Source organism: Bos javanicus, chromosome 17 (genome assembly GCF_032452875.1).
Source record: "Bos javanicus breed banteng chromosome 17, ARS-OSU_banteng_1.0, whole genome shotgun sequence".
In the NCBI taxonomy this organism is placed as follows: domain Eukaryota; kingdom Metazoa; phylum Chordata; class Mammalia; order Artiodactyla; family Bovidae; genus Bos; species Bos javanicus.
In genome coordinates this window covers 35,872,870-36,161,227 of record NC_083884.1, presented here as the reverse complement: position 1 = coordinate 36,161,227, position 288,358 = coordinate 35,872,870, and the positions used below count along the sequence as shown (strand labels likewise).

General features: G+C 36.5%; 1 protein-coding gene across 7 annotated transcripts; it reads left to right on the top strand.

The window, feature by feature from the left end:
• Nucleotides 1-89,568: 89,568 nt before the first annotated feature.
• On the top strand, nt 89,569-284,558 carry BLTP1 (bridge-like lipid transfer protein family member 1). 7 transcript variants are annotated; one of them, XM_061384266.1, is made up of 88 exons: nt 89,569-89,658; nt 91,078-91,164; nt 102,923-103,053; nt 106,333-106,449; nt 107,447-107,525; nt 108,636-108,700; nt 116,790-116,976; nt 121,883-121,964; nt 122,740-122,933; nt 124,883-124,962; nt 126,751-126,901; nt 130,683-130,839; nt 131,858-131,936; nt 134,503-134,594; nt 135,985-136,102; nt 145,876-146,031; nt 146,292-146,389; nt 148,613-148,791; nt 148,955-149,061; nt 150,051-150,256; nt 152,352-152,579; nt 153,372-153,509; nt 160,835-161,014; nt 163,715-163,843; nt 165,797-165,916; nt 166,617-166,897; nt 171,225-171,475; nt 174,310-174,568; nt 175,742-176,579; nt 179,966-180,036; nt 180,556-180,729; nt 182,173-182,293; nt 183,380-183,526; nt 184,060-184,187; nt 184,512-184,711; nt 186,311-186,508; nt 190,994-191,205; nt 194,897-195,048; nt 195,513-195,663; nt 195,827-195,979; nt 197,665-197,905; nt 198,999-199,141; nt 201,858-202,077; nt 202,539-202,697; nt 204,656-204,831; nt 207,692-207,867; nt 210,273-210,979; nt 211,401-211,640; nt 212,142-212,235; nt 214,151-214,201; nt 218,337-218,543; nt 220,252-220,490; nt 224,261-224,505; nt 226,626-226,731; nt 231,063-231,160; nt 231,901-232,086; nt 233,736-233,904; nt 235,430-235,641; nt 236,733-236,931; nt 239,925-239,984; nt 242,335-242,561; nt 242,947-243,147; nt 243,342-243,472; nt 244,756-244,879; nt 247,683-247,792; nt 248,859-248,949; nt 249,470-249,532; nt 251,769-252,022; nt 252,805-253,020; nt 254,189-254,369; nt 256,736-256,832; nt 258,610-258,771; nt 259,684-259,823; nt 261,816-262,017; nt 263,732-263,932; nt 264,688-264,867; nt 267,482-267,619; nt 268,291-268,548; nt 269,014-269,164; nt 269,573-269,730; nt 269,843-270,035; nt 270,255-270,472; nt 273,385-273,636; nt 274,317-274,520; nt 276,266-276,460; nt 276,888-277,022; nt 281,943-282,108; nt 283,814-284,558. In XM_061384266.1, the coding sequence occupies exons 3-88, from the start codon at nt 102,957-102,959 to the stop codon at nt 284,028-284,030; spliced, it is 15,168 nt and encodes a 5,055-aa protein (XP_061240250.1). In that variant the 5' UTR covers nt 89,569-89,658; nt 91,078-91,164; nt 102,923-102,956; the 3' UTR covers nt 284,031-284,558. The 7 variants fall into 7 exon arrangements, with proteins under 7 accessions (XP_061240250.1, XP_061240248.1, XP_061240249.1 ...); XM_061384264.1 differs by having other exon boundaries at nt 256,736-256,937; XM_061384265.1 differs by lacking the exon at nt 214,151-214,201 and having other exon boundaries at nt 256,736-256,937.
• Nucleotides 284,559-288,358: the final 3,800 nt, after the last annotated feature.

The following is a 288,358-nucleotide window of genomic DNA, read 5'->3' as shown; positions in this document are numbered from 1 at the left end:
ACAAAGGCTGTGCATTAAATACTTGGTTTGTCCATGCTTTGACCTTGTAGGTCATAATAAGGATTTGTAATTTGATCCTAAGTGGGATAGAAAGCCTCTAGAATATATTAAGGAGAAATTTAACATGATCTGACATGTTTTACAAGGGTCATTCTATGGTGGTGAAGTGACTGAAGTGGGGCAGGGGAGATGCAGGGGGGCGGAAACTATTGAAATAGCTTGCAAGAGATGATGGTTGCTGGGATCAGGATGGCATCAGTGATGAAAGGTAGTGGGTTCTGAGCATATTTTTAAAGCTGAAGTCAACATGATTTGCTAATGGATGTAAAGTTACAGGGAATAGAGGGAAGTACACAAATTAAGTATGGTGAAGTGGAAAATGGGGTGAAATTGGCCAGAGATAACAAATGCAGATATAGGTGCTTGGGGAAGCGCAAGGGTGCTGATCTCATGAGCAGGGTGCGTATTGGATAATGGTGTCAAGAAGTATTGGATGTGGTTGTCATTTTTAGAGGCTTTTGAAAAGCCAGTCCACTTCATTCAAACTGTAAGAGCAGTGACATGATAAAATTTTTAAGATTAATCTGACATTGAGCATTAGATAGACCAACTGGGTTATGAAGGAGAAAAAACTAGAGACTGGAAAAGCAACAGAAAGAATGATGAAAAAAAAAAAAAAGAAAGAATGATGAATAATCCAAGTATGAGATGGTGAGTTGATGGTATTTCAGAAGGGAAGAGGCTAGAACATGTAACATTTGATTTTCAGTTTAAAGGTACCATGACATACAGTAAATGGTTAAGAACCTAAGCTCAGAAGTCAAATGGACCCAGATTAGAACCCCTGCTGCAAGAACTTGGGCAAATAACTTGAACTTTGTGCTCTGGTTTTCTTGTTTGAACAACTGTAATACTAATGTAATCTAGTCAGTGGAGTTATTGGAAGGATTAAATGAAAAATGACTCCATAGCAGTAGTATGATGTTTGGGAAATAATATATACTCAGTAAACAACTATGATTTTCATCAGTAACATTATTATTAGCGTGGTTGTTGTTTTATCATTATTATTATTCAGCAGCAAAATTCTGGATGTATCATTAGATTGATAGTGAGCTCGTAGAAAAAGATCACTGTAAGCCAATGTGAGTTTTTCACCTTGATAGACTTTGGTAGACTGAGTGTCCTTAGATGGTTTTTCTCCCTCCGGTGGCTTAAAAGTCTGCACATCCTGTTTGATTAATTGTATTTTCAACCTTAAATTTTCAACACACATAGAATTAAAATTTCTATTTATATCCACTTTCTCTACTCTAAAGTGAAGTTATTCTTCACTTTGCTCCCTTTCTCTTCTCTTTCATCTGTTGTATGGATGACATCTGAAATTTTTGTCCCAAATAGTTAATTTTCCAAATCTCCTCTTATTCATACTTGATATTGGCCTTGAGTGACTGACCACAACACAGCACAGTAATGTCTTTGCTCACATTGCTTATCACATTCCAGTTATTCTTTATCTTTTCACTTGACTTCTTCCTGGAGAACATATTCCAGTACTTTTCCCAGGGAGGTGTTGTGAATGACACATCTTCTGCATCTGGATATCTGAATGTATCATTATTTCACCTTTACTTACAGGATTGCTTTGGGTGTAGAATTCTGTGGTCATTGTTCTTTTTCCTTGGGACCACTTAAAAATATTTTTATTTAGGTGCTGTTTCATATATGCATATATATAGTACCTGCTTTGACTGTCTGGATCACCATAAACTGTGGAAAATTCTGAAAGAGATGGGCATACCAGACCACCTGATCTGCCTCTTGAGAAATCTGTATGCAGGTCAGGAAGCAACAGTTAGAACTGGACATGGAAGAACAGACTGGTTCCAAATAGGAAAAGGAGTACGTCAAGGCTGTATATTGACACCCTGTTTATTTAACTTATATACATAGTACATCATGAGAAACGCTGGACTGGATGAAGCACAAGCTGGAATCAAGACTGCAGGGAGAAATATCAATAACCTCAGATATGCAGATGACACTACCCTGATGGCAGAAAGTGAAGGAGAACTGAAGAGTCTCTTGATGAAAGGGAAAGAGGACATTGAAAAAGTTGGCTTAAAGCTCAACATTCAGAAAATTAAGATCACGGCATCTGGTCCCATCACTTCATGGCAAATAGATGGAGAAACAGTGGAAACAGTGAATGACTTTATTTTGGGGGGCTCCAAAATCACTGTAGATGGTGACTGCAGCCATGAAATTAAAAGACACTTACTCCTTGGAAGGCAAGTTATGACCAACCTAGACAGCATATTTAAAAGCAGAGACATTACTTTGTCAACAAAGGTCCATCTCATCAAGGCTATGGTTTTTCCAGTAGTCACGTATGGATGTTAGAGTTGGACTATAAAGAAAGCTGAGTGCCAAAGAATTGATGCTTTTGACCTGTGGTGCTGAAGAAGACTCTTGAGAGTCCCTTGGACTGCAGGGAGATCAAACTAGTCCTTCCTAGAAGAGATTCACTGAAAGGACTGACTGAGTGTTCATTGGAAGGACTGATGTTGAAGCTGAAACTCCAATACTTTGGCCACCTGATGTGAAGAGCTGACTCATTTGAAAAGACCCTGATGTTGGGAAAGATTGAAGGTGGAAGGAGAAGCAAACAACAGAGGGTGAGATGGTTGGATGGCATCACTGACTCAATGGACATGGGTTTGAGTAAATTCCGGGAGTTGGTGATGGACAGAGAGGCCTGGCGTGCTGTGGTCCATGGGATCGCAGAGAGTCAGACAAGACTGAATGACTAAAATGATTTGATTTACATATATCATTAAATGATCACTACAGTAAGTTTAGTGACCTTCCACCATCTTGTATAGCTACAGCATTAAAGAAATTAAAAATTTTTTTTCTCCTTGTGATGAGTACTCTTAGGTTTCACCATCTTAACAACTTTTGCCTATAAGGTACAGCACTATTCATTATATTTCTTATTTCTACATTATATCACTGGTACTTATTTACCTTATAGCTAGAAGTCTGTACTTTTTGGCTGCTTTCATCCAATTACCCACTGCCCCACTAACCCTGGCAACAACAAATCTGATCTGTTTTTCCATGAGCTTGTTTGTTTTTGAAGTATAACTGACCCACAATACTGTGTTACTTTCTGGTTCAGAAATAGCAAATTCTGTGATTCAGTATTTTTATACATTTCAAAATGATCACCATGATAAGTTCAGTTACCATCTGTTACGATACAAAGATTACATAATTATCAACTATATTCCCATGCACTGTACATTTTATGCCTATGACTCATTTATCTTGCATCTGGAAGTCTGTAAGTCCTAACCACATTTACTTCTTTAGCTGTACCTGGATATCATTTCCTTCTCCTTGTCAGTATTCCCATCGTGTTTATCTTTCCCGCACAGTTTCACCCTGATTATATACATCTCTAAACAACATTTTATTTAATTTTGTTTGTTTTTGGACTTTACTAGAATGGAACTATATCATTAGTAGTTCCTATGACATGACTTACTGTTTTTTTTTAAACCATTATGTTTTTGCAAAGAGTTGCAATTTATTTTTTCATTCTGCAGTGTATCCTGTTGTGTGACTATACCTCACTTTATTTATACATTCTTCTATTGCTGGCCATTTGGGTTGTGTCCCCCACCCCAAGTCTTTTTCTTTCTTTCTGTCCTATTAGTAACTGTGGTCCCATAAATATTTTTTGTACATTTCTACTTGGAAGGAAAGTTATGACCAACCTAGATAGCATATTAAAAAGCAGAGACATTACTTTGCTAACAAATGTCTGTCTAGTCAAGGCTATGGTTTTTCCAGTGGTCATGTATGGATGTGAGAGTTGGACTATAAGGAAGGTGAGCACCAAAGAATTGATGCTTTTGAACTGTGGTGTTGGAGAAGACTCTTGAGAGTCCCTTGGACAGCAAGGAGATCCAATCAGTCCATTCTGAAGGAGATCAGTCCTGAGTGTTCATTGGAAGGACTGATGTTGAAGCTGAAACTCCAATACTTTGGCCACGTGATGCAAAGAGCTGACTCATTTGAAAAGACCCTGATGCTGGAAAAGATTGAAGGCGGGAGGAGAAGGGGACGACAGTGGATGAGATGGCTGGATGGCATCACTGACTCAATGGACATGGGTTTGGGTGAACTCCAGGAGTTGGTGATGGACAGGGAGGCCTGGCCTGCTGCAGTCCATGGGGTCGCAAAGAGTCGGACACGACTGAGGGCCTGAAGTGAACTGAACTGAACAACCTGTTTATAAGAGAAATATTTATAAAAATAATTCAGGAAGTTTGAAAATAAAGATGTAAATAGATATCACATACTGTGAAGATAGAAAATAATTACCATTTATTTTTATTTCATTCTTGATTAAATGGCAATTTAGTGAAGAACCTGAAAGTAAGGAAGACTATTAACAGACACTACGAAAATGAATGCAAATTGCTGAACTAGTCATTGCCTACTGTAATATGAATAAATTTAAAAATTGAAAATAATTTCAACATATTTACCTTAAAGACCCTAAGATAATAAATATTAGTCAAGTTAAAGTGAACATTCTTTCTTGTCAATTTTATGCTTAGTGTATATCTTGCCAACATAAAATTGAGTTTCTAAGTTCATTTACAAGAGGTGAAGAGGTTTCTAACAATGTTGAACAATTTGTTTAAATTACCCCCAAAATGGTTGAGCTATGACCTTAAGACCATGAAAACTAGTGAAGTTTTCTATAGAGACAGGTGTGTTAAAATATTAGTTGTGAAAATCATGCTTGCTCACCTAATACTGTGAACTTTAGGCATACATTTTAGTCACTAATCTCATGATAAGTGATAATTTTGTGATACCACTACTGGTGTCTCATTGTTTCTTGTTAGGACTAACAACCATTGTAATAAACACTGTACATACATTCTCCAGATTAAAAGTATAGATAAAGGCAATATTTTTTGGACAGGTAAATAAGAAATATTTTTTTTTAAAGCTTGATTTTATAAGTTGAGTGAATAAGTAAATCAGGTAAACTTTTAAAATATTTCATTAATTAAAAAATTTTAAACAGATAGTACATATACAAGGTTCTACTTTTATTAGCTTTATATGAGGACACACCAAGGTTTGCCTTGGGCTTCAGTATTAGCCAACATATGATTTTTCACCTCTTATTTGGGCCTTAGTAGTGTGGAGGCTGAGTGACCACATACCTATTTCAATGTCATGTATTTTTCTACCCCAGGGGGATTTCTGAAATTGGTATGCATAAAATGAAAACTATATGAGTTAGAAATTCAGAGGCAATTTTTATTATCTTGTAAGACAATTTTGTTGTTAAAATACTACCTTTGTAGATTCAACATTTAATGACAAATTCTTCTCACATGAGAAAAAAAATATTAAGAATAAAATTATAAGTAAGGGTAATGATCTGGAGTCTACATATAGACTTGAAGGTGCTGCTTCATTGAGAATGCACCATTACCATTGATCAAATCTCAAGTCCATGAGTTTAAGAGAAACTAAGTCTTCATTTTAGTTGCTATTAGGCAAGAAGGCAAATTTAATAGTACAGTAGCAATAGCACCATCAGCAGGACCTTATACCTCCAGAGCTGGCCAAGAAAGTCTCTTGCACTTAAACTCTCTCCAGTTGAAAGAATGAAACAATGAATATTAAAAATGCCTAGTGTAGTTTTCCATAGTTGCTGGTGGTGCTGAAAAAGAATTATTGTCTCTGTATTACAAAGTCAAACTTGTAAAACATGGCTAATAAATTTTAATAATTAAATATATTTCATATACTTATGTTCCAGAAGTCATTTTGTGATGGTGATATGTGGCCTCAGCCTTGAGCTTAGTTACCTATTGATTTTTAACATACAGCCTTTCAGCCTTTGACCAAAATGTGTAGTCAGGTTAATATTTTCTTATTAACCCTAGTATTTTAAATGCAAATGCTAGCAAATATTAGCAAAAATTAGCATTCTTATTTTTTTCTTTCTAACATATGCACCACTTTGCATTGTAATATACTAGCTTCAAAATCGGAGAAGGTAATGGCACCCCACTCCAGTACTCTTGCCTGGAAAATCCCATGGATGGAAGGGCTTGGTGGGCTGCAGTCCATGAGGTCGCTAGGAGTTGGACATGACTGAGCGACTTCAGTTTATTTTTTCACTTTCACGCATTGGAGAAGGAAATGGCAACCCACTCCAGTGTTCTTGCCTGAAGAATCCCAGGGACGGGGGAGACTGGTGGGCTGCCATCTATGGGGTTGCACAGAGTCAGACGCGACTGAAGTGACTTAGCAGCAGCTTCAAAATACAATCCAGAATCTTACTTTTCCATGACAAAGGTAAATACTAGCCAAAAGAAAGATGTTGTAGAATTCACATATCAGACATAGTTGAATTCAATGTGAAATGCTTTATAAGGAGGAAAAGGGGGGATGTTTTATATAGGCAAAAAGCATAATTAACGAATAATAGCCATGAGTATTTATGCTTCTCTAACAGCATGGCTTCAAAATTAAGTAAAAGTTGATAAGGCTACAAAGAATAATAGACATGTCCACAATCCTACCATGAGATTCTTGCATACCTCTCTCAGAAAAGAACAGATGAAGTTAACAAAATGTAAACAAGAATATAGAGAATTTGGATGACCCAGAAACCAAACTCGCTCTAGTAGAGGCATAGGGAGAAAACTATACCCAATAGAGAAAGAATACACATTCTTTTCAAACACATTTGGAGTATTCCTCCAAATTGCCCAAGTATTAACAAAGGAAATATCAACAAATTCCAAAGGTTTATACTATATAGGACATGTTTATTGACCACAATGCAAAATAGAGATTAATAACAAAAATATATTCATAAAATCCACATCTATAGATTAAAAAATAAAAACATTTAAAAATAAGTATTAGCTGAAAGGAAATCAAAATGAAAAATTCAAATAATTCAGAAAAGAACTAAAAGGTCTTAATATTAAAAGTAATACATAAAATAAATGAACAAACCTTTCAACTCAAGATGCAAATATATGCAAAATAAGCAGTTATGTCCAACTCTTTGTGACCCCGTGGACTGTAGCCTGCCAGGCTCCTCTGTCCATGGGATTCTCCAGGTAAGAATACTGAAGTGGGTTGCCATTTCCTCCTCCAAGGGACCTTCCCAACCCAGGGATGGAACCTTGGTGTCCTGCATCTCCTGCATTGGCATGTGGATTCTTCACCACTACACCACCTGAGAAGCCTCAAAATAAGCAGAAATTAATGAAATAAAACTAAAATACAATAATAATTTTATTTTACATTAATAATTTTATTTTAATTATTATTAAAATTTAATTTCAATAATAATTAAAATAAACAGAGAGAGATAATGTGCAGAACAAAAGTGGGAAGTGATACAGATATGAGGAAATATTTTTAATTATGAGAATAATAAAGGGGCTTCCTTGGGGGTCTAGTAGTTAATAATCCACCTACCAATACAGGGGACACGGGATTGAGCACATGTTGTGGAACAACTAAGCCTATGTGCCACAACTACTAAACCAGGGCTCTAGAGCCTATGCTCTGCAACAGGAGAAGCCACAGCAATGAGAAGCTGGTGCATGTAACAAAGAATAGCCCCTACTCGCCACAACTAGAGGAAGCCTGCACAGAGCAATGAAGACCCAGCATAACCAGAAATAAAGAAGTAAAGTAAATCTTTTTTAAAAAGAGAATAATATCTATACTTTTATGTCTACAGCTATACTTTATCATTTTAAAAACCTAAATGGAAAGTTCCTATAATTTTGTAGGAAAATATAAATTTCTAAAATAGTTTAATAAGATATAGAAGACCTTCTGTATAGTCAGAAAGTGAAGAGGAACTAAAAACCCTCTTGATGAAGGTCGAAGTGGAGAGTGAAAAAGTTGGCTTAAAGCTCAACACTCAGAAAACGAAGATCATGGCATCCGGTCCCATCACTTCATGGGAAATAGATGGGGAAACAGTGGAAACAGTGTCAGACTTCATTTTTCTGGGCTCCAAAATCACTGCAGATGATGACTGCAGCCATGACATTAAAAGACGCTTACTCCTTGGAAGGAAAGTTATGACCAACCTAGACAGCATATTCAAAAGCAGAGACATTACTTTGCCAACAAAGGTTCGTCTAGCCAAGGCTATGGTTTTTCCTGTGGTCACATATGGATGTGAGAGTTGGACTGTGAAGAAGGCTGAGCGCCGAAGAATTGATGCTTTTGAACTGTGGTGTTGGAGAAGACTCTTGAGAGTCCCTTGGACTGCAAGGAGATCCAACCAGTCCATTCTAAAGGAGATCAGCCCTGGGATTTCTTTGGAAGGAATGTTGCTAAAGCTGATACTCCAGTACTTTGGCCACCTCATGTGAAGAGTTGACTGATTGGAAAAGACTCTGATGCTGGGAGGGATTGGGGGCAAGAGGAGAAGGGGACGACACAGGATGAGATGGCTGGATGGCATCACTGACTCGATGGACATGAGTCTGAATGAACTCCAGGAGTTGGTGATGCACAGGGAGGCCTGGCGTGCTGCGATTCATGAGGTCGCAAAGAGTCGGACACGACTGAGCGACTGATCTGATCTGATCTGTATAGTCAAAGCTATGGTCTTTCCAGTAGTCAGGTATGGATGTGAAAGTTGGACCATAAAGAAAGCTGAGCGCCAAAGAATTGATGCTTTTGAACTGTGATGTTAGAAGACTCCTGAGAGTCTCTTGGACAGCAAAGAGATCAAACCAGTCAATCCTAAAGGAAATCAGTCCAGAATATTCATTGGAAAGACTGATGCTGAAGCTGAAGCTCCAATACTTTGGCCACCTGATGTGAAGAACTGACTCAATGGAAAAGACCCTGGTGCTGGGAAAGATTGAAGGCAGGAGGAAAAGGGGATACCAGAGGATGAGATGGTTGGATGGCATCACTGACCGATGCATGTGAGTTTGAGCAGGCTCCAGGAGTTAGTGATGGACAGAGAAGCCTGCTGCATGGTATAGTCCATGGGGTAGTCCATTGCGTAGTCCATGGGGTCGCAAAAGTCAAACACGACTGAGTGACTGAACTGAATTAAGAAGACCTATGTAATAGAAATTGAAATAACAGTCTCTCTCCCCCTGCTGTCCCACCAGTGACACCAGGCCCATGCAATTTTGTAGGTTATTTCCACCAGGCTTCTAAGGAACAGATAGTTCTTCTCTTATCAAACAGTTTTATAGCAAGAAAGGATGTGGGAAGCCACATAATTCACTTTATGAAGTATAATCTGATAAAACAGCTCTCAGAGAATCAAAAGCAAATATCCCTCATGGATATAAGTATACAAATATGTAAAATATTAATAAGCTGAATCATATGTGTATGTGTGTGTTAGTCACTCAGTCGTGTCTAGCTCTTTGCGACCCTGTAACCTGTCAGACTCCTCTATCCACGGAATTCTCCAGGCAAGAATCTTGAGTGGGTTGCCATTCCCTTCTTCTGGGGATCCTCCTGACCCAGGGATTGAACCTGCATCTCCTGCATTGCTGGCAGATTCTTTACCATCTGCGTTACCAGGGAAGCCCAAACTAAATCATATAAAGTATTAAAAATGGGATTTGTGTCTCTTAAAAATAGGCCAAGTAGCATTTGCCCCAGGAAGACTAACAAGGTTCAGCATTAGACAAGGTTTGAATCATTTCTGTAACTCATTTCAGAAGAGATTAAAGGGGGATTCATATAAAGTTTTCAAGGGAAGCCAAAAATGCTTTTGATTAAATTCAACATCCATTTATGAAATAAACTCTTATAAAACCGAGAAACACCCTTAACCTGATAAAGCCTAGCTGCCAAAACCCAACAGTAAACACCAGACTTAATTCTGAAATGGCTGGGGCTAGGGTGAGGCACAGGCATAGAGTTTAAGGAAGAACCAAAAAACTCAGTGATCAAGAAAAAGAATACTTTAATGCAATCTTAAAATATCCATATTAACACACAAACAAAATCTATGATAGTTTTAGTATATCAAAATTTTAAATGAAGACCAGGGCAGTGCCAAGCCTTACTGGAGTTTGAAGCAAAAGAATAACTGTGTGGCCCAGCGTAAATGCTTTGTGTGTTGTCAGGGTTTTAATGATTAATTTTCCCCTAGAACATTAAATTATCTGAAAAAATTGAAAAGTATATGTATTAAAACTCACAATATTATTTTGTTTATATATTTTATTTATACAAAAACCAGAATTACACAATTTTACTTTTCTGGATTTAAAGGAAATCAACATGTTAATAATATTTTTAAACTCTATTGCTTTACTCCTCTCATTTTCGATTGAGAGAACTGCCATTTTTACAATTCTTCTTAGCCAAGTGACAATCTTAACTAACCACTATTAGGATAAATAGGATGCAGAATTCCTAAATTAAAAGAAGGGTGAAAATATTCAAGAAAAATTTAATCATTACAGTAAACTCAGAAGGATAAAAGAGAATACTAAAAAAGTGAAAGTGAAGTCACTCAATCATGTCCAACTCATTGCAACTCCATGGACTGTAGCTTACCAGGCTTCTCTGTCCATGGGATTTTCCAGGCAAGAATACTGGAGTGAGTTGCCATTTCCTTTTGCATTTCTTTTTGCAACCCAATGGACTATACAGTCCATGGAATTCTCCAGGCCAGAATACTGGAGTGGGTATTCCTTTTCCCTTCTCCAGGGGACCTTCCCAACCCAGGGATCAAACCCAGGTCTCCTGCATTGAAGGCAGATTCTTTACCAGCTGAGCCACAAGGGAAGCCCATACTAAAAAAGGGAGGGCACCAAATAAGATGAAAAATCAGATTTCACATATCAATTCTGTAACAATTGTAAAGTGGCTAATTTCTTGATTAACGATTATCAGATTGAGTGGGAAAAAAAAAAGGCATCCTGTATATACTGTTTGCAAGAGATATTCTCTTAACAGTAAATGTAAACAAAAAAAGAGAGAAGGGTAGCAATAATAAAGTGACAAAAAGGGAGGTCAAAGGAAAATGTGACAAAGACATAAAATATGAAAAGGAACTGCAATAGCATTTAGCTGCTTCTTTTTTGGGGGCGCTGTGCTGGGTCTTTGTTGTGGACATGGGCTTCTCTAGCTGTGGCCTGTGGGCTCAGTAGTTCTGGCACAGGGACTTAGTTGCCTCATGGCATGTGGGATCTTAGTTCCCTGACGGGGGATGGAACCCATGTCCCCTGCATCGGAAGGTGAATTCTTAACCACTGGACCACCAGGAAGTCCCAGCATTTAGCTTTTATTCAAACATAGAAGTGATACATAAAACCAAAACTTTTTTTAAAGGACCAAAGGAAAATTTTACACAAGTCACAATTACAGAGGAAGACTAACACAATTCTTTTAGACTTTGATGTATCAAGTAAACTAAGGTACTTTAAAATATGTAACTATTAAATAATGTCACTAAAAAGCTTGACTTACCCAATATATTTAACTCTGCAGAGGATACACATTCTACTTATGTGTCCATGAAACGTTTACAGTAGTCAAATAGTTCAATACATTTCTCAAAACAGGCCACATTCTCTATCACAATACAGTAAAACTAGAAACTGAAAAAATTAACAAGCACTCAAGACAGAATTTAGCCATACTGTGCTCTTCTAAATAACTCTTGGAATAGAGGAAAAAGTCAAAACTAAAACCACACTTTATTGCACACATATTTGGGTGGTGTGTGCCAAGCACTCTCCTGGGTGCTGAGAGTACAACAGTGAACAGGGGGTATATAGTACAACAGTACAACATTACAACAGTGGAGTTTATAGTCTCACAGGGAAGACAATAGCAAAAAAGCCAATATATATTTGCATGGCAAAGGTAACTGAAGAAAACTTTCGATAGAGAAAAATAAAACCAATGGGAGTAGACAGGGATGATGGTCAGGGAAAGCCACTGCGGGGACTTACTGTCTTAGCAGGGACCCAGCAGTGTGTAAGATAAGTCACACACCTATACAAGGAGGGCACTACACGAACAGAAAGCAGCCAGTGGCCATCCTGAGGGCTGACGTGCCTGGTGAATGCTCGTGAACAAGGGGAGAATGGCTGGGGAGGAGACAAAGGGCAGCTTGTGGCCCCTTGGAAGAACTCAAGTTTTATTCTAAGTGTAACAGGAAACTACTGATGAGTGTAGTATGGGAAAGAATGTTGGTATGACTGTGATATATTTATTTTAATTTTAGAATTTTATTTATATTGAAGTAACATTGATTTGTAACATTTATATAACTTTCATGTTTACCATGTTATATTTCTAATTCTGTATACCCTTCAGTATGCTCACCACCAAAAGTTTCCATCTGTGCCCATACAATTGATCCCCTTTATTCATTGTGTGTCGCATCACTGCCCCTTGCCCTCTGGTAACCACCACTTTTTCTCTATATCTGCATGTTTGTTTTGGTTTGGTCTGTTTACTTATTTTGTGGGGTTTTTTTGTTTGTTTGTTTGTTTTATATATATTTCACATATGAGTGAAATAGATGACATATTTTTAAACAGCCCCATCAATATGGGAAGCAAATGAAGCTGAGGCAGCGGGGGAGTCAGAAGGACCTGTTAGGATGCAATGACAGTGGTCTCTGCTGGAGTTGACCATGGTTTGGACAATTGTGAGTATAGTGGATATAGTGAGAAGTGGTTGAGTTCAGGATGTATTTGGAATGTAGAGGTGACATGCATTGGGTTAACTGGTGAGAAAGAGAAGAATTAAGGAGGCGCTCTATGTTTGTGGCCTAAGTAACTGGATGAATGGTGGTATTATTCACTAAAAGGGCAGGTGGGGGTGGGGAGGGTGGTGAACCACATAATTAAAAGAGTAATGTATAAATTGGTACAGCCACTATGGAAAACAGTATGGATGTTCCTTAAAAAACTAAAAATAGAGCTACTATATGATCCAGCCGTCTTACTCCTGGCCATATATCCAGAGAAAACTAATTTGAAAAGATACATACACCCCATGTTCATGGCAACACTATTTACAATAGCTGGGACATGGAAGCAACCTAAATGTCCATCAACAGAGGAATGGATAAAGATGTGGCACATATATACAGTGGAATATCCCTCAGCCATAAAAAAGAATGAAATAATGTCATTTTCAGCAACATGGATGGACCTAGAGATTGTCATACTGAGTGAAATGTCAGACCAAGAAAGCCAAGTACATGGAATGTAAAATGTGATACAAATGAACTTAGTAACAAAACAGAAACAGACTCACAGACTTAGAAAACAAACTTATGGTTACCAAAGGGGAAAGTGGGGGAGGGATAAATCAGGAGTTTGAGATTAGCAGATACAAACTACTACACAGAAAATAAATAAACAATAAGGTCCTACTGTATAGCACAGAGAAGTATCTATATTGGACATCTTGTAATAACCTACAATGAGAAAGAGCATATATATGCAAAACAGAATTACTTTGCTGTGCACCAGAATATAATACATTATAAATCAACTATACTTCAATAAAAAGAAAAATAAATAAAGAAAAAACATTTAACATGAAACAAAAACAACAAAAGTGAGTGATGTTTTCAGTTAAATCACTTTGGGATTTTCAATACCTTGGTATGAGGCTCTTCATTAACACTTCAGTGGTGACTATGAAAAAACATGGGATGTGCCTCAGATATGACCCAAGAGGGAAGAGCAAATAGAGTGGGTTTGAAAAATAAAAAAAAAGAAATAAGAAAAACAAGTCATTTACGTAGAGGACAAGAACTAAGCCCTGGGTCATTTCAACTGTTAGAGGGTAGGAGGATGAACAGGAGTCAGTAAAGAAGTTGCCAAAGAGTAGGAAAATTAGGAAAAGTGATATCTTGAAAGCCAATGAAGGAAAGTTGCCAGATGGATGGGAGTGATCAAATTCTGCTTCATCACGTAAAGTGAGGACTAAAATAAATGACCCCTGGTTTTAGCAAAATGAGAGTCACTGCAGATTCTGATAAAGGTAGTGCTGTATAGTGCTGGACTTAAAAGCCTGACTGAAATAAGGAGAAGGCGAAGAATTGGAAACAATAGATATGGACAACTATTTTGAGGAATATTGCTGTATATGGGTGCAGAAAAATGATGACATCATTGAAGGTAAACTGCCAAGAATTTTTCAAAATATAGGACATATCACAACATGTTTATATTGTCATGTTATGCTACATGGAAATGTAGATAAGACAGAAATTGATGAAGTTATTGTATTTTAAAATAGCAATAATGGCTATAATATTTCAAATTCTGTAGGATTAGGATAAAGCACAACTCAACACAAAATACTTTAGTGCTTAAATAGTGTTACTATTAAACATAAAAAAATAATGAAATGAACTAAGGACTGAATACAAAAAGCTAAAAAAGAAGAAAAAATACAAAAGGAGCAAAGAATTACTAATGATAAATTGGAAATTTAATTTTAAAAAATAATCAATAAATTCAAGATCTGGTTCTTTGAAAAGACCAAGAAAATAGACAAGCATTTGCTAAATGGTCCAATAAAAGGGTAGGAAATATACCATATCTGAAATTAAAAAGGAATATAATCACAGACATAAATGAAATTACAAAAATCATAGGCAAATAATAATAATAAATACAACATACCACTTGCCATATTGTAGGCAGTGTTCTAAGCACTTTACATTTATTAACTGATTTAACTCTTACAACAACCCTATGAGGTAAGTATATTTTTAGCCTGCCGGGAGCCAGCACGGGAGTTCCCACCCATAACAAAGGTCATGCGGAGAGGATCTGACATGCAAAGGTGAATCAGAACTCAAGGGGCCCCCCTGGACCTGCCTGAGCATCTACCCCAAAACCAAAATCTATCTGTTTTACTATTTCACGACTTTCACCAACTCTTCTGACATTAACGGGGGGCTATCCCCGACCACCGTTCTCTATAAGAAAATCAACTTAAAACTCTAGTTAATAAGTCTCCTGGGCATAATAGGTGTGTTTCAATTCAAACCCCTCTGATGACTTTCTAGCCTGACAGGTTTGTTCAGATTCCTGCAGCTACGCATGTGATTGTTCACAGCCTCCCAACCACGAGAGGCACGGAAAGCTTAAGATATTCTAACAATGCAGAGCTTCTCAGAGAGTTACAATTGTTAGAGTAGAACTAGTAGAGGATTTCTTTGTTGAGCTAATGCTTGCTGCAAAGTTTCCATATCCCTTACCTATGTGTCCCTGAGAGTGTATTGATTAATATAGTTGGTATATAGAAATGTAAGTAGTAGCTTTAATGTTTGTAACCTTGGACCCTTGAGTTAATTCTTTTCTTGTTAAAGCCCACCACACTTTTGCCCTATAGGAATGCAAATTTAATGCTTTTGGAGGGTGGCGCCTGACTTTAGAATAATCACCTTTAGAGAAAAATAAGTTTTCTGAAGAAAAGGTCATAAAATGTTAACAGGCCTCCTGGCCAGAAGATGATGTAAATCACCTAAAGCTTTGCATATGATAAGTTTGCAGAAAGAAAGCCTGGCTTCGATAAGGATCAAGGACTGCTGACCTTGCATGACTCTACCCCCACCCCATTATTCTCTATGCACAACTTAAGGTATAAAAACTACTTTGGAAAATAGAGTGGGGGCCATGGTCATCAAGCTTGGTCTCCCCATGTCATTCTTTCTCTTTCCTTTTCCTTTCAGGCTGATTCCCTGGAGCACAGGGGCTCTCTGCGTTCACTTTCCTGCCTGGGCTTCTAAGAGCCACTCTAGAAGGTGCCTAAGGTGGGGCACCTTCAGCTATTAGAGAGGCCGCCTGCGGCCTACGTAAACAGAGCAAGTCCTGTGCTGGGGATTTATTGGCTTTCTGCATAAACCAAGGAATATCAGCCTCTTTTCTCTCCTCTATTTTCTTAACTGCAAAATTCTTTCCTTATCTCTTTCTCTATTTCTGTCAGTCCCCGACGCCGTACTCCCGAGGGAATCCCTGGATCCAACCGGGGCTGGACCCCGATATTAGCCAAAAATTATGATAAAGAAACTGAGGAGGGAAGAGGCTAAGAAATTTGCCCAAGGTCATGACTGAAGGGTTATCTGAAGTGACTTAGCAGTAGCAGCATCTACCTGGTAAATGAGAGACAGGGATTCAAATCTGGCGGCCTCAGAGTCCAGTCCATAAACTCCAGAGTCTGTGCCTTTTACACAACAGTGTACAGCCTTTTGATATGTGAGGTAGAACCCTATGCCGACAAATAGGAAGATGTAGATTTCTCAGGAAAAAAAAAAAAAAAGATAAGGTAGAAATCTACAAAGACCAGTAGTCATGGAAGAAATGGAAGAGTTAGTCAAAGACATAATGCTTGTAAAGTCCCCAAGGTTAGATGTCTTTATAGGTAATTTCTTATGTTATTTTAAATGTTTCAGACCCTGGACTTTAATAGAAAGTTTTGGACTAATTTTTATGAAGCTAACATAACCCTGACACCAAAACTGATGGAAGTAGCAGATACTCACACTCTTATACATATTTATAGGTCATTCTCACCTATGAGTAGAAATAATATCTAAGACATATATAGTGCTTTCTTTATGCCAGGCCACCCTAAGCAGTGTACATGCATTAACTCATCTAAACTTCATGACAGTCCTTATTATTGTCATTTTATAAAAGAGGAATCTCAGAAACATTAAGTGACTTATCCATAGTCACACTGCGAATTAGTGGCAGGTAGTTAATAACAAAGCTGGAATATTAAGCCAGGCAAACAAAGTTGATCAAATATTAGGAAATGTACTGATTCTGTCTTTACATCAACAGAATAAAGGAGAAAAACCGTATCATCACATTCATAAATGCTGAAAAGATACTTAGTAAAATTAAAAGTTTCTAATTAACAAACAAATGAAAATATTCATACTTGTTTGAGAATAACATCATAAAGCAAAGGTTGCAGTAAAACACTAACTTCCCACTAAAGTTAATAACATTAATAATAAACACTTTAAAATAAATAAAATGAGAGGCTATATATTTATTGAAGGATATGAAGAACTTTACATGTTTGTATACAAAGGAATATCTGTTTTTATAAACTATTCATACACATTACCCCCTATATTTTGAAAGTGAATGATTAGAATTCTGAGTCAGTCATATCTTTATTTTGTGGGACTACAGTTTTGATAACAATATAGCTGTTACTTCTTTTTTGGAGGTTTTTATATTTCTTAGGCCTTTTATCTTAAAGGAAGCAAGTCATAGAATGGTAATCTTCTAAAGTAATATTTTTAGCATTTCATGATCCATTCTTGTTACTAACCAACTCTCCCATCCTCTCTCTCAGTCCCGACTCCTATCTCAGACATGAGTGATAAGTGAGATGATTAGGGTTTCCAGATTTAACAAATAAAAATATGGAATGGATGTCCAGTTGATTTGTATTTTAGATAATCAATGAGTTGGGGGTGTTTTGTATAGCTCCTGAAATATTTGGGGCATACTTATACAAAAAAGTATTTATTATCTGAAATTCTAACTTAACTGAACATCCATTTAATATTACATCTAGTAGACCTAAGGCTGATCCCAGGTTTTAGTTTTGCTTTGTGTCTTTCTAAGGGCATGGCTAGCCACAAGATTGAAGACTTTTCAGTGCCAGTTTTTCCTATCTTACTCAAATTTCATGTATAAATTCCAATTATGCAGTGAATCTAAGATACCTGGTTTTTAGCACTCTCGCATAGAATCTAAGTTCTTAACTTTGGATATGATTAAATTTTATTTTATTTCTGCCCATCAACCAATAGTCAAATCCATGAATGTTTAGCTAGAACAAAAAGTAGATAAATGGGTTTTTTCTAGAGGCATTAATAAGAAAGAATTGCAGAAGATACATTTTCAGTATACACACCAATAACAGAGCCCCAGAGAGCAGTAAGTACTCCTTGTTAAAAACCCTATCGAGTATAAAATTAGGAAATGTGTCCTCAGGTGGCACAAAGTGTTTATATCCTAATAACCATCATATTTTAAAGGTTTGAATTTCCCAGGGCTCACATTTAGAAATTCCATTACTCACTAGTTTGGAAAAAAAAGTGTCTCATTTGTACACAAACTAGTTATGCAAATAGACTCTGTGAGATTTAATAGAAAGAGCATGGCTTTTCACTATAATGAGACATGAATTCAAACAGAGGTTTGACTGCTTAATAGCAGTGTGATTTTTTAATATATATTTTTTATTTTGAAAATTTTCAAACCTAAGAGAAGTTGAAAGAATAGAACAAAAAATCATATACTCCTCATTTAGATTCACTGTCAACATCTTTCCTCTACATGCACACACACACATACACACACTTCCCTTTTGCCAAGTCATTTCATTGTAGACTACAGACATCATACTATTTCGTCTCTAGACACATCAGTATGCATCTCCCAAGAAAAAGGCATTCTTGTAACCAACCACAACACTATCATCACAGCTAAGAAAATCAACATTAATTCAATATATAGCCCATATTTAGATTTCCCTAATCATCAAAAAATGTCAGTTATATATAGCTCTATGCCGCCCTCATCCAGTATCAATCAAGATTCCTGAATTAAATCGGCTTTTTCTGTCTCATTATACTCCCCCAATTCAGAAGCAGTTCTCCACTTCTCCTGTCTTTTCCCACAATATTTAATTCTTCAAAGAGTTCAGGCCTACTGTTCCAGAAGATTGTTCCGCATTCTGGATTTTTCTGATTCTTCATGAAAATTTTCCAGCATTAACACAGTGAGGTGAAATCTTGTATCTCTGGCCACACTGTGTCAGGAGATACAGAATGCTATGATGTGAGGTGGTCCCAACTACTGGCATTTTTCATTACAAGGGCAGTTTCCCTTTGGTAATTAGTAAGTAATTTGTGGTGTGATCATTTGTGATCATGTAAACATTCTGTGTCTCAATAAATCTGTTCCCTCATGACAACAGTTCATTAATAATTCATGTCTGAATCAGATATTGTAATGGTGATTTTAATCTTATCATTCTTTCTACATTTATTAGCTGCCATTCTTCTGTAAAGAACTCTTTCTTGTTGCCCCTCTCTCTTCTCTCATATGACCATAAATTTATAATCTCTCTTTTTTAATTCAATGTGCTATAATCCATATATTATTATTATTATTATTTTGATGCTGAAATTGTGCCCAAATTTGGTCAGTGGATGGCACTTCATGCTGGTTCCTGGGTCCTTTTGACATGGCCCAGTTAATCTTTGAACACATGGTTGCTTTCTGGCACAAGATGTTCCAGGCTCACCTCGTACTTGTACTTTCCTTGCCTGATTTCTGAAATCTTCCATTCCTCCAAGGAGACCTGGTTCTTTTTAATGGGAGTTAAGTTTTAGAAATCAAGATCTGGATTTTGGATACAATTACAACAGGGGTGTTATTTCTTCAAGGTCCCTTCACTGAAAAAAATGTGTGTGTGTATATATGTATATATATATATGCGTGTGTGTATCTTAAAATCATGAGTTCATATTAATGTGTACAATCGAAATCCAACACTGTAGGTTTCTCTTTCTTTATCCTCTTTTTTGTATTTGTTTATCCCTCAGTAAAAATCAACTGAGGTTTCCAAAAACATCATAATATTTACTCATTAGTCCTATCCAACATACACACAAAACAGTTTCAGAATTACAATACTATCACCAATAATAAACCTAGTAAATAAAATTATAAAGTAATTTGCAGTGTCCTTATATACTTGACAAAAGTATACAGTCTAGAGTGTGTGCTTAAATTACTCAAAGTTTTTATCTATATGGATATGAATGGTTATGTTTTTAATTGAACATACTGCTTAAAGCCATTTGTTTGTATTTCATTTTAGTGCTTGATTTTTCACACTTTTTAATTTAGTTTTATTTTAAAAAATATATAACATTGACATGTTTGATAAGTAAATATCTATATAAAAAGCTGTGGTCAATGAAGTCTCTCTCCAAATCTCCTCTACCTTTCCCCCCCCACAGATAGATAGATGTTTGTGTATATCCTCAGATCACCTTCTTTCTTGCACAGAATGTAACATACCATATACATTTTTCTCTTGCTTATTTTCACTTAATATTATATCCTAGAAATGATTCCATATCAGTGTTTTTAGAGATCTTTCTCATGTTTTCATAGCTACTGTCACTCCATTGTTTATTTAACCAGTCTTTGAAGGATGGGCATTTGGGTGTTAGAGTATTTTGCTATTACAAATAATGCCACAATGAACAAGCTTGTACATACGCTGTTTGAATTTGTGGAGATGTATATTGAGGGTAAATTACTAAGAGTGAAATTTATTGGGGTTAAAGCAAATAGTTTTATTAGATGTTGCCAAATTTTCCTTCATAAGGGTTATAAAATTTTGCATTCCCACCAGCAATGGATGAAAGCTCCTTTTTCCCTAGTGCCTGGCCAATCGAGTGTATTGTTAAGTTTCCAAGCTTACAAGTAAGAAATGATAAATTTAAATATATTTTAAATTTAGCAGTGTAATCATGAGCAAGCTACTGAGCCTCTCTGAACTTCAGTTTCCTAATTAAAACAAAAATACCCATCTTAAAATATTGTTCTGATTACCAAATGTGCATAATAGATTAGATTTATTGATACACTAAAAATATATGACTTCATACATAATAAACACTCAATAAGTGATATTTATTATATATTATTATGTACTTAGTAGGCAATACATTTTAAAGTAAAGTATTTATCTTTGTGAATAAGTCTTGGTAATTAATATGGAAACCTATCATTCCTATAACAACAGAGAAAATAGAATCAGACGCCTTAAATATCGTTAGAGGCAAATAGTTTTTAACCTCATATTCAATGTTTAATTGCTTGTTAGTACATTCTAAAGTGTTATGTTAATAATGCTTACAATAACAAACCTTTGTTTAGCATGTAAGAACACTTTGTTGATAAGTAATATCTATTATGGGAATGAGTGTGAGGAGGACACCCATTTTCTATCACTACTTTGGTTAAATTCACTGATTTTTATAGTGAGGAACTGAAGTCAAATAGACTGAGATATGGGCTTCCCAGGTGGCAGTAGTGGTTAAGAACCTGCCTGGCAAAGCAGGAGACATAAACGATGCGGGCTCAATCCCTGGGTAGGGAAGATCCCCTGGAGGAGGAAATGGCAACCCACTCCAGTATTCTTGCTGGAGAATCCTCTGGAAAGGGGAGCCTGACGGGCTACAGTCCATGGGGTTGCAAAGAGTAGGACATGACTGAAGCGACTTAGCAGGCAGCAGGCAGCAGACTGAGATATTTTATAGATGATACAGCAAGTTAATATCAAAGTCAAGATTAAAAAATAGAATTCTTAACATCCAATGTCATGCTTTTTCCATTGAACCATAGTACCCTCCTTTCCTCTTCCCTGTCTCCCTCACTTCCCCACTTCTCCTTTTCTCTCTTTCTCTCTCCCTCTCAGACACACACACACACATACACACACACATATATACAGGCATATCCTCTTTTTTTTTTCTTTTTACAGAATGAGCTTGTTTTTTTCTGGAGGAAAAATATATATACTGATAGTGGGTATGGGTGTTATATTTATAAAACTGCCATATTATAGGTTGGGGCTTGCCTTGTGATATGTAAATTATAGGAAATTGTCAGCAGTTTGCATGGGGAGATCCTTCATGTTTGTATAGCATGACCTCTTACCAATCACATTCCTGTTCTAGAAATCATGGAGATAAGCAGTGGAGTCAAGGAAGGAAAAAGTGGCTCTCAAGTTCATGTTTGGGTGACTTAAAGTGAGTGGAAAACTGAAGGGTAAACACTTTTTCAAATGGATAAAACTGATTACAACAGGCACCTTACAAGCCACTGAATCTCTAATTCTTTGCTCATTTTTACTTTTCCAAAGTGTGAGGACTGTTTGTAAACAGTCAGTAAGCCAACATTCACTGTGTGAAGAGCAATATAGTGGAAGACAAAGGGTTACATGAAGAACAGTCCCAACTGCAGAGGTAGAAAGTGAAAAACAAAATGACAAGCATTTCTACAAAGTCATACATCAAGCGCAAGTTAATATACAGTTACGCCTTATCAAGCCATCACTTATCTGCTGATCTCAATTCTGGAACACAGCCTTAGATTCTGAATATGCAAAACAGTTTCTGCACAAATGAAAATACACATTAGAAAATATATGCACATTTCCACAACTATCTTATTTAGTCACAGATCAGAATACTGTAAGACTTTGGCTTTTATTCTGGAGTAAAGAGGAAATGACAACCCACTCCAGTACTTTTGCCTGGAAAATTCCATGGACAGAGGAGCCTTGTAGGCTACAGTCCATGCAGTCGCAAAGAGTCGGACACGACTGAGCAACTTCACTCACTTGAAGACATTGCAGAATTTTGAGCAAAGGAGTAACATGAACTGACTCCATTTGATAGGATCACTCTGCCATGTTGAGAACACACCATGGGTGGAAGGGGTCAGGGGAAGAAGTAAGGAAACCTGTTAGGAGGTTATTGCAACTATTCAGGAAAGACGTGAGGGAGACTTAGATCCAAATGAAAAGAATAGAGTCAGTAAGAACTCATTAGAATCTGTATATATGTTAGAAGTAGGGCCAAGATAGGGAGGTATGAAGGATGACTCCAAACTTTTGCTGGGCAACTATAAATATGGTATTGCTAATAAACAAAGTGGAAAGACTGTGGGAGGAGGAGTTTGGACAGAAAGATTGATGCTTTCCAATAATGGTGGCCTAGCGTCAAGAAAAAGTTAATTTACATTCAATAGACTTGGTCATAAAAGGCATAATAAATAAGTGATATATCATTATAAAAAATTTACCTTATAAAAACAATCTAGGTGACTAACCATCAGCAGTCAGGAAATAAGTTTATGTCTTCAATTTTTTCCTTGTGTAGAACAGATCGTTCCCTCAAAAAGTCAGAAAAATGAAAATGGCTTAATTCTAAGAGCTGAGAGGACACAAATTAAAGGTATATTTGGACTTAATTGGCCTAATTCACAGACAGTCTTTTGTAGAAGGTATGGTTTAACCTAGATAAAAGGTCTCCCAGAAGAAAGGAAGACAGAGGAATCTTAGAGATGTGGTGACTCTTCGAATTCAAGAAAACTCCAGCTCAAAGTCAAGTCCTATGATTCAGGGAGATAGGAGAGAAAATGGATCCATGAAAAGCTCTGAGAGGAGGTAGGTTGAACCGAGGAGTCACAGAGTAAGAAAAAATACATGTAGTTAGGCATCAGAATTCCTCAGGCCACCACTGGTTTGTTGGGCAAGTGCCCACTTCCTTTCCAGAGGGGTTGGCTAAATTGTGTCAAAGACACCTTTATGCCTCAATTAAAATTCTACAATTTTAATTGAGACTTCCTTCTCAGACCTGGAAAGGGGTTATTATACAGAAGGTATGAACCAACTGTTCATCACCTCCAAAAAGGACTGGATGTGAGGAAAAAGAAGGATAAGAATTTCTTGCCTGTTATTAAATCTCAGAATGAGGTCTTGAGAACAATCTGCTGCTAGATTAATCTTCTTAATCACCATTTTGTGTCACTGGCCTTTGCCAAACTCCCATGGTTTCTTATTGCTACCAACTCGAATCTTGCTGCTAAGACTACTCTGTGGTTTGGCCCCAAAGTGTCTGGCAGACTCGATGTCCACCCTTCTTGTCCACAGGCCTAAGGGTCCAGTCAATCTGGCTGTTGATCAGTCTTCCAACATATGGCAGGTGGGGAGACTTTGCTCATAGTAGTACTCCCTCCTTCTCCTGGATTGACTCCTATCCCAGCTTCTCGCAACTCCTTTTAAGACCTAGTAATGCCTTCCCAGGCATAAACTTGTGTGTGTATGTGTGTGTGTGTTTACTACAAACAGCATTTAATTCTGCCTCAAGGCTTCATTAGCTGGACAAATTCACTGATTCATAGATCATCTCTTGTGCACTTAATATATCCCTCACAGTATCTTAAAATAGCATAATAGCTATAAACAAATGAATGGGTATCCTCTTGATACTTTCAGAAAATAAGGTTTCATATTGGCTTGGAATAAAGTCCTGATGAAGAGACAGTGAAAAGATGAAAAATACTATGCCAAATCAATGTTCACCAGTTTCCAGTTTGATATATATGTTCATTCTTCTTGTTGAGTATCCAAGGACTTGTTTTGTGGTGTTATGTAAGCTGGTTAAATCCAGACACTGACTTTGATACAGTGTGCTTTTGCTTATAGCACAGAAAACCAAAAATGAAAAAACATAGCAGAAGCACAAATATGCATTCTTTCATGTTGTCTATGAATTCTAGTCACCAGGTACTGCATTTAAAATGTACTAAACAAATTAATTGGTGTTGTTCGTCAGTCTCTAAGTCATGTATGACTCTTTGAGACTCCATGGCCTACAGCACGGCAGGCTTCCCTGTCATTCACTATCTCCAGGAGTTTGCTCAAATTCATGTCCATTGAGTCGGTGATGCTATCTAACTGTCTCATCCTTTGCCACCCTCTTCTCCTTCTGCCCTCAATCTTTCCCAGCATCAGGGTCTTTTCCAGTGAGTTGGCTGTTTGCATCAGGTGGCCAAAGTATTGGAGCTTCAGATTCAGCATCAGTCCTTCCAATGAATATTCAGGACTGATTTCCTTTAGGATTGACTGGTTTGATCTCCTTGCTGTCTAAAGGACTCTCAAGAGTATTCTCCAGCACCACAATTCAAAAGCATCATTTCTTTGGCACTAAGTCTTCTTTATGGTCCAACTCTGACGTATGTACATGACTACTGGAAAAACCATGGCTTTAACTAGATGGACCTTTGTCGGTAAAGCAATATCCTTGCTTTTTAATTCACTTTCTAGGTTTGTCATGGCTTTCCTTCCAATATCTTTTAATTTCACAGCTGTTTTCACTATCTGCAGTGATTTTGGAATCCAAGAAAATAAAATCTGTCACTGCTTCCACTTTTCCCCTTCTATCTGCCATGAAGTGATGGGACCAGATACCATTGTCTTAGTTTTTGAATGTTGAGTTTTAAGCCAGCTTTTTCACTTTCCTCTTTCACCCCCATCAAGAGGCTCTTTAGTTCCTCTTCACTTTTTCCATTAGAGTGATATTATCTGCATATCTGATGTTATTGATATTTCTCCAAGCAATCTTGATTCCAACTTGTGATTCATCCAGCCCAGCATTTAGCATGATGTACTCTGTATGTAAGTTAAATAAGCAGGGTGATAATATATAGTCTTGTCATACTCCCTTCTCAAGTTTTAACCAGTCAGTTGTTCCATGTCCAGTTCTAACTGTTGCTTCTTGACCTGCATACAGGTTTCTCTGGAGACAGGTAAGGTGGTCTAGTATTTCCATCTCTTTAAGAATCTTCCATAGTTTCTTGGGATCTGCACTACTTTGAAGCAGAAGTAGATGTTTTACTGGAATTCCCTTGCTTTCTCTATGATCCAATGAATGCTGGCAATTTAATCTCTGGTTCTTCTTTCTTGTCTAAACCCAGCTTGTACATCTGCACATTCTCGATACAAGTACTGCTGAACCCCAGCTTGAATTTTGACCATAACCTTATTAGCATGTGAAATGAGCCCAACTGTATGATAGTTTGAACAATTTTTGGCACTGCCCTTCTTTGGGGTTGGGATGAAAACTGACCTTTTCCAATCCTGTGTCCATTGCTGAGTTTTCTAAATTTGCTGATATATTGTATGCAGCAATTTAACAGCATCATCGTTTAGGATTTTAAATAGCTCAGCTGGAATTCCATCACCTCCTCTAAGGCCCACTTGACTTCACTCTTTAGGATGTCTGGCTCTAGTTGAGTGAACACACCATCATTGTTATCCTGGTCATTAAGACCTTTTTGTAAAGTTCTGTGTATTCTTGCCACCTATTCTTAATCTCTTCTGCCTCTGTAAGGTCCTTACCATTTCTGTCCTTTATCGTTCCCATCCTTGCATGAAATATTCCCTGATATCTCCAATTTTCTTGAAGAGATCTCTAGTCTTTCCCCTTCTGTTGTTTTCCTCTACTTCTTTAAAGACGTTCATTAAAGAAGGACTTCTTATCTCTCTTTGCTAGTCTCTGGAACTTTGCATTCAGTTGGCTTTCCTTTTCTCCCTTGCTTTTTGTTTTTTTTCTTTCCTCAGCTATTTATAAAGCCTCCTCAGACAACCACTTTGCCTTCTTGCATGTCTTTTTCTTGGGGATGGTTTTTGGTCACTGCCTCCTCTACAATATTACCAAGTTCTGTCCATAGTTCTTCAGGCTCTCTGTCTACCAGATCTAATCCCTTGAATCTATTCATCACCTCCACTGTATAATCATAGGGATCTGATTTAGGTCATACCTGATTAGCCTAGTGGTTTGTCCTACTTTCTTCAATTTGAACTTGAATTTTGCAATAAGGAACTGATGCTCTGAGCCACAGTCAGCTCCAGGTCTTGTTTTTGCTGACTGTATAGAGCTTCTCCATCTTTGGCTGCAAGGAATATAATCAATCTGATTTCAGTATTGACCATTTTGCTAATGTATATGTTTAGAATCACCTCTTGTATTGCTGGAAAAGGCTATTTGCTATGACCAGTGTGTTCTCTTGATAAAACTTTGTTAGCCTTTGCTCTGCTTCATTTTGTACTCCAAGGACAAACTTCCCTGTTATTCCAGGTATCTCTTGCCTTTCTGCTTTGGCATTCCAACATCCTATGGTGAAAAGAATGCCTTTTTGAGAGTTACTTCTCCAAGAAGGTCTTGGAGGTCTTCATAGAACCATTCAATTTCATCTTCTTTGGCATCAGTTGTTAGGACATAGACTTGTACTATCTGACGTTGAATGGTTTGCCTTGGAAATAAAGATCAGGGATCATTCTGTTGTTTTTGAGGCTGCACCCAAGTACTGCATTTCGGAGTCTTTTGTTGACTGTGAGGGCTACTCCATTTCTTCTAAGGGATTCATGCCCATAGTAGTAGATATAATGGTAATCTGAATTAAATTTGTTCATTCCCATCCATTTGAGTTCACTGATTCTTAAGATATTGATGTTCACTCTTGTCATCTCCTGCTTGATCATGTGCAATTTACCTTGATTCATGGTCCTAATATTCCAGGTTCCCATGCAATATTGTTCTTTACAGCATTGGACTTTACTTACATCACCAGAGGACTTCCCTGGTGGCTCAGATGGTAAAGTGTCTGCCCACAATGTGGGAGACCCAGGTTCAATCCCTATGTCAGAAGATCTTCTGGAGAAGGAAATGGCTTTGCCTGGAAAATCCAGGTCGCGAAGAGTCGGACTCGACTGAGCGACTTCACTTTCACTTTGGACTAACTTGAGTAGCTCAGAGGGTAAAGAGTCTGCCTGCAATTCAGGAGACCAGGGTTCAATCCCTGGGTCTGGAAGATCCCCTGGAGGAGGGCATGGCAACCCTTTCCAGTATTCTTGCCTGAAGAATCCCCATAGACAGCGGAACCTGGCTGGCTACAGTCCATGGGGTTGCAGAGTCGGACATGACTGAGTGACTTCACTTTCACGTTCACTTTTACATCACCAGACAAATCCACAACTGAGCATCATTTCCGCTTTGGCCCAGATGCTTCATTCTTTCTGGAGCTATTAGTAGTTGCCCTCCACTCTTCGCCAGAAGTATACTGGACTCCTTCCAACCTAAGGGACTCTTCTTCTGGTTTCATATCTTTTCCCCTTTTGGTAGTGTTCATGGGGTTCTTGCGGTAAGAATAGTGGAGGGGTTCGCCATTCCCTCCACCAGTGGACCATGTTTTATCAGAATTCCCCATTATGACCCATTTTTCTTGGGCAGCCCTGTGCAGCATGACTCATAGCTTCATTGAGTTACACAAGCCTCTTCCCCATGACAAGGCTGTGATCTGTGAAGGGGATATATATTAATAAATCAGCTGAAATTAGGAAGTGAAGAGCAAATAAGGAGAGAGTAGGGAAGGGATGGAGAGGGAGAGAAGAGCTTGCTGGAATACAGAAGATAAATGATTTAGTGCCCAATGAGAACTTGAATTGAAGATCTTCTAATTTACAAACCACAATTTAAACCGTGAATATATTTCTCAAACTTTAAGAAATGTTTGATTAAATTTTGAGAAAGTGCTCTTATTTCACTCTGGGAAGTAAAAGAAATGATCTTGATAGTGTTGGCAACAAAGCTATATATCATTAGTGAATGGTAACAAAATACAAAGACTCAGAATTTGAAATCTTTTCAGTAGGCAAAGTGATTCGCTTTATTGATTGTAGCAATATATGCCTAACTCTGCATGGCAGTAAAGTATATTAAATTGAATTCCATTGGCTTATGATTTGAGATCTCTACACCAAAAGATTTCCAGTCTAACCATTTCAGTAACCATTTTGCATTTCCTTAGCTTTGAATGTTTTATATCCAGTCTGTGTTAATTGTGGTCATTTACTTTTATGTCTTATTTATGATAATTCCCTCAAGATGGATGGTCACTTGGTTAGGAAAATCATCTCATAGGAAAAATCACTGATATTAATAACTGGATTCAACATAGAAAAAAATGATGCCATCATCAACACATATTGATATTCCTTTTTTACATCAAGTTTTGAATTCCTAACTCTCTATGGCTCAGACCTAGATCTAAAATGGAGGGAAAAAAAGAAAGAGTTGGCAGATTTTTTTTTTTAATGCTGTGAATTTCCAGTTTTTCTCTCTTGAAATTAGTCTACAATATTCACATCATTTTTAAGAAAGTCTAAATCCCTACTTAGGTAAAAGGTTTTCTTTTTCTTATTTTCTTCTTTTTTTCCCAGAGTTTCAACCCCTTAAATTAACTAATTGACAATGTGTAATGTTTTATCATGGAAAGGGGTAACATCAGTAATGGAGTAAGGAAATAACCTAAAATGTTTCATTTCAAATACTCAATCTGCCTTTTCTATAATTGTTATTCTTATGAGGATTTTTATCCTTAAGAGAGAGATCATGTGTGTGTGTGTTTAATTTTGAGTTTTTGATGTTGTTTAATCTTCAGCCTTGATGATTATCTTTGTTATTTGATGGGATAATAATAGAAGTGTTTGATGACTACACTATAAATACTGGACCATAAACATTATGCTAATCTCACAAGAGTGGCTAAATGTAAATAACATGAATCGCTAAGTAAACACAGTGCTTGTATTAGATTTTGCACCAATTAAAATCATTGTGTCCGATTAGAATTAACTTCCCTCAATTAAACTCCCATGGCACCTAGTTGTCCATCCAGTGCATATGATTGACTGTCTAATTCCCCAGAATTTGAAGAGGCATGGGAAAGAGGGGACCATCTGAACAACCACTCAGCCTGGATGGAGCTAAGCTGAGCAGCGGGATCAATGAGAAATAAGCTAAGAATTGTTTTCCTAATAAAGAAAAGGAGAAGAAGAAAAGAAAGTGTTAGTCGCTTAGTTGGGTCCTACTCTTTGTGATCCCATGAACTGTAGCCCACCAGGCTCCTCTGTTGATGGGATTATCCAGGCAAAAATATTGGAGTGGGTTGCCATTCCCTTCTCCAGGGGATCTTCTTGACTCAGGGGTCAAAACTGGGTTTCCTGCACTGCAGGCAGATTCTTTACCATCCCAGCCACCAGAACAAAAGCCAAGAAGAAAAAAGAGTGGATAGAAATTCTCACCTAGCCACAGCAGTTGTAGTGACCATGCCAGAAGTGGGGCTAGCCAAATTGCCTGTATAAAGGAGTAAGACCAGGAGGAAGGATAGTGTTTATACAAAAGCTAAGCAACGATGTTAAGAGAGAATGAGATGTACAAACAATGAGAAGATGACCTAGAAAAGGGCATTAAAAAAATTTTCTAATGGAGCAAACCATTCAATATCACAGTAATCCAAGTCTATACCCCAGCCAGTAATGCTGAAGAAGCTGAAGCTGAATGGTACTATGAAGACCTATAAGACTTTCTAGAACTAACACCTGCAAAAGATGTCCTTTTCATTATAGGCAATTGGAAAGCAAAAATAGGAAGTCAAGAGATACCTAGAGTAACAGGCAAATTTGGCCATGGAATACAAAACAAACGTCAAAGACTAGCAAAGATTTGCCAAAAGAATGCACGGGGTATAGCAAAGACCCTCTTCAACACAAGAGAAGACTTTACACCAGTATTTCAGTATTGACCATCTGGTGATCTCCAGATGGTCAATACTGAAATCAGATTGATTATATTCTTTGCAGCCAAAGATGGAAAAGCTCTCTACAGTCAGCAAAAACAAGACTAGGAGCTGACTGTGGCTCAGATTATGAACTCCTTATTGCCAAACTCAAACTTAAATTGAAGAAAGGAAAGAAAACCACTAGATCATTCAGATATGACCTAAATCAAATCCCTTATGATTATACAGTGGAAGTGACAAATAGATTCAAGGGATTAGATCTGAAAGACAGAGTACCTGAAGAACTATGGATGGCAGTTCATGACATTGTACAGGAGGGTATCAAGACCATCCCCAAGAAAAGGAAATGTAAAAAGGCAAAATGGTTGTCTGACGAGACCTTACAAATAGCTGAGAAAAGAAGAGAAGCTAAAGGCAAAGGAGGAAAGGAAAGATATACCCATTAGATTGCAGAGTTCCAAAGAATAGCAAGTAGAGATAAGAAAGCCTTCCTCAGCCATCATTGCAAAGAAGTAGAGGAAAACAATAGAATGGGAAAGACTAGAGATCTCTTCAAGAAAATTAGAGATACCAAGGAAACATTTCATGCAAAGATGGGCAGAATAAAGGACAGAAATTGTAGGGACCTAACAGAAGCAGAAGATATTCAGAAGAGGTGGCAAGAGTACACAGAAAACTACACAAAAAAGATCTTCATGACCCAGATAAGCATGATGATGTGAACACTCACCTAGAGCCAGACCTGCTGGAATGCAAAGTCAATTGGACCTTAGGAAGCATCACTATGAACGAAGCTAATGGAGATGATGGAATTCCAGTTGAGCTATTTCAAATCCTGAAAGATGGTGCTGTGAAAGTGCTGCACTCAATATGCCAGCAAATCTGGAAAACTCAGCAGTGACCACAGGACTGGAAAAGGTCAGTTTTCATTCCAATCCCTAAGAAAGGCAATGCCAAAGAATACTCAAACTACCGCACAATTGCACTCATCTTACACTCTAGCAAAATAATGCTCAAAATTCTCCAAGCCAGGCTTCAACAGTACCTGAGCCATGAACTTCCAGATGTTCAAGCTGGATTTAGAAAAGGAAGAGGAACCAGAGATCAACCTGCCAACAACTGTTGGATCATCGAAAAAGCAAGAGAGTTCCAGAAAAACATCTACTTCTGCTTTATTGACTACACCAAAGCCTTTGACTGTGTGGATCACCACAAACTGTGGAAAATTCTTCAAGAGATGGGAATACCAGACCACCTGACCTGCCTCTTGAGAAACCTATATGCAGGTCAGGAAGCAACAGTGAGAGCTGGACATGGAACAACAGACTGGTTGCAAATCGGGAAAGGAGTACGTCAAGGCTGTGTATTGTCACCCTGCTTATTTAACTTATATGCAGACTACATCATGAGAAATGCAGGGCTGAATGAAGCACAAACTGGAATCAAGATTTCTGGGAAAAATATCAATAACCTCAGATATGCAGGTGACACCACCCTTATGGCAGAAAGTGAAGAACCACTAAACAACCTCTTGATGAAAGTGAAAGAGGAGAGTTAAAAAGTTGGTTTAAAACTCAACATTCAGAAGCTAAGATCATAGCATCCAGTCCCATCACTTCATGGCAAACAGATGGGGAAACAATGGAAACAGTGAGAGACTTTATTTTTGGGGGCTCCAAAATCACTCCAGATGGTGACTGCAGCCATGAAATTAAAAGATGCATGTTCCTTGGAAGAAAAGTTATGACCAACCTAGACAGCATATTAGAAAGCAGATACATTACTTTGCCAAAGAAGGTCCATCTAGCCAAAGCTATGGTTTTTCCAGTAGTCATGTATGGATGTGAGAGTTGGACTATTAAACAAAGCTGAGCGCTGAAGACTGATGCTTTTGAACGGTGGTGTTGGAGAAGACTCTTGAGAGTCCCTTGGACTGCAAGGAGATCCAACCAGTCCATCCTAAAGGAGATCAGTCCTGAATATTCATTGGAAGGACTGATGCTGAAGCTGAAACCAATACTTTGGCCACCTGATGCCTAGAACCAACTCATTTGAAAAAACCCTGATGCTGGGAAAGATTGAAGCCAGGAAGAGAAGGGGACGACAGAACATAAGATGGTTGGACGGCATCACCAACTCTATGGACATCAGTTTGAGTAAGCTCCAGGTTGGTGATGGACAGGGATGCCTGGCGTGCCACAGTCCATGAGGTCACAAAGAGTTGGACACGACTGAGCGAGTGAACTGAACTGAACTGAACTGAACTAGTCGATTTACAATGTTGTATTAGTTTCAGGTATACAACAAAGTGAATCAGTAATCACGTATATATATCTCCACTCTTTTTTCAGATTTTTTTCCCATATAGGCTATTGAAGTGAAGTGGAGTTGCTCAGTCGCATCCGACTCTTTGCAACCCCATGTACTGTAGCCTGCCAGTCTCCTCTGTCCTCGGGATTTCCCTTGCAAGAGTACTGGAATGGGTCATTTCCTTCTCCAGGGGATCTTCCCTACCCAGGAATCAAACCTGGGTCTCCCACATTGCAGGCAGAATCCTTACCCTCTGAGACACCCAGAAAGTCCTATATAGGCTATTACAGAGTATTAAATAGAGTTCCCTGTTCTATACAGTAGGTCTTTATTAGTTATTTCTTTTATATATGGTAGTGTGTATCTTCGGAGAAGGCAATTGCACCCCACTCCAGTACTCTTGCCTGGAAAATCCCATGGATGGAGGAGCCTGGTGGGCTGCAGTCCATGGGGTCGCTGAGGGTCAGACATGACTGAGCGACTTCCCTTTCACTTTTCACTTTCATGCACTGGAGAAGGAAATGGCAACCCACTTCAGTGTTCTTGCCTGGAGAATCCCAGGGACGGGGGAGCCTGGTGGGCTGCCGTCTATGGGGTCGCACAGAGTCGGACACGACTGAAGTGACTTAGCAGCAGCAGCAGCAGCAGTGTGTATCTTTCCATTTATGTTTAAGTATATATACATTAATTATATACATATATATATTAATTATGTGCACCTTTGACCATTTAGATAATTACATATGATTTAAAATTGCTGTTTAGACAAACATTTGTAGTGTTGGAAGAACCAAATAAGAAAACTCTTGTGTGCAACCTGTTTCAAGCCAGGTATGTATGGTGTTAGCTTAGCCCATTTGAGAGCCCTTAATTAGTAAGTGTGATCTTTGGTTTCCTCAGTGCACTGTTTCACTGTTATCTCTTGATCCTCCCCGGGAAGTTAGGATGCCAGAACCGGGGGTGAATCTGCCTTTAAGTATTAAGGTTTGAGTCTCCTAAATAACTATATACCCAGGCTCTATCTCCTTAGTCTACAGTTGTTATTAATGTTTGTTCTCTCCACCTAAAATTTAATAGTGTGAACACTTGCCTGGAAAATTCAGTCTTCCTCACAGGAAAACCTAATTCAGTTTCTCTTAATGAAAGTTTAATGTATACTCTGTTACATCCTGTGATGCAGCAGGGACAGAAAAATTAAGAATGGCAAGATGGGGTAAAAGGAGGGATAATGAGATGGAAATTAAGGAGTCAAGCTGCCAGTAGAGAAGCAGAGTCAACTTCAGATCACAGGAAATTCCCCTGCATGCCAGTGCACTGTATCCAGAGAGCGCAGTCCTGCTCATCATCAGGAAAAGGAAGATAGGGGGAAGGGAGGGAAAAGGAGACCATCATATCTGTTAATATTAGGACAGTTCATTTCTCATAAAGGAAACAAGGTGTAACTATGCAAGTACACAAAATGAATATTTGTTAAATCTGGGTGATGGGGGCACATGTATGTAATAAATCAGTGGTTCTAAAGATAATGGTCTCCAGACCAACAACTGTTAACATCACTTGGAAAGTTGTTAGGAATGTGAATTCTCAGCCACCACCTCAGACCTACTGAATCAGAAACTCTGGGGATAGAACCCAACAACCTATATTTTAACAAAGGTCCAGGGGATCTTCCCGACCCAGGAATCAAATCAGGGTCTCCTGCACTGCAGGTGAATTCTTGATCAGCTGAGCTACCAGGGAAGACTTCCAGGCGATTCTGGGGCTCACTGAAGTTTGAAAACCACTGTGATAGTGTATTCTCTGTACATATCTATATGTTGTTTTAAAATGTTACAGTAGTAATGCAGAGAGAGGTTGTTCCTGACAGGGGTGTTGGTGGAGGGCAGCTATGGGGAGAGGTCAGATTGGTCTGGTCATAGGACAGCGTTTCAGGAATAGGACCCTGAGACCCTGCATGGGGAATGCGGTGGGCAAGGCCTGGTTTAGAACTAAAGTGAAAGGCAGGACTGTCATTTACAAGGAATGTTTGTTAAAAAAGAAAAAAAAAAAGAATGGTGCTGGGCAGGCTAAGCAAGACAAACTCTTAGGTACAGGATAATAAGGCAAAGACCTTGTTTGCAGGAGGATGTTGGATGGAGACTTAGACGAAGAACATGGCAAGGCCTGGTGTTAGCAAGCAGGACCATTTCAGCACATGAACGCTTTGGCTGCGGCAAAGCTGACTGTATGCTTAAATGCCTGGACTACTGAACTCCACTTCTCCTCTCCCCTCCTTTTCTTCCTGCCTTGCTTCCCATCTAGGACAGAACACAGGCAAACCTGCAAGTAGAGGCCAAGGGGAGAAGAATAAGGTAGATCATTGCCTCTGGACAAAACTTCACCCTGTGACAAAACTCCCTACTCCTTCCCTGTTCCAGGCTTGGGCAAAAAGAGCAAAGCTAATTTAAAAAAATATTTTTCATAGCATTTCAACTGTGTAAAACATGTTTTTAAACGCAGAGTCAAAGTTTTCCAGCCATCAAAGATCATGAATTAAATTTTCACAAAACCTCCAAGCCTTCAGATTTGGCCTGAATTAACCCAGATGTTTTTCTCATCCTTTAAGTTTTTCAGTTGCTCTTCTCCCACCTACTCCCTCTTTTATCCCCAAAAGTTCTGAAAGCTCCTGGAGTTTAAATGTGCTGACCTAACGCTCCCTGCCAAGACATTAGTACTAATGGCCTGCTCTGAAGAGGTTGCTGTATTAAGACATCAGTGCTTGCTGCTTGAGTCATTTTTACCTTACTGAAGAATCACTTGTTATTTTACATCGGACAGTGGATACTGAGAAGGAAAAAGAGGCTGAGAAGGAAAAAAAAATGCAGAGAGCACGAATTCTACTTTTTTTTTTTTTCACAACCTTGAAACTTGATTTTTTTAGATACCTTGTTTTAAGGGAAATAATTGGAAAAAATATAAGAATGGGTACATCAGAGTGGAGAAAATGCATCAGTAGGTGTATTACTAAACTTTAATATTTTTTATTTCTCAGTTCCAAACAGCAATCATATAAAGGCACCTCACACACATACAGTATATGTAGGTGCTCAGTCATGTCCAACTCTTTGTGACTCCCAAAAAGCCCACAAGGCTCCTCTGTCTATGGAATTTCCCAGGCAAGAATACTGGAGTAGGTTGCCATTTCCTACTCCAATATGTACAGTATACATAACAGTTTGATATACCAAGTATTAATCTATATAAATAAAATTAATAAAACATTTTTCTTATTTTAGGTAAAATAAAAATAAATATTAATATAAATTCTATTATTTTCTTTCACGGCCCAGTTGATTATATATGTGCCCTCCGGGGTTCACATACAGTACATCCATAACATTTACATGACATTTTTAAAAGTCCTTGAATTGTGAAAACAAAGCATATAATTTTCCTATAAAAGGTATTAAAGTATAACACTTCCAGAAGAGTGGAAGTAAGCCATTCGCAGACCCTTATTGATAATACAAGACAATGAAAGTCATTTTACCTTTTCATTATTGTTTTCTTGAGGTATAGCTGATGTGGAATATTAAGTTTCAGATGTACAACACAGTGATTCAAAATTTTTAAAGGTATGCTTCATTTATAGTTATTATAAAATATCAGCTATGTTTCCTGTTTTGTACTATATATCCTTGTAGCTTATTTATTTTATATGTGGTACTTTGTACCTCTTAATCCCCTACTGCTGTCTTGCCCTTTCTCCTTTTCCTCTTCCTGCTGGTAACCACTAGTTTATTTTTTATATATGTGAATCTGTTGGCTTTTTGTTATATTCACTAGTTAATTTTAGATTTGAGATTCTAACTTTTTAATGTTGCTTTTGAATTTATCACAAATGGCACATGACAGACAACTCACTATTTCATCAAATACATACACCACATGCTGAAGTTTATAGAACCTGGTTGAATTAAATGTTTTCTTTTCTCACAGAGATTTATTTAGCACACCCTGGAAATGTTTTTGTTGCAATTCTGTCATTTACAAAAGTGTAGAAATAACATCATATTTCCTCACAGTAATGTCTAAAATCTCTGAGATCTACTAAAATGTAAATGACTATCATTATACTGTATTTGAATTACAATCAAGAATCGGTCCTCATTTCAGTATCTTCCCTTTTACAGCAGTAAAAAAATTCCCAGAAAGCATGTCACATAAAGTTAGAGAATCCAGAGGAAGTGAAAACTTTCCAAAATGAAAACTCTAATTTTGTGATGGTGGTTTAGTTGCTGTCGTGTCCGACTCTTGTGACCCCATGGACTGTAGCCCACCAGATTCTTCTGACCATAGGATTCTCCAGGCAGGAATACTGGAGTGGGTTACCATTTCCTTCACCAGGGGATCTTCCCAACCCAGGAACCTAACCCAGGTCTCCTGCATTGCAGGTGGATTCTTTACCAAATGAGCTACAAGGCTATTCTGAACATGAACTTATTGTTGGTAGGTTTAATAGGCAGAATAATGTCCCTATAAGGATACCCACATCTAAATCTGCAGAATCTGTGAATATGTTAGGTTACAAAGAAAAGAGATCAAAGGTTGCTAGTAAGTGGATTTTAAAATAGGGAAATTATAAATTATTTCATTGGTGGGCTCAGTCATGCCCGACTCTTTGTGACCCCTTTGGAATTCTCCAGGCTAGAATACTGAAGTGGGTAGCCTTTCCCTTCTTCAGGAGATCTTCCCAACCCAGAGATCAAACCCAGGTCTCCCACACTGCAGGCAGATTCTTTGCCAGCTGATCCTCGGGGAAGCCCAAGAATACTGGGGTGGGTAGGCTAACCCTTCTCCAGTGGCTCTTCCCAACCCAGGAATTGAACCAGGGTCTCCTGCGTTGCAGGCAGATTCTTTACCAACTGAGCTATCAGGGAAGCCCCAGTGAAATTAGGGTCACAAGCCAAGGAAAGCAGGAACCTTCTTGTTCAGTCACTCAGCCAGGTCTGACTCTTTGTGACCCAGTGGACTGCAGCACACCAGGTTTCCCTGTCCTTCACCATCTCTCGGAGCTTGCTCAAACTCATGTCTATTGAGTTGGTGATACCATCCAAGCATCTCGTCCTCTGTTGTCCCCTTCTCCTCCTGCCCTCAGTCTTTACCAGGATTAGGGTCTTTTATAAGCCTGAAAAGGAAGCTTCTAGATGCTAGAAAAGGCAAGCAAATGGATTCTTCTCTTGAAACTCCAAAAGGAACACAGCCTTGCCAATACATCAATTTTAGCCCAGTGAGATGCATTTCAGAATTTTGACCTCCAGAACCATAACATAAAATGTGTATTGTTTCTAAGTCAGTAAGTCTGTGGTAATTAGTTTAGCAACAATAGGAAGCTAATACAGTTGGTTTCTGGGAGGTAATGGTGGGAAAGTCAGAATCCCCATTATCTAAGACTTACTGGAAACTCACCCATCACATATATTGCTAAGGTGGTAGGCTTTCTGAGGTTATGCTGGCCAGGTTCTTGTCACTGGCTCTCTCATCATGAGTCTCCTCCTTTTAGAAAGAATTCTGGGGGGAGGAGTAGAGCTGGATTATGAGTTGAGGTCTGAACCCTGACTTCTTAATTTGTAAATGAGATTAGATCAGATCACCCCAAGAGAAAACCAAGTCCATCTCTGAAATGCCCTCAGTTCAGTTTAGTTCAGTTGCTCAGTCATGTCCGACTCTTTGCAGCCCCATGGACTGTAGCACATCAGGCTTCCCTGTCCATCACCAACTCCCAGAGTTTGCTCAAACTCATGTCCATCGAGTCAGTGATGCCATCCAGCCATCTCATCCTCTGTCGTCCACTTCAGGTGGCCAAAGTATTGGAGTTTCAGCTTCAGCATCAGTCCTTCCAATGAATATTCTCTACTGATTTCCTTTAGGATTGACAGGTTTGATCTTCTTGCAGTCCAAGGGACTCTCAAGGGTCTTCTCCAACACCACAATTCAAAAACATCAGTTCTTCAGCACTCAGCTTTCTTAGAGGATGTCCAACTCTCACATCCATACATGAATTCTAATTCCATCGATATAGAGACATGGATATGTAACTGTGTTTGTTACTTCAAATATTAAAAAGCCTCAACACTTAAATCCATGTGTTGCTTGGTTCTAAAGAGTGAGGACTTTGAATATTCTTCTCCATCCATCATGTTTGATAGGCCTATATTTTCTGCAATAGAAAATAGCTTCTAAGCTTGATTTATAATTCCTCAAACCTGAGGTTAAACTATAATCACAGTGAAGCTTAGCAGAGTGGGACTGTGTGACTGGCAATCATATACAGGGGTTGGGTACCATCACGCAGATGGTGTTCTGGTCTCTAGCTGTCCCTCAGGTGATCCTGCATCTGCATATTGCCCAAAGTCTGAGCCACTGTAATTATTGAAGAATGGATGGATGGATGGATGGATGGATGGTTAAATAAGTACACATGCTTCTTGTCTTCATTTATCCCAATCTCCACACAACCCAACTGGAAAGTGGGAAAATACAGTGGCTGCCTTTGGCCCCAAACACACCTGATTTGCATTTCTTTATTCAAGCTTTTCCTATCACAGTGATGATGAAGCTGACCTTTAAAATAACAAAGCTTCTATATTGCTTTGAAAAATATAATTCTCGTATACATGAAATGGTGTAGAATACATATTCTTTGTGTCTTATTAATACATCTAAAAGACAAATATTTCTAAGGAATAAGGATTGAAAACAAGCAAAGAAACAAAAAAAGAATCTCTGCTTTGGACTAAGTTTTAACAGCATGAAAAACTGACTCAATGATCTGTATGCCTCACCCTTGCATTCTCTCTCTCTTCTGCTAACTCATTTTCCACTTAATCTTCTATTCATACAATTATCTACATTCTGGATATTGACTCATGTCAAGAGTTTTTCAAAGCACTCTTTTATTTGAATGAATCGAGATTGATGGTCTAAAATGCATTGATTAATACCATAAAACATGAGTTAATTAATCTCTCTAATTTTATCCCCCCCACCATGTGAAAATAATATTATATCAGCAGTTGACCTTGATGGGTAATTAGAAATAATGAGAGATGGAAACAGGGAACAGGTTTTCAGATATCAACTATTTGAGGATTTGCTTTTTTTCCCCCAAACTGAGGAATTTTAAATTTTCATATAAACATTGCTTAAATAGAATGTAAATTAGCCACAGAATATGACTGACAATATGAAAATAATACCTCTTAGATCAATTTAGGATCACTTGACTGTCTTACCAAAGTAGAATATAGTCTTAGGAAGGGCTCATTCTTTTTTTCCTATTCTGATAGTTAGAGTCAAGTTGAGTGAAATCAGACATTTCCTACTCTCCATTTCCCATGATGTTGGAATACTACCCAGGAAATAAACACAATTGAATCTGTTTGTTTCCTAAAACCATGAGAAAAATGTGAACCACTTGGAAAGTGACACCCAAGGGAAAAGGCTCATGCTGAGATCAGTGCTGTTGTGACTGTGTTTGGTTCCTTTTCTCAAGAGTCCACTTCTCATCACTGGATGAGGAAGCCGGCAGCCCATGGAGAAACAGCCTCCTGTCCAAGGTCAACAGAGTTGGGGAAAAGGACTGAGCTTCCTAGTTCTCTTCAATGTCCAAGGATGTTGACTGTAGCAAAAATACTGCATTCGGCCTTCCACCTCTGTCAGCTTTACAGGGCATGAATTGTGAACATTTAAAGTATCATTTACTAGATGGTCTTAAACCTAATCAAAGACTGGAATTAAATTTCTTCTTGTCCCCAAGCTGCCTTTGTTTACAGCTGTGACCACAGCTCTTGTAGAGTCAGTTCTTTGTTTAGCTCACTTGTAGTCAAGTTCTAAGTGGCAGGCTGTAATGAGTTTCCAGATGGCTCTAGTGGTGAAGAACCCACCTGCCAGTGCAGGAGACTTAAGAGACACAGCTTTGATCCCTAGGTCGGGCAGATCCCTGGAGAAGGAAATGGCAACACACTCCAGTATTCTTGCCTGGAAAATCCCATGGACAGAGGAGCCTGGCAGGCTATGGTTTATAGGATCACGAAGAACTGGACACAACTGAAGCGGCTTAGCACTACCTTGAGAGCAGGGAATTGACAAAGAGAAAATGAGGCATTGCACTGGCAGCTTTGCTATGTAGCAGGTAGAACAGTAAAATAATGGGGAGAAAAGGCAGAAGATAGGAGAACTCAGTGTCTGAGGAGTGACCTGGGAGAGCACAGGCCATGGAAATCACGAGATGGGTAAGGGAAATAAAAAACTAAAACAGTATGTAGACCTTTCTCAAGGCACAGTGGAAGAGACAGGCTATCTAGTTGAATTATTTTACAAATGTAGCTCCCATGACCCAAATCTCAGGATATCGGGTGAGACATTAGCTGACTAATGACAGTTGAAATGAGAATGTTGCATTATATTTCAGTAAAGATGCAATAGGACTTCCCTGATGGCTCAGACAGTAAAGAATCCTCCTTTAATGCAGGAGATCCAGGTTCCATCCCTGGGTCAAAAAGATTCCCTAGAGGAGGGAACGGCTACCCACTCCAGTATTCTTGCCTGGAGAATTCTCCAAACAAAGGAGGCTGGCGGGCTACCATCCGTGGGGTCACAAAGAGTCAGACATGACTGAACGACTAAGAACACACATGCACAGAGATACTATAAGCCTTGAACAAAAATTAGTGGCAATGAAGAGGGGTTAAAAAGAATATTTTAAAATTTGCCTTGAAACCTCTTGCGTAAGCCAAACCCTTACTATCTTTAAAAAATTTTTAAAAATTTTTATTTTATATTGGAGTGTAGCCAATTAACAATGTTATCATAGTTTCAGGTACACAGCAAAGCAACTCAGCCACACATATATATGTATCCATTCTCCCAGAATCAAATCTTTCTTTTTCTCTCCAGAAAGCTGTGTTAGCTCATTCCTCGAAGCTTTCCTGCTCTCAGGACACACTGTTTTCCGAGTTTGGTTTTGCTCATTAGGAACTTCACAGCTATGGCTGAGACTACGTTAGCTCTCTGTGGCTTAAATCCCTTTCCCTTGGATATTTAATATCTCCTGTCTCCCGATTAGGGCTTCCCTGGTACCTCAGATGGTAAAGAATCTGCCTGCAATGCAGGAAATCTGCCTGCTATTTGTTACATCACACTGTTGATTTTCGCTTCCATACTTTTTTTTTTTTTTTTAATTTTACTCTGGAGCTATCTCTTCTCTCTTTGATTTTCATTCTGTTCCTTATAAAACCCTTGTTTCCAAATTCAGCCAAAGTGCTGTCTTCAACATGAAGGCTTTAAGAGTTCATGTAAAAATGACATTGTGTTTGAACATCAGTAGACAAGAATTTGAATTTCTAATCCATTATTTATTAATGGGGTCCACCTGAAAAGCTTTGTTATTCTCCTGGTCTCAGTTTCCCATTATATCTAATGAGGGTAACACCTACCTAATAGAGTTGTAATGATTAAGTGAGATAATTGCTTATGAAAAGACATCTGGAATATAGTAAATAAACATAGGTTAATTTCCTTTTCTTCCTCTAAATTCATGCTGCTTTATAATATAGATATTTATATATGGGTTTACCACTTAATAGGGGCTTCCCAGGTGGTGCTAGTGGTAAAGAACCTGCCTGCCAATTCAGGAGACATAAGAGATGTGGGTTTGATCCCTGGGTCAGGAAGATCCCCTGAAGGAGGGCATGGAAAACCACTCCAGTATTCTTGCCTGGAGAATCCCTAGGATTGCAAAGAGTAGAGCATGACTGAAGTGACTTAGGATGCACTCACAACATTTATTAGATTTATTTCTTTAAGTCAAGACTTATGTGTGAACATACATATATACCCATACATGAATACATGTACCTCTGTTTGTGTGTACAACATGTGCATTTTTATGTGTATACATAAATACATACATATATATGTATATAGAAGGTATTTTTTGTTGTTGTTCAATAAATGTCCGAACTATGACCCAGAAAGAATTGCACCTAGCTTATCTGTTGATAAAGGTTGGTCCCTTTTCTTTCACTGGAGTAAAGCTGCTATAGAAGGTAAGTATGTATGCATGTGGGTTTCCCTGGTGGCTCAGTGGTAAAGAATCTGCCTGCAACGAAGGAGACCCAGGTTCGATTCCTGGGTTGGGAAGATCCCCTGAAGGAGGACATGGCAACCCACTCCAGTATTCTTACCTGGAGAATTCCATGGACAGAGGAGCCTGGCAGGCTACATTCCATAGGGTGGAACACAGTTGAAGTGACTAAGCCGCAGCAGCAGCAGCATGTATCCATGTATGACCTACACCCTTAAGATATACATATAATGTGTTGATTGAACATCAAGGCTTAGAAGTTGATACCATACTGGCATAAACACTTGCTTCAAGTATATGGACATACAGTCAAGCCCACATTGATCTGCTCATTGGCTACAGCTGGGCTGGCTCCACACCTCTGCTGGCCTGAGTTCAATTCAGTAATATGGACACTAGGGCAGAGCAGAGCATCCAGGTTAACCTGGGAAACTTAAGCAGGGGTGAACCTGGTTTGAATCCTGGTTCTCCCATTTCCCACGTTAGGACCTTGACAAAATTACATAATTTATCTGTACTTGGGTTTTGCATCTGAAAATGAAGTAATAACAATCCTTTCTTCATAGGGTTATCGTGAGTGTTAAATGAACTAGCACTTTAAAGAACCTAATCTGGCATATGATAAGCATTTAATGTTATCTACCATCAGCATTGTCATTATCATCATCATCTAATAGGTGACTCTGTTTAAGATTTGAAAGTTTGCTCAAGGGTAAAGTTTTTATGTATTATCCTCCAGGGGGATAGTCTTAATTTATTTAATGAATTTATTTTAATCATCATCTGGCCTTCCATCCAAGAAATATTAACTCTAATGGCATGAGAGTTGACATTTTCTCTTACAGAACAAATTTTGTTTCATCAAACATTAGTCAAATATTAATTCATTTATGTATTAAAAATATTTCCTGCATATGTCTGCTATATATGACATAACCTCTGAGAGCCATGTTATTGAATCTTTGATCACAGTTCTACAGATATTTTTGTGTATTACCTAGCCATAGATATCCTGGATCCAATAAGCAAAAATAAAAATGTGACTTGAGGGTAAGAAAAATACTCCTGATGAAAATACAGCATCCTGCAAACATATAGTACTCATGTGTTTTCAATGGACTCGCATACACTTCCTCATTTGATCATCACATAAAGAGGAAAATAGCCTGTAGATTTTATTTACAGGCAAAAACAACACTGAGTCGTAGCAACTTTAGCTCACTTCTTGCTTTTGTGCAGCCTGCGAGCTAAGAACGGTTTTGACATTTGTAAATGGTTGGAGAAAAAAATGTTTTTGAATCTCATGACATGTGAAAATTATATATGAAATTAAATGAAATTCAAGTCTTGGTGTTCATTAATGAACTTTTATTGGAAGACAAACTCTGCTCCTTTATTCAATATTGTTCAAGGTTACTTTCACACCACAGCAGCACAGTTGTGTAGTTGCAACAGACTCCACGTTCCTGCAGAGATGAAAATATTTACCAACTGGCCCTTTACAGGCAAAGTTTGCTGATCCCTGTTCTAAGCAGTTAAATGACTTGCCTAAATTACATAGCCTGTAAAGTGATGTGTTACAACTTGAATCTAGATCCTTCGGCTATCTCAGAGAACAGGCTCACTGACTAGATGTCTCTGTGTTTTAGATTGTAAAATGCTTCCGTTCTGGAAGCATGATCTGCAGATGCAGCCTCTTGAGTGCAATGCAGCTGACACGAGCTCCTCCTCCTCCCCTCTAATCAGACAGCTCCACTCCTCTGCCCTAAGCGATTCTCAGAGCTGAAGTGTGTCACCTGCAGGATGCTTACCGCTTCCAAAAGCACCGTAATGAGACTTATTCTTAGCCTAAGCCCAGCTGTAATACTTGAGTATTATACCCCTTGGTGCTCTTGTGACTAGGAATATCAAAATAACATATTACCAGATGGAAAAAAGAAATATCACCCATATCATACCTTAATAGTGGCTTCTACTTTAAAATTGTTTTGTTAATGTTTAACGACAGTATCTGCTCTGCTTACTGTACACGCAAAGAATGCTTTAGAAGCCTATCTACTTACCTTTTCTGCTTCAAAACAGGTTTTAGTGGTAAGCTTACAATAACCTGGAAGATAGCCAGGTGTTCTCAACAGGAAGTAAGTTGTCCAGAGGATTTAAGTAAGAATGCATGTGTGAATGCCTAGTTGCTCAATCATGTCCAGCTCTTTGTGACCCCATGGACTGTAGACTGCCAGACTTCTCCGTCCATGGAATTTTCCAGGCAGGAATACTGGAGTAGGTTGCCATTTCCTTCTCCAGGGGATTTTCCCAACCCAGGGATCAAACCCATGTCTCCTGCATCTTGCTGCATTGGCAGATGGATTCTTTACCACTGAGCCACCTGAGAAACCTTAAATAAGTATAAAAGGGTCAATCTGGGCAGTTTCCCAAATTACTGTGTTAGGCCATGGTAGCCATTATTTTTCTGTATGAATTGTCAGAAGAGTGACATCCATATCAAAGTATAAATGTATAAACATATTTAAAAACCCAGTTAATTTTTGGAATATCCTAGATTTTGAAATACGTCCCATTCTACCCTACTTGTGTTAGTGCTGATAGCCAAGAACTGACTAATTTAGTGTTAGAAAATGTGATACGTAATTTTTTCCCAAATATTACATGGACTACTAAGACAAATTATCCATTAGGCTTTCATGTGCTATAATTTCTCATTATAATATGTTAATGAATTTGTCAAGAAAAAAGGCAAAATACACATATACTACCATAATAATCTCTAAGAGCTATAGCTGTAAGGCAGTTTATTTCATCTTCATCTTCATCATAATATCATCTTACTAATAAAAAATTATTGGAAATACATTGAGCTTGATTTTCTACTAAGCTGTTAGGGGAACTTCTGCCAAGGTTGTAATAATCAATAAAAGAGAGAGTGTATGGCAGAAATTGTTTACCTGCCTCAGTTAAAATTTGCATGTCATGAAGCCTTCCTTATATAGAGCATTTTGTGACTTATCTACCACTGCAGGTTTTAAGTTTCTATTTTGAAATAATTTTTAACATTTATAGAAAAGTTGCAAAAACACTGCAAAGACAAAAATTTCCATATATCCTCCACCCATGTTCCTCAGAAGTTAACATTTTACATTTGATATAAAATGAATAGAAGAAAAATTATCCTTAATATAAACAGAGATAGGTGGGTATAATTACGTTTTTTGTAACACTTCAGAGTAAGTAATAGACATCATGGTCCTTTATCACTAAATGATCCAGTGTGTATTTCCTAAAACCAAGGGCATTCTCTGTATAACCACAGTACAGTTATCAAATTCAGGAAATTAACTTTGATACAGTTAAATTGGGAAATTAACTTTGATTTATAGATCTCATTCAAATTTTACCAGTTGTCTCACAAATATCCTTTATGCGAAAAGGGTGAAAATCTAGTTTAACTTTCAACCTAGGAACACAAGTTGCTGTTTGACTTTCTTTTCTCTTCAGTCTCCTTTAATATGAAATCTCCGATCTAATGACCTTGACACTTTTGGAGAGTCCAGGCCATTTATTTTGAGGAACATCCATTTGTAGGTTATGATATTTCCTCATGTTTAGGTTATGGGGAGCAGGAATACCACAGAGTGACATTTGGCCCTTTCTCAGTGCATTCTATCAGGAGATAGGTGATATCTATTTATCCAATTATAGATGATATTAACCTTGAACTCTTAGTAAGGTAGTATCCACTGGTTTTGCCTCAGTAAAATTTCTACATTTTCTTTCTCTTGTGTGGAGTTACAGTGAGACTCTCTCATATCTTCTTTCTCATCAAACTTTTTTGCCTGAAACAATTATTACTATGGAAATTGCAAAATGGTAGTTTTCTAATTTCACCATTCCTTCTACATTTATTACTATATGGAAGACCTTTTCCCTCCTTGCACATTTATTTGTCTGTGGCATCACTGATTCAGTGGATATGAGTTTGAGCAAATTCCAGGAGATAGTGAAGGACAGGGAAGCCTGGCATGCTGTAGTCCATGGGGTCACAAAGAGTTGGACATGACTTAGCGACTGAACAACACCAATTAGAATAAACATGAACTCATTTTAACCAATGAGTTATAAACCATTATTATCATTATTTGTTTTGATGCATACATTGTTCCAGCTTTGACTAGTGGGAACTTTACTGCAAATTTTTGAGCTGAGGAGTAAGGTCATCTGAACTGTATTTGTGGTAATTCTGGCAGCACTATAAAGGGTGCTTCAGAAATAGAGATAGGGAGTTGGAGAAAACCATGAGCAATGAGAGCATGGATATGGAAAAGATAGAATAGACTTTTAGTGTCTCTGATGTGGTAAAACAATAGGATTTGGAAACTGGGTGTAGAGGTAAAGGAAAAAGATTTTGGATCTGGATAACTAGGAAGGCAGTGGTGCCACAGGCAGGAGCAGAAGATACAGAAGCAAAAGGGTTACAGATGAAGACAAGGTTAGATTTAGACTTGTGGAGCTCAAGTCTCAAGGATACATTCATGGGAAAATGCCCAGCACTTGAAAATAGAGGCCTAGAACTCAGAAGAAAAATAATGGTAAAAGAGTGGACTTGGGAGTTGTCGAAAAGTGAGACTATGGAAATAAATGAGATAATTTGGCAGGAAGACAAAATAGAAGTGAAGAGGGCCAATTTTAGAGAATCCTTGTAATGAAAATGTCATTGGTAGAGTAAAAGAAAGACATTACACAAAGTAATCAAAGAGAACTTTATGATATCATCAAAATCTAGATAAAAGACAATCTCAAAAAGGAAGGAAATGTAAATGAAGCCAGTTTCTGAGGTTGAAAAGAGTGAGAGATGAGATGATGCCCTAAACTTGACAATTAGGAAATCAATGTCTTCTTTAACATAACTCTCTCAATCAGATCAGTGTGCAGAGAAACCAGTTTACAGGTGAGTAAGGTGAGGTGAGTAAGGGCTTCCCTGCAGTCTCAGATGGTAAAGAATCCACCTACAACATGCGAGTGCAATTATGCAGTAGTTTGAAAATTCTTTGGCATTGCCTTTCTTTGGGATTGAAATGAAAACTGACTGACCTTTTCCAGTCTTCTGGCCACTGCTGAGTTTTCCAAATTTGCTGGCATATTGCATGCAACACTTTCACAGCATCATCTTTTAGGATTTGAAATAGCTCAACTGGAATTCCATCACCTCCATTAGCTTTGTTCATCGTGATGCTTCCTAAGGCCCAATTGACTTTGCATTCCAGGATGTCTGGCTCTAAGTGAGTGATCACACCATAGTGGTTATCTGGGTCATGAAGATCTTTTTTGTATAATTCTTCTGTGTATTCTTGCCACCTCTTCTTAATATCTTCTGCTTCTGTTAGGTCCACATCATTTCTGTCCTTTATTGTGCTCACCTTTGCATGAAAAGTTCCCTTGGTATCTCTAATTTTCTTGAAGAAATATGTAGTCTTTCCCATTCTATTGTTTTCCTCTATTTCTTTGCATTGATGGCTGAGGAAGGCTTTCTTATCTCTCCTTGCTATTCCTTGGAACTCTGCATTCAAATGAGTATATCTTTCCTTTTCTCCTTTGCCTTTAACTTCTCTTCTTTTCTCAGCTCTTTGTAAGGCCTTATCAGACAACCATTTTGCCTTTTAACATGTCTTTTTCTTGGCGATGATCTTGATCCCTGTCTCCTGTACAATGTCGTGAACCTTTGTCCATAGTTCTTCAGGTACTATCACATCTAATCCTTTGAATCTATTTGTCACTTCCATTGTATAATCATAAGGGATTTGATTCAGGTCATACCTGACTGATTTAGTGGTTTTCCCTACTTTCTTCAATTTAAGTCTGAATTTTGAAATAAGGAGTTCATGATCTGAGCCACAGTCAGCTCCTGGCCTTGTTTTTGCTGACTGTATAGAGCTTCTCCACCTTTGGCTGCAAAGAATATAATCAGTCTGATTTTGGTGTTGACCATCTGGTGATGTCCATGTGTAGAGTCTTCTCTTGTGTTGTTGGAAGAGCGTGTTTGCAATGACCAATGCATTCTCTTGGCAAAACTCTATTAGCCTTTGACCTGCTTCATTTTGTGCTCCAAGGCCAAATTTGCTTGTTACTCCAGGTATGTCTTGACTTCCTACTTTTGCATTCCGGTCCCCTATAATGAAGAGGATATCTTTCTTGGGTATTAGTTCTAGAAAGTCTTGTAGGTAGGTGTTCAAAGAACTGTTTAACTTCAGCTTCTTAAGCCTTACTAGTCAGAGCATAGACTTGTATTACTGTGATAGTGAGTGGTTTGCCTTGGAAACAAACAGAGATCATGCTGTCGTTTTTGAGATTGCATCCAAGCACTGCATTTCAGACTCTTGCATTGACTGTGATGGATACTCCATTTCTTCTAAGGGATTCTTACCCACAGTAGTAGATATAATGGTCATCTCAGTTAAAATCACCCATTCCAGCCCATTTTAGTTCAGTGATACATAAAATGTCGATGTTCACTCTTGTCATCTCCTGTTTAACCACTTCCAATTTGCCTTGATTCATGGACCTAACACTCCAGGTTCCTATGCAATATTTCTCTTTACAGCATTGGACTTTACTTCCATCACCCATCACATCCACAACTGGGTGCTGTTTTTGCTCTGGCTCTGTCTCTACATTCTTTCTGGAGTTATTTCTCCACTTTTCTTCAGTAGCATATTGGACACCTACCAACCTGCATACCGACCTTATTGCCAAATACAGACTTAAATGAAAGAAAAGAGGGAAAACTACTACACCATTCAGGTATGACCTAAGTCAAATCCCTTAAAGTGACAAGTAGATTCAAGGGATTAGATCTGATAGAGTACCTGAAGAACTATGGACGGAGGTTCACGACATAGTACAGGGAGCAGTGATCAACACCATCCCCAAGAAAAAGAAATGTAAAAAGACAAAATGGTTTTCTGACGAGGTCTTACAAATAGCTGAGAAAAGAAGAGAAGTGAAAGTGAAGTTACTCAGTCTTGTCCAACTCTTTGTGACCACATGGACTGTAGGCTACTGGCCTCCTCCATCCATGGGATGTTCCTGCCAAGAAAACTGGAGCAGGCTGCCATTTCCTTCTCCAAGGGATCTTCCCAGCCCTGGGATCAAACCCTAGTCTCCCTCATTGCAGGCAGACACTTTACCGTCTGAGCCACCAGGAAGTCAAAGGAGAAAAGGAAAGATATACTCATTTGAATGCAGAGTTCCAAAGAATAGCAAGGAGAGATAAGAAAGCCTTCCTCATCCATCAATGCAAAGAAATAAAGAAAAACAATAGACTGGGAAAGACTAATGAACTCTTCAAGAAAGTTAGAGATATCAAGGGAACTTTTCATGCAAAGTAAAGGAAAGTAAAGTAAAGTCACTCAGTCGTGCCCGACTCTTCAAGATCCCATACTGCAGCCCACCAGGCTCCCCCGTCCATGGGATTCTCCAGGCAAGAGTCCTGGAGTGGGGTGCCATTGCCTTCTCCGTAAAGAAGAGCACAATAAAGGACAGAAATGGTGTGGACCTAGCAGAAGCACAAGATATTAAGAAGTGGCAAGAATACAAGAACTATACAAAAAAGATCTTCACGACCCAGATAACCATGATGATATGATCACTCACCTACAGCCAGACATGCTGGAATGAGAAGTCAAGTGGGCTTTAGGAAACATCACGATGAACAAAGCTAGTGGAGGTGATGGAATTCCAGCTGAGCTATTTCAAATCCTAGAAGATGATGCTGTGAAAGTGTTGCATGCAATATGCCAGCAAATCTGGAAAACTCAGCAGTGGTCACAGGACTGGAAATGGTCAGTTTTTATTTCAATCCCAAAGAAAGGCAATGACAAAAGAATGCTCAAACTACTGCACAATTGCACTCATCTCACAAGCTAGGCTTCTCCAGTAGCTCAGAGAGTAAAGCATCTGCCTGCAATGTGGAAGATCTGGGTTTGATCCCTGGGTTGGGAAGATCCCCTGGAGAAGGAAATGGCAACCCACTCCAGTACTCTTGCCTGGAAAATTCTGTGGATGGAGGAGCCTGGTAGGCTACAGTCCATGGGATCACAAAGAGTCGGACACAACTGAGCAACTTCACTTCACTTCACACGCTAGGAAAGTAATGCTAAAAATTCTCCAAGCCAGGCTTCAACAATACGTGAACCATGAACTTCAAGATGTTCAAGCTGGATTTAGAAAAGGTAGAGGAACCAGAGATCAAATTGCCAACATCTGATGGATCATCAAAAAAGCAAGAGAGTTCCAGAAAAACATCTGCTTTATTGACCGTGCCAAAGCCTTTGACTGTGTGGATCACAATACACTGTGGAAAATTCTGAAAGAGATGGGAATACCAGACCACCTGACCTGCCTCTTGGGAAATCTGTATGCAGGTCAAGAAGCAACAGTTAAAACTGGACATGGAACAACAGACTGGATCCAAATCAGAAAAGGAGTACATCAAGGCTGTATATTGTCACCCTGCTTATTTAACTTATATGCAGAGTACATCATGAGAAATGCTGCGCTGGATGAAGCACAAGCTGGAATCAAGATTGCCGGGAGAAATATCAATAACCTCAGATATGCAGATGACACCACCCTTATGGCAGAAAGTGAAGAACTAAAGAGCCTCTTGATGAAAGTGAAAGAGAAGAGTGAAAAAGTTGGCTTAAAGCTCAACATTCAGAACACTAAGATCATGGCTTCTGGTCCTATCACTTCATGGCAAATAGATGAGGAAGCAGTGGAAACAGTGACAGACTTTATTTTGGGGGGCTCCAATATCACTGCAGATGGTGACTGCGGCCATGAAATTAAAAGACGCATGTTCCTTGGAAGGAAAGTTATGACCATATTAAAAAGCAGACACATTACTTTGCCAACAAAGGTCCATATAGTCAAAGCTGTGGTTTTTCCAGTGGTCATGTATGGATGTGAGAGTTGGACAATGAAGGAAGCTGAGCACTGAAGAATTGATGCTTTTGAACTGTGGTGTTGGAGAAGACTCTTGAGAGTCCTTTGGACAGCAAGGAGATCCAACCAGTCCATCCTAAAGGAAATCAGTCCTGAGTATTCATTGGAAGGACTGATGCTGAAGCTGAAACTTCAATACTTTGGCAACCTAATGCAAAGAACTGACTCATTTGAAAAGACCCTGATGCTGGAAAAGAATTAAGACAGGAGAAAAGGGTTGACAGGGGATGAGATGATTGGATGGCATCACCAACGTGATGTATATGAGTTTGAGCAAGCTCTGGGAGTTGGTGATGGACAGGGAGGCCTGGCTTGCTGCAGTCCATTAGGTCACAAAGAGTCGGACAGGACTGAGCAACTGAATTGAACTGAAATGAACAATGTGGCAGACCTGAGTTCGATCCCTGGGTTGGGAAGATCCCCTGGAGAAGGGAATGGCTACCCACTCCAGTATTCTGGCCTGGAGAATTCCATGGCTAGAGGAGCCTGGCAGGCTCCAGTCCAGTGTGTTGCAAAGAGCTGGACACAGCTGAGGGACTTTTATTTAAGGTGAGGTGGGAAACTGCAATAGTAAATATCATCTATCACTTTAGACTGTTTGACAAACAAATCTTCCCTTTCTTAATACTGCTATCCTTTCACAACATAACTGATGCATTATTTTGCAGTAAAGCCTTTGTCTCTCTATTCCGCCTTACCCAGAGCACTGTCCTTATATAGGAGTGGGTGATAGGGAATAAGGACTAAAGGAGAAGGAAAAAGAAAAGTCTGGCCCACCACATTATCAGAGTCTAGCATTTAGCCTGTGCTCTGCCTTAGGTTGTCATAGTGATGTTCTATTAATCTTTTTGTGATCTCACTGGATGTTAGGTTCCACTTAGTCTGTGGCATGCACAGAATCAAACCTGGCCTGAGAGTCCCCTTCTAGTGCTGAAATTCCTTGACTCTATGAATTTGCATCCTTGGTGAAAGCTGCCCACGTTGGTTGGCAGTGCTGTTCCTGGGTGATATGTATGGGTCCAGGGCCTCAGTTGCCCCCATGTCTCACTCTGTCTTTTGTGGAATACAGGAGTGCTTCAAAAGATGAGCCTGAAAATGGATATTCGTGAGAATTAGAAACAAATCACTGCAGGGAACTAACAACATAAAAATGCTTCAAACTGTGAGGAATTGAAGCAACAGTTCCTGTTTGGATGTACACAATGGACACAGCATGTGAGCAGCTATAAAAAACACTGGAGGAAAAAGTGTATCTATGAAAAACAACTTTAAAAAAACTCACAGAGAGCTCAAATGCTTCACGTGCAGAGAGTCACGTGAACTTTTCTGCAGTAACTACCACAGAAAAGTCTTTGGGGTCAAGAGAATCTATGGCAAACGTTTAAAGTTTTAGTCTCTAAGTTTTGCCAGGACTTACCCATCTCCTGGTGCACAAATTCCTCTCAGTGAAACTAAAAGTCTTCCTGCTTCTATTAACCCCCAAGCTACTTGGCCAAGGTTACCACATCCATTCCAACATGACTTAATTATGTAAAACTGGATGAGGAAGATGAGTAATTCAGTCCTTAATCTAAAATAAGGCATTTCTAGACTAGTGTTTTAAGAAAGCTCAACTTGTGACTTGCTATGCATGTGTTGTTATTGTTCAGTCTGTTAAGTCATGCCTGACTCTTTACGACCCCATAGACTACAGAACACCAGGCTTCCCCACCCTTCACTATCTCCCAGAGCTTGCTCAAATTCACGTCCATTGAGTCAGTGATCCTATCTAACCATCTTGTCCTCTGCCACTCCCTTCTTTTGCCTTTGATGGTTCTCAGCATCATGGTATTTTCCAATGATTGGACCTTTCGCATCAGGTGGCCAAAGTATTGGAGCTTCAGCTTCAGCATCAGTCCTTCCAATGAATATTCAGGGTTGATTTCCTTTAGAATGGGTGATTGATAAAACATTACATTGTCACCATATTACTTTTCAAATGTAAACCTACTACTCTGGCATCTCAAGTAAGATACTCTGAATGGAATGAAGAATAAACATAAAAGTACAAGCCTGTAATCATTATTGAATATTATATATGCCAAAAGGAATTATTTTAATTGAGTCACATTCCTCTGTGGGAAATCTTTTTTTAAAAAAGGTCACCAACAGACAAATCTGATAGTGACACAAAACTCCCTTTTGATATTGAAGGAATGACTCTTCCTAATTGGGTTACTAGTGAGAAATGTATTACACTCAGTCTATTTTATAATCATTATAATCATCTCTAGATGATTCAAGACTTAGAGGGTAATGCTTGCACATTTTGGTGATTTAACAACCGTTCCCCAGCTGGCACAGTATTAAATAAGCAAGAAATTTCTGTTTCACTTAGGTTGCTTTCAGCTAGAATTAGTAGAAAGCTCATCTCACCCTGCTCAAGCATTAAAGGTATGTATTATCTTACATAACAAGGAGTCCATAGTTAAGAGAAGTTATCAGTGTATGAATCATCTTATCAGAAACTCAAGTTCTTTCCATTACACTATTCTAGAATGTCAGCTTTTACTTAGAGGCCAACTCCCTTCTTGGTTGTAAATGAAGCCTCAGGCATCATGTGCAGATATGTCAAAGTCTGATGGATAAGGTGGCCATCTCTTCCCATATATCTATTAGAGAAGGAGACATTTTCCAGGTGTCTCCTGCATTGGTTCTTCAGGAACTGGGTCCCTTGACAACTATTAAATCAATCACTGCCAAGGCAGGTATAAGCCAATGATTAATTTAGACTAATCAAGATTTAATTCTAAGGCTCACAAATGAAAAATGGACAACTCTATCAGTTAATAGGTTTTGTTGTGAGTAACAGAGCTTTTAGCCCACTTTGGAGATGTGTTTTGCTATGTTGAACCAGTGTGAAAAAACTCTTGTCAAGAAGCATATTGTCAGAATCTCTAGTTGTATTCACTTATTCTTCCTAGAATATTGAACCACAATATGTCTTTTAGGGTTTGAGAGGAGTTCTGAAATTAAAGGATGCATTTGTCGTGATTTTTCATTACATGGGAAATCAACTGCAATTAAAAAAATCAACTTCAGTTAATTTAAATATTAAAAAGGAATTATTGAAAGAGGCATGGGGTAGTCATCGAAATGATGAGAAAACTGGAAAACAAGGATTGGGCATCCCAAAGGTGATGAGGCAAAGCCAGGATCAGCCCCAGTTATGGCTACTCAAGACCTCCGCTGCTGCCACTCTTGCCTGTGGATGCTTTCTGTCCATGTCACTAGCTTCTAAATTCCACAGCAGCCGCCTGAAGCTCTCTCACTGACCCTGTGCCTTCAAGTCAGTTCTCTAAGAGCCAAAGTTCTAGGCAGAAGCATCAGATTGGCTACTTTTAGGTCAGATGTCCGTGCTCTGACTGCTGGAGCAATATCTGCACCTTCATCCGTTTTTGTGAAAAAGAAATCAGGCTGTGTCCCACCTGCTTTTGGATTCCTTCCAAATAAGAATGTTAGGAAGCTGGTCAGCAAAACAACAAATACCCACTACAGAGGCTGTGGATGGGTGCTTACAGAGGAACAGGGTCACTTCACTCAATTATACAGGATGTTGGGATGAGGGAGTGAAGAAGTGGTGATCCAGTGTGGGTGGGAGAAATTTTAAACTGAGAGACACTCACCAATAGGAAAAATTAAGTATGAAATTAGAATGGAAATTTCCAGACATGCAAGATCTCAAAATATCTCATGTTTTATGTCCTTTTAAGAAGCTTCTTGGACATGTACTACACCAAACAAGGAAATAAGCCAAGAAAGAGAAAGGAATAGGAACCAGGAAGCAATGTATCCAAGGTAAAATAGCTGTTGGAAGAATTCTTAGGATGAGGGTGAAGGAAGCCCCCATGTCACAGCTGAGCAACAGACCCAGACAACCACCAGCTACTAGTGGAGGAGGAGGACAGAGGACTCTGGGGAGTGGGACATGTATATGAATGTGGACATGTGCATGGAGATATTTGGGGATACATTAGTGATAGATGCATAAAAAAACAAAGTAAATGAAAAATAAGTTAATTACTAACTCCAAATAAGATATAAAATTCTACAAGGAATGTAATATAATGTCTACTATAATTCAATTGTAAATAATACAATTATAATAATGCAAACACTGAATTTTGATCTAATAAGAAATTGTGACAAAATCATATTCTTGGATTTCCTTCAAAATAGTGTGAGATGATGGGGAGAGTGTGTGGAGAATGGATAGGGCATTATCAGCTATAGGTTAATGGTTGTTGAGGTTAGGTAATGTTGAGGTTAGGTAATATGAGGGTTCATTATACAATATCCCTTCTGTGGGTAGTTGAAAATTCTGTGTAATAAAATGCTTTGAAAATGATATAACTATATTGATAGGATATGGGGAGAACAAATGGTTGGGGCAGGGATGTAAGCGTTAATCCTCAGGGATCAAAGCCCAAACAGTTTCAGTCCCTGAGTCAGGAAGATCCCCTAGAGAAGGGAATGACTACACACTCCGGTATTCTTGTCTGGAAAACCCCATGGACAGAGGAGCCTGGTGGACTACTGTCCATGGGGTCTAAAACTAAAAACTCAAGTAGTGGTTGAATATGCATGTTGCTTAGAGATATGGACATAAACATCAGATGATATAGATCAGATCAGATCAGATCAGTCACTCAGTCATGTCCGACCCTTTGTGACCCCATGAATCACAGCATGCCAGGCCTCCCTGTCCATCACCAACTCCCGGAGTTCACTGAGACTCACGTCCATCAAGTCAGTGATGCCATCCAGCCATCTCATCCTCTGTCGTCCCCTTCTCCTCCTGCCCCCAATCCCTCCCAGCATCAGAGTCTTTTCCAATGAGTCAACACTTTGCATGAGGTGGCCAAAGTACTGGAGTTTCAGCTTTAGCATCATTCCTTCCAAAGAAATCCCAGGGCTGATCTCCTTCAGAATGGACTGGTTGGATCTCCTTGCAGTCCAAGGGACTCGCAAGAGTCTTCTCCAACACCACAGTTCAAAGGCATCAATTCTTTGGGTCTCAGCCTTCTTCACAGTCCAACTCTCACATCCATACATGACCACAGGAAAAACCATAGCCTTGACTAGATGAACCTTTGTTGGCAAAGTAATGTCTCTGCTTTTGAATATGCTATCTAGATTAGTCATAACTTTCCTTCCAAGGAGTAAGCGTCTTTTAATTTCATGGCTGCAGTCACCATCTGTAGTGATTGTGGAGCCCAGAAAAATAAAGTCTGACACTGTTTCCACTGTTTCCCCATCTATTTCCCATGAAGTGGTGGGACCAGATGCCATGATCTTCGTTTTCTGAATGTTGAGCTTTAAGCCAACTTTTTCACTCTCCACTTTCACTTTCATCAAGAGGCTTTTGAGTTCCTCTTCACTTTCTGCCATAAGGGTGGTATCATCTGCATATCTGAGGTTATTGATATTTCTCCCCGCAATCTTGATTCCAGCTTGTGTTTCTTCCAGTCCAGCGTTTCTTATGATGTACTCTGCATAGAAGTTAAATAAACAGGGTGACAATATACAGCCTTGACGAACTCCTTTTCCTATTTGGAACCAGTCTGTTGTTCCATGCTCAGTTCTAACTGTTGCTTCCTGACCTGCAAACAGATTTCTCAAGAGGCAGATCAGGTGTTCTGGTATTCCCATCTCTTTCAGAATTTTCCACAGTTTATTGTGATCCACACAGTCAAAGGCTTTGGCATGGTCAATAAAGCAGAAATAGATGTTTTTCTGGAACTCTCTTGCTTTTTCCATGATCCAGCGGATATTGGCAATTTGATCTCTAAAGTCAAGTGCCCTGAGGAGAAGGAATCAAGGATGAAGCTGCTGTTTTCCTTTTGTGCCTTGTAGAACAACTTGACTTTTCAAGCCATGTGTCTGTATATCTTTATTAATTAAATTATTAAATTTCATACAGAAAATATTTTTAAAAGAGAGAAAAACAAAGCAGAAAGACTAGTCTGAAAAAATTATACTTTGCTGTGCACCACTGGAGAATCCTCTCTGGGTTGGATGAGCAGGACTGCTGGCAGGAGTCAAGGGCAAGGATGAAGTCAGGCCAGGAGCTAGACTCTGCCCACAGGAGAACTTCCCAACTGCTACCCAGAAAGTGGGGCTTCCCTGTGGCTCAGATAGTAAAGCATCTACCTACAACGCATGAGACCCAGGTTCGATCCCTGGGTCAGGAAAATCCATTAAAGTTAACAAGAAATGCAATGAGGTCATTACAAATACCCCTTTGGTATGCCAACATCTTGTATCTCATACTGGTCTGCTACTTATTAGCTAAACATCTAGCTTTGAAAAGACAACAGCCGATAACTATTCCTGGGGCCTTCTGGATGCTTCTTCTCCTGATTGGAAGAAAATTCACAGTAAAGCTGCCATTCTTTTAACATATCTTTTGACTTTAGCCCACTCTTTTCCTTATGGCTTCCACAGGCAGATAATTTTAGTTTGAGGTGACATTAAATGTATTCAATAATTGATGCAGGACTCATCATGATCAGTTTGAAAGGATCCGAGTCATAATGCAGAAGCAGGGGCCTCCAGGCTGCCTGCTAGGCCAGGCATTAATTATTTAGTTGTTGGACTGTGTGGAGATCCTGAAGGTCCCAGGGGAGGCCAGGGCCAGTGTAGGGGGCATATAGGATGCTCAGGACATTCGCCATTCACCAACTTTTACCAACATATTTAAACATTTTTTTTTAAACTTTACAATATTGTATTAGTTTTGCCAAATATCGAAATGAATCCGCCACAGGTATACATGTGTTCCCCATCCTGAACCCTCCTCCCTCCTCCCTCCCCATACCATCCCTCTGGGTCGTCCCAGTGCACCAGCCCCAAGCATCCAGTATCGTGCATCCTACCTGGACTGGCGACTCGTTTCATATATGATATTATACATGTTTCAATGCCATTCTCCCAAATCATCCCACCCTCTCCCTCTCCCACAGAGTCCATAAGACTGTTCTATACATCAGTGTCTCTTTTGCTGTCTCATACACAGGGTTATTGTTACCATCTTTCTAAATTCCATATATATGCATTAGTATACTGTATTGGTGTTTTTCTTTCTGGCTTACTTCACTCTGTATAATAGGCTCCAGTTTCATCCACCTCATTAGAACTGATTCCTCAACATTTTTAAACAGACCTTTCCTGTATTCATATAAACCAGCCAAATATCAGCCCTGTTTCAAGAATCTTAGCACTTGGCAGCTGACCCAGGTGGGATGGCCATATTTATTTATTTTTAACCGTTTTATTTTATAATGGACTATGTCACATGTACACATGCTCAAGTTGTGTCCAACTCTTTGCAACCCCATGGACTGTAGCTCGCCAGGTTCCTCTGCCCATGGAATTTTCCAGGCAGGAGTAATGGAATGGGTTGCCATTTCTTACTTCTGGGGATCTTCTCCACCCAGGGATCGAAACTGCATTTCTTAAATCGCCTGCATTTGCAGGCAGATTCTTTACCGTTGGTGCTACCTGGGAAGTCACCTAATGGAATATTGCTAATTAACAATGTTGTGATAATTTCAGGTGAACAGCAAAGGAACTCCACCAGACATATACACATATTCATTCTCCCCCAAACTCCCATTCCATCTAGGCTGCCAAGTAACATTAAGCAGAGTTCCCTGTGCTATGTAGTAGGTTCTTGTTGATTATCCATTTTAAATATAGCAGTGTGTACGTGGCGATTCCAAACTCCCTAACTATCCTTTACTCCCATCTTTCCCCCTGGTAACAGGTAGTTTGTTCCCTGTGAATCTGTTTCTGTTTTGTAAGTAAGTTCATTTGTATCATTTCTTTTTAGATTCCACCTATAAGGGATGTCATACCAATATTTTTCCTTCTCTGTCTGACATCATTCAGTATGGCTCTCTCTAGGTGGGGTGGCCATATTTAGTGAAGGTCTGAATCGCCTCATGTTGTATCCTCCTGAGACCAGCACTACTGATTTTAGCGCGTTCACCACAACTTAGCCTTGAGGGAGAGGGACAGTGAGTTCTCTTGGCTTAACGGTATATCCCTGATGTACCCTAGTCTCCTGAAAGGTACAATACCTTTTTGTTTTTCACTAGTTAGACAGGTTTTCTCCATTCTACTGTCTCCTTAATGCCTGTGCTAAGTTGCTTCAGTTGTGTCTGTTTGAAACCCTATGGACTATAGCCTACCAGGCTCCTCTGTCCATGGGATTCTTCAGGCAAGAATACCGAAGTGAATTGCCTTGCCTTCTTCCAGGGGATCTTCCTGACCCAGGGATTGAACCCATGTCTCTTAAATGTCCTGCACTGGCAGGCGAGTTCTTTACCACTAGCTCCACCTGGGAAGCCCACGTAACTATAATATTAAATAGTCCCACAAACACCAGGTATATTTATGTACTTCAGAGGTTTTTAAACATGATGATAGAGGAACTAAAAAGCCTCTTGATGAAAGTGAAAGAGGAGAGTGAAAAAGTTGGCTTAAAGCTCAACATTCAGAAAATGAAGATCATGGCATCTGGTCCCATCACTTCATGGGAAATAGATGGGGAAACAGTATCAGACTTTATTTTTGGGGGCTCCAAAATCACTGCAGATGGTGACTGCAGCCATGAAATTAAAAGATGCTTACTCCTTGGAATGAAAGTTATGACTAATCTAGATAGCATATTCAAAAGCAGAGACATTACTTTGCCAACAAAGGTTCGTCTAGTCAAGGCTATGGTTTTTCCTGTGGTCATGTATGGATGTGAGAGTTGGACTGTGAAGAAGGCTGAGCGCCGAAGAATTGATGCCTTTGAACTGTGGTGTTGGAGAAGACTCCTGAGAATCTGCTGGACTGCAAGGAGATCGAACCAGTCCATTCTGAAGGAGATCAGCCCTGGGATTTCTTTGGAAGGAATGATGCTAAAGCTGAAGCTCCAGTACTTTGGCCACCTCATGCGAAGAGTTGACTCACTGGAAAAGACCCTGATGCTGGGAGGGATTGGGGGCAGGAGGAGAAGGGGACGACAGAGGATGAGATGGCTGGATGGCATCACCGACTCGATGGACGTGAGTTTGAGTGAACTCTGGGAGTTGGTGATGGACAGGGCAGTCTGGTGAGCTGCGATTCATGGGGTCGCAGAGAGTCGGACACTACTGAGAGACCAAACTGAACTGAAGTGAGGTACATAAACCTGAAACATAAGATCACAACAATAATCACTTCTGCAAACTGGGATTCTTAGTCAGGGATTCATAAACTTGGGCAGGAAAAATTACATTTTTTTACTTCTATCTCTAGTTGAAATTTACTAATTTCTCCAATTATTAATGCAATAAGCCACCTAAATACCAGCTATATTTGTGACTTTGTCTCCAATAGAAATCACAAATACTTTCATATCACATTACAGTTACTGTAGATGGCTCAAAATAATGTTTATGCTCAAAATTTCAGTAGAATACATATTTTACAATAATAAAAAATTTTCAGTAGTTATTAGACCTGCCACTACATCTTGCTGTTTGAGGTGCTAATAGGAAAGTACATGTTTTATCAGTTTCTATGTTTAATGTCATTTATTTCCTTTGAAATTCTGGGTATGCTATTTTATATTTTTCAAAACATAATCTGAGAAGCAGTTTTCAAGTTTGGACAGTCAAAGGGTTCATGGCACACACTCATCAAAAGGAAGCCTTCCCTGCTCTATGCAAAGCACTTTACATAGCTATTGAATCATGACAGTAACCCTGTAATTAGTTACTATCATTCACCACAGTACAGATCGTGACACCAACCCTGAGAAGGACAGGAAATGTGCCTAAAGTCAAACCACACAGCCAGAAAAAGGTAGCAAAATCGAGATGAGTCAGTCTGTCTCCAAAGTCCATGCCTTCGCCATCACATTACAGCACATCTGGGTATTGTAAGAATTGTGTACAAACCATTATTTTATGCATTAAGATAGGGTTGATTTCTGGTGTGAAATCAGAGTTAAAAATATTATTAGCATTGAAATAAAATGGCTCTAATTATTACTAAGACAAAAACTTTCTGATTATAGAAATAATATAAAGTGGTAGAACAAAGTGGGATCACAGAATCTCCATCTAATGAAATGAATAAAAATTAGCCTAACAGTCAAGCAGCAAATATTCATCTCCTATGATGCAACAGATACTGTTCTAGGTTCTGGGACTATGGAACTGAAACAAAACAAAGTCCCTGCTCTTATTTCACACCAGCCCCCAGTTCAACCAGCAGCAAACAAACACAGGAAAAGAAATAGCCTAATGGAACAAACTATTTATCCAGAAAAGAAGATCCTGATATAAGGCACAGTCAGACTCGAAACCCTGTTCCCACCTCTCAGAAGTAGTACTCAGCATAGAGGAAGGGATTTATCTTTGAAAGGTGACTGGAAGGTTAGTTCAGTTCAGTTCAGTCGCTCAGTCGTGTATGATTCTTTGCAACCCCATGAACTGCAGCACACCAGGCCTCCCTGTCCATCACCAACTCCCGGAGTTTACTCAAACCCATGTCCATTGAGTCAGTGATGCCATCTAACCATCTCATCTTCTGCTGTCCCCTTCTCCTCCTGCCTTCAATCTTTCCCAACATCAGGGTCTTTTCAAATAAGTCAGCTCTTCGCATCAGGTGGCCAAAATACTGGAGTTTAAGCTTTAACATCAGTCCTTCCAATGAACACCCAGGACTGATTTCCCTTAGGATGGACTGGTTGGATCTCCTTGCTGTCCAAGGGACCCTCAACAGTCTTCTCCAACACCACAGTTCAAAAGCATCAATTCTTCTGCGTTCAGCCCTCTTTATAGTCCAACACTCACATCTATACATGACCACTGGAAAAACCATAACCTTGACTAGGCAGAACTTTGTTGACAAAATAATGTCTCAGCTTTTTAATATGCTGTCTGTACTCCAAGGCCAAATTTGCCTGTTACTCCAGGTATTTCTTGACTTCCTACTTTTGCATTCCAGTCCCCTATAATGAAAAGGACATCTTTTTTGGGTGTTAGTTCTAAAAGGTCTTGTAGGTCTTCATAAACCCGTTCAACTTCAGCTTCTTCAGTGTTACTGGTCAGGGCATAGATTTGGATTACCATGATATTGAATGGTTTGCCTTGGAAACAAACAGAGATCATTCTGTCATTTTTGAGATTGCATCCAAGTACTGCATTTCGGACTCTTTTGTTGACTATGATGGATACTCCATTTCTTCTAAGGGATTCTTGCCCACAGTAGTAGATATAATGGTCATCTCAGTTAAATTCACCCATTCCAGTCCATCTTAGTTCGTTGATTCCTAGAATGTCGATGTTCACTCTTGCCCTCTCCTGTTTGACCACTTCCAATTTGCCTTGATTCATGGACCTAATATTCCAGGTTCCTATGCAATGTTGCTCTTCACAGCACCGGACCTTGCTTCTATCACCAGTCACATCCACAACTGGGTGTTGTTTTTGCTTTGGCTCTATCCCTTCATTCTTTCTGGAGTTATTTCTCCACTGATCTCTAGTAGCATGTTGGGCAGCTACCGACCTGGGGAGTTCATCGTTCAGTGTCCTATCTTTTTGCCTTTTCATACTGTTCATGGGAAGGTTAGTAGGCAGGTCTAATAAGTCAAGAAAAGGCCTCATGAGTTTAGCTCCTGTTGCTGCTACTGCTAAGTCGCTTCAGTCATATCCAACTCTGTGCAACCCCAGAGATGGCAGCCCACCAGGCTCCCCGTCCCTGGGATTCTCCAGGCAAGAACACTGGAGTGGGTTGCCATTTCCTTCTCCAATGCATGAAAGTGAAAAGTGAAAGTAAAGTCGCTCAGTCGTGTCCGACTCCCAGCGACCCCATGGACTGCAGCCTACGAGGCTCCTCCGTCCATAGGATTTTCCAGGCAAGAATAGTGGAGTGGGGTGCCATTGCCTTCTCCAGTTTAGCTCCTACCTGCCATCATAAGACCTCTGCAGAGGTCAGAACTAGCTCGTGATTTTTCCAGAGCATTAAAAATGCTTGTGTTGGGGATTTTACTGCTTTATTCATTTAACAAATATTTAAAAAACACAGAGTACTAGGGCTAAAAAAAAAACAAACCACAGACTGAATGATAAGAAGGCGTTCATTCTGGGATCAGAATGCAGAGATTTTAGGCTGAGGAGACAGCGAATGCAAAAACAAATTTGGAGTGTATGATGGTTTGTTTTATGTATCAGCTTGCTTAGGCTGTGGTCAGACAGTAGTCTAGAGGTTGCACTGAAGGTATTTGTACACATGATTAACTTCTACAATCAGATAACTTTAAGTAAGGGAGATTACCCGAAAATATGAATACATATCATCCAGTTTTAAGGCCTTAAGAGCAAAAAAAAAAAAAAAGGTTTCCCAGGAAAGGAGAGAAATTTTGCCTCAAGACTACAGTATTAACTTCTGCTTAAGTGTCCAGCTTGCCCTGTGAATTTCAAACCAGTCAGTCTCACAATTGTATGAGCCAATTCCTTAAAATATATATGAGTGATTCAGAGAGAGAGAGAGAGATGTTTCTATATCCATATGGACATACACATTCGGCACTCCACTCCAGTACTCTTGCCTGGAAAATCCCATGGACAGAGGAGCCTGGTAGGCTGCAGTCCATGGGGTCGCTAAGAGTCGGACACGACTGAGCGACTTCACTTTCACTTTTCATTTTCATGCATTGGAGGAGGAAATGGCAACCCACTCCACTGTTCTTGCCTAGAGAATCCCAGGGACGACAGGGCCTGGTGGGCTGCCGTCTCTGGGGTCGCACAGAGTCAGACACGACTGAAGCGACTTAGCAGCAGCAGCAGCAGCAGCATACACATTCCATCCCAGTATCTGCTTCTGAGGAACCCAGCCTGCAATAATTACTGCCAAGATATAGTATATCCTATTGATGCTGTTTCTCTGGAGAACGTGACTGATACAGAGCTCTGGTTTGAGGGACAGAAAGAAGGCCATTGTTACTGGAGCACAATGAAAGTGGTGGTAGTGGGGATGGCTTGGTGGAGAGTGACATGTGAGGAGGACAGAGATGCGGGGTGGCAAGGTTATCTCAGGCCTTGTAGGTTCCCCAAAACAGACATCCACAGAACAGATGCTGAACAACAGGTTAAGTGAGAAAAGAAATCAAATTTTTATGGTTCTGAAAACTAAATTAAGTTTCTCGCTTATCAGATTGGTAAATATTCCAAAGATTGGCAGCCCCCTGTGTTGGTGAGGCTGTGTGAAAAGGAACCTCTTGGATATCTCATGTGGGAGGGAAAAGGGCATAACCCCTATGGGGGCGGGGGGATGTGAGAATAGCTAACAAGACTGCATATGTGTTTATCACTGCATCAAGCACTCCCAGTTGAGGGAATTTAGCCTGAAGTTGCACCTCCATAAAGATGAAAGACATAAATTATTGGCAGCATCGTCTGTAATAGCAAAATGTTGGAAGCAACCTAAATGTCTATCCATAGAAGATCAGTTAATAAGCTAGTATCTGCACACAGTAGAGTTTTACAAAGCTGTTTTTATTTTATTTTATTTTTTTAATTTTATTTATTTATTTTTTCAAAGCTGTTTTTAAAAAGGATAATTTCTATATATTGATACAGAGTGATTTATAATTTTGTTAAGAAAAACAAGGGGCAAATGAATATTAATAGAATGCTAAGAAGAAAGAGGAAGTAAAAGATTATGTGTTCATGCAAATGTCTGTGTCTGTGTGTGTTTATTTTTGCAAAAAAAAATAAAGAGGCAAAAAATGCAGAAACTCAGATACATATCAGAATTATCCTGGAATTTTTTGAAAAATACAAATGCGGAGGTGTGGCTTTTTTCTTCAAACTCCAGGTGTGTTTCTGATGAGCAGCCATGTTTAAAAACAACTGGACTATATGAGGATCTTTTCATTTTACCTAGTTTGTTTCACTTTTTGAATTTCATATTCAGTGACCCCCCTTTCATTTAGCTGTTTTCCAATTTCTCCACCTCTTCTTTTTTTTTTCCAAATGTTCTTTTTCAAGCCTTTATCAAGTGTAGTAGAAAAGCCTTCGTATACATATACATAGTATGTATAATACAATATATATTTTAGGAAACTTATGAATTTTTGCCTAGCTAAAAAATTTATGACATTTTCATTCCACTTGTTTGACTTAGTATGAAGAGAATGCTAGATTTCTAACTAAAAATTAGATGTGCAAAAAGCAACAAAGGTTTACTGTATAGCACAGGGATATAGCACAGGGAGCTATAGTCAATATCTTGTAATAACCTATAATGGAAAATAATCTGAAAAGTAATGTATGTGCATATGTATAACTGAATCACCTTGCTGTGCACCTGAAACATTGTAAGTCAACTATACTTCAATAAAATATATATTAAGAAAAAGATAAAGCCCTTCTTAGACCAAAAAAAAAAGAATTTGAATGCAATATAATTTACCATTTGCTTATTTTTCCTAATCATTGTATTATATGTATGTATATTATGAATAAAAACACTTTAAACATGAAAAAAAACGCAGGAACTAAGAAAATGTTTTTTATGTAGTCAAATGAACAGAAATGAGAATAAGACTTCCCTCAGTATAAATTTTTACATGGTTTTAATTTTTACCTTATGTAAATATTTTAAATAATCATAAAATTAAAACAATGAATAAATACTAAAATGTGCCACCCAAGTCCTCTTTCAAGGAAACTACCCAGTCTGGGGGAAATGCAGAAGTAGAAGGTCTCCAGCTGTCAGCTCCTTCAGAGTTTGCCTCAGCTGCAGAAGAACAGCCTCCTACAAAGTCACACCCTTCCTGGGGTGACCACATCCTGTCATGAGCCAGGCAAGGGCTCGAAGGCCCAGAACTCCCCTCCAGATTGGCTTAGGCTTTGTTTGGCTTGCATCACAGTTTGTCTTCTCCCTTTTGCTAAATCTTGTTCCCTCTCCCTTCTTTTCACAAGTATTGATCTCTAATAAACACCTTGCATCCCAAACTGCATCTCCATCTTATGTCTCCAGCACTGGCAGGCAGGTTTCCCAAGAATCCAGACTGCTATAGTTGCAGCCAAGACCTGGATTATTCACCACCTGGCTGGTCATGAGGACCCCTTTACTGGTGGCAGGTGGAGCACAGCAGACCCTGGCACAAGGCAGTGGTCCAATTGTTTACTGGTAATGAGTTGAAAGGGTGTACCAGTAAAAGGAAAGGCACTAACAAGTGGGCGCTCTGTGTCTGCTCTCTGAGAAGCATACAGGAAGTAGTAGCTCTGATATGAACTTGTGGTTACCAGGAGGGAAAGGTGGAGGAAAGGGATAGTTAGGGAGTCTGGGATCGACGTGTGCGCACTGCTATATTTAATGTGGATAACCAACAAGGTCCTATTGTATATAGCACAGGGAACTCTGCTCAATGTTATACCGCAGCCTGGATGGAAGGGGAGTTTGGGGGAGAATGTGTGTGTGTGTGTGTGTGTGTGTTAGTTATTCAGTCATGTCTGACTCTTTGTGAGCCCATTGACTATAGCCCACCAGGCTCCTCTGTTCATGGAATTCTCCAGGCAGGAAGACTGGAGTGGGTTGCCATTTCCTTCTCCAGGGGATCTTCCTGACCCAGAGATTGAACCCACATCTCTTATGTCTCCAGCATTGGCAGGCAGGTTCTTTACCACTAGCACCACCTGGGAAGCCCCCATTTGGGGGAGAATGGATTCATGTATATGTATGGTTGAGTCCCTTTGCTGTCTACCTGGAACTATCACAACATTGTTAATTGGCTATACTCTAATATAAAATAAAAAGTTAAAAAAATAGTAGCTGTGAGGATTGCAGTATTGGGTGGTATTGCTAACCTCCACTGATGCCCTACATAAAGTTGAGAGCCAGGTAGCAGACAATTAAAAGGAACTCTGGAAGCCAAAAGGCCTCTTTGTTTACATACAAATAAGCTCAACTCCTATAGCACGAGAGCCGAGAAAGTTGAGGCTCAAGATCAGACATTATGGTCTAAGTGGCTGAATTTCAGAGAAATTTAATGTCCAACAATAGTAGTCTGTTGCAGTAAGGTAAGGCCTCTGATGGGGAAAACTTAGGCAACTCTTGGATGGAGGCTTCTGAGTCAATGCTTCCAAAGGGTTAGACTCCTCATACTCCCCTGAAACTTCTGAGTCTGTAGCAATGTCCTGGTCCTCCCTGTTGAAAACTAGCAATGCACCCACATTGGAAGAAGTTTTGGAGTCCTCTCTGCACCAGGAAGAAAGCACCCCTCTCACGATCTGCCCCATCTCCCCTCTGCCCTGTTGTTGTTCAGTCATTGAGTCATGTCCAACTCTTTGTAGGATGCCAGACTTGCCAGACTTCCCTGACTTTTGCCATCTCCCAGAGCTTGCTCAAACTCATGTCCATTGAGTTGGTGATGCCATTCAACCATCTTGTCCTCTGTCATCCCCTTTTCCCCTCGTCCTTCAATCTTCCCCAGCATCAGGGTCTTTGCCAATGAGTCGGCTGTTCGCATCACATGGCCAAAGTATTGGGGCTTCAGCCTCAGGATTAGTCCTTGCAATGAATATTCAGGGTTGATTTCCTTTAGGATAGACTGGATGGATTTCCTTGCAGTCCAAGGGACTCTTCCGGAGAAGGCAATGGCACCCCACTCCAGTACTCTTGCCTGGAAAATCCCATGGATGGAGAAGCCTGGTAAGCTGCAGTCCAGGGGTCGCTAAGAATCAGACATGACTGAGCGACTTCACTTTCACTTTTCACTTTCATGCATTGGAGAAGGAAATGGCAACTCACTCCAGTGTTCTTGCCTGGAGAATCCCAGGGACGAGGGAGCCTGGTGAGCTGCCGTCTATGGGGTCACACAGAGTCGGACATAACTGAAGTGACTTAGCAGTAGCAGCAAGGGACTCTCCAGAGTCTTCTCCAGCATCACAGTTCTAAAGCATCAATTCTTTGGCATTCAGCCTTCTTTATGGTCCAACTCTCACATCCATACATGACTACTGGAAAAACCATAGCTTTGACTGTATTGACATTCGTTGGCAAAATAATGTCTTCACTTTTAAATATGCTGTCTAGGTTAGTCATAGCTTTCCTTCCAAGGAGCAAGTGTCTTTTAATTTCATGGCTGCAGTCACCATCTGCAGTGATTTTGGAGCCCCAAAATGAAGTCTGTCACCATCCATTTGCCATGAAGGGATGGGACCAGATGCCATGATCTTAGTTTTTTGAATGTTGAGTTGTAAGCCAGTTTTTTCACTCTCTCCTTTCATTTTCATCAAGAGGCTCTTTAGTTCCTATTCACTTTCTGCCATAAGGGTGGTGTCACCTGCATATCTGAGGTTATTGATATTTCTCCCGGCAATCTTGATTCCAGCTTGTGCTTCCTCCAGCCCAGTGTTTCTCATGATGTACTCTGCATAGAAGTTAAATAAGCAGTGTGACAGTATACATCCCTGATGGACTCCTTTCCCAATTTGGAACCAGTCTGTTGCTCCATGTCTGGTTCTAAATGTTGCTCCTTGACCTGCATACAGATTTCACAGGAGGCAGGTCAGGTGGCCTGGTATTCCCATCTCTTTAAGAATTTTCCACAGTTTATGGTGATCCACACAGTCAAAGGCTTTGGCATAGTCAATAAAGCAGAAGTAGATGTTATTTCTGGAATTCTCTTGCTTTTTGTATAATCCAACAGATGTTGGCAATTTGTTCTCTGGTTCCTCTGCATTTTCTAAATCCAGCTTGAACATCTAGACGTGCTTGGTTCACGTACTGTTGCAGCCTGGCTTGGTGAATTTTGAGCATTACTTTGCTAGCATGTGAAATGAGTGCAATTGTGTGGTAGTTAGGGTTAAGTCACAAAATAACTGGGACTGCTCTGGGCCTGATCATGGAGGACAAAAATTATACCTTAAAGGAGCTGCTAGACTATGGTAGCAGGTATTAGGAGCTGGGAAATAATTTTTTTAAGATCTAACATTTAAAAAAATTTTTTTGAATTTCAGAAATTTTGTTATAATTTTAAAGATAGGTATTACATTTGGGGTAAAATGTTTCCTTCTAAAATTTTTTTTATTGTAGTATAGTTCCTTTTCAATGTTGTGTTAGTTTCTCCTGTACAGCAAAATGAATCAGCTATAAATATACACATATCTCCTCTTTTTGGATTTCCTTCCCATTTAATTCACCACAGAACATTCAGTAGAGTCCCCTGTGCTATACAACAGGTTCTTATTAGTTATCTATTTTATACATAGTATCAATAGTGTATATATGTCAATCTCAGTCTCTCAGTTCATCCCATACCCTCCTTCCCCACTTGGTATCCATATATTTGTTCTCTATATATGTGTCTTTATTTCTGCTTTGTAAATGAGATTGTCTATACCAATTTTTTTCAGATGTAGAGATGTGCATGGACCTAGAGATTGTCATGCAGAGTGAAGTAAGTCAGAAATCAAACAATGAATATTATATATTAATGCATATATGTAGAATCTGATAATATGTATTGATTGGATTCTGAGGGTCCTGATCAAAGGAAATGTTTATTGACTAGGGGGCATTCTACTAAGATGAAGCATGTAATAGTCTTGCAAAGGGCCCAGGAGATGGTGTGAACTTGCTTCTGATATGCCTCCTAGAGGCATGGATAAAGCCTGTCAATATGACACCCATATCATGGCCCACACTGAACAGACTTGAAATGCCACAGTTTCCCTGGTAAATAGCAGAGGAAAGGATTTGAAAGTTTGGGGGAATGAGCATGTGGATGGATACAGCACAATGATAAAATTTGGCAGATGATTACATTCCACAGGAAGGCCCAGGGGATGTATCATTTACTAAGGCTATGACAATGAACTTGGCTCACTGACAGAAATGAGGATGATAGAATCCCAAAATAACAGAAGGCAGAGGGTGGCACTGAAGAGGCAGAAGCCAAAGGACAACAATTATTATAATGATGAGCAAGATCAGATTGGAAGCCAAGAGGTCTGATACAGAAAAAAGTACAGAGATTATTAATAGTATACAGCATCCCCAAGGGTAAAGTCAATGGGTAGCAATCATGGAAGCTGTATCACTTATATCAGCAGAAATGAAGAACAGATGACCCACGGGTGAGAAATACGATTTCTTGCACAGTTCTTCACCTGAGTGAGGTTTCAGATGAAAAACTCATTGACTAAAAAGTTAGCAGTGGGAGGGAGCCTGTAACACCATGCCAAGTACATGGTGATGATTTCTTCAGTCCTTCCCTAGAGAGATTTATAGCCATTTGTATAGGTAACTATGCATCAAAGAAAAGGAAATACCCAGACATTCTAGGATTGATGGACCCAGCATCTAGGTGACATTGTAATATGGAGTGCTGAAGTATCGTCATGGTCCCCTGTTAATATGGAAAAATATCAGGATCAGTTAACAGGGTTCTGGTCAAGGCTTACATTGCATTCTCTGAGTCCCATTGGTCATTTCCCCAGTCCCTGAATTGAGACTGATACACTTGGCAGTTGGCATAACCCTCACATGGCTTCTTGGTTTATGGATTGAGAGTAGAGAAGACCACTACTTCAATGGTAGGGTGAAAGACCCTACCATCCCTTGCCAAAACATTAAATACAAAACACAGTATTGCTTCCCAAAGGCAGCAGAAATTAGTGCTGCCTTTAAGACTCTAAATGATGCAGAAGTTATGGTCTCCATTCACTTAATTCACCAGTCTGGTCCCTGTCAAAACCAAATTAATGCTGGAGGATAATTATAAACTACCATAAGTTCAAACAACTGATACCCCTGGTCACAGCCACCATGCTGGATGTGGTATCTTTGCTAGAAAAAATGAATATGGCCTCATAGATATAGTATACAGCCATCAATGTAGTGAATGTTTTCTTTTCTATCCCAATCAGGAAAGAGGATCACATGGAACTGTTCTACTCCAGATCTCTGTTAGCCCTCTTATCCTCTATCATAATATAGTCTGAAGAGGTCTGGACTATCCAGACTTTCCACATAAAAGCACATTATTCCATTATATAGATGGCATTATGTTGATAAGACTACATAAACACAAGTGGTTGGTGTGCTGGAGGCCTTAGTAAGATCCATGTGTTCCAGAGTGTGGATGATAAACCATGGAGTTTCAAGGGCATACTACATCTGGAAAAATGTTTAAAGTTTCAATGGTCAGGGTTGTGTTGAGGTTATCCCCTAAAAGAGAAAAGTTAAGGTTTTGCCTTTGGGCCTCCTTCCAGGAAAAGAGAAGTATTGGTAGGTTTACATTCTAGAAACAACACTTCTGGCCATAGAATGAGGGATGAATGGCTGCCAATTTTGAATAAAGTCCAGAGCAAGAAAGAGATCTGCAGCAGATGCAAATTACTTTCTTTTTTTTTTTTCATTTACTTTTAATTGGAGTATAATTGCTTTACAATGTTGTGGTAGTTTTTGCTGTATGACCACATGAATCATCTCTAAGTATATATATATATATATATATGGATATATATATATATATAGATCTAAGTTTCTATGCAAGCAGTTTGACCCCTGGGTCAGGTGCACTCTAGAACTTATGAAAGTCACAAAGCTGGGTCCCTGCAGTTCCAGAGCAAGGCCACACCATCTGTAGCAGAAAATTATGTACCTGGCATGCTCTTGGACCCTATAGAGGTGGAGTATCATGGGGAATCAAGTGACCATACCTCAGGAATTGCCTCTTATGAGAACTTACAAATTCATAAAATTGAGCAGGTTCCAGCAACAGTCTCTCGTAAGATGGAAGTGGAACTTTCAGCACCATTGAGCTCAATCAGGGCCAGAGGGCACAGATCAAGCTGCATGTACAGGTAATCCAGATTTCTATGACACCCACCACTGTTACACCAGTGCCTGTCACTCAGAGGAAAGAGGGAAAAAAAAATCTGATCTCAATTTATGGATGAGTCAGCTCTATGTGTGGATGCAAGCTGAGATGGAAGACAGCTGCACCATAGCTTCATTCAGAGGAGGCCTTGGCAGTGATGAGAGAAAATTATTTCAGTGGGCAGAGGCCTCAGAAGCAGTGGCTTGACCAAGACGACCAGTGACAAAGAGTTCTGGAAGAGAAGCATGTGGGTGGACATTCGGAAGTGTACACTTGTGGAAGGAAGATTTTTACATTGTATCTTAACGCACATCAGAGAGCTTCCATTATGAGAGACAACCAAGTAGACAAAACGATTTGGCCAGTCAATGCCTACCCATGTACTAGTGTGTTAAATACAAGTATCAGTATGATATGTTTATTTCCTACCACAGTCCATGGGGTCGCTAAGAGTCGGACACAACTGAGCGACTTCACTTTCGCTTTTCACTTTCATGCATTGGAGAAGGAAATGGCAACCCACTCCAGTGTTCTTGCCTGGAAAATCCCAGGGATGGGGGAGCCTGGTGGGCTGCCGTCTATGGGGTTGCACAGAGTTAGACATGACTGAAGTGACTTAGCAGCAGCAGCAGCAATGAGTACATCTAGTTCTCAGATCTTGGTTTTTAAAATACGAATATCCATTTAAAAGAAAGCAGGGATCCTCCAACATTTCCTCATTGGAGAAATGGTTGACTCCAAATCTGGGATGGAAAAAGTACAAGGTGAGCCTGAAACGCTTTTTCATACCATAAAAGCAGTGAAAAGCTGAAAAGGTCACAGGTGCCATCGTGAAGGAGTTCCCACTGACCAAACTTGGGACAGTTTGAACATCAAATTGAATAATGATGCTGATGAATTATAACATACTGAATAAAAAGGCAATCATAAGTCCATAGTGTTCTTTTCTAAAAATGAGAGGGAGAGGAGAGGAAAAAGAGAAAGCTTTTATATATAAAGGAATACAAGCCAAAGATGCAATGGAAATGCTAAGTACGAAAATCGCCATTTTGCAACCACCGATTGATGTAGGTGGGAATCATTAATGGATGCTAAAACTCAGAATAAAAAGTTATTGGGGAACAGGCTATTTACACAGTTTTCAAATAGCATGCTGCAGATTACTTATTCATTATAAACAGGGGGGGGAAGATGTGATTTTATAATAGATCTGGTGGACACCAGTGTAACCAAGTAATGAAACTGCCTTGTCAATAATGGAGTGGATATTTTTAACTTCTTGTTGTGATGAACAGAGAAAGACACAACATCATCTATGCTATGCTCTTGCCAGAGTGTTTAACCTGAATATAACTATGAGAAAAACAATCAGGTAAATCCAGATTATAAGACAGTTTACAGTAAAACAAGCTTCCTAAAATATCAATCATTAAAAGCAAAACAAAAGATAGGGGAATCTCTTCTATATGAAAGAAGATTAAATTCTTCTATATTAAAGAAATGCAGTGCATGACCTTTGATTGAATACTGGGTCAAAAATTAAAAATGAAAGATAATTAGAAGGCACATTTTGGGGACAATGGGAGAAAAGTAAGTATTGGACAGTATATTAGGTTAAAATAGTGTGTTGGTGTTAAATTTCTTAGGTATGATGATGGTATGGTAGTTATATGGCAGAATGTACTTATTCATCAGAGATATAAATACTTTGTGAAGTATTTAGGGATGAAGTGTCCTGAGAGAAAAAGAGAGTGTGGCAGAATATTAACAATGGGTAAATTAGGTTGCAAGATAAGAATCATTTTTACTATTTGTTCAACTCTTTTTATTGGTTTGGACTTTCTTCAAAATAAGCAGTGGGGGAGGGAGCAAACTCTTCAAAATATGATACATTCAAACACTTTGAAGAACTGATTTTGTGCTATTGATAAACAATAAAGCAATTTGAAAAGATAAAAGACAACGAGAACAGCATTGCACGACGGAGACAAGGCTGAAAAACAAATGATTGAGAAGGAGGAAAAGCTTCCATCAGTCGCAGTGAACGCCAGGGAGAAAGATGGAAATTGACAGGGAGAGGCTGCATATGTAGTGCAATAGCGTTTCCTGCAGCTAGAAGGAAATTGGTGCAAGATAAAGATTTGAACAGGACTCCCCCTAAAAATTCTCTGGTGGTTCAGAGGTTGAAGCGTCTGCCTGCAATGAGGGAGAGACCTGGGTTCGATCCCTGGGTCCAGAAGATCCCTGGAGCAGGAGATGGCAACCCACTCCAGTATTCTTCCCTGGAGTACCCTATGGAGGGAGGAGCCTGGTAGGCTGCAGTCCACGGGGTCACAAAGAGTCGAACACGACTGAGCGACTTCACTTTCACTTTCTCCCCGGCAGAGGGTGAAGTTTAGGGAAAGATGATGAGGCTAATGGGGGGAAGTGGAAGGAAAAAGCAGATAGAAGAAGTGTTATGTCACCGTCGCTACCGGCATTCTCTGCTCTTCCTACAAGTTCATGAGATTGAGGGAAATGATACACAGACCCACTCAACCACCCAAAGCTTTTGTATCCCCCCGAGAAAGGTGTCAGGTCTTTAGGTCACCTTGAGACGTCAGTTCTCTTGGCTTTTTCTAAATAACTCATTGTTCCAATTATATTGACACCAGAGGATCTAGGATCATGTTTTTCTTAAAGCTTCCTTTAAGAAAGGTCCTTCTTCCATGACCCCTGAAAATAAATCGAGATATAAGCAGTGCATGAATTGGATATTGGAGATAAATTATTGAAAAGCCAGCATTTTCTAGGCTGTTATAATTATGGAATTAAGTTTGGAAACATGTGGTGCTTTCTCCAGACCGGATGGAAGATATGACACATTTAACAGCTATATAACTTTCTTTCTGTTGCATAAACATTTCCTCATTATTAACATTTCATTCTCAACAAATCAAAGTGAAGTTAGCCATGTAAAACTCTGTGTTTACCTGCTCTGGGGACAGTAATGTACTCCACTATAAGTCAAGTGATAAAATTCATATTTTTCTTCAATAAGAATAAGCCATAATAAGGCAGGAAAAGATTTCGTAATTAAGGTTTCCAATAGTTGTTCTCAGGATTGGAAAAAAATTTACAACTTTTGTATCACATTTACATGTACTAATTACTGTTTTAGCAAAATGTTTTGTTGCCATCTAGAGGATGTCTGGCTTTTAAAAAAATATAATTTGATTCCAGTCAGAAAAATACATCCATCTGAGTTATTCTTTTTAAATTGATTTTTCTCACTGGAGCATAGAATAGTACTGTGGAGGCTGAAGCTCAGAAGAGGAATAGGACATCCTAGGATGTTAGGGCTACAAAGCGCCTTGGAGGTCATTCAGTGCAATCCATATCCGGTTCATGAAACCTGCACACATTGTCCTCAATGACGTCAAGAACTGAAAGTCTATCCAACAAAGATGAGAGCAGAGCAACTTGTTTTTCAGAGATCTTGAGCAAGAAGCTTTGCAATTCTCCTTTTAAAACTATGAAACTGAGTCTGAAATAATCATCTGGGTTAAATTAACAAAAATGGCTAAGAAGCCAAATTCCTTTCTTAAAACAATTTGTTTGGTTAGTGTAATAGACTTGCTAGACTACATGAAACAGCCATGAAGTGTTTTTATTAGATGAGGTCCTATACATAAGAATGAAATATCCTTTGTCAACTTGTGCACCTGCTGTATTTATTTTCAGGTGCCTATAGGGCAGAGAGCTGGGCCAATCTTGTTCAGTCTTTCAGTAATATCCAACTCTTTGCGACCCCATGGACTGCAGCACACCAGCGGGCTAATCTTACTCCTTAGTTTTAAGCACTTTATCAATATCTACCCATATCCTCATATTCTTCTCTTCCCTTAGGCCTCCATTCTAATTAAAGACAATTACAAGGATAATGTTTGCAACTATATTTATCCTTGTAAAATACATGGTACTATATGCAGTGCTATTTTGATAAGAATAGCATTGTACTATAAATCTCATTCTTTATATCCATTCTTCCAGCTTCAGCTCCCTACAATCACTAGTAACGCTACTATGAATATCTTCAAAAATAGCCCTTCAAGGACTTGTAGAAAGATTTTCTCTGGGATATACCAGAATAGGTCACTGGGTCACAGGATGTACACATATCTCCTTCCTTTGTCCATGATCAGATCATTTCCAGAGTGACTCACATTAGCAGTGCATGATTATTCACCATAACCTTAGTAACATGCATCTTTATCATTTAAATAACATGATAGGCTAACATAGCATATTATTAAATATTTCCATTTCTCTGGTTACTAATGAATTTGGGACTCATCGGTATGCTTGTTGGACATTGGGTTTCCTCTTCTGTGAATGCTTATTCATGGCCTATGCCCATTTTTTCCCCCATTATATCCGAACTTGAAATTATACCTTCACTTGCTTTTTATATTCCCTTGTTTTCTTTTTATCTTAATGATTGTTCGTTTTTTAAATACTGCAAGTATATTTTCTTAGTCACCTGTGTACTAAAGATACCTGTGATATCTTACCCTGAACAAATATGGTTTTCTTTAATTTGGACATAGTCAGCATCATTTTTTCATCTTATTGTTTGCCTTCAGAATCTTGTTTAGGAAGCCTGTTCTCTGCTTTTTTTTTTCCCTCCATATTTTTTTCCATTAGCGCTGCTGTTTACCTTTAGTCTACCTTTTTATATGAATAAGGTAGGAATACATATATATTTTTATATACTGAACTAGTTATCGCAGTGCTCCTGAAAATAGGCACCTTTTATCCACTGTTCTGGGGTAAGAATTTCATATAACAGCTTTTACACACACACACACACACACACACACACACTGTTCTGTTCCACTGGCTTATTTGTTCCTGTTCCAGTACCATATTGTTTTTACTAATAAAGCTTTGCTTTAGTCGATGCCTAATAAGACATGCCCCTGCTCTTTCCTTTTGTTTATTAAAATTGATTTAGGTATTTGTTAGCTTCTATTCATCAATATAAAATTTAAAATGAGCTTGTTGAGTTCCTCATACTTCAGCTGAGTAGTAAATGAAATTTACTAATTCAATTTCATTGAATTTATGTATTAAATATAATTCACACTATTCTAAATTAAAACATTATGAGCATAGCTATATTTTCACTTACTTAAATCTTTTATATCCCTTAAAATTTTGTTCATAAGTGTTTATGCATTCTTTCATTAATGCCTAGTTCTATTAATAGCTTTGTTAATGGTGTCCCATTTTCTATATTTCTAATTGGAATTGTTTAATGAAGATATAGTATTTATATACTGTAAAAAAATAATACCACTGCTTTTGAGAGGAAACTAAATTTTGTAGTTAAGTCCGTGTTTGTAAAGTGAAGACACTTTTAAACCACTGTGTGTATATCTGTCTCTTTCCATGGTAAATTCCACACCCAGTTCTAATCTTCATTTCTACTCAGCTCAGATCCCCTAGCTTGCCTTCTCACAGCATTAAAAACATGCCCTTTAAAGAAACTAAAATGATGTGACGTATAGCCTCTATATTTATATACTTTTTAAAGTTTTACTCAGATTCTTCTCCTCTCACTCACTTTCACTTCTTAACTCAAAAGACAGGGACTTTCAAAGTGTTTTCAGACCAAAAAGCTCATAACCTGATTTTACTATCTGCCAACATTTGTATTGGCCACTAGGGAGATGATTAGTTTATGTAAACTTAGATGAATCTTGTCATAAATTGTTGGGTTTTGCAACTACCATTAATTTAAGGGAAAAGTAGCAAGGGATTGCTTAAGATAGCTGTATGAATGGGGCAATAATTCAGTTACATGTTATTGAAGTGGGAGTTTATAGAAGAGAAAATATGATTAGAGTGCAATAAAAGTGTACGTTAGAGAATTACATCTTTGATGTAGAGTAACAAGTAAACAAACTACCATATTTTCTTCTAATGAAAATGCTGACACTGATTTGTGACATTGAATAACTTAGTGTGTCCCATAAAAATTGCCACTGAGAATTATAGCTATTGCTGAAAAGCTTTAGTAATTTTAGAAAAATAATTCAATGGTAGTGTTCAGTTCAGTTCAGTTCAGTCACTCAGTCGTGTTCAACTCTGTGACCCCATGGACTGCAGCACGCCAGGCCTCCCTGTCTATCACCAACTCCTAGAGTTTACTCAAACTCATGTTCATTGAGTCAGTGATGCTATCCAACCATTTAGGCCTCTGTTGTCCCCTTCTTCTCCTGCCTTCAATCTTTCCCAACATCAGGGTCTTTTCAAAAGAGTCAGCTCTTCGCATCACGAGGCCAAAGTATTGGAGTTTCAACTTCAACATCAGGCCTTCCAATGAATACTCAAGACTGATTTCCTTAGAATGGACTGGTTGGATCTCCTTGCAGTCCAAGGGACTCTCAAGAGTCTTCTCCAACACCACAGTTCAAAAGCATCAATTCTTCGGCACTCAGCCTTCTTCATAGTCCAACTCTCACATCCATACATGATGACTGGGAAAACCTAGCCTTGACTTGACGGACCTTTGTTGACAAAGTAATGTCTCTGCTTTTTAATATGCTGTCTAGGTTGGTCATAACTTTCCTTCCAAGGAGTAAGCATCTTTTAATTTCATGGCTGAAGTTACCACCTGCAGCGATTTTGGAGCCCCCAAAATAAAGTCTGACACTGTTTCTACTGTTTCCCCATCTATTTGCCATGAAGTGATGGGACCAGATGCCATGATATTTGTTTTCTGAATGCTGAGCTTTAAGCCAAACTTTTTCACTCTCCTCTTTCACTTTCATCAGGAGGCGCTTTACTTCTTTACTTTCTGCCATAAGGGTGGTGTCATCTGCATATCTGAGGTTATTTTCTCCCAGCAATCTTGATTCCAGCTTGTACTTCTTCCAGCCCAGTGTTTCTCATGATGTACTCTGCATATAAGTTAAATAAGCAGGGTGACAATATACAGCCTTGATATACTCCTTTTCCTATTTGGAACCAGTCTGCTGTTCCATGTCCAGTTCTAACTGTTGCTTCCTGACCTACATATAGGTTTCTCAAGAGGCAGGTTATTTATCTTTGCTGTTACTCAGAACTTTAATTCTACTAAGGAGAAACACTAGAAAACTTAAGTCAAATTTAGGAAATTTAGAATTTTATTTTGCATATTTATTAATTCATAAAAAATAAAATCAGCTCTATAGGTTTTCTGTCTAGATAAGCTCCCCTAAGTTCTCTGTAAAATGTCTATCTTACAAACAATTTCCACCCATAAATTGTAGTCATATTTTGCCTACCTCCTTTTGTTACTTATGAAAAAGTTCATCTTTCAGTTGCAATTGCATTTTTAGTCTATGGAACATATCTCCATTGTGAAATATTAACCTCTTTTGGCTTCCTGGCCATACTGCCTTTTGTGGTTTCCTTCCCACCTTATTGGCCACTTGGTCCCATTTTGTCTGGCTTTTCTTTTTCTATCCCGTGGTCAATGCTAGCTCAATCTGGAGCTAATCTTTAATCTCATGCGTTACTTCCTTCCTGGGTGTTCCAATGCATTTTCTTGACTTTCGGTTCAGTTCAGTTCAGTTGCTCAGTTGTGTCCGACTCTTTGCGACCCCATGAATCACAGCACGCCAGGCCTCCCTGTCCATCACCAACTCCTGGAGTTCACTCAGACTCACGTCCATCGAGTCAGCGATGCCATCCAGCCATCTCATCCTCTGTCGTCCCCTTCTCCTCCTGCCCCCAATCCCTCCCAGCATCAGAGTCTTTTCCAATGAGTCAACTCTTTGCATGAGGTGGCCAAGGTACTGGAGTTTCAGCTTTAGCATCATTCCTTCCAAAGAAATCCCAGGGCTGATCTCCTTCAGAATGGACTGGTTGGATCTCCTTGTAGTCCAAGGGACTCTCAAGAGTCTTCTCCAACACCACAGTTCAAAACCATTAATTCTTCGGCACTCAGCCTTCTTCACAGTCCAACTCTCACATCCATACATGACCACAGGAAAAACCATAGCCTTGACTAGACAGACCTTTGTTGGCAAAGTAATGTCTCTGCTTTTGAATATGCTATCTAGGTTGGTCATAACTTTCCTTCCAAGGAGTAAGCGTCTTTTAATTTCATGGCTACAGTCACCATCTGCAGTGATTTTGGAGCCCAGAAAAATAAAGTCTGATACTGTTTCCACTGTTTCCCCATCTATTTCCCATGAAGTGATGGGACCGGATGCCATGATCTTCGTTTTTTGAATGTTGAGCTTTAAGCCAACTTTTTCACTCTCCACTTTCACCTTCATCAAGAGGCTTTTTAGTTTCTCTTCACTTTCTGCCATAAGGGTGGTGTCATCTGCATATCTGAGGTTATTGATATTTCTCCCGGCAATCTTGATTCCAGCCCAAATGTACATCCCTGGAGGTCACCCTAAAAATGAAAGCACATCAAATAAACTAAAAAATCATATTTTAACTTAAAGACACAAAGAAGAATGAGGGAGCTAAATTCAGAGAGGGACAAACCCTTTTGAATGAGCAGGAACCTGGGGCTGCTTCCATCCTGAGAGCTATTTGCTGGGTCTTGAGACACAGGAGGGTGAAGGAGCAAGTCTGCTATAGCTAGAACTCTGCTCAGACAAGGAGAAACCAGTCAGTTTTTTAAATCTATTTTTAAACTGTTTTATTAAGATAAAATCTATACCATTTTTCCATACAAAATATATGATTCCGTGTTTTTTTTTTTTTCATGTAATCTTAGGGTTATGCAATCATCATCACAGTCTCATTTTAAAACACACTTGTGCCCCTCAAAAGGAACCCTATAATATCAGCAGTGAATCCCCATCCCCCCCTCCTCCAGCCTAAGCAACCATAAATCTACTTTGTATATCTATGAATTTGCCTAATCTGGATATTTCATATAAATGGAATTTTGCAATATATGGTCTTTTGTGACTGACATTTATCATAATGTTTTCAAGTTTAATCATGTTGGAGCAAGTATCAGCACCTCATTTTTTATTGCTGAATAATATTTCATTTTATTGAGGTAGCACATTTGGTTTATCCACCCGTCAGTTAATAATATTTGTGTTTCCCCTTTTGGGTTTCATAAATGATGCTGCCATGAACATCCATGTATACATTTTTATGTGAATATATGTTTTCAATTTTAGAATCCACCTCCCAATGCAGGAGGCATAAAAGACCTGGGTTCAATTCCTGGGTTGGAAAGGTCCTCTGGAAGAGGAAACGGCATCCCACTCCAGTATTGTTGCCTGGAAATCCCATGGACAGAGGAACCTGGTGGGTTATAGTCCATGGGATTACAAAGATTGTGGACATGTCATTTTGCATTCCCATCAGCAAAATATGAGGGCTCCAATTTCTCAACACATCCCATTCCACACATCTGTTGTCTTGATTATGGCCATCCTAGTTAGTGTGAAAAGGCATCTCATTGTGGTTTTGATTTGCATTTTCTTAATGAGTAATGACATTGAGCATCTTATGTGCTTATTAGCCATTTGTATATCTTTTTTGAGGAACAGATAGTCAAATAGTTTGCCCATTTAAAAACTGGGTAATTTATATATTTTTTGTTGAGTCATAGTAGTTCTTTATGTATTTTGGATATAAATTCCTTATCAGATATGACAAAATTCTTATCCTATTCTGTGGGTTGTCTTTTCACTTATTGATAATACCATTTGTAGAACAAAAGTTTTTAACTTTGATGCACTCCAATTTATATTTTCTTTTGTTTCTTGTGCTTTTGGTGTCATATCTAAGAAGCCAAGGCCTAACTCAAGGTTATGAAGATTTATCTGTGTTTTCTTCTAACATTTTATAGGTTTATATTTTATATCTATATAAATGTGCACTCTCCATTTAATTGCTTTTGCTCCTTTGTCAAAGATCAGTTGACTATATTTGTGTGGGCCTACTTTGAGGCTCTCTTTTATGTTCTATTGATCTATGTGTCTCAGTTCAGTTTAGTCGCTCAGTCGTGTCCGACTCTTTGCAACCCCATGAATCGCAGCACGCCAGGCCTCCCTGTCCATCACCAACTCCCAGAGTTCACTCAGACTCACGTCCATCGAGTCAGAGATGCCATCCAGCCATCTCATCCTCTGTCGTCCCCTTCTCCTCTTGCCCCGAATCCCTCCCAGCATCAGAGTCTTTTCCAACGAGTCAACTCTTCACATGAGGTGGCCAAAGTACTGGCGTTTCAGCCTTAGCATCATTTCTTCCAAAGAAATCCCAGGGCTGATCTCCTTCAGAATGGACTGGTTGGATCTCCTTGCAGTCCAAGGGACTCTCAAGAGTCTTCTCCAACACCAAAAGAGTTCCATGTGTCTAGTCTTTCACTAATGTCACATTGTATTGATCTAGTAACTATTGGTGTGATAAAAAGAGAGAACTCTGATTTAGGCCAAATAACAAATGGTCCTATAGAAATTCTAAGGTTTTTACTCTTTACCACTGTACATGCATTGAACCACTGGTCCACTGACAGAGTGTTAGCATTCATGAACCAATATCAGTGAGAAGATTCTAATAGGGCCACAAAAAGTACCTACCTCACTTGTCCTACCTTTCCAAACTAACCGAGGGAAGCATGTTCATACTACTCCCTGACATTTAAAACTGCACAATGGACCATTTGAGGTTTGGCAAATGGATTTCATACATCTGTCTAGTCTCATAGACCTAAATATTTTTTAGTTGTTGTTTGTATATTTTCACACTGGGCTGGAGCTTTCCCTTGTAGGCAAGTCACTGCTTCTTCCACGGCTAAAATTTTGTCAGAAAAGATTATTCCTACCAGGGGAACACCTTCCTTCCAAACTTCACAGTGTTTGAGGAATCCGTTTTACTTTCTAGATACTTTTGAGAAGTCTTTGTTGTTTGGCTGGTTTTATAACACTTTCACTGTGTTTACCATACCCAATCCCAAGAGTTAGTCTAACATACAAATGGCATTATTAAGACACAATTGGCAAAATTTGTAGAGACCCTCCAAATACCCTGGCCCAAAGCACTATTAGTCTTTCTACATCTCAGGTCTACCCCTTTCAGAACTCGTAAACTCTAATCCTTGGAGATAGTCCCTGGACGCCCAATGCACTTGACCTTTGCCTCTCTCATCCACAGCTGATAAAAGGAGATGTATTTCAACATTGTAAAGGCCTAACTTCTTCTATTAAAAATAATCTTGCTCCAATGGAGCCACCTTTTCACAGTGTGCTCTTGGAAGATGAAGACCTTAAGCATCACAACTAGAGATTTTTGTCTATTGGAAAAGATACCTCCAGAAGGATCCTTTTCTGTCTCACTAGAGAGGGCCCTATCAGGTACTGTTAACAAACCCATGTGCTGATGAGCTCAGGGAACAGACTCCTGGATTCCAATGATTCATCGAAAGAAAGCACTAAGTCCAGACTGGACCTGCACATTATATGGGGACTCAAAGGTCAAAATTTCCTGCAACTGAAGCAAACCACAACTGGTAAGCCAGCTTTTCTAAGATATCCGGATCAGGCCTGTCAGAAGGTTTAGAATTCACAGAAGTCTCTTTTTCATCTGTGGACTTCCCTGGTGGCTCAGATGGTAAAGAATCTGCCTGCAATGCAGGAGACCCAGATTCCTGGGTCTGGAAGATCCCCTGGAGAAGGGAATGGCTACCCACTCCGGTATTCTTGCCTGGAGAATCCTATGGACAGAAGAGCCTGGTGGGCTGCAATAGATGGAGTTGCAAGGAGTCAGACATGACTGAGTGACTAACACTTTTTTTTTATCTAGACTATGAACTGACTCTGGATTCTTTTCTAAATTCATAGTCTGAATTTGCAACCTACAAGCTGTATTACTGATAAAGCATTTGGTTCCAGTTTCTTTTGAGATAACAGCATTGTTTAATTACTTCATGTTTGTTCCTGCACTATGTTTTCCCAAAGAGCTTGTTTAATTCCTTCAATTTTGAGTGTGTTCTTGCTGGATGCACTATACTAACATACAGATTTTAGGTAGGAAATGCCTGAGACATCCTCCTTCTACCCCTTCTGTTACACAAGTGTGACCACAATTGGTTTCTGAACTGTGAAATTTCCTTCTGACATGGGAAATGACACTCAGGAAAGGTCCTTCTGGGCACTGAGGAACAAAAGGCCACTAAATGCTAATAAAAAATAAAAGTAAAACCTAACAGTCTTTTATCTATACAAACAAAGTAGCAGTGGTAGCTTGTATACTTTGGTCATGTGTGAATATTTCCATATGATTTGTTTCTAGGAATGGAATTGCTGGGTCAAAAGATACAAGCACTTAAAGATTTAAAAAGATTTAAAAAGATCCCTCCATTAAGGCTAAACCAGTTCATGCCCACCAGCAAGGTAAGAGAGTGTCTATTTCTTCAAACTCTTTCTAATATTGAGTTATCAAAAATGTTTTGAGCTTTGTCAGTTGAAGAGAAAAGAAATGGTGCAACTTGAGCTTTAATCGGCCTTTATACTTTTATGAGAATTATGACCATCTTTTTTAATGTTTTACATCCAGTTGTATTTCTTTTTATGTGAACTATATGTTCATATATTTTGCTCATTAGGTTGTTGGTTTTCTTGTTGATTTGTAGGATACTATATGTCATTACAGTTCAAATCCTCATCAGAAAGCTGGATTTTTTTAGCGTATCAAAAGATGTACAAACTTCCTCTTTTAAAACACATGTTCATCTACTTTCACTTTTTCATCAGCTTTAAAGTATGTAATTCTGGTTTTCCTAACATATTTTCAACTTAAACGTCATCAGTTTGTTAGCATTGGTGGCTCCTAGGACACAGAAGCTTGAATTGTGACCTTCATTGGCTTGGGTAAGTGAAATGAAAGAAATAATTTAAGTTGGTATATACATTGGGAAATAATATAGGAAACTATTATTTTTGTGTGTGTATGTTTTTATAGACTTACTGATGTTACCTTTTTCTTCTTTTTGTTATGAGAATTAACTTCAGACTTGGTATGGTGTTATAAAAAGTGTATAACAACTTTGGAACATTCAAGTTTGTACATGGAGAAATTGTGATTTTAAGAAATTATTAAAAGATAGTGAAATAAAAATCTGAAGTAAACATTCACAACAACTAACACATTGATGCCATTAAATTCCTTTATGCATTAAAATACAGACAATATGCTGCTGTAGCATTATTGTTTTAAAATTATCTATACAGTAGTTGTGTTGCTGAACCAAACGAGTCAGCTTGCCCCAGTGCAGTAATGCCCATCTCCTGACACTGGATGGTTGTGGAGGAAAGCGCAACATTTATTGCAGGTGCCAAGCAAGGAGTCCTGGCAGCTAGTGCTCAAAAGGCCCAAACACCCTGATGGCTTCCAGGGAAAGGTTTTTAAAACCAGAGTGAGGGAGTGGGTTGCAGGGTGTGTGATCAGCTCACGGACATTCTTTTGCATGATTGGTGGTGAAGTAATGGTGAGTCAGCATCATCAACCTTCTGGTTCCAGCTGGTCTGGGGTCTATGTGCTTGTGGGCAGTATACAATTAACTTATTCCACCTCATGAGGGTTTCAGTGTCTGTAAAACAGCTCAAAGGACATGGCTTAGAATATTATCTATAGTCCTTGAAGAAGAACTGATTTAATCAGACATCAGAATGGCTTCTATATGTGAGCCAGTGAGTGGCAAATGAGAGTAACAAAGGGAGGAGACAAAGTTGAAAAAGGTAAATTTCACCTTGGTCTCAACTTAAAAAAAAATAGTCCTCTGCAGTGGGCCAAAAGAGATGAAGCTAAAGAAAATAGTTATTTACAGTAGCTTTATTTGTATTAAACCCACATGAAGTGAAGTGAAGTGAAAGTGACCCACACGGGAAACAACCAAAATGTTCCTCAGTAGGCGAATGGTTAAACAGATTGGAACACTCAGCAATAAAAAGAATAAACTGTCAATATATGCAACAACTTGGATAGATCTCAAGGGCATTGTGCTGGTGAAAAAAGCCAGTCTCTAAAGGTCACTTATATGGTTTCATTAAAATAATATTCTTGAAATAATTACATTTATAGAGATTGAAGACAGATTAGTGATTGCCAGAGGCTAGTAATAGTACAGGGAGAGTAAGTGTGACTATAGCCTGAGGGGATATATTTATGGTGATAGAATAGCTCTTTTCTTGTTTGCAGAGATGGTTACACGACTTTACATGTGATAAAATGATATAAAGCTATATATGCACATTACACCAATGTCAAATACCTGGTTTTCATGTTGTATTGTAATTATGTATAATTATATAATCATTGGGAGAAACTGGGTGAAGTGTACACAAAATCACTGTGTATTACCTTTGCAACTTCTGTGTATCTATAATGATTTAAAAGTAAAAAGTTAAAAAAAAGACACCAAAAATCATTAGAGAGAGGGCTTCCATCATGAGAGCAATTCTTATTGTCTCTGGATGGAGATAGTTGCCTTTGTATTTTTAGTTTAGTGGGATGCTGGTGAAAAAATGAAAGTAGATGGCAGATAAGTGAAGGGAATAAGTAAGCTTTTTCCTGAAAATTAGTGAATGAAATGGTCAGATAGCTTAATGATCTTCACAACATTAAAAACCTTAATAGAGAGGCTTTTAAAATAAATAATTCATTTTTATGATGCTATCTAATGCATATCTGCAGTTACAAGGTGGCTCTTGGTCTTACGGATGAAAGGAAGTAGAGTCGGAAACTTTTAGATTCCAGTTCTCCACTCAGTGATTAGATGAATATAGTGAATTTCCCCTCCATCTTCCCTCTTTGCTATTAACTCCTTGTGTAGCTCCAGGGCAATTTAGTTTCAGTTTAGTTTTTAATTTGAGGAACATGAACCACATCTTAGTATTCCTTGTCCAGAGAACTTGTGCTGGGACAATTTCCCTCTGGAAAAGTTGACTGTAGCAAACTTGAATCCTTGGAGTCTTACTAGGGAATAAGGATTAAGAATGACTGGAAGATTCTTCCAGACTTTCAACGAGACTATTGAAATTAATTTGTTTGTAGAAATGCAGAAATAAGCTCTAGAGTTCATTCGAATAAGGGAGGTAGGTGTGTCTTGGTGGCAGGTGGAAGTAACTAAGATAATGTATACTTTTTTCTTCTTGGCTTTCATCCAGTCCCTTCATAAACCACTCTTGCTTGGGCCTCCATTTCCTTATAGGCAATAATGGTGAGTACAATACTTCATGTGATTACCTTTTTCTGGCTTTATTTTAAATTTGGCTTCATAGCTGTTCTGAGGTAAAAATGGAGCTCCCACATAAAAATGTTAGGGGAGTGGCACTTCAGCTCAAGGAAATCACAACGGGAGGTTTAGATATTTAGAATTTAAGAGGCAGACCCTGATGCTGGGAAAGACTGAGGCAGGAGGAGAAGGGGACCATAGAGGACGAGATGGTTGGATGGCATCACAAACTCAATGGACATGAGTTTGAGCAAGCTCTGGGACATGCTGAAGGACACAGAGGCCTAGCATTCTGCAGTTCATGGGGTCGCAAAGAGTCAGACACGACTGAGCAACTGAACAACAATACAGTAATGCTTAAGACCATACACTTTGGAGTCATACTGCTTAGGAACCCTAGCTCTACAGTTTGGCAAGTTATTTAACCTCTTTCTGTACCTTAGTTTTTAATTTGTGAAAGGGAAGTAAGTGGGGATAATAGTAATATTTATCTCACAGGGTTTCGGGAAGACTAAATGTCAGTAAATATAAAGTGCTTAGAACAGTGCCTCGCTCAAGCTTGACACTGTATTAGCTATTGCTAGTGCCACTCCAGTACTCTTGCCTAGAAAATCTCATGGACGGAGGAGCCTGGTAGGCTGCAGTCCATGGAGTCCCGAAGAGTCGGACACGACTGAGCGACTTCACTTTCACGCATTGGAGAAGGAAACGGCAACCCACTCCAGTGTTCTTGACTGGAGAAACCCAGGGACGGCGGAGCCTGGTGGGCTGCCGTCTATGGGGTCGCACAGAGTTGGGCATGACTGAAGCGACTTAGCAGCAGCAGCAGCAGCATTAGTATATTATCGTTTGCATTTCTAGTTATCTTATGTACGTATTCTACATCTGCCCCAAGCAATCAGAAAACTTTTATAGAGTTAAAGACTGTTTCTCACCTTTCTCTTTCCATTGCAACTGGTACCTAAGACGTGTGCAAAATATCTATAGTAAGCCTGTAACTCCAGGAAGTCATTTGCTTTGGTTCACCCTCGAATATTACGAAGAGCTTTTCTCTTCAAAATTGGTATCAAACCACTTTTCATTAGTGTAACAATACGAGACTTAGTTGAGCGATTCACCGTGGCAGCATTTCACACCGTCAAGCTCCCCTATGTTGATAAGAGTCATAGGAATACTGCTCTCTATTCTGAGCGGATTCACTTCAAATCAGAGCACCGGTCTGATTCTCTTTTTTGTTAGGATCTGTCCCTACCTGTGTTCATCTCTCTCAAGGCCTCAAGTAGAGCAATTCATTACCATTCCTTTACGGTGGGTAACAAAATGATTTTTCACATTCGCCCCTTATCTCCGCCTCAACGTCCAGGTTCCGCCCCAAGTCCGGAGAAACGAGAGAGGGGCGGGGTGCCCCAATTCCTGGGCGGGGCTCAGGTGGCGTGCGTCGAGGCGCCGGCGCCGTGACGCGTGACGTTACCAGTTGACGCAGCCGCAGTGCCGCCCGGCCCCCATCTCGGACCCCTCCCATCCTCCTCCGCCCCTCTCTGTGTCAGAGGTTGGGGCCACCGGCCGCAGGTCGGGCGGCGGGCCGGGTGGCGGGGCGAGAGGGTGTGGACCCTGGCAGGGCTCAGCAGACCGTGTTTGGCTGGGCGCAGCAGCTGCCGCCGCCGCCGCCGCCGCCCAAGGCCCTCGGCGTCCCCGGAGAGAGACCCGAGCGGTTCCGATAGCCCCAGCGCTCGCTCAGGTGAGGGAACGGGTAGGGCTGGGCAGGGTCTGTGTGGGCAGCACTCTTCCCAGCATCTCTGGACCGCAGCCTGGTCGGAATCAGGGAGGTGTGGCTTCGTCGCGCTTGCTTGCTGCAGCGTCGACTCATCTCTTACTCGTTTGCCATCTTTACCTGCAGCACAGAGACTTGAACCCGGGTATCCGAGGTCAGTGAGAAGGCCTGAAAGGGCCATGACAGTCAGGTGATTAGGGCCTCGAATGCAGGAACTGGCCCGGTGAATGGTGGTAAGACAGGCGGGCGACGCCCACCTCCTGGTATGTGGGAAGGACGATATATATACCTGTAAGCTCTGGCTTTAGCCTTGTTAGCTGCATGGGGCTGCAGGAGACCCCAGAGTGCTTAACGCAGGGTAGATTGTGGACCAAGGGCAAGGGAGCCTTTGAAACCCTCTCTACTCCTCAGGTGTGGTGTGCTTGTATTGTGATTGTTGCTTGCTGAGTCTACACTATGGAAGAGTACATTTCAGCGGAAACATCTTTTGACCAAAGGAAGGTGAAGGGAAGTTGATTTTCCCTCTACAGAATTGTCCCCCTCCTGCTTCTTGGCCTTAGTCTTGACAGAAGCAAATTAGGGACGCTTGTTAAAGGGAGAGAATTCTTGTAAATTTCTTCTGTAAGGAAATAATTGTTTTCCGTGACTGTTGAAACGTCTGAGTTTCAACTGGTTTCACGTTGCTGCTTTCAGCTCTGTGCATAGCAGTGAAGCTGATTTATTTTAAATTAGAGAGATATATGAAGTATAAAAATAAATGAATTAACCAGAGTATTTATCTTATCAAAGTACTGGTGGTACATGCTTTATGTTCATATCTCATTTAATAATCATAACAACCCTGTCATGTAAAGTCTGTTTTTAACTCTCATTTTATAGATGAGAGAACTAAATCCCACAGCCCTAAAAACAACTTGTCCAAAGTCAGAGCTGTGATTTAAATCAGGTAATTGGACTCCGGTTCAGATCCTTTAAGTAGTATGGTTTACCATTCCCAAGCAGCTTGAAAACTTGCAAGGTGATTTTCATTTGATAAAAAATGCTGGGAACAGGAAGGAAATTGAGGCATCATTTTTGCTGGCAAGGACCCAGGAGTATGTTTTAAAGGTAACATCTGACCTCTAGAATCCTCTGATTACCAAAATCATGCTCTTTCCATCCGTACAGTGGGTTTGAAATCTTTGGAAGACTGTAGTTTGCAAATGTGTGATCTTCTAGTTTTAGAAATATTTTTTGAAGAAAATATTACATTGGATTAATATTAGTTTCCTTGTGTGTGCACACATGCAAGGGCATGTGTAATAAAATCATTTAATCTGAAATGGTGAAACTTCTGATGAAGCCAGAATATCTTGTATAATTGGTTAAAATTGATATTCTTTTCAGATGTGTTAAGATGAAACACTTCAGATAGGCCTTCTGATCAAGAAAAGGAAAACAACATTACAGACTCTGGAAAAAAACAACTACTTGGTAAATATTTTGGGTTGTCAATTAAAGCTCACATAGAGAAAATCTAACTTTCTGCTTCAGTCATAATTTAACCTGCTTAAATTAACTGGCTTAAATTGGTCTAAGAATGGGGGTGGGTGACAGTGGTGCATAAGGACCTGTCAGTCATTTTACCTGAGTTTTGAACTATTGCTACAACTGACAGTTGAGTCATGTGCTTAGCTTGTGTATTGGCAGGAGAAAGCCAAGGGAAGTGTTTGCTTGATTATCTATTAAGTGTCAACTTTCTGTTCTCTCTTTTGCTTCCTCATCAATCTGCCCACGTTATAAAGGATTTTAAAAAGAAAGGAAGAAAATTAGTTGATTTTTGGTTTGTTCTTCATAGAATACTGTGTATAGTTGAACTTAAGTATATTTTTCACCATGAGTTCTACAGAGAATAATAGAAGACATAGTTAAACATGATTGAGAGAATCTTAATTTCATAAATAAGTACTCAACTACTGTTTGAGTACTGTATGTCAGGCATTTTTTTCAAGCTTCTGATAAGAGTTGTGGTCATCATGGCTCTGGAGAGTACTAGAGTAGTGAACTTTTTTCTAGAAGGCAATATTTTTGTTAACCCATATCTTTTAAAAAAAGTTTTATATGCAGGAATGTTTTTGGTTTATGTAAAAACTAGGAAAACAGCACTACTCATATAGTAGTGTTTATAATCTTCCATATTATTGTAGTTACTAAAGGAAGGTACTCTTATTAGTGCTACTTTAAGGTGCAGTGGGAAACCAGAATTCTTACAGACTTCACTTTTGTGTACTGTTTTCCGTGATAGAGATAGTTGTAGACCATATCTTCTTTATCCATTCTTCTTTTGATGGGGCTGGGTTGTTTCCATATCTTGGCTATTGTAAATAATGCTGTGATATATACTCAGCAGTAAAAAAGGATGTAACTTTGCCATTTGTTACAACATGGATAGCTTTTGAGGATTTTATGCTAACTGAAATAAGATGAAATGCAAATAATGCATGATTTCACTCATATGTAGAATATAAAAAACAAGGTGAAATAGGAAAAGAAGATCAACGTATGCTAATGAATAGAAACTAAATTTTTGGTGGTGAACACATTGTAGTTTATGCAGAAGTAAAAATATAATGAAACTTAATATTATAAACCGATATTACCTCAAAAATAAATTAAAATCTATAGTGTTAGAATCCCAAAAGTTTAAGGGAGATTAAGAAAATTAACTCTTTAATTTGAGAAATCTTCAGGGAACTTATATATGACAAAAAGAAGAGACATGGTCAGAGACGTCACAATCTGCATGATAATTGGAGAGAGATGAGCTTGGAAGCAAGGCAGTCAGTCAGAGGCTATTGTAATCTAGGTGGCAAATAAGCCTTAGAAGCAAGGCAGTGCAATGGGTTATCAAGATGTTGAATATCCTCTTCTTAAACTCAAGTAAATGAAAACCAAATTTTCTTGAGTGTGAAAAAGATCATCTAGGAGTCTCTTGGCCTTGAATAAGTACTTACCTTTGGCAATAGTTCATAATTATGTACTTTCTACAGTGATGCACTTATTTCATTCATTTATGAAACAAGTATTTATTGAGAAATTACTGCATACCGGGAACTTTTTTGAATATTGCATAGGCAGATGAATAGGGCAAAGTGAAGTCGCTCAGTCGTGTCCAACTCTTTGCGACCCCATGGACTATAGCCTACCAGGCTCCTCTGTCCATGGGATTTTCCAGGCAATAGTCCTTAAGTGGATTGACATTTCCTTCTCCAGGGGATCTTCCCAACCCAGGGATCGAACCCGGGTCTAACACATTGTAGACAGACGCTTTACCATCTGAGCCACCAGGGCAGACAGAATAGCAAAGACATCCTTAAAGAGCAGTTAGCAGTCTTGTGGGGAACAGACTTCGAAACTAATAGTTAAAATGTGATGAATGCTAAGATACAGTTACTACTGTGGGTATCTGGAACGCATTACCACTGGGGATCTCTCACAGACCAAATAAAATATGCGTCAGAGTTATCCCAAGTCAAGAGCAGGGAGGCTGCAGGTGTTTACCCAACGACTTTCTAGGCATCGTTGACTTTAATTCAGCATTTCTGGCCTACCCTAAGTACAGACTGAACACATTTCTGCAGTCAGAAAGCAGCCTACAGTAGGGTGTTACAAGTGTTGAGAATGAGTAATCTGGTGTAGAAGTGAATATCAGCAGTATATGGGCAAGGCACGAGTGGCATTGATTGCCAGCATCAGGCATTTACACAGTGTATTAACCTACTGTGTGCCAGAGTTGTTCTAAATGCTTTACGTATCCAAACTGTAAACTCTGTGAGGTAGATACTATTAGTGTTCTCATTTTACAGATGAATAAGAGCACGGAGAGGTTAGGTAACTTGCCCATGGTCACATAGCTATAATCTTCGAACTGGTTTTTGAATCCAGGTGGTCTCAGTCGATGCTCTCAATCCATACTGTGGTCTGCTTTTGGAACAATACAGTCTGAAGCAGGGCCTTTTGACTCTTCTTTTATTCCTTGATAACTGCTTCCTCTTTCTCCCTTCCTCCATTGTCTTTCCTGTTGATGTTCTTCCTTCTTTGTAACCTAGCCCTTTCCCCTTTTAGATAACAGTACAGCTGTTCAGCTTCCGTTCTTACACTCAGAGCTATCAAATCAAATAATTCTTGCTGAGGTGTTAACTGATATTTGAGGTTTTAATGAAGCCTTTGAGTTTGATATTGCTTGGTATTTGCATTTTAATTTTTTTAAAAAAGACAAGGATTTAAGAACTGAAGAAAGACAGACAGGTGGTAGAATGACAGATGATCAATTGACAGATGATCAAGTTGATATTCTAGAGGTGGGAGAAATCTGTTCCTTGGCCATAGTTATAAGGAGAGGCTGTGGCATGTGTGCTTGGGCAGGAAAAGCCCCTTTCTTGCCTGTCATGTCCTGTCTTCCAGCCACCACCCTCCTTTTTTTTTTTTTTTTAATTAAGGAATAATTACAAGCCAGTTGTAAAATATTTAAATAATAGTTATCTCTCAGAAGTAATGGCTTTGCTAATGTTTTTGCAGATTAATAAAAGTTTATACATATACACATCACATATGTACATATATGCATATATGGTGTATATATATGGTTTAGATATGTAATACATATAATGGATAGTCTATTATTTTTAAACATAAGTAGAGTACTGTACATCTTTTTGCTCAACTTGCTTTTCTCCTCCTAACATTACATATATCCTGAACATTTCTCTATATTCCCTATAGAGCTGTTTTATTCTTTTAAAAAGGCTACATATTATTTCACATAGTAAGAGTATTATATATGGTAAGGGTGTCCCATAATTCAACTATTTTCCTATTAACTGACATTTTTCTACTTTCTCAGTATGATATATAATGCTGCAGTGATTATCCTTGAAAAAACATCTTTGTTTCTAAGTATTTCTGAGAAATAAATAGAGCCCTGAAACTGAAATTTTCAAATCAGAACATGTACATTTTTGTAGTATCTGATAAATTGTTCTTCTCAAAGTCACTTTACTTCTGTCAACTATAAGAGTGCCCATTTCCCCATACTTTTGCCAATATAGTTGTTTGTAATCTTTCTAAAATTTTTTGCTTTTATGACTAGTGAGTGATAAATTGTGATTGTTGCCAATTGCTAGTAATATTATCTTTCTCTGTGAATTACCTGTTTATAAATTTTCTCATTTTTCTGTCAGATTATTTGTATTTTTTTTTTTTATTGATTTGTAGGCTGACCTCTATCTATTCTTGTAGGACCAGATCAGGATTTGGAGTTCTGTCTCTAAAAATCTGATGATGCAAGTATTAGATGTTAGTTTTGTTCCTTCATGCGAGTGGGAGAGAAAATAAGTTGAATATAGTATTTGAAAGGTTTTACAGATAATTCACTTAGAAAAGTAATTTTTTTTTTTTGAAAAACTGTTTCTAAGAATTGTGATAGTGGTGGTGGTATTAGGAACTTTGATAAATCTCTGGCCGTTGCTGTGTTTGATTAAACTGTTTCACATTTTTGTGCTTTTCTTTGTACATCACTAAAATAGTAATTGCCACAATTTCTGTTCTAATGTGGACAGCTTTTGAAATGAGTCCCATGGATTTCAGGAAGAATGAACAGAATATAGGTGAATAAAATACTGAGAGAACATGTCTTAAAACGTGTAGATCAATGTTACTTTTTGTGTAACAGATAAAAATACCATTTAAAATGACATACTTGAAATTAATGGCTGTGTTCAAGGCATTGTTACTGGTATTGTGGATACAAAGTTGAATAAAACAATCTTTATTCATCATTATGATTGAGAGGAGAGAAGCAGGATAGATTAGATTCAGGTTATGTGTCTTTGCAGGAATATAAAGGAAGTGAGACTGTTTTCTTGGAAGGCAGCTATGCTCACCACTATACCACCAACACTAGGCTGTTTTCTTCATTAAAAAGTAAATGATTTTGATTTATACCTATATTGATGGTGTTTACTCTGATCACTTGGGCTTCCCTGATAGCTCAGAGGGTAAAGAATGTGCTTGCAGTGCAGAAGACACAGGAGACGCAGGTTTGATCCCTGGGTCAGGAAGATCCCCTGGAGAAGGAAAGGGCAGCCCACTCTGGTATTCTTGCCTGGAAAACCCAATGGACAGAGGAGCCTGGTGGGCTACAGTCCAAAGGGTTACAGAGAGTCGTACACAACTAAGCACACAGGAACTTTGATCACTTAATTGTCAGCTGTCTCAAACTTCCTCTTTTCCCCTTCTTCATTAATAGTTATTTTGGAGACCAGTTATTCTAAGACATAAGTATGCTGTTGCTCATCAAAATTTAGTTGATTATTTATATTGGTATGGATTCATAGATTTGTATTTATTAAATGGGTTGTGGTTTGTTACTATTATTTATGGCAGTGCTTAAATTGTCCCAGATTTTGCCAATGGGAGCCTCTTAAAGCTGGTTTTTACTTCCTTTTAACATTTTCCATCATTCTTTGAACACTTCTTTCCTTTATGGAAAAAAAGCTCATCCTGACTTTCCCTGCCCTAGTTGTAGAATTAGCCATTTCTTCAAGGACCCCTCTAAAGAGAAAATGGTTTTCAGAAGAGAAGTCTTCTGTTCATTTATATTGGGGTGCTGCTCGCAGGGTCTGTGAATGAACTATGCACACATATACATATGCAGCTATAGCTATTTCTGTATCCATTTATATTGAAAGCCATACCTCTAGTTTTTATTCAACACCACAGGGTTAATTCTGATTTTCTTCCTTTATATATCCTCTGACAGTGAGAAACTTGGCTTCCATTATTCTTGATATACTTACTAGATTAACTCCCTCCGCATCCCCTGCATGAGCCACTTCCCAGGTGTTTGTCCTCCTTATCCTGCTCCTGTCGTATTCCAGATCACCCTCGTGCATGGAAGCTCTGCTTATCTCTTTGGGATCTGATGCCTTCCTCTTGGGTTCTGACACCCTGCACTAGGAAGCCTCCCTGTTTGAATGACCTTCTTTCCTGCCCAGGCTCTGATACCTGAGCTGGACTGCTCCTGCCCTCTCCCCCTGCCTTGGATGCCCTTGTCCTTCCACCCAGGCTGCAGCACCTGGGAAGTACTCCTCCTCATCCTGCTATGGCTTTGATACCCTAAAATACTGCTGCTTTCCCTCTACCCTTTTCACCACACAAATGGATACTTAGAGTATTTAGGATTTTATTTGGCTCTGACATTCTTCTTTTGCCCATTGAGACTCCTGTCCCTCTCCTGCCTTACTCTAGTTCACTTCAGTTCAATCACTCAGTCATGTCTGACTCTTTGTGACTCCATGGCCTGCAGCACACCAGGACTCCCTGTCCATTGCCAGCTCCTGGAGTTTACCCAAACTCATGTCCATTGAGTCAGTGATGCCAACCAACCATCTCATCCTCTGTCGTCCCCTTCTCCTCCTGCCTTCCATCTTTCCCAGCATCAGGGTCTTTTCAAATGAGTCAGTTCTTTGCATCATGTGGCCAAAGTATTGGAGTTTCAGCTTCAATATCAGTTCTTCCAATGAATATTCAGGACTGATTTCCTTTAGGATGGACTGGTTGGATCTCCTTGCAGTCCAAGGGACTCTCAAGAGTCTTCTCCAACACCACAGTTCAAAAGCATTAATACTTCAGTGCTCAGCTTTCTTTATAGTCCAACTCTCATATCCATACATGACTACTGGAAAAACCATAGCTTTGACTAAACAGACCTTTGTTGGCAAAGTGATGTGTCTGCTTTTTAATATGTTGTCTAGGTTGGTCATAACTTTTCCTCCAAGGAGTAAGCATCTTTTAATTTCATGGCTACAGTCACCACCTGCAGTGATTTTGGAACCCAAGAAAAATGTCTGTCACTGTTTCCATTGTTTCCCCATCTATTTGCCATGAAGTCATGGGACTGGATGCCATCATCTTAGTTTTCTGAATGTTGAATTTTAAGCCAACTTTTCCACTCTCCTCTTTCACTTTCATCAAGAAGCTCTTTAGTTGTTCTTCACTTTCTGCCATAAGGGTGGTGTCATCTGCATGTCTGAGGTTATTGATATTTCTTCTGGCAATCCTGATTCCAGCTTGTGCTTCTTCCAGCCCAGTGTTTCTCATGATGTACTCTGCATATAAGTTAAATAAGCAGGGTGACAATATACAGTCTTGATCTACTCCTTTTCCTATTTGGAACCAGTCTGTTATTCCATGTCCAGTTCTAACTGTTGCTTCCTGACCTGCATACAGGTTTCTCAAGAGGCAGGTCAGGTGGCCTGGTATTCCCTTCTCTTTAAGAATATTCCAGAGTTTGTTGTGGTTCACGCAATCAAAGGGTTTATAGTCACAGTCATAGTCAATAAAGCAGAAGTAGATGTTTTTCTGGAACTCTTGCTTTTTTGATGGTCCAGTGGATGTTGGCAATTTGATCTCTGGTTCCTCTTCCTTTTCTAAATCCAGCTTGAACATATGGAAGTTAACGGTTCACAAATTGTTGAAGCCTGGCTTGGAGAATTTTGAGCATTACTTTATTAGTGTGTGAGATGAGTGCAATTGTGCAGTAGTTTGAGCATTCTTTGGCATTGCCTTTCTTTGCGATTGGAATGAAGACTGGCCTTTCCTAGTCCTATGGCCACGACTGAGTTTTCCAAATTTGCTGACATATTGAGTGCAGTGCTTTCACAGCATCATCTTTTAGGATTTGAAATAGCTCCACTGGAATTCCATCACCTCCACTAGCTTTGTAGTGATGCTTCCTAAGGCCCACTTGACTTCTCATTCCAGGCTGTCTGGCTCTAGGTCAGTGATCACACCATTGTAATTATCTGGGTCATGAAGCTCTTTTTTGTACAGTTCTTCTGTGTATTCTTGCCACCTCTTCTTAATATCTTCTGCTTCTGTTAGGTCCATACCATTTCTGTCCTTTATTGTGCCCATCTTTGCATGAAAAGTTCCCTTTGTAACTCTAATTTTCTTGAAGAGATCGCTAGTCTTTCCCATTCTATTGTTTTCCTCTGTTTCTTTGCATTGATTACTGAGGAAGGCTTTCTTATCTCTCCTTGCTATTCTTTGGAACTCTGCATTCAAATAGATATATCTTTCCTTTTCTCCTTTGCCATTTGTGTCTTTTCTTTTCTCAGCTTTTTAAGGCCTCATCAGACAACTATTTTGCCTTTTTGCATTTCCTTTCTTTGGGGATTGTCTTGATCCCTGCCTCCTGTACAGTGTCACAAACCTCCATCCATAGTTCTTCAGGCACTCTATCAGATCTAATTCCTTGATCTTTTTATCACTTCCACTGTATAATCATACGGGATTTGATTTAGGTCATACCTGAATGATCTAGTAGTTTTCCCTACTTTCTTCAATTTAGGTCTGAATTTGGCAATAAGAAGTACATTATCTGAGCCACAGTCAGCTCCCAGTCTTGTTTTTGCTGACTGTATAGAGCTTATCCATCTGTGGTTTCAAAGAATATAATCAATCTGATTTCGGTATTGACCATCTGGTGACCTCCATGTGTGGAGTCTTCTCTTGTGTTGTTGGAAGAGGGTGTTTGCTATGACCAGTGCATCGTCTTGGCAAAACTCTTATCTGCCTTTGCCCTGCTTCATTCTGTACTCCAAGGCCAAATTTGCCTCTTACTCCATGTATTTCTTGACTCCCTACTTTTGCATTCCAGTCCCCTATAATGAAAAGGACATCTTTTTTCGGTGTTAATTCTAGATGGTCTAGTAGGTATTCATAGAACTGTTCAGCTTCAGCTTATTCAGCATTGCTGGTCTGGGCATAGACTTGGATTACTGTGATAGTGAATGGTTTGCCTTGGTAATGAACAGAGATCATTTTGTCATTTTTGAGATTGCATCCAGGTACTGCATTTTGGGCCCTTTTGTTGACTATGATGGCTACTCCATTTCTTCTAAGGGATTCTTGCCAACAGTAGTAGGTATAATGGTCATCCTAATTAAATTCACCAATTTGAATTTTAGTTTTTAGTTTGCTGATACATAAAATGTCGATGTTCACTCATCATCTCCTGTTTGACCACTTCCAGTTTGCCTTGATTCACAGACCTAACATTCCAGGTTCCTATGCAGTATTGCCCTTTACAGCGTCGGACTTTACTTCCATCACTAGTCACATCCCCAACTGGGTGTTTTTTTTTTTGCTTTGGCTCTGTCTCTCCATGCTTTCTGGAGTTATTTCTCCACTGTTCTCCAGTAGCATATTGGACACCTACCGACCTGTGGAGTTCATCTTTCAGTGTCCTGTCTTTTTTCCTTTTCATACTGTTCATGGGGTTCTCAAGGCAGGAATACTGAACTGGTTTGTCATTCCCTTCTCCAGTGGACCATGTTTTGTCAGAACTTTCCACCATGACCCGTCCGTCTTGGGTGACCCTACATTGCATGGCTCATAGTTTCATTGAGTTAGACAAGGCTGTGGTCCATGTGATCAGATTGGTTAGTTTCCTGTGATTGTGGTTTTCAGTCTGTCTGCCCTCTGATGGAAAAGGAAGGGTAAGAGGCTTATGGAAGCTTCCTGATGGGATAGACTGACTTCACCTTGTGGCTTTTAGCATAAACTGTTTAGGTAGGAAAGAGGAAACAACCAGGTTGTTTTTTATTCCATCATTTACTCAGTGAAGGTTATGCAGTAGGTTCTTAAATCAATCTCCATTTCATCTTCTTTAAGATAACGTCTGAACCTATCTCAAACTTTGCCACACTTTTGAGGGATTGTGTGGCACTTAAGCAATGTGGCCAAGTGTATAGCCCCAGTTCAGACTGGGTTTTCTGTGTCCAGTGTTGTTTTTAGACACTTCCCTTAGGCCAGGATGTCTCCTTTATTTTAGGGCCTTTGTTAAGGCTTAGCCTTTACTTCTGTACTTGCTCAAAATATATTCTTTTAACTACTGTTAACAACAGTATAACAGCCTTTGTCTGTTGATTTCTGTTAATGATTTTGCATTAACTAGTAATTGGACAAATGTTGGTAAAACTGTGATACTGCAGCTTTCTGTCTTGACAATTCTTAAAGTGATGGGTGGTCCAAGTGATTTTGCATGAAGACTGTGGATCCTTTTGGCAGGGAGATCACTTCCCGTTTAATATGGAGATCTGAATGCCAGCCTATATCCCTCTTGGAGTACCCGCTAGGAGTCACTAGGTGCTCTTTTCATCAACCCAGTAGTGTGCTGGCGATACATATGTAAAATGGAAAAATAAGTTTGAGATAGGTTCAGACGTTATTTTATAATATGTAAACCATTATATAATATATGAATATTTGGTTTAGATTGTAGGCCTTCTCAAAGTGTTTTCTCCCTTTTAAAATTTTTACTTTTTTTAGTCTCAAAAGATAAGAAAGAGAAAGCTCATGTTGTAAAAATTAGCCTCCTAATTTTGCTACTAGTTCATAGATTTTTTTCAAAGTATTGTAAAATGTAGCATTTCACCTCAGTTTTATTTAAATATAATTGACATATAACACTGTATTACTTCAAGGTGTACCACATAATGATTTGATATATGATCAAAATGATTACCACAATAAGTTTAGATAACATCCATCATCTCGAATAATTACACATTGTTCTCATGATATGAACGATTAAAACATATTTTCTTAGCAGCTTTCAATATGCACTACACTATTGTTTACAGTCACCATGCTGTTTTTACATTCCCAGAACTTATTTATCTTATAACTGAAAGTCTGTATCCTTTGACCCTCTTCAGTCATTTCCACTACCCCATGCCCTTGCCTTCCACTCCCTGGATGAGGGTATGGCAGCCTACTCCAGTTTTCTTGCCTGGAGAATCCCCTTGGACAGAGGAGCCTGGCGGGCGCAGTCCATGGGGTCGCAAGAGCTGGAACAACTGAGTGACTAAGCACAGCACGGCATGCCTTTGACTACCACCAATGTTTTCAATACATTAACATTTCTTACTTACTTTCTAAACCACAGGAAAAAAAGCTTACTGAAAAATGAAAACATTAAAGTTGCTCTAGCAATTTTGCCCTAGGTTTTCATATACTTTTAATAATAAACCTTTTGTTACTGAACTCATTTTTTTAAAATAAATTTTTAATTTGCCTCTAAATTATAGTGTTTTCAACAATGCAGACATATGAAATGTTGTAATCCTCTTGTAGACAGTATCTTGCAATGTTGTCTCATCCAGTTTTTAAACTTGTTTTGTGACCTGTGAAGATAGGATTGTGATGAGTAAACAGAAAAGCATTTTGAGAAGGTTATAAGCTAACTGTATGGAATTTCAACTAGAAAGTTGTCCTCACATATCTTTCTATTTTAAAATCTGTTTTTCTGACTCTCCATGAAAGTCATGTATGCTCTTTGGTCATAAAGGATTATTAACTGTGTAGCTTTCTTTGTCTAACTTTTCTTCTCCTTTTCCTGATTTATCACAAGGTAATTTTGTTATAGATGGGTTGGGTTAGTCATGTTAATACTGTACTCTCAGAGGGATAATTTTCTGTTTCTTAGATCATAAAAAGAAGAACTTGCATTCCTTTTTGCTGATTCTCAGTCCATATACATATATACATACATACACGCACATATACACATACACATACATACACATACTCAGTTACACACACATAAATACGTTTGCATGTCTGGTCACAATTTGACGTGTATTATATTTTATCCTGATCATCTGATAGCAGGAGATCTGCTTAGTGTCCAGATTCTATCTAGAATGAATTTAAACTAGGAAGATTGTTTCTTCATGGAATAATGGGAATACACAGCTGATAGAGGTTAAGAAGGATTACTAAAGCTTAATATATAAATACTTTATAATTAAGTGGTAGTTTTGGGTACAAGTCTAGATGAATTTGTCTAATATTGATGACTGATATTTCCTGATTGTTGAGAATAAATATCTTTGGTTAGATTGAAGACTAATTATGTCCCTCTTATTTTGAGCCAGAGTTTAGTAATTGAACTTGGATCTCTATTCATACTTAGATTGGTGAATCAGGACTTTAAAAATATGATACATTGTCTTATATTTTATGTAGAAATGTGGACATCTTTGTTATTACTGTTTGTTATAGTTTTACATTCCTCTCTTTGAAGAAAGCAGAATATGATTTAGTAAACTTTCACATTTATTAAATTCACCTTTCTTCCCCTTACATAGGTTAAATTCTAAATTTAACTTTTGAACTCTTTCAGGCCTTTTAGATGCTATTCTGGAAAAATTTTAGTAATGGATCAAAGAAAGAATGAGAGTATTGTTCCTAGTATCACTCAACTAGAAGATTTTCTTACAGAACACAATTCCAACGTTGTTTGGCTCCTTGTTGGTAAGTAGAATATATTTTCTTGTACTTTATTTTGTGTATGAATTAACAGCTGCCAGATTTTAAGCTGTAGTTCACTGAGGTTAGAGTGCTTACAATACCATTTGTTTGTGTTTTTGGAGACAAGTATTTTAATCTGTGTTTCTATGAATATTTGCTCTGGAAACTGCTCTTGAGGGCTGTTTTCCTTAGGCTGCTTCCTTGTCTGTGTTAGGGGAAGTGGGATGATAAGAGACCTAGCTTTTCTTTGCTGTTTCAGATCAGCTCTTCCATTTCCCATCCGAACACACACGCAAACACTTTTGTTTTATTATAAAGTGATAAATCCTCATGGTAAATGTTTTTGCCTAATTAAATGTTATCTCTTTCCTCATTCCTTATGTACCTGACAGTGGAATTTTCCAGTAATGATTTTTTTGTCTTATATTCCAGAACTTTTCTAGGTATACACAAATAATACAAAGCAGTATATAATTAAATTGCAGAGAGAGGGAAGACGTATGAGTGAGTGAATGAATATGAACAGATAAGGAGAAATACATCAAGTACTGAGAAAGGGAGCAATTACTGTAGGTTGTTACTGTCCAGGATGTTTCATGGAAGAACGCTATTTGATTTGAATTTTAGCATAGGAATTAGAAAAGTGCAGAGAGGAAAATAGAAAGGGTAAGATGGAGTGAGAGAGGAAAGGGAGGTGATGGAAATATTTATTAAACATCTGTGTACCATGTGCCACAAGCATTTTGCGTGTGTTATCTCAGTAATGTTCACAGCAGACTTATGAAGGTAGCTGATATTTTCCTATTAACCTATTGGGGAATTGAGACCCATAAAAATTAAATAACTTGCACAGGTTACACAATTGTTCTTTTTCATGAGTGTAGGCTTGTGCTTCTTTCATGATGCTGTGTGATAGGGTTACAGTAGAGGAGAACTGTATATAAAGGGAATTATAATAATTTATGGTTTGTAGGTAGGATTGGCTTACCATTTAAACTTTGTTTTTTCTCCCCTAATTGATGAACATGAACTATTCTAAATTATCATAATGAAAACTTAAAAGTAAAATGAAGTACAAAATAATACTATGAAATATAATTTCATAAAAACAGCATTGAAAATTATCTTTTAGTTTAATTAAAGGCAGACATCTTTCTTATATCCTGTGTGCCCCCTTTCCTATCATTTAGAATTTGTGTTTTTTTTTTTTTTTATGCATGGTATACAGCTCCTTTCTTTCAGGTGAAAATAATAACAACAACCAGGAAAACAATGAGGGGTTGTTTAATCTCTCTATTTTACTAATGGTCTTACAATATGGAAGGGCATGGAGTGGGGAGGGACATGATACACTGAAAGGGCCACAGCTCCCAGGGGGTCTACTTTCTGAGATGAGAGCGTGCTTTCTCAGCAAATACCTTTGCCTTTCTGAAGAGCCCATAGCAACTTGCTGTTCACACAGTGATTCACGGTAAAAATTAATACGGGATGACTTTAAGTTTAAAATAATATTGTATCATCAAAATAATTGTTCAAAAGAATTGTTCTAGAAATAATTTTTATGGACAAATCATAGCACTTGATACCTCAAAGCTATTAACATCAGTCTAAGCTACCATAAGTAATTAATGATGTATTTTGACTCTCAGTGACTGCTTTGTTTTAGGTATGTTAACATAATTTTTTAAAAGTACAAACTTAATACAGTGTTGCTAAAAGGTTACATATATTAAATTGCTTTATATTACTTTGTCTTAATCTAGAAAACAGTTATACTTTTCAAATGCATAAGTAAAAGAAAATTTATCAAAAAATACGTTCTTGTATTTTGTCATTTATGTATTAAGGAGTTAGGTGTTTTGGGAGGAATATTACAGATTTTATTAGTGACTATAAACTTTTCATGAAAAATGGTCAAATATAGAATAACATGTATTGAAGCGTATTTAATGGTGTTCTTTAAAAGTAAGTTACTGTGTTACCAATTGCAACATAATAATATTAATATTTGGTGGCCTATTCAATATAGATATGCCTTTCAGTTCAGTCGCTCAGTTGTGTCCGACTCTTTGCGACCCCATGAATCGCAGCACGCCAGGCCTCCCTGTCCATCACCAACTCCTGGAGTTCACTGAGACTCAACGTCCATTGAGTCAGTAATGCCATCCAGCCATCTCATCCTCTGTTGTCCCCTTCTCCTCCCGCCCCCAATCCCTCCCAGCATCAGAGTCTTTTCCAGTGAGTCGACTCTTCGCAGGAGGTAGCCAAAGTACTGGAGTTTCAGCTTCAGAATCATTCCCTCCAAAGAAATCCCAGGGCTGATCTCCTTCAGAATGGACTGGTTGGATCTCCTTGCAGTCCAAGGGACTCTCAAGAGTCTTCTCCAACACCACAGTTCAAAAGCATCAATTCTTTGGCGCTCAGCCTTTTTCACAGTCCAACTTTCACATACATACATAGCCTTGACTAGACGAACCTTTGTTGGCAAAGTAATGTCTCTGCTTTTGAGTATGCTATCTAGGTTGGTCATAACTTTCCTTCCAAGGAGTAAGCGTCTTTTAATTTCATGGCTGCAGTCACCATCTGCAGTGATTTTGGGGCCCAAAAAAATAAAGTCTGACACTGTTTCCACTGTTTCCCCATCTATTTCCCATGAAGTGATGGGACCAGATGCCATAATATGCCTTTAAGTAGGTTAAATTTCTCACTTCTTTCCAACAGTATTTTAAAAGCAGAGACTGTTGATTTGTTTTTAAAGTGACTTTTCTCTGATGTAAAAAAATCATCAGTTTTCGTAAAAAAATCATCAGTGTTCTTGGTAAGTGACTGTAGCCTTTAGGAAATAGCTTAAGAATGAACTCTGAGTCTAATAAAGGTAGATTTTTTTTTTTCCAGAATATTCAGAAATATGGGCTTTCTTTTCCCAGAACACTTTGTGTGTGTTTAATAAATAAAACTGTACAAAGTAGTGTAAAATGAAACAGAAAAAAAGGAAAGTAGTTTTACTTGAAACATTGTTTTACTTGATCTGATTGAAATCTCAATTTTTCTGGTGAATGACTAAAGAGAATGAATTTGAAAGGTGGGTAAAGTAGAATCAACCTCTGGTTTTAAAACTTCAAGTATTAAATTGTAAGAGGACATGTTACCGTTTGGAAGAAAATCTTCTCGTTTCTGAACATGATAGATGATCTTTTACTAACAAATTTTTATTAAAATGTTAAGGTGATCAAAAGGAAATGTATAGTGAGATCCTTTTTTTGCATTCTTTTCTTCCAACAGCTACTATTTTGTCTTGTGGATGGATTATTTATCTCACGTATTATAATTCTCGGAATGTTGGCCTTATTTTAACACTGGTTCTTAACAGATTATACAAGCATGGCTATATTCATATTGGTAAGTCTGAGTAATTTTTTTTTCTTCTGTGTAATCTGGAAATTGTAAGTTTATTTTGTAAACACGCAGTGGCTTTAGAAATTTACATTTGTTTCATGAAAGTTAAACTAATCTACCTGAAATTTCTCTAATATAGTACCCCGACTAGAGTTGAACTACCATTTGGTTATGTCCTTTACCTCGTTCTTATTTCCCAAAGGGTTTCTGTAGTAGCCTTTTGACTTTTTTGGATTACAAGAGATCCTCATTAAAATAATTTGAATTATCTGGACACATATAAAAAATGGAACTGGATATTTCTCAACATTCTACCATCCAAAGAAAATTTCTAATGCTTGATGAAGTTCTGCTTTTTTAAAAAAAACTGATACCTAAAAAATCTATAACTAAGTGGAATCATCTTGTGTACTTCATTTTGTAGCTTTTGTTATTAATTTAACCTACTTATAAATGGGAAGTTTGCAAGTAGATAGGAGGGTATATTAGGAAGTCATATTCTTTGGAAAAACCCTGAACCATTGGGAAAAAGAGGTGAGGGATCACCTAATAGAATATTTCTGCTCTTCCTTAGAGTACCTCTTACTGGTCATAAATAAAAGTTCTCTCAAACATAAGTAGTCTTTCATTAATTTGAGGCAATGACTGGTTCCTGGAGTCACTGAAATTAATGGAGAAAAATGGTGAACTGCTTTGGGTTCATTTAATGACTGTGCCTAATCAAGAGAATTATTCATAGAAGTAGCTGTTAAACTAACGTCCTCATATAATTATTTAGTAACTCAGTTCATAGTAATGATATCTATGGCACTTTTTCTTACATTTGAGGGGAAAGTGACAAGATTAATAAGGCTGTAAGGATATCGGGAAAGAAGTAGGGAAAGAACATTTAATTATTGAATAAATTGAATGTGAAGATTATTTAAAGCTTTTAGGGCTCTACTGTTTTTCAAAACAATTACATTAATTGCTGTTGGGTTTTTTTTTTTTCCTACAACAGGTTCATTTTCTTTCTCTGTTCTTTCTGGAAAAGTCATGGTTCGTGAAATCTATTATATTACAGAAGACATGTCTATTAGGTAAAAATAAATGTCCATCTTAAATCTGAAATATTATAAACTTTTTTAATTATAATACTGAATTGAATATGGCTTGCTTTTTCATAGGAACAATGTTGGATTTTCAAATAAAACCATAAATCAGCAATCATTTTTTTCAGTGATTCATACCTGGTGAATTGATTTTTTTTTTTTTAATGTTTCTATCCATGGATTAATTTAGCTAAGGTTTACACTGGCCAAAAAAATCATATTTGAATAGCAGCTTATAGAAATGGACAATCTCATATCATCCCTAGTTTTAAAAATTGAGCATTAGATTACTTGAGCATTTTTGTTGTAGAATTCATTGTGGTCATTTGTTATATAAGCAAGGATCAGGGGTGTTGATATCTCTTATCCATTATCCCTTTTTTATATATAGTGAAATTTTAGAATAATTTAACCTTAATAGCATTTCTAGTTTTACCTTATGAAATAGATGAAAATTGAATATAATGAAAAATGATAGTTCATATATTTGATATAGTCTGTATTCTGTAAGCCTTGAAAGAAAAGCTTACTCTATTCATGTGATTTTCTTAAAATTTGTTACTTGGGTAAAACTTGGAGACACTAAATTAGTTGAGAAGTGCTAGAGTTTAGCAGCACTCATACCTCACTTATAATAGTAGAGGTAACTTCTTTGTGAGTCTAAAACTATTTCCAAGTTAAAAGTAAAAGTTAGGCTATAATTCTACCCTTTGGGGAGATGCAGTGATATGTCATTATAGAAATGAAAGAAAATCTTTACAAGTTTTCCCTTTGTGTGCTAATATCTTCCTTTCAAGATTTGACTTTTAGTTTATATAATTTTCATTTAAAAAATATCACTTGAAAAAGTTTTTTCTGTTAACACTTTATTTTCCTACTAAATGTTATTTGGTATTACAGTTTACCTAAACAGAAGAATCTAAGAGCTTTTACAGATCTTTTCCTTTCTTAATTGGAAGAGTATGAAACGTCTAAGTGTGCTAGTGTCCAGTTTTCTGTATTTCCCTATTATCAGTTTCCTGCTTTTTTATGATAACTAAGAAATGAGTTAAATAAATTGTTGTTTAAGCTTTCAATTTTGTAATTTATCTTGCTTAGAATTCAAGATGGATTTATAATTTTTCGGTGGTGGAAAATGTATAATCCAAAGCAGAAGCAACATGGTAAGCAACGTGGTTTCATTTTTTCATGTATTTGAAATCTTCAGTAATATAATCAGAATTTTCATTTGTAGATGTTGAAATGTTTCACATTTTGTAATAGATAAAAATATTTTTAAAACCTTTGGAGTTTACAGAACTGATTTTAACATTCCTTAGCTGAAAATCCTGCAGCAGCTTTCCTCTGCATGGTTAAATTTAGTTTCCTTAGTCTATTGTTTATTTAGGGTTATTCTCAGTATGACCCTTACCCACATTTCTAGTCTTACCTCCTATTACATCTGTGGACTTAATCCCATACTGTGGTTAAAGTGGCTTTCCTAGCACTCTTTAATCACTCTACTAAGATGCTTATCTTTTTAGCTTCTTTGCTTTATTCATACTTTTACATAACATTGCTACTAATTCGCATTTATCTACTATGGTAAGGATGTGTAGGAAAGAGGAAATGCATACTCTAGACTCTCTTCTGTTTCTGCTTTTTATCATCAGAATTTTATCTCAGTATATTCTGCTCACCTGTTCATTTCACAACTCTAGGTGCTCCTGTCTGTGCCTGTAACTGTTCTTCTCTACATTAACCACACCAGTGGCCTCAAGGAGAGGAAACCTTGTCTTTACTTTCTAGAATAGTAATTCGCAAACATGTTTGATCTCAGGATTTGTTACATTATAAATAATTGAGGATTCCAAAGAGGTTTTATTTATTAAGTTGTATCTGTTTAATATTTGCTGCATTCAAATTAAGCCTGGTCATAATAGAAACATTTTAATCATTAAAAATATTTATAATAAATCCATTACATATGTTAAATAGCACTTTATGAAGAATAATTTTTCCAAAGCAAAAATATAGTGAGAAGACTGACATCGTTTTAAATTTTGCAAATATTTTAAATGTCTCTCCTAATGGAAGGTAATTGAATTCTCACCTCTGCTTTCATATTCATATACTTCTTATAGCCTTTAAAAAACCCCATTGTCCACTCATGAAAATGACTCTTAAAAAGTCAAATATCTTAGTATAATAATATTATCAAAATAATTTTGACTTTGTGTTCCGCAAGAAAGGGTCTCAGGATCCCCCCAGAGGTCCCTGGACCATACTTTTTGATAACTACTTTTAAGGAGAATTTAAGTGCTACCTGGGAGTGTAGGGTCAAAAGAGAAGGAAACCCCTCCACCTTTTCTTAGGTATGAGGACCTGTGTTTCAGGCTCCCCAGTGAGGTTCTGAAATGGTGGTTGGTTCTGTATAATTTTGGAACTTTCCAACTAAGTGTTGGGTTGTGTGTATGTGAGCTCCCCTAAGAATCTCATCATGATGTATACTGTTTTTTCTATGGGAAAATAGAGTAAAGTTCTGAAAGTTTTAAAACTTAGCAAAAGTTTGAGCTACCCTAAATTATTTTTAGATTTCCCTATTGTTTCACTGTTGTTTAGTCTTTTTTTTTAAACTATCATTGCCTTCCTCCCACATATCTTTCATCCCTCCTATATAAAACATAATGTACTCTACCTTGAAAATGTTGGCGTTAATGGGTTAGAATTTGACATCTGCAGAGTTAATGAAACCTGAATTATTAGAAAGAATAATGGGCAAATTTCATTTCTGGAAAAAGTTTTCTAAAAGTTAGAGTTGTATATTAGATAGTTTTGAACAGAAGCTCAGTGACTTCTTATGATAAAAGTGTTCTGTGGACCTTTGAAATAGGCTTTTTGCAGTCTCTCATCTGTGATTGAGAATGGCTCTGTGTCATTACCTGTCTTCAGTCTATGATTTTGGAATTTTGGTTGTTAAACCAACCTTTTTACCTCATTTCTTAGTAGTTACTGTAAGCATTCTCACAGGAGAATAAAATGTCCTTTAGGTAATATGTTAGTGCATTGGGAATCTTTTGTTTTTAAGTTTTGACTTTTTATTAGTATGAAAGTACTTTCCTACATTGCTTAGGTATTGTGGAGAGAATATTCTTGATTCTTTTTTAAATTTGACTGTAAGTCTTAAAGGTGGTACTTAAAGATATCTTACACTTTAGAGGTGGTTAAAGCTCATTCCTGAGAGCCAGATTCTTTTGAGTTCAGTTCTGGTTTCTAACACATTCACTTAATTTTGGGCATGCCCAGTATTTCTACCCTTGATTTAGTTTGAAAAGTGCATCTAGGTTGTGCCTTAGAGATAGATTTCTTTAGGAGAGTATTTTTCCTCAGCATGTCATGCTTCTGTTAATCTTGCAGTCTGTGTGATAAGGTCTCGCTGTTTTGATTTAATCTTTTTTCTTTTTACATGTTAGTTAACATAAATTTTGAAAGCAAGGTTACAGTGGAGCCAAAACAAAAGTTCTCTTCATTTATATAGCTTGTTTGTGGTAAAACAAACAAACCCACCCTATTTTATATTTGCATTAGAAGTTTTATTCCAGATTTTTTTCCCCCCTTGGTGTTTTAAAATGATAATGTGAACTGATAAAGCTGTAGGGAAATGGTGGTTTGAGGAGGCCCATTTGACCTAACACCACCCCACCCAATGCTCTTGACTCCAGAATTCCAAGGAACACAGAAAACAACCGATTTTTCTCGAAATCCATCATCAATTTGGAAACAGCTAATGTCCTCAAAGCCCCCTCATTTTGTAGATGGAAAAATCATAAGTTCCTCTGATTATAGCTGTTAAAATCAGAACAAAAACCCAGGTCTGCTAACTTCCAGTCTAGTGTCCCTTGTATTTATTAAATAGCCTTGTCAAATGTGGCCCAAGAGGGTTCTTGAAGATTCTTATGTATAAACAAACACTTATCACAGCTTATGGGAGGAATGAAGGTATTTGAAGTATCCAGAGGTAACTGCAGGTTGTAAACTAGGCCTACTGGGATTGCCCACTTCAGAATTTTCATTGATATGGGGGATACCGTCTTAAATTGTTTACAGTCTTTTGTTTTGAAGAAAATAATTACTTCATTTTATCATGAAATGTTAACATCTCCTTAAAGTGGTTTGCTGTTCACCACAATTCTTGAATGAGGGTCAAGAATAACTGACCCAAGTTCTTTAAGAAAGAGGTAACTTTCGATGAAAATCTTTACCTAATTTAACAGATACTTATTTTACATTCACTCTACTGATCATTGTGCTAATCTGGAGGGGGAATAAAAAATAAAGAGTATTATTCAAAATTATTTGAGGGAATAAATGCATACAAACAATTGTAATTAAAGAAAAAAGAGAACAGTGAGTGTGTGTTGAGGAAAAACAGTGAACCATCCTCAGAATTACCAATTTTGATATGGACCACTTGGTGTGGTCCCAGCAAATTCATGGTGTTTAAAGTTCTGTCTATTTGTCAAGGAGGCAGAATGGTAGAGGGCTTCCCAGGTGGTGCTAGTGGTAAAGAACCTGCTTGCCAATGCTGCAGATTTAAGAGACCTGGGTTCGATCTTGGGTTGGGAAAATTCCCTGGAGGAGGAAACAGCAACTCACTCCAGTATTCTTGCCTGGAGAATCCCTTGGACAGAGGAGCTTGGCAGACTACAGTCCACAGGGTCCCAAAGAGTCGGACACAACTGAAGTGACTTAGCACACATGCAGACACGCACAGAATGGAAAAGCTGTTGTGAAAGTTCCATCTCTTAAGTAGCATGCTTGGTGATGACAGTGAATATAGGATTGTGTCAGGTATAGGTGGAGTGGAAGGGAGGGTAGCTCAGATGGAATAACTGGTTTGACCAATGGCATTGAGGTTTGAAAACAGGTGTGTTTAGGAATTCACAACGCCATATGGTGGTAAATATAAGGTAAAGGAATAATAGGGGATAAGATGGAAGCTATGTAATGGAGGTTGTTGAACACTGGCAAGCCACTGCCATGAAAGGTTTTGGGGCAGGGGAGTGACATGAACTTAGCTCACTTCAAAGAATATGGCAAAATGTAATCACTATTTAAGATGCATAAATGCAGTCTAATATAAATTGCTCTAATATTGGTTCTTTCATGACTGGCTCTCCCCTGTCATTTCTTTATGTCTCGGATTCTTTTTGTCACTCTTAATGCTAACATAAATTTCTGTTTCTGCCCTCTCTGTAATTGTCCATAATGTAGAGCAGAAACATTATCATGATTTTTGGATATTTTATGTTCTTAATACTGAAGAACATTTAGTCTAAATTGTTCTTTCTTGTTTTTTTATGCCAGAAGTTTGCAGTAGAAAAAAGATTTCAAACCTCCATTTTACAGTGATGTTAAAAGTTGGTAGGCTTTACCAGTTATACTTTTATAATTCTAATTATTTGCTCATAGTTTTACCTACATTTGAAAATTTACATGTATGTGCTCATGAAGAGCACAACTTTGATGAATGGCCAAAGAAGTTTCTCTTCCATATGCTTTTAAAATATATTCTCTGTTGTAAAGGATGACATTCTTAACAATGTGCTCATAGTCACATCCTTCAAAGGTAAAGACACAATGCCAAACAGCAGTGCAGGAATAATCAGTTTGGTCTAAGTACATGATTAGTCTGGCATGATTAACGGGCATCATTTAGAATATAGTGTATAGAGGAGTGAATAGGCCAGAAAGTGTTGTACAATATTGTAGAATATGGGTTAAAATAGTAGGCTATATTCAATAATATGACCTTACAGTCTGGTTATTATTTCTTGCTTATTAAGGGCAGATCCACGTGCGTTGATAGTTAATCAAGAGGAAATAGAGATAATTGATGTTTCTTTGTGGCAAATTTAAAAGCCTAACTGGGGCATGTGTCTGAGTAGATATATGGCCACTAGCCATCTAAGGAGACAGGTCCCTTCTGTGAGTAGGGTCAAGATTTTCATTAGGAAGTTTTAGAACTCCTCTATTAGGAGAAAAGAGTGTCCAGTGCAAAACCACTATGCCATAGAGCTTGGTTGAGATAATTTAAGCCAGGAGCAGTTTTAAAGTTGTTACTTGTCCAGTGTAACTCTTTACAAAAGAGAAAAAAAATAATACATCTAATTTGTTTACCATAGAATTTGTTGTAAAATATTTCCTAAGTCATGAACTAGTGATCTGTTATAGATGGGTTGTTGACTAAAGACTATTTAATGAGGATTTCAGTCAAAAGTCTTTATTTTGAGGATACTTAATTTTAAGGGATTCTTTTGGGAAACAAATAGCAGGACCAGTTACCTCTTAATATACAGTGATATAGTATTTAAATTCATACTAGTCTGACTAGCTAGACATGCATCCTTCATATCCAGAGGAATTCTTAGATTATTAAGGAGTGAAAAGGTGATGGTAAAGTATGTCCCTATTATTTTGTTGCTTAGAAGTTTTAGCCTAGTATAATCTAGTACTGTTAAATATGTAGCATCTAAATCTTGTTTGTTAAATACATGAAGGAAATAAAAATCCCTGAACAATTTTTGAAAGGTCAATAGACTTGATTCTGAGTATATTACAAGGCCTTGGTAGCACTTAGATTTTTTACTACAAATAACATGTGTCCCAATTGCATAATTAAATAGTGCCTTTTTCCTGATTTCCCTTTGGAGAATAAGTCTCAATTAGCTATTTGTTCAGGAGACTTACACTGTTCTACAACATTTATTTACTTTTTTCCTTCATAAATTAACTGCTTGTTAAGAGCTTTTTACGTCTGTACTTATATCTATTGGGCGATGCTTACTCCTTGAAAGGAAAGCTATGACAAACCTAGACAATGTATTAAAAAGCAGAGACATCACTTTGCCAAGAAAGGTCCATACAGTCAAAGCCATGATTTTTCCAGTAACCATATACAGATGTGAGAGTTGGACCGTAGAGACGTTTCAGTGCCGAAGAATTGATTCTTTCGCACTATGGTACTGGAAAGACTCTTGAGAGTCCCTTGGACAGTAAGGGGATCAAACTGGTCAATCCTAAAGGAAATTAACCCTGAATATTCATCAGACTGATGCTAAAACTGAAGCTCTGATGCAAACAGCCCACTCATTGGAAAAGACCCTGATGCTGGGAAACATTGAGGGCAGGAAGAGAAGGGGGCGACAGAGGATGAGATGGTTAGATAGCATCACTGACTCAATGGACATGAGTTCGAGCAAATTCTGGGAAATAGTGGAGGACAGAGGAGCCTGGTGTCCAACAGTCCTTGGGGTCGTAAGGAGTCAGACACAACTTAGTGACTGAATAACAATGAACACTTTATTAACAAATGAAGTTGGGAAGCTCATTGTATGAATGTTAGATGACAAGAAGTATGAGAAGAAGATTCTGCCTTCAAGTGTAGAACATTATTAATGTAGAGAGATTTAAAAGAGCCAGTTGATTATACCTTTCTTAAATTATGTATTAATTAAAATTTTCTGTTTGACTCCAAGTGTCATCAGAATGAATGAAACCTAAAAACTGCTTTTAATATTTCCAGGAGAGGTAAATGTCAGTGAGAAATCTAGTGTTACCAGAATTTAACAATTAAATACTGCATTTAAGGTATGACTATTGATCAGTTTTTTGTAAAATGCAAAGAAATACCTGGACCCTTTTGACACATTTTTGTTTTCAGGGATTAATAACATTTTTGCTTTTGAAATAGCCATTGTATTTATTGATAAAATTAATAAGTAATTTTATTTTGTGTTTAAGAACCAGTATTTGGAGACCTGGATTTTAGTCTTCCTCTGAGTTATATAATCTTGGGCTCTGACTGCTAAGGTTTGTTGTGAGGATTAAATGAAATTCTATGAGTAAAGTGCCTAGAACATAGCAACTGTTCAATAGAGATGAGCTGTTTTTATTATATCACACTATGAAATGAAAGACTATTTAAAAAGAATAAAATTTGTTATAAATCAGTATGATTAGTAAGAATTTGACCTGCTAATGCAAGGAAACTAGTATTTATGGTATAACCATCTTACAGGTAGGTAGAGGTATTCTCATTTTATAGAGAGGATAAGGCAATGAGGCTAAGGGTGGTTAATGTACTGCCTTAGATCATAACATTTGTAAACAGTGTTACAGGAATTCAGTCTTACATCCTTTTTACTGTTTATTTACTGTCTTTTTCTAGTTCCTGGAGAATCAAGTGTTGGTTTTCCCAACTCCCTCCCCGCCCCCCCCGCCCCTGCAAAGAACCTGTGTATGTGTGTTGCTGAAATTTGGCCTCTGTACACTGGTGCTGGATTAAATCTCGGAGTCAGAGTTTTGGATGAAGTCTAGAGAGAGAATTTCATTGCTTTGCCAGGCTAGAGGGGCTAATGCCCTCAAGACTGTGTGTCCCACCTTGGAGAGAGTCTTATAGTGTTCAAAGGGCAGGGCGTGATCAGCTCACAGGCATTCTTCTCATTGGTTGGTGGTGTGGTAATGGGGAGTCAGCGTCATCACCCTTCTGGTTCCAGCTGGTCTGTGGTTTATGTACTAGTGGACAGCATACAATTAACTTCTTCCCCCTTATAGGGATTTCAGTATCTGCAGAAGAGTTCAGAGGACATGGCTCAGAATATTATCTGTAGCCCTTGAGGAAGAACTAAAGGTCCTTGACTTTGTCTAATGGCTAAACTATTATTATTTTGTCTTGCTTGACTCTTTTAATACAGTTACATCTTTTGATTATTATTAATATTTGCACCTACAATTCATGAAATCTTTGTTTTAGCATTGTGTAGTTTTAAAAAACAAACTATTATTTATAAAGTCATAGTTTCTATATGCACAAGTTCAAATACTAGTGTGATATTTTAATGCATTATAACTTGAACATTTTACTATGTATATTTTAGTATATACTTATGGCTATATTGGGGTAAAGTTTTACTCTGTAAATGGCATTGTGCTCTTCTTGGCATAAAATCTTTTTGTTGTTATACAACTGGGATGTAGAAATTCAGATTGTTTTGGAATGCCAAGCTGAAATATTATAGTGATATCAGCTTTTTTTCTTTGTCGATGTTTTATTACTTTAAAAATGTAATTCCCTTTTATCGTAGAATTCTATTTTAAAATAAATCATTTGAGTTACTTTAGCTTTGGAAAAGGATTTGACTTAAAACTTTTAACTAAAGTTCTTAAAAAGTTGACTAAAAACTTTTTTTTTTTTGTAATTGATATCTTTAGATCCAAAAGCAGAAACTAGATTATACATCACAGTCAATGACTTTGAATTTCATGTCTATAATCGTTCGGATCTTTATGGACATCTTCAAGAATTGTTTGGTTTGGAGCCAACAATAATTCCACCCAAGAAAGAAGATGATAAAACACGGGAAAATGGAAGAACAAGAACCCAGTCCAAAATTGAAAGGTTGATGTCACACTTGAATTTTATTAATCTCCAACATTTAAACATCTGCTTTTATTAGAGTATTATTAACACTGTTCACCTAAACATAGCCTAATCTTTCTTTGTAGATTAACTAAAATTTTTATTCTTATAAGATTCTTTAAAAATTATATAGAATAATATAGACTAGATTATGTAAAATATATAGAACTATGTAAAAAAGATTAGATCTCAGCTTAAAGCCGTCCAGTCTGCTCTGCTTACCAGTTCTGCTTCTCTCATGTTGATAACTACTGCTATCAATTTGTTTTTTATTCTTTTAAATACACACATATAAGTCTAAACATTATTTTTCATGCAAAGTTAAAAGCACATTGTATTTCCTTCCTGACCACTTGCCCATCCCCCATCTCTTCGAGAGAGAAAAGCTTCATCTAATTTATTTCATCTGATTGATGACTGTCATTTATAACTTTATTGCTACTTCTATCTTGGGTATTCCTTTGGAAAAGGTATATGGATTTATTACATATTCTAATGTATTGTCTATAGATTATAAGATAAAGTCAAGCATATATCTGCTGATACTTTTTAAGTTGACCTGTCTTTATACTTAGAAATGTCTCTTAATAGTAGGCTTCCCTGGTGGCTCAGATGGTAAAGACTCTCCTGCAATGCAGGATCCCTGGGTCAGGAACATCCCCTGGAGAAGGAAATGGCAACCCACTCCAGTAATCTTGCCTGGAGAATTCCATGAACAGAGGAGCCAGGCAGGCTACAGCCCATGGGGTTGCAAAGAGTCATGAATGACTGAGCAGCTATCACTCTCAAGTCTATAAATATATATACATAGTTAGGTGCATATACAATCATACAGTTTCATTTTATTGGTTTCTAGGTTCTGTGTTCTGTTTCATTGAGCTGTTCATTTTCTTTCACACAATACCACAGTGTGTTGATTTCTGTAGCTTTGTGGTTAAGTCTTGAAATCAACTGATGTCATTCCTCCAACGTTGCTTTTCTCCTTCATTATTTTCTTGGCTATTCTTGATCTTTTGCTTCTTCAAATAAACTTTAGAATCCATTTGCCAGTATTCACAGAATACCTTGTTGAGATTTTAGTAGGGATTGCATTGAATCTATAAATCAAGTTGGGAAGAATTGACATCTTGGCAGTGTTGTGTCTTCCTATCAATGAACATGGAATGTCTGTCTAATTATTTAGTTCTCTTTGATATCTTTCATCAGAGTTTTATAGTTTTCCTCACATAGATCTTATATAAAAATTGTTAAATATACACCTAAGTATTTAATTTTCTGTGGTGCTAAAGTATAGTAATATGTTTTAAATTTCAAAATCCATTTGCTCATTACTAGTATATAGGAAAGTGATTGATACTTGTATATTACTAATCTTGTATCTTGCAACCTTGCTATAGTTATTTATTAGTTCTAAGAGTATTTTTGGTCACTTCTTTCCAATTTTTCTGCATGGATGATTATGTCAGCTGCAAGGAAATACTCTTATTTCGTCTTATTTCTTCCTTCCAAGTCTTTATACCTTTTCTTTCCTTTCCCTTTTTTTTTTTTTTTTTGGTCTTATTGCAGTAGCTAGAACACTTCTAGTACAAATTTGGAGAAAAGTGATGACAAGGAACATCCTTGCTTTGTACCTAGTCTTTGTGGGAAAACTTCTAGTTTCTCACTATTAAGTATGATGTTAACTGTAGTTTTTATGGTAGATATTCTTTATCAAGTTGAGGAAGTCCTCCTCTATTCATAGTTTACCACGAGGTTTTAATCATGAGTAAGTATTGGATTTTGTCAAATTTTTTTGTGTCTCTTGGTATAATCCTTTGATTTTTCGCTTTTAAGCTGTTGATTTTTGAATGTTGAAGCAGCCTTGTACACAAAATAGTTTTTTGTTTTTTTTTTAGATTAATTTATGTATGGCTGTGTTGGGTCTTCATTGCTGCGTGCAAGCTTTTTCTAGTTGCAGTGCCTGGTCTTCTCATTTCAGTGGCTTCTCTTGTTGCAGAGCATAGGTTCCACAGCATGCAGACGTCAGTATTTGTGGTGCATGGGCTCTAGAGCTTGGGCTCAGTAGTTGTGGTGCACAGGTTTAGTTGGTCTGAGGCATATGAGATCATCCTGGGTGAGGGCTCGAACCAGTATCCTCTACATTACAAGGCGAGACCCTTAACCACTGGAACACCAGGGAAGTCACCTTTTTTTTAAAGTAGATGATGAGGATTTTATTTCTCAGTTAAATATGTAATGCATATTATGTCCCAGGCATTGAGCTTAGGTACTGAAGATAGTGAGAATATGACAACTTCTTGAGGGAATTTACAGCCTACTATGGGAGTTCGAACACTTAATAGACAATTTTAGTGCAAGAAATATAACAGGGACAAAACAGAATTCTCTGGGCACATACAGGAAGATCAGGAGTTTGAAGCCTTAAGGGTAAATGACTTAAGCAGAGAAGGAGATGCAGGGTCATGGAGAAGAAACGTCATATGCAATACAGAAGTTGTTACTGAGGCTGGAGTGGATTACTTGAGGTGAGGATAAATTAAACTAAAATGGTTAGCAGGATTCACTGTTAGAAATGATGTTCAGTTCAGTTGCTCAGTCGTGTCCGACTCTTTGTGACCCCATGAAATGCAGCACGCCAGGCCTCCTGTCCATCACCAACTCCCGGAGTTCACTCAGGCTCACGTCCATCCAGTCAGTGATGCCATCCAACCATCTCATCCTCTGTCGTCCCCTTTTACTCCTGCCCCCAATCCCTCCCAGTATCAGAGTCTTTTCCAATGAGTCAACTCTTTGCAAGGTGGCCAAAGTACTGGATCAGCTTTAGCATCATTCCTTCCAAAGAAATCCCAGGGCTGATCTCCTTCAGAATGGACTGGTTGGATGTCCTTGCAGTCCAAGGGACTCTCAAGAGTCTTCTCCAACACCACAGTTCAAAAGCATCAATTCAAAATGTTAAAAATGACCTGGCCTTACCTGAGGTCAGCAGTGCTGTGTTATGATTGGAGGGAAATAAGACTGGAGGCAGGGAGACAAGATAAAAGGATGTTGTAACAGTTCAGGGTAGAGATGATCATCAACTGGCTTGTCAAAAAGAGGAAGGGAGAAAAGTGGATGGATTCCAGATACACTTAGGCAAATGAATACTTAAGAGAGTGGAGGAAATGTGGAGAATGAATAAGAAGAGTGAGTCAACAATGAATCCAAATTTCTAATTTAAACAGTGGTCATGTTTAGGAGAAGAAGGGGCAACAGAGGATGAGATGGATGGCATCACCGACTCAATGGATATGAGTTTGAGCAAACTCTGGCAGATAGTGAAGGACAGGGAAGCCTGACATTCTGCGATCCATGGGCCCACAAACAGCTGGACACGACTGAGCGACTGAAGAACAACATGCTTAGTTGGCTTCCCAGGTGGCATGAGTGGTAAACAATCTGCCTGCAATGCACATTGACCTGGGTTGGATCCGTAGGTCAGGGAAGTTCACCTGGAGGAGAGGGCATGGCAACACACTCCAGTATTCTTGCCTGGAGAGGAGCCTGGACGACTACAGTCCATAGGGTTGCAGAGAGTTGGACATGACTGAAGCGACTTGGCATGCACGAAAGGAACCTTGGAAAAAGAGGTTAGGGGCTGGTTGTGAGGTTAGTTTTGAATTTAGTTTTAAGCACTGAGGGCCACCTTACAAATACAGCTCTAGAAGTGTGATTTAGGAGTTACCGAATTATTGAAGAGACGTGCCTCAAGTTTTCATATGAAATCTTTAGTGAATTGCTGAGAATTTTTCATTTCTTGAATTTTGTGTACTTTGTGTATGGACAGTTTCTTTGGAAGGAAAGTTATGACCAACCTAGACAGCATATTCAAAAGCAGAGACATTACTTTGCCAACAAAGGTCCATCTCGTCAAGGCTATGGTTTGTCCAGTAGTCATGTATAGACGTGAGAGTTGGACTATAAAGAAAGCTGAGCACCGAAGAATTGATGCTTTTGAACTGTGGTGTTGGAGAAGACTCTTGAGAGTCCCTTGGACTGCAAGGAGATCCAATTAGTCCATCCTAAAGGAGATCAGTCCTGAGTGTTCATTGGAGGGACTGATGTTGAAGCTGAAACTCCAATACTTTGGTCACCTGATGCGAAGAGCTGACTCATTTGAAAAGACCCTGGATTCTGGGAAAGATTGAAGGCAGGAGGAGAAGGGGATGACAGTGGATGAGATGGTTGGATGGCATCACTGACTTAGTGGACATGAGTTTGAGTAAACTCCAGGAGTTGGTGATGGACAGGGAGGCCTGGCGTGCTGTGGTCCATGGGGTCACAAAGAGTTGGACACGACTGACTGAACTGAACTGAACTGAATTTCCTTTTTTTTTTTTTTACTCTTGGTCTATCCTTTTTCATTTTATTAAAAGAAAATTATTTTGTCACCAAGTGGTGGGAGTAGGGAAGGAAAAGGATCAGCTGAACTGTTAGAAGTACTTGAAGCACTTAAAACATCTAAATGACATGTACCTTGATCATTTTTGTTTTAATTATTTTTGCTCTTTTGTAAAATGTTACATTTTTGTGTCATGGACATAATGGTAGATATAATGACAGCAAATCAAAATTTAGACTTTTGTCATTGAAGTTTGTCATTCTAAAAATATTCTTTTCTGTTACAACTTCTTATGTAAAAATTGATATGTGGTAAGAGTACATTTTATGAGACATTTTAGGGATATTAGTTTTCCATTAGATAGTCCTTTTGTTACTCAATAGTCTTTAGCTATATTTGTAAAGGTACAGCTAGTATTAATGATGTGTATTGTGAGGAAGTCAACAGTATTCTTAGGTACTTATTCTCATTTTCTCATATATGTCAATTTTTGTTTTTTCTTTTCAGAGTTAAAGTAAAAACAGAATCTCAAGACCCCACATCTTCATGGAGATCACTTATTCCTGTCATAAAGGTCAATGTTAGCACAGTAAGTAAATTCTGCTATAGTTAATATTTGATGGGTAATAGCTAAGAGTCGGACATGACTGAGTGACTTCCCTTTCACTTTTCACTTTCATGCATCAGAGAAGGAAATGGCAACCCACTCCAGCGTTCTTGCCTGGAGAATCCCAGGGACGGGGGAGCCTGGTGGGCTGCTGACTATGGGGTCGCACAGAGTCGGACACGACTGAAGTGACTTAGCAGCAGCAGCAGCAGAACCTTTTAATTTTGTGGATACAGTTTTCACTTAGAAAAAGAAGTAATTAGTTTCTGGGCTACATTTTTTGTTTAGTGAAAGAACTATTTCAGTACCAAGACCATTTTAGCACAAATGTGTACACCTTAAAGGCTGTTTATTTATTCACAGGTGCTTGAATTTCTTTAAACACTGGTCTAAATTGATTGGTGTGCATGTGTGGTCAGTCATGTCTGACTCTTTGCAACCCCATGGAACTATAGCCTGCCAGTCCTCCTCTGTCCATTGGATTTTTCCAGTGTTTCTCCAAAATACTGGAGTGGGTTGCCATTTTCTCCTTCAGGGAATTTTCCCGATCCAGGAGTTGAACCTGCTTCTCCTGCATTGGCAGGTGGATTCTTTAGCACTGGACCATCTGGGAAGCCAAAATGGAGCAACTTAAATAGTATTACTGCTAAAATGGAATCATTAATAGTTGTTTGAAAATGCTTGTTATTAGGTCAGCTAAGGGAAAAAAAATATCCTAGATAGTATGCCATATCTCTTTATCTGTTTTTTTTTTTAGGGACGTTTGGCTTTTGGAAATCATTACCAACCTCAAACTCTGTGCATCAACTTTGATGATGCTTTCTTAACTTATACTACAAAACCACCTTCCAGTCATCTTGACCAGTTCATGCATATTGTGAAAGGAAAGCTTGAAAATGTTCGAGTCATGCTTGTTCCTAGTCCAAGATATGTTGGTCTTCAAAATGATGAGTAAGGAAGTCATAAAAATAACAGATACTTCTTTATATGTAATGTAGCTATCATTTAGAATCTTTAGTATCCTTTTAATTTCTTTGCTGTAAGTTTGGCAATAATTAGTTATACCTTTCTATTAAATCAGTTGATAGTATTCCTGCTTTATAAGATAAATGGAGTTTATCCATTGGTCTACCCCTATTTTAAATATTTTTCTATAAACTTATAATTTTTCTATCCTTTTCTGCTTAGAGTATTTGGGAAATTTATTTTGGGCAGTTAAGCCTCGATGTTTGTATGTTAGAAAATACACTTTACAGGTAGGTTTTTACTTTCAGAAGGGATGGATAAATAGCAAATTTAACAAATTCATTATAGTGGGATACCGTTTGAGTTAATGAAAAGTTGAAAACAAAATCAGAATTAATCTCGGAAAACTGATGAAGTTAAGACAGTTTTGGGGCTTGCTTGACATTTAAGTCCCAGTCAGTTTTCCACCTAGCTTTCCAGATTTCCTTTTCTTCAGTGAAGTAGCTGCTTGCATTTAGGGGACATGTTGTAATGATGCACACTAGAGTCGTCTCATTGTGGTGGGATGCTTCCTTTCTAGAGGACTGCAACCCTCAGTTAACAGCAGACACATAAATCCCATCTGACTCCAGTCCATATGCTTATGAGCTATATTAGGGCTCTTGTAATTTTTATTATTCTCAATCTCTGTTGTTTTTTGTGAAGGAATCTCTGTGGTTAAATTTGTATAATGTAAGTACTCATATGATGAGTTTCTGCTGTCTCAATTTTTAGCTTTGTGTGTAGGCAATATAAAGTTTGAGGTTATGAGAAGCATGATTATTCCTTTTTAGTTGCAGCTTTTGAATAGCTTGCGATTAGATTTTCTAGGGCTTGGCTAGAGTGACACAGTCATTTTCTCTGCTTGTGTACCAGGGAGGCTGTGGATCTACCTGGTTTCACTCTTCAGATCACTGAATTTGCTAAGTATCTTGAAATGTATGCTATGCACACTGTTCTGTATTTATGGGTACAAGTTGTAATACTGAAAAAATAAATCCTGGGTTTTGTGAAAATTACTAGAGAGTAAAGTGAAAAAGTATCCCACTGTTTCTGTAAGAAGAGTTCACTCTTCAAAAGTAAGTATGGAGGTAGTATGATGAAATTGAATGCTAAACTTTATGATTTAGTATACATTTAGAAGAAGACTGTTGAATTTGTATGTGCTATATTATCTAATGATTTAGATGTTAATTTTGATATGGAAGGAAGATATAGTGGTATATGACCAAGATAAAGGTTGTTAAATTAAAGTAAGTAAAGTGGGAAATTGTTTGATGGCACAGAAACACTCATTCCAGAATGAGTTCAAGATGTGTGCTTTAAATTTATTTCGATTTATTTCAAGTTGATCAACTAAATATTCTTGGAAATACGTAATATAAAGTTGTTGAAAATGACAAAAGATTTTTTTATTTAATGTTTCTGAAAGGTTATACTTTGTTTTACAGTATATAAGGTGATATTTCTCAATCAGTTTTATAGTATTATTATTATAAGTTGGTTGAATTCGAAGTCTAATTTTAAACTTATCATAGAATATGATTATTCTATTCCAGTGAACATTGTTTTTCATTGTATTTAATTAGACTTTGTTTTAAATTGATTTCTCTTATTCAAAACAAAATGCCAAACATTTTTTTCTTTCTTAAACCAATTTACTGATCAAAAATTTTTCAATGCCTACTTTTTAAATAGTCTAATATAGAAAGCAGTTATGGAACAATTTATTGTAAATGTGAAAGATGTTTTCCCTTTTCAAGATGCTACACTTGATTGCTTTTTAGTTTTCTTTTTTCTTTTTTGCTTTTACCTATTACCATCGTTAATTAAAATACCAAACATTTTATATTCTGGAGATGTACTTAGTTTGCCTTCTTCCTTCCTTTGTGTAGACCACCAAGATTAATGGGAGAAGGTTTTGTGGTGATGCAGTCAAATGATGTTGACATCTACTATTACATGGATGAGCCAGGTATTATTTTTTAAAATATGTTTTATAGCTATAGTTCTGTTTCTCCTATGAAATGCTGGTATGTACTATTATTTAAGTATCTTTACTTAGGATATAAATAAGCATCAGTAATGGTAAATGTGCATGTAAGAATGCCTACCTAAAAAATACCTGTGTCATTTGTCCAAAGTTGAATATTAATACTTCAGTATTTCATATCAAAAAAGAACAGTATAGAAATCATTCCTTCAGATTCCATTTTTGCAAGTACACTTCAGAAATTGTGAATACAAATGACCGTGAGTGAAAGCCATTAGAGAATGTGGTGATAGTTAAAGTAGTTCATGCTGACTTAGGGGAAAAAAAATCACACTAAGTTAAATTTGAGGCTTAAAGTTTAAGGATTGAAGTCTAGCTATTTATAGTACTTCACAGGTGGTCTCAGTTTTATAAAGTAGCTAAATAATGGACTTTTAGTCATATTTTCCTAATGCTCTTTTTCATACCTTTCAGGAGGTTTATGACGTCAGAGTATTTCAGAATTAGGACGTTATTTGCCATTTTTTTTGGTCATATTGTACTGATGATGCAAAAGTTATGGTGGACAAAACTGCTGATGCTTTAGCATGAATCAAAGGCAGTGACTCCAAACTATAGCAGTAATCTCTTTTTTACTGCCACACATTCACAATAACAACAAATGTCAGTATGCTTTACTGTGTCTTTCTTTTATCAAGTCTTGACCGTTGACTAAACTTTTAAATATTCACTTCTTAAAATAAGTACACATAATGTACTTCTGCCCCATACCAGAGTACACTGATGTTTTGAGGAAAATCACCGTGTGATTGAGTTTCAAGCTGAATTGTTTGCAGTTTTCAAGGAACACCAGTTTTGCTTCAAAGAGCAACTAGAGACAAACTATAGTTTTGTGCTTTCATGTGAAAATTTGAATTTTGGAAAATTTGAGTCTGCCATTGTGAGCTTGACGACTTTTCTGATGAGACTACCGGTGATATTAACAATATGAATTTTTAGATATTTAATAATGAAATTTGTCTGTTTGGGAAAAGTATGCATATTTCAGTGAACCAATATTTTCCAAATGATCAATTCATGATGTCTGTAAAAGATTTATTCAAAGTGCAAAGGCAATCAGTAAATTTTAATGTATCAGAATGTGAAAAGTTCAGGGATTTAATTTCAGATTCCACATTGCAAGTATTCTCTAAGAAATTACCACTTGCTGAAATTTGGTGTACTGTCAAAGAATATCCAAAATTATCTGAAAAAGCAGTTGAAATAGTCCTCCCTTTTCTATTTGTATGAGGCTAGATTTTCTTCAGATCCTTGAGTAACAGATTAAATGCAGAAACAACTATGAGAATTCACTTGTTTTCTATTAAGCTGAATATTTAAGAGATTTGCCAAGATAAAAACAATGCCAGTGTTTCTTATTAATTTGTTTCAGAAAGTAATAATTATTTAATATTTCAAGTAAAAATTAAAGTTTTATATTTTCATTAAAATGTTTTTTCCTGCATATTTTCAGTAAATCTTAGACTTTTTGTTTTGTCAACATGTAATGAGTTTTATTTAAAAATAAATTTTAAAATATTGCTCAATTCAAATTTCAAAGTCAGTAAAATATGATAGATATAATACAAAAAAAATTCCCACTTTGGTGTTCTCAATAATTTTTTAGAGTGTAAAGGATTTCTTAGGTCAAAAAATTTTTAGAACTGTTGGTCTAGGGAAACCTTTTAATGGTTAAGTAGCTATCTTCATATTGTATATTCTGCAATATAGGACTTGTTCCAGAAGAAACAGAAGAAAATGTTGAAGGAGAAATGAGCACTGAAGATTGCAAATTACAAGACTTGCCTCCATGTTGGGGATTGGATATAGTTTGTGGTAAAGGAACAGATTTCAACTATGGGCCATGGGCTGATAGGCAGAGGTACTTGATTAAATTACATTTCTACTAAGTCAAATGTATTGGGATAATACTATAATTTTTATTAAAAAACTAGTTCAGTATTTTTATAAGCTAATTTATTATGGCAGGGTAAAATATCACTAAACATTTTAATCCAAATAATTTGTAGAACAATTGGTATAAGCAAGTTTGCTCTAAAGGAGGTGCTAATTCATTAGAAAAGTGGTGAATGAGCAGCATATTATTGGTTGGTTGGTTTTTTCTTTTGTATTTAATCAGTGAATATACCAAGGATTGTTGGGATTATGGAGATTCAGAGCTAAAAGTTCAGTTTAGGAAAAAAGAAACAAAAGAGTTTTATTAAGATGAAGAACTTAGAAAAGCACTGTGTTAGTTTTACTAAGGTTGCCATAACAAAGTACCACCAACTTTGTGGCTTAAACAGCAGAAATTTCTCATAGTTCTGAAGGTTAGAATTCTGAGACCAAGGTGTTGGCAGGATTGGTTCCTTCTGAGGGCTGTGACGGAAGGATGTGTTCAAGGCCTCTTTCCTTGGGCTGTAGATGGTCATTCTGTATCTTCACACAGTCTACCCTCTTATATGTTTTATAGGTCTCTGTGTCCAAATTTCCTCTTCTTAGAAGAACGCCAGACATACTGGCCTAGGGCCCACCCTATTGATCGCTTTTTAACTTAAGTTTTAACTTAAGTGATTTCTGCCTAGCATTATTAGAATTATATACTTTGTCAAGTACTACATTCTTTTAACCTTGTTATCTCTCGTGTATAGGAATACCAGTTGCCTTAAGTAGCTATTTAAATAACAGTTAAATGGTAAATGTGTAAGTAAGTATGTTTGAAAACTTGGAATATACTAATATAATACCTAATTAAGTTTTGGGTTAGATTTTTAGAGTTGAAAGTAAACAGCTTAAAATTTCAGGTTAGGAAACAAATATTTTTCAAATTACTGGATTTAAATGTTCCTTTTATGATAAAATTTTTCATACACTAAACCATGATGCTTTTTCTGTGGAATAGTTGAAAGTGAGGAGCTTTACATTCCGTTAAGTAACAGTTATATTTGAAAGGAAAAAATTAAAGCAATGCTTTAACACAAACACATAAAATATTTTTGCATTTTAGCATTTGAATAAAGTGCAATTCTTCTTAAGCTGTATTTAATTTTAATGCATTAAGAAAAAGTATTAGGCTATATTTACATGAAAATCCAAGCTGAAATTCCTTTAGTATATAGTCATAGAGAAATGATACTGAAGATGATGTGAAAAAAAAAGTTGTCTTTACCAACTCCATTCAGTTAGTCCTGCCACTGCTAGGAGAGAACAGCAATACATTTCTTAACCTGAACTTAATAGAACCATTCAGATTTATTAAAAAGAAAGAGAAAAATTTATCACTTGAGTTTAGTTTCCTTTTGTGAGTAGCAATAGTACTTATCTCCTCCCTTACATACTCAAATTGTGCATTTCCTTTTCTGTAGCCATTTCCTTTACTCCTTCCCCATATTGAGTTTCTAAACAAATATGAACTGTTACCAGAATGTTAATTAGGTCAGTTTTTTTAAGCATTTACATTTAAGCATGTAAAAAATGTAGGAGAAAATCTCACCTGTTTTATTATTGGATAGTTTACTCAGCATGGTGAGTTGTTGTTTTTGTTTTTGTTTTTTTTAATATTTACTTATTTGGCTGCATCAGGTCTTAATTGTGGGTAATGGGTTCAGTTCCCCTGGAGCACGTGGGGTCTTTGATCCCCAACCAGGGATCAAACCTGTGTCCCCTGCATTACAAGGTGGATTCTTAACCATTGGACCACCAGAGAAGTTTTTAATCTCTGATTAAAAAGGCATGACCTTATTTAGTTTGTAGATTTTTTATGTCTATCACTTTTATATGATTTTCTCAATCTTTAAGATATTCAGCTTTTCAAGTGTTTTCATGACAGTTAAAATCCAAACTTTATAAATTTGTACTTAACTCCTTAATGATAAACTATAATAATGCTAATATTCCTGACATTGTCTGGCCTTTTATTGCTTTCACTTAAGTGCTTTCAGAGCTTTCCAGGTGGTGCTAGTGGTAAAGAATCAGCCTGCCAATGCAGGAGACATTAGAGACATGGGTTTGGTCTCTGGGTTGGGAAGATCCCCTGGAGGAGAACAGAACAACCCACTCCAGTATTCTTGTCTGGAGAATTCCATGAAAGAAGAGCCTTGCGGATTACAGTCCATGGGGTTGCAGAGACTGAAGCAACTTAGCACTTAAGTGCTCTCATTTATATTTTCACAACTCAGTGAGAGACACTAGGACAAGTGTGGTGAACTGATTATACCTGTGAAAGAATGGAGATGCAGAGAGGTTCAGTGATTTGGACAAGATAAGGAAGCTGTACCATATGGAGCCAAGATTCAAACCAACCCTTCAAGTCTACTGCTCTTTTCATTATATCTTGCTGCCCATTTTATAGTCCCTGATCATCTAATGATCAGATGGATTCTTTGTCATTAATATCTTAGTTATATATATTTGTGTGTCTTCACCAAAACATTTATAAATTTAATTTTCATGTCGTTAATGATGGCAAATTAAAGTCTAAAATCAATCAGTTTGCAAATTTTGTTCTGTTCATCTAATTTTTCTCTGTTCATTCCAAGCAGCATTTCCAGTTACTCATGACTCCTTCCTCATCTTTTCCTTTTAAAAGTCACAAATTGATACTTTTTCTGAATGTATGAGTAACATGCTAATTTTTTAATTACATAGAAGAGTCTGAATTGAAAATTTCTTGATTTCTTTCATCTTTTGTCACATAAGGGGAGGCAAATACATTAGAGCTCTAGCTTACAAACACTTGCATCTTTTTAGAAACCTGTTTCTCTTTAGACTCTTATTGTTATAATATTGATTAAAAATGATTATAAAAATAATAGAATAACATTTCTTTCTATGTGCCATGTACTACCAAGTGTTTGATGTGTGTTGTCATTTAATTCTTGGATCTATTCTCTGAGACTGGTTATGATAAACCTCATTTACAAGTGAGGAAGCAGGCAGGTATCCTCAGAAAGGTTAAGTAATTATCCAGAAAGCAAAAATGATTCTAATTAAACCATTCTTCTTCAACTCTTTATTTGCCATTTGTACATTTGATATACTTGTAGAAAGTCTTTACTTTCTCAACAGTATTGGTTGAATAGTGTAAACTGGGTCTTGCTGCTGCTGCTGCTGCTAAGTCGCTTCAGTCGTGTCCGACTCTGTGCAACCCCATAGACGGCAGCCCACCAGGCTCTGCCGTCCCTGGGATTCTCCAGGCAAGAACACTGGAGTGGATTGCCATTTCCTTCTCCAATGCGTGAAAGTGAAAAGTCAAAGTGAAGTCGCTCAGTCGTGTCCGACTCTTAGCGACCCCATGGGCTGCTGCAGCCTACCAGGCTCCTCCATCCATGGGATTTTCCAGGCAAGAGTACTGGAGTGGGATGCCATTGCCTTCTCCGAAACTTGGTCTTACCCACATCTTATTTTATAGCAGTATATTAGGTGCTCAAAGCTCATTGATCTCTGAAAATAGAAAACAATGGAGAAAATAGTCTTTCATTTTACTGAAAGGAAACTATAGTAGGTGTTATTTTGTGACTTATTTTTTTGAAATTTATGTCCAATTGTTAAATGAGATAGCGATGATAATATCAGTATAAAGTATAATACTGATTTTAGTCTTTTTTATGAGAAGCAATTTCATTTGAATAACTTGTCATTATTCTTTCTTCCTCCTTATTTAGAGATTGTCTATGGAAGTTCTTCTTCCCTCCTGATTATCAAGTTCTGAAAGTTTCTGAAATTGCACAGCCTGGGAGACCAAGACAGATCCTTGCTTTTGAACTACGAATGAATATTATTGCAGATGCTACAATTGACTTGTTGTTTACCAAAAATAGGGTAATTATTGAAATTGTAGAAAGTAATGTTTAAAATTTGACCATTATCTTCCAGAGTGTTTTTCTGGTAATTAGTCCCATGCGTGTGTGCTAAGTTGCTTCCAGTTGTGGTTGAGTCTTTGAGACCCTGTGGACTTTAGCCTACCAGGCTCCTCTGTCCATGGAATTCTCCAGGCAAGAATACTGGAGTGGGTTGCCCTCCTCCAGGGTGTCCTCCCTACCCAGGGATTGAACCCGCATTTCTTATGTCTTCTGCATTGGTAGGTGAGTCCTTACCCTAGTGCCACATGGGAAACCCGACTAGTGCTATACTTGGATTCATTTCTGTGAGCTTTGCCTGACCCCTATCCCCAGTATGTATGTTACATCATTAAGTGCCAAATACTGGAAAGAATTAATGAAAATAGACTTTGATACTGTAGTCTCCTTCTTCTTCTCCTTTGAATCTAGCCAAATTGTTTTAGTGTATTTTTGGTATAAATTTGAACTTTTGCTCTTAGGAACTTTTAATACCTATTTAATATTGTTGTTGTGGCTCAGTGCCTGACTCTTCGCAATCCCATGGACTGTAGCCTGCTAGGCTCCTCTGTCCATGGGATATTCCAGGCAAGAATACTGGAGTGGGTTGCCATTTTTTTCTTTAGGGAATCTTCCCGACCCAAGGCTTGAACTTTGGCAGGCAGAGTCTTTACCACTGAGCCACCTGGGAAGCCCTATTTAATATTGTGTATGTGTGCTATGCTCAGTTGTGTTCAACTATTTGTGGTCCTTTGTACAATAGCTTCCCAGGGTCCTCTGTCCATGGAATTTTTCAGGCAAGAATACTGGAGTGGCTTTCCATTTCCTCCTCCAGGTGATCTTCCTGACACTACGAGCGAACCCATGTCTTCTATATTGCAGGCAGATTTCTTTTCTGCTGAGCCATTGGATTGATGATTGATTTTTGTCTGCGTTAATAACTGAAAAGTATAGATGTGAGAATAATTATAATGTCTCATATGAATTTTTTCTTTTGGTAGGAAACAAATGCTGTACATGTAAATGTTGGAGCTGGTTCATATTTAGAAATTAATATTCCAATGACGGTTGAGGAAAATGGTAAGCTACAATGAGTGTTTTTCTTTTTAAGTGATTATAGGCATAATTAATATATAAATAATTATTAATCTACTTAGACTAAAATTAATTGAGTTTTCTCTTTCAGTTTTCTGTTATATTTTAATGTGCCCTTGAAAAGTGAAAGTGAAGTCGCTCAGTCGTTTTTGACTCTTTGCGACCCCATGGACTGTAGCCTACAAGGCTCCTCTGTCCATGGGATTTTCCAGGCAATAGTACTGGAGTGGATTGCCATTTCCTTCTCCAGGGGATCTTCCCAACCCAGGGATTGAACCCAGGTCTCCCACATTGTAGGCAGGCGCTTTACCATCTGAGCCACCAGGGAAGTCCTATGTGTGTCCTTAGTAAATGCTATATAATTATTCATGCACCTAGAGAGAAGAGAAAAACTGTTTTATTCAAGCTAGGTCTTATTTGTGCTGTCATTGTACTTTATACCTTTCTTTTGTAAGATTGTGCATAATTTGCTTAGCATATGTTTTTCCTACTAGTCTATTGCTCTGTAAAAGCAGGTGCTGTATATTTCTTTTTACCAGTGTATACCTGGTACCAAACCCAAGATCTGGCACATGAAACATGGTCCATGGGCAGAAATTGATTCAGTAGCTAATAAGCTTTGTTTTAAGTTATATCTTTAGTAGACTTTTGTCAGAGAGTAAGCTTGTTCTTTGAATAGCATAACTTTAAGAAAGCAGAATATTTCATGTTTAACATATTAAATCATGCCCTGATAGTTGTAGTTTCATCTGAGGTAAGATAATCTAAGTTCATTATGCATTTGAAATTTGGGCCCTGATACAGATTAACCAGTAACATTAAACATTAAATACTTTTTGTTAAATTTATCAAAATGTCAAATAGTCTTCCTAATTTTTCTTTGTTTTTCCTATTCTCTTATTACATTTGTAATTGATAACAATTGAAATTCTGCTTTATTCACTCTTGAGAGTATGGAGAGTAGCAGCTTACCCTTATTTTTAAATTACTGTCTAGCAGTGTTTCTATCACTTTCCCAGAAGCATGACTAGAGTAATTTTTATATGATTGGCTCTCTTTCCTTATTTCTGTCACTCATTTTGTTTCTCCAATAAGAAGAAAGCAGGCAAAGGGGTTGACTAGATTTATTAGTTTGTGTTAAAAAGATAGCAGTTGAGTCTGCCTGCTTAGATAATTAATCGAAAAAGTGACTGAAAATGAGGTAGTATCTTTTCCCTTTAACTTTAGAGCTATTATAGTGAAGAACTAAACCTTATCTTAGTTACTTTTAAAAGAATAATCATACTAAATCTTAAAGTAGATATTGAGATTCTCTAGGATTCAGAGTAGTCGGTTGGAAAGTAGCATCTTTTAGGATAGCCTTAATTACTGACATATAGGTAATTCTGTAGGGGAAAGACAGTTGGGTGTTGCATAAAATTGAGAATAGTTCAGTTAAGGGAGTGCTTTTGCCTTTTTTAAACTGATGATGCAAATAGGATAATATTTGTACATATTTTTTAGGGGTACAGTTATTGGTGCACAGGGGTAAAGGGGCCATCTGAGGACTGAGACATCATCATCTTGACCTATCATGAATTCATGGGAAGTGCCACAGCACAGTGACTGTGGAACTACATGAGCTAAAGGTCTAAGGAAAACCCAGTCAGATTCTTGGTAAAGTTGTTGTTTAGTTGCTTGGTCATGTCCAACTCTTTTGCAACCCCGTGGACTATAGCCTGCCAGGCTCCTCTGTCCATGGAATTCCCCAGGCAAGAATACTGGTGTGAGTTGCCATTTCCTTCTCCAGAGGATCTTTCTGACCCAGGGATCGAACCCACATCTCCTGCATTGACAGGAGGATTCTTTACCAGTGAGTCACCAGGAAGCCTGGTAAAGGTTAGATGGCTTTTAAGATGAGTATCTTCAGAGAGAAAAATAGACTGAAGTCTTAGATAATAACAGAATAAAACATTTAAAACTTCCCCAAAAGATTCCGATGTTTGGGGGAAAAAATGCCCAGAGTGGGATGCATGTTGAATTAACCATATAATAATGATCATAGTTTTAGTGTTCATAGGAGGACAGTCCATCAAAAAAAGAAGTGAAATACTCTGAACTTTTCTGCTTTTATTCAGAAAAGTTGTTTGATAACTGTCATTATGTAAGGAATAGCTGTTGTTCAGAAACTGTCACTATATAATGAGTAGTTGAAAATGATGAATATATGTACCCTTGAGTTAATGGGGAAAAAAAAGTCATGGGAGCAGTCTTAAAAACTTGCTTATTAATCATTTAGAAAATAGACTTGTAGTTTGGCATTAAAAAGCAAGATCAGGATAGATATTATATGAAAATGGAACTTTTTTTTCTCATCAGAGCTGTCCAAAATGAGAAAGGTTATGGATTAGATAGCATAGTCCACATTATTGGAAGTGTATTTAAATAGTAACTAATCACCAATTTTCAGGAATTCCTTCTTTGGGTGGTGGGGGAATTGGTTTCCAGTTTCTGAAAATTTTAATTATCTATTTTTTTAGGTTCTTATTTTTTATGTTTTCACCTATTTTAGGTTATACCCCTGCGATTAAAGGACAGCTCTTACATGTTGATGCCACTACCAGCATGCAATACCGGACTCTCTTAGAAGCGGAAATGTTAGCAGTAAGTCTAATGTATATGATGATACACATATACCTATAAAATACAAATTTGGGTTTTATTTTTTAATATAAAATTTTAATGGTCAAGTCATCAAATGATCTGTCTTCTTATTCAGGAACCACCAGGTGCTCTTGCCCATATTTTTGGGAAGAAGAGTAGATTCTCAATGCTTTGGATTCCTTTTGGCCTCTCCCTATTGCTCTTCTTTTAGGGGAAATGAATATAAGGCAGCAACACATGGGTTTTTGGCCTTTAAAAATTTGAGAAGTTGTATACCTGTGGCGGATTCATTTTAATGTTTGGCAAAACCAATACAATATTGTAAAGTTTAAAAATAAAATTAAAAAAAAATTTGAGAAGTTGTTAGAAATTTTTTTTTAAATTTCATTGTATGGCTAGACACTCTCCTATGCTGTAAATAATTAGATAAAATTTTACTGTATGTTTCCTGGCCCCATCAGATTCTTTCTCAAGGTTAATAGTTCACTGTCCTTTTTACTTGATGAATAAAGTACAAGGAAGAAAATCTTATTGATACCCTAAATTGCACCACATTAGAAACAGAATTAATGTGGAAACACTCATGATTAAAAATTGCAGGCCAGGAACTCATTAATCAATCTGATTGTTATTTTTTTTCAGGGATAACAATAATAACCAAATTTACTGTGTGGAATAACTTATATTCAGAGAGGATTGTTTTATATTAGATGGTATCATTAGGTCCTTAATTGTTTATCTAAACAAGCACATTTACACGATATACGTAAATTAAGAGGAAAATTTTACAGTTTTCCAAGAATATATTGAGTACTATAAATATGTGTTAAACTGACATATTTAGCATTTTAATGAATTTCTGAGCTATTGCTGATAAATGGTACTGTGCAATAATGCTATTCCTGGTCAGGCAGCTCTTGCCTTTGGAGAATTGCCAAGTCTTGGCAGGTGAAATATATCATAAAGCACCATGTCAGATTTATAACTACTGTGCTGTCAAATGAGAAGCCAGGAGGCACTGGTGGCCAAACTTCTGTGTGACAGGGTGCATTGCACTCTATCCTCCTTGACCCTGAGCCTCACACTTAACAGATTAAGTTTAAAGAAGAATTAATGAGGTTACTCTCTTTGTTTAGCTACAGTATCAAAACTGTAGCCTGATTTGTTCTTAAACTTTTTTGGCCACATCATGGCTTAGTATTTCATGAGCTGGATGTAACCATGGGTACTGACCTTTAGCCACAGCAATTTGAAAATCTGTATAGGACCCTGTGTTCAACTCAGTAGGAAAATAAGTTTTAATTACCTGTTTGTGTGAGTTCATTTCTAATGCTGTTTACACAATGTCATGTTTTAACGTCTAACATTTTGCTTAACATTTGGCTTGCAGTTTCACATCAATGCCAGCTACCCCCGAATATGGAACATGCCACAGACATGGCAGTGTGAATTAGAGGTTTATAAAGCCACCTACCACTTCATCTTTGCACAGAAGAATTTTTTTACAGGTAATTTTCTAATAATAAAAATACAGTGAGATTTATCAGAGAGAATTTGTTTATATTAATTAAGTTTTGCCTTTAGATTCAACATAGAGACTTAATGACACAATTCATACTTTTTCACTTTTATACTTCTTTTGGGGCTGAGATTATTAGAGGAAGAATTTAAATATATATGTTCTGTGCTGTCTTTTTTTTTGTAATTTTTAATTTTATTTTATTTTTAAACTTTACATAATTGTATTAGTTTTGCCAAGTATCAAAATGAATGGACTTCTGTGCTGTCTTTTAACCCATAGAAGGAGACTGTGAACCCAAAATTGACCTTGGAAGGAAGTGCAAGAATTCTTTTTTGTGTCACTCTAATGGGGGAGTTAGATGGGGAGAATGAATTGGTTTTTTCCTCTTTATGAATTAGGCATCATAGTGGATTTATTATTTTGTTTTAATTATTGTAATCCACAGACAATATATTCACATAGTCAAATATGTTTTTATATTCAGAGTCCCTACTTAACTCCTTTCTGTTGATGTATATAATTGAATTAATACTATCATTAGTTGGAAAAATTCTTTTATTTCTTGCAGCATGTTATGATAGCTACTTATTACATTTTATGAATATGGGAATGTGTAGTCTTAGTCTCTGAATAACATGTTTAATCACTACAGTAATTTAAATTATTACATAAAAGTAAGCATCTTTTTAGCCTTTCTGTAAGAAGTTTAACCAAACAGAATCAGTCTGCTTTTCCAGGATCAGTGGCTACCCCAGAGTTTCTATTTGTTTGACTGATTGCTACATTTATCCATTTGTTTGTCCACCCACCAGTTGTTTATTTGTGGGTATAGCAGTGATTAAGATATGCATAGGTAGTCCTGTCGTGACATTATTTACTAGTAATATGATGTGAGCCAAATTGTTTAATTGTTTAAGCTTCAGTACCTTATCTATGAAATAGAGACAAGTTACATGATTCTTCTCCAGGATTCAGGTTTCAAGGTCTCAGTAGTAGAGTCCCAGAAAGTTAAGCTTTTGTCAGTGAAGCTGGACAATGAATACTTAATTCAGGTTTATGAAAAAAAAATACATATCTAGAACTTAGTGTGTATTAGTGTCTGTCTCTGTTTTAAGCAGTTTCACATATTAAATCATTAAACTTCTATAATAACTCTCTGAGGTCAATTTTATTATCATTATTTTATAGAAGAGGGTAGTCAGTTACAGAGTGGTTACGCACTTTGTCTAGGTTTAGGTTGACTAGGTCAGGTTAGGATTCCAACCCAAAAGTCTGGCCCAAGAATCTGTTTTTATATAAATAACTTCTTTTCCTTCTCACTTAATATTTTGTCATTTCTAACTTTGCTTGTCTTTTAAAGTAGATTCCAGTTTCTATATTTTTAGATTTTTTAGATTATAAATTATTTAATTTATTTAAACTTAAAAAACCCAACATTTTCAAGCATGTTATACTTCACATTGTGTTTCCTCCAGATTTCACAATCTCAGACTTTAGTAATGCTAAGAATAGTTAGATAGAAGTATAAATTTCTCAAGATTTAATGTTAATTTTGTAGCAGTGCTTACATTTAGACTGAATATTTTATTAAACAAGTACTCATTTCTTAAAATATAATTGTGTTTTTCTTGAATCTTTTTCTTTCTCTAACTCTAAGCTTTATGCTTCTATCTGTTGAAATTCATTTTTGAGTTACTTTTTTTCTAAAATTGATTTGGAGAAATTTTTAAAATGTAGAAAGGTACAAAGCTTAAGTTCTCATTTCCCAGATTTAACAACTGTAATATTTAGGTGTATTACTTCCGAAATCTTTCTGCTGCGGTGGGCATGCTCAGTAGTGTCTTACTCTTTGCGACCCCATGGACTAGTAACCCACCAGGCAACTCTGTTGATGGGATTTTCCAGGCAAGAACACTGGAGTGAGTTGCCATTTCCTTCTCCAGGGGATCTTTCCAACCCAGGGATCGAACCTGCATCACCTGCATTGGCAGGAGGATTCTTTGCCACTGCACCACCTAAGAAACCCCCAGAAATCTTTCTAGAATCCTTTAAAAACTTTTTTATTCTTTAAAAAAGATAGAATAATATTAGTCTAATCTTGGAGAAAATACACTTGGTCATAGTGTTTGAATTGCTTTTCTCTTTTCTCAGTTTTACATTTCTTTATTGACAGATTTTTGCAGAAAATAAATTATCTATCTGTATGTCTCATGAACTATTCTCACATTAGTTATTAGTGAGCTAAAATTGTTCATAAGCAATTTCAATGTGAGACAAAGATCACTTCATGATAAAAACAATATAGAGCTGCCTCAAGAACGAAAGATTCAAAACAAAGGCAGAAGTGAAGTCTTTACTGGCAATAGTGAAATTGACTTAGGTTTACTCTAAGAGAAGAACATGACATTATAATAGTATTACAATCCCAGTACCACTTGATGGATATTTTATAGGGTGTAGCTTTCCTGGTAGCTCAGCTGGTAAAGTATCCACCTGCAATGCAGGGGACCCCAGTTTGATTCCTGGGTTGGGACGGTCTCGCTGGAGGGGGGATAGGCTACCCACTCCAGTATTCTTGGGTTTCTCTGGTGACTCATCTGGTAAAAAATGCACCTTCAGTGTGGGAGACCTGGGTTCAATCCCTGGGTTTGGAAGATCCTCGGAGAAGAGAATGGCTACCTACTCCAGTATTCTAGCCTGGAGAAGTCCATGGACTATATATAGTGCCAGGGGTTGCAAAGAGTTGGACACGACTGAGCGACTTTTGCTGGCCTAATAAATAGGCCAGCAAATTATAAAGCAAGTTGTAATTATATAGTAATTACTTAATTATAAGTAATTAATTATTTAAGTAATTATTACAACTTAGTTAATTATAAAGTAAGTTGTAAATGAGGTTTTTTCCCAGACTAATATTTAGATTACCAACTTCACAACTTTTTTTTTTTCCATTCCCAATATTTGTTGAGACATGTTTTATAGTTTGGTCCATTACCATTGAAAAAAATTCCATGTATATTTGAAATGAATGTAGTTAATAAATTGCCTATTAGTTCATGTTTAGCTGAATTTTTCAAACATTCTGTATATTTACTGATGTTTAGTATGCTTGACTTATCAATAATTAAGCATCAAGCATCAAAAACCTTCCTTTTTCTGATAAATTTATTTGGTAAAACCAGCTGGTAATAAGGGCATTTTTTGGTTTAAAGAGAAATACATATTGGAAATAGTTTTTGAGGTTCCTAGTAAAAATATTTTGTTACCATAATTTTTAATATTTATCAGTAAAGATGTTGTGTAAGCTGGTGGGGAAACTGTACTGCAGAATATATTGAAATCGTAGATAAGATACTTGAAAAACGTGTAAGATATTAAAATAGAAATTGACTAATAACTATAAAATTACATTGGTTTCCTTAGATTAGTAGATTATTTGAATTTGTGTTTATTTCATTAGCAATTATATTTCAGCCTTTTAATTAGTAGTATCAAGTAAATAAATGCAACCACTATAAGCTGAGATTCTCTTATGAATAATGATTCAAAACAAATATAAACCATGATCTCAACCTGTAGAAAATTAGGAGGGTATCGGGAGAGGGAGCTCTGGAGCCTGAGCCTACCTTTGAGCAAGGGAGTCTTGGCTCCAGGCCCCCTTCTGGGCATGGAGGGCAGTGTGTGGTTCCTGTTGGTCAAGAAGGAGGTGGGCTTGGGGCTCAAAGCAAAGGGGACTTAGCTGCAGCATCTGTCACCCCCATCCCTCTGGCCTCCCTCAGTTGCCCACACTTGGATCTTTCCTTCCTCACTCTGACTCTGTCCCTTCCCTATAGCCCAGCCTGGATCTATCCCCATGACCTATCTGCACCCTCCCACTGCTCCCCTGACCACGGCCCTCCCCCTGCAGCCACCCTCTCTTCTACATGGGTGACCCACTTCACTCTATCTGGGTTCTCACCTCTAGCCAGTCTCCAGCTTTCTGCTGTAGTCTAACCTCAAGCCCTTCTGTTATGGTCTAACCTCTAAACTTTCCACTGTGGTCATGCCCTTGACCTGCAGTCTAACATCCAGCCTTGTCCTGTACTTTCACCTCTCACCCTCCCACAGCAGCTTCACTGCCCTTATGGTGTAACATCCAACCATTCCAGTGGTCCAAGGTCCACCCTAGAACTCTCCCTTGCTATTTAACCTCCAACTAAGGTGGTCTAGATTTCCCTGATGGCTCAGCTGTGAAAGAATCCATATGCAGTGCAGAGGAGACAAGAGACGCAGGTTCAATCCCTGGGTCGGGAAGATCCCCTAGAGAAGGAAATGGTAACCCACTCCAGTATTCTTGCCTGAAAAATCCCATGGACAGAGGAGCCTGGCAAGCTACAGTGCAGAGGGTTGCAAAGACTCAGACACGACTGAGCAACTAAGCACATTGCTTATGTGCATATCTTTATTTATCAATCTCAAGTATATTGCACAACCATGAATTGTGACCCTAACAAGTACATGGAAAATGTGAATACAGAGGACATCTCTATGATCGGAAGGCAATTAGAGAAAGTAAGAAAGGGCATTAAGATCTGAAATAATCTTTGTAAATGAACTCAGTAACATTAATGAAAATTTGCATAGTGTTTTCATAAAACATTCCAAAGCATATTCATTTTAATCAGCTTCACAACTCTGAAAAGAGACAGCTGTTACTGTTATCCCTGAGTTAATGGTGAGGAGATTGAAGAAACATTCAACAACTTGGGCAGACTCATGAAGCCAATAAGTGGGAGAGACATTTAAGAACAATTTTTTGACTATAGACCCTTGTTCTCTCTGTATGGTCATGCTATTGTTAAAGATGGTTAGCATTTTCCTTAACAAAGAGGTTACCAATGAGTGTGTTTATTTTAGAAGGAATGAATAATTTGAATAAAAGTGCAGAACCAAGCATGTTTATGAGGGAAAAACATGAAAAACAACTTGATGAGTGATAAATTTTGTATTGTGTAGTTGGTTAACGGCAGAGATGACGTTTGGGCACCTCCTGAGTGCTGACCATTGTGTTAAAGCTAGTGATGATGCAGTCAGGATAGTTAGGTACGATAGTATGTAGAAATAAAGTTTTAGAAGTAAGCATAGATACTGTAAGATATGATAAACTATTGGGATTGCTTGTTGAAATAAAAATGTATTTAAAATAAAGTAAAATTAAGTGGAATTTTCCTTTCTCTAGTCTCAGAATAGGTTAATTGGCCATATGCCTTTTATTGCTGATATAGTAAAATTTTGCATCTTATTAATACTAATTTTTATTGAAACTTGATATTATTTTGTCATTTTCCTGAGAGGATTTAATATATGTGTACAGGTTTCTGTATGTTGCAGTTATTTTTAAAATGAGTTCATACAATATTTGACTTCTGAGTTCTTTACTGAATCTAATATTTCTCCTTTAAAGATATCCTTTAAAATTCAAGGAAAATGACTTTAAATATATAATTAATTTTGCCTATTATTTTTCTTAGAATATCTTTAACAAGTGCCACCATTCATGTGCTATCTTGTGACAGTTTCTGTGCTAAAAGTTCACTTATTATCCCCTCAATTCTCACAATAAGTCTGTCAGTTGTCCCCATTTTGTAAAAGAGAAGACCAATAGAATTTCAGTCATTTGTTCAAGATCATATAACTAGTAAAATGATAAGCCAGAATATAAACCCAGGACTATCTGGTTGTCAAGAGTTTGTGTTATAACAATGGTACTTGCTGCTCTCCATCAAATACACAAAGTTCTGATTTTGTAGCACTGTATTATGTACTGAGTGTACAAAGATGAGCTTGACACCTTTAGGAGGATACGCTTTATTGAAGAATGTGATTCCTGTGAGTATATAATACATGCAAATGATGTGAATGCTAGAAGGAAAAGCACTGTGACATCTTTATATAGTATAAAGAGCTTTTGCCTGTTGGGTTTAAAAAAATATTTAAGTATGAAAGGATATGCAGACAAAATATATGAGCACAATTTTGAAAAGCAACAATTAAAGCATCTAATGCAGCAGTACAGTAAATCAGCAGTCAGTAAAGCTGATTGACTGTAATTCTACGGCCAAGACTTTGTTTTGCTCACATTGTATTCCCAGGGTCTAGAACAGAGTGTGCACACAGTAGACATTCTGTAGGTATTTGTTTTGTGAATAAAGTGACATGAAAAAATATTCAACCCTCCTTGTAACGAAAATATTCAATTAAACTGAGATACCATTTTTCAGTTATCAGAAATCAAGATGCAGCACCCCGGCTGCCATCAAAAAAATAAAAATAGAGGTAGAAAGAAATATAATGCAGGAACAGGTACAGTGAAACAGATAGTTGACCATACATTTTTAATAACATGAATTGATCTACTACTTTTGGAAAGCAGTTTGTGATTTATTGTTGCTTAGTCACTTAGTCGTGTTCAACTCTTTGCGACCCTATGGACTGTAGCTCTCCAGGCACCTCTGTCCATAGGATTTCCCAGGAAAGAATACTGGAGTGGGTTGACATTTCCCTCTCTAGGGGGTCTTCCTGACCCAGGAATCAAACCTGCGTCTCCTGCATCTCCTGCATTGGCAGGTAGATTCCATACCACTGAGCCAGCTGGGGAGTCCTTGTGATTTATAATAGCCTTCAGTTCAGTTTAGTTCAGTCGCTCAGTCATGTCCGACTCTTTGCGACCCCATGAATCGCAGCACACCAGGCCTCCCTGTCCATCACCAACTCCCGGAGTTCACTCAGACTCACGTCCATCGAGTCAGTGATGCCATCCAGCCATCTCATCCTCTGTTGTCCCCTTCTCCTCCTGCCCCCAATCCCTCCCAGCATCAGAGTCTTTTCCAATGAGTCAATTCTTTGCATGAGGTGGCCAAAGTACTGGAGTTTCAGCTTTAGCATCATTCCCTCCAAAGCAATCCCAGGGCTGATCTCCTTCAGAATGGATGGTTGGATCTCCTTGCAGTCCAAGGGACTCTCAAGAGTCTTCTTCAACACCACAGTTCAGAAGCATCAATTCTTCGGTGCTCAGCCTTCTTCACAGTCCAACTCTCACATCCATACATGACCACTGGAAAAACCATAGCCTTGACTAGCCGGACTTTTGTTGGCAAAGTAATGTCTCTGCTTTTGAATATGCTATCTAGGTTGGTCATAACTTTCCTTCCAAGGAGCAAGCGTCTTTTAATTTCATGGCTGCAATCACCATCTGCAGTGATTTTGGAGCCCCCAAAAATAAAATCTGACACTGTTTCCACTGTTTCCCCATCTATTTCCCATGAAGTGATGGGACCGGATGCCATGATCTTGGTTTTCTGAATGTTGAGCTTTAAGCCAACTTTTTTACTCTCCTCTTTCACTTTCATCAAGAGGCTTTGAGTTCCTCTTCACTTTCTGCCATAAGGGTGGTGTCATCTGCATATCTGAGGTTATTGATATTTCTCCCGGCAATCTTGATTCCAGCTTGTGTTTCTTCCAGTCCAGCATTTCTCATGATGTACTCTGCATAATAGTTAAATAAGCAGGATGACAATATACAGCCTTGATGTACTCCTTTTCCTATTTGGAACCAGTCTGCTGTTCCATGTCCAGTTCTAACTGTTGCTTCCTGACCTGCATACAGATTTCTCAAGAGGCAGATCAGGTGGTCTGGTATTCCCATCTCTTTCAGAATTTCCCACAGGTTATTGTGATCCACACAGTCAAAGGCTTTGGCATAGTCAATAAAGCAGAAATACATGATTTTCTGGAACTCTCTTGCTTTTTCCATGATCCAGCGGATGTTGGCAATTTGATCTCTGGTTCCTCTGCCTTTTCTAAAACCAGCTTGAACATCAGGAAGTTCACAGTTCACATATTGCTGAAGCCTGGCTTGGAGAATTTTGAGCATTACTTTACTAGCGTGTGAGATGAGTGCAATTGTGTGGTAGTTTGAGCATTCTTTGGCATTGCCTTTCTTTGGGACCTTTTCCAGTCCTGTGGCCACTGCTGAGTTTTCCAAATTTGCTGGCATATTGAGTGCAGCACTTTCACAGCATCATCTTTCAGGATTTGAAAGAGCTCAAGTGAAATTCCATCACCTCCACTAGCTTTGTTCGTAGTGATGCTTTTAAGGCCTGCTTGACTTCACATTCCAGGATGTCTGGCTCTAGGTCAGTGATCACACCATCATGATAATCTGGGTCGTGAAGATCTTTTTTGTACAGTTCTTCTGTGTATTCTTGCCACCTCTTCTTGATATCTTCTGCTTCTGTTAGGTCCATACCTTTTCTATCCTTTATCGAGCTCATCTTTAAAAAATTCATAAACTTTGATCTAGGAAATCTACTTTTGAAATCTGTCCTGTCAGAATAATTGTGAATATGTAAAATATCTTGTATGGAAATAAATGCAATAACATCATCTACAACAAAAATTTGAAGCAAGTCTAAATATCAAAGTACAGTATATGGTTAAATAAATCTTTACAGATCTTTTTAATGAACTATCATTAAAATCTTTGTTACTGTCTATTAAATAACATGGCAAAATTTTGAGTTCAGTGACAAAAGTAATACATAAAACATGTGCATCTTAGGATACTGTAAAAATTTACATAGAGAACAAACTAGAATGAGATATGTCCACAATATTAGATATTTGAGTAACAGAATATCAGGTGATTTTCTTGCCCTTTTATCTTCTTAACTTTCTTTAAAGATATAATACGTGTATGAAATACATTAAAATTTTTCTTATCTGTAACTGTGATTAGTAAATAAGCATTTTTACTCTCAAACTGTTTGTTATTGTTGTACTTCAGTTCCTAAGTCATTTCCAACTCTTTGCGAACCCGTGAACTGCAGCACATCAGGCTTTTCTGTCCTTCACTATCTCCCTGACTTTACTTAAACTCATGTCCGTTCAGTCAGTGATGCTATCCAAACATCTCATCCTTTGTCGCCTCCTTCTCCTCTTGCCCTCAGTCTTTCCCAGCATCAGGGTCTTTTCCATTGAGTCAGCTCTTCACATCAAGTGGTCAAAGTATTGGAGCTTCAGTTTCAGCATTAGATCTTCCAGTGAATATTCAGGATTAATTTCCTTTAGTATTGACTGGTTTGATCTCCTTGCTGTCCAGGGGACTCTCAAGAGTCTTCTCCAACACCACAGTTTGAAAGTTGTCAATTCTTTAAAAGGCACTCAGCCTTCTTTATGGTTCAACTCTCACATCTGTACACGACTACTGGAAAAACCATAGTTTTGACTATACTGAACTTTGTCCGCAAAGTAATATCTCTGCTTTATAATACACTATCTACGTTTGTCATAGGTATTTTTCAACGGAGCAAATGTTTTTTAATTTAGTGGCTGCAGTCACCATCTGCATTGATTTTGGAGCCCAAGAAAATGAAATCTGACAATGTTTCCACATTTTCCCCATCTGTTTGCCATGATCTTAGTTTTTTGAATGTTGAGTTTTGAGCCAGCTTTTTCACTGTCCTCTCTCACTTTCATCAAGATGCTCTTAAGTTCCTCTTCATTTTCTGTCATTCAAGAGGTATCATCTGCATATACGAGGTTGTTGATAATTCTCCTGCAATCTTAATTTAGCTCCATTTTAATCACCTTTTAATATCTTTGTATAAAAATTCTTTTTAGTTACAATTGAAAACATCATTTTTGATGTTAGAATATTTTTATTTTGTTTTCTCAATTTCAATTAATTGTGCATTTTGTCTCCTACTTCAATTATTTTAGATTTAATTCAAGACTGGTCAAGTGATAGTGCACCAGACATTTTTTCATTTGTTCCATATACATGGAATTTTAAAATCATGTTTCATCAATTTGAAATGATTTGGGCAGCTAATCAGCACAACTGGATTGACTGTTCCACTAAACAACAGGAAAATGGTAGGTACTTTAAAAAAAATAGGTTAAATATTCTGTTCATTAAGACAAATATCAACAAAGAAAATTGGTGTTGATTTTGTAGTTTTAATAGGTACTAGAATTGACCTTTTTTTGCATTGTCTTGTGAGACTCTCAGAGAACTATTTCAGAATTCATATTGAACTAAGCATTTAAATTTAATTTTGTTTAGGTATGTATTTAAGGCAGTTTTTATTTCTTTTTTTTTTGGAAATTAAATTTCTTTTTCTCTTTTTTTGCAGTGTACCTGGCAGCCTGTGGGGAAACATTAAACATTGATTTTTCTTTGCCTTTTACGGACTTTGTTCCAGCTACATGTAATACCAAGTTCTCTTTAAAAGTACGTATAATTGGATGCATTGTTTGTTCCACAAGGTCTATTAATAAGTTTGATTTCCCGGTGCTTATCTTTATTCTCTCCTGCCCATTCTGTTGCCAGCCTGCAGTATTTTGGCTTTCCTCCACTGTTCACTAACTTTAGTGTCACAGAATTGCTTCTGGTTTTTTTTTTTTTTTTGGTAGTTAATTGCAATATTCTGCCATTCCTGTAAATTCCCTAAGTTCCCCTAAGAAATTGCACAATAATTTGAAAACATATGTGTACTCCAGTATTCATGGCAGCATTATTTACAGTAGCCAGGATATGGAAGCAACCTTAGTGCCCATTGACAGATGAATGAATGTGGATGAAGAAAATGTGGTATATATACTCATTGGAGTATTACTTAGCCTTAAAAAAGAATGAGATCGTAGCATTTGTGGCATAGATGACCTAGAATGGGTATTATGCATAGTGAAATAAGTCAGACAGAGAAACACAAATACTGTATGTTTTCACTTATATTTGGAATCTAAAGAACAAAATGAATGAATAAAGCAGAAATAGACTCTGAGATACAAAAAACAAACTAATGGTTACTAGAAAGGGGAGGGGTGAAATAGGTGAAGGAGATTAAAAGGTATAAATTACCAGTTATAAAATAAACAGGTCACAGAGATGTAATGTAGAGCACAGGGAATAAAATCAATATCCTGTCATAACTTTGTGTAATGTGTAATCCATAAAAACATTGAAATACTCTGTTGTACAACTAAAACGAGTATATTGAATAATATTGTAAGTAATTGTACTTCAGTTAAAAAGAAGTTGGCTGATGAAAAATAATTCCTTGAGTCAATTATTTTGTTAGAGCTCATTTCTAACCTCTATGACTAATCTTTATTTTCTCTTAAGAATTTTTGTAGCTCTAACGTTTTACTAAGTCTGTGAGCTATATTTTACATTTTTTTGTACAGTTGACCCTTGAACAGTCTGGGGATTGGGGTGCTGACTCTCCCTGCCATCAGAAAATTCATGTGCAATTTAGAGTTGGTTCTCCTTAGATCCTCCATATCCTTGGTTCCTCTGTATCCAAGGTTCAGGATCTGCAGATTCAACCAACTGCAGAGCATATAGTAATGTAGTATTTACCATTGGAAAAAAACCCACGCATAAGTGGACTTGTGCATTCACACCTGTATTATTCAAAAATCAACAGTGTTTCATTTCTAATTGTACCCTTGAATTCAGGGAATAAATACAAGGACCCTTCTTCCTTTTATCCAAAAGCCAGCTCTGAGGAGTTCAAAATTCATGGTACATCTAATTTTAAGGTATATACAGTCAACAGTAGTTGTAGTATTGGTGGAGGTTATGGTGGTAAGAAATAAAAACAATAGTACGAGCAGCCAGCACTTTTTAACATCTTCTTAGTGCCAGACACTATTCCAATTGCTTTATGTGTAGTAATTCATTTAATTCTCAGAACAACCTTCTTAAAGTAGTTGTTATGTGCATTTATGGAATGGGAAACTGAGGAGGCAAGTTTATGTAACTTGTCATTAGCTAGTGAGTGGCTAAGTTGGAATTTGGACCCAGGCAGTAAAGCTGACTGTGGTGCCTGTTAAGAAACCAGGCATCAAGATGAGCAAAGATTAGGGCACCTGTAAGGGAAAAAAGTGAAACTCAGTGAAGATCCTTTGATATAATTCTTTTTTATTTATTTATTTTTTTTTTCAGCTTTTATTTATTTATTTATTTTTTAATTTAATTTTATTTTTAAACTTTACATAATTGTATTAGTTTTGCCAAATATCAAAATGAATCCGCCACAGGTATAAAAGCCAGTTGAGGAACCAAGACTTACTAAATACAGACAATCATATTTTTAAAATTAATGAAAATATTGAGCATATTCCATCTGAGCTTATATTAGATAATTCTGTTTTTTTTTTTTAAACTGAATTATATGTGAAATATCCAAGGAAACCTTCTTACTGTTCTCTAAAAATTTTGCAGTTTGTTTCCCTGATTTTTTTCTTGACTTTCTAAGCAGAATTTCAGATAATGTAAAATCTTATTCCAGTTACTTACCTGACTATTCAGTGTAAATTTGCACTTTCAGATTTATTTTTTACTGAATTTATTCTCAAGCGTATTATAGATAGACTTGTTTGTAAATAGTATTCTAACAAACTTCTGTACCTGTTTTATTACTTTGGGTTATTATTAACTGTTTTTTAGGGGGAAGATGTTGACCTTCATTTGTTTCTACCAGATTGCCACCCTAGTAAATACTCATTATTTATGCTGGTAAAGAATTGCCACCCCAATAAAATGACTCATGATACTGGTATTCCTGCTGAATGTCAAAGTGGCCAGAAAACAGTTAAACCAAAATGGCGGAACATCACTCAAGAAAAGTAAGTATTTAATATTAGCAATTTAAGTATTTTGTGTTAATGTGGAAAAATTATGCTTTCAGTCCTTTCAGAGAATAATAGTAAAATTTGTTTATATGTAACTGGTGTCTACAATTAAAGGAATAAGTACCTGACTAGAAACTTTATTTTTTACTCTTCAAAGGGCTGGTTGGGTTGAATGCTGGACTGTCCCAAGTGTCATGCTTACAATTGATTATACATGGCATCCAATTTATCCACAAAAAGCAGATGAACAGCTGAAACAGTCATGTAAGTGTTTCTGTATAATCAGTATCTTAAAATGTCAAAATTGATAAACATCAAGGATACAGAGGAGAAATTAAAACTTTTTGGAAATGCATCTATTCTTTTGACATAATTATGCTTCTAAGATTTTTGGTATAACATTCTTTGGGCATTTGCTATCAATTACTAGGCCAAGCTGTTCCTTGGTTTACTTTATCTCATTTAATCCTTGAAGCAACTCTGTGAAATAGATATTATAATATTATTGTCATTGTTGAGTTGAGGAAATATGCTCAGAGAAAGGAATAATTTTCTCAAGGTCTGGTGGGCAGAGCTGGAGTATGATATCAGGTATATGTACATCTATAGATTTAGAGTGCTTGATTTTGTAAAATGTTAGTTTCTTTAATGCATTTTGACAGCTGTCATTTATAGTTTCCCAGAGGCTTAAGTGCGGCTTTATTTGGGTTCAAAGTAGAATTAGAATCTAGTGAAAATATTTTCTTTGTATTTTTCCAGTGAGTTAAGTATTAAAGAATAGTTTTTGTAACTTTCTTATATATAGATCTTGATAATGCCACAGTGCGTTTGTATAGCTGTTTATGTGAAAATAACTATAGTTTAATGTCCAAGTATAGTTAGAGCCTAGTTCTGACCCAGCTTTACTGTATATTGCCAGAACTTGATAATAATATTGCCTTTGTTAATGAAAACTTTTTATTGATTCTTTGTAGTAGTAATAATAATAAGCAAAGACTTATTTGGAGCTCTTTCTGGATTTGTGTATTTTTATATGTATTTCAATGAAGTCTGTCTATTCTTTATTGCATTTTTAATTATTAGTCTTTTAGTTTTGTTTTCATTATATACTGGAGACATTTTATTAGTGTTGGTTGATTTCATATTTACAAAATAGAATTTTTTAGTGAATAGTTTCTTGAAGAACTTTTAAGAGATCCTTTTCCCCCTTTCCACTCAAACATTATTCTTTTTTTTCCTTCCATTTATTCCAGTGTCAGAAATGGAAGAAACAATGCTATCTGTGTTAAGGCCATCTCAGAAAACAGACAGAGTTGTTTCTTCTCCCTCTACTTCTTCACGTCCTCCTATTGATCCCTCAGAACTTCCACCTGATAAACTTCATGTAGAAATGGAACTTTCTCCAGATTCTCAGATAACTCTCTATGGACCTCTATTAAATGCCTTTCTGTGTATTAAGGTAAGATTTTTAAAAGAATGTCCATATTTTTAAATGTAGGAAAAGCAGTTAACTATCTAATTGATATTGAGACCTTTTGAAATGGCCAGTTTTATGATTTAAAGCATTTAGGATATATGTTCACTGAACTTGTGGTGTTAGGCTCAATTATAAAATTATTTGTTAAAAATAGTCTTAAAAACTCTTCATTTAGCATTTTTTTTGAGAAGTTAGTATATTCTAGGAATTTTGTGCCAGTTACTAGAGATAAAAGATATAGCGTCTGTTGCTAAGAAGATAAGCTAGAGCAGGATATATATGTACCTGGACAGTTTTAACACATTGTAATTAATGTGGCAGCAGAAGTATAAAAAACTTTGTTATCTGAGGATAATTACCAGGAAAAGGCTACTTCAAGTGAGTTCATTAAAAACCAACAATTTTACTTCATGGTAAATAATAAGCAAAGAGTTATTTGGAGCTCTCTCTCGAGTTCAGTTCAGTCGCTCAGTCATGTCCGACCCTTTGTGACCCATGGATCGCAGCACGCCAGGCCTCCCTGTCCATCACCAACTCCCGGAGTTCACCCAAACTCATGTCCATCGAGTCGGTGATGCCATCCAGCCATCTCATCCTCTGTTGTCCCCTTCTCCCCCTGCCCCCAATCCCTCCCAGCATCAGAGTCTTTTCCAATGAATCAGCTCTTCTCATGAGATGGCCAAAATATTGGAGTTTGAGCTTTAGCGTCAGTCCTTCCTAAGAACACCCAGGGTTGATCTCCTTTAGAATGGACTGGTTGGATCTCCTTGCAGTCCAAGGGACTCGCAGGAGTCTTCTCCAACACCACAGTTCAAAAGCATCAATTCTTCGGTGCTCAGCTTTCTTCACAGTCCAACTCTCACATCCATACATGACCACTGGAACAACCATAGCCTTGACTAGACAGACCTTTGTTGGCAAGGTAATGTCTCTGCTTTTTAATATGCTGTCTAGGTTGGTTATAACTTTCCTTCTAAGGAGTAAGCATCTTTTAATTTCATGGCTGCAATCACCATCTGTAGTGATTTTGGAAAAAAAATTAAGTCTGACACTGTTTCCACTGTTTCCCCATCTATTTCCCATGAAGTGATGGGACCAGGTACTATGATCTTAGTTTTCTGAACGTTGAGCTTTAAGCCAACTTTTTCACTCTCCTCTTTCACTTTCATCAAGAGGCTTTTTAGTTCCTCTTCACTTTCTGCCATAAGGGTGGTGTCATCTGCATATCTGAAATTATTGATATTTCTCCCAGCAGCCTTGATTCCAGCTTGTGCTACTTCCAGCCCAGCGTTTCTCATGATGTACTCTGCAGAGAAGTTAAATAAGCAGGGTGGCAATATACAGCCTTGACGTACTTCTTTTCCTACTTGGAACCAGTCTGTTGTTCCATGTCCAGTTTTAACTGTTTTTGCATCACCACATGTATATTGAATCTCAGTTGTTTTAACTAAAAAATTCCATAGTAGTACATAAACAAAAATAAGAACAAAGAGCATAGAGAAAGAAAGATATGCCTTTATTTTAAATTTCTTTGTAAATTCTATGTTACCTACGTTAGTAGTTTATTATGTTTTGATGCAGACTCTGCATTACAGATTTTATAACAACTTTTTATTCGTGTCAAAAATTTATTACTCTAAATATTAGTACTCAAATTCATCATGTTAATTCAGAACTTGTATGAAATATCTACTGAAACAAATTAAAAATCATTAAGTTTTGACACATTTTATAAAATCATTTATAATCCAGTGAACTCTCTGCTTCCATTTATTAAGAATATATAAGACGTAGCTGTTTTTTGTTTTTGCCTTAGTGTCATGCTGACTTCGAGTTGTTACCTATCTTAAACGTCTCTATTACTTTTTTTTCCTCTTTAGTTTTAACTTATGTTTTATTTGGTGTCAGTGTTAGAACTTGAAAGCTTTTTGGATGTTTTATCTTGTTTTCATTTTAGGAAATAGACTAATACTCTAAAATAGGATAAGAAATGCTTAGTTTACAAATTTCAGGCTCTAAGGTGAAGCATTATTGTTACATATCTCTTTTGATAGCAGTTTATTCTTAATATTTATAGGAAAACTACTTTGGGGAAGATGACATGTACATGGATTTTGAAGAGGTTATTTCAAGCCCCGTTCTGTCCCTGTCAACATCATCCAGTTCTGGATGGACTGCTGTTGGGATGGAAAATGATAAAAAAGAAAATGAAAGTTCAGCAAAGTCAATTCATCCACTTACCTTGCGTCCTTGGGATATTACTGTACTTGTTAATTTGTACAAAGTTCATGGACGTCTTCCTGTTGTAAGTGTTTGCATATCAAAACAGTTGAGTCTATTATGAAATCCACCTAGCATAGGAAGTGATGTAGTTTGTGCACATACTTACATAGAATAATTTAGATTCAAAACTGTTGTATATTTATCCTTTTATCTTTATAAAGCTAGTATATTATTTTCTTCATAATCACTTGATCATTGACAATTTTCCTATTTCTCTTCTTTCACTTTAGCTCCTTCTTTGCTGTTCTGTATAACTTTAGAATATTTTGCCATGTTGTTGAATTGCTAGATTTACAGTTAGCCTGATGGATATCATAGGACTTTACACTTAGTCTTTATCTCTGACTCTAGATCAGTTTGGGACCTTTTGGTGGAACTATACAAAATCATGATTTAGGCTTGACCCTGGAGGTTGAATTGTGTCATGGGTTTGGATTCTCCATAGTATCCTAGTTTACTCTAAAGATGACCCTTTGGCCTATTGGGGCTGACCTGAAATGAGATTATATTGCCCAAAGAACCCGTGTCCGTTGGAGCCAGGCCAGATGGGGAGAGAGTGGCCCTTGGAGCATTGTGCTGCATATTGGCTCCATATTATGTTCCTAGGGTCTCACAGGAGAGAAATCAGCTCTGGTGCTTAATTAACCTAAGATCATTTTCTGGGATACAGAATAGTTATTTTTGTCAGTAAGCACCATTCTTCCTTTTGAAAAAAATCAAAATTTTTTAATTGTATAAGTGTAATTTTTATTTTTATGTACTTCCTTGGTCTTTAATTTTCTATATATTAATTGTGGTTTTTGCTTGACTTTAGCATGGAACTACTGATGGTCCTGAGTGCCCTACAGCTTTTTTGGAAAGACTATGTTTTGAGATGAAAAAAGGATTTAGGGAGACCATGCTGCAACTTGTCCTGTCACCCCTGAATGTGTTTGTCAGTGATAACTATCAGGTAACGTGAAAGTGAGTTGTGGTAGAGACTCAGAAGTTTATTGTTACTATTTATGGGGTGAAAACAATGTGTTAACTTCTGTGCATGGACTGTATAGCTTTTTAAATTAGGGACCTTCAGTTTAACTGTACTAAGCAGTTTTGTATTGTGTGAATTGTTTCAAGAATTTTAGCTTTTCTTTTTTTCCCCTGCTGTTCCTTATTTATGTGATCCCAAACAATTATTTATCTATTGTTTTTAGAAATTGTAAGAAATACTTTCTGACTTTCTCATATGTTTATGAAAGGGTAAAACGAATTGTATAGAATGTTAGTAGAGTCTTGAAAATCACAACCTAGGTTGTAATATTGTTTGTTAATCGCTCAGTCGTGCCTGACTCTTTGCAATACCATGGACTGTAGCCTGCCAGGTTCCTCTGTCCATGGAATTTCCCAGGCAAGGATACTGGAGTGAGTTGCCATTTACTTTTCCAGGAGATCTTCCCAACCCAGGGATCAAACCCAGGTCTCCTACACTGCAGGCGGATTCTTTACCATCTAAGCCACCAAAGAAAGTCCAAGTGTTAATATTAACCAGTACCATAAACCATAAATGTTGGTCATGGACAGGGAGGCCTGGCATGCTGCAGTCCATGGGGTTGCAAAGAGTTGCACACGACTGAGTGACTGAACTGAACCATAAATCTTGAAAACATGCATATCTATATGAACACTGATTAATTCTTTGCATGCAACATACTTACAAAGTTCTTTGTTAATACTTTCAAGATATCCCTAAAGCTCTTTTGGAAGAGAACTGGTGACATTCATCAAATGGGAATATTTTTACATTCCTGGGTACATTATCACTTTATTATTCTTTTTTTAATGATAATGACTTTTTTTGGCATCTACCCCTTCTTTAAGTCTCTTTCCTACTTTTAGTCAAGTGGTGGGCATTAGAGCTGAGATGGATTTTAATGTAGGACAAAGTAAAATTATAGACAGGGTGATGAATCTGACAGTAAATCATCAACAAATGATAACTCACCATGGATTCTGTGAAGTAACTGACCATCTTATATAAAAGAGCATACCCCTTTGCACTCTTCTGCTATAGTGGGCTTCCCTGGTTGCTCAGCTGGTAAAGAAGCCACCTGTAATGTGGGATACCTGGGTTTGATAAAACTGTATTATTTTAATGTAGTAGCTAAAACTTAACACTTAGTGTATACTAGTTTTTGCCATAGAACATGTTTCTTTTTAAAAAAACTTTTATTTCAAGAAATTATAGATTTACAGGAGATTACAGAGATAGTACAGAGAGTTTCTGTGTTTCCTCCATGTTGACCTCATACATAATTATGGTAAAATATCAAAACCTGGAGACTTTGCTGGTTATAAAAAATGTTTTATTGAGTTTATTATGAGGGTCCATATTACCCCTAATTGCACAATTATTGGCATACTTGTACAGAAACAGAAGTGTAAAGTGTGATTTATATGGTGATAAGAAGAGGAATTCGTGGAGTAGAGATATCAAGGCAGTAATAGAAGTATTGATACCAGTGACATTTTGTTTCCCAGATGGCAAACACTTTATGATTCATGCTGAAGATAAGCATAGTCTATACATATTCTCTAGGAATTTGCTTATCTACTTAATTTGCTTACATTTTGTAGTGCTAGCATTTCTAAGAAATATTTTTTTCTTTTGTTTCTATACTAATACTCTTTTATGATGGGAAGCTTCACACTGTGACTACCCTCAAGACTCAATTCTGGGTCACTCATCTGTAGCTCCTTATTTCTGGTAGCATTTGTCTTAGTGCACAGCTTCAAGGCTAAGGCTCTAATGTGATGGGTCAGTGACCATGTCTGACGTATGAAGCCACATACTTTTTACTTGATCATCTTATGTCTATTAGTTTTATATTAGGGCTGCCAAAGCAAAGTACCCTACACTAGGTGGCTTAAAACAACAGAAAATTACTCTTCCACAGTTGTGGAGCCTACAAGTCTGAAACTAGTGTGATGGCAGGGCCATGCCCTCTTTCAAGGCTCCCTTGTCTTTTCCTAGCTTTGGTGGTTGCTAATAGTCCTTGGCATTTCCTGTTTTGTAGCTGCAAAACAGGGAATCTGTTTTGCATCACTCAAATCTCTGTCTCCATCTTCACTTGGCATTCTCTTCATGAGTCTCTGTGTCTTAAGTTTTCCCCTTACAGGGACACTGTTAATTGGAATAAGGCCCATTGTAATCCAGTGTAACTACATTTTGACTTGATTACATTTGCCAAGACATTGTATCCAAATAAGATCACACTCACAGGTACCTGAGCTTAGGAATTGAATATCTTTGTAGGGGACACAATTCAACCCACAGAGTGATGTAAGCCATAGTACTATTCAGAATGTAGTCTTTACTGATATACCAGGTAGTCTTTACCTTTAGGACAACCCAAGATCCACATGTTTGTTTATGTCTTTGGTTTTTTGACAGTGAATGGTGAGAGAAAGTATAGAACCCTGGATGATGTTTGGTCTTGGGCTTGGGCAGTTAACCGAGCTAGTGCATGATAAAGAATATGGGAGGAGGAACTGCTTTACAGGGGAAGAGTATGAGTTTCTGGGAATGTTGGGTTTGAAGTACCAGGAAATCAACCTTTATTTTCTAGCATTTTCCAAAGAATGAGCTGCATTATCTTTGTGAAGTAACTCAGATAAACTCACCTAAGTGTCTGTGTAGGTAGAATGTCTTTCAGAAGTCATAAATAGTTGACTTTTTGATGTTATTCTAATACACTAACAAAAGATGCATATGCAGGCATCCAGCATTCTTGGAAAATACATTTGGATGGTCCCTGTGATAAATACATTTGGATAGATAGTCCCATCTAACCATCTCATCCTCTGCCATCCCCTTCTCCTCTTGCCCTCAATCTTTCCAGCATCAGGGTCTTTTCCAATGAGTTGGTTTTTTACATCAGGTGACCAGAGTATTGGAGCTTCAACGTCAGCATCGGTCCATCCAGTGAATATTCAAGATTGATTTCCTTTAGGATCAATATTTGTATATATATACTCACTATAATTTCTTTTTCCATTCATCCACAGATAGACACTTAGGTTATCTCCATATCTTGGCTGTTGTAAATAATACTGCAGTGAACTTGGGGATGCATGTATCTCTTTGAATTAGTTGTTTCATTTCCTTCGAATAACTACCCAGAAGTGGAATTGCTGAATCATATGGCAGTTCTGTTTTAGTTTTTGAGGAACCACCATTATCTTCCATAGTAGCTTTACCAATTTATATTCTCCTTAATAGTGCACAAGGGTTTTTTTTTTCACATCCACACTAACATTTGTTATTTGTTTTTGATGACAGGCATTCTAACAGGTGTGAGGTGATAGGTCACTGTGATTTTGATTTGCATTTCCCTGATGCTTAGTGATGTGTCAGTTGATCATCTGCATGCCTTCTTTGGGAAAATATTCATATTCTCTGACCATTTTTTATATTGGATTGTTTGCCTTTTTTATATATTTTAGATTTTAGTCCTGTATCAGATTTATGACTGGCAAATATTTTTTTCCTTCTGCTGGTTGCCTTTCCATTTGTTGATAGTTGCCTTTCCTTTGAAGAAGCATTTTAGTTTGACATAGTCCCACTTGTTTATTTTTACTATTGTTGCTTTGCCTTTGGTGTTAGATTCAAAAATAATCACCAAGCTTATGTCAGAGAGTCTACTGCTGATATTTTCTTCCAGGAGTTTTTTGGTTTCAGGTCTTACATTCAAGTCCGTAATTCAATTTTAGTTGATTTTTGTGTGTGGTATAAAATAGTGATCATGTTTCATTCTTTTAGTATGTGGTACCCAGTTTTCCCAGCACTGACTATTGAAGAGGCTCTTATTTCCTCATTATATATTTTTGGATCCTCTGTCATAAATTAACTGACCGTATATATGTGTGTTTATTTCTGGGCTCTCTATTTTGTTCCATTGATTTATTTGTCTGTTTTTATGCTAATACCATACTGTTTTGATTATCACAGCTTTGTGATAGAGTTTTAGGTAAGAGAATATGATGCCTCCAGTTTTGTTCTTCAAGATTAGTTTGGCTATTTGGGATTTTTGTGTTTCTATACAAATTTTAGGAGTATTTGCTATTTCTTTGAAAGATGGTATTAGAATTTTGATGGGGTTGCATTGAGTCTATCAATTGCTTTGGGCAGTGTGAACATTTGAACAGTATTGATTCATCTAAGCCAAGATCCATATGTATCTTTGAACTCAAGAAAAGCTATCAAAAACTTTATATTGAGAATTATAGAATATCAGTGCCAGAAGTCATCTTCATTGACCATCCTCTCCAGCTGCCTCACAGAAAATAGAAGGGAATTGAGAATTATAGAATATCAAGGCCAGAAGTCATCTTCATTGACCATCCTCTCCAGCTGCCTCACGGAAAATAGAAGGGAATTGATGCCTCACAGAAAATAGAAGGGAATAGGTGATTTTATATACTGTCACACAGCTTAGACAAAAAATGTATCAGAAGACTCTCTAGAGCTTTTATTATAGTCACAATTTGAAATGACCTTTTAAGAATACCATATGAATTAGATTTAGCCCTATCCTTAAAAACACTTGTTAATGAATGCAGTTTCCAAAATTTGTGCTGAAACAAGGAACATTAACCCTGTAAGATTGCCTGCACATACACACTAAAAAGACTGTCATGGTAAAATTAAGATGATTAATTTCAAGTGTAAAAAGTGCTGCATGGAAAGGAATGAAGTGCTTTGGTAGCATATAATGGCTTTGAGATAACTGTTGTTATTCAGTCACTAAGTCATGTCCTACTCTGCAACCCCATAGATTGCAGCATGCCAAGCTCCTCTGTCCTCCACTGTCTCCTGGAGTTTGTTCAGATTCAGGTCCATTGAGTTGGTGATGCTACCTAACCATTTCATCCTCTGCTGCCCTCTTCTCCTTTTGCCTTCAGTCTTTCCTAGCATCAGGGTCTTTTCCAGTGAGTTGGCTGATTGCATCAGCTGGCCAAGGTATTGGAGCTTCAGCTTCAGAATCAGTGAATATTCAGGATTGATTTCTTTTAGGCTTGACTGGTTTGATCTCCTTGCTGTCCAAGGAACTCTCAAGCGTTTTCTCTAGCACCACAATTTGAAACCATCAATTCTTCAGGGCTCAGCCTTCTTTAAGGTCCAACTCTTACATTCGTACATGACTACTGGAAAAGCTATAGCTTTGACTATATGGACCTTTGTCGGCAAAGTGATATTTCTGGTTTTTAATATGCTGTCTAGGTTTTTCATAGCTTTTTCCAGGGAGCAAGCATCTTTTAATTTTATGTCTGCAGTCACCACTTGCTTTGATTTTGGGGCTTAAGGAAATCAAATCTGTCACTATTTCTACTTTTACCTCATCTGTTTGCTATGAAGTGATGGGACTGGATGCCATGATCTTCATTTTTTGAATGTTGAGTTTCAAGCCAGCTTTTTCACTCTCCTCTTTCACCCTCATCAAGAGGCTCTTTAGTTCCCTATCACTTTTCCCATTAGGGTGGTATCATCTGCATATCTGAAGTTTTTGATAATTCTTCCAACAGTCTTCATTCCAGCTTGTGATTTATCCAGGCTGGCATTTCTCATGATGTACTCTGCATATAAATTAAATAAGCAGGGTGACAGTATACAGCCTTGTCATAGCCATTTTCCAATTTTGAACCAGTCATTTGTTCCATGTCTGGTTCTAACAGTTGCTTCTTGACTTGCATACAGGTTCTCAGGAGGCAGGTAAGGTGATCTGCTATTCCCATCTCTTTAAGAGTTTTTGATACTTTGTTGTAATCTACACAGTCAACGGTTTTATTTACTTATTTTTTTTAAATTTTATTTTTAAACTTTACATAATTGTATTAGTTTTGCCAAATATCAAAATGAATCCATCACAGGTATACATGTGCTCCCCATCCTGAACCCTCCTCCCTCCCCATACCATCCCTCTGGGTCGTCCCAGTGCACTAGCCCCAAGCATCCAGTATCATGCATTGAACCTGGACTGGCATCTCGTTTCATACATGATATTTTACATGTTTCAATGCCATTCTCCCAAATCTTCCCACCCTCTCCCTCTCCCACAGAGTCCATAAGACTGTTCCATACATCAGTGTTTCTTTTGCTGTCTCGTACACAGGGTTATTGTTATCATCTTTCTAAATTCTATATATATGCGTTAGTATACTGTATTGGTGTTTTTCCTTCTGGCTTACTTCACTCTGTATAATAGGCTCCAGTTTCATCCACCTCATTAGAACTGATTCAAATGAATTCTTTTTAATGGCTGAGTAATACTCCATTGTATATGTCGTAATCTACACAGTCAAGGGTTTTAGTATAGTCAGTGAAACAGACATAGTTGTTTTTCTGGAATTCTCTTGCTTTCTCTGTGATCCAACAAATGTTGATAATTTGATCTCTGGTCTTGAGGTAAGAACATGGTAAAACTTGCCTTTTTAAAAGGTCTCTGTGGTGTTCTTATAGAGTATGAAGCAGAACAGTGTAAAAGCAAATGCTGGGAGATCCTGGCAAGAGGGTGTATTATTTGAACCAGGATGATAGCAGGAAGCTGAAAGAAACTCAGTGCATTTGTGAGAGACTGGGAGGTAGATTCTATAAAAATTGGCGACTGATGGGTAGGGCATTACCAAACTTACTTGATTCTTTGTTCCTAATAACAATCTGTGAACCTAGTGTTCCATGGAATGCCCTATTTTAGGACATATCCTTTCTGAATAAGTGTTAGAAATTTTCTCTTTGAAATGTTGCTGCTTTTTAGTTACGAGTATATAATTATTCTCTGTAAGAGGAATCTCTCCTTTTAATATTTACATAATTCTCAAAATCTTTCTGGAAGATGGTTTTCTTTGCTAGTTCCTCATTATGGTCTTAATGGGTCTTTTTTCTTCCATGTTATTTTCTTCTTTTTGATACTTTAATCTCATGATTCCTGCCTTGTCACAAAAGATTGGTCTCTCACATTCCCTGTTAGTCAGAATACTTGTTTCTTTTTATTTATTGAGGCGCCTACCAAAGAGAAGTCTGCATTTTTTTAAGACTTTGCTGTCTTGCTTTGCAGTTGGGCTTTTACAGATAATGTCACTAAAGAAGCTGAACTCAGACTACTTTTATGGATACAAGGTTGTGTTAAGAGCTTTGGATCCTAAAGTCTTATTTTCCATAGAGCATGTTTTACCATTTGTCTCTGGGGGAAAAAGCAAGTAGCAATTATAAATGCTGATTTTTCTTATGCTTATTGTTTTCAGCAGCGACCGCCTGTGGATGAAGTGCTGAGGGAAGGTCACATCAATTTGTCAGGTCTCCAGCTGAGAGCACATGCTATGTTCTCAGCGGAAGGTCTTCCTTTGGGAAGTGATTCCTTAGAATACGCATGGCTAATTGATGTGCAGGCCGGAAGCCTTACAGCGAAGGTCACAGCACCACAGGTATGTTCTCAGGTCTCGGAGTGCTATCCCTGTCTTCCTTTTTCCTTTCCTGACCCACGTCCCCAAGAAAAAGTTGTATGCCCATTTGAATGTTCATTTTACTTCCACTTGCCATTAAGGATTTTCTTAGTCATGGATGAGTCAGAGACAAGTTTCAGTTTTCTGGGCCACATAAAATTGATGGGTATAATTTTTTATAGTCCTGTATAATATTTTCAAGACTTTCTTTGAGAAGAACTCAGGATGAGAAGTTTCTGGAATTCAAGTTATATATTATTAAAATTATATTACTTGACTCTCCACTGTTGGAACAATCTTGTTTTTCCAGTACATAGGCTAATTTTCTGAAAACTTTACTTTTTTGTATATTTCTTAGGTAGGATTTGAAAGAGGCATTTATAATTAAGGTAGCATGTTTCTTCACTTGTCATGTCCTAAAGCAAGGTAGCATTATTTGAATCTACACTTAGTGATATAGATACTGATTTAGAAAAATAACAATGAATTTATTGGCAGAAAATCTCGTGTAGAAGACTAGTTGTAATCCCTTTGGATAAGTTCTCCTTCCCTCTCAAGGTCCCACTTAGTCTTTAGGAGTCTCAGGGCTTAAGGTTACTGTCAGCCTCCCTGACAAAGGTTCTGCATCCACAGGTTCAACCAGTCATGGATTCAGCCCACTGCAGCTGTGAAGCCTATGGATACAGAGGCTGACTGTAACCCTTAGTTCTAGAATGGGCCATTGAAATTTAGCGAAATGTTTGTATTACTGTAAAATTTCACCTGTTGAGACAAATATAGTTAAACCTCATTTTCTTGTGTTTCACAGATTTTGCTTTCTGGTTGTAGGTTTGTTTTTTTTTTTAACAAATTGAAGGTTTGTGGCAATGCTGCATCAAGAAAGTCTGTTAGCACCATTTTTCTGATAGCATTTGTTCAATTTATGTATCTGTCTCACATTTTGGTAATTCTTGCACTATTTCAGACTTTTTCATTATTGATCTTTTATGTTAGTTACTATTTCAAAAGGATCGTGACTCATTGAAGGCTCAGTTTAGCATTTTTTAACAATAAAGTGCCTTTTAATTAAGATATGTATGTTGTTTTTTTAAGATATAATGCTGTTGTACACAGGATAGACTACTAGTTACTTGTAAACATAACTTATATGCACTGGGAAACCAAAAAATTTGTGACTCACTTTATTGTGATACTCACAATGTTGCAGATTTACTGTGGTGGTTTGGAACCAAATCCACAGTATCTGTGAGGTATGCCTGTGTTTATAACATGCATTTCATAATCAGTGTTTCAAAAGATTGAAATGTGGTGGACATGTACATAACTCAGGTTTTGGTAGAATTACAAAATGAGTGTGAAACATGTAATTTAGAGGTAGGTAGTGGCAACCTGCAGATAAATAAAGACTGTTGTTTGTTGTTGTTGTTTAATTGCTAAGTAGTGTCTGACTCTTTGTGACCCCATGGACTGTAGTCTACCAGGCTCCTCTGTCCATAGAATTTCCCAGGCACGAATACTGGAGTGGGTTGCCATTCTCTTCTCCAGGGGATCTTCCCGACCCAGGGATCAAGCTCAGGTATTCTGCCATGGCAGGCGGTCTCTTTATCACTGAGCCACCAGAATAGATAACTTGTATTGATTATATCTGAAGGAAATAGTTGAAGGGAAGCAAAAATTAAGATTCTAGAAATAGTAGGAAAATGAGTAGAATTGAAAAGGGATATTTTATATAAAAATGATGGAAATAAACATATAATAATGGGTGAAAACAAATATTTAGTGCTTACATACCTCATAACTATTTTCTGTCTCTAAATCTATAAGTAGAAACTGAAGCATATAATAAAAACAGCTTATTCCCTAACAAGCATGCAGTGAAGCCATGCTGACTCTTCAAGACTGGACACAGTTCTTTTAACCTAAAGATTGCTAGAATCTCAGCTTTTATTAGAAGTTGAAACATTTCTCTTTCTTCTACACTGAAATCCTGGCATCACTGTTTCTATCAAGGTTCATGAATCCATTGGTGCTTTTAGTGTTTATTCCATTCTTTGTGTATTTTAAAAGTAAATTCATATTTTCTGAGAGTTTAAATTATGTACTTTTTGGTGGGGGTGGGGATAATACAGTGTATACCCCTGGCTCCATGTTTATTGTAAACTAATAAATTGTGACCCTAAGATTTTTAAAAAACTCAAGATTTGATGAAAATTGACATATACTTAAACTTCTATTCATGAAAGTTCTTTAATCTTCAGAATACCTGATTTTCTAAAATTTTTGCTTAGTAGATATAAATTTCACTTTGAACCTTGATTTATTGTCACATAGAGAATTCTAGGTGCTTTTCTGTGCACGGAATTCTGACTAGTCATGTAAGAAGAAAGATACAAACTTTAAGAAAAATAACAGGCTTTAGAGGTTGCTGAAATTTCATTTTTCAGTTGAAATGATTTTTCATTTTGGCAATGCATTTTGTCATTTACAAATGAACAGTAACATAAGCTTATAAATGATGTCAAGGTAGAAAAATGACATTGGCTAACAAGTAGATTATATAGCAGGTATAAGGCACTGTTTGGATTATTTCAAGCTGTATTAATATTCTTGATAAACTTTTGAACCGTGAACACTTATTTAGGATGCTAACAGTGTTGTCAACCTGTCATGGCTTATTTGTAGCTGGCTTGTCTCTTGGAGTGGGGACAGACATTTATTTTTCATGTGGTATGTCGAGAGTATGAACTGGAAAGACCAAAATCAGTAGTAGTATGTCAGCATGGAATTGATCGACGCTTCTGTGAATCCAAGGTATGTTAAAAATATGTTAGCAGTATTACAAATGTTTATGGGTTTTTTCAAAATGAAAGTTCACTTTTTTCAATTAAGAAAATTATTTTGCTAATTTATAGTCATTTTTATTTAGTTGTAAATATCTAAAATGAGGTAATTCTTAAAACATACATTCACAAGTAAATGGAGATATTATAAATTTGTATCTCTTAAATTTTTATTGTTAACATTAACATCTTAATGTGTTATTACACTAACTCTTTGGGATATAGCTGTGCATTTATGTAGAAGATTTAGAAGTTGGAGGAGGAAGAAGGTTGAATTCCTTGCATGACGTTGTTGGCAGACCCTTCTGGAACATACACGTTCTCCTATAATGTGATTAATAATGTTGGGCATTTGCCTAGTTTCCTGACCCTAAATCTTATGCTCTTTCTACAACATAGCACTACTGTGGCTAAGGGTCATTACACTACTTTGAAGAGGGTTGTAAGAAGTATATAATAATTCCTGAAATCATGTACAGTGAGATGCATGGTGTTATTTTGTAGTAAAGAATGTTACTTATGAACTTGGAGTGTGGAACATTTTTTAAAGTATGTTCATTTGAGAAATTAGCAACTTGAAACATTGCAGTTTCGGAGTGACCCTAGTTCTGCATCATAGAGATAACCATTTCTAATAGTTTGGCTTTTCTTTCCAGTTTCTTTTCTGTATGTCTTTCCTTTCTTTTTTCTTTTGTATACAAACCATATGTTTGCTATTGTATTACCGTGAATTGGAAATAATTCATTCAGCTTTTAATTTTATATCCAAAAAAATCAGTAACCTGTGCTTATTTATCATCAATAAAACAGCTATAATTGGTGATAAAAATTACTTTTTTCTTGTTATAAACACAACGCCAGGCTCTGGGGAATTGGTTCCTTAGTCATTAGTTTCTTATGGGTAATTTGTTCATGCTTGTAGGCATCTCCTCCCTTTATTTTTTTTAATACTAAAAGCTTTTTAAGTTGTATTGTAATTAAAAAAAAAATCAACTCCATTGAGCCATAAATTCCATACAGTAAATTCACCCCCTTTAAGTTGGAGTTTTGAGAAATGTTACATGTACTGATGTAACCATTACCGCCAATAAAGATCTAGAACATTTCTGTCACCTTAGCAAATTCCTTAGTAACCCTTTGCAGTCAGTCACTATTCCTTGCAGCCCCTGATATTCTTTCTGTCATTTTAGATGAGAGTCTTTAAAAGGCCTATTTTGTGTGGAGGAAATACATTAGTATAGAGCACTGACTGTCATATGAGACATCTTCCTTGTAGTCCTGGCTCTGCTACTGATGAGCAGAGTACATGCTGTTGGGTTGATACTTTACTCAGAACTGCTGTTTCACAAAGAAGTTCATTGAAGTTGGTGATGTGTATGTTATCTTCCAACCTAATCATGACTAAATCTATGTTTTAGGAATAAATAATAAAATAACAAAAATAAATGTGTGTGGACTTTTCAAGATATCAGCGTAATGTTACAGTTCATATATTTGTGGATGTGTAAAAATGTGCATGTGTATCGAGTAGGAAATACTCTTAAAATCTTAAAACTTTGAATTCCTATACAGTTCGTACAAACCTGTGATATTATTTATCAGTTTACTTTGCTATTCTCTTTAAGTTTTAATAACAAATTACATTTGTATTCTGTCAATGTTGTTGCCTGCCACTTTTGAATGAAAGTGACACATGGTTATTTCTGAGTTAGTTTTCTTAATTGGCAAGAATTTAATTACTGATTATTTCATTTATCATTATAAATATATCTCTATATAATTTATCATTATTAAAAGGTGAAATTTAATTGATAATTTAAAATACACATGTAACCAGAATTTTGTTTTGTTAAATAAGCACACTTACATATCAAAATAATTAATTGATGGTGAAGAATTAAGAGTTGAATCCATTTCATTTTAGTTGAGTTGTATTCCTGGGCCTTGTCCAACTTCAGATGACTTGAAGTATACCATGACTCGTTTAGCAGTAGATGGAGCTGATATTTATATTGTGGAGCATGGCTGTGCTACAAATATAAAGGTACACATTTGTCTGTTTCTTGGTCAGTGCAATCCTTTTTCCTTTTAGCCAAACCAAACCTCTATTTCTTGAAGTAAATCACATATTTATAGTTTGCCATCACAGAATACTATGAAATTCTAGGAGGGAGCTTTCTATTTTTTCACCTGTCTTCTTTTCCAGTCTTATTTTCTTTCAAAGCATACTTTTACTACCTTTTTATTTTACTGAATTTTTATAAACTTGCTTTATGGCTGGAATATAAGCTAGTAGGTTGCTTTTATGACAGGAACATAAACTCATAATGTTTTTAGACGATTTAATTTTGAATGCCTTTAGGCTTTATTTATTTAACTTCTTGCCTGGCTGGAAACATTTATTTGCCACCTCTGCTTTAAGGGTTACTGCTGAAAATCAGGCATTAAGATTACTTAAGGAATCAGGCATTAAGATTCATTTGTTGCTACCCTTCTTATTTTTCTTTTCTCCTTCTCTCATTACATTTGGAATTATAGTCTTCTCCTTTCATCCTCTTTTTAAATTTGAATGTTTATTTTTATTCTGTTGCTTTATCTTTTCTGTTTCCACTTTCTCATTTTTCCTTTCTTTCTTCCATTTGTCAGGCTATTTGAAGTAATTACCTATTCTATAGTTTACTGTAATAAGTTGCTTAAAAATACAGAAACTACAGTTTTGTTTCTTTTTCTTCATTCAACTTTAGATGGGTGCAATTCGGGTTGCAAACTGTAATCTTCACAATCAGTCGGTTGGGGAAGGAATAAGTGCTGCAATTCAGGATTTTCAAGTGAGACAGTATATTGAACAATTAAATAATTCCAGAGTTGGACTTCAGCCTGCAGTACTACGGAGGGCCTATTGGCTTGAAGCTGGGTCAGCCAACTTAGGACTTATCACTGTTGATATTGCATTAGCTGCTGATCATCATTCTAAACATGAGGCACAAAGACATTTCTTAGAAACTCATGATGCCAGAACTAAGAGGTAAGTGAGATTTAGGAATGGTAATCAAGTTCAAATGAAAAGTATTAGATAATTATAGAGGAAATTCTACTGTTAGGAATAAAATAAGAACATCTTAAAGACTGAATGTGATCATGCTGGGTACACTTTAATGAGTAAATAAGAATCTGATATCTAAGTAATCACATAGTATCTATCATCTCTGATGGTGTGGTTGCTGGGAAAAAAATATTTTCTGATATGTTTCTAAGCCCATGCTATGTGTGTCCATAGTGAAACAAATATAAATTACTGACCCCCCATAACATTTTGTATTACATTTACACCCCTTCTTTCTCACCATAGCCCTCCACTTCCAATTTGTCATTCCTAGAAAACACCATTACTAATCACCATTTATTCTACAAAACTTCTGTTGTAGGTCTTCACAGTTGCAGGGAAGACAAAAAGTACCTAAACCTTAAGAAATGATTTTTAAATAGTTTCCAAAGCTTCTTACTGAATTACATCTGTTTAAAATGATAGTATGACTTTTTCCATCCTCATCTCTTCCCTTCTAAAGTTTCTAAAGCTTATTTTAAAAATAGAGAAAACTACTAAGACATAAAGGACAATAATTATCATAATTCTACCACATTGAATCTGTTACATTTCTTCCGAGTATTTTTAATGTATTTCTGTTAAACTTGAAATCATCCTGTATTTGCACTTTAAAATTCTGCATTTCTGTAATTGTTGCCTTTTTTTAAAAAAAAGCAAAAGAACCCATTTTTTTTGTTTGATTTTACCAACAGCAAAGTAAGATTTTGGGGGAATAGTAAAGAACTGCAATTCAAGACAAGCAAACTTTGGCGAAACATAGGCAGGTTTGGAGAACAGAGGAGAGGGGCTTGCTTCTATAGAGGAAAGGAAATTGGAGAGGCTGTCTGCTTCTTCATTGGCTGCAGCCCTTCGGCAGCTTGTTTTTCCTGGGTCAGAAGGCTGGGGTCTGTGAACTGTACTTAGCCATTTCCCATATTTTAAATATATAGATTGTTTCTAAATTTCTCACTGTAAATGGAAGCTTTTCCCACAATTTCTGGGTATATCCTTTAAATAGTTTCCTCAGAAGGGTGTGTGACTGTTAAAAACTGAGCTTTTGATATGCTTTCCCAAGTTACTTCCTAGGACTCTTATTTCAGTTTATATTCCCAGCGGCTGTTTAAGAGAGTCTCTGTCTTACTGCATGTTTGCCACCCTCTCAGTGTTTTATAATAACTGAAAGGTGGTATCTCTTTATTTTGCATTTGTTTATTTGGGGATTATTTAATACTTTTTTCAGATACTTATTGGATATTTTCCCTCATTTGTGAATTGCCTGCTAGTATCCTATATACATTTATTTATTGGGATCTTGGTGTATTTCTTACCAATTTTTAAGAACTCTAGAAAGATTATTGCCCTTTTTTGATCCCTGTTACTGATATTTTGCAGTTTGTTTCATTTATTTTTCTTATGTTAAATAGATTTTAATTTTATGTATTCAAATATGTTCACCTTTCCATTTTATAATTTTTTGTACTAATTTGAGAGCACTTTGCTAGTAATCACATGACCCGTGTACTTTATTTTTTACTATTCTATTTTTGTTATTAACATAAAACTCTAAACCATCTGGATTTTTTTTTTTATGGTGTGTGTGCATTAATACAGCCAAGGATGTAAATAGTTTTTTTGGGTTTTGTTTTTTTGCAAATATCTGTTCAAATATAGGAAAACCAACAAACTAATACTTAACACCTACTCATTTCACAAAATGTTTAGATATTTTCACCTATTAATTTTTCCCAAAGAACTGTTTTTCTAGTTAAAAGAAATCCTATTGAGGTTTTTATTGAGATTACATTAATCTTTTAGGTTTATTTAAGATACTGGTATCTTATAAATCTATTAAGAAAACTCATCTGTGGCCAATGTTGTTTAAAAACACATTTTGGTTTCTTTGTTCACTATGGCCTTGGAAGCCAGTTGGTATGAAGACAGTGCCTGTAGATCAGATGGTAGAGCAGGGTGATAGTGAAGCTGAGGAGGTGGCTCCATGTGACTTCAGGTGCCTCACTGAGGTTAGTTTCAGTGCTCTGATTGGTTAAGAATTGTGAAATTTGAGGTTTTATCCTACTTACTAGCTAAGAAGTTATCCTGCCACAGTTTACTGTGAGTGCTAGCAGAAGACGTGTGAAACCTGGTGAGAGACACAGGACTATTATAGCAAAAGCACTAGCCAGAGTCAAATGTGTTTGCATTGGTTCCCCATGTCCCCCAAATAGGATTGCCAGAGAAAATACAGGATGCGCAGTTAAAATTGTTGCAGATAAACAACAGAAAACTCTTTAGTATAAAAATACACCACCTGTTACATGGCACAAACTTATTTTTATTTGCCAAACCTGGCACCGCTATCCCTGAGTCCCATGGGGATGTCAGAAAAGACCCATGATGGATGTCTGCACATAGTAGACATTATTACTTCTGCATTACAGAAGTGGAACACTGAGCTTAGGTAACTTTTACCACTTTTATATTAAGTGGAGTGAGCCTGCTCTTTTCCAGAACCCTGAGAAGTAGCCTGGTCAGAGCCTTGCATTCTTGGCGTATCCGGCAAGCAAGAACAGGTAACCTGCCTGTGGTGAATTGCTTCTCCCTACATGGTAGCTCTAATGATACCACTCTAATGGCAGAAAGCAAAGAGGAACTAAAGAGCCTCTTGATGAGGGTGAAAGAGGAGAGTGAAAACGCTGGCTTAAAATTCAACATTCAAAAAAACTAAGTTCATGGCATCCAGTCCCATCACTTTGTGGCAAATGGATGGGGAAAAAGTGGAAAGTGGAAACAGTGACAGATTTTATTTTCTTGGGCTCCCAAATCACTGCGGATGGTGACTGCAGCCAGGAAATTAATTTAATAAGCCTTCCCAATGATTCTTTTTTATTTAAACTTTTTATTTTGTGTTGGGATATAGCCAGTTAACAAACAGTTTTGTGATTGAGGTGAACGGCAAAGGGACTCAGCCATACATATACACCTCCCAGTGATTCTAATGTGAGCCGAAGTTTGAGAACTAGTACATTGGTTTATATAAAGATAGGGACAGGTAGGATACATTTGTTGCACAACTAATGTATTCCAGATTTTGCATAATGCGTTTTACATACCTTATACATATTTTTCCTTTTGTCTTGTCCAGACTGATGTTCCTCTTCTAACTTGATATATTTATTTCTTCACTTCTAACTTGATATATTTATTCCATCTCATCTTTTACATCTCAAATATTATTTTTTTGTAATAATATTTCATTATTTTCTTTGTCACAATAGCCTCTTCTTTATCTTAGAGCACTTTACTGTAACTTATGATTAGATACTATTTGTGTGACCTGTCTTTGCCCACCATAAACTTCATATGGATAAGGTTATGTCAGTTTTGCTTAGCACCATTCAAGGCACATAGTAGATATTTTCAAGGAATATAAATGAATGACTGTAAAAAGGAAATGAAATACTTATTCTGTCTTCCTGTGAGCGCCCTGAGGATCCAATGAGATAATGCATGTGGAAAAGCTTAGAAAAATGGACTGTTAATACGAGGTTTTATTATTTAAAGTTGAAAAAGGAATAAAAATATATTTCTCAGATTTCTATAATATAATATTTTTAAGGAAGGAGGGTAGTTAACGGCTGATAATTTTGTGTGGGGGTCACTCACAGAGCCTAAAGAATTTTACAGACAATTACTCTTACTGTCTTAATTCTTCATTCAGAGTCCTTATTACAAAATCACAATTTTTTTTCTAAAATAGAGAGTGATGTATTATTTTGATTTTATTGAGAATTTCTTACTTCCCTCGTATTTATAACATTTTGGTGTACTAAATTTACCATATGACTAAGTCTTTGCAATGCTAAATATTATAATCTATTAAGCATAATCTATACTAATAGTTCTATCTGTTTTTTAAATTAGTGCTTAAATTTTTAGTTCTTTTGAGAATGTTTTCTGCTGTCTTTGAAGTGGATTTAAATATATATATATATACACTTTATCTCTTTGATTTTTTTAAAATTTATGTTCTGTTTCTCATTATTGTTCCTACTTATTTTTATCTCACCATGGTGAGACTTTTTTTTTTTAAGAAAGGCAAAATAATTAAAAAGATAGTCCATAGTAAAAACAAACCTTTGTGTTTAACTTGTCTTTTAAAAACATTAACAGTGAACATATTTAATTATTTGCTCAAAAGTTTCTGATTCCTAATGAGTTTTTGTTATGTTGTTGTTCTTTTGTTTCTTTTGTTGTGTGTTCTATTTAGGTTGTGGTTTTTGTGGCCAGATGATACCCTGAAGAATAAGAGGTGTAAGAACAAGTGTGGTTGTCTTGGTGGCTGCAGATTCTTTGGTGGCACAGTAACTGGCCTAGATTTCTTCAAACTTGAAGAGTTGACACCTTCCAGTAGCTCTGCATTTTCAAGCACAAGTGCAGAGTCTGATATGTATTATGGACAGTCTCTGCTTCAGCCTGGAGAATGGATTATTACTAAAGAAGTTCCCAAAATTGTAGATGGTAGTGTGTTGTCACTTATATTTATCTTTTGTTATCTTCATTCCTATGTCATTCTGAGAGAAGTTCAGTGTTACTTTGTTCAAATTGGTTTTTTGAGCAGTCTTTTATGTAGGCTTTAGTTATAATCTGTCTTTGTTTTGCAGGTGATTTAACGATAGCCAGATAAGACCTAGTGAGTTTTTCAGAGTTGCACAAGGCAAAAGTAGATTTACTGTTCAGATCTCCTGCTGTCAACATGGGTGATTTTTCCTAGCCCAGCTTTAAATATTTGCATATATGTCATTATTTCCCTAGAACCTAGATTCCAGAAATACACTTAGGAATAGCTGTGCTTTAAGTTTATAATTGTTTTACCAGTTTACTTCTATAGGAAAAACTTAACAATAGTAATATGTATACTATTGGCTCTCGTGTTATCCACTGCTTTTGCAAAATACTCTTCTTACGACTTAAATCATCCATGTCAAGAAATTTGGTGTTTCCTTAGAGCCTGTAGGATAACTTTACAGATACATGAGTTTGGTATGAACAGTGAATGGTGGATTTAGGCATATTGAATTTATATCTATCTATTATCTTTTCTCCAAAGACTTCAGAAATACATCTTCCATTGTGTTTCTTAATTGTGTATTCCTACAATTAAATGCAATACATACTGGTAAAGTGGTCATACTGTCAAGAAGTGAAATTTAGGAAAAGTCTTGATATTGCACTAGTATTTAGTGCAATAGTACTAGTATTTAGTGCAATATTGCACTAATATTTAGCCCTTTTCCCTTGATCCATTCAAAATAATTAACTTAGCTCTGCCTTTTGTCAGTAGAAAAAATAGAAAAGAAGTATTTAGTATTTAGCAATAGTATTTAGTGCAATATTGTACTAGTACTTAGTCCTTTTCCCTTGATACATTGAAAATAATTAACTTAGCTCTGCCTTTTGTCAGTAGACAAAATAGAAAAGAAGCAGTTTTAACTTTTAACAATTTATTGGCTTGATTGTCATGTATATGGAGCTCTTAGAGGAAAGAGTGGGAAATATGTATGCCAAATTCTTGTTTAAATGATTTTTCACTGAATATTAATAAATTGTACATGCTAGTTTAAGGTTACTTGACTTCAGCAGTTTTACCAGAATAAGAGCGGATTACCTTACAAAATCAGCAAATACCAAAACTTCTTGACATTTAAAGGACTAGAAAGATATGAAACAAAATTTACTTAGCTATCTTCTTATAATATTACCTTTTTACTTTTGAATAATATTTGTTTTTAAAGATTTTCATAAGCATTTCTCGTTTCATCCTCAAGCTAACCATGTGAGTTCTTTATTTTCCCTGTTTGTGGTGAAATAACAGGTTCATCACTGAGACTGAGTTGCATGAAGTCATTCAGTCATGTATGTGGCTGAGCAGAAACCAGAATCAAGATTATTAAAGCCACTTTAGTTTTTTCCACCGTACCACAACTGGCACTATTTATAAAGACTATGCTTGATTCTCTAACCTGTAGATCAAATTTTTACCATCACAAATGCAAGGAAGAAAATCTACAGGGAATTTGCACATGGTATAAAAGGGAGAAAACAGCAAATTCTCTAACAGCGAACAGAAGAAACCTCATTTTAGTTCTTATGTAATAGACAGTGTCTGTGTCTCTCTCCCTCAGGAATGTGTTGTAATTGGTAAACTGCCATAAGTTTCTTGAGCAGGGAAGCTTGAAGTTAGCCCCTTCATAGTCCCTTCATAAGTATATGACTTTCTGATTGTTGAGTTTTCCGGGAGCCACATATAGATATACAGTGTCAGGACAGAATTAAGGAGGGCATATTGGTATAAATAAAGAATTTCCTTGGAAGGTCAGTACATTCTAGTTTCCTATCATTTAAAAGTGAATCAAACCTATTTTTCTTTTGATTTTCGTTGTGATTTTTACATTCGTGATAGTAGAAGCGAATACTACTTGTATTCTAAGTTCTTAAGTCTTCTTACCACTTAAGTTCTATCTAGAATTGCCTTCTGCTTGGTGAGATGTTTTCTCCTACTAGCAGGTTCCATCCTTGTGAATAGCACAAGGATAGCTGGAGGAGAGGGGAAGTAGGGCAGCAATATATTTTTTTTTTCCCTAAGCAGCTCTAGAATTCTCCTTTTATCACGGTCTGCCCCCAGTTTACATAACACATCACAGGGCTCTCATAAAAGGCTGAGAGAATGTTCCAGATTCAGGAAGACAGGACAACTGAATGCAGTAATATACAATCCTAGATTGGATCCTGTACTGGAGAGGGCAAAAGGCTTTAAAGGACATTATTAGGCCTTTTGAGAAAATTGGAAAGCACATGGTAGACTAGATAACCATATGGTATCAGTGCCAAATATACCAAGTTGATAACTATACTGTGTTTTTGTATTATTCTTAGGAAATAAACCTTTTGAGTGTTTAGGGTAAAAAACCATGACTGCAAGTTACTCTTAGGTGGTTCCCAAAGTATTATGTCTGTTTATATACACTGAGCAAGTGTGGGCAAAGTGTTTAAAATAAGTAATTTTGAGTAAAATAGCTTTGATTTGTTAACACTCTTGAAATTTTTCTAAGTTGGAAATTTTTCATATAAATAGTTATTTGAAAAAGAAGAAATTCAGTCTGCAAACTCTGGTTTCATATGTATGTTGATATCTTTCCGTAGTGTTTAGCATATTGCTATGTGAAATTAGTTACTTGTGCTTTTTAAAAACAACTACATACTTAACAACAGGGTATTCGATTACATTCTCATATTTTTCGTAAATTGTTTTTGGAATTATTGTGTTTATGTAACCTACCTTTTTGTTTGTTTAGGTAACGTGAATGGCATAAAGAGGAAAGAATGGGAAAACAAATCAGTGGGAATAGAAGTAGAGAGGAAAACTCAGCACCTTAGTCTTCAAGTACCATTACGATCTCATAGCTCATCCTCTTCCTCAGAGGAGAACAGTAGTTCCAGTGCTGCACAGCCCCTATTGGCTGGTGAAAAGGAAAGTCCCTCTTCTGTTGCTGATGACCATTTAGTTCAAAAAGAATTCTTGCATGGTACAAAAAGAGATGATGGCCAAGCAAGGTCAGTGTTCAGTTAGATTTAGAAACCTGATTGTAATAAGATTATAAGTGCTTAAACCTGTGGTGAGAAAAACTTTCTCCCTCTTCAGCTCACTTGCTGTAGAAAATTTTTTCTCCTCCTGAACCTGTTTTAAATACCTATTTGCTGCTGTTTTTCTGATTGCAAGAGTAATACTATTCATTCCAGATATTAAGAAAATACAGAAAAGTATAACAAAAATGAATATTTCCTGTCCTCCCACCACTGAAAGTGAACTGTTGTTAACATGTGGATATTAGCCTTCCAGTGTGGTGAATAATTTTTGGTCCTCCCTTTGGTCCCTAGCTGATTACTCACTTCTTGAAAATCACTTTCCTCTTGCCTTGATAGCACACTTCAGATTGCCCCCCAGGTCCTTGGCTATTCTTTCTCGGTCTCTATTTCCAAGTCCTCCATTTTTTTTCCTTTCCATGCTTCTTTCTCTTATTCTTAACAGCCTACCATTTGTTAAATGTTGTTATCCCTTAAGATTCTGTTCTGTACCCTTCTCACCACTCACTTTACTATTTCCCTCTGCAGTCTTAGTAACTATTTGGCTTCAATTATGATCTGTAGTTAACATCTTATAAGTGTAAAAACTCCATCCCATACCTGTGTCCCTGTGAGCCCAGCCATCTTCTGGATGTTTTGTGGATGGCTCAGACTCAACATATTAAAAAGTGACCTTGTGCCTATCGTGCTCAGCTTGTTATGCCTCAGGAAATGGCACTTGTATATCAGTTGTTGAAGTCAGAAATATTGGAGTTATCTATGATTTATTGCTTTCCTTTATTTCCTCTTATCTGATCAAAGACACCTGGTATATTTTGTTGGATAAACTTTTAATGGATATGGGAATAATAAGTTTACAAATGCATTAGTGTCCATGGATTATGGATAGATTATACTCCAGATTTCTTTAAATTTTTATTCTGTTTTAAGCTGACTCCATTTTTTTATTAGTTTTGTTTTTGGAACTGTATGGGGTAGAAACATATAATGTGCTATTTTGCTACTTTCTATGGGATTTTATTGTAAAAGTTTACATCTTTCTTTGTTTGTAAAAAGAATACAGAAAGATTTTACAAGTACTTCTGTTTATACTTAAATTATGTGATGTGCAATAAATGTTAATAGTTTTTCTTTCTGTTTTAGCATTCCTACAGAAATTTCAGGAAACAGCCCTGTATCTCCTAACACTCAGGAAAAGTCAGTAGGTCAGTCTCCTCTGAGATCTCCCTTGAAACGACAGGCCTCTGTGTGTTCCACCCGACTTGGAAGTACCAAGAGCCTTACTGCTGCTTTTTATGGGGACAAGCAGCCTGTTACAGTGGGAGTCCAATTTAGCAGTGATGTTTCCAGAAGTGATGAGAATGTACTAGACTCACCAAAGCAGAGGAGAAGTTTCGGTTCATTTCCATACACACCATCAGCAGACTCTAATTCATTTCATCAATATCGATCAATGGATTCAAGCATGTCAATGGCTGATAGTGAAGCCTACTTTTCTGCAGCTGAAGAATTTGAGCCCATTAGCAGTGATGAAGGCCCTGGAACTTATCCAGGTAGAAAAAAGAAGAGAAAGCAAGCCCAGCAGATTGACTACAGTAGGGGTTCCATATATCACAGTGTGGAAGGACCACTTACTGGCCAGGGAGAAAACATTCAGGATCCCCGGACTCTGCCATTCAAAACTCACCCTTCCCAGGCTTCCTTTGTTTCTGCATTAGGTGGAGAGGATGATGTTATAGAGCATCTGTATGTTGTAGAAAGTGAGAAAACAATAGAAAGCGAACAGATTACTTCTCAACAACCTGTGATGAATTGCTATCAGACTTACCTTACACAGTTCCAGGTAATTAATTGGTCAGTGAAGCATCCAACCAACAAAAGAACCTCTAAGTCCTCACTGCATCGCCCCCTTGATCTGGAAACACCAACCAGTGAAGAAAGTTCATCATCATTTGAACAGCTTTCTGTTCCAACTTTTAAGGTATAAGCTAAATCATTAGTTTTCACTGATCAATTTATTTAGGAAAATTATTTTTAAGATGTTTTAAAAATTGCTCTCTTGGTATTTAGCTACCTTTCTGAAAGATAAAATTCCTGAAGACATGGCTTCATGTATGACAGTAGGCCTCAGGTTTATTGATGAGTATTATAAATTTAAGGATATAAAATTAAGGAAAAGTTTCAGACTTGATTATCAGAATATTAATCATGTATAGTCCATGTCTACATTATATTCTGAGATTAGGATCAAGTCTCTGTGAATTCATATTTTCTGTCTTAAAAGTAAAATTTTGGAATTGTTTTTAATAGTTGGTATTCTTTCTGTTAATCCATAACTGCTTCTATGCAAATCCAGTTCTGCATACTTGATATTTGAGATCTTGTAATTTAGTATTAATTGATTATTGTCCATTTCTGTAATGTATTCTGTAAATAGCTTTTTTATAGGAAAGCTAAAAATATGTAAAAATAAATTTAGTGATAAAACCAATATTAAAACATTTTATAAATATTTAAAAGAACTTTATGATTTTAAAGACCAAAATTGAGCATATAAAATCTTATGGAACTGATTAACATTTAAGAATTTTATGTGGTGTTTACTTATGTGTAATATATATACTCATTTAAACTGTCTGAATGTTAATATTCTCATTGTTAATTCTGATATTTATTATATACTACTGTGTGTTAACCATTTGATGTTCAGTGGTGAGGTAACAGACATGGGGCTTATAGTTAGGCAGTTAATATAGATAAATAGATAAGTTTAAATAGATAAGTACAGTGTATGATTACAAATTGAGAAGTCTTACAAAGATAATCAAAGGATGCTGGAATAGAGAATAATGGGAGGTAGTGGGGTTGCCTAGATTGTATTGACATGAAAGGTCTATCCCAGGAGGTAATATTTAAACTGGAACTTAAAGGATGAGGACAAATTGAAGATGGGAAGATTTAGGGGTACTATACTCAGGGAATAGGACCAGGACCTTAAAGCTTTATGGGAGTTTTAAGGAAATGTGATATGATCTCTTATATTTCAGCTACCAAATAGAAGTGAATTGTCATTAAGCAAGGAGGAAGTGGGGTGATGACTTAGGAGACTGTCTCAGTAGTCTGTGCAAGACATGATATATACTTGGACTTAAGTAATGATGGAAATGTGATAAATTGCCAGGGTCCAGCCCTGGTGGAGTCAGGGGTTTCGAAGGGGAGACGGCTTCAGCGATCAGGAAACAACAGCTTATTTAAATGTTAATTAAAGATATAAAGAGTGGTTAAATAAGGATAGCTCAGTGAGGAAATTCAGTGGAGAAAAGAGGCTGAATAATTCAGCCAGAAGGTGAGAGAAAGAACGACATGGGGAGACCAAGCTTCGGTGAACAAGGCCTGCACTTTATTTTCCAAAGTAGTTTTTATACCTTAAGTTATGCATAGAAGATAATGAGGGAAGGGGTAGAGTCATGCTGTAAGCCAGACTTTCTTCCTGCAAACTTATCATGTGCAAAAGTTTAGGTGATTTGCATCATCTTCTGGCCCAGAGGCCTATTAATATTTTAAGACCCTTTCTTCAGAAAACTTATTTTTCTCTAAAGGTGATGAGTCAGGCGCCACCTTTCAAAAGCATTAGATAAAGTTGCATTCCTACAGGGCAAAGGTGTGGTGGGCTATAACAAGAAAAAGAATTAACTCAAGGGTCCAAGGTTACAAACATTAAAGCTACTACTTACACTAATTATATTAATCAATACACTGCCAGGGACACAGCAGGTAAGGGATATGGAAACTTAGCAGCAAACATTGGCCCAACAAGTGAAAAACCCTTCACCAATACAGTTTCTAATCAGTCTTTTAACTGCTCAAAGGAATCTGTATTTAGACAGTTTAGAACATCTCATGCCTCTCACAGTTGGGAGGCTCTGAGCAATCACATGTGGCCGGAAAAACCTATTCAGGCAGGCTAGAGGACTTCCAAAGGAGTTTGTAGGTTGAAACACTATCACACCTAGGAACTTTATTAACTGGAGCTGTAAGTTAACTCTTTTTCAGAGAGAGGTAGTAGGGGACAGCCCCCCCCGTAAAGTCAGAGGTGTAGGTGAGAGCACAAAGCAGAAAATAGGCAGACTCTGGTTTAGAGGGTAGATACTCGAGAATTTCCAGGGGGACTCCTGAGGCTCCATCCCGCCTTTGCATATGCCTAGCCTCCTTCTTCATGACCTTTGCCACGGGCGGAGCTCCTCAGGCAGGCTCCGGCAATAAATGGAATGGAATATCCTTACAGATGTATGTATTTGAGTAATATGTATTAAAGAAAGAAGAAACATACTAACATAAAGAAAGAAGAAAATAGAAACAAAGTTTTTATTTTGTGATTGTACCCATTTCTTATCTTGCCTAAGATAAATTGCCCATGCCAAAATTTTAAAATGTTTTCTTTATTCCATGTGAAAATATGTTGGTATATGAATGTTTTAGTATAAAACCGAATGGCATTTGCTTTGAAGAATTACTGTGAGAAGTTAGAATTATTAATATTTTAGTATTTTCAATAAATCTTGTTTTGTTCAGGCAGTCAAATGTCTGGAGAAAATAAGCCAAGGAGTTCATATCTTTAGACAACTTCAAAAATAGAACATAAAATATTTTTTCTTTACTAGATCTAAATAATAGGCTAGCATTTAAAAGGATTTAGTTTGGTTATTTTAAGTACATTATTTATTTTGTATTCTTTTATGGATATCCCTGGAGGAGGGCACGGCAGTCCACTCCATACTCTTGCCTGGAGAATCCCATGATTAGAGGAGCCTAATGGGCTACTCTCTATGAGGTCACAAAGAGATAGACAAACTGAAGCAACTTAGCATGCACACATGGATATAAAATACAATCTAGTTTTTCCTATAATTTAATGTTTCTCTGGGATTCTTTCCCAGTTATATACTATTTTGTCTTCTTTTGCATAAGTTTAAAATTTCATAAAATGAGAAGTTTAAAAGAAAATAAAAGTCGATTGTGCTACCAGACTCTCAAATTAGCTTTTTCTAAGTAAAGCCCAATTTAAAGAGGAACTACGGAGGAAAGACATTTGAAGTGCTTGTTTTTAAGCTTTAGTTGTGTAGTCTACTCTTGTTGCTGAATCCTCGCAGCCCTACTGTCATTTGTCTGAATAATCAGAAGATGAAATTGACAATTGAATATTTTCTGTGATTTTCTCAATTTGTCTGTTAAATATTTATATTTTACATATCAAAATCACATTAACAAGGTAATTTGGATATTCAGAAATATCAGTTGATAACATAAATTTACAGAATAACTAATATTATAATTCTAGCCTATAAGTAATATTTTCTTTTATTCTAGGTTATCAAACAGGGGCTCACAGCTAACTCTTTACTAGACAGAGGAATGCAACTTTCAGGATCGACTTCAAAGTAAGTAAAAATTATGTACTTTTGAAGTTTTAAGCCAGTCTTTCTTGATTATTAGATCTTAGACTTTATTCTGAGAAATAATCATTCTTTACCTGATCATAGTATTTATTTTATGATAATTGGCCCAAATAATTTAACTCTGTTGTCTTTCATGGCTTTGCCTACATTTATGAGCATTCTGTAGCATTTCTTTTAGATATACTATGCAAACCACAACTTGACTAAATTGGGAACTAACAAGAATTTAGTATTACAAATTTTATATTTTGGAAATGTTCCATCAAATAAGTATATCAAAAAAAGTTTTATATTTAATGTATTAACCATCTTAGATCAGCTTGCATCTTAGTGCCTCATTTTTTCTTGTCCTTGAAGAGTATTTGGGACATATCTAGTCCAATTTCATGAAATTTGTAGTTGAAATAATTTACAAGTTTAAAGATTAAAGAGACTCCAACTGCTATTTTTTTGTGTGTGTGTGGTCTTTTAAATATATATTTTGCTTGTTAAATTGTATAGTACACCATATACTCCACTGGAAAAGAAAGCTGTTGATAACACCGATGATGAGACATTAACAGAAGAGTGGACCTTGGATCAACCAGTCTCACAGACTAGGACCACAGCCATAGTTGAAGTGAAAGGAACTGTTGATATTGTTCTGACTCCCCTAGTGGCTGAAGCTTTAGACAGGTATTAATTTTGTGTAAAAGTACAACTACTATTTTATAAAATAATAAATGTATGTGATAATGATTAGTGTGTATGATATAATATTTTCATGAAAAAGAATGATGAATAATTATTGATGAAAGATTCTATTTTGATTGAATAAAAATGAAAATATATTTAAAGGGAACTGTGTTTCAGTTATTATTTGTTCCTTTCTCAGCTTAAATAATTATATATTATAATATTATAATAATTATATTACATTTTCTACTTTTTGCTTTTGGTCTGTTGAGCATTTAAAAAAAAAAAAAAAGACCAAATACCCAGGAGGTCAGGAAGCAGCAGTTAGAACTGGACATGGAACAACAGACTGGTTCCAAATGGAAAAGGAGTACATCAAGGCTGTATATTGTCATCCTGCTTATTTAACTTATATGGAGAGTACATCATGAGAAATGCTGGGGTGGAAGAAGCACAAGCTGGAATCAAGATTGCTGGGAGAAATATCAATAACCTCAGATACGCAGATGACACCACCCTTATGGCAGAAAGTGAAGAGGAACTAAAAAGCCTCTTGATGAAAGAGGAAAGTGAAAAAGTTGGCTTAAAGCTCAACATTCAGAAAACGAAGATCATGGCATCTGGTCCCATCACTTCATGGGAAATAGACAGGGAAACAGTGTCAGACTTTATTTTTGGGGCTCCAATATCACTGCCGTTGGTGATTGCAGCCATGAAATTAAAAGACACTTACTCCTTGGAAGGAAAGTTATGACCAACCTAGATAGCATGTTGAAAAGCAGAGACATTACCTTGCCAACAAAGGTCCGTCTAGTCAAGGCTATGGTTTTTCCAGTAGTCATGTATGGATGTGAGAGTTGGACTGTGAAGAAAGCTAAGTGCTGAAGAATTGATGCTTTTGAACTGTGGTGTTGGAGAAGACTCTTGAGAATCCCTTGGACTGCAAGGAGATCCAACCAGTGCCTTCTGAAGGAGATCAGCCCTGGGATTTCTTTGGAAGGAATGATGCTAAAGCTGAAACTCCAGTACTTTGGCCACCTCATGCGAAGAGTTGACTCATTGGAAAAGACTCTGATGCTGGGAGGGATTGGGGGCAGGAGGAGAAGGGAACGACAGAGGATGAGATGGCTGGATGGCATCACCGACTCGATGGACATGAGTCTGAGTGAACTCCGGGAGTTGGTGATGGACAGGGAGGCCTGGCGTGCTGTGATTCATGGGGTCACAAAGAGTCGGACACGACTGAGCGACTGAACTGAACTGAATGAAGGGATAAAGAGGAAATAATGTATTCTCTATCCTACAAGGAGATTATAGTCTTCTAAGGAGACAAAACTAAGATGAATAAAATTTAGAATAGAACATAATAGGGTAGCTTAGATAAACTAGATCACAGTATTAATTGATATTAAAATGCTTCATTTACTGTTTTTCTTCCCTCAGGTATATTGAAGCCATGGTTCATTGTGCTAGTACTCGACATCCAGCAGCAATTGTGGATGATTTACATGTCAAAGTCCTCAGGGAAGCTGTCCAAAATAGCAAGACTACCTTCTCAGAAAATGTAAGAACTTTTTGTTGAGTGAGTGTGGCAATTTGAGTGTTCTTTACATGTATATAGTAGCCAAACTCAAAAAACTTGAATATACTAAAACTTTATCATTTAAATTGGAATACAGGTGGACATTTCTAAACAACCTTTATATGTCATTGGCTCTGTAAGAAATAGCATATATGACTATCAGTTCAGTTCAGTCACTCTGTCATGTCTGACTCTGCGACCTCATGAGAACCCCATGAACAGTATATGCCTATACTGTGCATTAAATAAAAGTAATATATTTATTAAAATGTGGCAATTTTTCTTTTATTTTAGAAGTAGTTTAATTCCAAGCCTTTTCTGAAGAGCTTTGGTCCTAAGTGAAGGAGTGTTGTTTAGCACTGGTACATTCATTTTCTAAGAAAGCAAATCTGTTTATTATTTTGACTTTCCTCTGTGATTAGATAACTTGTATCTTAGTATTTTTGAAGTTATTTTTGTTTACCTCTGTGAATCAAGCCACTGTCTTCTGGTGTGTGGTATTTTCCTTACATTGTGGTCTGAGTCACAAAGCTACTTTCTTAGCAGTCATGTCTTAGTGCTCATCAGTGACTGTCCACTTGAATTTCAAGTTTATCTGAGTTGTATTTGGACTAGGGACCAGGGGAGGTGAAATTAAACCTATTTTTAGTGATCCAGTTATTCAGAATATATTGGCATTTCATGTGATAGGTAATTGAGATAGAGTAGTACAAATCAAAAGAAATTTGAAAATATTCCAGCCAACAAGGAGAGCTAGTTATCAGAAACCAAATAGGTTTTCAAGTACATAGAATTTGGTGATCCTTTTAAAAAAACCTATTATTGTTATTACCATCTTTTCTGTCCCTTTTTGTGTAGGCTGATTTAGCTTTATTATATATCACTTTTCTCAGTCTTGGGGCTGCCAGTCTGTTTCCCAGCTTTTCTAAGGTTTGGACTTTAAGAGTGGGAATGCTAACCCTATATAGATAGGTATAAAGGAGCACAGTGAATAACAAGTTGCTGTGTAGATGATGTGGAAATTATTAAAGGTCTGTGAAATAATAATACTACTTTTAATCTTTTTAGCTATCTTCTAAGCAAGATGTTAGAGGAACAAAAACTGAACACTCTACCATAGGAATGACTAATCAAGGACAAGCACAGACAAATCCTATAATGAAGCAAGATAATGTAACAATTAAAGGTCTTCAGGCTAATGTTAGCATACCAAAGGTAAAAATTTAATATTTAAAAAAATTTTTCCGAAAGAAAATATTGTGGTGATTTTTATTCTAAACTAAATGGTGGTAGAATAAAGTGTAATATCAAATTTTTTGTTTTATTTCCTTGATCTAATGTAAGAATTAATGTAATATAGTTTAACCTAAACAGATGTTGGTTAATATGTTACTAATATTTAAATAACATTAAATATTTAATGTTATTTAATTACCACTAACATTTATTTATATTAGTATTTAATCATTATTTTATTATTAATTATATTAGTATTTAATTAACATTAATTAACATTAATGTTAATTTAATAAGTTAATTAAATAAAACTAAAATGTTTCATATCCACCCAGTAAGAATTTCATTATTATTTTATGAGAGTTTAAATTTATAGGCTTTGCCTTCATTATACTCTCGTACACATAGATATTCCATTCCTAACAGTAGTTTTTCATTATCCTGTATATCTTGTGTTTAAGTGGTAACATTTTACTTTTCAACTCTGAAATATGTGACATTTTGTGTGTTAGGTGAACTTATGTTTGCTGCAAGCCTCAGTAGAGGAATCTCCAAATACAGCTCCTAGTAGGAGTGTGACTCATGTTTCCTTAGTAGCACTGTGTTTTGACAGAATTGCTACACAAGTTCGTATGAACAGGTAAGAAAGAGTTTATTAACCTGAGCTGTGACTATCTTGCTGGATGTAAAAGCAAACCTTAGCTGTCTTTTCAATATATTTTGGAAAATTCTGATGTTAAAACTCAAGACTGATATTGGAATTTCAAATCTCATTTTTATATTAGCAAAGTGGGTTTTAAAAAGTTTACAGTTTTTATTTACATGTTATCAGTAAACACTGAAGAATTTTTTTATTAATATTGGTTTATTTAAAATAGTGGAATTTTTTTTTAAACTAGTTAAATATTTTTACTGAGCTATATTATATACATGTTAGCCATCATACTCTTTCTTTTTCATGAAGAGGTGTGGTTGAAGAGAGTTCAAACAGTGCAGACCCTGGTAGAACATCAAATTTTGATAGGTACGTTCATGCTACTAAGATGCAGCCTCAGTCTTCTGGATCTCTCAGATCAAATGCTGGAGTGGAAAAAGGCAAAGAGATTGCAGCCAAGTTAAACATTCATCGAGTTCATGGGCAACTGAGGGGTCTTGATACAACAGGTAGGAGTCTACAACATATTTTTTCTTTGACATATATAAATGTAAGAGGATTTTGCAAAAGGAAACATAAAATATTTTCCTTTGAATATTGCTTCAGTTTTAGTATTTCATAAGAAAAGGGTATTTCTATATGAACACAGAATGTTTAACTACTGCAAAAGATAAGGTAAACTTTGGTAGGAAGATGAGTGGTATGGCCCCAAATTAGGAACTGCTTCTATCTCCCTATCTCTTTGCTCATTATAGAACAGAAAGAGTATGATCTTTATAGTCTTTGCTTTCTTTTTAAAACCATTCTGTTGACATAGCTTTGTTAAAAAGGAATAATTGTGGTATCAAAAGTAGATAGTCAAATCTGTAAAATATAGTACCAATAAGAATGACAGGCATAGCTGTGGGCTTCTTAAAATACTATCTTTGAAGAATTTTCAATAAACTGAAGAAATTTTCCAGCTGACTGTTACGTGAAAAGTGGGGACCAAAGCTGGGTTTGTAAAATGATCTCTAAAGAGCTGGTAGGAAACTTAGTTCAAATGTAAACATGTTACCTCTAGGTGGTAAATTTCCATGAATTTCTTTATCTTCTTTTTGCTTTTCTAAAAGTATTCATAAGCTGTAATCAGGGAAAGAAATTTTTAAAAAATGATAAAGTAAAAAACTTGGGATGATAATGTCCATATGGCATATTGAACATGATGAAATTATGGCAATCAATGTCTGTGATGAATAATTATTATAAAATGTTAACATAAAGCAATCTTTGAGTAAAAGGTATAGTTTTCCTGGGAAAGAATGTTTTTCCTAAGTCTAGGTAATTAATTTGAATAATTTTTATTTTGTAAAATCTCAAGTCAGTATTTAAAATAACATGTATATCTGTGGCGGATTCATTTTGATATTTGGCAAAACTAATACAATTATGTAAAGTTTAAAAATAAAATAAAATTAATTATAAATTTAAAAAAATAAAATAAAATAATGTACTATGAAGCTGAATTATTCAGGAACTTTTTTAAGTTTAGACTTTTAGATTTTTTTTCTATATAATCTTTTAGAAATTATCCTGTCTCTGAATAATTATTTGTTACTTATGGAATCTTCTTTTCACCTTCTTACTTTAACATGATTCTGGAACTTTTTAATTAGTATGACATTAGGCAGTGTTCAGAGAAGGCAATGGCAACCCACTCCAGTACTCTTGCCTGGAAAATCCCATGGACAGGGGAGCCTGGTAGGCTGCAGTCCATGGGGCTCCTGGGAGTTGGACATGACTGAGTGACTTCACTTTCACTTTTTACTTTCCTGCATTGGGGAAGAAAATGGCAACCCACTCCAGTGTTCTTGCCTGGAGAATCCCAGGGACGGGGGAGCCTGGTGGGCTGCCGTCTTTGGGTCGCACAGAGTCGAATACGACTGAAGCGACTTAGCAGCAGCAGGCAGTGTTGTTTTAGAAACTGGTTCGTTCATTGTTTTTTCTTTGACAGAATGCTAAGATATCTTTTAGGACAACCACTGTGTCAAATGTTTACATTATTTATTGTTTTTTAAAAATAAACCTCTGTTTTTAAAAATGGTCATTTTGTTCTCTTTTGATAATAGATATCGGTACCTGTGCCATCACTGCTATTCCTTTTGAGAAGTCCAAAGTTTTATTTACTCTTGAAGAGCTGGATGAGTTTGCTTTTGTGGATGAAACTGATCAGCAAGCTGTTCCAGATGTAACTCGAATAGGTCCCAGCCAGGAAAAATGGGGTTGGATAATGTTTGAATGTGGACTTGAAAATTTAACAATAAAAGGTAAGCTTTTTAAATTTCTGCTTTAAGGAAACAAATTGGACACAGATTGCTGAAATGTTTTGAACAGTCATGACTTTCAGTAAGCTGAATCATCATATTCAAGCAGAAAGTATGGCATCTGAGATTATTTAATAGAAGTGGGTGCCCCATCCCAATTGTGTAAGTGGATCTTTATGGAATAATCATGTGATTGAAAACTGGCAGAGCATCTAGACATACAAATCATCAATGCCTGAGCAAAGCAGTGTATAGTTCAGAAAAAATTCTTGCATAAAATATAAAACAACTTTGGGAACTTTGTGTCTTTGGAAACTGGATCTTTGATTATTAGAGTCCTGCCATGTAGGATGAAAATACTGTAAATCCTTTATTCAGTGATCAGTCAATTCAGTCAGTCAATCATGTACAACTCTTTGTGACCCCATGGACTGCAGCACATCAGGCTTTCCTGTCAATCACCAACTCACAGAGCTTGCTTATTAAACTCATGTCCATAGAGTCAGTGATGCCATCCAACCATCTTATCCTATGTCAACCCCTTCTCCTACTGCCTTCAGTCTTTCCCGGTGTCAGGATCTTTTCCACTGAGTCAGTTCTTCATATCAAGTGGCCAAAGTGTTGGAGCTTCAGCATCACTCCTTCCAATGAATATTCAGGACTGATTTCCTTTAGGATGGACTGGTTTGATCTCTTTGCGGTCCAAGGGACTCTCAAGAGTCTTCTGCAACACCACAGTTCAAAAGCATCAATTCTTCAGTGCTCAACTTTCTTTATAGTCCAACTCTCCCATCCATACATGACTACTGGAAAAACCATAGTTTTGACTAGATGGAACTTTGTCCACAAAGTAATGTCTCTGCTTTATATTATCCTAAATTTGTCATAGCTTTTCCTCCAAGGAGCAAGTGTCTTTTAATTTCAAGGCTGCAGTCACCATCTGCAGTGATTTTGGAGCCCAAGAAAATAAAGTCTGTCACTGTTTGCATTGTTTCCTCATCTGTTTACCATGAAGTGATGATTTTGAACTGTGGTGTTGGAGAAGACTCTTGAGAGTCCCTTGGACTGCAAGGAAATCCAACCAGTGCATTCTGAAGGAGATCAGTCCTGGGATTTCTTTGGAAGGACTGATGCTAAAGCTGAAACTCCAGTACTTTGGCCCCCTCATGTGAAGAGTTGACTCATTGGAAAAGACTCTGATGCCGGGAGGGATTGGGGGCAAGAGGAGAAGGGAATGACAGAGAATGAGATGGCTGGATGGCATCACCGACTCGATGGATGTGAGTCTCAGTGAACTCCCGGAGTTGGTGATGGACAGGGAGGCCTGGCGTGCTGCGATTCATGGGGTCGCAAAGAGTCGGACATGACTGAGCAACTGATCTGATCTGATCTGATCTGATGGGACTGGATGCCATGATCTTAGTTGTCTGAATATTAAGCCAACTTTTTCACTCTTTTTTTTCACTTTCATCAAGAGGCTCTTTAGTTTTTCCTCACTTTCTGCCATAAGGGTGGTGTCATCTGTGTTTCTGAGGTTATTCATGTTTCTCCTGGCAATCTTGAATCCAGTTTGTGCTTCATCCAGCCCAGCATTTCTCATGATGTACTCTGCATATAATTAATTAACCAGGGTGACACTATACAGCCCTTGATGGACCTTCCCGATTTGGAACCAGTCTGTTGTTCCATGTCCAGTTTTAACTGTTGCTTCTTGACCTGCATGCAGATTTCTCAGGAGGCAGGACAGGTGGTCTGGTATTCCCATCTTGACGAATTTTCCACAGTTTGTTGTGATCCACACAGTCAAAGGATTTCGCATAGTCAATAAAGCAGAAGTAGATGTTATTCTGGAACTCTCTTGATTTTTGATGATCCATGGATGTTGGCAATTTGATCTCTGTTCACTCTGCCTTTTCTAAAATCCAGCTTGGACATCTGGAAGTTCACTATTCATGTACTGTTGAAGCCTGACTTGGAGAATTTGAGCATTACTTTGCTAGTATGTGAGAAGAGTGCAATTGTGTGGTAGTTTGAACATTCTTTGTCATTGGAATGAAAACTGACCTTTTCCAGTCCTGTGGCCACTGCTAAGTTTTCCAAATTTTCTGGCATATTGAGTACAGCACTTTCACAACATCATCGTTTAGGATTTGAAATAGCTCAACTGGAATTCCATCACTTCCGCTAGCTTTGTTTGTAGTGATGCTTCTAGACGCCCACTTGACTTTGCATTCCAGGTATGGCTCTAGGTGAGTAATCACACCATTGTGGTTATCTGGGTCATGAAGATCTTTTTTGTATAGTTCTGTGTATTCTTGCCCCCTCTTCTTAATATCTTCTGCTTCTGTTAGGTCCATACCATTTCTGTCCTTTATTGTGCTCATCTTTACATGAAATATTCCCTTCGTATCTCTGATTTTCTTGAAGACATCTCTAGTCTTTCCCATTCTATTGTTTTCCTCTATTTCTTTGCATTGATCACTGAGGAAGGCTTTCTTATCTCTCCTTGATATTGTTTGGAACTCTGTTGCCTTCAAAGGGTATATCTTTCCTTTTTTCTTTGGCTTTAGCTTCTCTTCTTTTCTCATCTATTTGTAAGGTCTTGTCAGATAACCATTTTGCCTTTTTGCATTTGCTTTTCTTGGGGATGGTCTGATCATTGCTTCCTGTACAATGTCATGAACCTCCACCCACGGTTCTTCAGGCACTCTATCAGATCTAATCCCATGAATCTATTTGTGACTTCCACTGTATAATCGTAAGGGATTTTATTTAGGTCATACCTGAATGGTTTAGTGGTTTTCCCTACTTTCTTCAATTTAAGTCTGAATTTTGCAATAAGGAGTTCATGATCTGAGCCATAGTTAACTCCCAGTCTTGTTTTTGCTGATTGTATACAGCTTCTCCATCTTTGGCTGCAAGAATACACTCAGTCTGATTTTGGTATTGACCATCTGGTGATGTCCATGTGTAGAATCTTCTCTTGTGTTTTTGGAAGAGGGTGTTTGCTATGACCAGTGCATTCTCTTGGCAAAATTCTGTTAGCCTTTGCCCTTCTTCATTTTGTACTCCAAGGCCAAATTTGCCTGTTACTCAAGGTGTTTCTTGACTTCCTACTTTTGCATACTAGTCCGTTATGATGAAATGGACATCTTTTTTGGGTGTTAATTCTAGAAGGTCTTGTAGGTCTTCATAGAACCATTCAGCTGCAGCTTCTTCAGCATTGGTTGAGACATAGACTTGGATTACTGGGATATTGAACGGTTTGCCTTGGAAATGAACAGAGATAATTCTTTCATTTTTGAGACTGCACAAAAGTACTGCATTTTGGACTCTTTTGTTGACTGTGAGGGCTACTCCATTTTTTTCTAAGGGCTTCTTGCCCACAGTAGTAAATATAATGGTCATCTGAATTAAATTTGCCCATTCCAGTCCATTTTAGTTCATGGATACCTAAATCGTTGATATTCACTCTTGCCATATCCTGTTGGCCACCTCCAATATACCTTGATTCATGGACCTAACATTCCAGGTTCCTATGCAATGTTGTTCTTTACAGCATCGGACTTTACTTCCATCACCAGTCACATCCACAACTGAGCGTTGTTTTTGCTTTGTCTCTGTCTCTTCATTCTTTCTAGAGTTATTTCTTCACTCTTCTCCATTAGCATATTGGGGACCTCCTGACCTCCGGAATTCATCTTTCGGTATCATATCTTTTGTTTTTTCATACTGTTGATGGGGTTCTCATGGCAAGAATACTGAAGTGGTTTGCCATTTCCTTCACCATTGGACCACAATTTGTTAGAACTCTCCATCATGACCCATCCGTCTTCTGTGGCCCTACATGGCATGGAGTTAGGCAAGGCTGTGGTCCATGTGATCAGTTTGATTAGTTTTCTATGAGTGTGGTTCATTCTATCTGCCTTCTGATGGATTAGGATAAGAGGCTAAGGGAAGCTTCCTGATGAGAGAGACTGGCTGTCTACTGACTTATATTTTCTTTTACATTATTGAATATAACTTTAAAATAGGAAGGCTGAATTGTGTATAAGACTTTCAGAAATAGTCCTTTGTGTGTGCATGTGCTTAGTCGCTCCATTGTGTCTGACACTTGCAACCCCATAGACTGTAGCCTGCCAGGCTCCTCTGTCCATGGGATTCTCCAGGCAGGAATACTGGAGTGGGTTGCCATTTCCTTCTCTAGGGGATCTTCCTGACCCAGGGATTGAATTCAGGTCTCCTGCATTGCAGTCAGATTCCTTACTGACTGAGCTATAAGGGAAGCCTCAATGTAGTAGTAGTGTTTATGCCTACAATTCCTTACCTGATGACCCAATATTATATCACTTTTATATATAAGGATAAAGTTTTGGTAGGAAAAAAAATCTTTATGAGGTTTTTATTTTTTTCTTTATAAAAATTGTAGAGTACAGCATTGAGATAAGACCTAATGTTTTTAATAAATAAATTCTTTCATTTGTATAGGAGGAAGACAGTCTGGTGCTGTTTTATATAATGCTTTTGGAATTATGGGTAAAGCTAATGCCACAGAAAGGGGTGGAGTGCTGACATCCAATAATTCTTCTGATTCTCCAACTGGCAGTGGCTATAATACTGATGTCTCTGATGATAATCTTCCTTGTGACCGAACAAGCCCTTCTTCAGACTTAAATGGAAATTCTGTTTCTGATGAACAAGTTGGTGAATTTCTTATAATAATAATGCTTTGGGAAAATAGAAAATTGTTTACCCAAGTCACAGTCAATTTCTGGAGTATATTTGCTTATCTTTCCATGTTGTAGATTTTGCATAAATAGTAGCCAAGGCATTTTGGTGATTATATTCTACAAGTGTAATTGCTAAAATTGCACTTATATCTGTAAAGATATAATAACATTATACTTTGCTTATGTCAAACAATTTTATTTGTTGAATTAATGGAATTTCAGAAAAGCAGAACTTTGTTTTTATCTTGTTTAAAGGATTTTAGCCAAAATCATTTTTTAAATAAACAGTTTTATTACTGGTAGTATTTCACATGTTTAAATATTTTAACATTTTTGTCAATATCTGCCTATTTTGTTTGCAAGTGTATAGAAATGAGTTCGAATGCAACTAATTATTTTTGTCATGGTATAATTTAATGATGAATATAGTAACAGCAATAATGAAAATGTTCAAAATTCTATGGACTACTGAATACTTGTACTACTACCTGATTGCTGATCTTGGGCACATTTTTTTTTTTTTTTAGCATCTTGTGTGTTTCTGAAATGAGTATTGTAATGATATTAACATTCTAGAGTTAGGATGATTGAAGGAGGCAGGTCATAAGAAAGACTTAGCTTGGTGTCTAGAGCATAGTAAGAACTTGGTAAATGTTGTTCTTAGACACACATACACTTCTGCTCATTTGAAGATTAGACCAATTGAAGAAGAAAGAAACTACCTTTTAACTAAGAAATATGTCTTAGTCATCCAGTATGCCTTGGTACAATCACTTCTGAACTCTAGGTCTCTGGAAATTTATTTTTGAAATGTTTATTTTGATTTGATGCATAGTAAATAGGTTTTTTAACTTTTAATTAAAAAAATTTTTCTCAATTATGAAAGTATGATAACACAATTACAGGAAACTTGGGAAATACAGAACAAGGTTGCATATGGTTCCACTATATATTATAATTATTATTTTAAGTAGATAAATTCTTTTTTAGTTAGAGTTTCAATATCAAACTCTCATAAATTAATAGAATGAATATACAGAGAAGTAGAAGAATATAGTGTGGGCTTCCCTGGTGGCTCAGATAGTAAAGAATCTGTCTGCAATGCAGGAGACCTAGGTTCAATCCCTGGATATACAAATAGTGACATAATTTTTAAAGTTATATTCCAGTGCTATATAGGTGCTTCTCAGGTGGTGCAGTGGTAAAGAACTCACCTGCCAGTGCAGGAGACACAGGAGATGCAGGTTCAGTCCCTGGGTTAGGAGGATCCCCTGGATAATGGAATGGGCACCCACTCTAGTATTCTTGCCTAGAGAATCCCATGGAGAGAGGAGCCATGGCTTTCAGTCCATGGTGTTGCAAACAGTCAGACACACGACAAAGCGTAAAACAAAGCTTTCACCTGATCTTCAGAATTATATTCATAACCTTTTAGATACCATCATTGAGATGTGCCATAGGCACCAAAAATTCAGTCAGTGTAAATCCACATTTATTATTACTTTGTTTCACATGTGGTTTTAATTACTTGCTTTTTTACAAGGCCCTTTCCCTTTGTTTAAAGTTCAGATTCCTCTAGATCGTTTTCTGTATATTTGTATATTCTCAGTTGCCTGGCTCACAGCCCTTGTCTGAAACCCAAATGTATTTGAGAATTCAGATTTTTTTCTTTAAAAGAAAGATCATATGCCATAGCCCTATATTGCCCCTCCCTTCTTCCCTCTCCCTACTGGTAACAACTAGTTTGTTCTCTATATCTATGAGCCTGCTTCTTTTTTGTTATATTCACCAGTTTGTTGTATTTTTTTTAGATTCCACATATACCTAATTAAGAAGTGCAGACTATTAGTATAAAATAAGCTATAAGAATATATTACACAGCACAGGGAATAAACCAATATTTTTTGATGACTGTAAATAGAATATAGTATTCAGTCACTCAGTCATGTCTGACTCTTGTGACCACATGGACTGTAGCCCACTAGCTCCTCTGTCTGTGGGATTTCCCAGGCAAGAATACTGGAGTGGGTTGCCATTTCCTTCTCCAGGAGATCTTCCCTGACCCAGGGATTGAACCTGCATTTCTTGGGTCTCCTGCATGGGTGGGTGAGTTCTTTACCACTGTGCCACGTGAGAAGCACCTAAATTGGATATAACCCTTAAAAATCGTGTCACTATGTTGTATACCTGTAACATATAATATTGTACATCAATGAAAACAAAGAAAGAAAGTGAAGTCGCTCAGTTGTGTCCGACTCTTTGCGACCCCATGGACTGTAGCCTACCAGGCTCCTCTGTCCCTAGGATTTTCCAGGCAATAGTACTGGAGTGTATTGCCATTTCCTTCTCCAGGGGATCTTCCCAACCCAGGGCTCGAACCCAGGTCTCCTGCATTGTAGACAGACGCTTTACCGTCTGAGCCACCAGGGGAGTCCAATACTTCCGTAAAAAATATATATATATAAATTAAAAGGAAGATAATATGGCGTGTGTGAAATCTTAGATAACATTAACGTGGCATCTTGAAATATTGAATATTTTTGCAGCATGACATTAATAAAAACACCAAATAGGATAGTCTCTCACACATTCATATCAGATTTTGATGCCACATTTACAAAACAGATTTAGATTTTCAGAATGTTCTGGATGTTGGAATTGCAGATAAGGGAATGTAGACTTCTGTTTAGTGCCTGCTGACTTTAAAATTGCTATAATCTATGACCCATATTTTTTTTTATAACATTTAGGATTCACAGCTGTTTTGTGGATACTCTTTATTCCTTAATCATCCCACAAGCAAATGCCAACCTTTTCTTTATTTTGACCAATAATATCTAAAAGTGAATTAGAGACCTGTAAATAGATATAACAAGAAGTGGACTTTTTTTCTTTAATAATATGCTTTTTCCCTCCCTGCATTCTGAAGAGTGGTGATTACATGTTGAAAAAATATTATGCCTATTTTTTTCAATACAGGTTCAGATTAGCATATAACTAAGAATTTTCTATTGTGGAAAGTGTTACTTACTTGAACATAGACTGTAATAGTATTTCTCATGGCACTTTATTTGGAAGTTTGAAATTTCCCCTTAAAATAGAATGGAAAATAGATTGCAGTAAGAAGCAGAAGACCTTAATGCTGTCACTCGTCCTCTGATACAATAGTTGGATGATCTCTGTGCTGTGTGTGCTCAGTCGCTCATTCATACCTGACTCTTTGCAACCCCATGGACTGTAGCCCGCCAGGCTCCTCTGTCCATGGGACTTCCCAAGCAGGAATTCTGGAATGTTGCCATTTGCTTCTCCAGGGGATATTCCCAACCCCGGGATCAAACTCGGGTATCGTGCATTGGCAGGTGGATTCTTAACCACTGAGCCACCAGTGAATCCCCTAAAGGGAGTTAATCCTAATTCCATGGATTTCCCTGGTAGCTCAGATGGTAAAGAGTCTGCCTCCAATGCAGGCTACAGTTCTTACCTAGAAAATGCATATGCAGGAGATCTCACATTGGTGGGAGCTGCAAAGCTAAACCTGTTTTATTTCACACTGTTATCTATAGAACTTGTTTTGATGGAAAAGTTTTGTGCTTAAAACACTCTGTGCTAGTGGTTTTAAGAGACTATACATTAATAACTTTTGGTACTCTATTTTATATAGGATGAAGGAGTTGAATCTGATGATTTGAAAAAAGATCTACCTCTAATGCCTCCACCTCCAGATTCATGTAGCATGAAGTTGACCATCAAGGAAATTTGGTTTAGTTTTGCAGCTCCAACCAATGTGAGATCTCCTGCACATGCATTTTCTAGGTAAGAAATTTTTAAAATAGATTACTATCCCTTGATTCCCCTGATTTTTTTATTTAATTTTAAATTACTTAAATTCTGTGTCATGTTATCTTTTTGGATTGTTTTTCTAATATATCTAGTATTAGGGTTGCTACTTTTTTCCCATCTTTCTTACTTCATACTTTCTGTAGACATTATTCTCAGCTTATTTAACCCTTTTTCTTTTCTAAAGTTTTATTTTAATTTTACATGTCACCCTGTCATGAGCTTTTTACTTTTTTCACCTCTAACAGACTTTTGTATTTTTCTTTCTAATTCTATCATCCTTTGCATTTTCTACTTATATATTCAGAATCTATCTGCTGGTCAGAAGGAAAAGTAATGTTGCCTAAATGAAATAGCCACAGAGTACAATATGTATGGGAGAGTGTTTGAAATACTCTTAAAAAACATTTGTTTATATATATATTTTTTCATTTTAAAAGGCAGCTGAACCTTTTAAGCACTGCAACTCCAGCTGTTGGTGCATGGCTTGTTCCGATTGATCAACTCAAGTCATCTTTAAACAAATTAGAAACTGAGGGGACCTTGAGAATTTGTGCTGTTATGGGATGCATAATGACAGAAGCATTAGAGGTATGTCTTTCAACAATGCAAAGTGTCATACAAAGTTTATTATTGGAAATACTCCCTTATTATTTATTGTTGTTGGAAAATATCAGACCTGCAAGTTTTTAATTTTTTTTGTTTATTGTATCTTTGCTATATCCTTATAAATCTGTTGTTTTGCTTTTCTCAGAATAAAAGTGTACATTTTCCTTTAAGAAGTAAATATAACAGACTTACAAAAGTTGCCCGTTTTCTCCAAGAAAATCCTTCATGTTTGCTGTGCAATATATTGCATCACTACCTTCACCAGGCAAATTACTCCATCATTGATGAAGCTACAATGGTGAGTTACTGGAATCATACGTTAGTTTTAAAAAAGCCTCTATTCTGTTGGTTAGCCACTGACACACAAGGTTTGAGATGAGTATGAAAAGTCCAAAAGAGAAATTTGGTTAGAAATCCAGGCTTATAGACAAGATTGGGCTCAGATTAATGGTTTAGGTGTTGCCAGCCTGAAAGTATTAGAAGCAGTGAACATGGATGAGTCTTCTAAGAATATGTTGAGTGAGAAACTGGTCAGGGATGGATCCTCGATAAATACTGAAATGAAAGGGGCGTGGAGAGAGTGCATAGAGGTACACAAAGTGCTGAGGAGGGAAAGGAGGAAAACCAGGAAAGACCATCTTAGAGACCAAGGTATAAAGAATTGCAAGGAAACGAGTAGTCATTAGTCATATTTCACATAAATGTTTAATAAGGACTAATTAAGAATTGAGGGGGGAATATATAACTATATGAAGAGATCCAATATATCTCTGCCCTAGAAAAGCACTATGGAAGGTAACACATCGTGGTTAAGAGCTTAGAGCTTGAGGACCTCCCTCTCCACTCCAAGCTTCTGATCAACAGAGAATACATAAGAATCTTCAGCTAAAGTAATAATCAATGTATCAGTACTGTTGATGGCCAGTCATGCTCCTGATAACCTCTAATGAAAGAATCTGGAGTAAATTATGGATTTCATAAAGGTACTTAGACCTTAGGTTAGTATAGTGCCTTCTACTACCACTCTGTGAACTGAAGACTGGGAGGTCACTGTCCAAGGTTAACTTGCCCATCTAGGCATAGGCAGAGAAATTAGAACAGAAAGAATGGCAGGAATTTCGCGGGGATGGATGCTCTGCCAGGATATGGTTTCCATGTAAGAGGAAGAAATACAAGAGACCCTCCTTCCTTGAGTCTAGGAATGAAAGGGAAGGCTAAGTAACCTGATATTCCTCAGAAAGTAAATGACTGATTCTTGCCATCTAGTAAGTGGCTCTCTTCAGTCAGAACCATTACTCCTAACACAAAGAATTGTAGGGAAGGCGAAGGAGAGGAGTTGGGTATTTTCTCCTTTAGGCTAAATCTAAAACAGGCAAGTTTTCTTTCTTAAAATTATCACTGTGGAATAAAATATATTCTAAATGTTGTAATTGTTACTGATAATATATTGTTTCAAAACAGTTACGAATCCTTTGTCTACCATTTAACTATAATAATTTGTAAAAATAGAGGTAGTTATCTAATTTTTGAAGGAAATCTTTTTGTTTCCTCTTTGCTTAATGAATATTCCAGGTGGCACAAAATACATTTAATTCTTCAGTTGATCAAAACAGGTGAAGTGCATTGAATGCTTCTTACAGGGAATCCCACTTTTATACCCCATGTTTAGCCTCTTACTTACCTGGTACAGTCCGTAGTGTTGCACAGAGTCAGACACAACTGAAGTGACTTAGCACACATACACATATGCTGTGTTGTTTATTATGGAAAGATGCAACTTTGTGTTTAGAGAGTGAGTTCTGTCATCAGTTTGAAATGGTGACTCCATTGGGTAAACCTGGACAAATGACTAAACATATAAATTCTCGTTTCCTCATCTCTGAATGGGAGCTATGAGATTTAAATGAATAAATGCATATAGAACACTAAATAGTAATTATTATTGTTACACTAAGATGACTCCTTACCATGTCGTTGTCACAGAGTGATGGCCTTCCTGCTCTGGTAACTTTAAAGAAAGGTTTGGTTGCACTGGCAAGGCAGTGGATGAAGTTTATTGTGGTAACACCAGCCTTTAAAGGAGTTAGTTTACATCGACCTGCTCAGTCCCTGAAACCTCAGTCAGCTGTGGACCATGAACATGAAGATGGGCTTGGGCTGGACAATGGAGGTGGTCTTCAAAGTGATACCAGTGCTGATGGAGCAGAATTTGAATTTGATGCAGGTAATTCTGTAAATATTTTGGTTGGCTGTTATGTACTTGGAACCTAATACTTTTGATATTTTAATATGCTTTGTCCCAAATTTGAAAATATCATGGCTTAATTATATAAGTCTGATTTGTGTTGGTCCAAATAAATGGTGATGATGTTGGAATCTTTATGTACATTTCACTTTGAAGTTTAATTTTGTGAAATGCAATAGAAATACAGAGAAATTCTCCTAATCTATCTAGTACAATTAAGAGACATCTTTGTATAACTAGACTATTTTGAGTGAAACACATGAATTTTTTGAAATTTATATTTCTGTTTATCAAACTCCCTATGCCAGTCTTTTGTAGATTTGAATTTTACCTGGTGGTTTGATTCTGAATTTGTGTAATGTTTAGAGGTATGCATTCAGCCTATAATTCTGTCATTATTATTATGACTGCAGGACAGAGGCAGTAGATAATGCATTTCAGAAATACTTGCATACTTTAATGCTTTTTCAAAGAGTAATTTTTATTATTATCATGATATATAATATTCAGTGGAAATTTATCTTACAATATTTTGAAAAAATATTAAAAGTACTATGGAAAAGGACAGTAATCTTAAAATTAGAGCTTTCTGAACATTGATATATATTACTTTACCAAGCTTTAAAAAAATTTCTTTTAAACTTCGTATTTAACAACTAAGTATGTTATGAGTAATAGGCTGGATTTTTGTTATTTTGAAAAATTTCAAGTCTAACCAAAAATTGAAAAAAATAGTGCAGAAATATTCTTTCTAATTGTGTGCAGATACCTAGGTTAATTTGTGAACATTTTGTACTTTCTTCAGTATAGTTGAATTGGTTTTTAATCTCTGTGCCATTTGGGAGAAATATGTGAAAGATTAGAAGCTGTTTGTTCCTTTCTTGAGTTTGAGTGAAACGATTGGGGTTGAAAGAATAAAAGAAAGAAGAATGAATATTATAGCAGAATCCATAATTTTCAAGAAATACAAAGAATTGAGTTTTGCTATACCACCAGGAACATTGGAGTGTTTCAAGATGTTTCAAGACTATATGATAATCTATAGCCCACTTATTCTTTTGTACTGTTTCAGCCACAGTCAGTGAACACACAATGCTACTGGAGGGAACAGCCAACCGGCCTCCACCTGGTAGCTCTGGACCTGTAACTGGAGCTGAGATAATGAGGAAGCTTTCTAAGACTCATACGCATAGTGACTCTGCATTAAAAATAAAGGTACATTGTTGCTGTCTTTGTTAGAGTTATTTCAATTTACAGAGAAGACCTAAGCTTTTGTTATCTCAAATGTAAATATTAGGTATTCACCCTAAATATCCAAATAGTGCTTTTATGTTGAGATTAACATACTTAGTAACTTATAGTTTACACATTTCAAAGAAAATTATATTAACAATCAGTAATTAATATTGAACGAGGACTCCTTTAATTACCAAGCCTTAGGGCTGTCTTTTCAATTTATTGACTGCTGTATTCAATAAAAGGAATTCCCTGTAGCTCAAACAGTAAAGAATATATCTGCGATGCAGGACACCAGGGTTTGATCCCTGCATTGGGAAGTTCCTATGGAGAAGGGAATGGCAATCCACTCCAGTAGCCTTGCCTGGAGAATTCCATGGACAGAGAAGCCTGGCAGGCTATAATCCGTGGGATTGCAAAGAGTCGGACATGACTGAGTAGCTAACGCACACACGCACAGGTATTCAATAAAAAACAGTGTTGAATATGGGTGTACCTATGGCTGATTTTTGTTGATGTATGACAAAAAACCACAAAATTCTGTAATGGGAATAAATATCCTTCAATTAAAAAAATAAAGTGGAAAAAAATTTTTAAATGTTGATCAGCTTATAATTATTAGTTTTAATGACAAGTCTTACTGGTAGTGCATGATCAATATAGAGTTTAAATAGTTAATAAAATTAAATAGTTAATAAAGTTAAATAGTGTATGTTGTTGAACATGTAAGAAAAGAGACATTTTCATTCATACTAGCACTGGGTGGGAGTGTAAACTGGCATAACCTCTTTGAAGAGCAATTTGTCAATTTTTAATTGTAAAATTTTAAACATAATGCCTTTTAACCCGAATGCTCAAAGACATATGTCCAAGAATGTTCTTTACAACACTGTTTATAATAGGAAAATAATGGAATCAACAAATAACTTGAGAACTAATAAATAATGTACCTTCATATGGATGCATATTATGAAGACTTCAAAAAGATAGAGTAGATCTCTAAATGGACATGGAATGATCACCAAAGCACATTGATTCAAGTGAAAATAAGGTATAGGACAATATATATATATATCTCTGTGTTAAAAAGGATAAATATGTATATGTGCTTATATAGGCAAATTATTTATAGAAGGATAGATAAGAAATAGTTAAGAGGACTTTGGGGCAAGGGATCTAGTAGACTGGAGTTCAGGAGATGCTTTTTATTGGCTAGTCTTTGTGCTTTTGAAAGTTTTATTCTGTGTAAGCATTGTTCTTATAATGAAAACATTTAATGACAGTTTGATATACATTTTTTAAAGTTTGGGCTATAAGGCTTATTCTGTTTCTGCAATATAGTTACAAGCCTGGGACACTTTAAATTCTCAACCCCTTAATCTGTCTTAGAATTACTCCTTTTCTTTTAAAAAAATTATTTATTTTTAATTGGAAGATCATTGCTTTACAATGTTATGTTGGTTTCTGCCATATATAATTTGAATCAGCCATAGGTATACACATGTGCCCTAGAATTATTCCTGGTTTATGATCTTTCCAAAGGCTCTGATCATATTACTATTAATGCTGTTCTCAGAAATTTTTTGAACATTCTTTTGTTTATGGATTATGAAAATCCAAAGAATTGAAATTTAAAAGTACTTTGTTTCAGATCTCCACTCATTAGGATATTTCTGTCTGCATGGTCTTTCTTTGTACTGTTTTAAACTGATCTGGAATTCCAGTCTTAAATGTGACAGATCAGATAGAGATTGGTCAATTGTGTAACTTTTGATTTTTGTTAATTTTCTTCAGAGAATTGCTGAAAATTCTTTTTGCATATTAGAGCTTTACAGAGAATCAGGTCTTAGCACAGAGATTTATTATCAGAATATTAAGAAGGGTGGTATAGTATGAAGAATTATGGGTCTTGATACTAGATTCCCACTTCAGATTTTAAAGGGAGTTGTAGCTATGAGTGTGCTCAGTTTTGTCTGATTGTTTGTGACGCATGGACTGTAGCCCGCTGGACTTCTCTCTCCATGGAATTTTCCAGGCAAGAAAACTGGAGCAGGTTGCCATTTCCTATTCTAGGGGATCTTGCCGACCCAGGAATCAAGCCCCTGTCTCTTGTGTCTCCTGCACTGCAGGCAGATTCTTTACCACTGAGCCACCAGGGAAGCCCCCAAAGGGAGTTGCTGCTGCTGTTAAGTCGCTTCAGTCGTGTCCGACTCTGTGTGACCCCATAGACAGCAGCCCACCAGGCTCCCCCGTCCCTGGGATTCTCCAGGCAAGAACACTGGAGTGGGTTGCCATTTCCTTCTCCAATGCAGGAAAGTGAAAAGTGAAAGTGAAGTCGCTCAGTCGTGTCCAACTCTTAGCGACCCCATGGACTGCAGCCCACCAGGCTCCTCCATCCGTGGGATTTTCCAGGCAAGAGTACTGGAGTGGGGTGCCATTGCCTTCTCTGCAAAGGGAGGTTAATCATTGTTAAAATTAAGTGAATGATACTAAATATTGTCCTTTGCATTGTACTGTAGAGTTTTAAAACATTATTACATACATTTGAGATTCACTGCAATTCTAGTAGACACAAACTGTTTAGACACTGTTGTATTAATGTGAATAATATAGTAATAAAAACAGTGAGTCATTGTGGTTATCCATAGTCTTTTTTATGTGCATAAGAAAGAGCCCCATGTTGTTCTCTCTGTAGGGCATTCATCCGTACCATTCTCTGAGCTATACCAGTGGTGACACTGCCACAGATTCTCCAGTGCATGTGGGACGTGCAGGAGTACCAGTTAAGGAGAGTCCAAGGAAGGAAAGCCTACTCAGCTACCTGACTGGAAGTTTTCCAAGCTTGCACAACCTTCTGGAAGGGACCCCTCAGAGAAGTAGTGCAGCAGTGAAAAGTAGCTCCCTGACGAGAACAGGTATATCCTTAGTTCTGACAATTATCAGTTTACTTCTGTGGGAGATTTAAACAAAACAAAAAAAAATGGGACTTATGTTTATTCAGATATATATTTTGGATGCATACCTAGTCTTTTGTATGACAACTTATCTTTGAGAATGTTTTTTGGGAAGCTCTTCTGTTTAATTTGTTGGTGTCTCTTAGTTTGCATTTTTAAATTGTAGCATTTGCTGTTACTCTCAACCTAGGCATGGTGTGTAATGCTGTCTAGACCAGCCAAGAGTGAATATTCTCATTATAGTCTAAGTAAATTATTTATTAATGCCTTAATATCCAAATGCCAAGAGTATGTAGTGAGTTTTAAAGACATATGCAAAAGGAAGATAATTTAACCTGAGTTTTTAAAAATGATTACATAAATCACATTTTCTGCTCCTTAGTACATAAGTAATGCTATACTCAGTAAAACTTTATTTTCAGGAAACACAATGGCCTCTGATATGTTATCTGAACACCCCTTGTTATCTGAGCCATCATCTGTGAGTTTCTATAACTGGATGTCAAATGCTGTGGGTAACCGAGGAAGTGTGGTACAGGAGTCTCCTGTCACAAAATCAGGACACAATAGTCTCCCAACAGGTATTGAGCTATCATGTTATTTTACTTAACTGTCTAAGGGGTGCATGTAAAGTTTTAGTAAATCCTATTTTTCAAAGGATGGTTAAAAATATCTCAAAGGTTTAAGTTTACCATGTAGTTGAAATTGTCCCATTTACCTTTGATAATATTGCAGTTGAGAGAGTCATAAGCAGTAGCTCAGTGTTCTTGTGGAAAGGAAAATATGTCAAATGTGTCAAATTTTAAAAGTTTAAAATTTCCATTTAATGTGTCTGGTTTAATTTTCAAAGTACCAAAAGGAGATAAATGAAAAAATGCAAAGTATAATGACGATATCATGTACCTACAATATAGAAAATACTTTCAGCTTATCCAGAGTCCTCTGCAGAGTAATAACAAACATTTTTCTCTGGTGGCTTAGAAGGTAAAAAACCCGCCTCCAATGCAGGAGACCTGTGTTCAGTCCCTGGGTTGGGAAGATCCATTGGAGGAAGGCATGACAACCCACTCCAGTATTCTTGCCTTGGAGAATCCCCAAGGAGAGAGGAGCCTGATAGGCTACAGTCCATGGGGTCGCAAAGACTCGAACATAATAGAGCAAACTAAGAACAGCAGTACATACTCTTTATAGTTACTTAAATATTTAATTAAATCTAAAGAAGTACTAAAAGCAATAAAGGAAGATTCTTGCCCTCAAGGAGGGAAACAAATAAGGAAAATTTATTAATTTTAAAGGGGTCTTTATCTTCCCTTGTGGCTCAGATGGTAAAGTGTCTGCCTACAATGCGGGAGACCCGGGTTCGATCCCTGGGTCGGGAAGTTCCCCTGGAGAAGGAAATGGCACCCCACTCCAGTATTCTTGCCTGAAAAAACCCCATGGATGGAGGAGCCCGGTAGGCTACAGTCCATGAGGTTGCAAAGAGTCAGGCACGACTGAGCGACTTCACTTCACTTTATAAGTAGCGGGAAAACAGGCAGAGAATTCACAAAGAAATACTGGTGGCTATTTCCAATAACATAAATGGAGTCAGTCCTTTCCTATCGTTTTCTATTTTTCTCTTATTTTTCCAAATTTCCTATATGTATGTATTATTTTATTGTGAAAGTGTGTATATATATTTTAAAAGAATATGTGAAGTAGCCTTTGTTCCTGGTTACTTTGGGCAGCTGAAATTAATCTGTGTAACATCTATTTGGATCACTTTTAAATTCTATTCAGACAAAAATATGAAATTATGAAAAGTGACTGATAAATGACTACTCAGTACGTTTTATTTTTTGGCCATTGTGTGGACCACATTTGAATCTGCAACCAATTCTAATTCTGACTCTAGACGTGCAGACATGTACTAATTTCTAGTATTGGCCCTTGATTGAAGGAGATAGAAGGCTGGTTCTTCCACCAGCTCTCAGCACTTTCCTGCAGCTAATCTCACTACTACAGAGTTTAAATTTCAGGAGAGCCTAAAGGAACATTTCGTCTCTATCACAAATCCTTTGCCTGACAAGTTAACAGATAACAGAGTACAGAAGAAAGAAGTAGTGCCATTTTATTTTTGTTTTACCTTGAGAAATAATAGTTAGGAAGAAAATTAGATGTGGGGATTCTATGACACTTGTGGTTTTTGCCATATAACCGTGCTCCTATCTATAATCTTGTTCCTCTGTGGAAAGCTAATGGGATATCAAATGCTTTTCAAAGTTCTTCCAGCCCTATAGTTTTATATTTTGGACTGACTGGCTCTAATACATACTTCATGTATGAAGATGAGTGATATTATTCTGAAAATACAGTTTAATTTCACTTTTTATTATTGTCTGTAAAATAACCTGAAAATGTGGTTTTTTGCCTTCTCAATTTAAATGGTCTGGTAATACAATTATAATACAAGCTTCATAAGTTTACTTTGCTGTATCCCTTTATGTTCTTTTCATTTCCCAAGAATTTAGAATTTATTTTTGAATACTTACTCTTTTAGGTGTTGCACCCAATCTTCCTACAATACCCTCAGCCTCAGATTTCAACACTGTCTTGTCTAGTGACCAGAATACTTTGGACGGGACACATTCTCAGCATAGCACTAGTCAGGATGATGTGGCAGGTGTAGAAGAAGCCAACCAAGGTTTTCCTGCTGTACAGCTTGCTGATGCTCAGGTGAGCCACTCCATTTTTCCCTAACTATAGTGACTGTGTATTAGGCAGTACTTAGCAGTTGGAACCATCAAGTGTGTGCACCATGGAATTCCATTGAAAATCTTTTTCCTTGCCTATCTGCCTAAAGCCTTCATGTAAAAAGGAGGAGCCTTTAAAAAGTACATGCTGCTGCTGCTGCTGCTTCTGCTAAATCGCTTCAGTCATGTCCGACTCTATGCGACCCCATAGACAGCAGCCCACCAGACTCCTTCATCCCTGGGATTCTCCAGGCAAGAACACTGGAGTGGGTTGCCATTTCCTTCCCCAATGCAGGAAAGTGAAAAGTGAAAGTGAAGTTGCCCAGTCCTCTCCGGCTCTCATCGACTCCAGGGACTGCAGCCTACCAGGCTCCTCCGTCCATGGGATTTTCCAGGCAAAAGTACATAGGTTAATTATAAATACAAATTAAACATATATAGATATTCATTAAACTGAAGAATGGTGTATAGTTAGTCTGCCTCATACAGCAACATTCTTGTTATTGGGGATAGAGACTGGCTAAATAATAGGAGTAGAAAGTTAAGTTTAATCATTTCCTACAGTTTTAAGTGCTCTGTGAAGGCTTGAGTGAGCAACGCAGAGGCATTGAAGATTTTAGAACAGAGGAATAAAGTGCCTGGAATTGTACATGTGGAAGTATTGTATAGGTAGCGATGTGTTAAGTGGATTGAAATGGAGAACTAGAGATGAAAAGATGAGTTAATGAAATAGCTCATGGAAGTGGTAATGAAACTAATGGAACTCTTAGCTTAGGTGGGCATGCCTTTGATAAGGTAAAAGAGAAATACAGTGGAGGTCTTATTTAATTGACTAAATGTAGGGAGTGGAGAACAAAATTCCCCAAGGCAAATGGGAGAGTGGGAGATGGGTATTTAAAAGTGTTGTCTTTTCAGGATGAAGGAGGCCTGAGCGTATTTATTATTTAGGACGAATTAAGAGAGTTCTACTAAAAAAAAAAAAAAAATGGCAAACTGATAGAGAAAGATTCAGAGAAGGATGAGAAGTGTTGGAATTTAGAGTCCTTTATAGAGAGAAAGAACTTTTTGACATAAAATGTACTTTTTCTCCTAAGAATGTTTGGGAAGGCAGTATGGACAATTCATAACTGTACTGGTTAGTTTGCAGATTTACAGCCTCAGTTTTCTATCACAGTAGGAGGTGACTTACATTAAGAAATGTGTCAGGCACTTTTCAACTTTTTTGAGATTTATTTCTTCAATACCTTGGAGTTGATTTTAGGGATTCTTTCACTTTTTTTTTTTTTTTTTAAGAAAAAAATAATTTTTTTTTGTTTCGGCCTGGATAAACATTCATGGTATTTATTAGCATCCAATACACATTATTAGAGACAACTATACTGTTTTACATATAAGACTCTAAAATTGACCAGAGACAGTAATATTAAGTAATACAATAAAAAACTAGGTAAGGTGATTTAAATATATGTAAAGGTTGGAGTGAAATTGAAAGACAGCTCACCACAGATCCACAGAAGGATTACCAAATACTGCTGAGAGTCTAGTTATTTAGAACCTCTTGTTGTCCTTATTAGCTTAGCTATAGGAGAGGAAGAGGATTAATTCAAAGCAGATGTAGCAAGACAAGTCTTGGAAGTTGCTGAAAAGGAGTTTAAGGTATGAGAGAAAAAGGAAGTCACCTAACTTTGGAATTAAAGCATTGGTTATTTCTGTGGCCAGAGAAGCCTTTTAGGATGGTAATCTGGGATGGGAAAAGGAAAGAACTAAAATGACTGGTGGGTTTGCACGATTAGCTAAGGGGCGTACAGATAACAAAGATTAGGAAAGATGGAGGATGGCTTGAACCTTGAAGAATGTTTCCTTTGGGATGAAAGAGCAAATCCAAGAAAGAGTAAACCCAAGAAAGCGTATGCCAAGCAAATATACAAGGGAGAGAAAAATTCTCCCTAAATTTCCAGTGTAGAGTGAATTGTCTGAATTCTGTCATTCTAGACCTTCAGGCCTTCACAGGAGTAGTAGCCTATCTTCCCAAGCACAAACAAATGAGGTGACATAAAGACAAGTGAAAATGTAGACTGGAGTCCCACTGCAAAAATGGCACACCTCCATTTTGATAGATTTTTTTTAGGCTTCAGGAAAAGAGAATGTGTGGTGAAAAAGAGTTAGAAAGGAGTCAATGAATCAGTTTAGAATGTAGAAGAAGGAAAAGGAACCATGAGCAGAGAATGAGTAGTCAAGATTATTATTACTGATCTACTGTGAATACATAGAGTTGCTTTTATTTGGGTTAGCACTCAGTGACTATGAGGTTCAGTTAACTAGGGACTTAGCCAGAATGATGTATTTCCACAGCATATATGATACTTAAAATGTAAAAGTTCTTTGTCAGCAAATGTTAAATGACTTTTGCAACCAAGGGATGCCATTTAAAAGTAGATCAGCTATTAAAAATACAACATATAAAATGTTTTTATATTAACAGAGGAGATTGATAAGCTCTTTTCTGAACCTTTTATAGCAGATATTTATGGAAACACAGTAGATATCCATGCCTTTTTTAAAACAAGAAGTAGAATGCTTTAAACTAATTTTATTTTCCTTGTACTTTCACTCAAGCACAATCAAGGAACTTTGTGTTTATGATTAATTTGAAGATGGGTGGCACATAGTAGGTGCTCAAAAATACTAAGTTTTAAGTAAAATTAGAACATATTTATTATACAAGGCCTATTTTCCCCTTCACATTATAGTAATAATATGTACTGAGATAATATGTAAGAAAAATAGCCACAATAAATGTTGAATTATAAATTGAGCTAATATAAATGTGTTATATCTTTTAGGTTGTTTTCAAACCTCTTCTGAGTCATACAGGGATCCAGTCACAGGATGCAATGCCACTCTGCTACCGAATGTACTTCGGAGAACACCTTTCATTTTCAGGGACTTTGGACTGCCTTAGAGCAGATATTGTGGATTCAGACACGGCCAAAGAGAGAAAAGGCAAAAGAGCAAGAAGGTGTCTTGCATTATTATTGGTTATATGTAAAAATTTGTACAAAAGTTGTAATATCTGCTTTTTAACTTTGCTTTCTTCTAGTGCTTTATGTGGAAGTAATTTTAATAGCCTAAGGAAAAGATAACTTCCGCTTAACAGAAATAGTAGCCACGTTTTCTTAATAATTTGTTGATTTTATCACTAGGTTGTGAGACCTATTTTGGGATATATTTTTGTAAGATGTTAGTACATGTATGTTGTTGTTTAATTGCTGAGTCGTGTCTCTTTTGCGACCCCATGAACCATAGCCTTCCAGGCTCCTTGTCCATGGCATTTCCCAGGCACAAATACTGGGGTGAGTTGCCATTTCCTTCTCTGGGGGATCTTTTCGACCCAGGAATTGAACTCATGACTTCTGCATTGGCAGGTGGAATCTTTACCAGTGAGCCACCAGGGAAGCCATGAAAATTACATGTATCAGGGTCAGCCAAAGCACATATATTGATACATATACTTTATTTACTGTTGTAGTACTATTTTATGATCTTATGGATTAATTTTATATACTATTCTTAGAATTTATTCCTGACCTCCTTTCTAAGTTGACTTGTAGCAGGTAGTATTTTCCATTAAGAACAGAGTAGATGTCATGTTGAGAGTATAGCTTTGTCTTTCTGACAGTAGTATGGTACCATAACAGTAACCAGGCAAGCTGAAACACTGCAGAAGTGACCTTAATGATTATTAAGATTAATGGGGAAAATTACCTTTGTTTTGTGACCTGGAAAAATATTTCTCAAAATATTAGTCTTTTACTGTTTATTATACATGTATAGGAAAATGAAAAATATAATAAAACTGATATTTTGTGCATACAGTTTAAAACATTAGACACATTTGAGAATTAAAATGTTTTCTTTTTTAAAAACTAGAGGGTAGTTTGTATAGTCCTTGTCTGCTTGCATCATAGTAGCTTACAACACAGAAGGAGCATCTTTTCTGTGCTTTGGCAAATGTCATACTCCATTCTAAGCAGTTTCCAGTGTTTTACCTTTGCACTTTCAGTGTTGTAATATGTCTTCACTAGTTCTTTTCAGCCCCCATCACTTTCTTTGGGATAGCTTCATCCCTTTTGTCACGACCACATCTTCTTTGTGCCAGTAAGTTTGCCTTCTCTGAGTTCCATGAGCTGCATATCTAGAGTTTCTAGATGGAAGTGCCAACATTTTCATACTCAGTTGTTTTCTTTTATAACTCCATTAACTTTTTAAAAATTTATTTTTATTGAGTTAATGTTGATTTATAACATTTTATATATATATATATATATATAAATAATGTGTACAACATTCTGTTTCTATTCTTGTATACACAACAGCATGCTTGCTACCAAAAGATTAGTTTCCTTTTGTCATCATACATTTGAGTTCCCTTACTCGTTTTGTTCTCCCCTCCCTTACCTCAGCCCGTACCTCTCTGGTAACCACTACTCTGTTCTTTCTATCTGTGCGTGTGTTTTGTTTGGTTTGGTTATTTATCTTATTATTTGTTTTTTATATTTCGCATGTAAGTGAAATCATACTGTATTTGTCTTTCTTTTTGACTTATTTCACTTAGCATAATACCATCAGGTTCCACCCACGTTGCAGAGGACAAGGACTTCATCTTTTGTTATGCTGAGTAGTAGTCTATGTGTGTGTGCACTTGTGTGTCTATATTTTCTTCATCCATTCATCCATTGGTGGGCTCTTAAGTTGTTTTCATATCTTGGCCATTGTAAATAATGCTGTGATGAATATAGAGGTACATATATATCTTTTAGAATTAGTGTTTTTGTATTCTTTGGAAAAACACCCAGAAGTAAGAAAACTGGATCATAAGGTAGTTCTAATCTTAATTTTTGGAGGAATCTCTATATACTGTATCCCATAGTGGTATACCAATTTATATTTCCCACCAACAGTGTATGAGAATCCTTTTTCTCCACATCCTTGCCCACACTTGTTATTTCTCACGTTTTTGATGATAGCTGTTCTAACATATATAAGGTGATATCTCATCATGGTTTTGCTTTGTATTTCTCTAATAATTAATGATGTTGAAAATCTTTTCTCATGTGCCTGCTGGCCATCTGTATGTCTTCTCTGGAAAGATACCCATCTATGACTGAGTGACTAACACATACCACCCATTTTTAATCGTTTTTTAAATTACTGAGTTGTATATAAGTGTGATTTTGACTCGACGTAGAATAAGATCAAGAAAGAAGACTTAAGGCCTAGTTTCCAACTTGTAAAAATAAGAAGTGTGTTGACTTAGAACATACTTCATCTTGGAGATTATTTTGCTAACAAGTTAATAAAAACTATTATTCTGGGGAAAAAGAAAAACAACCTTGTCGTTTTCTTTTTTTTCCACATTTTTAGGCAAGGCCATGTGAATCTTCCTCCACTTGAGTTCAAACCGGCATTGATGTTGGAAACCTTTAGCATCAGCGCTGTTGTAATGGAAAAATCCGTGTGCACCCCTCAGAACTCTACCAATGCTCTTTCTTTTCATGATCTCAATAAGCGTTATTATAATACTTTTCACTGCAACTTTACTATTTCCTGTCAGTCAATAAGCCAACATGTAGATATGGCTTTAGTTCGTCTCATTCATCAATTTAGTACGATGATAGATGACATCAAAGCAACTCAGACTGACATTAAACTTAGCAGATATACAGCTGGATCAGCTTCCCCAACACCTACTTTCAAAACCAGAAAACACCGGGATTTCCGCTCATCCGACTTCAGCCGCAGTTCTAGGGGAAGTCTTAACGGTGGCAATAGAGTAAATAATACAAAGAACAAACGGACCAACAACGAGAATAACAAAAAGGAGTCTCGAAACAAAAATTCATTAGGAAGATCTGAAAGAAGAACTTCAAAAGTGTCTAGGAAAGGTTCAAAAGATGTGGTGGATCATATGACTATCCACATGGATGACTCTGATTCAATTACAGTATCAGAACAAAGCGAGCCTTCAGCCGAGTGCTGGCAGAATATGTATAAATTGCTTAACTTCTATTCACTTATCTCTGATCCAACAGGAATACTGGAAAAATCTTCAGAAACATTTGGACCAGCAGGTAATGGATATTTTTATATTTAAAAAATCTGTTTAGAACAACAATAATGCTAAAAAAAAAAAAAGGTTATTCACCATGTATTCTTGTTGTTGTAAGAACTGGATAATTGAATGCATAGAATTGGCGGTCACCCAAGGAGAGAGAATAGTGATGGTGATCAGATATTCTACTGCCCCTTTTCCCATCCTTTCTAACTTTTACACAGTCAGCTCTTAAAGAATTCAGACAGACCTGCTTTCAAATACCTGAGTCTCCTATTTATTTTCAAATATGACCGTGGGAAAATGGTGGAAATTTTCAAAAATTATTTTGGTGGAGAAGAGGACAAAGAAGGCTAGTTTGGAGTGTAAAGGAAAGAAAAACAAGGTAGCATCCTTCCATTTTGCAGTATCTAAGCCCACATATTTCCATTTACTTAAAGGAGTTCGGAGCCCTACAGAGCCGACATGTAAAGTTGTGTTTGAGAATGAACAAGACAATACTAGTGTGACTAAGAGGAAACGTAGTTTGGTAACTGCTGAACCTCAGCATGTTACTCTGATAGTGTTTGGGATTGGCATGGTGAACCGCACACACCTGGAGGCAGACATTGGTGGGCTAACAATGGAATCGGAACTGAAGAGGATTCATGGCAGTTTTACACTTAAGGAAAAAATGAAAGGTATGATGACATCCTGATACCGGGGTGCCACTTTTCTGAAGAAAGCCAATGCCATGTCTCATAAATTCCTACGTGGTGATTTTTCTTCAGAAAATGGAACTTCCCATTTATATGGATCAAGAGTGCTAGTGTATATAGTTTTTTTTCCTATTCTTAATGGTTTAAAATTTTTCTAAATATTTTGTGCTACTAGTTCTGAGATTTAAAATGTCATTGGACTATTTAATGGCATTAGGCTCTTTAATGCATGAATGGCATGGTAAACTACATATTTTGCATTATTCCAGTTTTGACACATAACACATATGTATATGTGAATGGATAGAAAAACCTTCAAGGAAATTTTTTTTTAATTTGTTCTGGAATAGTTTAAATTTCATTGTACCTTTAAAATTATCTTTTCTCACTGAATATATTATGGATGAAATGAAATTTTAATATGAAGTGCAACTAAATTTCCAGAATTCATAGTTGGTTTTGTTTCTTTTTTCACATTTTAAGATGTTTTACATCAAAAGATGACTGAGACATGTGCCACTGCTCATATTGGTGGGGTTAATATTGTGCTGCTTGAAGGGATTACACCAAATATACAGTAAGTGTGTTGTCTTTTTAATTGTTAAAGTTGTTTGTTATAGTATTATAGGAAACTTAAAATTCATTGGATGAATCCTGTACCTAGTAAGACTTGAGATTTATATAATATTGACAGATACTGTGCTTCTATCACTAAGAATATCACCAAATGAATTTTTTTTCAGAAAAATTATTTGCTCCCTTTATAAAATTGGTTTACTGCCAGTCCTGCCACCCTAAAAAACTGACTGCCAGTACATTTTAAGATTGTGTAACAGGAGAAATGATTACAGTGTAGATTTCAGTTAAACATATAAGATGCAAGAGCTCACATAACTCAAATAAGTAAAACAAAATTATAATCAGAAAATAGTCTCTTGATTTTACTAACTAATCATTGCCCAGTATTCATGCTGGGTTTCAAAACTTCATCTTGCCATTTTTTCATTTAAATAATTTAACAATAAAGCCTATGACACCCTCCTCATAGTATAAATAAGCTTTCTACAGTGAGTATACCATTCCATATTGCTTTCTTTTGACTCTTTGCGCTCACCTTTTCAATGTTCTTTTTGTGTATCTGTCCAAAATTGTTCTAATAATAATTACCTTTACACATATTTAGATCACTAATTAGTTATCAATACATTTGACCATTCACTTTGCTCATACACTTGGGAATATATACCTTCATTCCTAACTTCCTTTCAGTGGAACAGTTTTATGCTATAACTCAAATTGTATTTTGATAATTTAGTCAGATTTTGAGAATTTGCTCATTTTTAGTAACTAGTTAATGTCCTACTATTGTCCCTTAAAGCAACTATCATGCTAAATACTGACACAATAGAGGATCTAGTTCAATGTTATAAAAATTAAATATTAGTCAAAAATTGACTCATTACAGGTCTATTCATGACATTTCATACATGGGTAATATGATGACTGTCTTGGGGAACATTTCCTGAAATGGATGTGTAAATCTTGCTGGGGCAGTTATGACTTGTATATCTAGAACCAAAGAGTGTATTTCATTATAGCTGCTTAAATGGTCCCGATCACATTTCCTAAGCTGGCTTTCTAAAGACCAGAAATTCCAGTAGTTGTGAGATAAGATATTTTCTGACTATTCAGAATGGGAGGAAGGGTATTATTATATAATAATTACAGTCTAAAGGAGCATCTATTGTGGACCTGGAACCTCATATACATTATTTAATCCTCACTACAATCCTATTAACTGGGGCGGTTTTATCCCCACTGTTAATAAATAAATCGAGATTCAGAAAGATCAGAGTGTTTTCCTAAAATGCTTAAAGTCATACAGTCAGTAAGAAGAGGTGCCTGAATCTCCACACCTTCTCCCTCACTATGATGCTTCAAAGAAAGTCACCACAGACTTAGGTTTCATGATTCCTTTGTTGACTCTGAATTTAAAGTATCATGGTTACTTTAACCTATTCAGAAGTACAACAAATTTCTTTAAATGTCTCCTGTGTTTTATTTACTCCATTCTCTCAATACTCTTATCTGCATTAGCTAAGAGAAGGCTTCAAATAGTCTCTAAATTTGCAAAACATATTTATAAAATACTTTTTTAAGTATTAGTTGATATTTTTTTGTCTCTAAAAAAAGAGGTCAAGCCAAGATCCCTTAACTTTTTCATTAAAAAAATAAAACTGTATTTATTACTTGCTACCAAACTCTAATAGTATTGATAAGACTTTCTGGATTTATTCTTTGGGTTTTCATTTCTAGTTTCAATTAAAAGAAAATGAAATTTCAAAAAAGTTGAAAAAGTTCTTCGAGTGAAAATTTTTAAAATGGGAAATAAAAGCTTTCCAGATGATTAGTCATATTGTAACTAATTTATGCATGAATGTTTATTTGCTTCCTTTTTGTTTTCCTGCTTTCTCTTGAATCTTCATCTGTAGACTGGAGGATTTTCCTACATCTCCTACAAGCACAGCCAAACAAGAGTTTCTGTATGTCATTATTATTCTTTTCATGGACTTTGTGATTAACATTGTATTGGATAGTTTTAGAGATAAAATATTAATATTTAGATTATCTGCATGGCTGTGAATTATGTAGTTAGTTATTATTTTGTGGCTTTAATATAGATCCTTTCATAGATTATACAGTTTGCTAATATTCATGGAAAACACACAGGTAAGAACTGCCTTTTTGGTAATTCATACCTTCTTTTATTGTTGAAATATTCAAAATTATAGTTGTATGTTGCTTTGAGCTCTTTTAAGACCTGTTAATATTAAAATTTATATTATCACAAATCCTCATTAATATTGGTTGTGATAATAGAAGCTGAAATTTTTAACTTTGCAAGAGAGTTGACAGGTTTGCAAAACTAATTATTAAAACACTAATATATGAAAATATCTACATTGCTCATCCTTCTAATTCTGTCTGTAATATGTAGAGAGTTTGCTCTATTGTCAAATTTTATATGTGTCTTTTATACTGTATATACTTTAATATTTTTGATTGGCTTGATTTTACCTATGTATATCTGATATTTTGTGGTAGTGAGCTCTACCAAGCATTACGTATAAATATTTGTGATGTAAATCTTAACCGCCATGACAATTTAGTATGTTACTTAGCACTGATTATTTATTTGAACATTTTCTGTAAAATTCAAGTATGCTGAATAAATTTAGTTGAATCTGCATATTTTGTTCCAGGCTAGTAAGATTATCAATAACTGGTGAGATTTATTTCACTGTGTATTGATAATAGGCCATAGACAAAATATCATCAATTAAGAACCCTTTTTTGGGATTATCTGTGATCTATATCACTTTATCAGCCAACTAAAGTACTAATAAAGAATAAATGCACTAATACTAAATTAGAAAATTGATTGTTTTTTGGAAACCACTCTTCCATATTAATATCATGTTAAAAGGTATAGGAAAAAATAGCGATTTCCACTTTAGTATTTGTAATAGCTAGAGAAGATTTATTGTTTCTTTTTTTATCACTGAGTTCTCTGGATGTATAACAAAAAAATAAGCATGGCTTTAGAAAGGATGCTTTTTAATGACTGAAGATCACATCTTCATCCACTCAACTAACTAGGTTTCTAGGTTACAAATTATTGTCTGCACACTATGTTAGGTCTTAAAGATTGAACAGTAAGCAAATGAGAGGTAGTTCCTGTCATAATATCACTTTATAGGCCTACTCCCTCCTTTTTCAGGCCTTCCTGCTAGGAGAGTTAACATATAAAGTACAATTGCCAAATACGAAAGACAGTTCCAGTGATTTTTAATAGATAACTAGACAATATGTGATCATAACACTCTCTGTCCCCACTGTAGAGATTTTCAGGCAAAACTGAGTTGAGGCAGGCAGCATGGGTCAGGGTGCCTTCCTTTTCCTGCCCCTAAAGTTTGGGCCTGAATGGTCAAGGAAGTAGGGTGGAGACAGAGATAATGAGGACCTAAATTAAATCCTCAAATTCTTAACCTGCATGGATAAGCGTGGCTGGTCTACCTATAAGGCCCTATTGTCTGGACACAGGAAGAAAAAGAAGATGAGGAAAACTTGCCTCATTAGACACTGTGGTCATTATAACTTAGGTTCAGAGTGCATCTAGCAGAACTTTGTCAAATAGACCAGCATTGTCAATGAATTCTCAAACCAAACTTCTTGGTCACTTGCTGTGAACTTTTTGCATATATGTGGCATGCCTGGCATGCTACAGGTTTTTATAGTCATCTGTTTAAAAAGACTTTGACCACTTCTTTCCTGTGTAAAAGTTTACTACATGTTTTATGATATAGATTAAGGCACAGCTCTTTTAAGAGTTAAAATAGAGTTATGAATAGTTAATTCATTTGGCAGCTTGTAAATTGTTTAATTCCACATTCTGGGTCTCCTTACATCTTTAACACGTACAGTATGACAAGAGTTAATCAGATTCTCTGCAGTGTGTGGTTCAGTTTGATCAGTTTAGAACTATCCTATTGTCTAGCTCCAAGAAACATTACTCACACTATAGTCATGGGCATCATTTATGTAGCCTCCAATGTGAATGATGCCCTCTGGAGTTGGGCAACACAGAGTCCTTGAAGTTCTTAACATCACAGTTTCCACTGGTAATACCACAGATCTGCAGTAGCAAAGTAGTCAGCACTTTCTATTCTGACATTTGGTGTATAATTGAAAATCAAGGGTTGTGTATAGGCTACTATAATCAAAAGTAACATTTAAGGAGACTTCTATAGATTATAAAGTAAAATAGTAAGATGGGTGTAGAATTTCTTGACTGTTATGATGACAAGACTTCTTTGTAAATTTATGCTTAGTTTTATTCAATGCTGCTAAGTCGCTTCAGTTGTGTCCGACTCTGTGTGACCCCATAGACAGCAGCCCACCAGGCTCCCCCATCCCTGGGAGTCTCCAGGCAAGAACACTGGAGTGGGTTGCCATTTCCTTCTCCAATGCATGAAAGTGAAAAGTAAAAGTGAAAGCGCTCATTCGTCTCCGACTCTTAGCGACTCCATGGACTGCAGCCTACCAGGCTCCTCCGTCCATGAGATTTTCCAGGCAAGAGTATTGGAGTGGGGTGCCATTGCCTTCTCCAAGTTTTATTCAATAAGTGAATGCTATTCACAAGTATAAAGTCCTTTGAATTTTAGCATCATCTAAGTGTTTTGTCTTATGTTGAAATTGATTTTAAAATGGAATCATTTTATTATTAGAATAGTTAAGATTCAAAATTCAGTAACTAGTCAGCATTCTAAAATCTACCATCATTCTGGTTAGAACAGTTCCATAGATTACTTTTTTCCTTTCTCTAATCAGTGATAGTCTTTGAACGTGGTTTCCTTTGAAGAAGAAGGCAGATATAGTTCTGTAGTAAACATTTTTGAAGTTAGTATAATACCTGGATTTCACTATCTGTAAATAATCAAAACTTCTGATAGAACCACTCTTAATGCTTCTCAAGATTTGTTCTAATATAAGTTAAATGTAATGCATTGATTCCTTAGGTCCTTGAGACTATAAATAAATTGTCAATGAATCCTTTGTAGCCTAAGTAGAGATAAATATATGTGAACTGATCCGTAGTTGATATGAAATTTGCACTTTGTGTGTTTTGCTTAATCTGTTGTCAAGTATCCTTTGCCCATTTGAAAGATAACATTTATGTTAAGCTTTCAATTTATGACAGGGCCTTTAGTGGTGTAGTTCATTGACATGAACCTTTCTGTTGTATGTGTCAAGACTGCTTCATCGTGACTTTTACATACATGATTTTTACAACATGCTATCTGTGGAATCTCACAGTTGTAGTGTTGAGTCATTCTTCTGCTGTACTTCTTTCTGCTCATTTATTTCACAAAATTCAGTGAGTGTCTGCCATGTTCAAAGCATTGTTCTAGGTATTGGAAGGAAAAAACAAGAAACCAAGAAAGACAGTATTTCTATTTTATATTTGTACCCGTAAAACTTACCAATTTTTAACTAAGTAGTAGTTACTCTTTATGAATTGGACTTATATCATTTCTTTGCCACTCACTGAAAATAAATAATAATAATAATAACTGAAAATAATAAAAATAATAACTGAAAATAAAAAAAATGGAAAATGCAAGTTGAATTTCATCTTTCTCATTAATTTCTTTTAGCTTATTAGCTGATTATAAGATTAATTTCTTTGACTGATTAGATTTTAAGAGGTATAATGGTGTTTTTCTTCCTTTTGAAGTTCAGTCTATATTTTCTTAGTGGTTGTAGAGATGCCTGAAATAAGTTGAAGAAAAATGGAGTTCTGAATGGGGAAAAATAAAAATGGAATTTTGTGTTGTATATGTGTAATATGTCAGTGTTCATTCTCTTCCATATAAGCACAAAGATATATTCTTCTGGAAACTCTTTATTAAAGAAATAGAATAATATTCCATACAAACAATAAAATGTATGTCAGTATTTTTAGAAGATATTATTTCTTCAGTATGATTTAAATGCATGGAAAATCTTATTTACTTCAATAAATGATTTAAAAGCATTTGTCTTGCTCTCAAAATACATTTTCAAAATTTCTCTTTATTTGACCATATTTTAATGATCTTCCTTCTCTATTAATAGAACTGTAGTGAAATGTAGTATTGCCAAGTCCCAAGCCCTCTACAGTGCCCAGAGGGGATTGAAGACTAACAATGCCGCCGTGTTCAAAGTAGGAGCTATCAGCATCAATATTCCCCAGCACCCTGCCACCTTGCACAGCATGATGGTTCGAAGTTCTCACCAACTATCTAAGCAGATCTCAGATCTCATCAGACAGCCTTCTACAGCGTAAGTTATTCAAGTTTTGTGATTCTGTATAGTATTTCATGTCATTTTTTGCTGTGTTAACAGTAGTTTGGAGGAAGACAGAGGTTACATTTAGAGTAGTGACTTATGGATAGTGGGGCGAGTGAAAAATAGCTAAACGTGATTGTGGAAGAATCATATTGAAGTGTGTGTATTATTGAAGTAGTGTGTTACAGATGCAATTGTCAGTCTTTCATATTACATCAGTAAAGCTTAGGAGAGCCTAAGGATTAGTGGACATTATAAAGGGGTACTACTAAAAGGCAAACTGAAAAATTCTAGGACTATAACAATCTTTATTTCCTTTAATTTCATAGAAATTTGTGACTACATAGATTTATAAAGTTGCAGGGCCATTCTTATGTCTCGTGCATGGTTTTGTGCTGTCCTTCATATGAAATTCTTGTACATGGTTCAAGGAAGGATTTGATAGTACTATTTACATATTTTAAAAGGCAGTGAATGGGACTTCTGCAGAGTAACCTTTAGCCAGGGTTTGTACTGCTGAGCTCTTTTCCTGGTCTCCAAAGCTGTAACTAATGAATAACTAATAAAAATTTAAGTAAAAGGTAAAAGTTTGCCTTGTTACATTTCCTTTTTTCCTAGTCTATAAGGCAGAAAGACATTAGTGTGTTTTTTGATGGTGGCTTAAAGCAGTGATTTTTTTTTTCCAGTTTGTTCTATCTAGATCTTTAAATTCTGATGTAGTATTAATTCATGTCTAGTTGATTAAGTAGTAATAACTCACATGTTTTTCCTGTCACTGGAATATGAAATCCAGAATGTATATATGAGCCTTAGTTATAAAATGCTCTAAGGAATTTTTTCTTATTAGAATGTATTGGCAAACAGAGTGGAGTAGTTAGAAAAAAAAAAAAAAGACTTGAGTCAAACTACGTGTGTGCTCAGTCTCTAAGCCATGACCAATTCTTTGCAGATACAATCTTATAGCCTGCCAGGGTCCTTCTGTCCATGGCATTTTCCAGGCAAGAATACTGGAGTGGGTTGCCATTTCCTTCTCCAGGAGATCTTCCCAACCCAGGGATTGAACTCACATCTCCTGCACTGGCAGGCGAGTTCTTTACCACTGAGCCACCAGGGAAGCCCAGGGTCAGACTGATTGAATTCAAAACTGATTTTACAAATTCATGGTTATGCTTCCTCATTAGTAAAATGAAGATAATAGTACTTACTCACAGGATTTTTGTTAGATGAATAAATGATATGAAATGTACAAGGCACTAAGAATAGTACCTGGCACATAGGAAGCACTCAAATAACTATTATTTGTTTTTGTTGATGTTAGTTATTATTATTCATAGTGGTAGTAATAATAGTGGCAAGTAATAGTATTGTATCAACAGAATTGCATGATGGTTAAGTCATAGAATCTGGAATCAGACAAACTTCTGGTTTCACATTAATGATATGAATGATCTTCGGACAGCCTTAACATCCAGTTTATATTGTTATTACTTGATTACTTTTCCAGATCATTTTTCAGTGGGTGTTTGAGGAAGACTTAATATGATCTGGTATTGGAAAGAAAATGTGTTCACAGTTCATTTTTTCTGTTTTTCATTGAGAATTCCAATTTTATACAATTTTTATTTTTTATACAATTTAAATCTTAGTAGCTGTTCTGTTTGTGTCCCTTTTTCACCTTTTAAACTTTGTTTTTGCTTTATAGCCCACAGCCTGTAAAAGAAGATATTGCAACCCCCCTACCTTCTGAAAAAACCCCAACAAGTGTTAATCAAACTCCTATTGAAACAAATGAATTTCCTCAACTACCAGAAGGTTTAGAGAAGAAGCCTATTGTCCTTAAGTTCAGTGCCATGTTAGATGGTATAGCCATTGGAGCAGCACTTTTACCATCTCTGAAAGCAGAATACAAGATGGGACGAATGAGAAGCCATGGAATGACAGGTAACACTGAAGTTTGAATTCATTCTTAAAATGTATTAGTGGTTTTGAGTATTAGTAATATTTTGGTGAAAGGCAAATTTGGTTTTATAGAATTATATTAAAATTTAAATCATTTTAATCAAAACACTTTTAAATTTCATTAACAGTGTTTTTCATTCAGTCAAGTGAAAATAGCAACACACTTCATTGAGTGACATCATGGACCCTGTTTTCATTCGAAGTCTTTAGAGTTATCCACTATTTAGAGACCATTTCCAATTTAAGTTGAATACATTTTTACATCTGTTAGGTTCCTATAGCCTGAATTGGTTTATTTTCACATTGAGTACGTTTAGCTTTAATCAGAGGTTGTGTTTTGTGATCCTTACATATCCTCTCCAAAAGTCACTTCACTGTTGTATTTTTTTTCTGAAATGTATCCTATTTTTCAATCTGTTAAAATATTTTTCTCTTATTCTATTGACATTATAAATTACATTAGTAGTTTAAAAACATATATACACATATGTGAGTTCAGTTCAGTTCAGTCGTTTAGTCATGTCCGACTCTTTGCGACCCCATGGACTGCAGCACGCCAGGCCTCCATGTCCATTACCAACTCACAGTGCTTACTCAGACTCATGTCCATAGACTTGATGATGCCATCCAACCATCTCTTCCTTTGTCTACATCTTCTCCTCCTGCCTTCAATCTTTCCCAGCATCAGGGTCTTTTCCTATGAGTCATTTCTTCACATCAGGTGGCCAAAGTATTGGAGTTTCAGCCTCAGCATCAGTCCTTCCAATGAATATTCAGGACTGATTTCCTTTAGGATGAACTGCTTGGATCTCCTTGCAGTCCAAGGACTCTCAAGAACCTTCTCCGACACCATAGTTCAAAAGCATCAATTCTTTGGTGCTCAGCTTTCTTTGTATTCCAACTCTCACATCCATACATGACTACTGGAAAAACCATAGCTTTGACTAGACAGACCTTTGTTGGCAAAGTAATGTCTCTGCTTTTGAATATGCTGTCTAGGTTGGTCTTAGCTTTTCTTCCAAGGAACAAGCGTCTTTTAATTTCATGGCTGCAATCACCATCTGCAGTGATTTTGGAGCCCAAGAAAATAAAGTCTGTCACTGTTTCCATTGTTTCCCTATCTATTTGCCATAGATGGCAAAGTGATGGGACCGGATGCCATGACTTAGTTTTCTGAATGTTGAGTTTTAAGCCAACTTTTTCACTCTCCTCTTTCACTTTCATCAAGAGGCTCTTTAGTTTCTTCACTTTCTGCCATAAGGATGGTGTCTTCTGCATATCTGAGGTTATTGATACTTTTCCCGGCAATCTTGATTCCAGCTTGTGCTTCATCCAGCCCAGCATTTCTCATAATTTACTCTGCATATAGGTACATATGGTACCTGGTAAATAACCAGGGTGACAGTATACAGCTTTGATGTATTTCTTTCCCTACTTGGATCCAGTCCGTTGTTCCGTGTCTGGTTCTAACTGTTGCTTCTTGACCTGTATACAGATTTCTCTGGAGGCAGGTCAGGTGGTCTGGTATTCCCATCTCTTCCAGAATTTTCCACAGTTTGTTGTGATCCACACAGTCAGAGGCTTTGGTGTAGTCAATAAAGCAGAAATAGATGTTTTTCTGGAACTCTTGCTTTTTTGATGATCCAAAAGATGTTGGCAATTTGATCTCTGGTTCCTCTGCCTTTTCTAAAACCAGCTTGAACATCTGGAAGTTCATGGTTCACATACTGTTGAAGCCTGGTTTGGAGAATTTTGAGCATTATTTTGCTCGTGTGTGAAATGAGTGCAATTGTGCAGTAGTTTGGACATTCTTTGGCATTGGAATGAAAACTGACCTTTTCCAGTCCTGTGGCCACTGCTGAGTTTTCCAAATTTGCTGGCATATTGAGTGCAGCACTTTCACAGCATCATCTTTCAGGATTTGAAATAGCTCAACTGGAATTCCATCACCTCCACTAGTTTTGTTCTTATAGTGATGCTTCGTAAGGCCCACTTTACTTTTCATTCCAGGATGTCTGGGTCTAGATGAGTGATCATACCATCGTGGTTATCTGGGTCATGAAGATCTTTTTTGTATAGTTCTTTTGTGTATTTTTGCCACCTCTTCTTAATATCTTCTGCTTCTGTTAGCATACCATTTCTGTCCTTTATTGAGTACATCTTTGCATGAAATGTTACATACCATTTCTGTCCTTTATTGTGTACATCTTTGCATGAAATGTTCCCTTGGTATCTCTGATTTTCTTGAAGAGATCTCTAGTCTTCCCCATTCTGTTGTTTTCCTCTAGTTCTTTGCATTGGTCACTGAGGAAGGCTTTCTTATCTCTCCTTGCTGTTCTTTGGAACCCTACATTCAAATGGGTATATCTTTCCTTTTCTCCTTTGCCTTTTGTGTCTTTTCTTTTCTCAGCTATTTGTAAGACCTTCTTAGACAATCACTTTGCCTTTTTGCATTTCTTTTTCTTGGGGATGCTCTTGATCACTACCTCCTGTACAGTGTCACAAACCTCAGTCCATAGTTCTTCAGGCACTCTGTTTATCAGATCTAATCCCTTGAATCCATTTGTCACTTCAACTGTGTGTAAGGGATTTGATTTAGGTCATACCTGAATGGTCTACTAGTTTTCCCCTACTTTGTTCAATTTAAGTCTGAATTTGGCAATAAGGATTTGTGAATAAATGTATGTATGTATTTATATATATGTGTGTATATATATAGTGTGTATGTGTATGTATTTATTCCTGGCCACAGATCTTGATTTTAATAAAGTTTCTGCTACTCTTTAATGTCCTCATAAGGAATTGGGGAAATTTGGCCTGAATAATGGTTTAGGTTGTATATTTATAATTGAACAACTACATGCCAAATTGTTGATTTAAGTGTTTAGAACCAGCAGTAAACTGCAACTCATGCCATATCCTTATTTGGAATATGTTCCCATTATTAATTATTGTTAAAGTCAAAGAAACATGCGATTATATAATTTTATACTTAATGTTTTCAGTAAGTATAAGTTAATTGATTTGACAGTTTCTCTGTTTCCTTCCATACCAAATCAGGATCAGGAGGCAAATTATCAACTGCTAACTGTTTTCTGTGAAGAAAACATTGTGTGGAATAGTGCTTTCTGTTTTTTTGCTTTGTTTTTGCACTTAGTGAATTTCTGTTGTTTTAACTCTTGTAATAAGGGCAGTTTCTTTTCTACCTTCTGTGAAATTAAAAACATTTTTAAGTGTTCCTCTAGCACCAATGCTGCACACCTATTAGGCTTAATAAGTGATACTTGCTGGCTTAATAATACTGGCTGACTGTTTATAGTAACCATTTGTTGTTATTCAGTTACTAAGTCATGTCTGACTCTTTGTTACCCCATAGACTGCAGCACGCCAGGCTCCCCTGTGCTTCACTATTTCCCGGGGTTTGCTCAGATTCATATCCACTGGAGTTGGTGATCTTATCTAATCATTTCATCCTCTGCTGCCCCGTTCTCCTTTTGCCTTCAATCTTTCCCAGCATTAGGGTCTTTTCCAATGAGTCAGCTTTTTTCAGGTGGCCAAAGTATTGGGGCTACATATATTTAAAAACAGGAAAATTTTCTAAGCAAATTTAAAGTATCCTTCTCATATCTTTAATCATAGGTTTTGGGAAATGCATACTTTTTTCATACTCACCATTTATTGGACATAGTAAGTAATGAAATGAGTGAATGAGCACCTGAACAACAAAAATAATTTCTCTTTTTTTCTTACAGGTGCACAGACCAGGTTTACATTTGAGCTGCCAAATCATAGACTGCGTTTTACTTCAAAAGTTTCTGCCACAGATATGTCAACCATTCCTCCTTCTGCCAGTCTTAACCTTCCTCCGGTTACTATGTCAGGGAAATATATAATGGAAGAGCATGATAGTTACTCAGATCAAGTGTGGAGTATAGATGAACTGCCTTCTAAGCAAGGGTACTATTTACAGGGAAATTATCTACGTTGTGTGGCAGAAGTAAGTTCACTTTTAAATTTTCTTATTCTTTGTAATTTAGGAGCCTTTGGGATTTAGGTGTACCAAAATATGTAGTGATCCAAATTTTTGAGAGAAATCATCAAATCATTTATTGCTACAGAATTTTGTGCTATGTCTGGTGGGAGTGTGTGTGTGTGTACAGGTGTCTCTCTCCTTATAGTTTTATTTAAACATTTTTTTCTTGTTTTAGTCATCTTTGGATTCATATTTATTATATTGGTTGCCACATGCATCTCTGCAGTATTTTCATTATTCTTTTGATTATAAAAAAGCTAATAGTATTTAACATTGGTCAGGTGCTGCATGTGCACTGACTTGTACAGTTCTTAAATCAGCTCTTTGAGATAGATATTTTATTCTCATTTATAAGTAGAGAAACTCAACCTTTAGGGTACTTACGTGATTCATCTAGGTATACATACTTATTAACAATATAAAGGTCACACAGAGAGAAAAAATAATTACAAGCACATTCACAGACTAGTTTCTGTACTAGGGCAAGTTGAAAACAAGCATACCTGAGTCCATCGTTATTTTTTCCCTTTATATCTGTACAATTAGCACAAGTTTAAAAAGCATTTGGGTATATTTTTCATTTGATTCATGGTAAGTAGGTCATTTGTTACTGTCCTAATTTGTTACAGTAGAAAATTGAATTTAAAGAGATTAAATGACTTTCCCTGAGTCCCCCAGCTATCAACTGAGAGATGCTTGAATCAAAGGCATGCTTGTCCCTCAGCTTACTTTGTCAGAAAAAACTGCAACCTTCTCAGAAATCAATTTGACAACTATTTGTTTTATAAATTTTATTCTCTAGAATCTGAAGCATCTATAAGAATGCTCTTTGGCTTCTTTCTAGAAATATTACAGCTTGTAGGATATAGCTAAGTCTGGTTTGCCTTCTTTAGACTCTGCTTGTCCTAGAACCTCTCATGTACAACATGCTAGAAGTCTAATATTTACTTACTAAAAAGTAGATTATAAAGGCTATTTCATTTGTGCTTTCTACTTCTGAAAAATAAGTGTCCCAAACTCTAGTTTAGCAATACTATTATTAATATTTCATTTGACAGAAAGTAAAGCAAATCCAATCCAGTATATTGCATAATTCTTTATTAATGTTAGCTATTATAAAGATATAAAGTTTATAATTGGGACAGAATACCATCCTAAATTTACTGAGAATGCAGTTAACTACAAACATTTGAAAGAGTCTAAAGTTGCATCTCTCTGAGAGTTGCCCATTTTACTATGGCCTGAAATAGACACATGTGAAAATCATCTTTACCCATCTGATACTACTCTGTCCACAATGAAAGTGCAACTTAGACTTTATGTGACTTCTCATTTAAGAAAAGACTGCTTACGTGTATTTTGCACTTAACTTTTGATCAACATATGAACACTATCAAAGTGACAAATGTTGAAGCATTTCCCTTACTCATAAAGATGCTTCGATTCATTGTAAATAAGCTCGGATCCAATTAAGCCCTGATTTCTATTTAATCTATTAGTTAATTGTTGTCAGAAATTCTCTATACTAGTCATGGGACATGCATTATAGTAAAGCTGAGTTTAGTATATCTGATTTGCTAATTCAGCTTCATGTAAGCTAATATAAGTTTCATGAGAACCGTAATTTTGTTGTTTTTATTCACAGTTGTATCCTTAGCATCTAATGCAATACGCAGAGTAGATGGTCAATAAATATTTGAATGAGTAAAAACATTTTCTTTCACTTATACTGGCCCATTGTTCTAACACTAAAACAGTGGCCATTAAAAATAAATATTACTCTGCATAATCAGTATTGAAATTAGCAGGTTACATAGTTAAAGTATAATTTTCATTCATTTTCAAAAGATTTCTCTTACCTTATTGTCTACTGTTATTTTTTTAAAATAAGGAGAAATGGTGTCTAACAATGTCAGGCCAGTAGAATATTAAGGAATCTGAGTATTTTGACCCTTCATCAGTATATTAATTTAAAGTATCATGTAAGTAATTGTTCTTCCTCACAGTTTGGGATGACTTATGTGAGATGTCTTTAAGATTAATATAGTCAATATGTAATCTAATATTCTGATTTTGTTTGGCAGGTTGGTTCATTTGAACATAATCTTACAACTGATCTTCTAAATCACCTGGTATTTGTACAGAAAGTATTCATGAAGGAAGTTAATGAAGTAATACAAAAAGTTTCTGGTAAGATGATCTGCTACCTTACAATATAGAACATTCTCACTGGCTATAGGATGGTCCACGTACCAGTAATATAAGTATTGATTCTGTCATTTAGATAAAATTATTAACTTCCTAAAAACTCTGTATTCCTTTTATGGCTTTCTCACCTACAGATGCTCCTGCTTATTACTTTTTTTATGTGTAATATATACATTTACAATTTATTTACTGTAAACTATACAAAGCTCCCTATGCTTCCCTTCCAAAAAAAAAAAAAAAAAACAGCTTAGAGTGTGTCTGTTAATTAACTAATCTTAATCATTGTGGACAGAATTTATTTATTTATTTATTTATTTTTTTGGACAGAATTTAGATCAGTTTTAAGATTTTTATTTTAATCTACATCGGATGGTGACTATATGCTGGCTACATGGTAAATTGTCTGTAGCAACCCTTATTATATTTTTGCTGTTTCTCAAGAGTCAATTACAAGTAACCTTCTTAATCCCTATTTTACATTTTAACAGGAAATATATGTCTTATTTAAAAATGTTTATTTGATTTTTAATTCACAAGATAGAGTATTAAGAGGAATTAGGGTGGAAAACAAGTTAACTGTATAACAGTTCTTGAGGCTGAATATTTCCAAAGTGAATATAAATAATCATTTTAAAATAATAGTTAAGCTTCACCAATAAAATGGCATCAAGAGGTGAGTCCTCCATTGTTGATAAATAAATTAATTCATTTTACAAATTTATTAAGTATCTATTCAATTATATTTGTGATGAGTTCTCTGAATGACAAGAAGAGGGTGCTGTGTCTATGCCAAAGGAAAAACTAACATATTCTAAGGAATCAGAAAAGGCTTCACACAAAGGAAGTCATATTCAAAACCTCACAAGTGAAGTCTCATTTGGCAAGAAAGGAGAGAGAAGATTCAGGCAGAGCTTATGGGCCAGTATTTGATAAGGCTTTGAAGGAGGACAGAACATGGGTTAGGAAATTGAATTACATGGATAAGGAAATCGAATTATGTATAGCAACTGTGTGTGCAAGAGATTTTCCTGGTTCTCCTGGGTTGATTCTGCTTGTGTCTGAAGTTAGGAAGCTACTTGATGGTCACACTGATGAGGCCTAACAGAGGTATAAACACTTACAAGTGAAGTAGAACAAATCAATTAGGAGTTTTGGAATTTTTCTGAAAATGGTTGAATACAAACCATTAAGGAAGTGATGAATATATAGCAGAAGCCCTTTCTGCCACTAAAGGTGTCTCTTCTTGGAGATATACAGAAGTTTTGATGTGGCCTATTTACCTGGTTAAAGTCACATTAGAACATTATTTATACAAATTAAGACCTTTTCAAAACTGCTATTGCTAAATATGTATAATTGAAAAAACAAACCCTTCCAGTAACTAATCTTGTATCTCTTACAGTACAAGTGTAGAGTTCCTGGTATTAGTATGGTACTGTAAGCCGTACTTAAAGTGGTTTTGATGAAAGAGAAAGGCTTTTCTTAACCTTTGAATTACATCACTAGGAGTTATAAGAAAAGTAGGTCTATGAATAATGAACTGGAAAAGGAAACTGGAAATTAATGTTCTACCCATGAAGACTTGCCAATTACTGTGAAAAATAAAGAGCTCAGACAATGATGCCAATTTGGCTAGTGGCCAGATCTGCTTCCTGAACCATTCCTTCCTAACCGCAGAGACAGCATGAATCCTAGGGAAATAGCTGAAACATAAGTCACATATCATCCAGATGGTCGAGGGCCTCATGGAACACAGATGTTCCCTTATCTTTCTCAAAACCAGAGAATGTAACAGATTATTGAGAGGGAGTGCTTTGAATCCTTGTAGCCCAATTTCTTAGTATTCTAATGTCTGTATTGCTTCCCTACTCTCCCATAATCCTCACGATGATTTTCCTTATTTATTTTTAAAACTTTTTCCTCATGCTTTCCCTTTATGTTACATTTAGGTTTAGGATATTTTCTATTGCATAGGAATACTCATGTTCACAACCATCATCAAGTTTGTTAGGAAAATTCTTTTTTGAAGAATCAGTTCTTACAATCTTAATTGTGCATAGCCTGCCTGGGTTTCAGAAAGCTGTAGGTAAGCACTGACCTGGTAAAGAGAGGAGATCTATCTTTTATTATGTACAGCCCGATGTGTGTAATCTATTTGTAATGTATTAGTAATATATTTGGAGAAGGCAATGGCACCCCACTCCAGTAATTTTGCCTGGAAAATCCCATGGACGAGCCTGGTGGGCTGCTGTCCATGGGGTCGCTAAGAGTCGGATACAACTGAGCAACTTCCCTTTCACTTTTCACTTTCATGCATTGGAGAAGGAAATGGCAACCCACTCCAGTGTTTTTGCCTGGAGAATCCCAGGGACGGGGGAGCTTGGTGGGCTGCTGTCTATGGGGTCACACAGAGTTGGACTCGACTGAAGTGACTTAGTAGTAGTAGTAGTAATATATTTATATATATATGAAATAAGGTTACCAGTTTTACAATTAGATCAGGTATATGTTTAATTCATAACAAGGTAAAAAACTGTAGAGTTAATGTACCTAGTAGTGTCTCTGATATTTCCATAAACTAAAAAGATTGTGTAATACATTTTGTAAGAGGCAGAGCTTGTCTTTTAAATTAAAATTTTTTGAAACTATATAAAACATATTCAGCTTTCTGGTTTGTCCTTCTATTTCAATATTTTATTGGCTATTCTGGGTATTTTGTCTCTTCACATACACCTTAGAATGAGTTTGTTGATATCCACAAAATAAGTTGGTAGGATTTGGATTGCATTGAATTTAGAGATCAAGTTAAGAAGAACTGATGTCTATCTTTTATCAGAGTTTTGTAGTTTTTCTCATGTAGATCTTGTACATATGTTGTTAATTTATATTAATACCTAAGCATTTTAATTTTTGTGGAAATGTAAATGGTATTGGGTTTTAAATTTCACATTCCACTGTGTATTGCTGCTGTATAGGAAAGTGATTGATGTTTGTATATTATTAAACTTTGTATCCTGTAACCTTGCTATAATCACTTATTGGTTCCAGGAACTTCTACATAGATGATCAAGTCCTTTGTGAACAAAGACAGTTTTATTTCTTCCTTCCCAATTTGTATATCTTTTATTTCCTTTTCTTGTCATATTGCATTAGCTAGGACTTCTTGTATGATGTTGAAAAGGATTGGTAAGAGGGGCTATGCTTGCTTTGTACTATGAGGGGTATGTACTATGAGGGCTATGCTTTGCTTCCATTATCATAGTGGAAAAACTGAAAGCTTTTCACCAATTAGCATGGTTTTAGCTAAAGATTTTTTTTTTAGATATTCTCTATCAAATTGAGGAAGTTCTACTCTGTTTTTAGTTTATTTAAAGTCTTTATTATCAGTAGGTTTTGAATTTTGTCAAATGCTTTTTTTGCATCTCTTAATAAGATCATGTGACTTTTATCCTTTAGCCTGTTGATGTGATTGATGAATTACATTAATTTATTACCTACTGGGAAGAAACTTCCCATCTCACATTTGCTCCCTTGGATGATGCTAAATTCAATACACATAGAAAAAGAGGAATCATTTTGAGATAGAATATTTGAAAGATAAACATGCAGAAAAGCTTTTAAAATAAGACAAAGAGAAGTGGAAGCAGAGATTGGATTTCAAAATGTTAGAACATTATTTCCTGAATACCACATAGCCTGAGCAACAAATGGTTTATTAATAGGAACTTTATCCCCAGGGTCCTCTACCCCAATTTTTTCTTAAATGTATAGGACAAACTTTTACTATCACAATCTTTGTTATTAAAATCTGTTATCTTATTTTTCATTTCTCCACATTTAGTTTTTCGTTTGTTCTTTTTTGTTTAAAGAACATGTAGAAATAAATAACCAAGGTCATATTTTTTTTTTCTTTTTTTTTTTTTTTTATTCTTCCAATTTTATTTTTAAACTTTACATAATTGTATTAGTTTTGCCAAATATCAAAATGAATCCGAAATTTTTTCATTGTACTTTTTCCTTCAAATATATTTTCTGAGATGTATAATCATGTTTGGTATAGTTATATGTATAATGTTTTAATTTAGGCCATATAAAAAGTTCTTAATTTTCTATATATGTAGTACTATCCCTATCTTATATCTTCCATCTGCCTCAGTGAAATGTGCCATGGCTAGAGTTCCCTGTTAAAGATTCAGTTAATGAACAGTAAAAAGGAATGTGTGTGTGTGTTTAAACACATAACATAATTACTCTATTCCTTTTGAAGAAATTGCCTCAGACCTTCAATTATCTAATTAGTTACCCTCTTTTAGGCGGGGAGCAGCCCATTCCTCTTTGGAATGAACATGACGGAACAGCGGATGGAGAGAAGCCTAAAATTCTACTCTATTCTTTGAACTTGCAGTTTAAGGTAACATAAATAATAATATAATAATGATTCCTTAAGAAGTATTTTTCCACTTAATGTATGCTTATAGAAAACTAATATGATACATGAATATTCCAAATAGAAAATAAAATTGAAGTATTAAATATAACCCTATTCACTTAGAGAAGAAACCTTAACAATTGAATATCCTTTAGGATTTTTCCTGTTTGTATTTAAATATATATATATTTCTGCCTTTATAAAAACTTTGAATACCTCTCCACTTCAGAACATTTAGATCTACTTTATCTTCTTAAACGGCTGTGCTATATTATACAGTTGTAACAATTTAAGTACTTCCTTCTAATGAACATTGATTTTTTTCTGATTATTGCTGTTATAAATTACTCTATAAGAAATGTTTTGTACACTTGTCCAATTAAAATAATACCTTAATGTAAATCTTATTACTTCTAATATTTATGATATGTGTTCTTAAAAATAAAAATTATTCATACCAAATAGCTACTTGTTATTAATGTATTTAACCCATGAAGAGTCTGTATTTTGAATACAAAATACTGAAATGAATTTAATAGCTAAAAAAGTTCCTACTGACATGAGAAATTAAAGGATGTTGCCCGTTTTATCAGTTCAATAGGCATCCAAGATATTTTAGAACTTGGTATTTTATTTATCACGTATTGAAATATTTCATTTGAATGGGTGTATATTGTTGATTTAAGATTATTTTTTTCCTCCAAACATATATAAACTACTAGGGTATTCAGGTAACGGCCACAACTCCCTCAATGAGAGCTGTACGATTTGAAACTGGGTTGATTGAACTGGAACTTTCAAACAGACTTCAAACCAAAGCTTCACCAGGAAGTAGCAGCTATCTGAAACTGTTTGGTAAATGCCAAGTGGATTTAAATCTGGCTCTAGGACAGATTGTCAAACATCAGGTGAGTGCTGAGTATGTTGATATTAAAACTGACTTTTAAACGCTGCATATCATTTTGAACTACTTTAAGTATTATTATACTTTAAAAAGTATTTAGTTTAAGTTCTGAAAATTTGATTGTAAATTCTAATGAAAATTCATTAAAGAAGGCCCTTATAATTTTATCTGGCATTTCATTTGAGTATTTTGGCAGTATATTGTTCTGGCAAATACAATCACATGAAATTTAATCTAGTATCTTCATGAATACTTATAATTTCTCTTGAAATTAGAGTTTTGTTAACACTCTATATTAACATTGCACGTATGCTAAGTAGCTTCAATCATGTCCAACTCTGTGTGACCCTATGGAGTGTAGCCCACCAGGCTCCTCTGTCCATGGGATTCTCCAGACAAGAATATTGCATTACCTGCGTTTGCCAGGTAGGTTTTTTTTTACCACTAGTGCCATCTAGGAAGCCCCCTGTATTAACATTAGTCAATCCTTTAAATGTTACTGGGCTTCCCTGGTGGCTCAGATGGTAAAGAACCCGCCTGCAGTGCAGGAAACCTGGGTTCGATCCCGGGGTTGGGAAGATCCCCTGGAGGAGGGCATGGCAACCCACTCCAGTATTCCTGCCCGGAAAATCTCCATGGACAAAGGAGCCTGGCAGCCTACAGTCCATGGGGTCACAGAGTCAAACACGAATGAGTGACTAAGCTCCTGTCTGAATAATGGCAAATTTTGTATGCCATAATGTTAAACATGTAAAGTTAAACATATATATAAACACACACACACGCACACACACACATAGAGTAGTAAATCAGATGCTGTTTATAAAAACTTAGCTTTCATAGCTCATGAAGGAATTTCTGTTTTGCTAAAAATTAGGTAGATTTTTAATCATTTTCCTTCTTTACTTTGAAGACCTGATTAAAAGAATACCAGTCACACTTTTAAAACTGAATGGCTATATTAAAGGTTATATGGGGGAATAAATGAACAAAAATTTCATGTCATCTCTAGAAAAACTAATTTTTTCTAATAGAAGCACAGTTTGAGAGATCTAATTATCTTGCCATTGAGAATATGAACCTAATCCTAGCTGTTGTATGGATTTTATGTATCACTTCCTATTTACTTCTTATATACCCATTCATATTGTATATCAATTTCAAATGTTATGGTATAGAGTATCAGGAATTTATCATTGACAAATGAAATGAAGAAAAGTGTACTGTAGTTCTTTTGGTGAACAATACCAGCTTCCCTGATAGCTCAGTTGGTAAAGAGTCCGCCTGCAATGCAGGAGACCCCGGTTCAATTCCTGGGTCAGGAAGATCCGCTGGAGAAAGGATAGGTACCCACTCCAGTATTCTTGGGCTTGCCTTGTGGCTCAGCTGGTCAAGAATCCACCTGCAATGTGGGAGACCTGGGTTCAATCCCTGGGTTGGGAAGATCCCCTGGAGAAGGGAAAGGCTACCCACTCCAGTATTCTGGCCTGGAGAATTCCATGGACTGTATAGTCCATGGGTCGCAAAGAGTTGGACACAACTGAGCGACTTTCACTTTCACCATTAATGGTGTTTAAAACTTTTAATTTTAAAAATTAGAACATTTAAAACATTTCCGTTATTTGATTTTATTGAGCTTTTCATTTATCTTAGGTTTATGAGGAAGCTGGTTCTGATTTTCATCAAGTTGCCTATTTTAAAACTAGAATTGGATTAAGAAATGCCCTGCGAGAAGAAATAAGTGGTTCTTCAGATAGGGAAGCTGTGCTTATTACCTTGAATCGACCAATTGTGTATGCACAGCCCGTGGCCTTTGATAGAGGTAAGATGAAATCTATCAATACTACTTTGTCAGATTTAGAAATGTTTTAGTAATACTAGAGAAAGTCATCTGTAGTTTACCAGTGTAAATGCTTGACAGTAAATGTCTCTTAAATTTGAAATGTGAGCATCCAAAAAAAGTTTGTGTATTCTCATCAGTTTTTGAAGTTACTTTACTTTTTAAGTTATTTGCTTTTTACATGAATCTATAGGAATGTCTGATTCAGAATTTTAATTTTAATGCTAAGTTTTTTGGTTTGGGTAACTATTACACCCATTCTTCTTGGCAGTGTCTTTATTCATTTATTCTATAAACATTTATTGTTCACTATATAGAAGTGGAATATACATACAGAAAACAGGAACTCTGCCCTCAAGGAGCTCTCAGTTCAGTGGAAAGAGAGCAAAGTTGACTGCAGAGTTGAAATATATATATATATATATTTTTTTTTTTTCTTCTGATATACTAGGGAGTTCTCTAACTTTCTCTGTGCTTCTCAGAGAAGAAATTAATGTTTTAGGTTCAACTTGGAGTTAGGAGTTTACTCAGGAGATAGGAAATGCAAGCTTGTCCTATTTTACCTCCGTAGTTAGGAACTAAATAAATATTTGCCAAGTGAAAAAGAAAAGGAATATACATATATAAATATATATTAGCAGGGGCCCAAGAAAGTATAGCAGCAACTTTCATAAAGGAAAATGATGAGAAATAAAGCTGCATGATAGGGTCTAATTAATGTCTCTTGGGCAAATAGTAATGGTTATTTTAGAAGTAATAAAGAACTATTTATGAAGCCATAAAATAAACTGGTGATGGGCATTGAATGTTGATAAGATCAGTTCATTAGAAAACTACCTCTAACATTTTGTTTTGCTAAATCTGGTACACTTTTTTTTTTTTTTTCATTTCTCATCTTACCATCCTCTGGTCAGCTTCCAGTGATTCCTTAAAAGTACTTTCTACTCTTATATCCATGTCATAACTCTTGCTTTTCCTTCTACTTCTCTGACCTCTTCATCTTTATCTTAAGACTCCCCCTCTGTATATAGCATTAAATGATGGTTTATTTACCCTCAGATTTCATTTTTATTACAAACTCAAATTGTTTTTACTCCTCTCTCTAAATCACACTTTTAAAATGTATGCTTCTAGTACTACATACCTCTCCTTCAAGAATTTTTAACAGTTGTAACAGAAAGCTTTGTACGGTCAGGGACCATGTTTGTTTTCCTTTGTGATTCCGTCCCAGCGCTTACCATAAAGTAGGCATTTCACAAGTAATTCATTAAATGAGTGACTAGACCTGAATTATCTTCTGTGTTTTGCCATTTTGCAGTTTCCTGCTTTCTGCTTTTTTCATTTGTCTGGTTGACTGTATCCTCTTAGATTCTTTCTAGTTCTAATTTTACAATTTTCTGGGACTAATTTTTATTAACAAGATTTTATAGTTATACAGTTTTACTTGCCATGTAGATTTACAGCTTTGATTTTAATATTTCCTTTGCCCTGTCTTAATTATCAAAAGCTGTGCTGTTTTGGCTGAATTACAAAGCCGCATATGACAATTGGAATGAACAACGAATGGCTTTACATAAAGATATTCATATGGCTACGAAGGAAGTGGTAGATATGCTGCCTGGTATCCAGCAAACGTCAGCCCAGGCGTTTGGGACTCTCTTCCTGCAGCTCACTGTGAATGATCTGGGAATTTGCCTGCCTATCACAAATACTGCACAGGTATAAAAAATAGAATCATAGTCCAAGATTTAGAACTAAACATTTCTACTAATGATTTTTTGTGTGTGTACAGAGTATAACAATAAATATTTTCAGGATAACAGTTTATAACTTGAGTTTACTAAATAGTAAGATTGAATTCCTTCCAACATTATTCATCCACGGAGTATTAAATGTGGATCTCATGAGACCTTTCTCTGAATCATTTTGATGTGGCTCATAACAGTAATGAGATTGACACCCATCTAATAAATCTTTATTTTTACTTTGTATTTAGCAAAGACATCTTTGGCATATACTTGTTGATAAAATAGAAACCTAACATATTTAAGAATATGATATAATACTGAGTAACTTCATCTAAAACAGGGTAGGAAATTTCCAAAGTCTTTTAAACTGTAATATTTAATGGTAACAAACTTCCAAGGTATGTGTACTGGATTAAGCAGAAATAGTCTTTATGGTTTAAGAACAGTTCTCGGGAATGCATATTTGCACGCTCACTTGTATAAGAGAAAAAGCTGTGAACCCCTATTATGCTATGAAGTTATGATTATAACAAATACAGAGGTCTGTGTTTTATTGTTACAATTTACCTTAACCTGTAACCAGTTGTTGAACGAATTTATCTTCTAGTTATTGTTTGACAGGAAAGTGTTAAGAAAACTTCTGGGTTGAGGATTGGCAGTATGTGTTATATTTGTGCTTCAAAAGTTGAAAAATGATAATACAGCATGTTGGACAGATGTCAGGAAAGCTATATACAGCAGGGATGGTTGTCAAAATGAATGTTCCCCACAACTAAAACAGAGACCTGAGATTTTAAAAAATAGATAATCAGACTTTTACATGTTTAGTTTTTAAAAAACTAAATGGCAAGTGCATATCACATGGGCAGTTTAATGTTTTAAAGTAGCATCTTTCTAAGCTGCTTTTTAACAAAGCTCTCTAAGGTTGACTCTTTCTATATGTTGGGTCTTCTAAATCCTAGGAGATTTCCAAACTTTAAAAGTTGTCACCTTTTTTTGTATTTTGTATTTGTATTTGTATTTTGTATTAAAAAGTTGTCACCTTTTTAATGTATTTTGCAGTCTAATCACACTGGAGATCTTGACACTGGTTCTGCCTTAGTACTGACCATTGAAAGTACTCTCATCACTGCTTGTTCTTCAGAATCTCTAGTCAGTAAAGGACATTTCAAAAACTTTTGTATCCGTTTTGCTGATGGCTTTGAGACGTCATGGGATGACTGGAAACCAGAAATTCGTGGGGACCTAGTGATGAATGCCTGTGAGTATCTCTCATTTTCTGTATGAGCTTTATAATTTTTAAAAATTAAAAATAACCCCAATGTCATTAGTAAAACTGAAGGATGTTCATGTATAGAAATTTTATTGGACTTTGTGAAATAAAGACTGTTTCTAATTAAAGATACCAGAACATATTTGTGAAAAACTGCAGCTTTCAGTAGTTTAGGTAAGTAAACCAACTTGATATTTTTATTGATGATATAGCATTTGCTCACCCCCTGATTTTCGCTGTAATTGATTTATGAATGACCAGGTAAAGTATCTTTGTTCTGTGGGAATCTTGAAAGAAAGTGATATATGTATAAGATCCAGTTCATTCTATAACATAATACAGGATAATCAGGAACTTGAGCCATAGGTAAATCCACACTTCCAAATATGTAGTATACAGAGTATAATTTGGGTGAATTCCTCTGATTCCATAATGCTCAAAGTTGGGAATAACTGAAGCTGTGTTTAATATGCTATTTTGAAGATACAGGAGTTTGTTTTTATTTTAATATTTTAAACATTATAGCAGATTTGATAAAGTGTCATTAATCTTATAATGAAAAATTATTTGAGAATTAAAGGTTGTGAATTAAAATTCCTCAGTTAATCTGTAGACCAAAATTAATACTTACTTTCCAGAAGATGATATACTATTATTTAGCAATTTTCCCCTCTCTCCATTGGAAGAAAATCCCTCCATTTGTGGGTTTTCTTTAGGTATTTGGAAGACTTTCCAATGTTTTCATATCAAAAAATTAAAGTTTTGGTACTTAATTTTGGTAAAATTTTAGGTGAAATTCCTGGTTTTGAATGCTTTGCATTTAGATAATTAATAGGTAAAATACTAGGATGTCTTTGAAATACTTCAGGTTACTAAGAAGACTTGCTATCAAAGTACTCAGGCTTAATACCCAGAAGACCAAAAATTGCTTTTATTAGCGTCCTTTACAAATAATCATTTTACATGGCTGTTATATATATTTTAAAAAGTCACCATAACTGTCTTTTGTTTGTGTGGTTTTTTTCCCTTAAAATAAATTAAAACCTGTTGATTTTTATTAAGGTGATATTTTGTCATCATTGTAGTCATATTGGATAAAGTATATTTGGAAGCAAAGGAAGAATACTGTTTCCTTAACAGTTTAAACAAAGGGAAAATGCATAAGAAATATACGTCTGACTCAATATCAAAAACATATTAAGAATATAAACAATAACTTAGCACTTCAGTGGACATTATACCAACAAAGTAGAACACTAATATGCTATAATAATTATGAAAATCATAATTTATTTTGAGTTTTGGAGGTTATCAAATGACTTGTATCTGTAACATGTTTATTGTTGAGTGTCTTGGGAGGATGGCAAAGGAGGTGAGTAGAGTAGTTGTTTTGTTGATAAAAAAGAATTCCAAATTGCAAATTTGCCAAGTAGTTTACTATTTTGTAGTTTTTATTAGTAATAAGTATACTTGCATGTAACTGATAATTTTTTTTTAAAGAGTCAAGTTTAGGGCAGAGAAATAAAAAGTCGGATTTTTTTTCAAAGATCATTTAAAAGTCATACCCTAGAAAAAAGGTGACCCACTGTAATTTTTTCTCTCAGTAATAATATTTGGGGGAAATGCAGTTAAAATTAGAAAGCAGGATCTGTAGGAAGTGTTCCATGGACCATTTAAATAAATAGTAAAGATTAGACTCTTTTCATTAACATGTACTTAGAGAAGCTAAACTATTAGAAGTTTGAAAAATTCCAGTCTTTCTGCTAACACCTGGATAACAGCATTTGTTTGTCACAGCAAGAAAACAGCCATCCTGGATTTTGGTTGGTCCAACTCAAAGATGACAAGTACAATGGGAAGGAGCCCAGTTGGTTTCCTACTTCTCACTTTGAGGATTCAGGTCTAATCCTAAGAATTCTAATGTTCCTTATTAATACACCATGGCTCTGTATTCTATGAATTTATATAATTTTTTTTTAACTTTTAAAAATTCTCTTCCATTTCTTTGGATTGGAAGTCCTCAATGTTTTCTACCCTTTTTTAATTTACTAGCCTTAGTTATATTTCTCCATTTTCAAAGGATTTTGCTTTCATTCTAGCATGTTTAGATTTGCAAGGTTTGTTTAGGTTTTTCTTCTATTTTGCTGTGTTTTATAACTATGACATTAAAGGTGAATTAGGTAATGTGAGTTGCAGAAATACTATATTTGGGGAGAGTCTATTAAACAATTTAGGCTTTATTTTCTTTAAAAATTGTTTCAAGGATGGTATGTCTCTGCTTTTAAAACTGTTGATTTAATTAACCTCTAAAAAAAAGCTAAAGTTATCTGATTAAAGCTAAGTAATAGAAAATGCTTCAAAATTAAAGTTAGATGTATTCTGAGAATAAGTCAATGGGCTCAGGAGACTGATCTTATGAGACTGACATCATGGTAGTCAGTCTTTTTTTTTTTTTAATTCTCATAAAAAGGTCCTTGTCAAACTAAAAGACAAGGCTGATGAATCATGTCTGTGAACTGATGTGGCAGTTCTTAGTTATCAAAAAATCAGTTTCAAAGTGTTTGCATTCTCAAAGTGCCATTTACTCATGATGGTATAAATTGTCACAGCATCAAGAAACTAGAGTTTCAGAGTTGGCCAGATATTGGCCAACAGATGAGGAAATCACACATAGAATGTAAAGGTAAAAGTGCAGGTACATTCTTTTTCTTTATTGAGGCATAGTTGATTTATATTCTGTTAATTTCAGGTATATGAGTTTAATTCTTAAAATCAATAAGAATAAAATATTGTGAGATATGAAGTAGATTTTGCAAGTCATCTAAGGTAGTCCTTTTCTTTCTCCAGATTAGAAACTGAAATCTAGAGAGACTAGTAATCCTATTTATATTTAGATAATAATTTTTGAAAGAAAAATTACAGTGTATTTAACCACAAGCATAATTTTGTTAAAGATTATTTTGGGGGTGATTTTTGTGCAGGTGTAGTTCCAGATGGTACCTATGAAGTATGTTCCAGGACTACAGGACAGGCAGCTGCTGGTAAGTTTATATTTGGTATTACTTTTGCTATATGTATCAGGTAGAATTCTGCTTTTTTTAAATCTATTTTTCCTGCCTTTGTATTAGAGGATCTTTTAACTAAAACTTATTCTGTTATTCCCTAGTTTTTAAAAACTATTTTGCAATAACTAGTATATTTTTTTGAGAATTTGTTGTATTTTGTTTTTATTTATTTATTTTATTTTATTTTTAAACTTTACAATATTGTATTGGTTTTGCCAAATATCGAAATCAATCCGCCACAGGTATACATGTGTTCCCCATTGTGAACCTTCCTCCCTCCTCCCTCCCCATACCATCCCTCTGGGTCGTCCCAGTGCACCAGCCCCAAGCATCCAGTATCGTGCATCAAACCTGGACTGGCGACTCGTTCCATATATGATATTATACGTATTTCAATGCCATTCTCCCAAATCATCCCACCCTCTCCCTCTCCCACAGAGTCCAAAAGACTGTTCTATACATCAGTGTCTCTTTTGCTGTCTTGTATACAGGGATATTGTTACCATCTTTCTAAATTCCACATATATGCGTTAGTATACTGTATTGGTGTTTTTCTTTCTGGCTTACTTCATTCTGTATAATAGGCTCCAGTTTCATCCACCTCATTAGAACTGATTCAAATGTATTCTTTTTAATGGCTGAGTAATACTCCATTGTGTATATGTACCATTAGTATATTTTTATTTATTTAACAATTAATTAGACAAGACCAGTGTATAACATAACTACAAAATGTTTTGGGAAAGACAAAGATGAATAAGATATACTTTCTACTCTATAAATTTAAATTCTAACAGGGTAGTTATGGCTCTGCAGTACAACTATAAACTGTAATAAGTGATAAGCTCAATAAAATATTGATACAAAATTCCAATTGATATTGAAATTTATAGGAGGCAGATAAAATTTCTAAATTACAAAGGATACGAGATTGAGAGAAAGCTTTATGGAAGAATTAGCATTTAAACAGGGACTTGAAAGATGGATAAAATTGTTTCTTAGGCAAAAACGGAAAATATGAATAGGGAAAATTCAGGCAGAGAGAAAAATACCTGTTTTGTTAGAACACAGGTTCTAGTTAGCGTTGTCCAAATTGGCTGGAATAGTTATGTGAAAATAAGATGGGAAAAATCTTAAATCCCAAAATAAGGAGTTTGGACTTGATCTGGTGGACAATGAGAAAAGAACTGAATATTTTTGAGCAAGAAAGCAGAGGTGGCAGTATCAAAAAGGGATACTTTCATGGGTTAATTAGGAGAAAAATCTAGGAAACTGGTTAGGAGATACTATAGAAGTAATAACCTGTCTTGTCTCTGAGATAATAGCATAGTGTAAATTTTTATTATTTTGCCTGGTATAAAATTAGGGTAAGCAGGAGATATTTAAGAGCTCTTCAGATGTTGAGGAGCAGTAGAAACTGATTAAGATTAGTAGATTTCCTTTTCTCCTTATTATTCCCTCTTATCCTCCCAAACATAGTCCAAGTGCCCATCCTAAGTAAATTGTCCCAGAAAATAGCAAGGCCTGAAGTCCCCACTAACTGAAAAGGTTAGGAAATTTCCAGCAATAATGTTACAAGAAAAATGTGATAACTGAAGTAAACATACATAATGGGAGGAAGAGCACGTAAGTCTTTGTCAGGACTCTGCCTTTTTAGTGAAAACAACACACTCAAACTAGCTTAAGCAAAAGCAGGAACTTATCAAAAGAATTATTTGCAGATCACAGTTAAACTTAAAAGTGGCTGTCTTAGTGAAGAGAAGGAACCAGGTCAGTTCAAGTTAGTCTAGAAACAAGATTGCAGCTGTCACCGGGGCGCTTTCCAGCTCTTGTCTTTTCTTCATTCTGGCTGCCCACATTTTCTTACTGCTGACGTCCTTACACGTGGCATGAAACACAGCTGCCAACAGCTCATGAACCTCATTTCCCCACCCTCAGTTACTAGAAAGGGACCATATTTTCTCAAGTCTAAGAAAGGATTCTTAGCTTTCCAACTTTGACCCTTACTTAGACTGATTATCTAATTAATTCTGGCTAATGAGGGAGGCTCATGCCAATCCTGCTATAGACACAGGAAGGCAAATGAACGTGGGGCTTGGGGAGGGGGGAATAGGTCACTTGGGGAAAGTAGAGTGCTGCACAGAGGAAGCAGTAATTACACACCATATCACAAGCAAATCAGCCCCATAGTCTCACGTTTCTGACAGAACTATGAGAGAGATTTGTTACTACACAGGGCCATCGTCCATTTTATTCCTTGAATGTAGAATTATTTAAATTTCTATACTTAAGACTTACCAAAAATGCCTCTTCTTTATTTAAACAGAAAGTAGTAGTGCTGGAACCTGGACACTCAACGTATTGTGGAAAATGTGTGGGATTGATGTCCACATGGATCCTAACATTGGGAAAAGACTGAATGCTCTGGGTAACACCCTTACGACTCTGACAGGAGAAGAAGACATAGATGACATTGCTGATCTAAACTCAGTGAATATAGCTGACTTGTCCGATGAGGATGAAGTTGACACTATGTCTCCCACTATCCATACTGTAAGTAAATTCACACTGTTAGACTTTTTCAAGACTGGCTTTTACCCTGTGAAAGGGATATTATTAAATCATTGTTACTTATTATAGTTGCTAATTGTGAAGGAAGAAAGGTTGTGGTGGTTCTTTGTACCTACATTTATATAATTTTTTTGTATTTCATAATATTGTCTTTGAATTGCTTGTTTCATAATGACTGTCAGCCAGCTTGTGCCTTAACCTACAGATAACACATTAACAATAAAAGCAACCTCTTTTAACTACTGTATCATGAATTAGTTTTGTTCTTGGAAAGAAAATTTTATTTATTTATTTTTTAATTTTATTTTTAAACTTTACAAATTATATTAGTTTATTTAAAAAGTTAACGTTACTGTTTATTGTTTAGAGTTCAGATGGAAGTGCAGTAAGTGGAGATGGCCACAAGCTCACCTTTGGGCAGCGACTTGTAAATCACCTACTAGGCCTCAGGCCCCCACATCAGCGCTATTCTGTTCCTGCAGAGTATCTATGTGACCCAGACATGTGGGCCTCCCCTCAGTCTAGCCAGTCCCATTTGAAAGCATGCAGAGCTCACTCATGGGGAAATGTAGGTAGCAACTAGATTCCTTATGAAAATGAAGGGGTTTGAATCACTGGAGAATTCCAATCATCTTACTTAACATAGATCGCTTTGATTCCTGCATGCTTCTTTTGATTTAAGGTGCTATTTCTGTGATAAGATAAGATTTGCTTTGTGACCTGGGGGTGTTACTTTTGACAGACATGCTTTTGATTTTTCAGGAAGCTGTTGATTATAGAAGACAAGGAGCATCTGGTAGCCAGCCAGGAGAACTTAGAGGAAGAAAAATTATGAAGCGTATAGTAGATATCCGAGAATTGAATGAACAGGCCAAAGTAATAGATGATCTTAAGTATGTATAATGATTTTTAATTCAGTATAATATACTCTAATAATAGAACCCTGAGATTTTAAATGAGAAGGGAACTGGATTGGAGCTAGTACAACCCCCTTTAGTTAAGTAAATGAGATCACCAAGGTCCAGAGAAGTTTGGTAATTTGTGTGAGATCATACATTCATTAGTAATAAAGCTGAAAACATTAGTCTAGTGCTTATCACAGCTCCCCATTTCTGAGCATTTTAAGACTGACTTTATGTCGCATATATGCATCTCTACATGTCTATTTACATGTATCTTTACATACATATATATGTGTGAGTGTTTTGCTAACAATATTTTTGGAATGTGAATGTTTGAAGAGAGGAAGCAAGTTTAGAATTTATTAAGTACTTATTGTGAATCTAGCATCTTATCTCAATTTAATCCTCACAACATTTCTGCAAGATTAGATGGCATTATCCAAACTTTATAGATAAGAAAATTGGCTCAGGGAGATTTAAAAATCAGAATTTGAACTTGTCTTTGTCTGAATTCAAACTTCGTACTTTTTTTTGTTTGCCTGTTTTAGCAGGTCACTAGAACTGAAGTGAGTCTAGGGCAAGTCAAGAGCAGGGAGTAGGTGGTACTAATTTTTTTATCTGTTGCTTACTATATAGTACTGACTAGATCATACTTGTTCTGTAAAGGCTAAATATTCTTCTTGCCAAACTTCATAATTTTGTTTCCCCCCAGGGTGGTAGTCATACTTCAGCTTTTCTAATTTTGGTACACCTGTATCTGTGGGGGTTTTTTGTATTCAAGGATTTAACAGAAATGTATGCAATATGTAGTGAAAGTTATTCTCTAAAAACTTTTCTGTAAAATCAGTTACAATGATTCATATTTTCTTGTTGACTTATGTTACAGTTTGAGTTTTGTAATCAGTGGAAAAAATGACTTGTAGCAAAGTATACTTCCTCTAAAATCTTTTCTGAAACTTACAATTATACATAAAATTTTACATACAGATATTATTCTGCAGAGCAGTTCCATAGCTTTTGTAAGATTATTAAAGAGACTTCTTGATGTAGAAACAGATAAGAACCATTTCATAAAACATTAAAGACAGTTTTTCCTTTTTTTTTTTTTTTTTAACAGTTTGCCAGGTATGGGTATTAACATTATGAAGAGTTTTGGCCTGTCCATGCATAATCTTTGATAGTCTGATAAGTTAAAGAATCAAAAAGGAGCAAGTAAAACTTATTCTTTCTTTGTTAACTGTTTACACTAACTGCCATATTTGTTTTGCATCCAGAAAATTAGGTGCAAGTGAAGGAACTATAAACCAGGAGATTCAACGTTATCAACAGTTAGAATCTGTTGCCGTGAATGATATTAGAAGAGATGTTCGTAAAAAGTTACGGAGGTCCAGTATGCGAGTGAGTAAACAAAGAGGATTTTATTTAACTATATTATTTAAAAAATGCTTTTATTTTATGAAAGCTATGATGAGTTATGTTGTTCTCTTGCCTTCTCCATTGCTGGTGATAACACTTGATTTTTATACCTCATGTTTACTATGTACTAAGCACTGTTTAAAGCACTTTACACTTAACAACCCATTAAATCTTTATAACAACTCTATGTGTTAGCTTGTATCATTGAATATTTTCCCCATGTTAAAGATGAGGAAACTGAGGCACAGAGAACTCAAGTAACTTCACCAAGGTTACACAGCCAGTAATTCCAATGGAGCCAAGATTCAAACTCAAACAGTGGGATTCTACAGGTTATGCCCTTAGCCACTGTGTTTTCTTTGACTATGCCTTTGACTGTGTGGATCACAATAAACTGGAAAATCCTGAAAGAGATGGGAATACCAGACCACCTGATCTGCCTCTTGAGAAATTTGTAAGCAGGTCAGGAAGCAACAGTTAGAACTGGACATGGAACAACAGACTGGTTCCAAATAGGAAAAGGAGTACGTCAAGGCTGTATATTGTCACCCTGCTTATCATGAGAAATGCTGGACTGGAAGAAGCACAAGCTGGAATCAAGATTTCCGGGAGAAATATCCATAATGTCAGATATGCAGATGACACCACCCTTATGGCAGAAAGTGAAGAGGAACTAAAAAGCCTCTTGATGAAAGTGAAAGTGGAGAGTGAAAAAGTTGGCTTAAAGCTCAACATTCAGAAAACGAAGATCATGGCATCCGGTCCCATCACTTCATGGGAAATAGATGGGGAAACAGTGGAAACAGTGTCAGACTGTATTTTTCTGGGCTCCAAAATCACTACAGATGGTGACTGCAGCCATGAAATTAAAAGACGCTTACTCCTTGGAAGGAAAGTTATGACCAACCTAGATAGCATATTCAAAAGCAGAGACATTACTTTGCCAACAAAGGTTCGTCTAGTCAAGGCTATGGTTTTTCCTGTGGTCATGTATGGATGTGAGAGTTGGACTGTGAAGAAAGCTGAGCGCCGAAGAACTGATGCTTTTGAACTGTGGTGTTGAAGAAGACTCTTGAGAGTCCCTTGGACTACAAGGAGATCCAACCAGTCCATTCTGAAGGAGATCAGCCCTGGGATTTCTTTGGAAGGAATGATGCTAAAGCTGAAACTCCAGTATTTTGGCCACCTCATTCGAAGAGTTGACTGATTGGAAAAGACTCTGATGCTGGGAGGGATTGGGGGCAAGAGGAGAAGGGGACGACAGAGGATGAGATGGCTGGATGGCATCACTGACTCGATGGACATGAGTCTGAGTGAACTCCGGGAGTTGGTGATGGACAGGGAGGCCTGGCGTGCTTCGATTCATGGAGTCACAAAGAATTGGACACGACTGAGCGACAAATCTGATCTGATCTGATCATAAAGTCATACTCTCTTTTTTGACTCTAAGTCAAATGTGAAATCTTGAAATGTCCATTCTACCCCATCCCATTATCCACAGCTGACTTTACTCTTAGCCACTGCATACTCGCAGCACTTTACTCTTACCTTTATTATTTGCATGTTTAGTTGCCCTTACTAGAGTTTGAGTCTCTTAAATGACAAGTTATTTATCTTTGACCCTACCATCTACCACACTCTCGGATTTAGCCTAGTTGCTGAACAACTGAAATAAATATAGTAGAAAATAATTATAAAACTTGAAGTAGAGGTAGATAGCTTTGGGTCAAGGTGGTCTTCTTAGTAGAAGAACTAAATATTTTAAAATATAGTCAGCAGAACCCTCCATTAACCAGAATAAGGTTTTGAGTACCAATACATAAGAACTGATAAAATCAGAGCTGCTAAGGTTAGAGGAAGCGGGGAAGGCTTCAGGGATCCTTAGTTCATTGGCTTGAGCTGTCTTTCCTTGGTCACCACCAGAGTCGCAGACAACCTCATTTGAATACTGTTCTAAATTATTTGAATTAGGGAAAATTCAACTTAATATTCATCACTGGCTTCTGATGGTACTAAATGGACAGTGATGATCAGTAGTATATAACTTTAAAGTTTATGACACTATGTACTTCACAGTCATGTGAAGTAAGTACATAGTGTTAATGTTGCTTGCATACTATTTATAAATTAGTTTATACTTGGCCTAACTTTAAAAAATAAAACTAGGTAGAGAGGATTAGGGAAATTATTGAAATTACATCTATGTTCTTAACATTTGTCAAATTTGTCAATTCCCTTTTAATTCTACTCAGTTCCCTTTTAATCCTCTTGCTTTCTTATCTCCATTATTAGACTTTTTAATATCCAGTCTCTCCAAACTACAAATTTGAAGAAGGATTTAGAGACAAGGAGGGTGTTCCAGTTACCACTTCCTTTCCTTTTCTGTAATTAAAAGCTCTCTTGGTGGGGTAGTACTTGAAATGATTAGTGTCACTCTCTCCCTCACCTTTCTCCCAGAGTCTTTTTTCCAATTCTCATTTCTTTTCTTACTGTTTTCTTTTTTTCTCCTGATTTCTGTACCTCTCAGCCTTGCTCCCAGTCTTTCCTCTCAGGTCAGCTAGCGTCTCTTATTTTCCTTGTACGAGGAACTGACATGTGGACTGAAGAGTAGCTGATTCCTGCTGTACTCTGATCCATCTCTGTTGTTAAGTGATATTTAAAGTCACAATTTAAGATAACTTGTTATTGATCTGAAGGAGACTAACTTGTTAACTAGCAGAAAATTTTGTCTCAAGTCAGATATTGTAACAGTTAAAGTCACCCTATTTCTTTCCCCTTTCAATAGGCTGCTTCTCTAAAGGATAAGTGGGGTTTGGGTTACAAACCAAGTTACAGCAGATCGAAAAGCATTTCAGCTTCTGGAAGACCACCTCTTAAGCGAATGGAAAGGGCAAGGTAATATATTTCAATCGATGAAACAGTAATAAAATTGCTAACTCTTTTACCAAAGTTCACTACTTATTTATTTTGTTCTAATTGGGGAAATTACAAAATTAAGGTAGCAAATGGATGCTGTCAGTATAAGAAGTTTGAGGAATTCTGTCTCATTTAAATACACTTTTATATTATAAAAGTCATTGTGTACTTTTTAGTATGAAGTACATTGCCATTTAGACAAATTTATGTGTAAACTTATAGAAATGAATATTTGCATATTAGTAACTGTAGCTTTAAATTTGTCACTGTAGAAAAGTTCTTTTATATGGAAAAATGTAAATTTTATATATTATAGAAAAATATACAGAAAAATATAGTTTTACTAGTGAAAAAAAAAACACTACAGGGACTTCCCTGGTGGTCCAGTGGTTAAGACTTTGCCTTCCAATGCAGGGGGTGGAGGTTTGATCCTTGGTCAGGGAACTAAGATCCCACATGCCTTGTAGCCAAAAAAACAAAACCTAAAACAACAGAAGCAATATTGTAACAAATTCAATAAAGATTTTAGTCCACATCACATACACACACACACAAACAACAACAAAAAAAAGAAACCTTAAAAACACTAGGTAATAAATATAAATTGTTTTTTATAAGGTTTGGTTTTAGAAAACCTTGTGTTAATCAAAGCAGTGAATTTTGTTTTATGTGATGCTAAAGATTAACACTGACATTGAAGTCGCTCAGTCATGACTGATTCTTTGCGACACCGTGGACTGTAGCCTACCAGGCTGCTCCGTCCATGAAATTTTCCAGGCAAGAGCACTGGAGTGGGTTGCCATTTCCTTCTCCAGGAGATCTTCCTGCCCCAGGGATCGAACCCTGGTCTCCCGCATTGTAGGCAGATGCTTTACCATCTGAGCCACCAGGGAAGTCTCTAAAGATTAAGGAGTACCAAAAGTTCAATCCTTGGATAAAGTAAATATTTAGAAATAAAGTGTTAATGTCATTAATCAGACTTTTATAAAAGTTCAGGGTTTTTTTAAGAATATTAATGTTTAATAATCTTATATTTTACTTATAGTTCTCGAGTAGGAGAAACTGAGGAGCTCCCAGAAATCCGTGTGGATGCAGCATCTCCTGGACCCAGAGTCACTTTCAATATCCAAGATACAGTAAGAGAGAGACTATTTGTTGGTGATATACAGTGCTAAAGAATCTTTAGTAATTATGAAATTATATGAGTTACTCAGTTTAGAAATACTAATTCCTACAAGTGGAAGTATGGATTGTGATGGTTAAAGTCTCTGTACTTTACCAAATAGGGCTCTGCCCAAATGCTATCATTTGAGAGCCGTACTGTAAGTATTAGTGTTCTGTGTATAGAGTAGTCTCCATACTGCTTGCTCATAAGTAGAAACGTTTTGCTGAATAATTTCTTTCAAGTTCAGTTCCACATTAAACTAGGTATTTTATACAAATGTAAATGTTTTTTATTTAATTTATTTTATTATTTATGTACTTTAGCTCAGAATATATAGAAATAATATCAGAAACTAGTAGTCAAAAAGTCAGTTTCAAAGCATGTTAAAATTTATGTTAAAATGTTTGTTCTTTTTTTGTTGTTTACTTTTAAAACATTGGTTTTTTTACTTTTCATAAATTTTTATAAATTTTCTTATTATTTTAATTAAGTTGAAAAAAACAGTATGGGGAAGTGCACCACAATCCAGCTGTCCTGGGGAAGGGTATTTTCAGGTACTTTTTAAGAACAACATAAGTTTTCCTTTAAAATTATTTAACCACTCTGAAAATCTGCTTTCAAAATGTCTTCCTCTCATTTTCATACTAAACTCAGATCTTGAAAATATTTTACATAAAGCTTTAAAATGATTGAATTTTTTTATCATGTATATTTCATAAACTTATGCATGAATATATTTTAGTTCTGTACTTATAATTTAATAGTAATTATTTAACCTCAAAAATTAAAGGACTAAATCAGTGTACCAAATTAATGAAATCATAAACCAAAAACTGCCATATATTAGTTATTTGCTAATCTTTAAGTGAATCTCTTTTTCCCTACATTCATCTATAAAAAGAATCTTTAAAAAAAATGAGTTACCTAATTCAAACTAGAATCAAACTATCTTAGAATAACAAATTAATTATTGAATATTATTTATTGAATCACTGATATAAAAAAGCATATATAAAAGTATTAAAAATTATGTTCGAAACAGTATAGAATGTGCTACACAATCATTTATAAGTTAAATTGACACCTTTAACCACATGTTTTCCCTAAATATAGTTGTAAGAGTAAAATTTAATTTTAAAATTGTAATTGTATAGTAGGTGTATAAATCTTTGTCTAGAAATTTTCCACCAAGTTACATTTAAAAGCTGGAACTTACTCCACATTTGTTTTGTTTCACTTCCCCCACTCTTTTAAGATAGCCTCAATATATATCCCATAGTTCCACTGAATTTAGTCAAGCTAAATTGTTTTAGAATTATTCAGTTGTAATAGAGTAAGCTTGACAGACATGTCCTGTTTTCTAAAACTGAACTTGGAAATAAATCATTTATAGTGAATTGAATAGATTCTACAAATTTATTATTTCACCTGTCCACCATTTTTTAAATCAAGAAAATTGACATGTAACATTATTTTCAAATGTACAGCATAATTATTTGATATATGTATATACTGTGAAATGACTGATTTATTCTTAAAGGCATTAATATTTGAATTGATTCAAGTCCTGTGTCTAAATTGTGTATGCTATTTATAAAAAACAGTATATAAAAATAATGTTACAAAATAGATCATTAAGCATGGTTAAATAGAAAGTGAAAGTTAAAGAAGCTCAGTTGTGTCAGATTCTTTGCAACCCCAAGTTTTTACAGTCCATGGAATTCTCCAGGTCAGAATACTAGAGTCAGTAGCCTTTCCTTTCTCCAGGGGATCTTCCCCACCCAGGGATCGAACCCACGTCTCCCACATTGCAGGCAGATTCTTTACCAGCTGAGCCACAAGGAAAGCCTGGTTAAATAGAAAATAAATATAAAACACAGGGATATTTATCTACATAAACTCTTAGCACAGCTTTAAAGAATCAAAGATTTTCTTATAAAATATGACTGACTTATTTACTAAATGATGTTTTGAAGAAAAGCTATAAAGAAAATCTAGATTCTGCAAATGTTTGAAATTTTGATTATAGGATTTCACTATGCATCTAATGGTAGTATCAATAAATTTACCTTGCACATTATACATTTCAAAGGCTTGTCACATTCTCAAAGAATATGTAAGCAACTCTCAAAACTTGGAATCAAAATTAGGACACAGAAGTTTGGGTTTTTTTTTTTTTTTGCCTACTTAAATGAGATGGCCTCATGGTACCATCCTCAGGGAACAAAATTATATTTATACAAACTATTCACCTTAAAATATAGGATTCTTACATTGGATTGGCTGACATGCTTAATTATGTAACTATTTACACATCTTTCTTCATCCCTTTAAGGGCCTGTTTTAAAAAGATATATCCACAAAAAGTATTCTAGAAGCACAAAGTGCATTCTGTACTAACACCAGCATGCTCTTCCATCATTAATTGCTCTCTTGACCTTGTTATTTAAAGTTGATCACCTTGTTTCCTCTTGTCTCCATACTATGATTAACTATTCTTTAAAGAATTATAGTATGTACTAATCAACATGATGCTACATGCTTACATAAAGTAAAATTTCACTCTGATTTTTAGTGTGTCAGTGGTATGACTTTCTGTGGTTTGAACTTCTTCCTTCCTTGTTTTGTATACCATTTCATATGTTCACAGAGCTGACTTTTCAGTTCAGAGTGAGGAAATCCCATTTTGAGATTTTAAATGCTTAAACATGTATTCTTTCTTTTTCTTTTTTAACTTGAAAAGAGGTTTGTAATATGAACCTGATTCATGTTTTCTCTCTTTACATTCAGTTTCCAGAGGAGACAGAGTTGGACCTCTTGTCAGTAACCATTGAAGGTCCTTCCCATTATTCATCAAATAGTGAAGGATCATATTCCATGTTCAGTTCTCCCAAAACCCCAGGAGGCTTTTCACCAGGCATTTCTTTCCAGTCTGAAGAGGGTCGACGGGATGACAGTTTGTCTTCTACCAGTGAAGATTCTGAGAAAGATGAAAAGGATGACGACCACGAGAGGGAAAGGTTTTATATTTACAGGAAACCCTCGTGAGTAGTAGCCTTTTTGTTTTAAAATCCTTAGGCAGTACCTTAGAACTGAGGCTAAAACATTTTACAACTGTTAATGTTTACAGAAAAACAAATAAATCTTACTGTGCTTAGCCAGAGTGAGACTGAGACATATCCATGATTTACTAATATAATCTAGCTCCATATAGCATTATTGTTTTCTCCGCCCCCCCTTTTTTTAATAAAATCTGGAAAGTAGAATTTAAATTTTACAGTTTGTGAAATGAAATCTCCTCCAAAATGTACAATGTAGGTCATATTCTGATATTCAGACTCTTTATTAGCCAGTGATTGTGCCTGTGTCCCAAGTACTTAGCACATTGCCTGGCACATAATAATTCTTCAGTACATAGTTGTTGAATAAAGTGTGACTCCATTAAACTTACGAAACACCTCAGTTAGTAAGAGCTATCTGGGTAATTTGTGTGAATTTATAAAATACTAAAATTTATTTACAGACTTTATTTCCAAAGTTATTTGGCTCAAACAGTAAAGAATCTGCCTGCAATGCAGTAAACCTGGGTTCGATCCCTGGGTCAGGAAAATCCCCTGGAGGATGGCATGACAACCCACTCCAGTATTCTTGCCTGGAGAATCCCATGGACAGAGGATCCTGGCAGGCTACAGTCCATGGGGTCACAAAGAGTTGGACATAACTGAGCAACTAACACTTTCATTGCTCACATAACATGTTGGAAAATAGTTTGCTGAAAACTCTTCCCATTTTACTACAATATAATGACCAGCTGTTCTTTCTCTAGACATACATCTCGTAAAAAAGCAACAGGCTTTGCTGCTGTTCATCAGCTATTTACAGAACGCTGGCCAACAGCCCCAGCCAACAGAAGTCTTAGTGGCACAGCTACAGAGAGAAATATTGACTTTGAACTTGATATTCGAGTTGAAATTGATAGTGGAAAATGTGTGCTCCACCCAACCACACTTCTACAAGAACATGATGATATAAGCTTGAGAAGGTAAGATATTGGTCAGAAAGGGGTACATATAACTTCATTTGTTAGGAATACTATTTATATATCACTAATCATAACAAACATTTCTCCCCACATCCCAAAATGCAGATTTAAAGAGTATTTTTAATCATAGTTGGAATGTTTGAGTGTTCATTTGTATATCATTCTATTTCCTTAAGCAAATGTAAAATATTTTTTGGTGATTAGAAATGGATGACTGATTTAGATTCTGCAAATTTGTTAATTTAAACAGTTTTATCTTTGGAATTCTCCAAGTATGAATTTCTTACTTAGTCCCTATCCTTTTATTCACATTTCTGTTTCAAAGAATGGTACAATACTCAAAGGTGTCTTGTTATTGAGAGTTTGATGAATTCATAAAGAAATAAGAAAGATTGGGAAGCAATTGAACAAAGAGGCCTCAGAACACTGGAATGTTGCTCAGGCTGTAACAGTAGCTTTACCACGTTTCCATCATTGAAGAAATAGTTGTATAAACAGGCCTAAAGTTAGATTAGTTTTTCTTTGAATTTCTGTTTTGCTTTTCCTTCCTAATCTACAAAAAAATTAGAGAAAATAATAGTATTAATAATCTAGTGGATGAGTAAAAAATGCGTGGAAATGCAGGTAAAACATGTAGGAAGAATGCTGACAGTTGTTGAAGCTGGGAGATGGGCCCATGGGGGTTCATTCTACCATTCCATTTACATTTATATGTTTGTAATTTTCTATAATAAAAGATTTTTAAATGTCTCATTGTCTAATGAAGATTTTTATACAATGAGATGACAAAAAGGCAGTATAACCAGTTAAAGTCTTAGAAGTGTAATAGTGATGATAAAAAGAATGTTAATTTAGTTTTGGTTGAACTGCAATAAGCCAAAATAAACTTCTGGTATTCAGCTATATTTACCTACCTGCGTAAAGAGTAGTTTCATTTGGTTCAGCCTTCGTTTGGAAGAGTTGTGACCTCAGGAAAGGACAAAGGTAACTGCCCTGTATAGTTATGGAACATACAACATAAACCTTACCCATGCAAGGATTAGCCAGGTTAGCTAGAGATAATGACGAGCCTCACTTTTTCAACTTTATTAATAGAAATTTGACTTTAAACAACATAAGAGAAATGTCTTTCAAAAAGATAAAAAAAACCATTTTTCTCTTTTTATAGGAGTTATGACAGAAGTTCCAGAAGTTTAGATCAAGAATCTCCTTCCAAAAAGAAGAAGTTTCAAACTAATTATGCTTCTACCACCCATTTAATGACTGGCAAGAAAGTGCCATCATCTCTACAAACAAAGCCCAGTGACTTAGAAACAACAGTGTTTTATATTCCTGGGGTTGATGTAAAGGTAAAAATCTAAATATCTAGAATAAGAAATTAGATTATTAGTAGCCAGGTTTATTTCCTATCATATATATTCTTCCTTCACTGCTGCTGCTGCTGCTAAGTCGCTTCAGTCGTGTCTGACACTAGTTACATTAAAATGAGACTTTCTGAAGTTTTCTCTAATGTAGCTGTATTCTGAACATGAGACCTTCTAAATTGCACATTGCCCCATGTGCATGAAATTTTGACAGGAAGAAGTTTTTTTTTTTTTTTAATTTAAATTTATTTATTTTAATTAGAGGCTAATTACTTTACAATATTGTATTGGTTTTGCCATACATCAACATGAATCCGCCACGGGTGTACACGTGTTCCCAATCCTGAACCCCCTCCCACCTCCCTTCCCATACCATCCCTCTGGGTCATCCCAGTGCACCATCTTCAAGCATCCTGTATCCTGCAATCAAACCTGGACTAGCAATTCGTTTCTTATATGATATTATACATTTTTCAGTGCCATTCTCCCAAATTACCCTCCCCCTCTCTCTCCCACAGAGTCCAAAAGACTGTTCTATCCATCTGTGTCTCTTTTGCTGGGTTATCGTTACCATCTTTCTAAATTCCACATATATGCGTTAGTATACTGTATTGGTGTTTTTCTTTCTGGCTTACTTCACTCTGTATAATCGGCTCCAGTTTCATCCACCTCATTAGAACTGGTTCAAATGTATTCTATTTAATGGCTGAGTAATACTCCATTGTGTATATGTACCACAGCTTTCTTATCCATTTATCTGCTGATGGACATCTAGGTTGCTTCCATGTCCTGGCTATTATAAACAGTGCTGCAATGAACATTGAGGTACATGTGTCTCTTTCCATTCTGGTTTCCTCGGTGTGTATACCCAGCAGTGGGATTGCTGGGTCGTATGGCAGTTCTATTTCCAGTTTTTTAAGGAATCTCCACACTGTTCTTCATAGTGGCTGTACTAGTTTGCATTCCCACCAACAGTATAAGAGGGTTCCCTTTTTTCCACATCCTCTCCAGCATTTATTGCTTGTAGACTTTTGGATTGCAGCCATTCTGACTGGCATGAAATGGTACCTCATAGTGGTTTTGATTTGCATTTCTCTGATAATGAGTGATGTTGAGCATCTTTTCATGTGTTTGTTAGCCATCTGTATGTCTTCTTTGGAGAAATGTCTATTTAGTTCTTTGGCCTATTTTTTGATTGGGTCGTTTATTTTTCTGGAATTGAGCTGTAGGAGTTGCTTGTATATTTTTGAGATTAGTTGTTTGTCAGTTGCTTCATTTGCTATTATTTTCTCCCATTCTGAAGGCTGTCTTTTCACCTTGCTTATAGTTTCTTTTGTTGTGCAGAAGCTTTTTAATTTTAATTAGATCTCATTTATTTATTTTTGCTTTTATTTCCAATATTCTGGGAGGTGGGTCATAGAGGACCCTGCTGTGATTTATGTCGGAGAGTGTTTTGCCTATGTTCTTCTCTAAGAGTTTTATAGTTTCTGGTCTTACGTTTAGATCTTTAATCCATTTTGAGTTTATTTTTGTGTTTGGTGTTAGAAAGTGTTCTAGTGGTTGACCAGTTTTCCCAGCACCACTTGTTAAAGAGATTGTCTTTTCACCATTGGATATTCTTGCCTCCTTTGTCAAAGATAAGGTGTCCATAGGTGCGTGGGTTTATCTCTGGGCTTTCTATTTTGTTCCATTGATCTGTATCTCTGTCTTTGTGCCAGTACCATACTGCTTGATGACTGTGGCTTTGTAGTAGAGCCTGAAGTCAGGTAGGTTGATTCCTCCAGTTCCATTCTTCTTTCTCAAGATTGCTTTGGCTATTCGAGGTTTTTTTGTATTTCCATACAAATTGTGAAATTATTTGTTCTAGCTCTGTGAAAAATACTATTGGTAGCTTGATCAGGATTGCATTGAATCTATAGATTGCTTTGGGTAGTATACTCATTTTCACTATATTGATTCTTCCAATCCATGAACATGGTATATTTCTCCATCTATTAGTGTCCTCTTTGATTTCTTTCACCAGTGTTTTATAGTTTTCTATTTATAGGTCTTTAGTATCTTAAACATTGATATTCATGTTTGCGAAACATTGCCTAGTGCAACTTTTTTAGATTCTAGAATTATATATTCCTAGAATGTTAAGCTAGAAAGAATTTAAAATAGTATCTGGGATGACCTATTTTCACCTTAAAAATGAAAAAAGCTAATAAGAAATTTGCTAGAATCACAAAGCTAACTTGAAAAATCTTCTGGTTCCTGGATCAGTGTTCTTTCTGCCATGTTTTAGTACATTTTTTTGTTTTCCTCATGTGCATAATTTTAATTTTGGAAGTTTATTTGTTTCAATACAGTTGCATTACAATTCCAAGACTCTAAAGACCGAATCACCTAATGCCTCCAGAGGATCTTCCTTGCCACGAACACTCTCTAAAGAGTCCAAGCTGTATGGTATGAAAGATAGTGCAACATCTCCTCCTTCTCCTCCTTTACCTTGCACTGTCCAGAGCAAGACTAACACCTTACTTCCTCCCCAACCCCCACCTATTCCCTCAGGTATTTAAGGAAAATATACTTTAATTTTTTTCATAAATTAATTTCAAGTCATCACCTACTTGCTCTAGTAAGACTTTCAAATTCACATGTTTAAGAAAAAAGGACTTAGACTTGCCAATAATGACTGTACAAAATTCATGTATGGAAGTGTAAGCTAATTCCTTTTGCCTAGTTTTCAAATTGCTGTTACCTTAGAATATCAGTTTTTACTTAATTTTTTAGATCTCTGTATATTTAGAAAGTCTTATATAGCTCAAATTTGGGAGCTTATGATCTAGATGGAAACATCAGACTTACATATTTAAGACAGAATACATTGAACTTAAACCATATTTATTATCTATTATTGCATAACAAATTATCCCAAACTTAGTGGCTTATAATCTTAGACATAGTTTCTATGGATCAGAAATTCAGAAGCAGTGGGGCTGAGTGCATCTAACTTCACAGTTTTCTATGAAGTTGCAGTCAGGATGTTGGCTAGGGATACAGTCATCCAAATGCTTGACTGGGTCTGGAAAATCTGCTTCCATCTTATCCCATTCACATGGCTGACAAGCTGGTGCTTTAGTTTCTCCCCACATGACTGGGCTGCTTGGGTGTTCTCATGACATGGCAGCTGACATTCCCTCAAAAGGAGTGATACAAAAGAATACATGGCTGAAGCTGCAATATCTTCCATGCCTTAGTCTCAGGAGTCACATACTATCATTTCCACATATCTTATTGATCATATAGGTGACTCTTATTCAGTGTGGGAGGGAACTACACAAGAGCATTAGTACCAGGAGAAAGGACCATTGGAAGTTATTTTGGAATCTGGCTACTATACCACATGAATAATACCTTATATATATAATAGAATTTCCAAAATGGGAATATTGGGTTGGACAAGAAAAAGCTTTGAGAGATGGAACTTGATACACAAATTTTTCAAAGTAGCCAGTAATCAGGACATTGCCTAATATTTTTATATCACTTTCAAATTGACAAGACATATCTGTGTCCATTAAGTACAGGGCAGGTATTATTATCCCCATTTTATATATGAAGAAAGTTAAAGCTCATAAAAGTTGAATTTCTTTCCTAGGTTTACAAACTAATACATGGTAGACTTGGAAACCTAAGCCAAAGTTATCTAAATCTTAGCTGTTATATCATTCTGTTAACATGGAAATATTTAGTCAGGTAGAAGGAAGGAGAGATGCAGTATTTACATGCCTCCTTACATGCCCATGTAAGGAGGCATGTAAATATTTACCAGGTAAGAACAGCAAGAACCTAAGAAAGTGTAAAAACTGATGTTTTTCCTCACTTGCCACAAATTAGCATTAGTCAGAGTTCTCTATTATATCTTCTTAAGTTGACAAATAATACTAAATGAGAGACTAAATGCTAAAATACTAATGAAAGAGTTAGCGAAATATAAATTTGAAAAACTGAACCAAAATTTGTGACCTAGAGCAAGTAGGAGTAACTGTTGTATTTATATGCATCACTGATCATCTCTGTATTCTAACAATAAGATTTCTATCAACCTATTTTTATTGCATTCTTGTATGGTTTTAAGTACAAGATGCTTCACCTGATTAAACTCATATAATTCTAATTTCTCACAAGATTATGTTTTCTGGAAACTATTAAATTCATCTCACATCTGTACATGTTCTAGCCAAAGGAAAAGGAAGTGGAGGAGTAAAAACAGCCAAGTTATATGCCTGGGTAGCACTTCAGTCATTGCCAGAAGAAATGGTAATCAGTCCCTGCCTGTTAGACTTTCTGGAAAAGGCTTTGGAAACTATCCCAATTACACCAGTTGAAAGGAACTATACAAGTGAGTGTCCTCTTAAATACCTAATTGCCCATCACATGTATTTTTCAGTCCTATTACTAGAAGGATTTTGTAATGCTTTTATATATTACCGTATAATACATTCAATGATAAAGGAATTATAGAACGGAAAAACAACTTGAGAGACCATCTAGTCTTGGTGGGGTTTATGATTCCTCCATGGCTACAGCTACTTAATGACAAAATTAACATCCTTAGTCCTGTGTTTGAAGAAGGAAATGGCAACCCACTACAGTATTCTTTCCTGGGAAATCCCATGGATAGTGGAACCTGGCAGGCTGCAGCCCACACATTCACAAAAGTTGGACATGACTTAGCAACTAAACAACAACTGCTGCTGCCAAGTCACTTCAGTCGTGTCCGACTCTGTGCGACCCCATGGACTGCAGCCTACCAGGCTTCTCTGTCCATGGGATTCTCCAGGCAAGAACACTGGAGTGGGTTGCCATTTCCTTCTCCAATGCATGAAAGTGGAAAGTGAAAGTGAAGTCACTCAGTCATGTCTGACTCTGTGCGACCCCATGGACTGCAGCCCCCCAGGCTCCTCCATCCATGGGATTTTCCAGGCAACAGTACTGAAGTAGGGTGCCATTGCCTTCTCCCTAACAACAACAGGTCCTATATTAGAGTGACTCTTGGACTGGAAACAGTCCTTGAGGACAATGGCAAAATTACTGTTTTCTTTGTATGCTGTTTGGTACAGCAGCGGGAATCAAGAGTTTGAAGGAATGAGTAAGAGGTTTGAATAGGGAAAGATGTAATGAATAATGGGCTACAGAAGCCAGTGTTTCTGTGCATTCATACCCCTGATCTCAGTACTAGCAAAAAAGAAAAAGATCTTTTAATAAATAGTTTGCCTTTACCCTAATAGTAAAACTTTAAATATTTTAACAGCTGTCAGCTCTCAAGATGAAGATATGGGACATTTTGAAATACCAGATCCTATGGAAGAATCAACAACATCACTAGTATCATCTTCAACATCTGCTTACTCTTCCTTCCCTGTAGATGTTGTGGTTTATGTACGAGTTCAGGTAATATACTTCATCTATTCCTTTTTATTTTAAAGAAGAATATGTTTTTTTAAGTTTATTTGAACATATACAATATTAATTCCTTTTAAAGTTTTCTTAAGGTTCATGGACCTTAGTACGTTTATGATGGCCTAGAGGTTGCCTGAACCTCTGGGAAGTATATGTACAATTTTATGTGTTATTTATTTGTCTGCTGAGGAAGTTCATATCTTTGAGTATTCAGAATTGAGATCTTATTCTTTTGTGGCAAAGGTAAAAATATGTAAGTTAAAACCCTTTTTTTTTTTTTAGCACATTATACCTCTTTAAAATTATGTCATGGCATCTGTATTTCTTGTCATTATGGTTATTTGTGGGCAGACATAAAGTGAAATTGAGATATAAAGTCACAATAGTACCTTTTTTAGATTCTTCTAAGGGTTATATGATGACTGCAGCCATGAAATTAAAAGACGCTTACTCCTTGGAAGGAAAGTTATGACCAACCTAGATAGCATATTCAAAAGCAGAGACATTACTTTGCCAACAAAGGTTCGTCTAGTCAAGGCTATGGTTTTTCCTGTGGTCATGTATGGATGTGAGAGTTGGACTGTGAAGAAGGCTGAGCGCGGAAGAATTGATGCTTTTGAACTGTGGCATTGGAGAAGACTCTTGAGAGTCCCTTGGACTACAAGGAGATCCAACCAGTCCATTCTGAAGGAGATCAGCCCTGGGATTTCTTTGGTGGGAATGATGCTAAAGCTGAAACTCCAGTACTTTGGCCACCTCATGCGAAGAGTTGACTGATTGGAAAAGACTCTGATGCTGGGAGGGATTGGGGGCAAGAGGAGAAGGGGACGACAGAGGATGAGATGGCTGGATGGCATCACTGACTCGATGGACATTAGTCTGAGTGAACTCCGGGAGTTGGTGATGGACAGGGAGGCCTGGCGTGCTGCGATTCATGGGGTCGCAAAGAGTCAGACACGACTGAGCAACTGATCTGATCTGATCTGAAGGGTTATATAGTTATGTATTTAATAATTTTATTCTAAAATTCAGTCCTGTTTCAGGCCTGTAGGAGTATAGGCTACCCCTCTGATATTGTGGTTCCAGACCACCACTGTAATAAAGCAAATGCTAAAGTGAAGCAAGTTACATTTTTTTTAAATTTCCCAGTGCATATAAAATTGTTTACACTATCCTATATTCTATTAAGTATGTAATAGTATTATATCTAAAATAAAACAATACCTACCTTAAGTAAAAAAGAATGCTTAGAAAAACTGTACCATTAGACTTGCTCAAGGAAGGGTTGCCAAAAACTATCATTTTATAAAAAGAAAAAAAAACACTCAACATCTACAAAGCACAGTGAAATCAGGTATATTAGCATCCAACTGAGTCTGTTTATTAAGGAGGATTTAACTTGTATCCAAACTTCAAGGTTTAGTTTACCTTCAATTAAAACTTTATGATCAGTCTCAAGAATAAAAGAAACACTAATGATCATCTCTTCAGATTAATTTCTACAAAAGCAATTTGGCCAAAAAAATTTCAGTCTGATCTTCTGGAGTTTTGCACTAGCTTTTTTGAAGATCTGATGAAAACATATAATAAGAGAGGCCTTGAGAGTTTGTAAAACTTCTGTTATAAATGCAGTAATAGCCTTTTAAAATTTCAGCATAAAGAAATTACTTCCTTTAAAATACTTGATTATGAACAACATGGACATGAACATATTTAATATTCTGAATTATCTAAATGTCTGCATATTTACTGTTTAGAATTCCTCAAATATTTAGTTTTAAAAGTGATACAATTTTGTTAATGCATTTTGGTTAATGTATCATGTGTCTGTTTGGAAAAGGTAGGGCATTAAATTCAAAATAATAAATAAGATATATGTAGACTGAGATGGAAACTGAATGTAATTTCTGGAGTCCAACAGAAAAATTTTTAATCACCTAGTTCCTAGAAACTTTACTTTCTTTGTCTTTCTGTACTTTTCAGCCCTCACAGATCAAGTTTAGTTGTTTACCAGTGTCAAGAGTAGAATGCATGCTAAAGCTGCCATCCCTGGATTTGGTGTTTTCTTCAAACCGAGGAGAACTGGAGACTTTAGGGGCTGCGTATCCTGCAGAGACCTTATCCCCTGGAGGTAGTGCTCCTCCAAGTGGAACAAAAACCTCCTCGAGCAAAACTGGAGTACCAGGTGTGGAAACGTTCTTTTATTCAATTAGCATAAAAAGCCAAGTACTATTTTAATAGTAATTAATAAACATTTCCAAATAAATACATTTGGAAAAGGAGAATATTTGAGAATTAGGGTATTTATAGAAAAAATCTATAGTGGATCACAGTTTTGAGTGTATTTCATTATACCCAAGGAATGGCAGTTGCATAGCGTTTTGTTGTCCATTCATGTGCATATTACATCTACTGTGAAGTGTGAAGGATAATGTGTTCAAATACTTTTGAATGTTTTATTTTAGGCTGTATTTTTACGTTATGAGTGATCAGTGTTGCAAATGGTAAGTAAGAGCTGTAGTATTAACTTGCAAGGATTTCTTATCACACTGAATTAAAAGTATATCAAATTGTGTGTATATGTATAAAAAATTTTTAGTGGTAAAATTTTGTTACTTAACTCAAATGTCTGTTTCATGAAAGGTTTAGGTATTAAAGTAGAACTGATGATTTCCTGATGAGATAGTCATTTTTCACTCACTGTCACTTCTGCCCTAAAAATCATCTGGAGATCACAAATGCAAGTAGTGAAGATTTGGGGGGATATTTTAAAAAAAAAAAAAACAGAATGAATGAAAATGTAAAAGAACTGATAAGAGAACTAATAATAAGACAGTTTAACAGTTCTACCCCTAAAGCAGATATTGGAATATACACTTTTTTCTTAATATCAAAATGTCATAAATTAACACATTATTATAGCAGTATATATGCACTATGCTAGGAATATATAATGTAGGAATATATAATGAAAGGAATATAAAATGAGCAGCTATTTTTATGCCCACGTTTCTTTTAGAAAATGAAAAAGTGAAGTAGCACCCCTTATGTTACCATAATAAAACATGCAGGAAGGAATGATGATGAGAATAAATGTATAAGAAATGTAGATTATGACAATATCCATTCTTTGAAAGGATCTTTATGAACTTGACTGAGTTCTGGATCAGTGCTAAGGGCTGGATATACTGTAGTGAATTTAGCTAACAAGCATATTCCTTGCTAATGTGAAACTTAAGTTGAATTTGGAGAAATAGATAATAAGCAAACAAGTGTATTTTCAGTGCAAACATGAAGGTGGTAAGTATGAGCCACGTAGACAGGTAGGGGAATAAAACACTCCAGGTACATAGTATAAAATCTATAAAGTAGGAAAGAGTTTGACAACTCTTTGAAATTAGCCTGTTCCACTCATGTTGAATGTTGCCAATAAGGCCTTCTTGATTTCTAAGAGAGAGACCTTTAACTTTCTCCATTTGTGTACTTTGCTCTGTTTCCACTGTTTCTGTGGAAATGTGGACTCCAGTTGTATGATTTGGATTTTTTACAGTTCATTCTCCTCCACTGCTTAAGACTCAGCTATTTTGTACCTCTTCCAACTGCCTGCTTCTAGTAAGAACAAAGGAGAAATTAAACAGGAAACCTTGGAGTTGGCCAGTCATATGTATAAATAATTATTTCAACAATGAACAGAATATCCAACCCTGGTTTATACAGTATATTAATTGGAAAATACATCTAAGCCCTCATGTTAAGGATTTAAATCTACTGATCAGTTAATGTTTGACTATTTCCATTTTATTTTCAAATCATGTTTGGTTCTTGAGACTATATTAAGACAGTTTTTTTTAGTACTTTCTGTGTCTTATTCTATTTTGGGTTTCTTGTGTTCCCTATAGGTTCATCAGGATTAGGCAGCCCTCTTGGCAGAAGTCGACATAGTAGTAGTCAGTCAGATCTGACCAGTTCCAGCAGCAGTTCCTCTGGGCTGAGCTTCACTGCATGCATGTCTGACTTTTCCCTTTATGTATTTCATCCATATGGAGCAGGGAAACAAAAAACCGCTGTTTCTGGCCTTACACCCGGATCAGGAGGATTAGGTATACTTAGCATGTTTGCATCTTTTTCAAATTTATCACATCTTTTCAAGCTTTCGTCTTTTTAAAAATGATGTTATCTTTAATAATGGATATAAAACGAGATCAGAAACTTTTTCTTCTTGATAATATCTATCCTGTCTCTACATTAAATAAACAGAAATATGAAATAAGTAATGTAGGTAAATCATATAAGATTTTAAAACTCAAAATATTTTATAAGTGATATACACTGTGTAATCTCTTCAGATATGAGGTTACTTATGCTAAGTGTTTAAATGTTTCATCAAATTGCTATTTGTATAAAAAATTATATTCTGTCAGTAGTTAAAATTTTAAATTGTGTACATCATTACATTTGTTAATTTAAAGTGATACTCTTTAATATGACTATTTAGTCAACTTAAATTCCACTGCCATTTTAAAGTACAGATTTACCACTAAAAATACATAGGATGTTGGTATTAGTGAATGTTATTAACTTATTTAGACAAATAATAGACACACTCCACATCAGTGCTAGTTTTTGTTGAGATGTAAAAATCATCGTTATGGTTATGGACTTGAACCTATTATTGTTAGGAATGTCTAATGTTCATTAGGTGATTCTGCTTAAATTTTAACCTCATTTAAGTGATTTTAATTAATAGCATATTATAGCCTATTGAATAACTTCATGTAACTAGTTGTTGGGGATTTGTGTGTGTGTATATATGTGGGTGTGTGTGTGTGTTTTCACATATATTTTTTTTTTTAAGGGAATGTAGATGAAGAACCCACTTCAGTCACTGGTCGAAAAGACTCACTCAGTATAAATCTCGAGTTTGTAAAAGTGAGTTTGTCTCGGATAAGGCGTTCTGGAGGTGCCTCATTTTTTGAAAGTCAGTCTGTAAGCAAGTCTGCAAGCAAAATGGATACTACACTAATAAATATATCTGGTATTCAATTTTATATTTTTTAATTGAAATATTGTTTTCCCAGAATTAAATAAGGGTCTCCTTTTAAGTGTTTAAATATTAAATAATTTAATAACATTAAGCATTTAGTGATAAGCTGATTTAAAGGAGAAGAATAACTTCTAGCCAAGTACTATTTCAGTCCAGTGAGATATCAGTGTTAGAAATAGGATTTCTAGATACATACATGGAAATATCACCCAAGGGCCAAAATATGCCTATTTAAGTCGCTAAAAACTGCTTCTTCACTTCTCTACCATGAGTTGGTACAAATTCTGACTTATTTTTTGATTTTTTAATTATAAAATCTTAAAACACTAAGGAAGAATGGGTGTTGAAAAATTTTTACTTGGTATCGTAAGATCTTGAGTTGTGTACCTGTGTATCACTAACTTTATTATAAAGCTAACTAGTTATATATGATGGACAAATCACTTGCTCACTTTCTGTACACTGTGATTTGAGTATTTAAAATTGAGTAGAACATTTTGAAGAATTCAGAGTACTAAGTGAGTGAAAACTTTAAAAATTATTAATCCAACAAATATAGGTAAGTACACTTAATCCACTCAACACAATATATGTTTGGTCATTCAGCAAACATGTAATTGAGCCTGTATTTTACAGAGAACTTGTGCCAGGCACTCTGCTAGGTACTTGAAGATGCCCACATGAATAAGGCAAGGTCATGAAGTGAAGTGAAGTCGGTCAGTCGTGTCCGACTCTTGTGACCCCATGGACTGTAGCCTACCAGGCTCCTCTGTCCATGGGATTTTCCAGGCAATAGTCCTGGAGGGATTACCATTTCCTTCTCCGGGGATCTTCCCAACCCAGGGATCGAACCTGGGTCTCCCGCATTGTAGACAGAAGCTTTACCGTCTGAGCCACCAGGGAAGTCCAGGCAAGGTCTTATGAGTAGACAAATTACAGTGCAGTGTGACAAATCCTATAATGGAAGTTTACTTAAAGAGGAGGAAACAAATTCTGTTTTATATAAGAGATCAGAGAAGGTTTCACAAAGGATATGATGTTGGGGCCAGTCTTTAAAATTATGTAGGAATATTCTTGGCTATGGCAACATGGTATTTAATGGTCAGAGCATCAGAAAGTATGCTTTTGGATCATACTTTGATTCACTGAGTTAAAGCATAGGTGTAACTGAACACTGAGTTAGTTGTACAAAGTAGATGGGTTCAGAGACAGGGAGGACTTGACTAGAGGTAAAGCTGATAAAATAGCCCAGGACATGACTGTGGGGTGGGGAAACTCATACCATGCTAAAAAATGGGGTTCTGATCCTTTGGGCAAGGAGAAGCTATTAGCAGTTTTTAAGAACTATATGACAACACTGTCCTTAAAGATAGCAATACTGTTCTGTACACTGAAAAATCTGTTAAGAGGGTAGATTTCATGTTAAGTATTCTTGCCACAAAAAAGAACCACCAAAATTATACATGGATTATAAAATCTATGTTTTTTTAAAAAGGAATGATCCTTAAGATTGATGTTTTAGGAAGAGAGCTGATAGGAGAATGGTAAGAGATGGTAGAGTGGAAAGATGCTTGGGGACACTGTTGAAGTAGACTAAGCAGTAGGGGATGAGGGCCTGAATTGTGACAGTAAAAAAAGAGGAGAGAGAATGGTTTCAAGATAAATATGAGAATCCATAAGCTTAAGGACAAGTTGTATGAGCAGCAATAGAGGAGGCAACAATGCCTCAGGCTTTTAGGTTAGGTAGCTCAAGGGGCATTGAGGTCACTGCCTTTAGAAAATAAAGAAGGAAATACTTATATGACACTGAGGTGGAAGGATCTGATAGGCAATTGGCTATTGGGCTGTGTGGATATGGGCTCAGGCTGAAATGGAAAGTTCAGGTTTAAGGGACACTGACATGTGAATGCAACAGAAGCTCTGATGGAGGACTGGAGGAGCACCTGAAGCAGAAGTAGCAGAGCAAAAACCCTGAGTCAGCCATCAGAACACTTTGAGACTGACAATTCACTGCTTAGCTGGTAAAGAGTTCACCTGCAATGCAGGAGACCTGGGTTTGATCCCTGGATTAGGAAGATCCCCTGGAAAGGGAAAGGCTACCCACTCCAGTATTCTGGCCTGGAGAATTCCATGAAATGTAGAGTCCATGGGGTCGCAGAGTCAGACACAACTGAGTGACTTTCACTCACAAAATACTAACTTCTGCCATACAGTTACTTGGTTTGCAGCTGCTTTTGAAGAAGTCTGTATTCTAGCTAATCCTGATGATTCATTTTCCATTTCTGAGAGGGGCCCTGTGTTAAAGCTGGAAGCTGTCTATAAGACTGACCTTAGATCCTGTGTGAGAATTTCATGATAAAGTGGTAATAGAATTCCAGTTTGCTCTCACTTCAAAAATGGAAATGGAACTAATGGTGCTAGAATGTGCTATCTTTATCAGCTGTGAAAGGAACACATTATCACTAACTGATCATACTATATATCTCATTTTGGCATTTCAAGACTTGTAAGAGAATTATAATTCAGTTGTGTAATATTATATCTACCATGTGAAAATATTAAAGGTTTTGGAAATATGTTCTAACAAATTTCATTTATGTATCAGCTGTTTGTGATATAGGGTCTGCTTCCTTTAAATATGATATGCGCCGCCTCAGTGAAATTCTGGCATTTCCAAGAGCCTGGTATAGGAGGAGTATTGCAAGACGCCTATTTCTTGGAGACCAAACTATTAATTTGCCAAGTAAGCTTATTTATGTAATTATAGATTATACTTAGGCTGCTTTTAATTTTGATTACAATAATAATAAGATCCATGATTGATAACACAAACTTTGTCTTACTTGGTAAACTACCCTGCAGTTCTTTCACTCATTCAACAAATGTCAGTGGAGCCCCTTTAATGTGCTAGTAACCACTGGGAATGTACTAGCATTGGAGGTCACAAAATGCTTGCTGTCTCGGGGATTATTTTGTTCTGTGGTTACCCTGTAATCTCTGTAAAATCTGGAAATGCATAAATAATTTAACCAACTTAATCATGGTTAAACATGGAAAATAGAAAATATTGAGGACATGCTACCATTTTTTTTCCTTCAACATAGATATTGCTGTATATTACATTGTGTAAGTGAAAGTAAAGAGTTAGCATTATACAGTAGAAAATATTAGAAATTTGGATTCTAGGTCTACTCCCTCAACTGTAATATGGGACAGAGTGCCTGTCCTACCCTTCTCATATATTTTCTGTGAGAATTAAATGACATGCTGGAATTGTGCAAACTGGACATTGTACAGTTTTCAGAGAACTTGAAGAAATACAAAATGTGATTAGAAGTGGTGGAGTGGTGAATGTTTTATAGCATGGAGATATTTTCCTGTTAATTTTGTTTTTGTTTTCTACTTTCCTTTTAGCATCTGGCCCAGGGACACCTGATTCCATTGAAGGTGTGAGCCAACACCTTTCTCCCGAATCATCAAGAAAAGCTTACTGCAGGACCTGGGAGCAGCCTAGTCAGTCAGCCTCCTTCACCCATATGCCTCAGTCACCTAATGTGTTCAGTGAGCATATGACGAACAGCACCATGTCACCAGGGACAGCAGCACAGAGCCTAAAATCCCCAGCTTCCATAAGGTCAAGAAGTGTGTCTGATTCTTCAGTTCCCCGAAGAGGTAACACTGTTCTTTTGTTAGCCCTCTAGAGCTCCTAATATAAAAATCTTAATTGGTTACTCCCAGATTTTTGCCCCAACTGCATGAAGAGATTACAGGTTTTTACGGAAGATGTGGGGTGGGGGTAGGAGTCCCAAATGCAACAACATACACATACACACACTTGACAGTATTTGCTAGCAGATGAGACAGCTGGACGGCTAGTTGCTTTGAAAAAGGATAGAGAGAAAGAAATGAGCATAGTGTTAGCGTGCTCCATATGGTAGTTATTGTTAGAAGTAAAACACACCTACAGTGTTGTAATAGGTACTTGATATTGAAAAAATGTGACAGCTAGTAAATGTTAGGTTTAACACAAAAATATCATAATTTTACTTTTTGGATTATAGTGATAAGAGTGGTCTTTGCTTTGTAATTGGCTGAACATCTATATAAATAAATGTACATTTTATTTTCTATTTTTAGATTCACTTTCAAAAACATCAACTCCTTTTAACAAATCAAACAAAGCAGCAAGCCAACAAGGGACCCCATGGGAAACACTTGTCGTGTTTGCTATCAACTTGAAGCAATTAAACGTTCAAATGAATATGAGTAATGTAATGGGAAATACAACGTAAGCTATTCAGATACAAAGATACAAAGAAAATATATTTAATCATCATATATAATTTTTCTAATTGTTGTAAAGCAATACAAAACCTTTTTCAAATGCTGAAATGTTTAAGACAGTCAATAGATAAATTATAAATTGCTTTACCCTGAAAATGGTTTAATCCTAAAGATACTATAACATAGAAACAGCATGAAATATGTGTTCTAAAAAGAAAATAAGGAAAATAGCATAATTTTCTAGCTAAGAATAAAGCTTCGTTATTAATGTTAATATTCAAATGTTTACCATAGTTTTTATAAGAAATGTATTGTTTCATTGTCCAATTTTTTTTTAATCATATATCTCCTGTTTTAATTCATGACATTGGAAGCCATATGTCTATTTAACAAGGCTTTTTCTTTTTGATAGCTGGACAACTAGTGGTTTGAAGAGCCAAGGCCGCCTGTCAGTAGGAAGTAATCGAGATCGAGAAATAAGCATGTCTGTTGGTCTGGGAAGATCACAGTTAGATTCTAAAGGAGGAGTAGTTGGAGGCACTATAGATGTAAATGCTTTGGAGATGGTTGGTACGTTGAAATTTTACAGCTGAAAAATATATTGAGAAAAGCATTTGAAAACCGATTTTGATGAGTTTTTATTAGGCATTTCTGTGAAAAGTAATTATTGTTTCTATTTTAGCTCATATTTCCGAACATCCAAACCAGCAACCCAGTCACAAAATTCAGATTACTATGGGTTCTACTGAAGCTCGTGTGGATTACATGGGCTCAAGTATTCTCATGGGTATCTTCAGTAATGCTGACCTCAAGCTTCAGGATGAATGGAAAGTAAATCTGTATAACACACTGGATTCAAGCATGACTGATAAAAGGTATTTAGTGAAATATTACTTTTTCAGTACTTTACATGACTGCTTTTAACATATTTTCTATCATTCGGTGAAAAGACTCAAACCATTTTTCCTGCAATTACATGATTTTTCTGTTATACAATTAATATGAATGAAAAGCTGGTGGGGAAGAGACTTTTTTGGGTGCTTTTAAACTGTTTTCTATAAGATATATGATAAAGACTCTGTTTTATGCTCTAGTGAAATTTTTGTCCATGGAGATCTGAAGTGGGATATTTTCCAAGTAATGATATCAAGATCAACTACACCAGACCTGATAAAAATAGGAATGAAGCTCCAGGAATTTTTCACTCAGCAGTTTGACACCAGCAAACGAGCTCTGTCTACCTGGGGACCAGTTCCTTATCTTCCACCTAAGACAATGACTAATAACCTAGAGAAAAGTTCACAAGAACAATGTAAGAGTTAGAAAACTAAGACTTTATATATACTTTATCTTTCACTATGTGTTACAATTTTAATTTAAACATTTAAATACCATACTCACAAAGGGGTCCATATGCTCTTTATCCTACTCACTCAGCAAAGTACTCATGTCCTACCCACCAATGGAATTAGAAGCCATCATTTGGAAAGACATTCATTCATTATCTCCCCTGCCACAAACCATCTCTAATCATACCATTATTACAAACTACATCAGTATATTATAAATTAATACTTTGTACATAATTACAAGTTACAACTAATGATTATATTTTGATTCTGAATAACTTACCTTGTAATTCCTATTACATTACTCATATTCATTTGATTATTTAATACATTTCATTATACTTCATGCTCTTGAATACTAATTATGATAATACCATGTTCTGGTTCAGAGCATGGGCTGTGGAATCAGAATGTCTGAATTTGGATTTACCGGCTGTGTCATGTTACACAGTTTATTATTTTCAGTCAGTAATTCAATATTCAAAATTCAAATATCAACCATGTTCTTAAGCACTGTTTTAGGAATAGGGGATCTACTAGTGGAAAAAGTTCCTATTCTCCATTAAATTTTAATGGGAGAGACAGACCATAACTAACTAACTGTGTAAGATAATTTCAGGTAGAGAGAAATGCAGAGAAAAAGAACAAAGCAGGGGAAGAATATAGAAAATGATAGTCTGTGAGGATAAATATTTTAGAAAGGGTGGTAAAGGAAACCTTTTCTAAAATGAAAGAGCTAGGCTAAGATCTTGGAAGAAGAGTTCTAGGCAAAGTGGGCTATGAGAAGGTGCAAAGCCCCTACAGTTGGGAGGAAACTTGCTTGTTTGATGATCATTGAGGTGGCCCACTGTGGTGAAACAGAGTGAGCAAGCAGGAAAATACTGAACATGAATTCAGAGAAGCTGCAGATAAGATTTTTAATATGTTGGGGAGCTACTGAAGAATTCTGAACAGATGTGATACTATTTGATTTACTTCTTACAAAAATAATCCTTTTTAAAGCATCACTCTGGCTTCTGTGTGGGGAACAGACTGAGGTGGTTAAGAAAGAAAGTAAGGAAATCACTGTAGTAATCACTATTAATACAATAACTGCTATTACTACACACTTATACTTTTAATACCATTGTAAGGAGGATATTCTGAGAGTCCAGGCAAAAGACAGTGGTGGCTTTAACTAGATTGATAGAGTTAAAAGTGAAAAGTAGGCTGTAGTAGGATAACTTTTAATGATTTTTATCACAGAAGCAGTACATGTGCATTGGGAAACAGTGTGCATTGGGAAAGAATGTACATATCCAAGCAAAAAATAAAAACCTCAACATTCTGCCCAGAAATCATCACTGTGATTACTTTATACAGAGTATATACTCTCAGATACTTTTCTAGGCACGCATGCGTGTGCACACATACACACACACACGTATACATGCATATATATATATATATATATATACTGCTTACCAGAATATTATTCATATTGTTTTTTAACCTTTTCCAGTCAACAATCTCGAACTTTACATTACATTAATTATCTCCTCTAGCCACCTCATCGCAGTTGACAACTGACCTTAAATTATCTTTACAACTGGGTTATCCAAACCAGTATATCCAATTCGAGACCACAGGTTAAAAACGGTTATGTTTCTTTACTCTTTTTAAATTCTACTGAATTTAGTCCCTTTTTTAGTGACTTGACTTGCTAAGAGACTTGGCCAATTATCCTGCAGAATATCCTACTTTCTCAGTCTTTCAGTTGTCTTTTTATGGTTTCATTTATCTTGTTCTCCAAGTCCCTTCACTACCTTTAAAGTGGAATTGGTATCAGACACAAACTAACAGATGGATGTTCCCCAAAATGTCTGGCCTGGACTTTTCCAAAAACCTTTGTCACGGGCAACAAACAAACAGGCTTAAGGAGTTGTCTTAGATTAAAGGAAACTAAAGAGATATGCCAACTACATACAATGCATGATCTTTGGGTGGATCCAGAATGAGAAGTGTAGAAAACAGCCAGAAGGATATCACTGGGGAAAGTGGGTAATACAGATACTGACTGTACAGTGAGACACGTGTGAACTCTGCAGGCCCACACACAGGTTTTTAATAGCAGTGAGTACCGTGGTACTACATGATCTATGCCTGGTTGAATCCTGTTGGAAGTGTGGATATGGAGGGCCAACTTTAAGTAATACATGGATTTTTGACTTTGTGAAGGTTCAGTGTCCCTGTATATCAACCCCCATGTTGTTCAGTGTTCAGCTGTGTATCTGATTAGCTCTCCTTGAACTTCAATGCGCATCTGAAACACCTGGAGATCTTATTAAAATGCAGATTCTGATACAGTAAATATGGAATAGACACAAGAGTGAATTTCTAACAAGCTCCCAAGTGATGCTGATGCTGCTGGTTCTCAGACCTCACTTTTGAGTAACAAGGTTATAAAAGATTTTTTTTTTAAGTACTTAAAATCAGGCATCTGCCTTTGATATCTAGGTCTTCTGATCACTGGTTTACTTAACCCCTCTTCTGTAAACTAGGTGTTTTCTCTAGATGACACACCTCGTTTATAAAGTTACTGTGAGAATTGGATAAAATTTCATGCAGGCACTTTATAAATCATTATTATAGAAGCATTGGTTGTAATTATTATTATAAGATTGTTACTTTCCTTAGTTCTATCCATCTTTACACAACATCTTTTCTAAGACTGTATTCTTATTAGCTTCCGCTTAATATTATCCAGGGACTGAACTGTTTTATCCCTTATCTGAGTCACTTTAGTTGTAGAAAGTAGCCATGTGCTGTCTTCCTACCCAGCACTCAGGATGTTCATGAGATACTTTGGGATAAATGGTTCTTTGTTTTCTTGCAGTGCTCGATGCAGCTCATCATCGACATTGGCCGGGAGTATTGAAGGTGGTGTCAGGATGCCACATATCCTTATTTCAGATTCCGTTACCTGAAGATGGAATGCAGTTTGGAGGATCAATGAGCTTACATGGAAATCATATGACACTAGCTTGTTTTCATGGCCCAAATTTCCGTTCAAAATCCTGGGCCCTTTTTCATTTAGAGGAACCAAATATTGCTTTTTGGACTGAAGCTCAGAAAATATGGGAAGATGGTAAACTACCATTTTCAGCTTTCACTTTTACCCATCTTCTTATATGATTATATACGACAAAGTAGTTTTCTTTCCCCATATCATTTGTCTGTTTTCTTATGATACTTCTGAAATCCATCTCTATTATTATGTACCTGACATGTTAAGGAGTTTACTGCCAATGAGTCAATATCTATAAAGACTGGCACATGTTAAAGGGCTTATTTCTGAATTTACCATCTTATTCTGTTTTTTACTTAGGCAGTTAAATTTCTGCTGCCATGGCTGGTCATAGTTAAGTCATAGTTATTGTAAGTATTTCTTAGAGAAACATGAAGAGAAGACAACACACAGTGGTAGAGTAAAGAAACTGACTGCCAGTCAGGGCTGCTTTACAAGACTTCTATGGACAAAGCTGCACTTCTGCCTCTGTTTACAGTTTCTTTTAGCTTTAATGTTCTACTCTCTGATATCTTGATGATGAAGGAAATAAGTGGTTGATGTTCTTCATCTTCTTGGGGATAAATACAGTTATAACTAAAAGAAAAAGAATTTTATTTTTTTTCTCGCTTAATGTACTCCCTGTTTTTACACCTTCTCTATGTATGACTTAACTAGCTGAATCTATTGCTCTAGGGCCACAACTCTTCTTCCATCTAAAATATAGTTTGTTACATTAAGAAACTTGTTCCCCCCTCTAGGCTCTAATGATCACTCTACATATATTGTACAAACACTGGATTTTCATCTGGGCCACAATACCATGGTTACCAAACCGTGTGGTGCTTTGGAAAGTCCTATGGCAACAATAACCAAGATAACCAGGCGTCGCCATGAAAATCCACCCCATGGAGTAGCAAGTGTGAAAGAATGGTTCAATTATGTTACGGCCACAAGGAATGAAGGTTAAAAGTTTGATTCCTTGGAAAGATCTGTTTTGTATTCTCTATTTTTAGTTGTTGACTGTGTTTAGAATTTAAATTAAGTGGAGGGAGCATTAATTAAAGTGGAGAGAGCATTTCCATTTCTTTCAACAAGCTTCATTTTATTCCAGCACCATAAGTAGCAATATTACTACATGAGTCAACACCCTAGCAGTGCCACATCTCATGGACTAAAATTATTTTCAGTGTAACTGAAAACATTCAAAATAAAATTGGTTTACATAAGTGAAATTGTTTATTATAATTTGAAAATATATTTTTATACTAATGTTCACAATTGGAGGTTTGGGAAAGTTTTGGCAAAACCAATACAATATTGTAAAGTTTAAAAATAAAATAAAATTTAAAAAAAATGAAAAAAAAACCCGAAATAACAGAATAACACAAAGTTCAGATGGCTGGAATAAAGTGAAACTAAATATTAGTTTTCCAGTGAAGTCGTAAGTTTAATAAAGAGTGCTTTTGATGAATTTTTCATTTGATTAGATTCACAGGTCTTGCAGTAACGCAGTCATGAAAATTGTTATTCTGTGGTTGTTTTTCTGTTACAGTTTAGAGTACTGCTTTGTATCAATCATTTCATCTGTATTGAAAAGCTGACTAAACTGAGACATGTTAAGACTTGAATGTTTTGCTTAAAAATGACTTCCTTTCAGAGTGGAAAAGAAGATGGCTTGGGCCTCATGGAAAATAGTTACTATGCATTGGCAAACCTAGGGATCAAAGACTGTTAAAAAATGTTCTGAGAACAAAAGAGGATAAGGAAGTAAATTAGAAAATTCTGCATGTATTGATTATTCTACCTTCTCAATAAGAGACTTTGGGAGAAGGAGTTCTTTTGAACTGGGATACAATGGAGGGGCTGTTAGCATACTGAACTGCTACCTGTGTAACTAGAAAATGCTAATTTTTATGACAACTCTGTTTGCATATATAGCATATATACAACATATAGCAACATAGCACATATGTTGGGGAAACTCAGGACTTATAACCTAGTCCCAAGATTGGGGTTGTATTTAATCATACCTTATAAGAGAGAATTATTTAACCTATGAAAAACTTGGAGCTTAATAAAGCTCTTAAATTCAGATATGATTTCAATTGAGAATAATATTCAAAGAAACAAAAATCAAAATGTATTGGATTTATCCAAAACCATGTTATAACAGCTTCAGTATTGAGAATATTGACAGGTGCATTCTTTACAGTCTAAGCCACTAAGGAAGTCCATTGTGTATGGATGTATGTATAAATACATGTGTCCATGTTTATATCTGGGGGCTTCCCAGGTGGCACTAGTGGTAAAGAATCTGCCTGCCAGTGCAGGAGATGCCAGAGACTCAGGTGCAATCCCTGGGTCAGGAAGATCCCCTAGAGTAGGAAATGGCACCCCATGCCAGTATTCTTGCCTGGAAAATTTCATGGACAGAGGAGCCTGGTGGGCTATAGTCCATGGAGTCGCAAAGAGTCAGACACATACGACCGAATGAGCACATGACATGTGACTGAGCACAGCACACATATTTGTATCTGTATAGGTATATAACCAGTCTCAAAGCCAAAGCTTTAATATGCCTCTTTTTTAAAAATGTCTTCACTTTCCATCTTTTGAAACGATAAAAGTTCTGTATATCAGTGTCATGACAGCTATATGCTTATCCATGCCTATTAATTTCTTACTGTCTTTATTATTATGCTTGTAGAGCTAAACCTGCTCCGTAATGTTGATGCTAATAACACTGAGAATAGCACAACAGTGAAGAATTCTAGTTTGCTCAGCGGATTCAGAGGAGGTTCCAGTTACAATCATGAAACAGAGACAATCTTTGCACTACCAAGAATGCAGCTTGACTTTAAATCCATTCATGTTCAAGAACCACAAGAACCTTCATTACAGGGTATGTGGAAAACAATCTTTAGTTTCTAAAGTTAACTAAGAAAATTCTACAGGATCTTCAAGCTTCCTTTTTTCCTCAGAGATTATTTTTGTTTTATAATGAAACTGATTTTCTGGTTTAAACTGATTTATATTCTTACCAGCTATTTGATGTCTGGCAAAAAATGTACTCCACTTGTGCCTCTTCTTCTTCAAATGGAGCTAGCAGGACTTCATCCATTAGGTTTTTATGAGGAATAAATAACATATACTTCTATAATGCTCGTAAATTATCATCATCCTCCTATAAATCACATACAGAAACTACTGGTTTCTCTGTAGTTGCATTTAAGTGGATGGCTTTACATGGACCCATGTAAATCCCTTGTTAATGGGAAGAGGGACTTATTTCAATAATCTTTTAATATAGAAGAACTCTGCCATTGCAGATGCCAGCCTGAAGCCAAAGGTAGAATGCAGTGTGGTGACAGAGTTCACTGACCACATCTGTGTGACGATGGATGCTGAGCTCATCATGTTTCTTCATGACTTAGTATCAGCTTATCTTAAAGAAAAAGAAAAAGGTGGGTAACACAGTTGGTTTTTTTCACTACCATTTATATGAATTTGACCCAGACTTGCCCGTGAGTGTCCATGAGTCTCTGGCAGAGGCGTGGGTCCGCGGTGGCCTGCTGCAGGCTTGGAGGCACTGAGTATAGCAGCACATGCATGGGACTTTTTGAAGGAGGTCAACATTATCTTCACTGGCCCATCAAAACCAGACCCAGTTTACCCCTCAGTCAGTCTCTACCATCAGGAAGCTTCCAAAAGCTTCTTATCCTTCTCCATCAGAGGGCAGACAGAATGAAGACCACAATCACGGAAAACTGACCAATCTGATTACATGAACCACAGCCTTATCTAACTCAGCGAAACTATGAGCCATGCCAGGTAGGGCCACACAAGACGGATGGGTCATGGTAGAGAGTTCTGACAAAACGTTGTCCACTGGAAAAGGGAATGGCAAACCACTTCAGTATCCTTGCCTTGAGAACCCCATGAACAGTATGAAAAGGCAAAAAGGTATGACACTGAAAGATGAACTCCCCAGGTCGGTAGGTGCCCAATATGCTACTGGAGATCAGTGGAGAAACAACTCCAGAAAGAATCAAGAGACAGAGACAAAGCAACACCACCACCCAGTTGTGGATGTGATTGGTGATAGAAGTAAAGTCCAATGCTGTACAAAGCAAGATTGCATAGAAACCTGGAATATTAGATCCATGAAAGAAAAGTGAAAGTGAAGTTGCTTAGTCATATCTGACTCTTTGCAACCCCATGGACTGTAGCATACCAGGCTTCTCAGTCCATGGGATTTTTCCAAGCAAGAGTACTGGAGTGTGTTGCCATTTAGGTCCATGAATCAAGGCAAATAGGAAGTGGTCAAACAGGAGACGGCAAGAGTGAACATTGACATTTTAGGAATCAGCAAACTAAAATTAACTGGAATGGGTGAATTTAACACAGATGACCATTATATCTACTACTGTGGGCAAGAATCCCTTAGAAGAAATGGAGTATCCATCATAGTCAACAAAAGAGTCCAAAATGCAGTACTTGGATGCAATCTCAAAAATGACAGAACGATCTCTGTTCATTTCCAAGGCAAACCATTCACTATCACAGTAATCCAATCTGTGCCCCGACCAGTAATGCTGAAGAAGCTAAAGTTGAACGGTTCTATGAAGACCTACAAGACCTTCTAGAACTAACACCTTAAAAAAAGATGTCCTTTTATTATAGGGGACTGAAATGCAAAAGTAGGAAGTCAAGAAATACCTGGAGTAACAGGCAAATTTGGCCTTGGAGTACAGAATGAAGCAGGGCAAAGGCTAATAGAGTTTTGCCAAGAGAATGCACTGGTCATAGCAAACATCCTCTTCCAAGAACACAAGAGAAGACTCTACAGATGGACATCACCAGAATGTCAATACCAAAATCAAACTGATTATATTCTTTGCAGGCAAAGGTCGAGAAGCTCTATACAGTCAGCAAAAACAAGACTGGGAGCTGACTGTGGCTCAGATCATAAACTCCTCATTGCCAAATTAGACTTAAGTTGAAGAAAGTAGGGAAAACCACTAGACCATTCAGGTATGATCTAAATCAAATCCCTTACAATCATATAGTGGAAGTGACAAATAGAGTCAAAGGATTAGATCTGATAGAGTGCCTGAGAACTATGGACAGAGGTTCGTGACATTGTAGAGGAGGCAGGGATCAAGACCATCCCCAAGAAAAGGAAATGCAAAGAGGCAAAATGGTTGTCTGACGAGGACTTACAAATAGCTGTCAAAAGAAGAGAAGCTGAAGGCAAAGGAAAAAAGGAAATATATACCCATTTGAATGCAGGGTTCCAAAGAACAGCAAGGAGAGATAAGAAAGCCTTCCTCAGTGATCAATGCAAAGAAATAGAGTAAAACAACAGAATGGGAAAGACTAGAGATCTCTTCAAGAAAATTGGAGATACCAAGGGAACACTTCATGCAAAGATGGGCTCAATAAAGGACAGAAATGGTATGGACCTAACAGAACCAGAAGATATTAAGAAGAGGTTGGCAAGAATACACAGAAGAACAATACAAAAAAGATCTTCATGACCCAGATAACCACAATAGTGTGATCACTCACCTAAAGCCAGACATGCTGGAATGCGAAGTCAAGTGGGCCTTAGGAAGCATCACTACGAACAAAGCTAGTGGAGGTGATGGAATTTCATTTGAGCTGTTTCAAATCCTGGAAGATGATGTTGTAAAAGTGCTTGACTCAATATGCCAGCAAATTTGGAAAACTCAGCAGTGGCCACAGGACTGGAAGAGGTCAGTTTTCATTCTAATCTCAAAGAAAGGCAGTAGCAAAGTAATGCTCAAAATTCTCCAAGCCAGGCTTCAATAGTATGTGAACTATGAACTTCCTGATGTTCAAGCTGGTTTTAGAAAAGGCAGAGGAACCAGAGATCAAATTGCCAACATCCGCTGGATCATGGAAAAAGCAAGAGAGTTCCAGAAAAGCATCTATTTCCTCTTATTGACTATGCCAAAGCCTTTGACTGTGTGGATCACATAAACTGTGGAAAATTCTGAAAGACATGCAAATACCAGACCACCTCACCTGCCTTTTGAGAAATTTGTATGCAGGTCAGGAAGCAACAGTTAGAACTGAACATGGAACAACAGACTGGTTCCACATAGGAAAAGGAGTACGTCAAGGCTGTATATTGTCACCCTGTTTATTTAACTTATATGCAGAGTACATCATGAGAAACGCTGGACTGGAAGAAACACAAGCTGGAATCAAGATTGCCAGGAGAAATATCCATAATGTCAGATATGCAGATGACACCACCCTTATGGCAGAAAGTGAAGAGGAACTCAAAAGCCTCTTGATGAAAGTGAAAGTGGAGAGTGAAAAAGTTGGCTTAAAGCTCAACATTCAGAAAACGAAGATCATGGCATCCGGTCCCATCACTTCATGGGAAATAGATGGGGAAACAGTGGAAACAGTGGCAGACTTTATTTTTCTGGGCTCCAAAATCACTGCAGCCATGAAATTAAAAGACGCTTACTCCTTGGAAGGAAAGTTATGACCAACCTAGATAGCATATTCAAAAGCAGAGACATTACTTTGCCAACAAAGGTTCATCTAGTCAAGGCTATGGTTTTTCCTGTGGTCATGTATGGATGTGAGAGTTGGACTGTGAAGAAGGCTGAGCGCTGAAGAATTGATGCTTTTGAACTGTGGCGTTGGAGAAGACTCTTGAGAGTCCCTTGGACTGCAAGGAGGTCCAGCCAGTCCATCCTAAAGATCAGTCCTGGGTGTTCATTGGAAGGACTGATGCTGAAGCTGAAACTCCAGTACTTTGGCCACCTCATGCGAAGAGTTGACTGATTGGAAAAGACTCTGATGCTGGGAGGGATTGGGGGCTAGAGGAGAAGGGGACGACAGAGGATGAGATGGCTGGATGGCATCACTGACTCAATGGACGTGAGTCTGAGTGAACTCCGGGAGTTGGTGATGGACAGGGAGGCCTGGTGTGCTGCGATTCATGGGGTTGCAAAGAGTTGGACACAACTGAGCGACTGATCTGATCTGATCTGATGGGGATTTTAATTATAAATAAAAATATTTTAATAGCTTTAAGTTGTTTTGCTTTTAAAAATTAAAGCAAGTTGTTTTGGCCAAAATAAATATAAACATGCCTTAGAAAATTCTTTACAGCATGTTTAGAGCACAATCAACATATTTCCAGAACATCAAGATTAATTATACTGTGTCCACCACAATAAACAAAAGCAGAGCAACAGAACAGCAATAACTGAAGACATCTGTATTCTGATGTGGTATAATAGTACAGCTTCATTCCTAGATTAATTCCCAATCAATATATTATCACACTGCTGCTGCTGCTAAGTCGCTTCAGTCGTGTCCGACTCTGTGCAGCCCCATAGACGGCAGCCCACCAGGCTCCCCCATCTCTGGGATTCTCCAGGCAAGAACACTGGAGTGGGTTGCCATTTCCTCCAATGCATGAAAGTGAAAAGTGAAAGTGAAGTCGCTCAGTCGTGTCCAACTCTTAGCAACCCCATGGTTGAAGCCCACCAGGCTCCTCCGCCCATGGGATTTTCCAGGCAAGAGTACTGGAGTAGGGTGCCATTGCCTTCTCCATCACACTGCTGCTGCTGCTGCTGCTGCTGCTGCTAAGTCACTTCAGTCGTGTCCGACTCTGTGCGACCCCATGGTTGAAGCCCACCAGGCTCCCCCGTCCTTGGGATTCTCCAGGCAAGAACACTGGAGTGGGTTGCCATTTCCTTCTCTCACACTGCTAGTTAACAGTTATAACCAAAGGTACATAATACATACCATATTTCATAATATTTTATGCCCAATTTGTGTGTTTAAAATCTGTGCCCTATAGACATCATACTGTATTTATTAAAGATCATATGTAAGCTACCTTTGTCTCCAGTTTTATTTTAAATATATCTTTTATGTTGTCTTCATTTTTCATAAAGCATTTGAGTACTCAACTATGAAGAGTGAAAAAAAACTGCTTACCTAAAAAACTCCTATGTTAGTACCACTGTTCAAATATATATATATATATATAATATATATATAGCCATTAACATTAAAAAACCATTGAAGTATACACTTGAAATGAGTGAATTTTATCTCAGTAGAGCTATTTAAATAACTTTGATATTGTCTTTCTCCAAGAAATACCAAAAATTGGCACTTATCTATGGCTTATTTTAAAATACTACTTTTTTTTTTATAAGGGGATATTTAATCATAGTTCTGAATAATACTTTTTAAGAAATGTAATTAAATGAGGCTTTGGCCAGTTCATAAATAAAAATAGAGCCAATTACTTTGTTCATATAGTGATTTAAAATAAATTTGTAATACATATTTGCAATATTAACATGTGATTTTCATTATAGCCATTTTTCCACCTCGGATTTTATCTACTCGACCAGGACAGAAAAGTCCAGTTATCATTCATGATGAAAATTCCTCTGACAAAGACAGAGAAGACAGCATTACTTACACTACTGTGGACTGGAGAGATTTTATGTGCAAAACATGGCATCTAGAACCCACTCTTAGGTAAGTAATGGGTGTATATTTTTACCTATTTCCTATGAGATTATTATGAGAAAAAGGTTATAAATAATTCAGTAGGTTAAATGTGGTTTACGAACAAATATTTTCATGTTAATCACTTACAACCTCTACAGCTGCTGACTTTTTGCTTTTCTGATGTGGTGTGATAGTACAGCTTCATTCCCAGAATAATTCCCAATCAATATATTATCACACTGCTAATTAACAATTGTAACCAGAATTACATAATACATATTTCATGTTAGTTATCTGTATTTAATAGAATTTGTGGAAACCAAATAAAAGCACTTTGGTATTAATAACACATATCCTTATGAGAAATATTAACAGTGTCAATACTCAGGAGAAATATTAAGATACTACAAAGGTCCTAGTGCAAAAAACTAGTATATATAAATATCAAATATAGTGAAATTGACTTATCTTTTAATTTAAAATGAGAATAAAAATAGTTAAATTTGCCATAAACATTTACTTTTCTTCTTTAGAAAACTATCAAGAGACTAGTTAAGTTATATGATATAGTCGTGGAGAATGTGGTTAAAAAGCTCTGCTCTAAGCTCAGCTATATAGCATAGTGGCTGAGTGACCTGGGCCAAAGGATCTAACTGTCTTAGCTGCCTCATGTGAAGATTTTGGAAAATGGTATTACCTACCTTATACGGTTGTTACAATGGTTACATGAGTTAACTAATGCAAAATGCTTATAACTGTTAACAGTTTTAGCAGACTAATGATTAATACCCTCTTTTTCCCTACCTAAGTTCAGGATCAACTGAAATAGTGAGATGCAGCTAGAAATCAAAATGACACCTTTAATACTGATAAAGCTGATAAGAGAATGTTGTTTAGTGTCAGGCAACAGTGTCTTTCTATTACAAAGTCCAGGTTTGGACTTACCTACAGGGTCTCAATGATACAGAGCTCAGGGGGCTTGGGGTTGGGGGTTGGGGGCAGAGGGATGCTAGAGTTGTGCAGTCAGCAGACCTGCTTTCTCACCTAGTTACAGGCAGCCATAAACAGTCTTGAGCTAACTATCTGGGGACCTGTTCTTGAAAAATCTCTGGCATGGAAGAACAGTTTAAGACAAATGGCTCCGAAAGAGTAGGTGGTGAGGAGGGTACTTAATTACCCTACTCATTTCCTCTGTTAATTTGCCAAGTAGATAAACCATCAGTAAGGGGGCAGAGAAAGACCAGGAATATTCCATTAATGCTGTTCTTCTATATGGAAGGAAATATGGTTCTTCTTCAAAGATGTTTAGCACATAGCAAACAGTAAATTTTAGTCTTTATTCCCCCCAGCTTTATTGAAGTATAATTGAGAAAATAGATATTTTAAGGATATAACGTCATAATTGGATATACATGTACATCATGAAAGGATTTCCCCCGCCCCCATAAAGTTAATCAACATCTTTGAGTTAAAGGTGTCCTTTAAAGGTTTTAAGAAGACCACATAACGTGAGGCCTAAACTAAATTAATCACAATGAAATACACTAAACTCCATTGCTGTGTAGGCTCACACATTTTTTGAGTGCTGTTATAGTGAATCTAGGAATTATAGGTTAGATAATCAGTTGTATCTACTGAAAATATTTTTCTTGAGCATACCGTGGAGGCTTAGTGATGTTCCTGAACCTGCCTTCAGGACTTTATTAATAATAATGATTTATAATTATTTTAGATTAATTTCTTGGACTGGAAGAAAAATTGATCCAGTAGGCGTTGATTATATTCTTCAAAAATTGGGCTTTCATCATGCCAGGACTACTATTCCTAAATGGCTTCAAAGAGGAGTCATGGATCCACTGGACAAGGTTCTGTCAGTTCTTATTAAAAAACTCGGTACTGCACTACAGGATGAAAAGGAAAAGAAAGGAAAAGACAAAGAAGAACACTAAAAAAGTAACTTAATCTGTGAACAAACTTTGATTCTGTCCGTTAAGCTTTATTACACTGGAGTGTTGGGGTGGGTGGGTTTGTATAATAAAATTATTTTAAATATAACTTTAAAAAATTTAATTTTGTGGCCATTAAGTTTGTAACTTAACCTGTTTGTTCTAGTTCCACCATTCTGTACACAGTGAAGTATTGCATGATAATATAAATTTTGTGAAAAACTAGATTAAAATATACAAATCTGTTCAGTAAGGTTTATAATTATATTATGTGCAATATGATTCCTGCATCTTTAAAATATTTTCAGAATAACTGTGAATTTCCTTTGTTATTGGCCATAACTTTAGAAAAAATCTTGTTGATACTGTGAGGGGTATTTTTTGGACATTAATTGCTTTTTCTTTTTTATTTTAAATGTAGACTTGTATAAATACTTATTGTATATAGTTTGAGTAACTGTGATATGAATAAATACTACTAAAGTATTGTTTGTAACTATTGTAATAAAGTCACAATAATTGATTTCAGTCTATAGTTGTTTGAGATTTTTCTTCCTTTTATAGTTTATTTTTACAACTAATAGATGCCCCTCCTGTGTCAGTTACTGTGTCAGTTAATTATTTCATGAAAAATAATACTTATAAAAATTAGCTCTGGGAGAGGCATAGCAGAGGCTTCAGAAATACTAGGTATTGTTCTGCTAAGCTACTGGTGAGTACACAGCTCTTCTATTATACTGTGTTCTTTATATATTTATATGTATTCTTTGTGTATATGAATTTGTATACTATACATATAATAAATAAAAAATTGTAAAGGAATAGCAAAATATAACATTCAAAGGTAGCTATAATACTGTTAATCACAACTCAGGTTTGAAATCTAGCCAATTTTTGAAATACAGTTAGTTGGATCAACAGTAGAACTGAAGTACCGTGAGCTAGAAAACACCTCAAGAAAGCCTCTGGTGCAGACTTTTGTGCTTCTTTTCTCTGACAGATTAAAAAACAACTCAAGAGTCAAGACACTTAGCCACGGGTATGTGTGTGCAGGTATGTATGTAGATACGTATGTATGATAAGCGTTGGTGGGAGAATTAAGAAGTGCTATGCATGGTCACACAGCAATTCAGTAGCAGAACTAAAACCCTAGTGTCTAGAGTCATAATTTTGTATTTCCCCAAACCATCTTATGCATCATTTTCCTGATCTCTGTTTCCCACTTGGCACTTCTAGCGTTGGGAGCTATACATGTATATTATTGCTATTGGTCAAGCTTACCAGAGAAGTATCTAAGATAGTTACTTTATAAAACAAGTAAAAAATTTTTAAATCAGGTCCTTGAATTGCACTTCAGGTATTAACTCTCTGCTTCAAAGAAACAGTGTGCTAGTAGTAAGTTCTAAATGTTAAAAATTTCCCATGGTTCTTATGTTGATATTGAGATTACCAAAAATGACAAGTATAAACTCTGTTTCTGGCCCCTACTGTGATAATGCTTTAAAAAGAAAGCTGCTGCTGGAGCTGTGTGCATGTTCAGTAGTGTCTGACTCTTTGCCACCCCGTGGACTGTAGCCCACCAACCTCCTCTGTCCATGGGATTTCCCAGGCAAGAATACTGGAGCAAGCTGCCATTTCCTCCTCCAGGGGATCTTCCTGATCCAGTGACTAAACCCGAGTCTCATGCACATGGATTCTTTATTGCTGAGCCACCTGAGAAGCCCATAAAAAGGGGACTATAAATCGAAGACTTTTCAAAATTCCTGTGGCTTTACTGGACAAAACTACAAGAAAAACATATTTTGGGGGACACTGCTAGTAGGAATGTAAATTGGCACAACCCCAATGGAGGACAATTAGGCAAGAGCTATTAAAGACATATAATCTCTTCTTGAATAGTCTCTTTCATTACTGGGCATTCTTTTATTATGTGTGAAATAATTATGTAAGAATATTCACTGCAGTATTCTTCATAAATGATTGGAAACAATTCAAATGTCCATCAATAGAAGACAGATTAAATGGCCCACTTAGTGAAATAGTATGCAATTATAAAAAAAAAAAAAGAACAATCTCTAGTATTTATTCTTGAATCAAAAAAGCATGATACAGCTCTATGTAGATAACGGTTTCCAGGCAGTCTGCCAAAATTATATTTTGAGTATCATGTACCTTACCCTAGTCTAGTAAATCACATTATACATCTAGATTTTCTATAAAATTCCAATGATGTAACAAAATTACAAGGATTCACAAACTATCTAAAGAACCATTTTTTAAATTACCTATTTGAAACACCAAATACAGATCTGCAGTAACAGTCTAAACTACCAAAGCAATACCTGTAAAATACAGTAAAAATCAATTATTTGAAAACATTTTATACAATATTCAAGAACATATGAAATGAAAGCTCAAATTTTAAACTTTTAGATTCAGTTTTACTATTAGTGTTATGTTCTACAGACTACTGTAAGAATTTCTAAACACAACCTCTCAATTGCTATACTTCTTACAGAACATTAATAATTCAGTGACCTCAGTCCATGGAGTATGCTAAACAGAATTGCTCTAACTTTCTCTATCCTCACTAAGGAATGGTGTCTTCTAAAGTTTAGTGGAATAAACCTGCTTGCCTGCATGGGCTTATAAGCTATGTTAAAACTACTGGTAGCACCGTACTTGGAATGCTATGCCCTTCACACAGTGAGAGCTAGTTACCCATCTCCCTTTGTCTCTAGCACATACTCTAAGGTCAGTTGAGAATCTCTTTTTGTTGTTTCCATTTGGGACCTCAAGCATAGAATATCCTTAAATAGACGGACAGATAGCCCTCAACTGAGCCCAGTACTCAGTAAGTTCTGGATTTGTGAATTTTGTCTGCTCTACCTGTGTAGGTCAGAGCTGAGCAACTCAAAGCCCAGGAAAGGCTCTGAACTCAAGTTCAAACAGTTTTTTCAGGCAATGATATGTGATAAGCCCTAGCAAAGCTCTCAAAGAACCATCAGATGTTGGGAGGCATTTCTGAAGTGAAATGCTGTTAAAAAAAAAATAATGCCAAAGAGAGAGAAAATGCTGTCAAGGATGATGGCAAGAAGACCCTGGTCATTAGGTGTATACCCAGTGGTCTAGATATGGGCGGGGGTGGGGAGCGGGTAACAGGAGGTAACAAGAAAGCTTGAGTGCTCAGAATGAATACAGGTTGATCAATCAGGTAATCTAGTCAACTGCCAAGTAAAGTGGTACAGGATAGACAAATGGCTAAACTACCTCTTTGATAAGCTCCTTTCCCTAGGCTTCATGTTTCCACTAAGTGCCTTTCCAGAATATAATAACCCAATTTCTCTCCCAACTTGGTGTTCACTACTCCCCAGAAGTGACCTAATCCATTTGGGTGCTCTAGAGGTAAGAAAATGAGCTAAGCCTATTCTCATTTCACCTTCTGAAGCCAGCCTGTTTGCAAGGAGGATGCAATTCTGATTTCCTCCCTTGTGCGTACTGTAAGGGGCAAGCGAGTTGGGTTTGTCCAGTTTGTGTTACTAGAACAAGGAAGTTTGTGTATTTAGAGAGTGACAGCAACCCCATTTGGCCAGACAGCTGAGCACATTTTCTACTTTAGACTCATTAGGCAATAAAGCTGGCTTTTAATATCCATAACTCGGATATATGTCTCAATGAATTTCAACCTTTGGAGAGGAGGAAGCAGGTTATTTATTGATCTTAAGCATAATAGTTTTCTTTTTAAATACTTTACTATTATTATTGTTAGTACTACTTTAATATTAGTGTCTTGTTAACAGGTTTATTCATTTTTTTAACAGAATGAAAATTTACCTACCTTACAATGAAAGAAAGCTGATGCCCATGGGTTTCACTAGTTTTATCATTACCCATATGCAGCTGGACTTAGAATGGTAGACTAGCCTATTGAAGATCCAGTGATTTCTCAATCTAAGAAACATATATAGCTGGGGTGGTACCCTACACAATGTAGTAGATGTTTTAAACTTGTGTTCAGTGTCTCATACTGTTACCTCTCAGAAGATATAGATCTGATAACAGAGTTGAAATATAAAGTATCTCCTTTCACTATTATACCGAACAAGCACCTTCAAAATGTATACCTTCATCCAATTCCACTGAAAACAGCTCTCAGTATCCAAGGGAGGAATGTTTCCATGATGAACACACAGCAGTCTCATTAAATTAGCATCTGAGGATGCCACCTAGTTATTTGGGTTTTAAGATGCCAATTGGTTGAACTAGAAAAGGTACTGGGTACAGAACTGATTGTTTTATTAATAATTGTGGGGAAATAGGGTTGCTGCTAC

Excerpts from the sequence above, each read along its gene's own strand:
- BLTP1 (XM_061384264.1), top strand. The coding sequence starts at position 102,957 with ATGGATCAAAGAAAGAATGAGAGTATTGTTCCTAGTATCACTCAACTA. Across the intron at positions 239,985-242,334 it reads TACAGGACAGGCAGCTGCTG|AAAGTAGTAGTGCTGGAACC; the intron begins GTAAGTTTATAT and ends TTATTTAAACAG. Across the intron at positions 242,562-242,946 it reads TGTCTCCCACTATCCATACT|AGTTCAGATGGAAGTGCAGT; the intron begins GTAAGTAAATTC and ends TTTATTGTTTAG.